Here is a 250,583-nt window from a genome sequence, read left to right as displayed (position 1 = left end):
GCTACAGATTCATCTAGACCAATCGCGACGCGAGAGCCTTAGCAACTGTTGTAAAACTCAAACATAAGAATAAAGAATGTTCTTTATAATAAAAGAAATAATAATTTGATCTAAGAGTGTTTTTCTTCCCGATTTGTGAAACATCCTTTGGCGATATAACAAATTGAATATTATTTTCAAAATCTTCGCAGCTGAATTACGGAAAATCCGTTATTAAATCCAAATAACTTTTATGATGTTTAAATTCGCAAGTTTGTGTAATCCATCGTAACTTTGTTCTTACAAACAAAGCAAACAAGAAAGCTGCTGAAATGTACAATTTCGAAACTACGTCAATAATCATATCATGTAACTTTTACGTGACAAACAAGATAAGAAACTAACATATTTAAAAATTATTTGATCAAGTGCAAACTTTCCAAAGTTAAATAAAAAAGTCTTAAATTATAAAACAAGCAAGTGGTAATCAAAACACATTATTTGTTATATAAATATCTTTAAACGTGGTCAAGAATTACTAAAAGAAAATACTTGTGATATATTCAGGTTCATCATTTTCCCTCTAAGTGATCGGCTAGATTTCGTAAGACAACATGAAGTCTAGGAGGAACATTTATTTCCCAATTTTATTAGTGTTAGCTAAGTTCTAATAAAGAAAAGGACTTGAAGTAATATGAAACTCAACGAAGATAGCCTTTATCCAAGACTCAAGTTCTATCAATATCGACAAAGACACGTGACTAAAGATAACTCCTTTGATGGATTGTTAGTGCTCTAAACTCTACTGAAAACTTGTTAATATGCAGCATAAGAAGAGCAAGTTAAGTTTATTTGTTAAAGGTAGGTGAAGAACAGAACTTTATTTATCACATTTGGAACTTGAACTTAAAATTTGACGGCTTACTGAGAGAGCATAACATTAATACAAAGGTTATATAATGTCGTCACTCTCACAACGTGTACACTATCCATGTCACTATCGATCATACCATTTCAAACAATAAAGGGGGTTTGTAAACTGAAGGTAATCTGAGGGTCGCGGGTTCGCATCCCAGTCGCGCCAAACATCAACGAACATGCCCCTTTCAGCCGGATAATGTTACGGTCAATCCCATTATTCGTTGGTAAAAGAGTAGCCCAAGAGTTGGCGGTGGGTGGTGATGACTAGTTGCCTTTCCTCTAGTTTTACACTGCTAAATTAGAGACGGCTAGCACAGATAGCCCTCGAGTAGCTTTGTGCGAAATACAAAAACAAACTATCTTACTGTATTATTTTCCAAGAGAATGAGCACATGATATCACAGAAGAATGACCCAGACCAATATGTAATACAGTGAACGGAACTCGGTTGCTGTGTTGACCAGTGTTCTACACATATTCACGAAAGTTTTGAAATACTTTGAGAGTTCACTTTAGTAAATAAAGGGGAAAAGATGTAGAAAATAACTGGTATTCTTGCATGTTACCAACTATATATGAAGGTAGAAAAGCATCCAATTGTTTTCAACCAATTTCTACTTTATGAAGTGTGAATTTTTTCATGTCTTCTTGTTACTAAGCTCAATGTTACAATGAAATATATTTTTTGAGATACATTTCTCACTCGTGTTCCTTGCCAACAAGACTGACACATAAAGTTTCTTTTTTGTAGTTAGTACAATATATTTTAATCCAGGAAAAATAATACTATCTACAATAACGATTATTACAAATATTGATATATGCACAAAAGTTTTGCAAACTTACAAACAATATTGAGTCTTCTATCTGTCCCGGAACTTTCTTAATATCTTATCGAGCGTTCATGATGAGCGAATTAATTTCGAGTTGATGTAGTTAAAATTCCCTTAACAGCTAGCTCTGTTGTCTTCTTTTTTCGCCAGTCACACATCGATGAAGTTATGTAATGTTTTCGTAAAAATATTAACGTCCAATGAAAATCCGCTGATGTTAAATGGTTTGTAATGTTCAAAATTTATAAACATTCTTGGTCAAAAAGCTGAAGTTTCCGATTAATAATAGTTAATAATAAATATAGCTTCCGAGATTTATGGTATTCCAACAACAGTAAACCAATAAATAATATATACTGTCACTTGATGCTTCGCGTTGGGTATATATATAGACGTGAGGGGAGTTTCTTGAAACTTTAGTTTATGTAACAATATAAACAATGACCAGTGTTTACGTACACGAAAATATTGTTGATTCTTACACTCAAGAATCTCCTACACTTTTGGTGAATAGGCGGGAATTTCGCAATACAGATTTAACAGCATAAGTTGTGTAAATTTCTCAGTATAAATTTAGCTTAAACTTCTATTAAACTGGACAGACGATAGTAAATTCGTCACACCCAAAAACTCGTAGAAGTAACTTGGACTCCGACCATAAAACCTTAAAAACTCGACTGCAGGGTTCTGTGCCCTCGTGTCTAGAAATAAAACCACAACATGCAGAGACGCACACACACACGTATGATAAGCGTACAGTATTTAGAAAATGGCAGACAAACAGAAATCCATTTCCGTATCACTCAGTTCAAGCTGTTGATACCAGAACTAAAGGAGGGAAAAGTTCAAAAAGCGTATTACATAGTAAACATTGCAGACTCTTAAAAAATACAACAGTAAACATCTATACAATATAATACGTTGTGGTTTTATTTTTATTATCTATTATTTCATCAGGCAGGTAGCAGCACTTTCCATGTAAGGATGACTCAAATTGTGTATCGAAACATTATTTTAAATATCTCCTCAATAGGTCATCAGAACCTAACAATAATATATATTGTTTCCATTTGTAACAATACCTACATGATGTCTGAATTACAAGTTATGTGAATGTCTGTAAATATTATAACAAAAAGTTTAAATTTATTGTCCTTTTCCTTTGGCCCAGGTAGGTGGTTAAGGCGCTCGACTCGTAATACTAGGGTCGTGGGTTCAAATCTCTGTCGCACCAAACATGTTCGCCCTTTCATCTGTGAGAACGTTATAATGTGACGGCCAATTCCACTAGTCGTTGCTGAAAGAGTAGTCCAAGAGTTGGATGTGGGTGGTGATGACTAGCTGCGATCCCTCTATTCTTACACTGCTAAATTAGGGACTGCTAGCGCAGATAGCCCTTCTGTAGCTTTGCGCGAAAATCAAACCAAACCTTTTGTTTCATTACATGACAACTCGAAAACTAAACAATGGCGTCAACTGATTTCACTGAGATGACATAGTTTCAAACGCAGTATCCGTTTTAATAAGTATTATTAATATATAGTAGTTTGTTGTTTTTTTAATAATAATTCCAATATAAACAATGTTATAATTACCCATTAATGTTAGATTTCTTACAAAAATTTAGTGCTCCTTTGAACAACCTAGGTACAGGGTGAAACAAGAACTCTCAAACAATAAATATACCAGTTAGAACCACACTGTATTTTGAACTTAGGTATAAATACAGCCTTCTTATATTTACTGAAACATCACATTAAAAACATTAAACTAACATTATTCTACACCATGTGCTTTTGCTGTTATGTAGGGATGATGCAAATACCATCCTTACTATCTTGTTTACATTGTTTTTAATTGATTGAGATTAAACATTCCTATGTTTACTTCTTATTTTAAATATTTTTGTTTACTTTTTTGGATGTAGCAACCTGTACTTCCGTTTCTATTTCGCGTCTCCGTTACGAACATGCTCGCCCTTTCAGCTGTGGGGACTTATTATATGATGACCAATCTCACTGTTCGTTCATAAAAGAGTAGTATAAGAGGTGGCGGTGGATGTTGTTGACTAATAACCTTCTCTCTAGTCTATCAAGGTGGATGTTGTTGACTAATAACCTTCTCTCTAGTCTATCAAGGTGGATGTTGTTGACTAACTAACCTTCTCTCTAGTCTATCAAGGTGGATGTTGTTGACTAACTACCTTCTCTCTAGTCTATCAAGGTGGATGTTGTTGACTAATAACCTTCTCTCTAGTCTATCAAGGTGGATGTTGTTGACTAACTACCTTCTCTCTAGTCTATCAAGGTGGATGTTGTTGACTAATAACCTTCTCTCTAGTCTATCAAGGTGGATGTTGTTGACTAGTTACCTTCTCTCTAGTCTATCAAGGTGGATGTTGTTGACTAACTACCTTCTCTCTAGTCTATCAAGGTGGATGTTGTTGACTAGCTTACCTTCTCTCTAGTCTATCAAGGTGGATGTTGTTGACTAACTACCTTCTCTCTAGTCTATCAATGCGAACTTACGGACGGTTAGCGCAGACAGCCCTCATGTGGATTTGCGCGAAATCCAAAACAAGCAGGTCAAGCCGTATCTGTTGCGATTGTTATCTGTACTATGATATTTATTGGAACTTTATCTGTACTTCTGTTTCTCATTCGTACGTCCTTATTTATTTTTTCTAACTTTACTTCCTTATTTATTGAGTGCTTTATCTGTGCTACTTAATATAAAATGGATTTTATATGTACCGCCACAGTTACTATAGAGATGTCTATCCAGTGATAAAACCTCACTCAAGACTGAGAAACGATCCGGTTCAGGTCAACCAGAAAATTGAAGTACATTTTTATCATGCACAAATAAAGAAACTAATATGTAAAACGTTAAAGAAAAGTGGCGTATTATTTGAACACATTAATCTGTTTAGTAAAAAAATAAGATTGTTTGAAGTCTGCTTTAACGTTTTGGTGCAAAGCCACAGAATGGGGTATTTGCGTTCAATCAATCACAGGAATCTAACCTTGAATTGCAATGTGGTAAGACTTTAAATTACTGGTAAAATGTCGGAAGTAAACGTTAAATGGAATTTATTCTCTATCTTCTGTAAAACATTATTCTGTCTTCGTGTTGTTGATATAATAAAAAAAATGTGTAAAGCTTTCGAGTCTCCGCGTCGTGTTTTGATTTTCATAATCACTTTGTATTGATTTACAATAAGACTAAACGCGGGTTAATGGCTCGTTTTCCATTACTACCGTTGTTGTTTTATAAGAGTGACGCTCAGAAACAAGTGTCATGACCAATGCAAACTCCCATATAGTTGTCAGGATACTTCAGACACGGAACTCTGATTGGCTGACTCAGGAGGAGAGGAAGGGGTAGGGTTATCTTTGGATTTTTGAAAATTAAAAGTAAGTTAAGCCATTATAACTTTCATAACCTCAAATTACAGTTCTAAACTAAGTTCCAGTTCTTAAACTGTTTCTTTTAAAAGTATGGCGATATTGCATTTGGTTAAAATATATATTTTAGATATTGGTCGTTTTTTAACTTTATATTGTATCTGTCTTTAAGCGACACTGATTAAAGTTTCAGCTACCATTCAAACTGCTTAATGTAATTATCATTGTCATTATTATTTACTTTTAAGTTACGAGGCCACTCATGACTGTTGGGGGCACCTGAGATGGTGATACATTATTGGTGATTCTTGGACAGGTTTTTACTGGTAGCACTCAACTCCATTCGTTAATGTAAATAAGATTAATTATCTCTATCTCAAGTTATATTGGTGACACACTTTCATTCACTGCCGAAGCGCAGTTTATTGGAACAAAAATAAAATAATAAGTAATTTAAGCTTACCAATAAGTGTTGCAGAGAGAATTAATACATTAATTACTTTTGCTTGTTTTTGAACTTCACGCAAAGCTACACGAGGGCTATCTGCGCTAGCCGTCCGTAATTTAGCAGTATAAGACTAGAGGGAAGGCAGATACTCATCACCACTCACCGCCAACTCTTGGGCTACCCTTTTACCAACTAATAGTGGGATTGACCATCACATTATAACGCCCCCACGGCTGAAAGGGCGAGCATATTTGGTGTGACGAGGATTCGAACTCGCAACCCTCAAATTAGAAGTCGAATGCCTTAACCCACCTAGCCTAGTACATTAATAGATTATGCTATATTTGATATTGAAAATATTAATGTGGAAGTTGTCTTGTCTTTTGTAATTTATTATTATCTTACATTTTACTTACCTAATTCTTATAATATATCAGAAATTAAAGAAATAAATCATAGAATAACTAAAAAATTAGAGATTGAATTAATTGTTGTTAATTGGGATATGTTATACAGAATCCAGGATTTAAAGTGAACTTATGAATACGTCGTAACACAAATTTGGAGGTATTGCAGCAACTGCTTATCTGAAATTACAAACTAATATAGTATATAAAGCATGAATGAGAACTAATACGTATAAACATAAGTGGACGAATAATTATATAAATGAAAGATCAGAAAGAAATATAAATGAGCTATAAAAATACACTCTATATAGATTAACAATAATTAGAAACATAAAGAAAAATCCTATCTCAGTGTAAAAATAAAAGTCTATTAATAAAATATTGAACAAATCATTTACAATATCCTTTTGTTAGCATTGTTATTGCTAATGTTATTATAACTGATATTTTAACTAAAGCAAATGAATGTAGATCTTACTTCATCAATGAGATTAAACAATTAGTGAAAGAAATCAATCACACGGGTATGAATTTCAAAGTTCTTTTAGTAATGTAATAACTATAATTGTGTAACTAATATGTACAAACTATTTATATTGGTCTTGATAATACTTCAGTTAACTCAAAACTAAGTCATTATATTGTTGTTCCTTTACAATATATATTTAAGTATTGAAAGTAAAATATTTCCTGATTCTTTACTAAAAAAGGTCAAAATTATATCGATACATAAAAATGGTGATAAATTTAAATTAGAAGTTGCAGGTCAAAAGATATATATTCAAAAATAATAGGGAACTAATTAATAATAAAATATGTGATTTTGTTAAGGAATGAAGCCTTTTTACTCTAGCATCAGTTTGGTGTTCAGAGAGCTAGATAGATTTTAAGAGAATTAGAAGGTTTTGTTTGTTTGGGAATTTCGCACAAAGCTACTCGAGGGCTATCTGTGCTAGCCGTCCCTAATTTAGCAGTGTAAGACTAGAGGGAAGGCAGCTAGTCATCACCACCCACCGCCAACTCTTGGGCTACTCTTTTACCAACGAATAGTGGGATTGACCGTCACATTATACACCCCCACGGCTGGGAGGGCGAGCATGTTTAGCGCGACGCGGGCGCGAACCCGCAACCCTCGGATTACGAGTCGCACGCCTTACGCGCTTGGCCATGCCAGGCCCAGAATTAGAAGGAAAATGTATAATCAGTTGAAAGGTATTTAGAAAACAGGGCTTCAGTTGTGAACATAGATTACACAGGTCAACAAAGTTTTTGTTGCATTTATATCAAACACTTGGTATTACATAATTTCTTGCCCTGATTTCAGATCTGAAGTTAGTTTTTTCCTCAGTGCTCTACTTTTTTTTGCAATCAAGGTATTTGAAAATCTCAAAATTTCGTCATCATCACATTGACGTCGTAGTCTATCATGAAAAAGTTTGACACTCATGTTACATCCAAGATCGCGAAAGGCTGACAACATATTCGCTACAAGGGTTTCATAGTTGTCAGCTTTTTTTATTACCGAGAAAGTTTGCCATCACCACCACAAATGAAAGCCATGCAGTTCTTTCCTTGTCGTTCATCTTTCTGGCAAATTCTTGATCACGCACAAGTGCACGAATCTGTGGTCCATCAAAACACCTGCCTTGATCTTCTCGAAGGACAAACCAGGGAGCACAGAAAAAATGTGTTGGAAGCATTCACCGTCAGTATTCAACGCCTTCATGAACTGTTTCATCAAGCCCAGCTTGATATGGAGAGGAGGAAATATGATCTTTTCTCGACTGACAATTGGATCGTTGACAATATTTGGCATACCTGCCTTCAGAGTCTCACGTATGAGCCACTCCTTCTGGTTCCAGTGCTTTTCTCGAGCTCAGCTGTCCCACATGCAAAGATAGCAGGGGTACTTTGTAAATCCTCTTTGTTGACCTAGGAGGAAATTAACCAGTTTGAGGTCCACACAAATTGTCCAGTTTTGCTTGTGGTATTTTAGTAGGTCAATCACAGTCTTAATGTCATTATATTCCTCTCGTAAATACACAGAGTGTCCAATTGGAACAGCTGCATAGACATTGTCATTATGAAGTAGAACGCACTTCAAACTTTGCTTAGAACAATCTAGAAATAATCGCCAGTCATTTGGATGGTATACTGGCATCCCTAATTCCTGGAGAAGACCTGAGATATTATGACAATAAAAAAAAACATATTCTCCTCTGTAAAAAATGGCACAAAAGCCTGCTCCCGATTTCGGAAGTACGACACTTTAGTTGTATGGCTCAGCTGATTCTTTTCTTGCATCCTGGAAGCTAACACTTCAGCTGCATTTTTGGAGAGACCCAAATCACGCACAAGGTCATTCAACTCCGGCTGGCTAAACTGTTGAGGAGTTAATGACTGTGGGGTCTCATAAGAAGGATCGCCAGATTCTGAAAATATTTCTTGAGTTTCATCAGCAGTCTCTTGCTCTTGGTCACTACCCACATCTTCAGATGGAAGAAATCCTTTGAAAACTGGGATTGGGAGCTCATCAGAGTGCAGAGTAGGTCGGATTGCTGAGGGGATACTAGGATATGAGATTTTGTCTGCTTTTCTTGCCAATGCCCTTTGTATTGACCAGACAAAAATAGCAGTCAGTTGTGTGGTCCATCGGTTCTTGCCAGGTCATGGGAATTCCAAAAGGTAAACCCTTACGTTTCCCTTTTGTCCAGTCACGCAGCATTTCCTCGCAGTTATGACACACAATATGTGGGGCCCATTTCTTGTCTTGGTCACCAAGAGCAAGTCCAAAGTACGCTTTATAAGCACGCCTCACAAACGACGTTATATTACGCCTTTGACGAATAAGCGTGAAGCATCCACAAATATAACAGAAAGCGTCCGGCTTGTTATCAACAGAGATATTAAAATTGTTTAGATTTTGTTTCAGATGCTTATAAATATTCTGAGGAATTATTAATAACAAGTGGTGGTCCTTGTGGCTTCGTTTTTGGACCTCTTTTGTTGTTGTTTGTGCTTCTTGAATTTAGATTTGAACATTTAGTATATAATTTTAAAATATAAACTTAAATTTACTAATTTATGTTTTATTTCTTACAACATAAGGTATCTCATTCCATATTATTACTCCTGCATAACTGGTTGATTGTTGACTTATTTATTTTTTAAGTAATGGAATTTGTAGCTTCTATTAATTCAGTTTTAATAAATATGAATGTCTTTATTGATGAATAGGTTTAGAAATCTAGACATATTAATTTTATGTTATACATAAAAATGCTCAGCGAGTATATCTTTATTTCATAAATGTTTAATACCTTAATTTTGTGGAATAGCTGTTGAACATAATATTGATAATTGATAATATTGATAATTGATAATATTGATAATTGATAATATTGATAATTGATAATATTAATAATTGATAATATTGATAATTGATAATATTAATAATTGATAATTGATAATATTGATAATTGATAATATTAATAATTGATGAAGGTATTAAATATTAAATGAAGGTATTTGAAACTGTAATATAGCACAAATAAACATTCCCTGTTAACCTTTTTTTTTACTTTATCCGTTACTACTATATATGTGGCCACAGTTTCTCAACAAGTATAATATACTCATACTAGTTTCATTATAATCAATTAATGTATTCAAACACTCCACTGCAGAACATCTCTCATGTTTTACTCCATTCATATATCTATTTAGTTTATTATTATTTGTTATTGTATTTGATTATACAATAATAATAATATAGCTTTAAATAATAATTTTAAATTTATTAATGCAAACAGTTTATTTATCTCTTGACAAGTAAATTTTTCAGCTTACTGATGATAATCTATATATGAATTTTAACAAGTCTAAATTTATATAAAAGTAAATAAAGAAATTTAAGTTATACTTTAAACATCATTTAGTAGATGTTTAAATCTTAATGTAAAAAGCATTATTTTTCCCAAAACTGAATGGCAGTAATGATAAAACAAGCCCATTAAATAACTTATATACTTCTTTAACATTGATTTTTAGGGTATACACTTCGTATAAGCAACTATTTTCTTTTATGTGTCTCCTTTCCATTACATGATTGCTTATTGATGCTGATTTTTCTTTCATTTGTATTTTGTTGCAAGTGCAAATTACAAAATTTTTAATTTCATTAATTCACTATAGGGTTTTTACCAAATGACTTTAGAGGCAATCAGAGAGGATGCAGTTTTAGATTATTATAAACTACTAATGATAACTGGTTGCAAGAGTTTTAGTGCAAGAAAGTTCAGGATGAAATGCTCATGCCACAATTAGATTTAATGCTTTGCTCTTTGTTGACATGACAATAATTGAAATTGTAGTTCCTAATTAAAAAAACAACAAAAACAAACAATTCTGAGACCATTAGACATGGTTTATCATTAATTGTTACATATTATAATTTATCCCGAACGAACCTTCAATTTGTATCTCAGAACGTCTGGCATTGGTAATAACACTTTTATTGATGAGCAGAGAACAACGTTTCGACCCTTCTAGGTCATCTTCAGGTAAACAAAAAGAATTTATTATGCCACGCATACTATAATGTATCTCAGACGAGTCTCCAATTTATGTTACGTATTACGATTTCAAATATCCGGATATTTTAATTTTAATGTACAAGTTAATTGAATGTCAATATGTATCAAATTTATGATATATGTCAACAAGATTAATACACACAATTTTCTTTCTTAAGAGAGATATATTTTAATATACAAACGACGATGCAATTTATAATAACGGTTATTACAAATAAAGGTTTATATATAAGAGTTCTACAAATTTGCAAACAGTACTGAGTCTTCTACCTGGTCTGGAACTAAATATTTTATCGATGGTTCACAACGAACTAATAATTCAAAGTTGATATCGGTACAGTTCACTTAAGAGGTAAGTTATCTCTCGCTTCTTACAAGTGAGTTTTTCCTCTCATGTAATGTCTTCGTAGAAATATTACTATTCGAAGTTAATTTCCTGAAGTTGAACGGTTTGTTCCGTAGTTTTTCGATTAATAAGCATTTATCATAATTATAGCTTCCGAGGTTCATAGTATACTGACTGTAGCAGACCAACAATATTATACTATATCTTGGCGCGTAAATTTATAAACTTTAAGGCGAGTTTCTAGAAAGCTCAATTGGCAACAATACTGACAATAATTAGTACATCGTACATTGTTGATTCTTATGCTCGAGAAAATTCTACAAATTTAAAGAGGTGGAACTTTTGCAATACAATCTAACAATATAAGTTACATACATTTATAAATACGTGTTTAACTGAAATAAACATCAATATCAAAATAAATATACATCGGTAAATTCATTACATAATGAATTGAGATAAAAGGGTGAAAAACATAAGTGTAAGAGGTTTTAAGCTGTCTGAGACAGTAAAAGGTTTATAAAACTATAGGAGACTAGGAATTTGTTTATAAAAGAAATTAGAAACTTCAAAAGGACTTGTGAGGTGTAGTTAGTTGATAATATTAAAATTACATAAAATTATAAAATTGAGCCCTTAAAGGATGTTGATGAAAAGGATTTTGTTGAAGATTCTTTTGTCTGAGGTTTTATTTGTTCTTTTGTGTGAGGTTTAATTTGTTCTTTTGTCTGAGGTTTTATTTGTTTTTTTGTCTGAGGTTTTATTTGTTCTTTTGTCTGAGGTTTTATTTGTTCTTTTGTCTGAGGTTTTATTTGTTTTTTTGTCTGAGGTTTTATTTGTTCTTTTGTCTGAGGTTTTATTTGTTTTTTTGTCTGAGGTTTTATTTGTTCTTTTGTCTGAGGTTTTATTTGTTTTTTTGTCTGAGGTTTTATTTGTTCTTTTGTGTGAGGTTTTATTTGTTCTTTTGTGTGAGGTTTTATTTGTTCTTTTGTCTGAGGTTTTATTTGTTCTTTTGTCTGAGGTTTTATTTGTTCTTATGTCTGAGGTTTTATTTGTTCTTTTCTGTTTGTTTGAAATAGAATGTCAGTAATGCTACTGATCTAGAGAATTTTATGAGAAATATCAGGATTGACTTGAAGCATGGAAATATTAATCCATTGCTGGTAGAAAGAAAGACTGAAAGATAAAAATAGAAAGTGACGAGGATCTTGGTGACAGAAAGTGTATGCGTTATGTGTATTTATACTTTCTAAAAAAACTCTTTATAAGGTGCCACACAAAAGATAAGATAAGAAAACCATGTCAGTTTGGTTAAGAGAAGGACTAGTAACTTGGATTATAGGATGGTTAGAGGAGAGAAATCAAAAGCTTGTTTTGTAATTATTAGTGGTTCAATGCTGGGGGTCTTTGCTTTTTGCTTTTTCTGTTTACATTAATGATACTTTTATAAGAGAATAATAAGTAAATTAATGAAGCATGCTGAAGACATTCAACTGTCGTATAGTTCTACCTGAGCAACAGCGTGAACTGGATCACATTGTCAAAGACCAACTCAAAACTTAAGTAAGCCATTTTCCAGAATAGGATTACATGTCATCATATAAGTAAACACAGGATTCAAGATAACGTTAATAATCTATATCAGAAGAAAGATACTATGAAAGACACATAAATTCTAAATAAGGTTCCACACTCACTATTCCAAGTTCATACCACCATCATGATGCTCACTGTCACCAAAATATCCATAAAGAAACTGAATATATCAATCAGCTCAGAAAAACAAAACACCTAAGAATACAAAAAAAACAACACCTTAATGTACTGAAGCTGAAGTTAACGTCCGTTATAAATAAAAAGAGGAATATAAAATGAAGATTCAGTTACAAGTTGAAGATGGCCACTAACATAGAAAGATATTAACCAGCTATTTCAGATGTACCAGAAGAAGAAGAAACTTTGAATAAAAACAGTCAAATAACATTATACCACAAATATACCGAGATCAGTTCCTTCCCATATATGCACGGTATAGCCAGGTGGTTAAGGCATTCGACTCGTAATCTGAGTGTCGCGAGTTCCAATCCCCATCACACCAAACATGCTTGGCCTTTTAGCCGTGGGGGCGTTATAATATACGGTCAATCCAGCTACTCGTTAGTTAAAGAGTAGCTCAAGAGTTGGCGGTAGGTGGTGATGACTAGCTGCCTTTCCTCTAGTCTTACACTGCTAAATTAGGGACGGCTAGCGCAGGTAGCCCTCGCGTAGCTTTGCGCGAAATTCAAAAAACAAACAATCATGTCCTTTTATGCTTACACAACTTACTTACAGTATGGAGACAAATGGATATAAATAATACCGAACAATAAGATTATTTAGCCGAGGACACATCTTTATCACCAGTTCTCATTAACTTTCATCACAAGGAACTATTAACTAATAGTAACTTACAAGATTCAATAATTCATGAACAACATAAACAGACATCATCCGTAGATACAATTCTCCATTAAAAACTCCTAAATATAATAAATCCCTATTCTTAGATATGTTGGGTATCAAGACGTAAAAAAGGGGTTTACATGAAACTCACAGATTAGAGTAAATACCTCTGTAGTATTAAATCATCACAGTTTAAAGAAGGGCATCATAGACTGCTTAGTTTTAAGAATGTAGAACATTTATTAACTAAAGATGTCATGAAAAAAAAACGTCACATCACTACAACAGTTACTAACAGTGGATACTCGAAATATTTGATAAAGAAGAATACAAAGAAGATAAAATTCTATAATAAGCAAGAGGAAAATTACGGATACACAGCTATATTCTATTATGCATAAGGCCACTCTCATAACATCGTAAAGGATTTACTGCTATACATTTGGTTTAATACCTGTTTTTGTTTCAGTATATTTTCTTTTATTATGTAAGGTACATTGTTGAGTGTGTGTTGTACAAGTCCTGCCGGTTCTATAATTTTGTAGATGATTCTTAAAACTAAGAATCAACAATATTTTTTTCACGAAAAACGCTAGTGTGATTTCGAACATTGTTAAGAGTTTGAGAATTTCGCGTGATTGGTATATAAAACCGACGCACTGAAAGACAGTTATTATTTGTAAGCTACAGTCAATATGCATCGGAAACTGTAATTGTGATTAACACTTATTAATCGGACATTTACAGAATTTCACCAAGAATGTTTATGGATTTCGAACATTACGAACCATGCAGCTTCAGTGAATTACTTCGAATGTTATTATTTCTACGAGGACGTTAGATATTGTTGTCGGTAAAAACTTGCCGTCGCTCTAAGCTAGCTAGCCGTCAAGAGAAGTGTATAGGTGTGTAAACAAAGAATTAATTTGTTATCTATGAACGTTGATGAAAGATATATGACTTAGTATTGTTTGTAACTAAACCATCATTTGTGATTACTATTAGTTAATACCATTATTATAAATTGTATTGTTGTTTGTATATTAAAATATATTTGTGTCAAGAAAGAAAGCTGTATGTGTCAATCTTGTTGGCAAATGTCATAAAGTTGATACATATCGAAAGTCAAATAACATCTAAGTTAAAATTTCCTGCTGTTTGAAATTGTAGCACATAACTTATGTAATATAATAAATCGGGGACTCAAATGAGGTGAATTATAATACCTAACAACATACTGATGGTATATAAACAGCATAAAGTCCGGACAATATTCGTAATTTCAACACAAACACTCCAAAAACAAAACGTTCAACAAACGCTATAATTCAGAAAAATATAGTAGACATACTATATGTATGAATATGTTTTCTCATGCTAGAGAAAACTACACAATAAATTGGAATAATTTTAAAATAACAGAAAATGACATAACTTAACGTTAACAAACAGCCAACATAGAAAAGTAAGCAAACGTAAACCTACACACCTCTCTTGAAAACGTTTCAAACATTCAAATACGTTCTAATAGGTCACAATATAGATGAAACCTCAGAAGAGTGGGTAAGCTACAAACCTCTCTACTAGTACAAATTAGGCTAATGGTCGAATCCTAGTTACCATGACCACCGCCACAAAATATTCCTTCTCAGCAACCCCCCGAAGATGGCTGGTAATCTTCTGCCATCTTGTAGCCTATACGATCACCTAAGACTAATTACTAATTAGTTGCCGTATTAGAAACGTATTTCATCCGTATTACAAAAAACATGATAAAGCATGATTTCTGATCGCCTCAACTTTGTTGTAACGTAAGTACTGAGGTTGTTTAATGCTCAGTAACATGAAATGTTTATCTTGACATAATGGCTATTAAGCAATACGTATTTAACTCGCTTGAATATATTGTTTTTGATTGATATTCAGAATTATTCTGGTATTAAATTCACCCTTAAACCCGATACCTATTGTGGAAACATTGTGCCTAACGAACATTGAGATCACGGTAAAGGTAAATATTTTAGTGAACGTAGCGCCACCTAGCATTAACTATTGAATGGAATAAAATTTTAATAAACATTTATTACCTTGTTAGGGTTTTTTGAAATCGTAATGTAGACTATATAATGCTTTATTGTGGTAATACCATTTATGCATCGTACTGATTTTTTGAATTAATAGCCAAGAATAAACGATAAAATATCTTCATCTCCGTGATAACTATTTAACTGAATAATGAATAAATGTCTTTACTCTATTGAAGCTTTAAAAAATTACAACACACCTACAGAAAAAACAAATACTGACTCCATGCTATGCGATTTTCAAAATTTCAACATAAGATATTATGTTAATTATTTTATTCACAAAGAATGTTTTATGTTTACATGTACAAGGAAGTGTAAATTTATTTGAATATTATGTTCAAAACGAAATTTTAAGAAAGGATTAATTTGATATAAATTTATTATATGATAAAAATATAAATAAACCTAAACAGAGAAAATGGTATATCCATTATTATTAAATACACTGAGTAATCAAAGGAATATATAAATAGAGTTGTATAGACAAAGTGATTTTCTCAATTAGAAAAACCTTACGAAAATTTTTGGGTTATCGGAAGTATTATATAATACATTTAAATGTAGTTTCAAATTAATGTGGCTCGGCATGACCAAGTGTGTTAAGGCGTTCGACTCGTAATCCGAGGGTTGCGAGTTCGAATCCCTGTTACACCAAATATTCTCGCCCTTTCAGCCGTGGGGGCGTTCTAATGTGACGGTCAGTCCCACTATTCTTTGGTAAAATAGTAGCTCAACAGTTGGTGGTGGGTGGTGATGACTAGCTGCTTTTTTCTAGTCTTACACTGCTAAGTTAGGGACGGCTAGCGCAGATAGCCCTCGAGGAGCTTTGCGTGAAATTCAAAACAAACAAACAAACAAAACAAATTAATGTACTGTGTGAGCCAAAACCTCACAAAAGTTATTTTTTTTGTTTCTGTATGATCATAACAATTTTGTGCAATATGTTATAGTAACTGTAAAACAGATAGAAAATTCTATGTATTTAGAGAAAATTCCAGAAACAAAATAAAAACGCCCCCGGGTGGGCTCGAACCACCAACCTTTCGGTTAACAGCCGAACGCGCTAGCCGATTGCGCCACGAAGGCTCTGTAGAATGGTGTTTTAATTTTATTAATAAAAGTTATTGTATAATTAACATGATTTTATTTACAAAAACTCCGTCAGCCAAGTATAATTCACTCATGATTCAATCGCCATAGGTTTTTCTAGCACAGTCTACCAAATCCAACTTCTAATAATCCATTTGTAATTGTCAAATATCCAACCGAGAGTCCAAGACTTGAATCACCAAAACGTGCATACAGTTTCAAACAGAAGAGCAACCCACTAATGACTTCCGCAGTTTTGTTCTAAGAAGCTCCAGTCGCCGTACGCCCGTCTACCTGTATCTAAAAAGTTCGACTCATGATCTTGTATGGGTGGATTAGTGGATTCGAATTCCAATGATTATTATAGTCTAGCTTCCCCAACACTTTCACCCTTTTTGGGCTTTTTAAAATGATTTTAATACACACATAATACTAATAATCATGTTTTTCTTCTAAAAAGCGTTCTCTTTCAGCACCATGACCAGGAAAGTATTTTTTTTCAGGGTACTTCCCTTTCTCCCCACAACAAAACTTTAATTTGAATATCGGGTCCCTCGATCCTACCCCTGAAAAGATTCGTTCCACATTATTTCTTAAACATCACATCATGAATCAAAAAAGGAAAAATAGTCTTCAGATCGGATTACTTACCTAGTAGACGAATAATTTTAAAATTTAAAATATAAATGTAACTTCCAAGAATCCCAACGTTTCAGTTGTACGTTTACAGTTCTTCAGGTTTAATCCTCTCTTAGCTAAAATCTGATTCGTGTATTTATAGACCAGTCCCACCAAACAGTTTCGCCCTTTAAGTCGTGGGGGTGTTAAAATGTGTCGGACAATCCTAATATTCGCTGGTAAAAGAGCAACTTAAGAGCTGGCAGTGGATGGGGGTGACTAGCAGCCTTCCCTCTAAACTTTCAAATCTAAATTATGGGCGGCTAGCGTAGGTAGCACTGTGTAGCTGTGTGCGAAACAAACAAACAAACACCCAAGAAAAACATCGTTGTACCTGTGTAACAGTTCGATAACCAGCCTGGAACTGGCTATTTTCGTCAGAACCTCGGTCTACTTCACCATCCTCCTCAGTAATCTCCATCCCACAACTAACATACAACTTATCCTTCCTCCATCTTAGCATTTCATCTTCTCGTTTCCCTTCGTTCACGCTAATCACTTATTACTATTATGATAGGTCGGAGGATTTGAGATCACCCACGTGCGTTGAAATCCCCCCCCGGTAACCAAACAGAGAGTTGACTTATCACACAAAAGGAGGATTTTAATACCACGGTAAACATGTCTCATATATCTCATTATGCGGATTTGCGCTTATCAACAAACAAATTAAATATTTTTTTTTTCACAAACAAGAAAGAAAAGTCTAACAAAAATAAATAAAAGAGTAAGTAGAAACTGTCTCATTAATTTTAACACACTTCTCAAACTTTTACTTAACTGATATTAGATACTAAGTATCTTATAGAGTTAGAACATCGTGTAGAACTGTAAAGGTAACGAGTATTGTTAACTAATAATATGCAATATAAAGCCTAAAAAATTAATCCATTCAAGTGTAATACGCGTTGGTACAGTTGGGGGGAGTAAGTGAATGATTAGACGAGATAGGAACTTTATTCTTGACTAAAACATTATTCAAATATTTATTTTTTGTTATGGATAAGAAATTGATAATGATCATTTGTTGTTGTTGAAGTATAAGTGAATAGAAGTTAAAATTAATTTTAAAGAATCTAGAAAAGTGTATGCGGGTAATTTTCGATCACAGTCTCACGGAAACAGTGAGTCAGTGTCGATTTGGAGTTTTTTCGTAAAGTGTGCAACTGAAGACACTTTTAACCTGGATCAATATTTGTTTCATAACACAACTCAAATAGAACATTTCAATCGGAATCATTTTTTTGTTTTTTGAATTTTTGCGCTGAGCTACGCGAGGGCTGCCTGCGCTAACCATTCCTTATTTGGCAGGGTAAGACTAGAATTTGTTTGTTTGTTTGTTTTGGAATTTCGCACAAAGCTACTCGAGGGCTATCTGTGCTAGCCGTCTCTTATTTAGCAGTATAAGACTAGAGGGAAGGCAGCTAGTCACCACCACCCACTTTCAACTTTTGGGCTTCTCTCTTACCAACGAATAATGGGATTGACCGTCATATTATAGCGCCCCACGGCTGGGAGGGTGAGTATGTTTGCGATACCCCCCGCTAGTACAGCGGTATGTCTCCGGACTTACAACGCTAAAATCAGTGGTTCGATTCCCCTCGGTGGGCTCAGCAGATAGACCGATGTGGCTTTGCTATAAGAAAAGACACGCTCACACATGTTTGGTGTGATCCTTAAATTGCGAGTTGAGTGCCCTAACTACCTGTTCATGCAGGGGAAATATATATATATATATATATAGGATCATTGGAGTCCATCTTTCTCAATGATTTCTTCGTTGAAGCTTCATATAGACACTTCCCAACTTTCACTGCTTGTTTGGAATTGAGCGCAACGCTACACAATGGACTCTCTGTGCTTTACCTACCATAGGTATCGAAACCCGGTTTTTAGCATTGTGAGTTCGTGTACATACCGCTGTATCATTGGGGGGGGGGCAAATCACTTTTTATACACTTACAGAAAAAAATATAGAATGTGGAAATATTCTGATGTAGTGAAGACTAAAACGTTTTCGAAATAATTCTTTTGCCTTCTTTGGACTATTAAACCTGGAGTTTTAATGGGGTTTAGCATAACTTATCTGCCATTAGTTGTGCCAAGTGATTTGTGTACACGATCCGCTGCTGTCAATGAATTTGTAGACAAACACTCATCAGAAATGTCAACGTATTGGGAGAAATATGTAGATGTGAAGCCAGCTTAAAGATATGTTATTTACAAATATATTGTATAGAAGTGACCAAAGGATTGACCATAACGGAACTCCTGTCGTAACATTTGTGGTTTTTGACAGCCTATTATTTATTCTAACAATCGCAGCGTGACTATTTAAAAAGTTTGATATCTATTTAATTATTATATTAATTCATATTAAATGATCTATGGTCTGTCTGCTTTGATGAAAAGAGTTTGAAAGACGGTTGTCCACTTCTCAAAAATCAAAAATCATTTTTAATACAACTCTCAAATGTAGTTTATCCAGACAGATAAGCAAACTAACTGTTCTGAAGTTGTCAGAATAAGAGCTTTTGGCTTCTGAATTCTTAAGAATAAATGTGGTATCGCTTTTTAAAAAGATATCTTGAATGTAGCATAATAGTAGTGGTGTATTTGAGACCACTTAAATGAGTAAACAGGTTTATGATGTTTTCGTAAGAATGATATTTTTGATATACTTATGTTTAGAAGCTGAGTGTTCTAATGTTAGAGACTGCTGTTTAGAATGTCGTCACTGCCGAAAAGTGCACTAATGTTTACGTTGTTGACTGAAAACTTGGGATTATATAAGTCTCTGTGTGAATCTAGATGGTTATTTACAGTTGAGCGTTTATTTTAGATAGTGCATGGGTAGTTTAATTCGTGTAAGGATTCCTGAAAACATTCCGATAAATGGTTTGGATTTTTTAAATATCTGTTTTGGTTGTATTGTTGTTCTATTCAACATGGCGGAACACGTTGCTGTTGTTTTTGTTGAAAGTTGGTGATTTGAATTTTCCCCAAAAACTTTTACGATTATTGTGTACGTTACGAAGGCTACTGCAAAAGCTTAATCAGTTAATTTCTTTAAGTATTTGTATGTCTCTTTCTATTTTTGTTTGTATTTTAATAATTTTACGTTTTCCTCAAACATTACACATGTTTACCAATAATAGCCTAATGCGTCCACGCTGAAACATAATAGTATTTCCAGTGGTTGTTGTGATGGCCCCTAGAGGCTTGAAAGCAAGGATACATCGTGAATCACGAAACATTACGTACACCATAATTGAATGATATATATATATATATATACACACACACACACACACACATATATTCACAATCTTAAAACATAAACATACAAAAGTAGAAGTCAACTTATAAAACAACACTTTATTTATAGGTAAACATAATAACCGCACTAAACTTCCATGCCTTCGTGGCGCAATTGGTTAGCGCGTTCGGCTGTTAACCGAAAGGTTGGTGGTTCGAGCCCACCCGGGGGCGGTTATATTTTGCCTTTTATGGCCCTCCAAAAATGTTATGTATTACACGAAAAAGGGGATATTAATACTCATAGTAAACTTGACCCACATTCCACATAGCTTGTTTGTGTTTTTCAAATTCAAATTTTTTCATCAACAAGAGAAAAATGCCAACCAAAAATAAATATAACAGTAGATAGAAACTTTCTCAATAATTTTTAACACATTTTACTAAACTTAACTGGTGTTATTTATTGCGTATCTTATAAATTTAAAACATCAAGTAGAACTATAACAGCCTTAATATGAATACTGTAGGCTTTATGTATTTCATTTTTAGAACAAAGGGGCAATTGAAACAATTTGTACCAATAATATGCAATATAAAGCCTAAAAAGTTAATCCATTCTAGTGTGATACACGTTGGTACAGTTGGGAGAAGTAAGTGAATGATTAGTGAATAATTCCTAGATAGGAACTTTATTCTTGACTGTAAAATTTTATCCAAATATATATATATTTTTTTTACAGATAAGAAATTGATAATGATCATTTATTGTTGTTGAAGTATAAGTGAACAGAAGTTAAAAATTAATTTTAAAGAATCTAGGAAAGTTTATCCGGGTAATTTTCGATCACAATCTTCATGAAAACCATACAGTCAGTGTCCATATTTGGGTCAATATTTTTTTATAAGATAACGCAAATAGAACATTACAATCGGAATCACATTTGATACACTTACAGAAAAAAATATATATATATAATGTAGAAATATTTAGATGCAGCGAAGACTAATACGTTTCGTTTTCGTAATTTGTATCGACAATGAAATATTTCTGTTGTCGAAGTCTTTTTATTTACTATAACAAAACTTAATTATCTTATTCTACAAATGTTTTATGGATGCCTGTTAAAAAGTCTTACAAAATATGTATTATCAAGATAAGCATTCGAAAGAAATTTGTGCTGAAAATGTTTATTATTATTATATAAATTTTATAGACGAAGCAAGATAAATGAAATAAAATATATATTTTCTGTCAGTGAATACGTGAGTATTGTTAACAGAAGTACAAATGAAGAACTACTTTCGTAACAAGTAACTAATGTTAAAATATTATTTGTAGCTTTCCTTTAAAAATTTCAATAGGAATAGTTGACTGACAGTAGATTTTTATAAATAAGACACATTTTGAAATATGTTTCATATTAAGTTTGTATAATGATTAAAGTGTATTGTATCGTCACATATGATATGCAAAAAATTATTAAAAATTATATATATATATATACACACACACACATATGTATGATTTTTTGTCTTTCTAAATTAAATTCTATTAGGTAAAGGTAAACTTATAATTTAAACCATAAAGAAGAACCACTGACTTTTAAAAAAGTAATAAACGCCATTCTATTATTTGCTTCTGTGTAGCTTTGTGCTTAATTTAAACTATCAACAATATATTTTCTTCAGTGAAGATGGTTAGGTACTTAGTAATCTGTGAGTCACACGATGATTAATCAACATTTTTTTAAAAAATAGGCTTGTATTTTAGGGAAAAGTTCTATTTAAGAAAGTAATTATCTAAAAAAGGATGTGTTTTGTTTTGTTTTTTATATGTTTGTCTTAATTAGTCTTAAATGTTAATTTTGTCTGGATATTAACCAAAACCTTTAAAGGTGAAAAAAAACAAAACGAACACTCCATGAATTAAACATGGCTGTTCACGTTCTAACTATGATCGTAATAAATATAAAAACCAGTTTTAGTACACAGTATTCCCCAATACATATAAAAAAATACTATGTAGCTTACAATTTAATATATCATTTAAGAGTTACTTTTGCTCTCAAGAGATGTCACTAGCATCGTCAAAGGCTTTAAAATAATTGTCAGTTTCCCTCCTACAAACCTAAATATAGATATGTTGCTTTCCTGACGTGTATTAGCATTATATGTGACATCCTCATTTCGTTGACTAAAAATGGCAATTGAAAAAATTATGAAGACATCGAGACAAAAACGAGGATATAGCAACAAACATTTCACATTTATTCAATTAACTTACCAACATTTCTTTATTAAGACATATTTGGATACAATATTTAAACATTTCATATATATTATTGCATTTATCTAAGATTCTTATGAACAGGATATTGTTTGATTATCTGCATTTGTATGTTATGGAGTGACCAGAGTGCATACTAAAGGTAAAGATTGACTGGACAGGTTATTAGGTAAAGATTGACTGAACAGGTTATTGTACAAATACAATTGACATGTAAGTTGTGCTCACTGTAGAGGTCTGCACTGGTCGATACAAATAGTAAGATTATTTGGAACATAAAATGAATATGACATTGACGTGGGTCACTCAGAAATGTGTGAGGTCGACACAAGTGATACTTTACGTAAATAAAGTCAAGTTTATGCCTAGTTCAAGTGTTCTCTCCTGTTTCAGCAACAAGGAATCTGTTATCTTAGAATGAAGCTATGTTTCCTTTATCTATAAAGTGCTTCTTTCTCAACCTTCCCGTTATGTGTGGAATTTGTAACTTGTATATTGGTCAAAGAAACGACTTCTTTTGATATGGGCATATAAATGCAGGGTGTTCGGAAAAATATAGCTACATTTCAACTGCTCATATGACTAGAGTAAATGAACCTACAATCCAATAAAACATATATGTTAATGTTTCATGTGGCAAGTTAACTATTCTTACATTGCGACATTATTTAAGATGTTCAAAGTAGATTCCACCAGCATTCGAACAATCATGGCATCTACAAGGAGTGTCTGACATGCTGCTACACACTTCGTAACTCGGATTGATGGAAAGTATTTGTAATCTACTGCTTTAATCCGTCAATGGGTTTGGGTTAAGATATACTTCAGTTTTGTGTGAAATAAAACTAAATATTTTAGTATCGATATAGAGAAGTTGAATAACTTAAAGGGTGAGTACATTTGTTTTTGGCTGTCCTGTGGATAAGGTTATATGAGTGATAATATGTAGAACAGAAGACTGGTATTCTATGTCCAAACAATACATTTGTAATGCTTTCCATACGAATTGTGACATGAATTGTTTTATTTTTATAATATCATAGAGTAGTTTAATTTTCAAAATTACGGACTTAAATATTTTTGTAGAATTTTAGGATTTTCACACTATATCTACCAATGGATTAAAAACCCAAATCTTTAAAACTTTTGTCATAATATTTCTCATATCGAATCATCTGATGTTTTTTTTTAAAAACTCCGTAGCTAAAAAAATAAAAACATTGATTTAAAAAAGTCGCGAAAGGAATGTTTTACGAGTAAGAAAAAGCAAAATAGACATTAGAGAAAATCATGAACTTTAAGGCATCTGAAAGTAAACCATTACAAATTCTAACTAAAACGTAAACACAGAACACCTTGTGCTAAATAACCAATATTTGTGTCTTTATTTAATCATGTTAAAACAATAATAATAATAATGCGTTTTTTTTTTTCTTTTAGTAAGTTTAGCAACGTACTGAATGACCCGGAAACACTAAGATAAGACGTTGTGTTGTATAAACAAGGAAACACTAAGTGATGTCGAGAAAACCCACTTGTAGAGAAATATTTATGTAAAAACGGCTCGTTTGGGTTGAGAAAATATTTTACAGGCGTTGTGTTGTATAAACAAGTAAACACTAAGATAAGGCATTGTGTTGTATAAACAAGGAAACACTAAGATAAGGCGTTGTGCTGTATAAACAAGGAAACACTAAGATAAGGCGTTGTGCTGTATAAACAAGGAAACACTAAGATGAGGCGTTGTGTTGTATAAACAAGGAAACACTAAGTGATGTCGAGAAAACCCACTTATAGAGAAATATATATGTAAAAACGGCTCGTTTGGGTTGAGAAAATATTTTACAGGCGTTGTGTTGTATAAACAAGTAAACACTAAGATAAGGCGTTATGTTGTATAAACAAGGATTACATGAAAACTGACAAAAAAAGAATAATTAATTTAATTTTTCAGACAACTGCCTTCTTCAGATTTATATAAGTAAGTTAAATCTGTTGGAGCCAGGTGTGACCAACTGGTTAGTGTATTCAACGTTCGCGTCCCATTTTTGCAAGAAAAAAACCAAAACATGTTTTACATTTTGACGCTGTGATCATAGAAGAGTCCCTAAAGGCTAATGTTCGGTGTTATCGACTAGTTTCCTTTACTATAGGTTATGTATTAGGGACAACTAATATCCCTTTTTGTAGCTTTGTGTGAATATTCTAAATAATTCAATTGTATGAGATTTGTATACACTTACACACCTACATGCATTCACGCTTTGACAAAACAAACAAGTACAAATAAAAAATCTGACCAATTACAAAAAATAAAAGACATTTAGGCAAATTGATTTTACGGAATAGTCGTTAAAATGTTTCATTAATGTCAGAAGCAGCTCTTGTACTATTGTTCGTAAAACTTGCGTCATAGAAAAATACGTGGAACAGTTATGTACATGTTAAATATTTGTCTTCTACTGAATATTTTTCGGAGAATAAATCTAAATATTCAGCACTAGATGGCGCACCAGAGTCTGTCCAGCAGTAAATGCCTTTTTTTTTTTTATACACCCAAAGATTTTTTTTTCCATGTGACGTCACACAAAGTACCCCGCTAGGACAGTGGTAAGTCAGTCGGATTTACAACGCTGAAATCAGAGGTTTTATTATCCTCGTGGTCTCAGAATATAGCCTGTTGTGGTTTTGCTATAAGAGAAACACACACACACATGCACGCGTCATATAAATAAAATCCTCCATTGAAAGCTATTATTAAAGACAAATCTCTTTCTTCATTATAACTTTGAATTGATTCTACAATACCGATTTGAATAGCACTTTTATTAATCGTTACATTATGTTTCGATTAATTTAGAGAAAAATAAAATTTTTGTGGTAGTTTGAAAAAAACTATTAATAAAAACACTAAACGTATCTTCGCTGGTACAGCGGTCAGTCTACAGATTTACAATACTAAAATCAGACGTTCGATTCCATTCAGTAGATAGCCTCGTGTGGCTTTGCTATAAGAAAAAGACATTTTAAATACACACATTTGTGAAAATACATTTACATATAAGTTTACTGTTATTAATATAACTCAAATATAATAATGTTATTTAAGCATATGTTGAGTTGAATATGCAGTTAAAGTTTTAGTGTTAAAAATTACTAAAATATTCTGAAGTTTCCATCAGTGCACTATGCTGTTTTATGCGTGTAACATGATTACGAAAAACAAAGCTGAAAAAACAATACATATTTAACTGTCTCATATTTGTGTTTTGTTTCTAATCTTATTGTATCGTGTATGTAATGTAATGAAATAACATTCTTAATGCGTAAGGCTATTTTACGTATGTAATGCAGTGTAAACCCCCCCCCATCCATCCCAGTGAGTGGCACGACGGTTTGTCTCGATACTCGATAGCAAAGATAGCTCGTTGTGTAGCATTATGCTTAATTGCAAACAAACAAACAAATTCACACAAAAAAGGAAAAAAAATATTTACAGTACTTATAATTACTTTTTCTGTTTTGTTTTTAAATATTAATACACTGTGGATGTTATTAGTACTAGTAACAATATCGACGCATTTCAAAGCAGTTTTATTCAGTGGATGTGACGCGTTCATGTCAAACAGTTTTCTTTTCTCTTTTGGTTTTCAGACAGCGTTTCGGTTTCCTGTTCTTTATGTAACCTCAAAAGCGGGAGAAATACGTATAAAAACGGTGCGGTGCTACTAAGTTTTAATTTTGTTTGGTATCAACAAAATGGATTTAATTTCTGTTCCAGATCGATGTTTGTCAGATGTAAAGCGGTCGTATTACTTAAACGGTTCGTTAGAAATGCTGGTGCCAAGACACCTTATAAATATACAAGACTGCATGGTGGTAACACGAAATTCTTAATATCATGTCATCTCATAAGTAATGTCCGAAACTTTAATACAGAAAATGCATCGTCATTTGTCTTTGTAGAAGGTTTTAACGACTGAAACGTGTAGTAGGACGTGTATAAAAATGTTCAGACAAATAAAAGAAATTAACAAACCTCCACTTTTTCAAATCATTAATCAAATAAACCCTTATGAAGATGAATGTGTCTGAGGAGCACATTAGACATATAATGCTTTATGAGTTTAAAAAAGGCAATAGTGCAGCAGAAACTACACGTAACATTCAAGGTGTTTATGGTGTGGAATCTCTCAATGGAAGAAAATGTCGAAAGTAATTTCAGAAGTTCAGATCAGGTGACTACAGATTAAGTGATGTGCCACGTTCAGGTCGTCCTATTGAGTTTAATGATGACTTGCTGCTGTTTGCACTTGATGAAGATTATGCTGTAACAGTTGAAGAACTGGCACAGAAGCTTAATTTAACTCATTCAACAGTTCACTATCATTTGCAACAGTTTGGAAATGTTTAAAAATTAAAAAATGAGTGCTCCATAATTTGGCAAAAGCCAACCTTAGGGCAAGAATAGACATTTGCACTTCTCTACACTCTCGTGAACGTAACTCACCTTTTTTGGACAGGTTAGTGACTGGAAACGAAAAATGGATATTTTACAAAAATGTTAAGCGCCGCAGACAATGGTTCAGTGCAGGTAAACTGGCTAAAGCACAGCCCAAAATGGACCTCCACCCTAGGAAAGTCTTGTTAAGGGTTTGGTTGGATATTGTTGGTGTGATCCACTTTGAGTTGCTGCCAGTCAATGTAACAATTACATCAGACTTCTATTCTCAACAGTTGGAGCACTTGAATGTTGCACTGAAAGAAAATAAACCTGCTTTGATCAATCATAAAGGTGTTATGTTACACCAGGATAATACATGGCCCAATGCAACAAGGATCACATCTGCAAAGACTGAAGAGCTAGACTCGGAAAAAATTCCACATCCTCCTTATTCTCCAGATCTTGCCCCATCTGATTATCATCTATTCCGAAGCTTTCAGAACTGTCTTGATGGAAAAAGAGCTTGGAACACATGAAGATGTCAAAACTACCCTCTCTACATTCTCCTCCTCCAAACTCCAATAATTTTATAGAAGTGGCATTCAGAAGTTTGTGAATCGTTGGCAGGAAGTAATTAATAATAATGGAACATAAATTATTAATTAAATAACATTAAAATCATTTGAAATCCTTTCCCTTTTTCAGAACATAAAATTGGACATCATTTGAGGGATGACCTGATAGAATCATTTCGTGGACTTTCTATTATAATAATATCCAGTCATTTTGGTATTTTAATTTGACTAATGACGTCGTTTCCTGCATATATAATAATGTAATATTAAATAGTAAAACACTTTAAGTCCTGGATATCATTATTAACAATGTTTGTTACTATGATCAGCCATTTTACCATAAAACTTATCATACATGTAGCCATAAACATAACTTTAAAAAATCAAGTACTCCTCACGTATCACTTTATGGCTCGGCATGGCCAAGTGGTTAAGTCACTGACTCGCAATCTGAGGATTGCGGATACGAATCCCTATCACACCAAACATGCTGCTAGCCCTTTCAGCCGTAGGGGCATTATAATGTTACAGTCAATCCCATTATTCGTTGATAAAAGAGTAGCCCAAGAGTTGGCGTTGGATGGTGATGACTAGTTCCCTTCCCTCTGGTCTTACACTGCTAAATTAGGGACGGCTAGCGCAGATAACCCTCGTGTAGCTTTGCGCGAAATTTAAAACAAAACGAAAGAAAATGCTTCTTTCAATTACATTTACAAATTTTGATTTACAAAATACACATTTAGATTAATGTTGAAAAACAAAACCATAAAAAAAAATCTATCTTATAACCAGATAAAACCCTTTTCTACAAGCACTTCTTCCGATGCTGGTGAAGACGAGTCTATCTACCAAAACTATTTATTAGGCCAAGAGTTTTTCAACTATATCGCAAATGTGTTTTCATTCGGTGTAACCATAGCAACAGCTCTGCGCCCTTTCATATAATTCAGTTTTCAGAAGGAATCATACGAAGCACATTTCGAAAAATGTATCGAAATAATTGTTTCCTGATTATACATGGTAGGTCAGTATAATCTCTAAAGTGACGAAACTACTTGTGTAAAATTCAAAGATAATTACAAAGTTTATGACCACTTGTTATCAATCCACTGAGATTTTAGGTAAAAAAGAAAAACAATTAAACTATTAATGAACATATAATAAATTTCGGTAAATTGCGACTGTTTACTCAAGTCCGGACATAATCAGCAATTTAGACAAACATATATACACGTAACATAATTGTTCAGTATGCTTACTATATTATCATGTTATGTCATTTTCGACAACATTAATTTGCTTACGGTAAATGTTCAATACTTTAATATCATGTTACCTGTTACAAATAAATAACTGTAATACTAAACGACGGTTGTTTTGTATTTGCAAAACAATTAAAAACATTCTCCACGTGCGATAGTTAACGCGTATCACAAAGAATGCCAACGCCGATAAATTTAAAAACGTACTTATGTGCATGCATTCAAGGAAGATAGAAATAAAGATATACGCCTCCAATTTTTCCCCTGTTCCTATCACACAAATTGTCTCCATGTTTCGATAAACCGAACAACCAGTTTGTCGGCAATGATTAAATAACACATGCAAGAGGATTTCAGGACCGTCGGTTTGAAAATACCACCACAAAGTCGGCACCCGGCATAAGGCACTTTCATGTTTCTAAAGCGGCGGAACCTTTGAAGTACACAACTCATCGGGTCCTTGTGATGTGGGGCCTAAAAGTAATGTCAACTTCTAACCGCCAAACACTTTCTGTACTCTTTTTTTGATTAAAGTATTCAGTTGTTTCTGTCAATCCACATTTCTAAAAATTGAAAACTTAATTTAAATATTTGTCCAATCTTTCCAACGGAAGTTTTAGAACTTGAAACTGACCTTTTTAATAAGAAAACGTCTAAAATGATACATATTACCTTCTTTGGAAGTCATCGTAAAAACAACAACAAACATGTTATATCGTCGTAAGAAGGAATTGCTGAGTCAACAAAATTTACAGTCATTAAAAAGTTATATTTTATCCTAAAAATCATTTTCGCTATTTAAGAAACGACATAATCAAAGTGTTCTTTATATTATAGCTAGTTTCTTTAAACTTTATTTCTTATAACATTTTAATAATAATTACTTGAGGTTTTATTTATTATAGCTACATTTATGATGAGTTCTTTGCCTTGTTAGCTTAGCATGTGAACTTATGACTAATCAAAATATCCTATGCTAACCGACCTTGTGCGATATCATTGGAATTATGGACGAAAACATCGTTGAAAACGAAAATACCAAACTAGTGAATATATACAATGTAATTATTGTAGGATCCAGCTTTTGGTGTATTAATTTATGAAGTGAGGTTTCACACTCTATGGCTATTATACCACATAATTTAATTAATGTACATATACTCCTAATAAGTTTAGTTCGGATGTAAGGAGCTGACTTATTCGTTATTCGAAGGTTTTATTAATTAGTTAAGACTAGTAAATTTTACTAAACGCAAGAGACTGGCTCATGAAGCATTTAAATAATAGATCGTGAATAATAAACGGCAGTTACAAAAAGACTTGTGTATGACCTACCATAACAAATAAAGATCAGTGAACTAAAGCATAGCGCTTGAATACACAGATAGTTTAATACAGCAACAAATTATAACTAATCAACTACTTGTGAACTACTTGTGTGAAATTCGGTTAAACAAAGTGTTTTTAGAGTTCAAAATGATAGATATGATTATTCATACATATTTTCATTGTTAATTATTAATAAAAACAAAACAAGTTTTGTTTGTTTATTTTGTTTTTGAATTTCACACAAAGCTACTCGAGGGCTATCCGTGCTAGCCGTCCCTAATTTTGCAGTGTAAGACTAGAGGAAGGCAGCTAGTCATCACCACCCACCGCCAACTTTTGGGCTACTCTTTTACCAATGAATAGTGGGATTGACCGTCACATTATACGCCCCCACGGCTGGGAGGGCGAGAAAAACAAAACAAAGTGAAATAATTATCTTGCATTGTTCTGCCTCTAGAGTTACTGCTAGGTGGTTGTACAAACCAGCTGGGCTTGGTGAATGGCCTATTCTTAACGCGTAATAGGAAGACAGTGACAAACATTCTGATAAACAAACAATTTTTTATTACACAGGAAGCAAAATTTATCAACTATACATTGCTATATGAAGATGTCATTTCTATGGCTCGATCTTTAGCTCGCTTCTAAGGGCTTATGATTGGGAACAAAGAAGAACGTGTGTAAGATTCCAAGTGAAAACAACACTTACAACCTATATATTGTTCTTAAGACAGTGAAATGCGTTGTGATATGACATATATTTCTGAGATTATACTTAAACTAACCGTTAACTTTCTACAAAAAAAGGTCAGTGGCGCAACAGTAAGTCTGAGAGCTTATAACCTTAAAAAGTGGACTTAACTTACCAATGGTGGGCACAGCAAACATGTTTTATTGTGTAGCTTTTTGCTTAACAACAAACAAATCTACAAAAAACTTTATCCGTTAGCCTCGACCCCCAGTGGCTCAGCGGTATGTCTGCAGACTTACTACGCTAAAAACGGGGTTTCGACACCAGTGGTGGGCAGAGCACAGATAGCCCATTGTGTAGCTTTGTGCTTAATTCAAAACAACAACCGTTAGCTTAACCAATGAAGTACTTACTATTATTGGCAAATACAAGTAAGTGAAGATTTTTATTCATGAACATTGTAAGTGTCTTGACAATAAAACTGTTACTGAGAAGTCGAAATCCACAGCGAGGAAGTCACATATAACGTACCTACTCTCTGAGCATGTTTACTAGTTTACAATAGTTTATAAGGTGCATTTCGAGCCAGTTAGTAGAAAGGAAAGTGGCCGTCAATATGTCTTCTTTGGAGGACTGTTGAAACTTCGAATGTTTATCTTTTATCGGTTAGATCTAAAAGGAATGACAAACAGTTAATTTCCAGTTGTCACTTTAAAAGTGGTTATTGGGCCACAAGAACGTGCAAAAGAAACTGTTGATTAAAACTGTTAGCCAGAGTCACCAATTACAGCAAAAAATAAAGAGACAATACTGAAAAAAGTCACCATCATTTGTACTGCTTTTACTTAAATTTTTTGTGATACAATAACAGAAAGCGTCATTAAATTCTAGAAGTTTACTGAAAATGGGTTAATAATTATTAGGTAACAAGGTTTGATGCGTGGAAAACGTTGCAATAAGAAACGTTTTTACTAGTTAATAAAAACGTTAAAACATTTCCATTCTTATTGTTAAATAGTACAGAATGTTAAGTTTTAATTAATAAGTCAACTTTAATACATTTTCAGTTTGTTACAGCCATTATTGTTGTTGGTAATACAACTCTTTTTAGCCAACAATGAACGTAAAATATGCGAATGTCATCTACATCGTTTTTAATATATAAAACTACATGTTATTATATGTCTGCTTGATGTCATCAGGAGAAAATTTGTTAGTTTTATCGATTTGAATTTTTATTTTGCAATTTCGTATGGATGGCTATAGCTGAAACACATAGTAAGTTGATATGTATCATTTCACATGTCTGGCAAATTTAACGTTTTATAAATATTACTATGTCCTTATCACTGCTGTAACTTTCGTATCCCAGACGTGACCTATGGTATTTGACTAAAGGCTTTGGCGGTACTCAGTATCAGGCAGATGTTCTGACTGCCTGTGTAGTGATGGCTCTGACTGTTCATCAAAATGGTATTTCAAATATATCCTCAGTAGGCCATCAGAACTTTACAATAGTATCTACTGAGTTTTCTTTTATAACAATACCTATCTAATGACTGAGTAACAAGTTCTGTGAATGTCTATAAATATCATAGCAAAAACTTTGAATTTCTTGTTCTTCCTTTTCATTACAACTGAAAAACCAAAACAATTGTGACAACACATTTCACTGAGGTGACACAGTTTTGAACAGAGTATCTGTTTTTATAAGTATTATCAATAACTTGTAGTAATTTTAAAAACAACATAATTATAATGCAAAATATGTTATCATTGTCACTTGAAGTTAGCTTTCTTACAGAAATCTGGTGTTTATTTAAAAACGTTAAGTACAGGGTGAAACAGGAGTTACCAGCTAATAACAGATAAACAATACATATTACAGTTTGTACCTCATTACATTTAGAACTTAGTTATAAATACAACCGTCATATTTTTATTGAAACACTGAATTAAAAGCAACATCAAAAGAACAAGTAAATGAATAATTTTTTTTTCTAAAAAGAAGCAAATATAGGGATGGCTAATATCAATCCTTAAAAACAATAAAATAGGGATGGCTAATATCAATTCTTAAAAACAAGAAAATAGGGATGGCTAATATCAATCCTTAAAAACAAGAAAATAGGGATGGCTAATATCAATCCTTAAAATTAAAAACAAGAAAATAGGATGGCACATGTCTACTGTCTTGTTCCCATTGTTCTGAAGTATTGATATTAGCCATCCCTACATTTACTTGATTTTTTCGAAAAGTTTTTCTATATCTGTAATACATATAGTGTAGTTCACTTGTTATTGCATTATTTGTACTTTCGATTTATTATAATAAATATGAACTTATAACTGGTTTAAGCGTCACGTGGATGATCGACTAAATATTTCCAAGTGTTTAATACTACATTATTATGAAGAGTGAAGATAACCCTTTTTAACTTCATAAGTGTAAAGGTTTATGTATTTACCCTAGTTTTAATGAGTTTTGTCGATTGCCTAAAACTACAGATAGTAAAACGAGTTGGAGACACTAAGTGAGTAAGAAATTGTTAATTATGTGACTGAAGATCAACGAGATGATAAGTTATAATATTTAATCTCAACATTTATTTTAACAAGTAATCACTTTACCGGAAACTTCATGTGAAGAGAAAAACAATAACAAACTCTAAAGTACAAAATACCCAGTAAGGTTGTGGAAACAGATAAAAAACACAGGTAAAAGTGCAAAGAAATCCATATGTGCATTTAGAAATCTTGACACATAACTGAAATCCTAGCACAACATCCACATTAATCAGTTGGTTCAATTATATCGGATTTCACTCAGCAGCTTCCGGATCAGTACTATTATATGTAATTTGTATGAGAGAGCCATGTCTATATGAAACATATTCTGAGGCGTTATCTAGGTAGAACTGACTCATTGACTGTTCGTGGGAGTTAAGGTAAGTAAGGAATAATAGTTATTATTACTGCATCAAATAACTAATAAATAATTTATGGATATACTGTAGTGCACCCCCCTCCACCGTGTAATTCGTGTTAGGACGTATTTGGAAGTTCACACAAAGTTACACGAGGTTTATATGCGCTGGCCGTCCCTAATTTAGCAGTGAACGACTAGAGAGAAGGTAGCTTGACATCACCACCCACCGATAACTCTTGGGTTACTCTTTTGCCGACGATTGACCGTCACATTATAACGTCCCCACTGCTGAAAAGGGGAGCATGTTTGATGTGACCGAGATTCGAACCCGCGCCCAGTAGATTGAAAGTCGAGTGCCCTACCCATCTGGATATCCCAGGCCTGTTATGATGTAAGTTATGTACCAATATTTATATATATGCATGTGTGCACTGCTTTACAACTGTTTCATTCTTTTTTCTTGAAACAGCTTTAATGTGCCTTTTTTCACAGTTAAGATTTCTATATGGATGTTTGTGTGTGTGTCTGTACAGTAACGCTTCAGTTTATAAAACTGGCTGACCTAAAACACTGAAGAATATTTACATAATAAGCCAAAATTTATGAAGTACCAATATAATCAAAGGAATAGATTCGCATTTTGAAAATAATGAAACTGTGGAATATTTTAACAACATAAGATTGTATAAACATCTACAAGCTCTATATTACAGTAACTGATGAAAGTTTAGTTCGAAGGAAACATGCTAGATAAACACAAAAGTTAACACTGTTATATAAAGAGGAAAATTCGTCAAACGATTGTTCTGAATTTAGTTAGTTTCTAAAAGATGGACTTTCAAAACAAATGACCGAAAATTAAAACCACCCCTTTATTTCTTGTGAGTGTTTTAATCACGTAAGTAACCAGCAGCTGGTATTAAAAAAATCTGCCTAGCTCTCCAGGTGGCGTGTTGCAGTTACGATAATTATTCGTTCACCACCAATTCAAAGCCAATAAGCATCAGATGTATTGTAGCTGTTAAAAGAAATTAGTTCTGACTTCTAAATGATCATTCTTTAACATTTCATCTTTTCTTCCCGTCGGGACTTGTTGAAAACTATAACACACGTAAAACCAGCTATATGAAAGTGCTTTACAAGATAGACTTGAGTAAAAAGAAAGCTAATGCTCTATGCTAAAGATAACTTCTGACTTATGGTTGGCTTATTAAACACCTTTTGGCGTTATACATTATTTTAAGTGGATTTTTGTGTGTCGAAATGCCTGCTAGTTCTGACACTAATTTTGTTGGTTATATTATGAAACTTAGTTGAAATTATCATACGTTTGTACAGCTATCTGAATACCAGTTAAGTTCTCAGATACTATAGTTTTACCATTTGATTAAGAAATAGTAGGTTCTACATTGCTGTAAAACGTTCTTCAAGAATTACCATGGCTGTGAATACATTTATTTTTAGTTCAACTTACGTCTATGCCTACAGAAGAAAGAATATCACTTCGGTTTGGTTTGTTTTGAATTTCGCGCAAAGCTTCACGAGGACTATCTGCGCTACAGGGAAAGGAGCTAGTCATCACCACCCACTGCTAACTCTTGAGCTACTCTTTTACCAACGAATAATGGAATTGACCGTCACAATATAACGCTCCCACGGCTGAAAGAGCGAGCATGTTTGGTGTGACAGGGATTCGAACCCGCGACTCTTGGATTACTAGTCGAGTGCCTTAACCACCTGGCCATCACTTTGGCAGAATGTGTGTTTACAATAGGGTAGACGTGACTTTGTTAAAAAAACTGATCTTCGCTGAAAACATACTAATTTTTTATCCAAGAAATGGTAACTGTTTCGAAGGTAATTCTTATGGGTTTTTTCGATCACAATCACGTTTGTTAGAAGCACGCGCTTTTCTGCATGGTTAGCCACAATCAGACAAAAGTATCTGAAATTCGATATATATTTTTCGCGAACTTTTTTAAACAATTGTGTATATATTTCAGGTAAGGTTACTTAATTCACTGTGAAAATTGTCATTGTTGTCTTCGAGTCACCCAACCTTTACGCTTGTTCTCTTAAAATTTCTTTCGTGACTGTTATTGTGGTTTCTTTGTCCACTACCACCCACATCAAAGTGGCGTGGTGTTGAGGCTGACATGTTCCTTTTCATGAGTACGGGTCGATTTCACAGGACCAATCATGGTATTATCTACACCCTCTCACGCAGAGACGGGGCCTTTTTCCTCTTCTATTTCCATATGTTCGTGATTCTAAAAGTTGTCGCACTATCTATGTAACAGCTTCGTGACCCGCGTACACTACTATGTAGTTTTAACTGTCTTTTTAATCGTTATTTAGTCCGTGGATTATTCACGAATATGGAAAAAGTTATGAAATAATTTTATATTGTCACATTTTTTACATCAGAGTAGAATGATAGGATTAAACAATATTTATAGAATTTTCACACTTGTTTGTGACACGAAGCGAAGTTCTTATATCATGTTTATTTTGACCCGTACAATAGTTTTATTGTATTCTCTGTTAGAAATTTTAGGAAAACCGCCGAATAAAATTGAAATTTCAGCATTTCTGATTTAGATCTATCAAACACTTTAATCATTTGATAAAAATGCGCTACTGGGAAATAAATTTTAATAGAAATTTACTGCTTTTCACATACACTTTCTAATATCGGATTCATCAAAGTCAACGCAGTGTATGTTATATAGTTTACATTTTCATTTCCAAGTCGAACATATCGAGTTCCAAGTGAGAAATATCAATTCACACCTACATGACCATCTCTAGAACACATTATTAGCTCACATCTGTATAACCTGAAACACGCACTTTAAGAACAGACAATAAAAATAAATATTTTACAGTTGGGTTCTCTTAGTTGTTCACCTAATAGTGAAAAATATTTACTCAGTAAATTTAAGTAAGAAAAATAAAAAAAGGAGAGCAAAATGTTCTGGCGTCCTATGACTAATAATAATGGGTTACTTCGCAATTGTGTTTTCCAAGGAGTATCGGGAAATAGAAATACTATATTCAAACGCATAAATAAAACATATTAGGACAGTAAGTATTGGTAAGCCACATGCTAACACTTAAATACAGTCGCACTAAATAGCTAATAACATACAGCGTAATTTAAGATGTATCCAAGGTGTTATTAACATTTCACATGAAGCTTAAAAATATTCTTACGAAAGTTACCAGTTGCAGGAAGAGCTTTCAGTTGTCTCACAACAAAGACCATCTATTACACCCTTGTATATGAACAATGTTACTCTGTTGAACTTCATTTTAAAGTTAAATACTTCAAAGAGTTGTGACATAAACAAAATAATTTTAGAGATGAAGTCAGTACAATGTGTTTATATTGTAAATAGAGAATTGTGAATAAAACTTTGGGGTATCAGAATTAAAGGTGTTTTCTAGAGAAAGGAACCATTAAGAGCATTTTAATTAACATACTTCCAATTAAAAAAAAATAGTCCAGTAGAAATATAACATTATTCCATAACGTTATTCATGATTTATTTAAAACACAAATGAACAAGTTCAAGTGTCAACTTTTAATATCCTTCGTAAACATTCGTTTGATAAACACTGAGATACTGAGTGATAATGTTTTCAACTTTAGAAGTATACCTTATTATAACGTGTAGTAATGTTAGAACTATACCTTATTATAACGTGTAGTAATGTTTTCAACTTTAGAACTATACCTTATTATAACGTGTAGTAATGTTTTCAACTTTAGAACTATATCTTATTATAACGTGTAGTATATAAATAAAAACGTGTTTATTATGCTTTTAGCTGTATTTTTAGAAGTCCTATGAAAGAGTAAACTGCTCATCTTTTAATATATTGGCGTTAATTGTTATAGATACGACAGTACTACAAGTTTTGAATAATACAATAGAAATTTATTATTGTTATTTGTGGGAAGAATATACACACGTGTGATTACGTGAAGGTGAAAAGTATTTCAGGGAAAAGAAAAACAAAATGTTTATTTCTGGGGTAAATATCAGCATCGCAATTTCCGAGGAAAAATAAAACATTAGGAAATATTACATTACTTATAAGGTAAGACAAATTTTCCCTGTTCAATAAATATCCTACATTAAGTAGAATTTTCTTTGAACGAAATTAATTAAATTTATCAAAATTCCAGTCAAACGAGAGTTGTGGAAAGAGGTGGAAACAGAACATTTTTTAACCTCTAATACGATTATATATTTGTACACTAAAGTCAAATGAAAACAGAATGTTCATTAAAAGAAATAAAATAAGCAAACTATTTGTAAAAGTTTTTAGGAAAACGTATGTTGTGCAAAATAGACTCAAATAAAAATAATGAACGAAAGAGAGACCTTTGATAAGAAAAACCTAATTATACCCCACGGAGCGTTACTCAGAAAACGTCGTTAAGGAAAACTGTGAAACGTTAGGATATGAAAATAATAAACTGAAACATTATGTTAAAATGATTTATACCGTGATATTTTGTACTAGTGTAAAATTATTTTATTTTCTTAAAAATACTTAGTTTTTTGCCAGGTAACTTAGAAGTCGTCAAAGGATAAAAAAACAACACAAAATTGCTGTTTGTCTCTCATTGACAAAAATTATGGACTGAAAAATTTTATTTGGAGTCGCAGCTATAAAAAACATACAGCAAAAGTCTTACATAGAGAGTTTTATGTACATAATAATATGATACAAAAACAAAAAAATGGACATTTACAATAACATACATATGTTGTATATATTATTATGTATTTTTAATGATTATATATAACAAGAGCTGAAATAAAATAAAATATATATATAAAACCAAACTTGAACTGGTGTAGTTCTAAAACGTAATGACAAGTTTTTGTTTGTTTTTTAAGTACGTGTGCCAGCACTCTATTAATATACAATCCAGATAGATGGAATAGAGTATCCGCCAAATATTACAATAAACAGAAGTCTGCCACAGAACACGAGCAAAAAGTAATACCAACAATCAGTTTCACACACACGTACAAACAAAATAGATGTATTTAAAAATTATGAGACAAACAAAGCTTGATCAAGGTTTCAGTCAAACAGCTTTCAATTGACCAATACGTAAAAATGTTTTCTTTCTCTGACAACTCTTCTCAACAATACAATTTGTTTTTTTAAGGCTGTCTTCCTTGGGAAAAATAACCTTAGAAGCCATATAGCTAAAACCTACTTAGCTTAATAAGTAGATTAACTTAAATTATCATGAAATTTTGATTTGTCTCTCTTACGTTGAGATAAAAAAACGACAGCCAATAGGTTTGGTTTAGTAAACAGAAAAACAACAATAACAATAAAAAAACAGCCAATGGTTATGTTTAGTGAACAAAAACTAACTGAATGTAAATTCACTCTCGTTTCGGCTTCTTCATGTCGTCAATTTTTGTTCTAATATTTGTATATCACCAAAAATGTTGAGTTTCATACACGGTGAGTGCAGTTAATATTCAAGGTCAGCAACTTGTATGGTGGAAAAAGGATCTCAGCTTCAATGAATCCCAGGATTGTTCATGAACAGCGGAGGTCAATCGTCCACTTGTAGGAACTGAACGAAATACAATTATTAACATGAAAGTTGTATTACATCAATATATATATATATATATATAAAGGAAAATGGGTGTACGACGAATGATGATAATAAAAAAACACGTACATACATAAACATGTGTTACGTGTTATTACTGTGGTTAAATAAAACCACACTTAGTTGTGAAGTATATGAAAAGGTAAGAAGAGAACAAATACGCAAGAAAACATGGAAAATAATACAGACGTACAGGAAAAAAGATTCAAGACTGGTAAATAGTGTTAGTTAGAAATACGGGAAGAATGACTGCATGGCAAGAGGAATACAGGGAACAATTTATACATATAGATGATAGTGTGTAACAGAATAGAGCAACTACACAGGTAGCAATTAGAAAATAAAACAAAATATTCCAAACATAGTGAAGTCTATAAAGAAAGAAAAGAGAAAAACTATTAGATCTGCAACATTTAAAAACAAATAAGAATGGAAATATCAAGACGTGGAAATGAATGGAAATAAATACTGTTGAAAGAATACGATGAAATACGTGAAGTATATCGATATACTTTGCAAACGATAAAACACATTTACAACAGATTGTTTGTTTGTTTTTGAATTTCGCGCAAAGCTACACGAGGACTATCTGCTCTAGCTGTTTCTAACTTAGCAGTGTAAGACTAGAGGGTAGGTAGCTAGTCATCATCATCCACCGCCAACTGTTTGGCTTTTCTTTTACCAACGAATAGTGGGATTGACCGACAAATTATAATGCCCCCATGGCTGAAAGGGCGAGCATGTTTGGTGTGACGGGGATTCAAACCCGCGACCCTCAGATTACGAGTCGAGTGCCCTAACCATCTAGCCATGTAAAGGATGAAATAGAGCAAAGCGTGAGATATGAGGAAAAGATGTTCTAAGTAAAGATAACTTTGGAATAATGTATAAGTTTATACAATACATCAGAAGACAAAATTAATGAGGACACTTAATTTATTTAACATATTAATTTTATTACGTTTATAACTTATGAAACTGAATTTATGTAACTATTTTAAAATAAATATAAAAACTTGGTTAAAATAAACAACAGTGATAATAAAAAGTGACAGTTACAAGAAATTAATAATGTTTTATTGTTGATATATACTAAGGATCCCTCTTTCTTCGATTTGTAAGAGTAAAAAATAAATAAACTGGTATTATCTTTATAAATAATATCCAAAACGTGTCTCTGTTATATTTTCATTCTCCTGAACAGTTAATCGAGCAAAGAATAATTCTATATCGAAATGTTTATTTGCAAGGGTACATCACAGGAAAATTATTATTTTTTTACAATTTGTAAAACTTCATACGGATATCAACCTCCATCCATCAGCTTCTGTATGTACTGAACAGTTAATCTGGGAAAAAAAATATTCAGAGCGAAAAAATTACATTTCTGATTTAAAGAAATATTTCGAAGATAGGAGCATGAACGAAAAAAAAAACATGAAAAGTGGAACGTGTATATATTTGTTGTTGTTTCATTTATATGTCTATATTTATCTTGACATTGCATACATGCGTGATTGTTATTATACCCTGTCGAATAAATTGAATATCTTTCCTTTTACACATTTTATAGAAATGGAACTGTCAAAACAGCGCTCACTTCTATAGCGGTCTTTTCTTGCACTCAGTAAAACGAAAAATAACAGTAGCATCCAGAGGGAAAAAATTCCCCAGCTACTTATCGAACCTCTATGCTCTATTGTGCACCACAATGCCGACATTTCTGCCAACACTGCACTGTGTTGAATAGTTTCAACGTGCACCTAATGACGTTGTACATATGAAAGTTTATATGCTTCTAAGATAACGTGGTATATAATCCATTAAAATTAGATTTGTCTTACATTGTAATTCTATGTAACATAACAATGTTTTCAGAATATAATGTACCTGTTGGTTCATCGCGGTTGTCCCATTCTCCAAGCCAAACGAAAAAATTATTGCCAGTCATTATCATTCATATATCTATTAAGCTTTCTTTTTACACTCACTCAAATTTACTACCTCCACAACATCTGAAGCAACTCATTCCATAAGTCAACGGCCCTATTTGAAAAATAAAAATTTTCTTAGTTGAAGACGGCTTCAACCTTGCCTGAATAAATATTTGTGTTCCCTAGTTTTATATTTATCGATATAAAGTATAAAACAGTTGATGCATCAACATTATTAATTCCTTTTACAATTTTAAACACTTCAATAAGATTCCCTCTAACTCTTCTTTTTCCAAGAGAAAATAATTTTAAGGATCTAAATCTCTCACCATATAAAACCCCTCATCCCAGGTATCATTTCGTAAACCCTCTTCTGAACCCTTTCCAACGATTTAATGTCTTTCCTGAGGTAAGAAGCCCAGGACTGAACACAATACTCCAAATGCGGCCTAACCAGTGACCTATACAATGTCATTATAACTCTTTATTTCTGTAGATAGAACCTGAAATCCTGTTTGCCCTACAACTAATAACAGCACACTACATGGATGGCTTAAGAGATTAATCAACCACTACATCAATAATTTTTCTTTCATGAAAATGTTAAGGTTATTCCCATCCAAATTATACTTATAATTCAAATTATGATAATCCACTTGCAATATCTTGAATTTATCACACTTACAAACTATCTGCCATTCATTTACCCAACTCACTAAATGATCCAAATCCTTTTGTAAAGCAGCAGCATCCTCTTCACAGCCTGCAATATCCAATATCATCAGCAAATTTAAGTCAGTTATTGACCATTCATTCATATACGTCATTAATGTAAATCAAAAAGAGCAACAGTCCTAAGACTGAACCCTGAGGTACAACACTTGTAACATTAGTTCAGTTTGACTGAAATCCATTTATAACAATCCTCCGTTTTCTTCCATCAAGCCACACTTCTATCCAGTTAGTTAACTTATCCTCCACACCTATAGAGATAAGTTTCTTTACAATCTTTTTATGTAGCACTTTGTCAATTGCTTTCTGAAAATCCAGATATAATAAATTTTATCCCCTTAACCTAATCTATATATGCAGTAACATTTTCAAATCATGTCAAAATATTTGCAAGACAAGATTTTGCCTCAGTGAAACAATGTTGACTATCTAATAAAATTGTAAACTTCGTTAACTACATTTTACAAAGTACCATTTATTAGACTTTCTAAAACTTTTCCCACAACTGATGTAACACTAATAGGCCTATAATTAATGGGACAACCTCTATTACCTCTCTCTTATAGGAGTGACATTAGTTAATATCCAAACTGTTGGTACTTCTCCAATATTCAAAGATTTACAACAAACTGTGGAATGTGGCTCACATATCCAATCCTTGACCTCCTTTAAAACCTCGTGGAAATATTATCTGCCCCCAAGAGTATTATCATTCTTTAAACTTTCCAATTTTATTTTAACAAGCTTAGAATTTGTCAAACTTTGTTTTCATCTATCAATTGCTCAAGATGATGAATACTGCTTAAGTCTTTATTAGTAAAAAATAAAGAAAAAGTAGAATTTCATAACTTAGATCTTTCATAATCATCAGATTCAAACTTTCCTTTATCATCCCTCAAGAATCCTATCATCATCCTAACATTTTGTTTACCCCTAATGTGCTTTAAAATTCCTTACTGTTAAATTTCATGTTTTTAGTCAAATGTCTTTCATATGTCCTTGAAAACTTAACCATGATGCTGTTTATTAACTTGCATTGTTGTAATTTTTTGATAAACACATATTACTTATACATTTACTGTGGTATTTATTTGCAGGTAAATTTTCAGGTGAAGAATTCTAATACTCTCACCCAATAATCTTATTCCAATGTACAAGAAAGCATTAAATATTAAACTTTATCAGTTTTTGATCTTAAGTTACTTAATGAGATTGAAGTTTTAGATTGCAGTGGTCTGATATCTCATGTACTAAGTGATATAACAAGATATTTTTATATAATAATAATTGCTTCATTTAAAGTATACTATCATTTTATTGCATGTACAAAAGTACAATTACATGATTTTGGTTTGGTTGGCCACTTTTGCATTATTATTGTTAGGAAAGTGTCTTCCATAATTATGTATAACTTGAAGGAGGAATTGTTTCTCTTCTCTTTTATTTATTATGATGGCATTAAACAAGAGCTATATCCTTTTCAACATTTTTATTTACCACAATTAATTGTTGAACTATCTGTAGTGTCTCCCTGTAATCCTCTAAGTTCCCATGACTCTGGCTCATAAATCCAGAAATTTAAATGTGTGTTTGATGCACGTGAAGAAATATGTTGTGCTCTTTCCCATAATATCTTCAACTGTCATGTCCTCAGACTTCCTTATTTTCAGCTTTAAATACTTTGAAGGTTCATCTATGCCTTCCTTCTCTTTTAGTGTCCATACAATTGATTATGTTATCTCTTTGGATGTGGCTGAAGCAAAATAATGCTAAAAAGTAAGTTATTCACTGAGATACAGGGATGTACAACAAATATTAATGTCAGATTTTAAAAGAGTAGCGATCAGTAGCTTTTAGTTAACAAAACATTAGAGAAAGTTAAAATCATTGAGAGGAGCAATCAACCGTGAATTAATATGATATGCTTGAAAAAACAATGACGTATATGTCACGGAGTCTTCTTTCCTCACAGTCAATGAGTTTAAACCTCCCATAGACATCCAGATCTTGAGAGCAGATAATGGTTTGACCACCAATCGTGCATGATGCAGTGCTATAAAAAGCTCTCTTTGAGGAGGGATGACATCAAGGTAAGTTATGGCTACTTTAAGAAGCTCTTCATAATCGTTTATATACTGGTTGACCTGAAGCTTTTTTGTAGCAAACTCAATGACACTGTAATTAAATTCCTCTGTTTCATATTGTTCAGCTGCAGTTTCATAACTGAAGTAGGATACCTATTCCCAAGCTACGGTTTCATAACTGAACTAGGACACTTATTCCCAAGATACAGCTTCATAACCGAACTAGGACACCTATTCCCAAGATACAGTTTCATAACTGATCTAGGACATCTCTTCCCAAGATTACTGGAATCGACTGAAAATTGCGATATCTGGATCAGATGAAAACTCCATGTAGTCTTGGAAAACACGTGCCAGGGTAAGTTGTAAGATGTTATGATATAGAACATTCCAGAAGTAAAAGAGACAACATAGAGTATTTCACTGAAAGGAGGCTGAAGGCCGCCTGAAGATTTCACCTGTTTTTAACCACTCGCACCAGTATACAATAGTGAGTTATCCGTCAGTCAGACAGTAGACACGAAAATGACGTCATATAAGGGATGTTGAACTTTGCAACTTGTACTGTAGTGACGTCAGTAAAACGTGCAAATGCTATGAATCTCGAGAAGAATTATGCGCTCTGTAGGTAACAATACTGTTTACACGGCATGACATATGAACTTCAAAATCAAGAAATAAAAATAATTGTTACCCTTAATTTTGGTTTCATTTATTCTTGAAACAGAACATCATGTGGAAGTATATTTTGTTTGTATCTAGAATGGTTTTTTTTAGCTATCGGAATAATATAGAATACTCTGAAATATTCCAGAATGTGAGAGAATATTCCATAATAATATGCCAGAATGTTGAAGAATTGTTTAGAATATTCTGGAAAATTCTGAACATTAAGAATAAGTACATATAATGAGAGCTGTAAGGTTAATTTTCAGATACCTTAAGCAACCTCTAAATGTTACTTAATATGAATAAAACTTGATGTGAATTACTTATTTGTATATTGGAACAAAATGAGTAGGTGAGAGTGTTGCAAATGAAAAATTTAAAAGCAAGGACCACACTATTTTACATATACGTGTTTACATTTTTATTAGCAGCTTATTTGACAAGCTTATTTTTACACAATCGCACTTACTGGGTTTTACAAGTCATCAGCCTGATAAACTAACTTAATGTTGATCGTGTTAACTTTTGAATATCCGAGAAACAAAACTCCCAATCACAAAATTGATCAATCTGAGAAACAACCCTAATGCAAGCTTTATCCACTGTGAATATCCGAGATATAAATCTCACAACCACCAAATTGAGCAATCTGAGAAACAACCCTAATGTAAGCTTTATCCACTGTGAATATCTGAGATATAAATCTCACAACCACCAAATTGAGCAATCTGAGAAACAACCCTAATGTAAGCTTTATCCACTGTGAATATCCGAGATATAAATCTCACAACCACCAAATTGAGCAATCTGAGAAACAACCCTAATGTAAGCTTTATCCACTGTGAATATCCGAGATATAAATCTCACAACCATCAAATTGAAGAACCTGAGAAGTAATCTTGATATCAACCCTATCCTCCCAATGAATATCCAAGACATAAATTTCACAATGACCTAATTGATCTGGTAAGATTTGAGTAACTAATCAATTGTCAAGGAAATTATACAATAAAAATATATTAATGTCATGAAATCAGATGGGTAAGAAAAAAAGAAAACAAGTAAAACAAGATGAGTAAACTGTCACAAGTTGAACTGAGAAAACACGCGAAATTATATTGTTAAGGAACGAGGAATTATCTCTAACAGATTTAACTGAACCAATAAAGCACCAGATGGAACACTAATATTGATTTTATGATAACTGATGTCCAAGCCAATCTCCAGTGTTTCTGTGCTCCCTAAGTAAAATACAATGTGTTTTGCATTTGTTATTACTTTCATTAACAGTATTGGATGTACTGTTTAGTATATCGAAAACTATTACCTTTTATTTTATTATGAAGGTTGTTTTGCGTTGTTAGCTCGTATTTAGGACTAACCTAAATCTTCTAAGTTGGTGGAACCTTGTGAGATATCATTCGAATTGGGCCTGGCATGGCTAGGTAGTTAGGATTCTTGACTCGTAACAAGAGGGTTACGGGTTCGAATTCTCATCACACCAAGCATGCTCGCCCTTTTAGTTTTAAGAGCGTTATATTGTTTGATCAATCCCACTATACGTTGGCAAAGGAGTAACCTAAGTGTTGGCGATGGGTGGTGATGACTAGCTGTCTTCCTTCTATTCTTACATTAGCGCAGATAGACCTCGTGTAGCTTTGCACGAAATTCAAAAACTAAACAAACATTCGAATTGCAGCTGAAAATGTCCTAACAACGAGGTTATCCAAATGGTGAACCCACACATTCCAATCTTTATAAGTAGAAAGAGCATATTTAATCAGTTATACTGGTTGCCAGTTTGATTTTGATTGTTACTCCAAGTACATAGCTTCCTGCACTGTAAGACCTGAAGTTGATTTTTAGACACTAGTATTTTTAACCTGAATAACACTTTATGCGACCCATTGCATAAACGACAAGGCCTTAGACCTTAACTTACTGTCATAAAAGTCTGTACTTTAGAGCTTTTAAAAAGAGAGACGGTAACTGTTAATCAACAAATGGCACTAATTCGCTTTTATAACGTATAGTTGAGAGTGTGGAGATGTTTAACGGCATATGACGGAGTCGAACGTTATATCTTCGTCAGCAGCCTCATACAGTAACCAACAGGCAAATAGAGAGATTAAAAATGTTCCTGGAATGTTCGAGGCATGGGTTTGCTGTTTAATGAGGAACGTTTTCCTTACATATAGTTAAATGTACAGCAAATCAAAATCGATTTTAAGCGATCCAAACATTCGTTTCATTGCTTTTCTGATCACAGCAAAAACGGTTTCAAAGCATTGAAAATGTAATTCTACTTAAAATAACTTTAAGTTTTATTTTTAATTTTAGGGTAAAGTACATTGGAAGACATACGCGCGTGCAGCAGTTCAGGAGCATTATCATGGTCGAAACAGACCGAAAAGCACGAAGTTGTATTGGGTTTCCCAGCCCCTTAGTTGACATGATAAATGCACACACTCTTTGGCACCGGCATTAAAAGTCACTAAATAACCAAAGATTTCATGACCACATCTGCGACAAGGTCTTGGTCGATAATGGTTTGAAGAAGATCGTGTATCGTGTGATTTTTTTTTTCCCGATGGAAAATTTAAAATTCTCTTAGAGTTGGGGAAGTTAGTTACCACTCGAGCATTAATCACGATAAAGATCAGAAACTGTTGAGTGGACGTTATTTATTGATTTTATATGCGTTAGACTTAATTATAAACAAATCTCCAATTTTTATCCACAGATGATTGAAAGATATCGCTAGAAGTCAGTAATTATCGTTCCTGAAGTCACTGGTTTTGTGAACTTACTATATAAAGAAACATAAAATACCGGTAACGCATCGTGACAAAAACTTCTAATCTTTTCAGTAAACATAAAAGATTATGTCTTAGGAAATAGCTATGATAAATAATAAATAATAACATATGCTATGGCAATTTTTTTTCTAACCACTTCTTTTCAGGTAAACATTACTAAATCTCTTGCAAATGCCTGTTCATTATAAATCATATTTGACTAGCATCGTCAAAATCCCTTGTTAGAAGACTTAGCTCATGGTGTGCAAACACACTGGCGGAGACTGAATGGAACCGAGCCTGGTATCAACCGCCGACAGGAGAAGACAAAGCCGGTAGACTTGTCTTCTTTTCCGACAGGAGAAGACAAAGCCGGTAGACTTGTCTTCTTTTCCGACAGGAGAAGACAAAGCCGGTAGACTTGTCTTCTTTTCCGACAGGAGAAGACAAAGCCGGTAGACCTGTCTTCTTTTCCGACAGGAGAAGACAAAGCCGGTAGACTTGTCTTCTTTTCCGACAGGAGAAGACAAAGCCGGTAGACTTGTCTTCTTTTCCGACAGGAGAAGACAAAGCCGGTAGACTTGTCTTCTTTTCCGACAGGAGAAGACAAAGCCGGTAGACTTGTCTTCTTTTCCGACAGGAGAAGACAAAGCCGGTAGACTTGTCTTCTTTTCCGACTGGAGAAGACAAAGCCGGTAGACTTGTCTTCTTTTCAAAAACAAATATTCAAAAGTTTACCAGAATTTTATTTCAACAGGCTGTATAGTTTTCTTTTTTTAATTTGCATTATATAAATTATTTTTTGAAATACCTGTACGTTGATACTAACAATTATAGGAATATATTAACTCAGGCCTAGTATCGGTACACTAAACTTTACAAATCAAACGAGCTAACTTTGATGAACATGGCATTTAGAACCTTTACTTTGCATTTACAAAAACATGACTTCTGAAAAGCTTACTATCTGAATGCCCAATAATAGCTACTGGATGGATCTTTGCAGGTTTTAGGTGACTCTGTCGAACACGCAGAAACGGCTTTGATTTCTAGAGTTACGGAATGACCCATGTATATATATATATATGCGTGTGTGTGTGTGTGTATAGAAGATAAACACTCAACATTCAAGTGAAATAAAACAAAATTAAAAAGAAGGACTGCGTTAAAAACGAAGGTTAAGACCGATAGATGGTGTATCCCCAAAGCAATGTGGGTACTATTTCATCAGTCACCTCTAAAACCTAGGATACCTTTTACATCCTATATTATAACCTGTACCCTGGGGATCTTTTTGATTTGTGCAGTGTTTTTGAATTTTGTTTCGTGTTGTTTTTGTTTATTCATATATATATATGTATCTATGTATGTGTGTATATATAAACATACTTTGGGTGCACCTAAACGTGTAATTAATACTCTTCCATTGTTTCAAAACTAACTGGAAAGTTTAACGTATTACAACACTAAAAAATACAAAACTGAGTTTCACACGTAATTTCTTCTATTTTATAACATGATAACAAAACAGATGATCTAGCCTGAAATGCAAGTACAAATGGATATTGGTAATCTTTTTACCCAACTAGTGTAGGCCTAGCACCAGCTGGCATAGATTTTCAACAAATTTTAAAAGGGTAATGGGAATAACGCTAAACAAATCAAACAGCCACAAAGACACGGCGCTAGTATCATGTTAAATATCTAACATACGTTTGTAGCAACACCTTTGCAATATTTCAAATTAAAGTATTGTATACTAGTCGGAGTACCCCTCCTCAGGACTAAACTTAGGTAAATTCATGATTAATGAAATTCATTTTGTAATTAAACAAAAAGTGTAGAATGTTCTGCAGTAATAACTAGCTCAGTATAAAATGTGAGAAGAGTGCTTCATGTTCTGTTTGTCAATTAGTTTCAACTAATTAACAATGTTCCAATTATTGTTTTCTAAGTTAACAAGTAATGATCATTACAGTAATTAGATAATTAAAAATAATTCGAAAACGAAGTAATTTAGAAGTCACAATCTTCCTGTTAAAATAATTTTTATTTCAAATCTTGTAAACCCTCAACTTGCATTGTACTAGTGTGACATGACTTTGAAAGCTCGTGAAATCGAAACAGAAAGGTGTAGTTATCGGAGATTGTCTCTTTTCTTTTTTAACTGAAAATAGTTATTTTGTAATTTGCTTCTAAATATCTTTTAAGTTGTTTCAAGATTTATTATAATTAGTGATGAGAAAAATAAGGTATAGTTTGAAATTTGAGGTTCCGTTGAATAAACTACACTTGTTTGTGTGTTGTGTTATCACACTTGTCTCAGTTCCGAAATGCAAAACTATTAGACTCATGCCTATTCATATTCTTACAGTCATTATTGTCATAATTTTGCACTAAATTTAATTAAAATAAATGTGGAATATTTATTAGCTCAAATAAGTATTCACAGGTTGTTAGCTCGTGGTCAGTTACAAATGTTTAACAGTAATCCGCGAATTCGCTTGCAGTTAGAAATAGTTTACGAGAAGATTATTTACTGACAAAACAACATACAGACACACACATATATATATATATCAACGCCTTCAGTTCTCGATCATAATGAGTGAACAACAAAAGAAAAAAACCAATAAAAAAACGTGTTGGTAAAGGCAACACCAGGTGTCTTTGTTGATAAGAATCTTCTGGAACCCTAGCTAACTATTCCATTTTTTATACAGATTCAATAGATGGAAAAGAGCCTGTCCAATGAAGAATACAAGTCTTCTAATTTTAGAAACTTCACGAATAAACTTTGCAGCAACTTTTTTTTTTTCATTTCGTTCGACTTGATTGCTAAGAAGGAAGAGTAAAAAAAAAAAAAAGAGATTGCGAAAAATCCTTGCTTTCATTTCTACCGTCATTGTTATCAACGCAGGACCTTGTACGAGGACTCCTGTCGAGTTATCATTCTCAGATCTTGTCAATTCACGCAGTTTAACGTCTGGTTCCGAGATTTACTGTCATAGCAGCTGACCACAGTGATGACATACAATAAGAAAAGACTAATTCGAAGTTTCTTATAAACAGCTTATTACGAAGACATTCATGAAAAAACGCAAACAAAACGAATGATTTTACTTACCATACAACTTTTGAGCTGAAATCCACTTCGAACAGTCCTTTTTTATTTCACACTAGGAATGTAAAGCTGTCACGATAGGTAAGTCCAAAAATTAACTGAGAATGTGCAAATACACCAAGTAAGATTCGATGGCAGCCATATTTAGTATGTGAAACATGCTACATCAACAACAAAATAAAATCTAAATTATATTGTAAGCGAAGTAATGATTGATGTAATGAAATGTGTCTCCACTTAGTATGTTTCTTAAATAAACTCACGCATTTGTCATGGTATCTTGATATTTCCGAACGATTTGCTATAATAAACAATGTTGTACTAAATATTACTATTTTCTCAGCGATATAATGATACCTGTTACAAATGCTAACGTGTTTAATACTTCTTACCACTTTCAATTTGTAAGTATCTCTGGCTGCCAATGGAAGAGAGCTGGGTGATGTACATTTTATTTACTTTACTTTGTTCAACTGTATATAACTTTCTGCGCATGTGCAGCAGTTTATTTTCGTCAATTATTTGTGTTTTCAGCAGTAAACTTACCAAAACAAATGACGCGAGACAATGCTTTCGTTAAACACACTAATGCTTCTTGCTGCCATCACGGGGTTCAACTACTACTGCTGCCATCATGAAGTTCCTCAACACTTACTTCTGTTATTATGAAGTACAGTAACACTTACTATTGTCATCATGAACTACAACAACACTTGTAGCTACCATCATGAAATACACTCACTCTACTGTCTTCATCAGCTACTGAAATCACATTGTCGTCATAATGTTCCAAATCCTATTGTTGGTACCATAGCGTACCCCAATTCCAAATGTCCTCATTAAATGCATTCCAAATCCCATTATCGTCAAAAAATGTTCTAAGTATGGTTAAAGTCATTATAAAGTACTCCAAACATCATTATTACTAATTTTTTAACAACAGAGATGTAAAAGACAAATAAAGGAAATGGTTTGTTTGTTTGAAATTAAGCAAAAATCTACACAATGGACTATCTGTGCTCTGCCCCACACGGGTATCAAAACCTGGTTTATTGCAGTGTGAGTCTGCAGACATACCACTGTACTTCTAAGAGGAGGGGACAAGCGAAATGGACTCATTCCCTAAATCCATTTTCTAGACACCTTCCAGGAGATGAATAGTTTATTTAAATGTTTGTCTAAGATGAAGAGTTTGGTCACTTTAAAGTAGGAAAAGCAGTCTATAATATTGAGACGGAAACTACACAATTTCTACTTATTTCTAAGTATGTATCATTATTATGGTTTCTGTTGTGTTGAAAAAAAAGTGTGTTTATTATACACATAAATAAAAGTTTATAACTCTCTTATAGATTTTTTGAAATGTTATACGGAACATTATTTTTAGCCACTAGAGCACAGCATATATACAGATATATATAAAGCATTAAACCTCTAGAAGCTCAAATTAGACTAGTACTTAGGAAATCATGAAGATAGGTGAGTTTTGTAAACATTTGTGGTTTTTGTTTTTTCCTCTTGTAATACGAATGTTGGACTTTAGCCCCATGAAAAAACCGGGAAGAAATCATGTTTCATAATTTGAAAGATATAAAATATGTGGTATACGAAGTAAGCGGACAGACTTTAAACATTATATATGCAAAAACGTTTCGTTTGGGTTGAGAAAATATTTTACGTAGAAGAGCGAACAACGTTTCGACCTTCTTCGGTCATTGTCAGGTTCACAAAGAAAGAAAGAGGTAACTGACCGGAAGCTGACCACATGTTTGGAAGGGGTTGCGCAACTGAGTGTTGGAATGTAGAGGGCGGTGTTAGATGTTTGAATATATAATTTTATTTTATTATATTTAATATAGGTATAAAGGTGTTCCTTTATATTGGCTTATTTTGGGTTTAAGTTGTTGTATAAGTAAGGCTTCTTTAATTTTGCGTTTGTTTATGTTTGTTTCTCTATTTAGTATTTGAGTGTTTTCTATGGTTATGTTGTGTTTATTTGACTTGCAGTGTTCGAAAACGTGTGAAGGTGACTTTTTATGTTCTTTGAATCTGGTTTCCATTTTTCTACTTGTTTCTCCAATATAGAAGTCGTGGCAGTTATCACATTGTATTTCATAAATAATGTTGGTGTTGTGTTTGTCACTGTAATTTTTATATAGTATAGACCTCAGTTTTATGCCTGGTTTTTGAATAAATTTGGTATTAACTGGAATGTCATATTTTGTTACTAGTTTTGCCAAATGTTGGTTATTTGTTTGCTGATGTCAGGAATATATGGTATGCAACAGTATATGGTTACGTAATTTTTTCATTCGTGAGATATATTTACTTTTGTTGGTTGATTTTGCTTTCTGTCTAGGTGTGTGCGTATAATGTTTTCTACGGTTTGTGGAGGAAACTTATTGATGTTGATGAAGTATTGTTTTATTTTGCCTAATGCATCGTTAATTTTATCTGGTGACCATAGTTTTATGGCTGTGTTTATTTGCTTTCTTAGTATGTGCTGAGTCCCAAGGAATGTATAGTCCAGTATGGGTGATTTTTCGGTGGATTTCTGTTTTGAATTGTGTGTCGGTTCTTGTAATTTTGAGGTCAAGAAATGATATTTGATTGCTTTCTTCTTGTTCACATGTGAAGTTAATGTTGGAATGTATAGAGTTGATGTGATTGAAAAAATTAAGTATGTGTTCTGTAGATCTGAATCCCGCAACCGTGTCATCTACATATCTGTACCAGTATAGTGGTGGATGTAATGCTGTGTTAATTGCTTGTGTTTCAACTTGTGTCATAAAAATATTGGCTAGAAGTGGTGATACTGGGTTGCCCATGCTTAGGCCATTTGTTTGTATATAGTTGTGGTTGTTGAACATGAAGTTTGTCTTTATCGTGGTGAATTCTATGAGGGTTGCTAATTGGTTGCTGGGAATGTCTGTAGTTGGGTAAGGATCTCGAATATAGATTTCTAAGGCTATCTTGCAGGCTTCAGTGGTTGGAACTTCTGTAAAGAGGATATAACATCGAAACTGGCCATTAAGGCTTTATGATTAAGTTGATTTAGATTAGACTTGAAATTAAAAAAGTCTTTGATGAATGAGCTGGCTGATGTTACACATTTGGAGAATGCCCATGCTATGTATTTACCAAGATTGTAATTAAACGATTCATATGTGGACATTATTGGTCGTAATGGACAATTTGGTTCATGAGGTTTGGGGATGTCGTATATTTGTGGTGTGCGTGAGTCGGTTTTACGTAGGTAGGAATAAAGTGTTTGTGAAATTGTGTTGGTTTTTTTCATTTGTAGTAGTAATTTGTTCAGTTGCGTCTCGTGTGTCTTTGTTGGATTTTTGTGTATTGGTTTAAATTTGTTCGTGTCTGATAGGATGTTCTTCATTTTCTGGATGTATTCATTCGTGTTCATTATGACTATAGCGTTACCTTTATCTGCTTTTAGAATTTTTATGTTTTTGCCTTGTTTTAGGTTTTTAATGGAATTAATGTCTCTTTTTGTAAGACTGTTTTTTAGCTTTCTGTTTTGTGAAATTATGTTGATGGTTTTGTGAGAAAATTCTTTGAAAAAATCGTTATGATGTTGTTTTTAGGTGTTTCTGGAAAATATAAATTTTTAATTTTACTTGGGAAGTTTGGCTGTTGGATGTCAATAAAATTATCTAAGTTGTCTTCTTCCTGTTGGTTGTTTTCTTGTTTTTGTTTTCTGTAGAAAGTATCACAAGTCTCCTGGCTAAATCTTCTAAACATGTTTTGATTTCTAAGGTTGGAATGTACCTAGGTGCTATTGCGAAGTTGAGTCCTTTGTTAAGTAGATGTATCTCGTCTGTGTTTAATTGTCGGTCGGATCTGTGAATTATGAGGTTAGTCAACGGTTTGTCGTGTTGGTGTCTTTTCTCTTGTTTGCATCTTAGTTTTTCTAGTTTGTTGTTGTGGCAGATCTTTTTGTCGTTCTTAGTATTGATTTGGTTTATGTTTCGTTGTATAAGTCCGTAAATCTCTGGTTTAATGCAGCATGCCAGTTGATGGTCCAGGTTCAATTTTTGTTTTTGTAGTTGTTGTTTGGAATTTTGCACAAAGCTACTCGAGGACTATCTGTGCTAGCCGTCCCTAATTTAGCAGTTTAAGACTAGAGGGAAGGCAGCTAGTCATCACCACCCACCGCCAACTCTTGGGCTACTCTTTTACCAACGAATAGTGGGATTGACCGTCACATTATAACGCCCCCACGGCTGGGAGGGCGAGCATGTTTGGCGCGACTCGGGCGCGAACCCGCGACCCTCAGATTACGAAGCGCACGCCTTAACGCGCTAGGCCATGCCAGGCGTTGTTTTTGTAAATCATGTAGTTTTCTCGACATCACAGACTTTAAACATTTCTCAATTTATCCTTTAGAATTAATCTCTCAGGGGCAGTGTTATAAAAATCACATTCCCTTCGTCCGACATTAAGGGATATCTTACCCTTTTAAACAATCAGCATCCCTTATTTCCTTCTCTTACTTTTCTGTCCCAGGTGTGATTTCTTATCTATACAGGAAATTTCCATTTACTAAATCAGTACCTTTTCTGCGCATAATAGAGAGTCGCTAATTTCTATAGATGTTAAAAGTAATAACTTCGAATAAAGTTCACAACAACTAGTTTAAGAGTATCAAAAGAATAAAGCCATCATAAAAATACAACATACATACACGAAACACGGTCATTTCCCACAGCTATCCGTTAAGTGTGCATTATAACAACCGATAATCTTAGCAAGGTTTGTAGAGTTTCGCGAATTTACGCTCTAATGAATCTTACAAACAAGATAAAGTGCAGATAATATACTTTGCTACAAAACGCAGGATGGATATTCAGATAGTTCTAGTGTATCAACTGCAATAGTCAGTCTGTTTAGTTACCTAACAGCTGTATGAAATTTGTATAAAGAAAAACGTAAGGAAAAGATTATTATCCGTAGGTTTAGGATACATAGAAACCAGATTAATGACAAGAGGAAATAATTAATCATGTACCGATATCATACAAAGTGAAGGAAAAATTAATCATAATAAAATTAAAATATTAATTAAAGATTACAGATAACAGAATAATAAAATAGCAAGATTAATGATAGAAATATATTTTAAAATAATATCAAAATTGAAATTCGAAGATAGGCAATGGTAGAAAAATTTAAATAATAAATTAAGACTATCTGGAAAATAAAAAGTAGCAGGGAAGCTGTAGACGTTTAAACTTTTCTCTCTTTCTTTATATAAATGTATATGTGTTCGTTAACATTTCAATATACTATTTATACCGCAACATTCAAATTTATGAGGACAGAAAATACTTTAATTACTAATTTCTATACTAATTTGTTTCTCAGAAGAAATAGCTTTTCCTACTTTAAGAGAAAATTTGAAGTAATTATTCGTTTGTTTATTTACAAAATGGACATCTAATTTTATTTGTTTGTTCTTGAGCACGTATCTACACATAACTGCCCATCGCGGGTATAGAAATTCAATTATTTAGCGTTATAAGTTCCCACCGGGAAGCACATTCCTAATGATAGTTGTTTCATTCATTTAAATAGTGGCCCAGTATGGTCAGGTGGGTTACGGCGTTCGACTCGTAATCTGAGGGTGGCGGGTTCGAATCCCGATCGCACAAAACATGCTCGCCCTTTCAGCCGTGGGGGCATTATAATGTTACAGTCAATCCCACTATTCGTTGGTAAAAGAGTAGCCCAAGAATTGGCGGTGGGTGGTGATGACTAGCTGCCTTCCCTCTAGTCTTACACTGCTAAATTAGGGACGGCTAGCGCAGATAGCCCTCGAATAGCTTTATGCGAAATTCCAAAACAAACAATCATTTAAGTAGTGTATGCAGAAAACTAATCATTATTACTAGGAGTTCAAATAACACTTCTCTTCAAACTTTTCTGCAGTTGTGCCAGTCTCAGGTTCTGAACTTTGAGAAGGGAATCACTGATAAAAAAAAAAAGCGCACCAAGCCAAATTCCATAAGAATGGGATTCAAACAGCTCTTTTAAAAGGCATTACAAACTAAATGATGTAATTGATAATACTATATTTATTTTAATAACATTTCAGAAGATCTGGTCAAACCAGTGACTGCAAATTCTGATCGAAATTTGGGATGAGACATTCATTCTTACAACCAACCCACAGCTTCAAGATGTAGAGAGCGTTTTTTGCGGTAATGTTTCAATAACTTTGACCTTAGATTTCCAGTCCGAGAACACTAACCACACGGCCACACCCAACTTACTTTCTGGCTTGAAAGACACTACTAACTGCTGGAAAATGAATTCGTAATATTACGAAATACTATTTCATTTAATGAAATAATGACATAACAGAGAACGTAGTGTGTTTGTGTCACCAAAATTGTCCGTTTTAACCAGAGAGAGAAAAAAAATGAAGAAAAAAATTTTGTTTTGGTAAAGGATCCTAAAAACTCGAATAATTATGCATTTAATTTTATATTCTTATAAATAATTGTTCCCCATATCCGGTTAACGAACATTCTTTGAATTTTCAATAAAGTTTAATAAGTTGTAAGAACATGCCTGTGGCTCAGGTTCATCAACTCATATTACTGTTTCCTAAACATTAAGTAGTTGTAACCTTCGTGGTGCTGTATCTATCATCACATTAAACAAGAACCACATATTCTGCAATAGACGTTAATCAAAAACAGACATGACATTCACAAGTAACTCCAACCACACGTGGTTTGAGTACTTCTTTTTTCAACACTCTCAACCCCAACTACGTCTTAGAGATACGTAAATAATTACTACTTAATGAACAAACTCTAAGCTAGTTTAAACTGACACGGACGCTTATTTATGATTAAGAAACTAAAAACAAAATATAATTGACGTGACAACTGACTCTTAGTTTTTTCCATTTATGTTAATTTCATTTGTTGCTTTTATTTTAAATAATTGCGCACACAGTTAACAACGCTGTCAATTTTCATCTTCATTCAAACAAGGAACTGTTACACCTATTCTCTACTGGCCAGTACTGATGAAAAGCACTCTCCCAAACATAAATTTCCCACGCCCAGAAAGGAGTGTACTAACTTGGTCAATCACATATGAGTTGTTTTTTTTAATTGCGTGGTATAACAAGGTGGCATAAAGATGAACAACATACTTACAATGGTTTAAGTTTTGTACCATTATCAACTTGTTTCTCAAGTTTTAAAGGTCGTGATTAAGTCCCGTTTTGTGTATAACATAAGTAGTCACTAGTAGACAGACAGACAGACATGGGGCGTAACAAATTATCCATGCCCCACCAACACTTTCTTATGCACGTTACAAAACCACGATTAAAAATAAATACGAATAATAATAATTTCTGCCCATTTCATACAAGTGGAGACAAATAACTTTTGTTAACGGCTACAAAGCCTTTAACATTCACAACAAATTTGTAGAACTGAACCACAACGTTCTCTATACGCAAATACTGAGTAAAGACATGCTACTATTATCACTTACCGTTCAATAAAAGTAAGTTTTTAAACCAATATTTTTTGCATGCTACAGGTTTGAGCATCATAAACAAATAACCAAAGTTGTGTAAACCGTACACTAAACATTCTTGTGTGAAGCCTTTAAAATATATCGCAAAACAATAAAATCAAAAATATTTTGTAAAGAGAGAATTACGTAAACCATGGAAACATGATAATTTATTCAAAAATAATGGATTTGCATATTAGAGGTGGAGAGAATAAAAATACAAAAACAGCTGTTTATTATATTCTAATGAATGGTATTAACAGTATCGGGTGTTCTTTATATTGGAACTGCAAACCAGTAACATAACAATAATGACTGTGAATTTCTTTTCCTCGCCAAAACGTAAATTTCAGTGAAGAAGAGATTACCTCAAAACTAAACAAACAACAGGTGGTTATTTTTATATTATAACTGCAAACTATGAAACAACATTATTAGTTACAACTATCACTAATAATAAAAAGCTTATTCCATTTGTCACACTGTCAAGAACGCTTTCACCCTCATTTTTGGTAATGTTCAACAATATACAACGTCGCTTAGCAACTAAACTATCATCTGATTGTTTTTAGGCCAACTATGATGTTTGTAGAGTTGAAATCCCTGTCGCACCAAACATGCTCTCCCTTAAGGCCCCGGAATGGCCAAGCATGTTAAGGCGTTCGACTCGTATCTGAGGGTTGCGGGTTTGCATCCCCGTCGCACCAAACATGCTCTCCCTTAAGGCCCCGGAATGGCCAAGCATGTTAAGGCGTTCGACTCGTATCTGAGGGTTGCGGGTTTGCATCCCCGTTGCACCAAACATGCTCGCCCTTCCAGTCGTGGGGGCGTAATAATGTGACGGTCAATCCCACAATTCGTTGGTAAAGAGTAGCCCAAGAGTTGGAGATTGGTTGGTGATGACTAGCTTCCTTCCCTCTAGTCTTACACTGCTAAATTAGGGACGGCTAGCGCAGATAGCCCTCGAGTAGCTTTGCGCGAAATTAAAAAACAACAAAAAACATGGTGTTTGTATTGAATGAGCAATATTCATGTTGAGTTTTAGAAATACTTGTGTTTTATTTTTATGTAACTTTGGTAATACAATAGCAAAATAATTTAATTCATCAGTTTTATGACATTGAGTTGTAGCCAAAACACAATAAACTTTATCAAGTATTGTTTCACCTATGCCTTATGTTACAATTATGTACTAAATTAGATTACAAATAGAGCTATTAGAACTAACGTCATGTCCCCTGGTGGAACAGCAATAAGAGTTCAGATTTTCAACGCTAAACATGCACACTTTACTTTTACATGTAAGGTCAACTTGTATTAAAGCCCTTAGCTACTACAAAAGACGTTGCATGGTAATTTAATTTTATAATAATACATATTGTTTTATGTGAGGGAAATGCGTTGAACCACGGAAAAAACCCAACAAAAACGTTAAATGTTTTACTTACATACAGAAGACTTTATAAACAGCAAAATAACTATTGTTATTACAGAAATGAAAGTAAAGGTGGAAGTATTCCGTTTAATTAATAACTATGTTGGAGATTGTATATTTGAAGACGTTTACTCATTTTGTATATTTTAAACTATTTAAAAATATATCATATTATATTTATTATTTTGTACTTTGGAACTTTAATTTACAAATATTAAAGTTTTAGTAGAATTACACATTATTAAAAAAAATATCACGTAAGTATTGGAGGAAGAAAATGTCAACACAAAACTGTCATAGGATTTCTCCAGGAAAGGAAGCCTTACCATCTCCACAGATAAACAAGCCATGGTAAAAGATAATAATTAGACTTGCTTAATCAGGTTCACGCAATAACGACTGTTGTTCACCAAACTGACTACTAAGTACATGTCTGTCCTGTCCCACCCGACCTGATGAGCGTTGGTACTGATTGACCGAAAGGCCTTGTCGGCACTGAACGTGGCAGATGTAGTGTGGATGATATATTATAACGTTTTCTCGTTTGCTTTCACTCGTAGGTTCTTAGAATGAGTAATCAAAAGGCGGTCGTTATTGTGGAAACGACAACATTAAAGTCAAAACACAGGTTTGAAAATAAGTTTCAGGTCGACTTAGGGATGTTATTAATTAGTTACTATTTTTGTTGTTGACTAATTAGTCTTGTTTATTTATACACGTGTAGACAGTATAAAGCCTCCTATACTGGCCACCTTATAGCATCACACTAATGTGTAAACGTATGGGAATATTGTTCAAACATCAGTATTCCTCATAACAATATAAGATATTCAATCAGTATTAACAAACGTTCTGTCCTTAGGTTTGTATTTGGTTCTGCGGTAAAGCAGTCCGATGCCATTTGTAGGAGTTTCTTTATTAGACATAACCTACGTTTCTGTCAACTGTGGCGGTTGTTTTTTGTTTTATATCAGTTCATTCTTCTACTGCTCGTTTGTCTACTGCTGGTTGAAGATAAAGCATGATATCTACAATTTACACGCTTGAATTTACCGCCTCCAATCATTTCTATCTCGAATTTAAACTTCCATCATTTCAGTGTTGTCTTTGTACATATATATATGTGTGTGTGTGTGTTACGCCTCTCCTTCCAAGGTCTCCAATCGCTTTAATTGTTACGTAGATATACATCATATAATGACTGCCACAACGTTGGATAGCAATGAAAATAATCATAGAAAGTTTATTTCGTCCTCTGTATAAACTACCGACAGTCAGGAAAATCACACCAAACATGCACCCTTTTTAAACATGGTCAGTCAAAAGCGGGGGGCAGACAGTTGGTAAAAGCAATTCATAGAACAAAGAAGCTTTTGTTTTCCGATCCAGCCCAAACATAATAACGCTGGCATCTTGCACCAATTCTTTCTTGCCTGTCTGTCGTAACCATAGTAACAAAACCGTCCGTATCAGATAAGTACTCCAGAAAGTACAGTCATGTGGGTCCCAGGCCCTGAGAACAATAATGATGTTGGATTTATCTTGGTTCTAATCAAGACAAAATGTAGAGAAGTATCGACAAAGGCTTTTTTCCACTACTCGTTCTGAAGGACCTGCCCCTTTACTCATCGTTGAATCTGAGAGTGGATGATGGCACGCATCCGGCGCCATTTCTCTTTCTTTTTTTTCGTTATAGTGAGGTTATTTAAATCGATTTAAGCTCAATGAGTGGTGAGTGGGTGGGTACATTTCCAGTCACGTTCCTCACGACCTCCAGAACTTACGTAAATAAGAACTTGGTAAATCATGGGTTTGTCAAAGATATGCTTCCAGAGTAATGTTACAATAGCTTCTGTCTTTTCACTTATGTATAAAAAAATATCAACATTTGATACAACTACTTCAAAAGAAAGCATGTAAGTAGCTGGTAACAGTTATTTAACGAAATGTAGTATATATTTCTGTTACTTTATCTCGGTAAAGAAATAAATATGTAGTTATTATTGGCATCCGAGCAAAAATATTGCAATCTTCTTATATCAGAAGTTGAAACCAGCAGACGTATAATCAAGATGTTGATCTATTTAAATATCTAATGTACATATGAAATGTGAAGTGACATTTCTATGGTCTACGTCTGGAAGGAAAAAAAAAAACGTATTTTCCTATTCATTAAAAACATTTGCAATTCTAAAGAAAGGCCCCCAGTGGCACAGCTGGATGTCTGCGGACTTACAACGCTACAAGCCAGGTTTCGATACCCTTGTGTAGCTTTATGCTCAATTTAAAAAAAAATCTAAATTGAGTGGTGTGTACATAATTATACACAAATATCTAATAAATATTTTGATATAACCCCTAAGTTTATTTGTGTTTGTGTTCAGAGATATTCTGACATTAGTACAGAATTACTTCAGTATTCATGTTACTTACAGCTGTTATTTTTAATAACAGTTCATACTAAAAAACAGTAAGATATTCTGTACACTAGGAGACTTCTCTCCAAATATTTGGAAGAGTGCGGGTGATCATGCAGTCCCACACCAAGAATCATATACAACATGAAAATTTATGTCTTTGCCAATTTTTTCTTGATTGCTGTAAGCGTGACCACACAGGAGCTCAAAATATACCTTTTAAGGTTATTTGACTATTGACCCCATAAAATATTTAAAAAGGCATAAAAAATAACGAAAAATACGTTGGGAGTATTGAAAAATGTATAATCCAACCAAGTTTAAAAGCCATAGGTCAAGAAGTGAAGAAATGGTAGTCGATTGAAATAAATGTTTCGAAAAAGAATAAAGATGTGAAGGGGACATTTCTATCTGCGAAGACGTAAAAAAAATATTATAATTGAAATTTGGCATATTCCCAAAATCGACATCAGTTTGATGAGTATTGGTGAATAACGTGTCCTATATAAAAACACTGATACGTAATAAACCTACAAAAATTCTATTCCTAACTGATTCTTCATAAGTAGTTTGGTTTCAAAATTAGTTTGTTTTGAATTTTGCGCAAAGCTACACGAGGGCTATCTGCGCAAGCCGTCCCTAATTTAGCAGTGTAAGACCAGCTAGTCAGCGCCACCTACTGCTATCTTCATAAATAAATCCTTGACAAATTATTGACACGTTGCCATTTTATTCGATAAGCAATGTCCAAAGTATATTAACTAAATACATTATTCACGTGTTCAGAATATATAATAACAAATTTAATGTACAATACTAAATCAGAAAATCAATGTATTTTCGAGTCGCCTCTTCATAACAAGTTGTTTAAGAATATTACCAGTCATCAAATATTCGAGCTAGTCTTACAAATTAGTCATAAAAGTTATGAAATGCTTGGGGTAGTCTTGTACTTCAGTAATAAGAACTTCTCAGTGAAAGTAGAGAACAGAATATAACATTACGTCAACTGGACTATACATATATATGTTGTATCTGTTGTCGATAAAGACTGAAGAGCCCTGGTACTGGGTCAAAGTGCTTTCCGAGTTTGTTTCGAAGGTTAAGTACCATGTTGTAGAAATTCGTTGAAGAAAATGTTAAAAAAGTCAAACTTTTTTGACACTCCAACGATAACATATTCAAGAACACCTGAAACTCTGAAACTGAAATCATCGCCAGAAAACAACAAAACAAGGACAATTAAACTGGAACAAATGTAGCCCTGTGGACAGTTGAAACTAGAACAAATGTAGCTCTGTGGACAGTTGAAACTAGAACAAATGTAGCTCTGTGGACAGTTGAAACTAGAACAAATGTAGCCCTGTGGACAGTTGAAACTAGAACAAATGTAGCCCTGTGGACAGTTGAAACTAGAACAAATGTAGCCCTGTGGACAGTTGAAACTAGAACAAATGTAGCTCTGTGGACAGTTGAAACTAGAACAGCCCTGTGGACAGTTGAAACTAGAACAAATGTAGCTCTGTGGACAGTTGAAACTAGAACAAATGTAGCCCTGTGGACAGTTGAAACTAGAACAAATGTAGCCCTGTGGACAGTTGAAACTAGAACAAATGTAGCTCTGTGGACAGTTAACCAAACTTTCTATAGGAATACTTCGTCCGTTAAAAACGTGTTTAATAGAATAACCCATAAACTTATTTCTATCCCATATTTATCAGTTATAAAGATGACTAAGTTTACTCGTAAAACAAGAATATTTTTTTATAATTTTATATTCTAGAGAAGTATAACATAAGTGCTAGAAAGCGACTGTGACTCACAGTTCTACAGATATCAAAGGTGTTTTTTTTCTCAATCTTATATAACCTCTCATACGTTTTTCATAAATTATTTACGTAATCGCTAATATAAACTTTTTCTTACTTTTTTAACGGTAACGTTCAACAGCGAACCGGTTTATTAAATAAAACTGTCAAAAGTTTGTTTTGTAAATTTTGTACTATTGCTTCTCATTTCACAATAAGAAACGATATTCTGTATCATATATCTTAAAACTATATGCTGAACCAATTATAGCTCGAATTAGCCTAACAAAGGTCGTTGAATGTAGCTTATTTTACCTTATTACCACGTTTGAAACATTGCGTTTCCACAAACCTTTTTTTAAAGTAGAAACTACGAACAAAGAAATAGAAACGCTCAGGCAAAAGTGGGGGAGGGGTGAGGGTAGTTTGGCCATATGTCACATTTCACGCCGACTCTTGCCTTGTCTGTTCGTACTAGTGTGGGTCTATAGACTCGTCACGTTCTTTCAAATTCAGGAGTGTAAGGTCAGTCTGCACGCATACATTATTCTACCCTAATCTTGTCAATGTCAAGCTTTCATGGGAAATTATGATGCACCATAATAACACGTGTTCAATTAGAGCCAACGTCAGAGAATCGAATCAATGAAGAATGACATTAAGCCAATATCCACGGATTAGAAACGGCTGTAGGGTTAAATTCAACATCAATCCTTCTGACAGAACCAGGTGTTCATCGACAGACAAGTCTTCGTTATGTTCTGCTGACTAATAACAAGTAGTCCAAGTTCACGATGTTGATGGATGTTTCAAAGGAGTAACCGAAGATAACCAGGACAAATAACAATATTTTCAAGGATTAGAATGGAAAACAAGTGTTAATTCACTTTGCGTGTTTCTCTTTATTACCATTTCTTGTTCAGAACACACATACGTAACAAACAACAAGGCTCTGCATACCTATAACAGTTAAATGTTTGTCTGTCTATCATGCTCTGTGTTTCTTGAATAAATGTATACATACATGTATATCAAAATGTTTATTTTTTTTAGATTAAAATTACAGGAAAATTATTATTTCATTACAGTTCCTAAAATTTCACATCACTTCCGATCCGTCAGTATTCATATATATTAAACGGTCAATCTGAGGGAAAAAAGCAAACTTATTAAACAAACAATCCGACCCAGAATGGCATTTGCAATAAAGTGATGCCAGTTTCCAATTCCACCGGCTTTTGCTATGACCATAAATAAGGCACAAGAACAAACCTTTAAAAAACAATGGATTGTACTTGTAACAAACTGTATCACTCAGTGCCAACTACAGGTTACATTTTCAAGGGTTAGAAGACTGACCAAAAAAAAGTGAAGATAGAAAACACCAAAGAACAAGGGTCATAAAGGAGCCTTTAGACAAATATTGCTTATCCTAAAGTACTGTAGACCAATTAGACGTAGACGTTGCCAGAACTTTAAAATTATCCGCTCAGTGACGTCAATGTGAGCGACCACTTTTCTGGTCGATGATGCTTAAGAAAAGTTGTAATGAATCTCATATCCGCCATTTGTTTACTTTGAGATTCTATACTACATGAGATGCGGTAGAAAAATGCACCCATCCATAGAAACAAAAAACACTCCTATATTTGTAAATATGATACACAATGTAATATGAATTGAATTGAATATTTCCCTTTTGACATTTCTTAGAGAAATGAAAACTGTGAAAAAGCGCTCACATCCTTAGCATTCTTTTCTTGTACTTAGTAAAATGACAAGGAACGGCGGCTTCCAATATCAAAATTGAGCAGTATAATGAGTTTTTGCGCCCAATGTCTCGTAACCAAAGGTTTTTGCCAACCATCGTAATACAGATTTCCTTCGTTAAAAAATAACTGCAATACAATTTCCATTGTTGAAATAACACATGGAATAGCAAAATACGGTTGTATACGGCCCAATAGACAATCATATTGCATATACGCTCTGATCGAAGGTTGGTTGAACATTTTATATTTGTTCATCATACTTTAGAGAAAGTAACCTTTAAGTTGTTTCAAAGGGCATCCTGTAGTATATATATATATAGGACTGACTGATAGCATGATTGCTATACTTTGTTTTATATCTCTTTTAACTTTGCTCCCCAAGAGACTCAACGGTATATATGCGAAGTTACAACGCTAGAAACCGGTTTTCGATACTCGTGGTGGGCAGAGCAGAGATAGCCCATTGTGTAGTTTTGTGCTTAACTACAAACAAACATTTAATTTGAAATCGCATACAAGTAATAACGCTAGCGGCAAACCAGGAGCCTGACGAAAGCGTTGAACAAGTAGGACAGCGAAAGTCCTACATTTATTACATTTCTCATAGTATGCACTTAAAAATCTTAACCAGACATTGTATATGAAATACACAGACACTATGTTAAAGAAGTAAGAAGAGAGGACAAAGAAACACCTATTGGTTTCATACCAGATGAATCTTTAAACAAAAAGTTATAATGGTAAATAAAAAGATACCGATTTAATAACTTACTGTTTAGCAGGGTTATTATAACTGAAATTGTATTAGTTCAACACTAGTCCTGGAAGTGTGTCTATATATATACGGGAAATGTAGGCAAACTATTAATCACCGACTTATAACTCATTAGATAACAGGGTTATTATATATATATATATATATATACAATAAATGCAGACATGCTCCTAATTACTGATTTACTAATTCGTTAAATAGCAAGATTATTATATATAATCCTACGTGAAATGAAGACAGCCTTTAAATTAACGATTTAATAGCCCATTAGAGTCATACAAGATAAGTTAAGGAAAATGCAAATAATCATTTACTAATTCAATGAATCACAGAAGATTAGAAGTTAAGACAGAAATTATAATACCCTTAAGAATGATTACCTCAACAGATTAGGATTTAAAACAAAAAATACAACACAGGGAAAGGTACATACCACTCTAAATGAGTTGGGTATAAGATCTAGATGAACATGTTCTCTATATAAAAAATACAACACAGGGAAAGGTACTTACCACTCTAAATGAGTTGGGTATAAGTACAACACAGGGAAAGGTACTTACCACTCTAAATGAGTTGGGTATAAGTACAACACAGGGAAAGGTACTTACCACTCTAAATGAGTTGGGTACCACTCTAAATGAGTTGGGTATAAGATCTAGATGAACAACACAGGGAAAGGTACATACCACTCTAAATGAGTTGGGTATAAGATCTAGATGAACATGTTCTCTCCGTCCGTCTTGTGAGAACTGGCTTAACAACACAGGGAAAGGTACTTACCACTCTAAATGAGTTGGGTATAAGATCTAGATGAACATGTTCTCTCCGTCCGTCTTGTGAGAACTGGCTTAAAGCGTTTCTCCGTCTGTCTGTTGGAGGTGGATTTTAATTTTCTCTTTGTCTGTCTAGTGGAAGCGGTCTTGAAGCCTTTTTCTGTCTGTCTGGTGGAAGTGGTTTTCAAGCCTTTCTCCTTCTGTCTGGTGGAGGTGGTTTTCAAGTCTTTCTCCTTCTGTTTGGTGAAGGTGGTTTTCAAGTCTTTCTCCTTCTGTTTGGTGAAGGTGGTTTTCAAGCCTCTTTCTGTCTGTCTGGTGGAAGTGGTCTTCAAACCTTTTCCCGTCTGTCTAGCGGAGGAGATTTTCAAGCTCTTCTTTGTCTGTCTGGTGGAAGAGGACCTCGAATTTTTCTCTATCTCTCTAGTGGAAGAGAAACACGAGCTTTTCTTTGCTTGTCTCGCAGAAGTTGTTTTCAGTTTTCTTCCTGATTTCCTCACACATAGAATTTCTGAAATCGTAACGTAAGATTAATAACAGCAACAAAAAACAACGACAAATTTATAATAAAATGAGTGTAGATTTTAATATAACTAAACAAGTACATGAACTACATTACTTGAATTGACTTACATACAATTCTTTCGTATGCCTCTCTATATTTTATTTATTGACACATATAGGTAAATTAGGAACCAGTTATTTTATACTCAAGGATATAAAGCTTAGTTTTGTGAAAGTTTAATATACCATCCAAAGCCTGAAAAAGTATATTTATAGTCTTACAGAGGTTGATTATGCTATATTAAAACGACTCATTATCACGTCGTTGTGGTCCATGTCGCGACAGCCAGTCACGAACTTTCTGATGACTCTGCAACACTGCCTATATTCCAAAAAATGTTGACGTAAGATTTTCATGTCCAAAGCGAACAATCCCTCTCTGATATGGTTTCTATAATCTATCTAATGTGCGAGAAGTTTAATCAGAACCTGTTTCAGCATAAAAGTGCATAGGCGACTTTAATAGTATGTTGTCTTCGTATCAAACAGCACGAATAACCATTTCATTTTCCAGCTGTTCGAGATATGTGACGTTCGAATGGAATGTATCACTTACCTCGCTGATCCCATGCCCTGTTGGCCTCGTCGGTCCTTCTTGATTATGTTGTGTACAACTACCTGGATCACGTGGACGGTTTTGATCCCATGCCCTGTTGGTCTCGTCGGTCCTTTTTGATTATGTTGTGTACAACTACCTGGATCACGTGGACGGTTTTGATCCCATGCCCTGTTGGTCTCGTCGGTCCTTTTTGATTATGTTGTGTACAACTACCTGTATCACGTGGACGGTTTTGATCCCATGCCCTGTTGGTCTCGTCGGTCCTTCTTGATTATGTTGTGTACAACTACCTGGATCACGTGGACGGTTTTGATCCCATGTCCTATTGGTCTCGTCGGTCCTTCTTGATTATGTTGTGTACAACTACCTGGATCACGTGGACGGTTTTGATCCCATGTCCTGTTGGTCTCGTCGGTCCTTCTTGATTATGTTGTGTACACCTACCTGGATCACGTGGACGGTTTTGATCCCATGTCCTATTGGTCTCGTCGGTCCTTCTTGATTATGTTGTGTACACCTACCTGGATCACATGGACGGTTTTTCTGGATAGTTGATCTTCTTCAAGATGATCATATATCTTTGTGTTCCTGTGTCATTAAATACTATGGATATCCTCATCTTGGAAATTACAAGTCCCTATTAAATACTTGTAATCAGTGTGTTCACAGCTCTTTCCAAAAGCGATCAAATTTCGGTAGCATCACACTACCAACGTCACGCCAACAATGACAACATGTAGTTCTGATACATTCTGGCCCACCACAACTTTACATTAGCTGTGATTATCACTCGTTTTGCTGATCTGCATATTTAGATTTTTTTTTTTTAACGTGATGCATTTTCCAATGAAAAAATATTAAAACAAAGCAAAAATAGAGTTTCAAATAGTTTGAATTTCGCACAAAGCTACACGAGAGCTATCTACGCTAGCCGTCCCCAGTTTAACAATGTAAGGCTAGACGGAAGGCAGCTAATCATCACCACTCACTGCCAACTCTTGGGCTACTCTTTACCAAAGAATAGCGGAACTGACCGTCAAATTACAACGCCCCCATGGCTGAAAGGGCAAGCATATTTGGTGTGACGGGGATTGGAAACTGCGATCTTGGATTACGAGTCGAGTGCCTTAACCACCTGGCCATGCCGGGCTGATCTTCCAACGACATTATAGTATGACATCATTTTCAACTGTATCGTGTAATAATACATAACAGAAACTTTCTGATTGTTTGTAACTTCACATTCTTAACAAAGTCAATACGAGTGTTCAGTGTCTTGATAATATATATATTTAAATCAATAAAGACATTTTAGTCACATGTATAATTTATTTTAAAATTTAAACATGACGTTTCGATCACGACTCAAGAAATAAGCACCGAAGATCACACGACCAAGAAATAAGCACCGAAGATCAATATTCTTCATTTAACTTTGTATTGGCAGGATTTTAACCAAGTTGGTTACTGTGTCACAATATTTATGAAATATAACCTTTAAATATAGCGTAAAAACTATAATTGATATGGTTTGTTTGTTTTTCTTATAGCAAAGCCACATCGGATTATCTGCTGAGTTCACCGATGGAAATCGAACCCCTGATTTTAGCCTTGTATATCCGTAGACTTACCACTGCGCTAGCGGAAAACAGTTTATATGATAAAACCGCTAATTTTCGAAAGTTGTAGATGCAACTTATAAATGTAAAACAGGACTTTTTTTTTTAATTTCGCGCAAAATTACACGAGGGCTATCTGCGCTAGCCGTCCCTAATTTAGCACTGTAAGACTAAAGGGAAAGCAGCTAGTCACCATCACCCACCGCCAAACTCTTGAGCCACTTTTTTACCAACGAATAGTTGGATTGACCGTCTATTATAACATCCCCACGGCGGAAAGGGCAAGCATGTTTAGTGCAACGGGTATTCAAACCCTCAACCATCAGATTACGTGAAGAGCGCCATAACCACCTAGCCATGACGGACCTAAAACAGGACAGGTGAGCTCATTTCTGTAAACCGGAGAACAGCTTCAACCTGTCAGTAAAGCAGATAATGTTCAGAATGATTTGATATTTTAAGGAACTCGTCTCATTATATATCTTTAGGTGTGGTCATTTTGGGAGATATTGTGACAACATTATTGCTAATTTTTGAGTTACATTTGCTCAATCGCATCGTGAGATTTCAGTGTTATTTTCATAACACGCTCACAGTACCAAAATAAGTACGTAACGAGTTTTAATCGAAAAAAAAGAAGGGTATGAACTTACGAATTCCCTGATTCAAATTTCGGACACACGTTGACCAGTATATCTCACTCAATCCAACAAGCAAATAGGGAAGGATTACATTGTTCTTACTTTTACTTGGCTTCATCCTTCACCCAGATCTGCGAGCCAATTGTATGATTACGAAAATTAAGTGTTAGATATAATATATGGAATATAATTAATTTGGTTAAATACATTAACGTATAACCAAGTAATCCGAATAGCCTGTAACACATACTGCATGTTTTTCAACAGCCTATTATGCTCTTGGCCCACTCAATAATAATCTAGCAGATTTAGTGAAGACAAATAACAGTTCCAAAAACAAATTTCACGATGAACTCACACACAATAAACTCATTACATTAGGTCTGAAGAAGAGACTTTTAATTACGCAGCCTATCTTTGCGTGACGTTTGCACATAGACTACATACAGAACGATCTACATTACTCATCATAGCCCCTAATTTTCAATGAACTCTCACACCACTTCTATAGACGTAAACAATAGGAAGGTAAAGAAATCCAACGCCATCTGCTGCGCTTCCCTTGGGGCCTGGTTCTAGGCCAGTCACTAGGGAGGAAGTTCCTGACAAGACTGATAGCCTTGACGTATCTGGACTATATTACATAAACAACCATCTGGTGGTTTGGTAAGTCCTCCCATATGATACAATATTGTGCTGTGGAGTACCGAAAGATTAAATACCCCTAAAACAGACGCAGGTGATGGACAATGTAACTACAACCAGTTGGGAAAGTCTGTTTCAATTAAGCACGTGAGGGAATCGCTGGGAAAGTGTTAGATCTTCAATAGGCAATTAACAACAGGGGTCCTTAAATGAAACTGTTGGTAAAAGAATGCTAATTTTTCATTCAAAGAAACGCTTATCTGGCATTCATCTGTATAAACATTAACACTGTACAATGAAAGTAATGCCTTAAGAACTGACAGATAACATGAAACAAGTCAAAGGATTAATTCCCACAGGAAACAAAGCCAACTGCTCACGTGCAACACTTGGGAAATAATATGTGTGGAATGACAATAAGCATATCTAGTCGTCTTTTGTGAATAATGAGTGACAGAAGTGTGTGAACACTTCTTTGTCACTAACCTCTTGAATTCAAGACGTAAAAAAACCTCCAAAAAACACAACTAAACACGAATTTATACAGAGAGTAAACTTATGGTATGTATGGTGATATATTTTAATAAACTTAAGGTAACCCTGTACTAAACTTGCTGGAAAATTAAATACACATGTTAAAATAGAAATACAAATTAAAAATTAATACAAATAGTAAACGTATGGTATGTATGGTGATGTATTTTAATAAATTTAAAGTAACTCTGTACTAAACTTGCTGGAAAATTAAATACACTCGTCAAAATGTCATAAACTCCAACCGTATGGTACAAAAAGTGTTCGAGATTCTTAAGTAATGCATAAGTGTGAAACTGTTATACATTTCATTCACGTCATCTATAACACGGAAACTGCTACAGTTTCAGTTACACCCTAAACTTCCAAAATCTTGGTCATAATATTTATACACTAAAGAGCAAATCTACATCCCAATAGTCTGTATATGTTTAGAACTGGTAAAATACACTAAACTTAACGGCTTCTGGACCAGACAAAAGTTCAGTTTGAAAAGGTTTCATATTTGAAAAGGGGTTTCGCTATAATGAAATACTAATTGATGAGAACTTCTTTACTGTACCTATTTGGACGTTAACTGTCTACTCTTCTTCATTTGTAAAGAAAGAAGATAATACCTTCTCCATTTTTATAAAATGTTTAAGAACCTATTTAAATATACTCCTTATAAACTACTTAATTTAGAATAAAACGTAAAATTCGACAAACGTTATTCCCAAGACCAAGAAAAATATTCACTACATGAACGTATCATACCATATACACTGTATTCATTATACATATAAAGTACCGCTAATTAATCTTTCCTTGAAAATGACATTTTCCCTCCACAAAATTAGTGATATCGTAAAAGATATATCATGAAAAAGTAGAAATGTAACTACTCTGTCTCGTACACACTACATACTTTAAAATCAGATAATTCACTTCATGATAATAAAAGAATTAACAATTGTTTACTTCTGCTTGTAGCGCTCTCTAGCAATTGTCATGAACTTTTTTAATTTTATTCAAAATTTAATGAAATTATTTTATTATCAATATATGTCGATAAACTCGGTATCAAAACATATCATTTATTAATATTACGTAAGATTTAGGGCCTTAATTTTGAAAAAAAATATAATTGTATGACTTCGTTGAAGTAAAAATGCATCTCATGACGGTTGGTATGGGTATTAACACTTTTATTACAATAAAGTAGAGAACAACGTTTAGACCTTCTTCAGGTTATTTTAATAAAATTTTTAATACCCATACCAGCCGTCTTGAAATAATATTGTATGACTTATCAAATCGCAGAACATTAAGCCATATGGCTACATTATTAACATTTATCCTGTGTGTTTCGGCTTCAAAGGGCAAACTTTTGTTGACATGCAACAAAACGTCTGAAAAACCTGTCCGGTTTCTCGAAAAGAGGGGTATCGAATTTCAGGGGTTTCTATTTACTGAAAATGAAGGGGGGAAATTGAAACTTAGAAAATCGTTCGGTTTTCTGAATGTTCGCATTCGAAAGGTTCGACTGCATCAGTCATGTAATTTTTGCAAAGTAGAAAGCAACAGATTCAATGTGTCTCTTTTAAGTGATGCTTCCATCCTTAAAATGTATCCTTACTCTGTCTCGTCATATATACGTTAATATCAAACTATGCAGAGCGAAACAGCAATATAATAGTAACTGTATAATTCAATTTTATTACCGTGGAAAAGAATATGGACAACGGTAATGTCTCCAACCAAGCTGGAAGGTAGAGTAATTCTACTGTGACTTTATACAGGATTGAACTTTCCGCCAAATTTGAAGTAATGCTATAGCTATTCCGAACATTGGAATACCACTATAATTATATTTCGGAACATACTGAGACCCTCTTGCTTCGCCCCCAAAAAACATAAACTTCATATGCTTTAGATTAAGAGACATAAGCACTCAAAAAATGGTAACATTCTCTTCTTATTTGCCTTGTTGAGAAAAGATCAGCCTGGATCGAAATCCCAGTGGTATGATATTTTGTTTTGATAGGTTTCCCTAATGACCACGGTTCGAATCCCATTATGGATAAAGCCGTATTTTAAAATAATATACCATATGAAAACGTTTTATCTGTTATGGAATAAAAAATATGCATTCAAATAACTGTAAAAATATTGCTGTTTTATATTTATTTTCTGGTATCAAAACTTGGTTTTAAATAAAATAAAATAAATGTATTTTAGTAAATACTTTTACTAAATAAATAGCACATATAATAAAAATATGGACATTTTGTCTGAAAAGCAGCTAACATCTTTCTATAAGTACAACGAAACATTGACGTTTGTCGAATAGGGCCTATAAATGGATAAACTTTATTAATTCCCAAAACAAAACTATCTAGGTATAAAAACAACTTTCTCATAAAGTTTAAACTTTATATTTCCGTAACATCTATCAAGAAGTATAAGTGATATCACTGATACAAGCAAAGAGCAGTGACATCTGATCGAAACAAAGGGAAGTGATACCTGATCCAACCAAAGAGTAATGATATCTTATACAAACAAAGAGAAAATATACCTGATCAAAGAAAAGATTACGTAATAATATCTGATCAAAACAAAGAGTAATAATATCTGTTCAAAACAAAGAGTAATAATATCTGTTCAAAACAAAGAGTAATAATATCTGATCAAAACAAAGAGTAATGATATCTGTTCAAAACAAAGAGTAATAATATCTGACCAAAACAAAGAGTAATAATATCTGTTCAAAACAAAGAGTAATAATATCTGTTCAAAACAAAGAGTAATAATATCTGATCAAAACAAAGAGTAATGATATCTGTTCAAAACAAAGAGTAGTGACATATGATCAAAACATTGCAATAAAAAGATGACCATTCTTATTTATCTTACCTATTTTTACATCACATTTTTACACATGACTATTTACAAAATTTGTCTATTTACTATTTACATAATCTTGATAAGGCTGATGACCTCTTTATCCTAAAGTACCTATTTTTGTATATATGAAATATTTTGATTACATAAAAACATACATCAATGACAATGCACTGTTAGGTAAATAATCAAAGTTAATACATGATTAACTGGACAAATAAGTAGAGATTTAGGCTCGGCCCAAAGAGCCAGAACGTTAAAATAAAATGCCACAAATTTTAGAAAATTCCTTTTTAAAAATAAATCACTAACACTATTGTTTGTGAAAGACATATTCGCAGTACGTCCGTTAGGAAGTAATACCGTTGCTTATGGTTAAAAAATGTTATTTCTGCTCGTGGACTAAAGTTTCAGTATGTCCAGCTTCAATAGTGGGCTCTTAAACTAATCACAGACTCTCGAAGCTACGATCCATGAAATGCTTTAGCTATTTGCGTCAAATAATAACGGGTCTTTGATGGTTTGATAACAACGTTGCAGCTACATATAGTGCTTGAACAAAATCTTGGGTTGCAGTGAGGTGGAAAGTTTCCTTTCCCATTTGTTATTATTTGTCTGTCTCCACAAGACGTATATCCGACAAACACTGATTTATTAACAAAAAACACACAACTGTGTTCTTTTAACACTAAATTTATCCACAACAATTAACCACATATTATTTTTTGATAAATAACAATGATATATGTACAGTATAGTGTATTTTTAATATAGGGATGCATGTTTTGACATGATAGCTGTTTTAATCAATAATTTAGTTTCCGAAATAATTACGTTCCATAATTTTAAATGTTACAAGAATAGTTTGGTGTTCTGATTAATGATAGTGAAATTAACTAAAATAATAATAATCATAAATAAATGTTAAAGTTTTAAAAAATAAATAATGTATAATTGTATTATAAACTCTCACCATAAATATTTAGTATATAAATGATTTTAATAAAATCCATAACAGTCACAATTCACTTGTTTTAATCTCCTCACATTATAATGATTGGCTTTAATAAAAATTGATATATATAGCGTTTAGACCACTACCACGTTTTGTTTTTAGGCTGACGTGATGAATATCCTGGTATTGACGATAGATGTTGTTGATACTGGACATGATAGATGAATTGTGGTTGGTATATTATGACTTATTTATCGTTTGCTTTCACTCATGGATTCTTAAAGTTACCAGGTGCCACTGTTGTCAATTTAAAGAGTGTTACAAAACAATGAGAGGAGTTGACGAATGTTGTTTCTTTACTTAAATACTTGTTATTCTTTTTAAAAATAGTATTATTACCAATTCAAATAAATTCAAGAACTTGACACTAAAGAAATCTCGTTAATCTTAATGTCATACATCCAACTGGTACAGTAAAAACATGAAAATAGCGTAACTTCAAAAAATTAATTTCATGTATAAAACCAAAAGTGTTAGTAATACAGGGGTAGACATACTCTGTGGCCTTCTTGAAAATGTTCATTTGTTATATCTTTTATCACATAACAAAAAAAAACATATAAAACTATATATTTTTGGAACACAATCGACGAGATCTGTTCAAATCCTAATTTTAACACCTGCTTTCGTAAAAACCTGAACTTTTCATTATTTCAGTTACACATTCTCACAAAAAGTGTTGTGCACCTGTTGTACTGTTACAGATCTTCTTATTTCAATTAACCTATAAAATAATCAAACAAATTTCTTTGCAATTGTGGAATCGTTACAAGATGTCTTGGAAATGATAGAATGTTATGGAATGGCCAGGACAATCAAATGATATCAATACGATTGAAAATTTATGGGTTGAGTTAAACTAATTAACGGAAGATTGCGAGCCAAACACGGAAGATAAACTTTTTGAAGTACTCAAAGAATTTTATTTGTTTCTTTATGAATTTCGCGCAAAGCAACACGAGGGCTATCTGCGCTAGTCGTCCCTAATTTAGCAGTGTAAGACTAGAGGGAAAGCAGATAGTTATCAACGTCAACCGCCAGCTCTTGGACTATTCTTTTACAAACGAATAGTGGGATTCATCGTCACATTATAACACTCCCACAGCTGAAGGTACGAGCATGTTCGGTGCGACGGGGATTCGAAACCGCGACCCTCAGATTACGAGTCGAGCGCCTTAACCACCTAGCCATGACGAACCATACCCAAAGAAGGATGGCAGTGAATCACTCATTGAAAGCATGTTATGTCGATAGGAAGCCGTACTAAAATTGAAGGGAATCCTGACTAAATATTAACTTGTGAAGCTGGTTTCTGTTATTTTGAGTTTCACTTTTACGTTAGGTTATAGCAGAGAAACTTGTTTGATCATTTTTTAGGCTAATTGGAATAAGATTTAATAAACTACACAAGGTGCACAACAATTTTTATGAGAATATGTAACTAAAATCATGAACAGTTCAAGTTTTTATAAAAGCCGGTGTTAAAATTAGGATTTTATATCATATTTGAACATGTCTCGTCGAGTGTGTTCTAAAAATATATAGTTTTACCTATTGTTTACGTTATCCAATAAAAGTTATGGCGAATTTACAACATTTTCAAATGAGAGGCACTTTTTATGCACCCCATAGATAATACATCATTTGTTTTCTTTAGAAGAGTGACTAACGATGATTTTATACTGCATATAAATCACCAGAGGAACGAGTTGTTTCATTATATACCATAAAAGTATCAAGCTTACAGTAATCCATGAAATTATTTCCAGTAAGACATTTTTTTCATTGGACAAGAACTGATTGTTTATGAGTTAGGAGAATCATTAAATACTGCTGGTGAGAAACAACACAAAGGTCCACAAAACAATAATTATTACATTTCTATTCTACTGCTGGTGAGAAACAACATAAAGGCCCACCAAACAATAATTATTACATTTCTATTCTACTGCTGGTGAGAAACAACATAATGGCCCACCAGACAATAATCATTACATTTCTATTCTAATTATGGTGAGAAACAACACAAAGGCCCACAAAACTATTATTACATTTCTATTCTACTGCTGGTGAGAAACAACATAATGGCCCACCAAACAATAATTATTACATTTCTATTCTACTGCTGGTGAGAAACAACACAAAGGCCCACAAAACAATTATTACATTTCTATTCTACTGCTGGTGAGAAACAACATAATGGCCCACCAGACAATAATTATTACATTTCTATTCTACTTATGGTGAGAAACAACACAAAGGCCCACAAAACAATTATTACATTTCTATTCTACTGCTGGTGAGAAACAACATAATGGCCTACCAGACAATAATTATTACATTTCTATTCTACTTATGGTGAGAAACAACACAAAGGCCCACAAAACAATTATTACATTTCTATTCTACTGCTGGTGAGAAACAACATAATGGCCCACCAAACAATACTTGTTACATTTTAATTCTACTTCTGGTGAGAAACAACAAAAAGACCCACTACACAATATTTCTTACACTTCTATTATACTCCTGGTGAGAAACAATATAAAGGTCCACTAAACTATATTTACTACATTTCTATTCATACACACTTATCAAAACAAATTATACTGTACTATAACGGTACACTTAGTTAATCACCAACTTAAAAACATAAAACAAATATACATCAGTTAATGTTTTTTTGCAATTCATATGTTAAATAAAATAATTAAAAATCCTATTACACACGTAGAAAAAAGATTAATGAAATCACTACAAGATTACTTCTTAATTTGCAAGATTTATTCACTTTCAGTAATAGCTTATTTTAATCAGTGTAAATTGTACAAACATAAATAAACCACATTTTACTTCCCTCGAAGTGGTGATAAATCCGTGTAGTAATTTTCATTCGTTACCATATATGTTTACTTGATTTCCTACTATATTTGTATATATATCTACATTTACTTGATTTGTTACTGTATTTGTATATATATCTATGTTTACTTGATTTGTTACTATATTTATATGAACATCTACGTGTACTTCATATGTTACTATATATATATATATCTACATTTACTTGATTTGTTACTGTATTTGTATATATATCTATGTTTACTTGATTTGTTACTATATTTATATGAACATCTACGTGTACTTCATATGTTACTATATTTGTATAGATATCTATATTTACTTGATTTGTTACTGTATTTGTATATATATCTATGTTTACTTGATTTGTTACTATATTTATATGAACATCTACGTGTACTTCATATGTTACTATATTTGTATATATATATATCTACATTTACTTGATTTGTTAATGTATTTGTATATATATACCGATGTTTACTTGATTTGCTACTATATATGCACATATCCATATTTAATTGATTTTTTTGCTACCATTTCCCACGCGTTTCAACAAAACGAGCTAAAATTTTGCTTGAAGGCTATTGATCCATAAAAAATACATATTCGAGAAAACAAAATCGAAACAACCGTGAAAGTACCTTCTACAAAACAAAAGGTGATTGACTTTCTCGGGTTTAGATGAGTCGACTTATTGGAATATTGGTATTAACGTGTAAAGCACTGTTGAAAATAAAAGTCTAAAGTCAGAGTTTGGAAACCTTCAAACTGAAAACCCCATGTGAAGGGTTGAAAGGATGTTTGCAGGCTCCCAGGATTGACTTAACGATTTACTTAAATAGCATGGAAATATACGGATTAGTTCAAATATGTGATTAATTTCAGATTTTTCAAAATGTTTATGTTAAGGCCCTCTAAAGAAGTGCCAAGAGAGTTAGGGGCACTAAGAATTAGCTGCACGGATTTACTTGGAAATTTTCAAAATACGTAAAAAAATGCCTTTCAAATCAAGGTATACAGAATATTGTACGCACTTTTTTGTTTCCCGTGAATTTCAACGAGTGATTTACTACTACTGCATACTTTACTTATCATACAAGGTGCACTATACATAAGCATATTTGTCACTTGAAAGATGACCCGTTACGTATGTCTGCGTGTTAGCATCCATCACCCACCGTTGGCTAACTCGCCCATTCCAATTTTTGGTATATAATTGGAAACTTTCTTATTGTGTGTATGGGTTATTTTGTTTCAGAATTTTTACTCGAGAAGAAGGTAAAACAGTCCATGAAATAGGACACATTTTCACTTCTTTTTTTTTTTTTTTAAGATAGTCTTGGCTTGCATAATCCGTACTTGACTGGCTCGATTATCGTAATATTTGGTTTTGTAACTGGAAACGGTCCGATGGTGGCATGGGCTATTCAGCTGTATGATTGTTGCTCGAAAATATGAATTAAAAAAAGCCCCTGAAATAGGGTACATTTCCACTTTCTATACACTTTTGACTTTGAATTTCCAAACATAAATATTTAATCAGTTAAACGAGTTAATTAGCACCTTCCACAGAGCAGGGTATGCAATTAATATGTAATGAGGCTATTATGGATTTGGTAAAAAATGTTATAAACATCTATAAGGTTATGATGATACAAAACTTAATTTCACTCAGAATTATTTTAAATAGAGCTTTCCGTTTTCTTCAGACGAAATGTCAAAAACACATTTTCACTAAGTAATTTCAGACTGAGAGATAAAAAGTACAGAAGTTATAAGTCCATACCCTACAATTCCGTGCTTAATTAATTTGATTGTAACTAGTTACTTTATTTAAGGTTACCTAAAATTTAATGGAAAATGTAAATTTAAATTAAGGTGTTCACACAACAATTATAGCAAATAACTGGTATTTTTAGCGCCTAGTTAACTGTATTTTTATCAAATATAACCGAAGACATGTTTGTTTATTATATTCTACTCACTTTCAAACTATTTATACCGAAGTTACAGTGAATGTTTAAATAAACTATTATACACATTACATTTTAATTAACTTTTCTCAAGATACTACTAGATGGCGCTCTCCTTAACATTTTCTTTCATTACTCATAATTGTTTATTTATTTCACATGCAGAAAATACTGGAACAGTTTGATGTCATTTCTTCTTACTTGTTCCGTTTATTCCAGATTCTGAGAAACTTAGATAAATAACTACCTATCGTAGCATGTTTCACGATATGAAGCCAGTGTGACAGGGGTTCTTTGAGCCAATGAATCCAGACTTTAATTCTAAGACTTTATAAACGAAAAGTAATAAAGAATAAGTAATATATTAACCACTCTGCATCTATCATATCCAGAGTTGATGAAATCTTCCATGTAATACCAAGCATGGCCAAGTGGTTAGGGCGCTCGATTCAAAATCTGAGGGTCGCGGTTTCGAATCCCTGTCGCACCAAACATACACGCCTTTTCAGCCGTGGAAGCGTTATATTGTGATGGTCAATCCAACTCTTTGTTGGTAAAAGAGTAGCCCAAGAGTTGGCGGTGGGTGGTGATAACTAGCTGCCTTCCCTCCAGTCTTACACTGCTCTAAATTAGGGATGGCTAGCGCAGATAGCCCTCGTGTAGCTTTGCGCGGAATTCAAAACAAACAAATCGAATACCAGGACACATCAGGCCAATACGACAAACCTATTAGTGGTGTAGACTAGACTAAGTATGTTGAGCATAATTATCATGAAATTCATTTAACTCATTTACATATCAGAATGGGGGTGAAAATTAATTACACACGATTATCATTTATTAAATTTTATTTGTAATACCGATTATTTATTATTATTTGAGGACATGTTTGATATCGAAAGAGCACAATATGAATTTGTAAATAAATAAAAGTCCAAGCAACATCTCTTAGTATTAATAAGTACATTTGTCTTTTCACATATGTTTTCGGAAGGCATTGTCTAGTTTCCTGATGAAGTCTTTGTTTTAATGAATGGTCGGTCTCATTCAGAACTGGCAACAGTTCAGAATCCCCTGACTAATAATTCAAAGCAACTAATAAAATTGGTTTTTAAATTGTACAATAACACTTAATGTGATATCGAGCCCAAAGTTCTGGTGACATAGCTGCCTAATTGTTTGATTTATGGATATTTTACAATCGTGAGATTGAACATATTGAAAATAACCAGCTTACATGCCTTCGCTCAAGCATGGAATATTTCACAGAAACTATAAACATCGCGTTCCAATTTAATGCGATTTTATTGCTCAGATTCACGCGCATTTGTGGAGAAATGTGAAAAACCCACCCTTTCTATAAAACTAATCTTAACGTTCAAGATAACTGTTCGGGTTTGTTTTTGATGTTTTTTTCTATGTGAAATTTTGAAACCATTAAAATCCAGATATGTCATACTACTGGACATTTAAGCGTGTTTTGAATACTTTAACCCTGCTTTACGATCCTATGAAGTAAGAGAAAGACAAAACTGACAACAAGCGTTATAACAGTTGAATAAAACCACAGAGGAGGTTCAAATAAAAATACTATTAAGGATAGTTATTTCTTTTTACTTTATAATTTAATCAGTTTACTTAAATAAGTGTTAATTTTAATTAATCTACATTAAAACAATAATGGATTTTGACAGAAGAACGGTCCGGTATTTAAACAAAACGTGTTTCGATATTATACGTTGATTGAAAGTCTTTCTTCTCTTAAGTACCTTTTCATTTTTGTTTATTTTTTTCAGTTTTGCGTAAAGCTACACAAGGGCTATCTACATTAGCCGTTCGTAATTTTGCAGTGTAAGATTAGATAGAGGACAGCTAGTCATCACCACCAACTCTCGGGCTACTCTTCTACCAACGCACAGGGGGATTAATCATTATGAATGAAAGGGCAAGCACGTTTGATGTAACGGGGATTCGAACCCACGATCCTTAGATTACGAGTGGAGCACCTTAACCACATATCCATCCTGGGCCGCCTTTTTATTCCTTATATTCATTAAAATTTAAGTGTAAATAAAATCAGGTCATAACTAATTATAAAAACGTATGATTTTATGTAAAAAATATTAAAAATTCATTGTGTTTAAAGTTTTGTTTTATCCAAATATTTATAACTTTGAAAATTTGTACAAGAACCAATACTTTCACTCCTGCTTCAAGACACAACATTTCTTATGAGAATCAATACTTTTACTTCTGTTTCAACACAGACATTTTCTGCAGTTTCATTATGTTTGATGAGGCAGTTTATTATAATCTTTAATTAAATCTGTAACACACACAAACACACCAAACTCAAGCAAATATAAATTAAACTATTTTTGAAAAGCCTGTACCTACGCCCGACCTTTATAAATTACACTGAAAAACATTTGCATGTCCAGAACATGTTCTCACTTAATGAGAAATACGGCTATTGTAGAACAATACGGGGTTGTTCAAACCGTAGGGTACCGCATTCTAACGGCATTGTAGCGTTGTTTGATTCAGCAATTACGTAAACTGATCACCTCGATTCATGGGATCTAACACGTAGGTAAAGGGCCCATCCCGACCCACGCAGCTAGCTGGAAACTTTACTCATCGGGGTCATAATTCGTATATATATTTCGGGATCATAATTGTTCAAATGGCACTTAAAAATAAAACAAAGCAGGACAACGGTTTGTAAGTGTATTATATTTGACGTAGACTGATATTTTTCATTATAATTTCCTTCTAGTAAAAATGTTAGCCTTTTGAAAGGATAGGATTCACTTCTTAAATTTAGAATGTGTCGTACGTTTCTATACAACATATGAAACCACAGGAACCACGATAAAAATACGAATGTAAAAATACCTTGACCTGATGATAAATTACTATTTCTGTTATTTCATATGATCTCGCTTTACTTCCATAAAGTGCTTTCTGCAAGTTACGGGTCCACATAAAATGAGTTAAATCTAAATAGTTCCAAAACTGTTAGGTTGAAAAAATAAAGTTTGTGAAGCGTTTGTTACAGCTGTGACACTAGTCTGTGACTACTCTAATTAATATACCATCATAGCAGGATTAACACTAAAGATATGCATACTGTGAATGTCTCGTCAGACAGAAAATTTTGATATCTAGTAAACTCCTTTCTAAATCGAAATACTCTTCACATTTTAAAATTTCCGAGTAATTCACGACCATTTATTTTCGAACTCTTTCTTACTTGTTATTGGCTAACCAAGTTAATTAGTGACTAATCAGAATAGCAGAACAAAGTGTTTTAACTTCAAATTAGGCTACATTAAAATGGAAAGTTGAAGCATAAGAGATAACTGATTGAAACACGTCACATCCATACTTCGAACTTTGAATTTCGCGTTAAGACACAAGAGGGCTATCTTCGCTAGCCGTCCCAAATTTAGCAGCGTTAGACTAGAGGGAAGGCAGCTAGCCATTACCACCCACTGCTAACTCTTGGGCTACCCTTTTATCAATGAATAATGGAGTTGCCCATCACATTTAACGCACCCACAGCTGAAAGGGCGAGCATTTTGGTCATACGGGGCTTTCAGTAATCGGCGATTTCAATGTGTGTGAATGTGCAGTGTCTCAGTGTCTTAATTGAAGGATACCTTTGATACTGTGGTTAGGAACGGCAAAAAGTGTTGTAAACACTTGCGACATGTTCTAAAAACATCCAGTACTGTATCCGTAGTTTCCTAAATAACATCAATTCCCCCCCCAATGGCACAGAGGCATGTCTGCGAACTCACACCGCTGAAACCGGCGTTCGATACCCGTCGTGGACAGAGCACAGACAGCCCTTTGTGTTTATTTTAAAGAAACAAACACAACGTGTTTCTGACGAAATTCTACATTCCTAGAACAAGCAGGTTTTAGGATATAATCCTTTAAGTACGAATTTACGTTTACAATCAGCTGGTACAAAACTATATTTTTCTCTGTGAATCATAAGCACACTGGTATACTTATTGTGATTCCTTTTAATGCATGGATTTGCCCATCAATGATATTATTTAAACATTTGATAAAAGTATTATCGCATGGTACTGTTGTTAAGAATGTTGATCTTGAAAAATCTGTCATTATTTATTAATTTCGTTACATGTAAATTAACTTCTTTGTTTCAGGGATATAATTGTGATTTAACTAAACTAAAACAATCGAAACAAACTAACAAATTATTTATAGGTGTGGTTAGAGCTAAAACTACATATGATGCGCTCAAACTAACTATTCGGTTACTGCGCCACAGAATTCATTGATAGCCTAAGGAAAACGAAACAAAGAATTCATCAAAAATTACAAAAAGTAGTCTTGATTTCTAGTTAATATCTATCATCAAACGCCAAGAATCAGTATAGTCTTAAATATGATAGCTAGTGAGCACAGATTACCCAGATCGTTAAGGAGGAGCTGCGCCCCCTCTCTCGAAAGTTTAGTGTAATTGGGTGTAAACGCCTACGCACGAAATTTATCCAATCGAAGAACTGGCTTTAATAGGTTTCATAACGCTAATATGGCAGGTTGACTTTTGACCGTGCAGCTGCAGAGTATGAAACGAGACAAATAACTAATCACCCACGTGAGGTCAGGCCAGTCATATTTCATGTATTGACATGTTGTTTTTTTTTTTTTAACACGAACTATGAAATATGAGGATTATCAGTTGTTGTATTTTTCTTGTTTTTTTTTTTCTTAAAAAGAATTTCTTACAACGTCTTGCTGGACACATACTTCTCTGATCTCTATACCAAAACATCAGTATTCAATGATAATTTAAATAAGTTAACTAACTTTAGACAACACTACAATCGCAGTGACGTTCACCTATCGCACTTTTGACAGACTACAACATTTCGTTGAAGAATTCCTTGGTGTCGATTCCTAAACATCTTCCATGACAATTTGAACTTTGTACAACATTTCTGACTCGAAACGTAATGTGGTGGTTAGTCTACTGGATTCGGAATCTGAAGGTCTAGGGTTCAAGACGTGATGCTACACAAACACGCTTCGAGCTTTCATCTGTATTGCATTATAAGAGTGATAGTCCATAGCCTCTTCAGTTTGAAAACCAGTTGCACAGAGAGATGGCTGCTGAATTATTTCCCTTCCTCAGGTTCGCAATTAAACATTAGGTGCCACTATGCTTGAACCATAATGGTCTCTGATCTGGTCATGCAATCTATTCTGTTCATTTCTATAATAAAAGGACACTGCTGTCCTCTTCCCCTGTTAAAAAGGTAAGGACAGTTGCAGTTATTTTCCATGGCAAAAAATTTAGAAAGAAAAGTTCTTTATTGCATTTTTTTTCACCTCTTACACTACAATACAATTCCACGAATATTCGCATATAACTTGTAATGTAGTTGATTATATTAAAATCTAAATTATGAGTAAATGTATAAGCGCTACAGTGAGACATACACACACAGATATATATAAATATACAAATTTTAACAAATGTAGAATCCAATGAACATCATATAAAATAATGATTATCAATTATTGTGTAACGGGTTATACTCCTAATCAGTACCATTCTTAGATATGCTAAATTAATGCTATCACTTGTCCTCCATATTAGCATTTCCTGATTTGTTGTCAATTGCTATTAACAAGTATTCATTTATTTACACTTCCTTTACAGTATTTGCAGCTTAGACTCTTAGAAAAATTGTGTGGATTTAGCCATCTCCCAGAATTAATATACTATTTAAATATTGCTCTAGTTAACTTTCAGAATAAAAAGCATGTATAAACGTAGTTTTCAAGGTTTGTTAAAATAGCTACACAGCTTAGAAGTTCTATGGTATATTTTTACCAATGTATCGATTGCTGCTTCTTTCGATAATATTTCCTAAACTTGTCAACAGATGGCGAGTTTTTGAAACTATATCAAGGATTTTAAGATCTTAATCGATATTAAATAATATACGTGTACTTAAATATATATGAGAGTAAGTAACATCTGCTTTAATGAATTAAAAGTACTTATATATATATAACTATAATTATAAAGTTCGGTTCAATAATAAGTTGACGTTTAAGTTGGAAAAATATATGGCAAATAACTGTAAGTGCAAGGTACATTTGGGGTGTCACGATCAAGATCACGCGCTAACTATAATGTGTCACGTAAGCAAAATAAATATCCACATAGTGGCTAATAAGTGAACCAAACCCTCAAGAAAAAACTTTTATACTAGAGCTAACAGAACTTTAAAGTGCATTTAAAGACATTAATTTCAAGTCAAAACGATAATTATCTCTCTATATACATACATTATCAATCCCCCAAAGTGGTTCAGAGGAATGTCTGTGACTTACAATGCTAAAAACTTAATTTCCGTACCCGTGGTGGGCACAGCATCGATAGCCCATCTTGTAGCTCGTTTAACTAAAACATAAATCATTAAGTGTACTTCACTTGGAGCTCTGTGTACAATTTTGGTCTTTTTATCTAACGTAATAATTTTAAGTTATTGGAATCGGTTCAGGGTAAGGCTACTAGCATGAGACCTGGAATGAAAGGGTTATCCTATGGGATAGATTAATTGATTTGTTTATTTTGGGAAAAATACACACACACACACACACACACACACACATATATGCATATTTGGTATTTATTAGCGTTGTTTGGACATTATTAAATAACATAAAAAACACTCGTATCAAATGCTTACAAAGTAGTGACTTTTAATTTATTTTTTTACAATTTCACCTATAAAAACCGATACCCACCAGGGCTCTAACTCCATTGGACATCCAATAATAGTTACCCCCAAACCCCACCGATTGATATCTGAAATTGCACTTCAGGATAGGACACAAGTTTAAACTCGGTAAAATGCTAGCTATGATTTCGTCAAGACAGTTTTATTTTCCTAACAGAGTTCTTAAATAGCTGCTGTCAGCAGTAGTGAAGGCTGGCACTTTAAAAGCACTTCAAGAAGTAGATCCATGATTCCATTACAAGTAACGGGTGAGTCTAATTTCTTACTTTTTTCAGTAGTGCATGTACACGGAGAATTCTGAAGGATCATGTTGCTCCTATGTTGAAACTGATTTAGGTTTTATAGACATTCAACGTACACCGGACCAAAAGTAAAACAGAAAAACAACAACAAACAAACTCTCTTTTATCTTGTTCTTACTATGGATTACTATCAAATTTTGTTAAAGCAATGAGTATCTACGTGTTAGAAGTTTCAATTAAGTGTATATAGATTATTCTTTTTAAATCAATATTACAGGAAGAATTTAATGAAGGTTATCAAAATCTCATAAACTTAATTCTGTCAAGTTTACACGTGTAACACATAATGCTTCACACGTAAATAACCCGACACATAAGTTGTTTTGTAATTAATCACAAAGCTACACAATGGGCTATATGTGCTCTGCCTACCACGGTATCGAAACCCGGTCTCTAGGGTTGTAAGTCAACATACCTACTCCTGTGTCACTGGGTAACCACAAGTTGTTAGCAAGTTATTTCGAAGGAACAATTTCTCTTGTGGTTTTCGTTTAAATAATGAAGAATACCTTATCGGTAATTTTCTATTACAAGTCAACAGTTTTTAATATTTTCGCAAGTGATTAAATTTTACGACACAATTATCTGACAAAGTAACACATATAATTCTGGTACTTTATCAAACGATAACTGTGTTATTTAAGCTAAGCAGTAAAATGAGTAGTTATATGAAATAAATCACTGATTCTCGTTTATTTATCAAACGATTACGTGAACAATTCTAATAATACTAAAATAGCTGAAGCGATATGTACTTTGTTGCCCCCTCCAGTGGTTCATCGCTAAGTCTCCCCATTGTTTAGCTTCGTGCTTAACAATAAACAAACACAAATCGGATTTCGATCCCCGTGGTGTACAGGGCAGAGACAGGTCATCGTGTAGCTTTGTGCCACCAAATTTAGCCACTGTAATGCGTTGCACCAGTGAATAACAAAGAAATTTCCATGCTTTATGGCAAGCACGGTGTATGTAAAATATTAAAGTATGCCAAACTAATAAAAACAAAGAAAAAACACATGACAAGTGTCTTTCAAAGCTTAATTTAAGAAAATAAGTTAATAAAGCAAAAAGAAAATCGTCCTTCTAAATTAAACGAATTTATATTCAGTTATTTTAGGATTAAACATATCATCACAAACCCGAGAAAAAACACTGAATCTTCATATTAGTGCAGGTGTTTTCTTACAGCCAAGATACATTAGGCTATCTCCTGAGTCCATTGGATGAAATCGAACCCCTGATTTTAGCGTTGTAAATCCGCAGACTTACCGCTGTACTAGCGAGGGATTTTAATTGCAGTAGAAAGAAAAATGTAAATTTATGTTATAATGAATAATTTTTAATAGATTAATAAGTAGAATGAAGTGATATAAAATACTGTAAATCGACAAAATAATGCAAATGTATATTTATCACGTGTTTTTATTTCTGATTATGATCATCTTTATTATTTTGCTTTACTTCCTAAGTAGGTTCAACATGGCCAGGTGGTTAGGAAGCTCGACTTGTAATCTGATGGTCGCGGGTTTGAATCTCCGTCACACCAAACATGCTCGCTCTTCCAGCCGTGGGGACGTTATAATGTTTTGCTCAATACTACTATTCGTTGATAAAAGAGTACCCCAAGAGTTGGCGGTGAGTGGTGATGAATAGCTGCCTTTCCTCTAGTCTTACACTGCTAAATTAGAGGTGTCTAGCGCAGATAGCCCATGTGTAGCTTTGCGTGAAATTCATAAACAAACACACCATCCTATTTAACGCATATTTTACAAACAAAATATAGCGTTAATTTACGGACTGAAGGGAAATGATATCAAAGTCCGTAGCTATAGGCTCCATAATTCTCGAAATTATGGAGGAAAACAGACCTCTCATTCCAGAGATATCCTGCTGATGTTGCTAGAGGAAAGAAATGGATAGCAATAAAACCAGCAGACTTATCAAATATCAGGCAGATTGTCGGCCAGCTGTCAACACTTACATATGCAACGAACATTTTGTCGGAAGTAAGAATCGTTGATTATATTATTATATACTTGTATCATACTATATAATCAAAATCCAATCATAATGACATTTTATGAATGTTTGACACTGTTAGGCCTACTTATTTTAATAGGTTATTCCAACTGGTTATTGACAGTTAATATATTTATACTTATATCTACAGTAATTGCATGCTTAAAAACGTTGCCAAATTTTAGTCATAGATATATGTCTTCATCCAACGTCCATGTTCGTAATATGGTTTGATTTTAACACAAAATCCTATAAGTGAGTACAAATCAAGTGCTTTTGAAAACGTGACCTTTCTTCATCAGGAGCATATTGCACATAAATTTAATGTGTATCAGAGTTTTAGAATCAAACTTACTGGATCTATATCACAGTGAAGTTTTAGAATGCTTAGTCATGTTCTAATAGAACAATCTAAGTGACTTGTATATATGTAAAAACGGTTAGTATGGATAGAGAAAGCTCTATATAGAGGAGCGAACAACGTTTTGACTTGTGAACCTGATGATGACTGAAGAAGATCGAAACGTTGTTTGCTCCTCTATATAGTGCTTTCTCTATCCATACTAACCGTTTTTACATGTATATTTTTCTCTACAAGTGGGTTTCCTCGTCATCACGAATCTAAGTGACTGATGAGAGTAAAACATTTATACTTCGATCTGTAACAACAATACATGCTGTGAACATAACTCGGGTCCAATCACGTATTTAATATCTGCACGTAATTCTAGCCCCCATGTTTAGACTGTTCTGTATTAGAACAACATTGAAATAATGAAGCATATGCGGTATACTTGAGTAAGGAAGCACATTGTGTTAATACAATAACAGGTAGGCTAACAATGATTAACAAGCATTAAGTAAAGTTTCATTGATAGTGCAACATGTTACATGTTTCGGCAGAACATTGGTCTGCCCTTTTCATACGTGATCATTTTAAGCAATACAAGGGGATATAAATCGTTACAAAGGCAAAATACACAGGTATTACATGTTGAAACATTTAATATGTTCCAAAATCGATAACAACATTTTTCCATGCTTATAAATCACTGTTTGCCTATTCATTATAATATGTAGTATACTAGTCCACTATAATGTCGGAAGTCTATAATGTTTTCGTTTTAATTTATTTTCAGGTATGATTAGCAATGACTTTTTGCCACCAGGCACATACCATCAGTTTCCAAGCGTGTTCTGTCACCTGAGAAGAGAAAGGCAGAGTGACTTGCAAAGTTATAATAGAAGGCAGCAGATAAAACTAAAAAGGACTAACTATCGACGGACGTCATACAAGCAGTTTTCATTGGCCATAATTTCGTTCCAACAACTCTCGTGAAACAACTGACTCATTACCACCAATACTTCACAATGTATATGAAAACCATGCAAATGTAGATAGTATTATGCATACTGACTTAAGTAAGACTAATCCTAAAAACCATAACTACTAATAAAATATCTTCAAGAAGAGAAAATCTGTTGTTGAAAAATAGGCTTAACAGTTTTTCAGTTGCCAAATACATCATATTAGATAATAGTAAAACTGGTAAAGTTAACTATTTCACTGATTTACGGTCTTATCAGAAATTTAAATTTTATATGAATAAATTGTAAAACATGTATCAGACAATTCCACAGCCAGCCCCAAAGTTCATAAACATTTATGTTAACATTAATGAGATTACACACGAACATTTCTATGCTTTATCTAGCATGTTTATTTAGAGTGCATGTTTCATCAACCTCTAATTCATTTAATCATATCAATAACATTGCGTATGTTATATTGGTTTCACTTCTTGTTTTTGGACACAAAGGGAAAAAATTATAAAAACACTCCCAATTTCTTTTTGAGATAATGTTTACAATTGTGCATGTATAAATGTATAATCGATTGTTTTGTAACGTTCATAGAACGACCAAGTATCTAGAAAGGTCGTACTGAAACATATTTTATCACTATCGTAAATGTTTAGAAGCTCTGGAAGTACAAGACTAGAAGTGTTTTCGCTGCTTTTTTGAAAAAAAATTTGCCATAACATATATCGCTAGGCAAACATATGCCACACTTCGCTTCCTGCACATTTGTTTTCGCTCCAACATGGCGGCATAAACACGAGACAGTCACGTGAGTGCAAAATTTCTATAAGAAGATGGGAGTTCCCACATTGATAATGAAATACAAGTATGATGGTGCCATGATGAGTCATCATTCATACTTAAAGAGGACAAGATGGAAGACAAATTTTTCGCTTTCTAAAAAGGGGCCAGAATCAACGTGACTCACAGACAAGCTGTTTAACTATATATCACCTTCACAAACAACCTCGAACTTTGGAGTTGCGCCCTAGACCTTGGCACCTGCTTTATTCAGGAACAAACCTTGGAACGTGCTAAATGCGAGAAAACGTTCACCAGCGAGCGTGGAGCGTGACATTTCGTTTTCTATCACAATCTTAACAACACTAAAATATATCTCAATCCACTTCTTGAAATATTCAAAAGCTATTACGAAAAGGAAATGAATGGCCTCCTTCTTACCACTTCCGCTGGAAGTGTTTGAAATTGAGCGAAAAGTGTTGGCACAAATCAACTCTGATGCCTTAGTTTCTAGTCAGTGAAGGATACCACCATTTTAAGTTTGTGAATAAGTGAAAAACATTAACTCATTATAATTTAATTTGTATCCATCCTACTTTTATGAATTATTTATTATTTAGTTCTTTCAACTTAAAATTATTATACAGTACCTAACAACAATCAGTGATAACAAAGCAAAACCTAACAATGTTGTCGAATAAACATAAGTCTACCATGAAATAAATAACATTAATTGCAATTTTTATAAAATATATGATTTTACAACATTAAAAAAAATGTTCCCCTCAAGAAGAAAGGTCCATCTTGCAAAAGCATCAGTTGTATAGTCTTATAAACGAGAGAACTCTCAATAACCACGGCACTTGAAATTCTTTTAGACAGTATTAGAGTAAATTAATCAATAATTTTTTTCCTTTTTATCAGCTATATTTTGTACTCTAACAAAATCAAGTGTGAGGTGCGCGAATACCCGACCCAATTTTATTACTCATAACAAATCTCTACCAGCCTGTTCTCACATTGATATTCTTAAAATTTAGTCAGAATTAGCGTAAATTAATCTATGAGACTTTGGGGATGGTCATATATATCAATCGAAAGGGTTTGACCTCGTGAGTTCAAAACTGCAAATAGATCTCAAAACGTTCAAGATATAACGGAGTTATGAGCTAAAGATTTGTGCTTGAGAAAACAAAAAAACACCAAAATAAAACAAACAAACAAACTTAGAGCCGTTCCTTGAGCCGCTATGTCGTGGCTAAAAATTATAATATTTTGTTTACTGCTTTGAAATCTGAAATGATCGGTTGCTTTGTTTTCTTAGTGTAAAGTGTAAAAGATTTACTGTTATACATTTATTTTAATATCTACGTTTGTTTCGGTATAGCTTTTTTATGCACGTGACATATACTGTTGGATATGTGTTACAAAGGCCCCGTCTGTTATTTACAATTGTAAAAGATTCTCGAGAACAAGAATCAACAATATGTGGTTTACAAAAATACTAGCCTATCTTCTAACAATGTTGAATTTTCGAGAATCTGGCGTGATTGGATTGGTATATAAAAGCAAGCCATCACAGGACGCCAAGAAACAGTTATATTATTACTGGTCAGCTACAGTCAGCATACTATAAGCTTCGGAAGCTATAATTGTGATTGACGCTTATTAATCGGAAAACTACAGAATTTGACTAGGGGCGTTTATAGATTTGGAACATTACTAACCGTTCAACTTCAGAGAAGTTACTTCGAACGTTAGTATTTTTAGGAAGACATTAGATATCTATCTTTCTCTGTGAAAAGTAAGATTGCAAACCGGGTTAAGTAAAACAAGAATAGAACTAGCTAGCATTCCCGTCAAGTGAAGTATATTTGTGTATCAACATTAAAGTAATTTGCACATCGTGGACCTGGACCGATGATAAAATATTCAGTTCCAGACCAGATATTGTTTGTGAGTTCATAAACGTTTTGTATATAAATAATTTGTATTAACTATTTGGAAGAACCATTATTATAAAATGTATTATTTTTTGTATATTAAAATATATTTGTCTTAAGAAAGAAAATTGTGTGTGTCAATCTTGTTGGTAAATATCATAAATTTGATACATATTGGTATTCAATTAACTTATAAGTTAAATGTTCCTGCTATTTGAGATCGTAATACATTAACATACCTAACATAATAAACTGGAGTCTCGTCCGATATAGATTATAAAACGTAACAAAAGGTACACAGTGAGCTATCTGCACTCTATCCATCGCAGGGTATCGAATCCCAAATTTTAGTACTTGCAGCCTGTAAACTTACCGCTGAACCTTCGCGTGAGTGCAGGAGTAGAGATTTTAGAAATATACAAAAGTGGTAGTTCTATACTGTACATTGTGTGCTATTTCAGTGAAGGAGGAAACAAAGCACTTGTATATTTTATTCAAAATAACTTTACTTCCTTTTAAAGGTAAATAATAATCAAGTAACTTTATTGATACATATATATATATATATATAAGTACACATTTTAACAGTAATAGTGAATAATTTTTAAAAAGTTGAATACGTTAAACCACATGTAAAATAAAACTAAGAAACATTTATATCGTTATATCGTTAAAATATAAGTTTGTATGCCGAGATGAAAGGTGGTGTTGAACAGGCGGGCATGGCTTGGTGGTTAGGACGCTGGACCCGTAACTTGCATGAATCTTCTGCCATGAGGATGTTATTAAGCTACGGGCAGTTGTATTATTTATAATAGTCCAAATCTATCACTTCTAAATGAGAGATAACTAAGGCAAAAAGCTTTTTGCTAGTTTGCGAGAAGGCTCAGCATGACCAGGTTGTTAAAGCACTCGACTCGTAATCCGAGGGAAGCGGGTTCGAACCCCTATCACACCAAACATGCTTGCCCTTTCAGCCGTGAGGGTGTTATAATGTGACGAGTAATTCCACTATTCGTTGGTAAAAGAGTAGCCCAAGAGTTGGCGGTGGGTGGTGATGACTAGCTGCCTTCCCTCTAGTCTTACGCTGCTAAATTATGGACGGCTAGTGCAGATAGCCCTCGTGTAGCTTTGCGAAATTCAACAAACACACCAAATAACTGTTGAATTCATTGTATTGTAGATTTATAAAGTTATAGAGTTCCTACGTAATAACATACAATATAAACTGTACAATAATATTGAAAAGTTACGCACTATAATTATTACTATATCACTCCATAATATAGAAATAAAATTCACCATTCTCTTCCTACATAACACAGTTTCTTCTTCTTTGGATTTATTTTCTGAAATGTTCAAACTTAAGAACTCTCTAGCTAGATAAAAGGAACACACCTGAATCCATACCAGTTGGTATTGTGATAAAAGCTATTATAATCACACAAGCGGAGGAGGCGTGTTTCTGGTACTTCCCTAATGGAACAATGCTGTAAATAACACACAGTATCTACAAGCATAGTAGTAATATTAACGTCAACATGCCACGAGTTAATTGACGAAAATCCCATGTGCAAATGTAGGATATAGTTCCGTTAGGGTTATTTTAAGAAGACAGTAACCATTCCTTGTTTTGACCGCAATATCAGTTATCTTCTCTCAAAATTTGCTGCAAGATTATGCCATCAAAACTAAGTTCTCTAAATTTGATGAAGAACTTATCGATGAAAGATAAGATGGCTTTCTGTACCTCTCCACTGTAGGCATCAGATACTGGCTGACTGCTTAAAAATGTGCTTCGAAAAAACAAGTATTTTTATGTAACTGAAACTCTTTGCCACTAAGTTTATGTGAACGTTCAGCTCCTGCTCTCCACTGGTGGAATAATGACCTGAGGTGTACACAGACTGAAGAAAGAATGTTATAGGTTCAATACATAATTATTATGACCCTGCTATAAATATTGAAACTGTATACAAGTTATTTATAAAAAATCACACCAGAAGGTTGGAGCATGTTAACATATTATTTAAGTAGTGTATACAATAGTCAATTATTAAAATAGCTAATGTACTATTCTAGCAACAGAGTTGTTTAAGTTAGTAATATATAATTTAACAATTAATAGTTATACTATATGTAGATAGTTCAGTACTTCACTGTAATAAAACATATATACATTTATGATAAGTTAAGCCTAGCGTCTCCTGTTATGTTACAACATAATGATGATTTGTCAATTTTTCATTGGATGTTTGTGGATTTTATGTAAACAGCCATGTAATATTTAAGCTACGTTTTACGTAAAATTTCTTTCAGATTTCATCTAATAGCACCCCTTTTTTTTTAACAAACTTTTGGAGGGAAGGCATTCTTCAAAATCCCCTTAGTATGCTGACTGCGCTTCTCTTTGTGTTGGCTTTTGAGGTTAAAAAAACAACTTTCCTCCTCTTCCCGTTTAAAACATTCTGTGTACGGGCTTAATAACCCGAATAAGTTTTTTTTTTTTTTTTTTTGTATTTTATGAACCTGGGGGTATTCAGTGGCAGCCAGTATAAATGTTGCCACGTGAGTTGAGCCTTTTCACGTACTCTAAACCAATCAATCCACCAGGGTGTGTTTATTCTAATACGGTATTTTGGCTGACACCCTGATTAAGTGTCTTGTCTTATTTTGTTCATAAATAATAACAGATCAATCGATAAGGACATATTAATGTTTTATTTTGTTTGTTTGTTGTTGTTTTTGTCAAAAATATATAAACGTATTTGTGAGTTCAAACATCACAAAAGCTTGGTCTGAACGTGGTTTACTCTAGTCGTTAGCGATCGGGCTTGAAATCCAAGAAGTCAAGGTTCACGTCCTATTAGTACAAAAACGAGTATAGCATTTTGGAGTCATGGATACGCCAAAGAGTAAAGGTCAAATCCCACTCTACGATCAGGCGAGGCTTTCCTAAGAGTTAGCGGTGGGTGCTGTTAACTGTCTTCCCTAGCAGTTCAAAATTAGAAACGGCTATGTGTAAATTTGTGCGAAAATTCTAAAAGCTTATGTAAATTCTGAAAGTGAAATTTTCTTGACTCATGTAATGTGAACTACTACGATATCAAATAACATTCACAGTTCCGCGTGTACTTTTGTCATTAAACGTGTCGACATTAAGACAATCATTTTTAATATTCACGTTTATTTACCTATGTTTCTTAAAGACATCTCATTTCCAGGCCGTGTAATGTAGAATTATTGTTTAGTTTTTTTTATAGTTAAGGACAAAGCTGCACAACAAAAGACTATTTGTGCTCTGTCCACCACGGGTATCGAAACCCAGTTTCTAGCATTGTAAGCCCGTAGACATACTGCTGTGTCACCAGGGTCGTAGAATTCTTCTTTAATGTTTGCTTATCGTGCTTTGACAATGAACAGAAAGCAATAATAAACTTATCGATACTCGTAATTGATAAAATTATGTATTATTTTTGGGAACTAAAATTTTCGATAACCAAATTAATTTCTCCTAAAATCCTTACATTATAATCCAATGATATACAAATGTTAGCTGATTGCAGATTACATGAATAACGAAAATGTATTATACAAGAATTGAATATTATATCTGGTTTATCCAGATACCAACTGGTTGATTCCTTCTTAATCAAGGTAACAATAGTAAGCTGTACTCTATAAGAATGACTTTATTGTTATTAGTTTTAATATATTTATACATTACATCACTCCCTAAGCCAAAAAATTAATGTTATTGTCACATTTGGTAATTTGTTTTCAGATAGTAGAAATAATCTTTAATGAGATGATTATATATTTTTGGATATTTAACCTCATCAATGAATTTTATTGTGTATTGTTACCACAACAATAAATTGTGTGGGGGCACTTTCTTGAGAAGTTTTTGCAGAAATTTAACACGGACTAAAATACACACGTATATTTAGACAAAAGGCAGATGGTAAGTATGCTTACATTTCCCTACCGTATAGCTCCCCAGCAGCTCAGCGGTATGTCTGCGGACTTACAACGCTAAAAACCGGGTTTCGATACCTGTGGTGGGCAGAGCTTTGTGTAGCTTTGTGCTTAATTCAAAACAACAACAACAACCATACCGTGTGGATTTCTCTGCAGAATTATATGTGAAAAGTAAAGAGCTTCCCGAAATTTCATAATAATTTCGTGAGTTAGCTGTTACTGTTAGTAACGGTGAACGTTTATTATGTTGTAACTATCACTTAGGTATATGTACGATTGTATCTAAACGAAAACAACTTATATCGAAAAAAGTTACTTGTACAAAAAACCGACATAAAGAATTGATATCAGAATGCGATCAACTGATATTATTGGATACACAGTTTAAGACTGTTTACTGAACAAAAAACACACTCTATAATTGGTTTAAAATTATTTTGTTATCATGTTTATCCTTAATGATAGCACAAATATAACTAAAGAGTATCAAGAAATTTCATAATAAAATTGTAAAACAAAAACTGACTTGATACAGGGTAAGCACCTTGAATTTATCTATAAAACACAAAATCAAGTTATAACATTTAAAATACATATACGAATAATACTGTTACCAACTGTCCTATACAAAGTCGACTAGTTCAAAAAATACTAATGACTATAAGTATTGCACGATGTCCCATTGTTTATTTATTGATTGTGCAGTAATTGCTTACTAGAATGAATTTTACGAGTGACAAATTATTTTGAACAATATCGTTCCAACTTCTAATAATTAATAAAATACGTCACTGACACGTTTTATAACACAGTGGAAAATATACATACATATTATTTTACTTCCGTCTTAGTGTGGCATCTTAACTTTATAATAAATCAAGTTTAAGACTGTTAATAAAGTAGCTTTGAGGAGTCAGTCACAAGACCTTCTTGGCTTAAGGGCGGGTAAAGCCAGCTCTAAACCTTGGTGATAACGGCTGTTCAGAACGATACGCTACTCGTTCAAACACTCCATCACGAGTAATAGTACAGGTATCGCAACACTTAACGTCTTTAACCGTACAACATATTCCTAAGAAAATACATAATTCTTTTAATCCCTCTTTCAAAGTGAAAAATACAACATAAGAATCAATTGAATACTTTACCTAACTATGCACCGCGCCCACTATTCATATAAAACTCCACAAAGCACATTTCGATCAGGCCTGCCATTCCTTAACGAATTTTGGCGGGAAATCTAAGAGCTCGAGAGGGTGTGACGGCGAAAGAGGAAAACCGTTACACATGGTTACTTCAGGCTTAATATATAAAATATAGTGAAGTAATTGATTCCCATAATATTTATAATGAGGTAAAGTTCTCATATTTATAACTTCAAAGTTAAATATTGCTTGCCTTACAATTAAAACTATAGCTGTTGTTTTTTTCCTTTTAAACATTAATGTAAGTATCAAAGATATATATTTACTTGATCAATATTTCGCTATTACAGCTTTGTCAGGATATGCTGGTAACGTAAAAGCTCGCGAATTCAGTTGAAACTAAATTGGAACACCCTCATAAATTATTTTAACATTAATTCAAGTGTTTACAAGGTTCAGCTTATTTCAAAACCAATATCAAACATTCTTAATTTCAAATTGTTAAAACATATTAAACTAACGTCGGATCAGCAAGTAAAAGTTAACTTAATAATTATGTTATAATTATTAAATTCAGGCCTACTTCTATAAAATATGCTGTTATTGTGTTCACATTCATTTCAGTATATTTCTCATTAAACATAAATTCAAGTATGCTAGACATTACTTCTAAAATAGTCTGAACCTGCTAGACACGTGTTCGATTGAACCGATGAAGGTGATCCAGTTTAATTTTAATTGGATTAGTGAATTTGTAGGTTATGGATAGATCCCGACAAAATAGTGATAGCGAAATATTGAGCCAATAAAGACGCATTCTGGTCGTTATTTTGTCTACATTAATATAAATGTATCATAATAAACTCTAGTTAACAATAAGAGTAATAATAATGTATAATTATTATATATGTATAGTTGTTTCTAGTCGAGTTTAATTGGTCTTTATAGTTTCATAACATGATACAATTAAGATATTTGCATAATAAATATATAGAACTACTGAATATAAAACACGATATTCTATATTCATAGAATAAAAAAATCAATTTTCTTTACTTTAAATACATTTAATTTACATTAATGGACTGAATCATATATATATTCTTAATATGATAGTCTATATTCATGTTTCACAACAATGTTTTTTCAGTATATATTGTAGTTTATATTAACAATGCGCAATATTGTTTGTTCGTTTTAGAGCAAAGTCACATAGGGCTATTTGCCGTGTCTACCGTGGTGAATGGAACCTCGGATTTTAGCGTTGTAAGTCTTTCAACTTAGCACCGTCTCACCGAGGTACAATATACAATACAGTTAATGTGTTCACAATCCAAAATGTATCCGTTTGGCAAACAATACATAGTTCAGTAATAAAACTGAATTAAATTATAAAAATAATTCGTAACATGAAAATTAAAGTTTTGGTTAGACACAAAATATTTATTGTGTTTTTAAAAACTGTTTTTTAGTCAAACAAAATTATATTTTGCTAGCCTTACCTAGCATCGTGCTGTGAATCAAGAGGTAGAAACAAAATAAAAACTGATCAAACACAAATATTAAACAAGAAAAATCAAAGTGAATATAACTTCTCACCTGAATACGACTTAATGTAGTAGTATCTATAATACAACATTTCTTCACGTTCGTGGCATTAACAAGTTACGCGGCAATATTTGTTCACGTCCTTGACATTATTATTAACCATTATTCAGGTATTAAATCTATTTATTTTAAGTTCCCCTGTTTAATATTTGGGTTTTATTTTATTTTTCAGACAACGCTTGAGAAGCAAAATAATACTAACGAAACGTGTATTTCCTGAACTAAAAAACTTTAAAAATGTAAGTCGTTTTAATCATAAGCAAAACTTTAATTTAATGGTTGACTAGAGTCTTTGTGCCTCGCAATTTGTTTATATGTTCATATCATACGTTTTCTAAATACCCTTCTATTTTCAGGTGCTCAGTACAGTGTTATTTATGCTCAGAAACACAATGTGTATTTTGATTAAGACAGAAGAAAATATATATTATCAATATATAAGATGTGAAGTACAGTTAGGCTTCACAAGATAGCATAATTAAACTGTCTTATCTCTAGATTTATGTTGTTGTTTTTTTAAATAAAGAAAATAGGTTAATAACCTTTTTACATTTTCAAGCTATATTGTTTAACAGCAAATTTTTCGATAACAGACAAATAAAAACAAAACTATTTCACAATATCGTATATTTTATGAACATAGTAAAGCGTGGTTTATATTATCACTATACTGACATAAATAAAACAAAATCATTATGATACAACAAAAAGTTCTAGAACATAGAACATACATTATTCTCATATTAAAATATGTTTGCTTATTTACTGTTAAATGTAAAGCTACATAATGGGCTATCTGTACTGTGCTTACCACGAATGTCGAAATCCAGTTTTTAGTGTTGTGAGCCTTCAGACTTGAAAGTAAGTCAATGGGAGACGTTTATGTCAAAGAAAATTTTGAAGTTCCAAGCACACAAAGTGCTCATTCAGTGCTTTATTCATAACACTTAAAAATTGCTTTTATAAATATGATTTATTTCACAGCCTTATGAAACACGTTTTATATTTAAAACAGTGTGGAGTTGAAGGTAAATAATAACAATTAATAATTTGAATTGGCCTGGCATGGCCTAGCGCGTAAGGCGTGCGCCTCATAATCGCGGGTTCGCGCCCGCGTCGCGCCAAACATGCTCCCCCTCCCAGCCGTGGGGGCGTTATAATGTTACGATCAATCCCACTATTTGTTGGTAAAATAGTAGCCCAAGAGTTGGCGGTGGGTGGTGATGACTAGCTGCCTTCCCTCTAGTCTTACACTGCTAAATTAGGGACGGCTCGGTGCAGTGGGCTAACAACCTGCTCACTTAAATACTTGTTGAAGAATCTGCCAGCGATTGCGGCCCTATGTTCCTAGACGGAATCTAATGGTGATAACTAACTAATAATTTGAATTGTGTTCAAAACACACTTTAGTTTTTATATATATTTGCACATATTCTTATACAACACCAACAAGAAGGAGAGAAAATATAGTAAAAATTAAATACTGTGTTCATTTTCAGGCACTAGCGATTTTTAAAATAAAATATATTCATGTTCTTAGCATTCGTAATTCATAAGAAACGTTTGTTCACATTTTTGGCATTAATAATCTATAGAGTAATACTGCTCACGTTATTGACCTAGTATATAATATAATATATAATATTCATGTGCTAGGCATTACTAATTTACAAAACTATGCTTGTTCTCGTTTGCAACATTAATCATCTATAAGATAACATTTGTTCACAGTGTTCTCTAAGACAACATTCATTTACGTCATTGGCATTAGTTTTCTATAGGACATTTGTTCAGGTTCTTAAGATTAGTAATCTATAAAACAAATTTTATTCCCATTATTTGTATTTGTGGTGATCTACAAGACAACGTTTGTTAATGTTCTTTTCACATGTGATCTATAAAACAAAATAATTCACGCTCTTGGTTTTGTAATCTATAATACAACATTTATTCATGTTCTTGAGATTAGTAATGTATAATAATATTTTTTAAATTCTAGTGGATATGACAGATTCTCTGTTAAAAACGTTGACACAACCGCTATATATTGTTCGGGGAAATATTCGATAAAACAGGATAGATATTATCATAACCATTAAATGATACATCACATTATTATTATGCATATACATTAATGAAAATTCTAATTATCATCACACATCATATCTATATCGTTACAAATACTTTTTAGTTTTATATACTTAAAACTTTAGTCGATAGCTGGAAATGCTAGATACAATAGGCTTTATATTATTAAAAGTATTAGTTGTCTAGACAGACTACATTGTTGAACAAACAAAACTACCCGATATAATATTTATTAATACAACAGAATTTTGGTGGATAAAATAATAAGTTTTATTGTTGAATATCATTACTAGTTGAAACAACTGACTCTAGTTTGAAAATATAACATTTTTTACAATTGAGGATTTAAAAACAGAGAGAGCAGTTTTCTAAGATGCATACAAACGTCGTCACTACGCCTACTGCTGAGTATATCAGTACAAGTAAGTACGGACAGATTTTTCAAATCCCTTATTACCAACAGGTAATTTAGATTCCCAGCTATGGAAACACAACATGTGTATTCTAGAAATTCCTTGCTTATTTAAAATATCTAGTAAACAAAAATGTTTAACATATAAAAACCAAAATTATATATAAAGAAATTCCTCTTAGAAAAGACAAAATAATTTACTCTAAAAACATTGCTTTTTGTATATTTAAATATATTCGTTATTAAACATGAAAATGTTATCAACAGATATCGCTTTTTTTAAAGAATCGTTTTTGGTATCCCGTAAAATTGTTCTCTGTTCGTTTCTCAAGCTATATCGTCAGGTTGTTCTCGGAAAAGCGTTAAATGTGTGGTGTTCAAATGAAGGATATTATTTACAAATAAACCGTTAGAGTCCAGATTTCAGATAGCAACTTCGTGAGCTTATTGAGTGCATTCGTGGTTTTCAGTGTAGATTTTAGTTTTACAATTTGCTGGAAAAATAAATATATATATATATATATATGTCGCTTTAAGGTCGTTGATTCATTGCTTTAGTAACGCCAAATGTGGTGACAATAGTCATATAAATTTTGTATGATAATACACAAAACCAATTTCCGTAGTTACCATATTGTTATGGCTAACTTGAGCAGTCTTACCGGGGTAGGTCTAAATTCGTGCGGAAGAAATTCATTCGCATTTTACAATACGTAGCCTGTATGTGTATGTGTGAGCCTACTTAATTATGGTGAAGTATATAAACACCATCTAATGTTGTGAAGGCGGGAACCTCTCTTACATCAAGCAATGGGGCAGGATACCCCGAACTTATACAATAAAAATGAAGTTCTTTAATACCATTTATTATGATGTCTTAATAAACAACTTATAGAGTCTTAAACTATTCGAAAGCACATTTCTTCCGGCGTCTTTGTTACAGCTGGATGGATTTGTGTTTCCCAAATTCCCGTTACTCAACTTATACTCTCGGTTTTAAGATCATGCTTAGTAATTTTATAGTAAAGGCGTTTGTTCCAGTTTATTCCAATCTTAAATTTCATATCCTGTAACTGAACACAAACTTCACATGTAAATACTGTCAACTTACTAGAAATCATGAACAATTTGGGAGGTTAAATGAAATAGCAGAACCAACAGGATGGATGATCTAAGTATCATTGTTTAACATCATTTAATAAATCGATTACTTTTTGAGCGTTTTGGCCCACCCCCATTTCATAACAATCAATTAAGTTACAATTATGCTTGTCATGAAATATTATTATTTTAGCTATCACATTTTTAAACACTGTATTCCTTATCTAGTTTCTTAGAAAGTGTAAATAATTAGAATATAAGAGATTTTAAGAAGCGTGCACGTCATATTATTTGTTGCTGAATTCAGTTAAGTTAATTAAAATAAGAAGGCAATTATATATAATACTTTCATATGATATAAGGCAAAAACGTGGGGAGAGAGAGTTGATTTTACCGTCGTGGGACAAGTGATGTTAAGGTTCGAGCTCCAACCCTCATGAGACCAAGACGTCGAGATTCGTCCCATAGAAGACACAATGCCTCACAATGATTTTGAATTGTATAAAATCATACCCATCAAAGTCGTTTGTTGAATATATTTTATCTTATAGGGTACATTTACTTGTACAAGGTGAAATTGTTTCTGTTATCATCTTGTTTATGCTTTAAAATAAATATACCACGCATAGGCTACCTTAAGAAGTCTCTAGATATCAGATATGTTTATTTCATAATTCCCGTACAAAACTAATGGGTCTCACGTAACTATAAAATAATGAAATTTCACAAACTTCTTCAAGTATGTCATTCATAACCGAGTTTTGTAACTATAGTTCTTTCAGGCGCCAAGCGTAACTTTGCAATTTAACTCCCATTTTAAGTTAAATTGTTTGAAATTTAAGCAAAATTATTCGTGTAATGTATATACTGCATACCTAGTTTATAAATATTATCACTATTTGTAAATTCACAAGTTGTATGAGAAACATACCTACCGAATCATTAAACGTGCACCACATAGTATAATTTTCCTTCGTGTTACTTACAGTGAATCGATTCGTATATTTCCACATCATGTTGTGCAGGTGGAAACAAAGCATGTATTTTATAAAACGAATTATAAATTTGTAAGTTGTCGACACATAAATTTAATAAATGGACAACTAATTTAATAAAGCGAAGAGCAGATTATAACTTGCTAGGTACATTTTATAAAACGTCAAGTATATTTCTGAGCCATCTTGTAAATAAAAGTGACACCTATAAATTGATAGTAGATTTATAAAATTCCTGGGTAACAGGAATGAAGATACCATTAAGTATGGTATATACAAACTGCACATTAAATTTAATTTAAACAAAACCTAGGAGAGAGCTGGCACTGTGGTAAGAACTCTTGATTTTGGAGCTGGCTAGCCGGTTTCGAATTTGTGTGATATTACAGAATATTACTCGCACTTAAACTGTGTGTTATAACAGTGACAGTCAATCCCTTAGCGTGGAAGTTGAGTGGTAGAGTGTTGCTGATGGACTGCTTTCCTTCTGATAAGTAGTTAAAAATTAAAGACGGTAACAAATAGTTTTGGTAGATAGGTTTCATAAGTAAAAAGTATAAATATAGAATTAAATTATTTCAATCTACATATACTGGTATACAACTTACCTGACACAGAAGTTTGGCGTAATTTTGAACGTTTTCCGCGCATAACAAAATTGCGAGCAGTTGACGTTACCTTATTTTTCTTTCTGGAAAATATGTGTTTTCTGAGTTCCTTGGTGTTGGTTGATTTTGCCGGATTTTGAAATACATTGAAACCTTTTGTGCTCATTTCACCAGTTTTAAAATTTGATTCGTAATCTGAGCTGTTTCCACAACACCCTATATTAACCATTCGACCGTAGACTTGAGGAATTTCTGGGTCATTAGGTTTTACTTCCATCCACTTCCAAGGTCCTTCCAACGGTTTTTCCTTTTGAAAATCAAAGTTCCATCTCTGACTGTCATTAGTATATAAAATTGCGAGTTCTTGCTGAAGGATGTGTTGTGTTTCATCATGATCGACACGTTCAAATAAACGACGTCGAACGTTTTTTCTTCTCATATTTGAAGATTCAACCAAACACTGACCAACAGAATCACTGCTTTGCCTTAAAACGGTGTTATTTATCGTTCTCATTTTCTGCGTTTTCTCAAGCGCAATATCAGGAGTAAATCGAAGATAGTGGACACACAGCGTTTGATTAAATCATTCGGGGACGGTTAGATGTTCTTGTACTTCTCAAATATAACTATAAACAAATATAGAGCTCTTCCGTGTATTTACTTAACGAAGTCAAATCGTTCAGTTCGTTTTTTTATTTTTTTATTTTCGTGTTGCTATTGCTGTTGTTTTTTTTTCTTTCTCTTTTTTTGTCTGAAAATGCGAAATGGCTTCCATTTCACCAATCAAAATGTTTCATTTCAAAGTATTCCCTGGGCGATTGGACACTTCTTTTGGCGCGAAACTACACGTACATACACGTGGCCTAATTTACTCACGCTAAGCACGTGATTTTACAACTGCAGAAGCTGCATAGCGTCATAAGCGTCTTCGACCTTTATCTGGCCATAAACTGCGCGCGCGCAAAGGAAATTACGCAAGGGTTCGAAAAAATATGTTGCGTATTCTTTGCACAAAATCATGTTTCTGGATGTAAATTATATGGAAAGCAAAACTTCTTCTATACATTCAGTTATGTATTGACTGGCATTGCTTAACTAAGATGAACTATATAAAAGCCAACTTGCGTGTAATATAACACAACAATTCCTCAACTATTCCAGAATTATTAATACAATATAGGATTAAATTAGTCTTCATTCTGTCTCTGACATAACTAATCACTTTTTGTTTTCTTTATTAGACTTTGTTTCTATAACCTAAGATTTCCTAGGTCATGTACAGGTTTATCTTGATGAAATTTGATCAATCACACATAGATTGAAATATATATGTTTCACGATAAGCACTGGAAATGTTTTGTTTGTTTGTTTTTTGCTATATTTCTGTATATTATATTGTACTGATAATTAATGCATTGTACTTACATTATTTCAGAATTAAGACACTTAACAGAATAATCAGATAAAGGGATAAGTCTTCTTACAGGAAAGGATGTTAGATACACTTTTGATGTAATCACGTAAACATTATGATTGTATATTTTATAATTGACTACATTTATTGTATATGTATTAAAATAATTATATTAATATTGCTTTTTCTTAAATTATAATTTGTGGCCATGTAAATGTTTTTGCGCTTCTCTAAATCGAAACCCTAAAACTGTAAGTACAGTGTTTAAAAATACTTACTGTGATTTTCTTCTACAAAAAAAGGAAATTACGTCCCTAAGGACAATGTTTCTTTTTTTTGTAATTTTACAGATAGTAACAACAAATCAGTAAAGTCAGTGTTAATTTATTTTGAATATATTTACCGTATTTAGCTCGAGATGTAAACGTCGTCTGTTAAGCAGTGTTTTTTCGTGTTGAAAGTTAATTTGTGGGGTGTTTTTTTTCTTTTTCTTTTTGTAAGTGTGCCTCTACAGAACGTTTCAAGAATGATATTGCGTTATTGTTGAATTTTAATAGTACTATTTACTGTGAATTTTTGCAGATTGTAAAATCAAGGCCCTGAAATTATTAGTGTCTTTTGATATTAACGTGATTTCATTGTACATCTTCACAAATATATTCTAAAACTGTGAGGTTAGTGTTGTTTATTTGTTTTTGAACTTCGCGCAAAGCTACACGAGGGCTATCTGCGCTAGCCGTCCCTAATATAGCAGTGTGAGATTAAAGGGAAAGCAGCTAATCATCACCACCCACCGCCAACTCTTGGGATACTCTTTTACCCACGAATAGTGGGATTGACCGTAATATTATAACGCCCACATGGCTGAAAGGGCTAGGTTGTTTGGGGCCAACGGAATTCGAACCCGCGACCCTTAGTATACGAGTCGAGCATCTTAACCACCAGGCCATATCGGGCCAGGTTAGTATTGATATGTGTTAACAGAATTATATCTGTATATTTCAAAATATTTTATGATAGCTGATATGTGGTAACAGTTTGTGCTCCAGATGTCCGACAAAGTCTGTCATGTTAGTGTTAATATGTGTTAGCATCTATTTTTTCAAATCGTAACAACGAAGACGACGACAACGGTGTTCGTATTTATTAACACAGTGTTCTATATATCATTCCACGTGACAGCAATAACAATGTTATATCTATGTTGTTTTCTAATAATTTCTGTGTGAATATTTTTCATGCCTCTGACGTTTAATATTTTTGAAACATCGATTGTGTGGTATTTTTGCCCTAACATTCTCTATAAACTGAAAAGCAATATAAATTAATTCTAATAAAGATATAATGGATTTACCGTTGCACGTTTTTGTTTAATACCTATGTTTGTTTCTGTTTAATACGTGTAGCACGTTTTGTTAATGTGCATTGCGCAAGTCCCTCCTGTTCTCTTAAATTTGTAGAATATTCTTTAAAGTAAGAATAAATAATATTTGTTTTACGGAAACGCTGGCGTGTTTGAACATTGTTTGACGTACTTAAAACTGGCCTTAAACTATATAAACCAACGCGCCAAGAGATTGTTATTATTATCGGTTAGTTACAATCAGTGTGCTATAGGCCTAGGAAGCTATAATTGTGATTAACGCTTATTAATCGGGAAACGACAGATTTAACTAGAAACGCTTACAAATGTCGAAAATTACAAACTGTTCAACTTCAGTGAATTACATCAAATGTTATTATTTCTACAAGGACATTATAAATATCTTCCTTGGTAAGAAGTGAGCTTGTAGCCGGCTTGTGGCAAGCCAAAAAAAAAACAAGCGTTATCTTAGGCGATGCGCAAGAACATCAACTCAGAATTAATTTCCTCGTCGTGTATCTGGAGTGTCGATAAATTATTCAGCTCTAGACCGGATATAAAGCTCAGGATTATCTGTAAGTTTGTAAAATTGTTGTACATAAATCATTATTTGTTATAACTGTTATTACAAATTGTATTGTTGTTTATATAGGAAAATGTATTTGTGTTGACATTTTGAAATTTATGTGTATCAATCTTGTTGGCAAATCTATAAATTTAGTAAATATTAACATTCAATTAACTTCCAAATTGAAATTAAAATTTCCTGTAATTTGAAGTAGTAATAAATATGTTACACCTCCCTCCTTACGTAATTAAAAATTGGTGCATTACGTATGCACACACACACACACACACACATATATGTATATGTGTACACTAAAGACAACTTATTAAATATAATACATTGCCAAATAATTATAAAATTAAAAAACAATCATGACAAGATATAACACAATTAATACAGATAACCTTATAATAATAAAATTACACAGCACGTGAAGGTGCTTGAAAACTAATGTTATCTTTTGGCTTAACATAATGAATTACTAGACAACTAAGGTGTTCTTCAGACGTTGAAATACGTTTCAAAGGAGCAATGAGAACTTACTAGTTAGGTTTTTCCGACCACGTGACACGTATGACAAATTTTATAAAACTGGGAAACATCTTGCTTCGTTTTTGGCCAAAAAAAAAAGTCTCGTAATTTTTTCACATGTCTTATTGACATCTGAATGGCCTCCGATTGGGCAATTTTCAATATTTCAGAATGATATGCTTTTGGAACAACGAATTTATAAACCACAGCCCAGTCTTATAATTATGGTTGACACATTTGATGATCTCCATTTTGTCATGAGCACAAATTTTTAAAAAAGTAACCATTTGAAACTTTCTCGAGTTCATCTTTTGGGCGTGCATACTTAAATAGTGAATAAATCTATGGATTCTTTTTTTTCCTCATAGATTAGTTTGTTTCTAGCAAGGTGAACTAGCTCCTTCAAGTCCATCATTGTCACTAACAAATGACTTGTCAGTTGGGCAATTATTCACAAAAACCCTGTCAGATCCATAAGATGTATGAGACAAATTTATAATGTCGTCCTTTCAACATGTGCCTATCATTTCTTTTAGGCTTAATTTCTTCACCTGAGCTCGAGTCACAGCACACGAGGGAACCACTTCTGGATACTTTTTAATAACTTCGTCCTTAAATGAAACAGTGATCGGATCGCTAACTATTACTGGGTTCTGCAAGGTCTTTTCTCCCAGCCAAATCGTTTCTCAACAATGATGATACATCCTTAATTGGCAAAGTGAGTATTACTCCAACAACAAATGGTCCCAAAATTAAGTATGATGTTAAATAAGTATTATGTAGAGGAACATTAACAAAGCCACCCTCAATATCATGAGCAATTTACAGGAAGTTTAAAGAAGATGTTGTATATACATTAAAACCAAACTCTTGAACCCAGTGTCCGTAAAAACAATGATCATTACTTTTTGATTAAATACAGTTTTACATGAGTATACTTTTATCCAATGAAACTGAACAACACTGATTTATTTTCTTTGTATAGTACTTTTGTAATTTATGGTTTGTTAATTTTAAAACATAAATACTTTAATTTGATTCATGGTTATATATGTCTATTGTTACCTGCTAACTCGACCCTTAACTTTTACGTGTGGAACTAAAGAACAATTAGCACTGAGATCGCAACTTCGTATGGTGAATCTCATGCAATATTTGCGTTTTTCGCAGCTAGCCAAATGTGTACAGAAAGCTCAAGAACCTAAGTCATGTGTCAACATAAGAATTTTATTTTATAAAAAGTTAATTGAACGTCTGAACTAACGATCTCTAAGAAAGATTTTACATCCAAGATTGTTTTATCATAGTTAATTGTATTCATTGTTTCATGTAAATAGAAACAAATCAAAACTTCCACAACAGTCCATAAAGTTATTTGGGGATGACGTTCTGCATATCACATCAAGATAACTCATAGTACTATAAACAATAGTTCTTAACGTGCCACGAACTTTTTTGCCTTTCTTGAATTAACATGTTTTAATATTACAACTTATTCATTTGAAATGTAAAATACACCTAGTATCTTAGATATAACTTGGATGCTGGAAAGTATTAAACATTCCTACTTTTTTGTTTCCGGCTGTAAAGTAGACTAATTCCACATAACTTTATCATCTTGACATAAAAAATACAACTTGATGTTGTTCTTTATTTTTATTTTTTGCATTATTAACTTAGCTGGATTTATGAGAAGAAACAGTACTGCAACAAGTTACAGTTATCGCTAATTACATCTACGTCAGGTAATGTTACAGATATGACTTAATATGGTCTCGTAGCAAAACGTACTCCAGGGAATGAAAGATAAAGTAAAGCTTATTGCTATGTCTAACAGGAAAACTTGGCAACCTGAACTACTGTTTAACAGTGAAAGAGTGTTAACTTGTGTGTGTAAACAAGATTCCACTAATACTTATACACTAAGCTTAAGTCCTAAGTGGAGACCGGAAACATCTGGTATCTTATTTTTAAGTCTTGATACAGCACAGCTCACGAAGCTTACGGTTGCTCCCCAATAAAACATTTAACATGAATTTCTTTATGCCTGTAAACGATCCATGCTATAAAAACAATAGTATATATATATATATGTATATCAACGTACTGTTGTTTTTATTGTATGGAACTTTTACAAGCACGTACAAATTCATGTTAAATGTTTTGTTAGAGAGCCACCATAAGTTTGTGAGATATATATATATACAAAAATAAATAACAGGTTGATTCCTCTGTGATCTTTCAAGGAAGATGAAATATTTTATACCCTTGGGAAAGAATGTTTCTCTTTACTCTGTGCATATAAAAAAGTGTAGGAACTCGGAAGAATAAAAATAAATTGCATCATGCTCATTTGAAATCTTTAAACAAACTTATATTTATGAAACGGAAGAATTTTTTGTGCACTTTCAACAATCAGGAGTTAGTTAACACTTGGGATATCAGTGCAAAACTGCACTAGGACGATATGCGATAGCCAACTTTAGAACCGTAGGACTGACTAAATGGAAGGCAGCTATTTAACACAACCTACCATTGACTCTTAGTATAACCAGTCAATAGAATCCAACCATCATCATTATTACTCACTTATGGACCCAAATTTCCGAGCGTAATTTTATGACAAAGGGAAGCGAAAAGTTCAGATGTCAATTACTAAGCCACACCAAGCTCACATATAAGAGGAATGGATGTTTGTTTTGAATATTTAATTTTCACTGATAATTTCAGCTATGCCAAAGTGGTTTCCCTGTTAAATGACTTACACGTAACTGAAAGTTTCCTTCAAGTTAGTGTATATATGTTTTGAAATTAAGTCATTCGTACTTTGAAAATGCATATTTAAAACCCAACGACAAGTTCAAAGAATATTTTATGGATTGCATGTTTGTTAACAATTTATCATTCAAATGATCTTATTTTTGCTTTTCGACTGCTGGACATAAGCTACGAAAAATGAACTACTAAGTTTTAATGTTTGTGTGAACAAGCCAGCTAGATAATAATAAAGAAAAAATATGTCTATTGTAAGTGGTTTAAGTACAAATAAACAAGCAGCACTCTTGACCACTTCTCAGTTAAATTTAAAGCGTTAAAATGTTAAAAAACATTGTAAATTTATCTACTTAACGTCTAAAGGAAAGACCATGTATTTCTTATGTGGTGCATTTCATTTCTGAACAACCATTTAAGATGCGTAATTTCGTAAGGGTGTTTTGGTTTCTTTTTGTTGTTGTAATTCCTACACTTCGGCGTCGACGTGATTGTTATATAGATTAACAGGCTTGGCATGGCCTAGCGCGTTAAGGTGTGCGCTTCGTAATCTGAGGGTCGCGGGTTCGCGCCCGAGTCGCGCCAAACATGCTCGCCCTCCCAGCCGTGGGGGCGTTATAATGTTACGGTCAATCCCACTATTCGTTGGTAAAAGAGTAGCCCAAGAGTTGGCGGTGGGTGGTGATGACTAGCTGCCTTCCCTCTAGTCTTACACTGCTAAATTAGGGACGGCTAGCACAGATAACCCTCGAGTAGCTTTGTGCGAAATTCAAAAACAAACAAACAAACATATAGATTAACGCTCAGTACTCAAACTTTTTGTACGCCAGAAAACAAAAATGAAATAAACAAATAATTACGAATATCAAATTCAATATAAAGAAATAAATACAGTTGATGTTTGTGTTGCTTTCTTTGTAAATAATTACAAAGAAAACCTACATTCGAAATTATTATATACCAAAAACACTTCATCTACGTAGACAAAATTTAATCACAGACAAACTGAGAATCGTAAGTTTTATTGTTGAAAGCTGAGACTAGGAAAATGAAACCCGTATTGTATATGATATAAAAATATATTTCATTGTTTTTATTTTCCTATTTCTCTTTCATTCAGAAATAGGTAACTGGTGATTAAAGAAAATTGTGTGACAATGAGGATCAGGAAGCACTTTGTAGAACAAATAATACTTGCAAGAATTTGATGTAGGGAAATGCTTCTTAGACCGACTAAGAACAATTGAAAACATGCTGAACATTTTCTGTAACATGTAAGAACTAATAGAAAAATCATGGAAAACACGTTGAACACCGTATGTGACATGTAAGAGATTGTTAAAAAATAGTGGAAAACATGCTGAACACCTTCTGTGATAAGTAAGAGATTGTTTAAGAATGATATAAAGCATACTTAACACATTCTGTGGCAAGTAAGATTATTTAAGAATGATGTGAAACATGCTGAACACCTTCTGCGAAAAGTAAGAGATTGTCTAATAATGATTGGATAATACAGAAAAAACTAATGTGACAAGCAAAAGATTATTTAAGAATGATGTAAATCATATTGAACGTCTTACGTAACAAGAAATAGATTGTTTAATAATGAAAGGAAAATGAAAAACACCTTCTGTGATAAGTAAAAGATAATTTAAAAATGATGTAAAATACGCTGAACACTTACTGAGATTATTTAAGAATGATATAACACCTACTGAACATCTTCTATGACAAGTGAGACACCGGAAAAAGAGTAATATAAAACTCTCGAACACATGTGACATGCAAATGATTTTTAAAGAATGGTGCAAAACATGATGAACACCTTTGGTAAGAAGTAAAGATTATTTAATAATGATGGGAAAATGCAGAACACCTTATGTGACAAGTAAAATATTTTAAAATAATTATGGGAAAATGTAGAACACCTTATGTGACAAGTAAGATATTAGTTGAGAATGATGTAAAACATGATGAACTCCGACTGTGAAAAGTAAGAGCTTACTTAAGCATAATGTGAAACATACTGAATACTCAACGTGAAAAGTAAGAGATAATTTAAGAATGATGGAAAACATTCGGAACACCTTCTATGACAAGTAAGAGATTGTTTATAAATGATATAAATCATGTTGAATACCTTCTGTAACAAGTAATAGACTATTTAATAATGATGGGAAAATGCAGAACACCTTATGTGACGAGTAAGAGATTATTTAAGAATGATATAAAACATGCTGAAATCCTACTGTGATAAGTAAGAGATTTATTTGAGCATGATGGAAAACATGGTGAACACATTCTGTGGCAAGTAAGAGATTGTTTAAGAATGATGTAAAACATGTTGGATACCTTCTATAACAAGTTAAAGATTATTTTTTAATGATACGAAAACGGAAAGCCACTGACACGACAAGTAAGGGATTATTTAAGAATGATGGGAAATACGTACTGTGACAAACAAAAAATTATTTAAGCAAGATAAGCTAAACACCATCTGTGATAAGTAACAGTTTGTTTAGCAATAATGTAAAACATGCTGAACACCTACTGTGACAAGTTTGAGATTATTTAAGCATGATGGAAAAGATTCTGAACACCTTCTGTGGCAAGCAAGATATTATTTAATAATGATAGTAAAATACAGAACACCTTATGTGATAAGTAAGAGATTATATAAAAATGATGCAAAACATGCTGAACACCTACTGTGACAAGTTTGAGATTATTTAAGCATGATGGAAAAGATTCTGAACACCTTCTGTGGCAAGTAAGATATATTTGAATAATGATAGTAAAATACAGAACACCTTATGTGATAAGTAAGAGATTATATAAAAATGATGCAAAACATGCTGAACACCTACTGTGACAAGTTAGAGATTATTTAAGCATGATGGAAAAGATTCTGAACACCTTCTGTGGCAAGCAAGATATTATTTAATAATGATAGTAAAATACAGAACACCTTATGTGATAAGTAAGAGATTATATAAAAATGATGCAAAACATGCTGAACACCTACTGTGACAAGTTTGAGATTATTTAAGCATGATGGAAAAGATTCTGAACACCTTCTGTGGCAAGTAAGATATATTTGAATAATAACAGGAAAATATGGAATATCTGATGTGACAAGTAAGAGGTTATTTAAAAAAGATGGAAAATATACTGAAAACCTACTGTGTCAAGTAAGAGATTAATTAAGCATGATTGAAAACATGCTGAATACCTTCTGTAGCAAGTAAGAGATTCTTTAAGAATGATGTAATACACACTGAACTCATTCTGTGGCAAGTAAGAGATTGTCTTATAATTATGGTAAAATAGAGAACAACTTTTGTGACAAGTAAAAGATTGTTTAAGAATAATGTAAAATATGCTGAATACCAACTGTTACAACTAAAATATTATTTAACCATGATGGTAAATATGCTGAATACTCCCTGTGATAAACAAGAGATTATTTAAGCATGATGGTAAATATGCTGAATACTCCCTGTGATAAACAAGAGATTATTTAAGCATGATGGAAAAGATGTTAAACACCTTCTGTGGCAAGTAAGAGATATTTTAATTATGATAGGAAAATAAAGAACACCTTCTGTAACAAGTAAGAGATATTTTAATTATGATAGGAAAATAATGAACACCTTCTGTAACAACAAAAATATTATATAATAATGATGCGAAAATGCATAACACCTTGTGTGACAAATCAGAAATTATTTAAGAATGATGGAAAACATGCTAAGCACATACTATGACAAGTAAGAGATTATTTATGCATGATGGTAAATATGCTGAACATCTTCTCTGATATGAAAGAGATTATTTGAGAATAATATAAAACATGCTGAACACATTTTGTGGCAAGTAAGAGATACTTTGAGAATTATGGAAAACATGTTGAACACTTCCTGTGACAAGTAAGAGATTGTTTAAGAATGATACTATTCATATTGAACACCTTCTGTTACAAGTAATAGATTATTCAAGAATGACGGAAACATGTAGGAGATTGTTTAAGCATTTTGTAAAACAAGGTAAACACTTTTTATTGTAAGTAAGATATTGTTTAAGAATATTGGAGAACACGCTGAAAACATTCTATGACAAGTTTCGTAAGATTGTGTACAATGTCTAAAGTTTTATGAATAAATATTGGGATTGCTTGTGTGTTTGTAGAGAACGAAGCCCATTTTTTTCAGATTTGATGAATTTACATATGAAGTTTTATTTCTAATCGTTGTGTACTGTGTTGAAGCGCTATTTAGATATATGTTAGAAATCTTATAAAGTGTGCAATAATTCTTGCTCTTGACATTTTTAGAGCGAAATAACGTTTTTTATTTGTTTGTTATTTATGAGAAACTTGCTGAAGTTTTGTCTGCTTGTTTGTTTTGAATTTCGAGTAAAGCTACACGAGAGCTATCTTCACTAGCCGTCCCTAATTTAGCAGTGTAAGACTAGATAGAAGGCAGCTAGTCATCACCATCCACTGTCAACTTTTGGACTACTCTTTTACCAACGAATAGTTGGATTGACCGTATCAGTATAACACTCCCACGGTTGAAAGGGCGAGCATGTTTAGTATGACGGAAATTTGAACCCACGACCCTCAGATTACGAGTCAAGTGCCTTAATCACCTGCCCATGTCGGGCCCTGATGTTTTGTTATAAATATTTTAGTTCGACATTTTGAATAACAGTCGCGTCATAAAATATGTCACGATGTAGAAGTTGTATAATTATAAATTTAATATGTCAGATGTAATGTGAATAAGAAGGACGTCATGTTTTCACGAGTTTACCTTGACTGAAACCACGTGTCTTAATACAATGAAGTAGATTTTCGTGGCTTATTGTTTCTGTGTCTTTTCAGTGATACCAGAAACAATGTAAAGGAGAGTAAGTGAAGAAATGTCATTTCTCTTAGTAAAACTATCAATCTTCATTTTAGAAACTTGAAATCGTATATAAATACTTCAATATCTTGTTTGTAGTTAGCTAAATTATAGAAAACTATCATCTATTGCATGAAAAGTTTGAAATGTCACAAAATAGCTAAAAACATAAAAAATATTTACAAATGACAAGAATTTAATATTAAATTCCATATCCTTAAATATTTCTTGAAGAAAACATCGGAATCTTGCCACGGAATTAAACACATAGTTAGTTTTAATGGTGATACAACACAAATACAAAACGTATTCAGCTTATACCTCCCTTGGGTCCGCCATTCCAGCCTTTACAGAGTCACTATATGAACGTAAAAATTGACAACACGCAACTGCAGTAATTCGAAAGTAAAAAATATATGGCATAAAGAAGATCTTTATATGTTGTCTAGACAGAAAAACATCCGATAAGCCAAAACAGGAAAAGGCAAAATAATATTAGAAACAGGGAGTTAACTTTAATATGTAAAATAAGTATAGTTATACTTACAAGGAAATAATATCATGGAGTTTCATTGACATTTGATATCTCAGAGTAAGCATTGATATCCGATATCTCAAGACAAGCATCAGATGAGAAACCTAAGATAAAAGTAAAACTATCATGAAACTCAAAGACTGCAAAAAATGTTCATATAATAGTAAATATAATATGCACCTATATCTTATAAATAATTTATACATAGAATTCACAAAAATCTCTAAGTCTGTCTTTTTGTCCCTTATTTAATTACTCCTGAGGTCGCTGGACCAACTTCAGAGAAACTTTGTTGGATGATAGTTTGGACCAAGTAGCATGTTTATGACGTTTCATAACATCCTTCATTCCCATTACTACTGTTATTGAACTAATATTTAATGCAAATTAACATTAACTAAATTGATAGATGGCGTAACGTACTTCGCCAAAAACAGCAACAAGAAACTATTAAATTTTCTATAACACAACATACTCACAGTGGGGGAAGAATACACAAACGTCTTATATATCTCAAATTGTGTAATAGTTCTCCCTGTGTATGAATGGATTGAAAAACAAATGGCGCAACTGTTGCAATCATACATAAATTCGCTTAACTATGTTTTATTTATAGTTCAATTAAAGGCTTAGAAATAGCCTCTGAACAAACTTCTTGATACAACTATAGTATCGGATTCAGTGAGAGTAACTAGAATGGCCACCCTAGCCACCTCCACTAAGTCCACCACTGTATGTATCTTCCACCTCAACATTGTATTGTCTAACTTACATACAACTAGTTATAATAAAGGTAAAAACAAAGAAATGTGTTAATATACAATCATGCTACTCTTCGCCAACATTTTTCGCCATCTACGCTTTTGTTATATATAAAGTAAGTTACATAGAATGTTAGGTTTAACGATAATTAAAGAAATGAACATGAAATATTTGGATGTTCTTCTCTTTTTTTTTGAGCAATCTAATAATAATTACAACAAACATGGGGAAATTAAGTTAAGCTTTATAGCGATGAGCAAACAACATGTAGTTAACTTGAGGTTATTGGATTATTTTAGTCGAATTATCAACTTCAAAGTTACAAACAAAACTCAAAACGAAATAAATACACAACATACGTAATTATTGTCATTGGGTTTTCTCTTTAATCTTTATTCGTTTTAGAAAAAGTACTTATTTCCTGGTCTCGATTGTCGATATTATAAAAATTTAAATACGATTTAACTAAAAATTGCATTTTATAATAGATGTTTCCAATTATAGGTGTTGCAGAAATTTTTGTACACATTCATTAAGATTTATTGCATTCTGGATATTATACATTATGATAGATGTTGCAGATATTGTTCTATTTCTGGATGTGTACCTTACATTCATTATGATAGGTGTTGCAGATATTGTTCTATTTCTGGATGTATACCTTACATTCATTATGATAGGTGCTTTATTATTCATTATGATAGATTAGATATTGTTCTATTTCGGATGTGCATTACTAGATGCCAAGTTTGATTTTCATAATTACTGTTTATTACTTAATATCGGGGGCATTACTAGGTTCTCATAAGGTTGGGTACATAGGAGCAGTACTTTTGGTGTTTTAGTATAATATCCATCATGGTTTTCTGTTCTGATATTTCAAAACACTAATTGGTGATTTGAGGTACTATCAAATAGAACTGGTTCACGGGCTCCGTGTAATAGTGTCTAACGACACCTCTACTTAAACTATACATGTAGACAAACTATCCATAGACCCTTAATTGTACATGAACGCCATTTCAGTAAACCAACTGAGCAAAATTCCACGAAAGAACGGTCAGGCGACTTCATGTTTGTTTTTGAAAAGTAAAGCAGTAAAAGAGTTTCTTGGCAGAGCCTAGTTGTCCAGTGGGATGTTCAGTGGTAAACATTTATTGTTACACTGTAGCGACTTATTGGGAAATTATACCATTAGGAGTTTGATAATTTCCTAACATTTCAATGAGGTAAAGTTCACTCTTTCTCTGAAACACCTACTGAACTGGTAATAACATAATTGCTTAGCCCCACTATAGTTAGACAATCATTTCTAGTTATTTAATAGATACTTACCACATAGTATAAATTACACGTTTAGTAAAGATATCGATTTAAGTATGAATTATAAATACTCTAATGAAAAAGCATGTCTGAAGAGACATAGCTGATCTCATCAAGCCATCAGTATCCATGTCAGGAGATACAACGGCTCTCACTAGCGATTTTCATATAGCACAAACAATTATCCCTAACTTGCAAATCAAATCATTTTAAAGACTGGTTGATTACCGAGTTGCTTCAAAACATTTTTAAATTAATACTTTTATGGGCATTGTTCGTTAATTTAATTAGCTTTAGCATTTCATTTACCTAATTTTATTACAGTATATCAGATTGAATTATTTGATATTTTTTCATCAGTTGTAAACAAGTGACTAAGTAACGGGTTCTTAATTATTCAGGGAAAAAATATTAGCGCATTATCAGAATATTGGCCCGGCATGGCCAAGCTCGTAAGGCGTGCGACTCGTAATCCGAGGGTCGCGGGTTCGCGCCCGCGTCGCGCCAAACATGCTCGCCCTCCCAGCCGTGGGGGCGTTATAATGTACGATCAATCACACTATTCGGTGGTAAAAGAGTAGCCCAAGAGTTGGCGGTGGGTGGTGATGACTAGCTGCCTACCCTCTAGTCTTACACTACTAAATTAGGGACGGCTCGGTGCAGTGGGCTAACAACCTACTCACTTAAATACCTGTTGAAGAATCCGCAAGCGATTGCGGCCCTATGTTCCTTGATGGAATCGAGAGGTGAATGAATGAATGAATCATAACATTACATTACGTATGTATATTTGTTTTTCACTTCTGATAGAAATGTCAATACTAAATTCTAAGAAAATAGTTTGTATACATTTAATTTTATACAAAAGTGATACACGTAACAACAAAAATTTGTAGCCAATTTTTAAAATTTGACTTCGATTATTCAAATCTGGCATGTTTGCTAAAAGCTATAGTTATTACCTAGCATGTCTTTAATAGAAGGGAAGAATTTAAACGGTCCAGTCCCAAACTTGAATATTCTTAAGTATGCGATTTCTCAGACATTTGGAATTGCTTGAAAATCTACTTCACACGAAATGAAAAAAACGTGATGCACCCATTGTTTTGTTTCGTGATAACGAAAGAATATTAATTTGAAGGTGGAGAAACAGGGATAATTTTAAAGTAACCACCTTAATTTTTGTTATTAGAGTTAATTACCTGCTTCAAGTTTCACCTCTTCCCTGTTGTAACTTGTATTCACTGTCTCGTAAGAATATTGTCACTGGGAAGTGTGATAAGGGCTCGTGTTAACCTACATGTATACTTATTGTTATATAAAGAGCTATGTATAAGCATATTGTCACTGGGAAGTGTGATAAGGGCTCGTGTTAACCTACATGTATACTTATTGTTATATAAAGAGCTATGTATAAGAATATTGTCACTGGTAAGTGTGATAAGGGCTCGTGTTAACCTACATGTATACTTATTGTTATATAAAGAGCTATGTATAAGAATATTGTCACTGGGAAGTGTGATAAGGGCTCGTGTTAACCTACATGTATACTTATTGTTATATAAAGAGCTATGTATAAGAATATTGTCACTGGGAAGTGTGATAAGGGCTCGTGTTAACCTACATGTATACTTATTGTTATATAAAGAGCTATGTATAAGAATATTGTCACTGGGAAGTGTGATAAGGGCTCGTGTTAACCTACATGTATACTTATTGTTATATAAAGAGCTATGTATAAGAATATTGTCACTGGGAAGTGTGATAAGGGCTCGTGTTAACCTACATGTATACTTATTGTTATATAAAGAGCTATGTATATTGAACATTCACTAATGCTTGGAACAAGCATATTCTTACAATATAGTAGCGAACGAATATGCTATGAATACTGTGGGATATGACACATTTATTGAATCCTGTTTTAGAAATTGTGCTGTGTCTTGGCTGCTCGTAATGTTTAACCTTAACTGCTTGCTGAATTTTTGGTCTATGATAGGTTGAATGGATTGGGAGTTTTCAGCTCTGACTTTTACTACAAAAAAGCCACGATTTTTGACCACTGGAAACAATCTATCGCCATTACGAGTTAGGACTTCCTAGCCGAGTACAAAGATTTGCTTCTTATACCTCCAACATAAGAAGACAATCGTGTTGCTTGAATCTGCAAATAAGGCTTACCTGAAACTTACACAGAGGTTGAAGAAGTTATATATTTCTGTCGAAAGGTATAATGTATGTATTATATAAAAATATGAATCTCAGTGTAACTTTTTTCATATTTTGTTGTTTCATTTAAATTTTATGGCATGTATCTTGATCTTTGTTTATTTTTTTAATTTTCTCTAACTTTCATCTTATTTACATTAAATATAATTTTATTCTCTGATTTCTTTAATTGTATTTATTTAGGTTGCCTTATATGTATTTATCGTGAATAATGGATTACACTTATGTTTTTGTCAAAACATTTGGTAAAAAAAAAAAAAAGAGAGAAGCCCAAGAGTTGGCGGCGGGTGGTGATGGCAAGCTGATTTTCTTCTAGTCTTACTCTGTAGGAACAGGTAGCCCTCGTGTCACTTTGCGCGAAATTCGAAACACACCAAAATATTTTATGTAGTATAATCACTTTACCCCATTCCATTCATTTTATGATCTGGTTATTGGTTAAATACTGTATTTTAGTCACTTTTATTATTACTTTAATTATCATCATATTGTAATTTCTTTAGCAGTCCGTTTTGCGTATTTTAGTTCTGTTCGATTTCTGATGTGTGTGACTACTGACCTGCATAAAGATTGTTAGTATGTTTTTTATTTCGCTCAATCTTATTTATTTTCATTTGATGTCTGATTTGTAACTTTGCTTCCTTTTGATGTTTTAATTTTAACGCTTACCTTCACTTGTACTAACTTGAGTATATTTTTGTATCATAAGTTTCAATTTGAATACCAGTTCACATATTTTAGCCTTCCCTCTAACGAACTTACCACACTAGAACCGGGATTTCGATACCACTGGTGGACAGAGAAGAGATAGTTCGTTGTGTTACTTTGTGCTCAACTTCAAACAAACTTTTAAATTTAAATACACTTTTTATTACAAATTTGGTTTTATATTAGAGTTAATTTTTTGAGTTTATTTTGATTGTATTTTTGAGTTGTATCGTTTTTTATTCTTGCTATTGCTGTTTGTTTTTGAATTTCGCGCAAAGCTACAGGAGGGTTATCTGCGCTAGTTGTCCAAAATTTAGCACTGCAAGACTAAAAGAAAGGCAGTTAGTCGTTACCGCCAACTCTTGGACTACCCTTTTACCAATGAACAGTGGGATTTACCGTCACATTATAGCGCCCCCACGGCTGAAGGGGTGAGCATGTTTGGTGAGACAGGAATTCGAACCCGCGACCCTCGGATTACGAGTCAAGAGCCCTAACATCTGGCCATGCTGGACCGCCATGATATTGAAGCCTTTGTGTTACCCTTTATTGTTATATGTAAGTGGCTTGGAGAGAGAAAGAGGGAAAACGTTTTTATTTAGCTTTCTAATTTGATGTAATTCTAAAAATCAGTCATGAAATATCCCGAGAACTAGTACAGAGTGTGGCAATATTACTCTCATATTATTATATCCTTTATAACTAATGTAAAATATATCCTTATTCTTGCGTATTCAAGTAATTTTTCTGTATGTATGATATAAGTATTTAGTGCCCTACTCATAAGCTGGATTTACAAAGTTTGGAGCAATAAACAAATTAACTTCCTTTGGTTAACGATAACTACAATGGTTAATCCCAGTGAAGCATATGCCAGCTCCACTTTGTGTTTTGAATTTACTACCTGTGTGAGACAAGTCCATTCCAGGAATTATTACAGATACCAGTGAAAATAATACGGGTGAGTTTGAGTGTTCTCGCTTTTGCATTTTTAATACTTATATATTTATCGATGACTTGTTGACGTAGATAATCTAAGAGATTACGAGATACCATACAAACAGTTCTATCTGTCATAAAAATGAGGATTTATTATTACTCGCTCTATTACCATAGATCTTTCATTAATTACACTTTTGTCATGTTTATATGATTGAACCTATCGGGACTTCAGCAGTTAATACAAGTTACGTATTGAATTACGAAGCTAACCAATCAAGTGAAAAGGTGAACTTCAGCAGTTAATACAAGTTACGTATTGAATTACGAAGCTAACCAATCAAGTGAAAAGGTGGACTTCAGCAGTTAATACAAGTTACGTATTGAATCACGAAGCTAACCAATCAAGTGAAAAGGTGGACTTCAGCAGTTAATACAAGTTACGTATTGAATCACGAAGCTAACCAATCAGGTGAAAAGGTTCCGTTACTTTATTTGTACAAAAAATATTTTATACATTCTAAAATTGTCTGGGGGAAGTGAGGTAAGACGGTCACTTTCGGGTAAACAAGACAATATCTGTACTTCATTATTTATGATGTAATGTCCTCCCGAATGATATATATATAGTTGTTGTTTTCTTGACTTTGTGCCTAAACATATTTGCAGGCGGGTGCAAATACGTATGGCCTATTTAAAATTACATTTGTTTGTTATTGAACTAATGTAAGTGCTTGTAATTTTTATGGTTATAAAGTCAGCACTGCAGATAATTTCATTACAAAAACATGGTAAATTATAGACAACCAAACATGTTACAGATCAAGTTCACATATATTTCTTAAGTGTGACCACCTTATGATGAGTGACTTAAGTTAACATTTACAACCCCATCGGCATCCTGTTACTGTTTTATTTCAATAACCGTGTTCTTATCTTAGATAATCCGCAAATTCTAATGATGCATGTTATTCCTAACTCCTATGGGAGAAGTTAAATAGTGATAAATGCATCATTTAATTTTTTTCTTTGAACTTTCTCTGAGTTAGTTAGATAAGAACCATTTCACCCCATCTTGGAGGCCGGTTTTACTCAATGCTACAGGTGAAACAGTAAAAATTCAACCGCGATTCTGTATTTTCATTTTCTTTACCCTGCAATAAATAATGCAAAATTATGTCTTTTGTGTCAGATTTGTCCAGTCTCGTTGTATCACTCACATACTCTAGGAAAACTTGTTTAAGTTATCAGATTCTGATTTTTTTCCTCATTAATTTCGGCGAATATACAGTTATTGGCAGGCCTAGTTATCTGATATTTGCTGAGAAAGCAGAATTTACCCGAAAGTCTTACAACTTTATGTAAAATATTAAGTCCCATAAACCTGAATTTTAGAGCATCAGCCTTCTTATGCTGAACTTTTTATTCGCTGGATGCTAATTTGTTCAAAAGCTCCAGTTGGTTAAAGGATACGTTAACCAATTTTGGATTTTCTCTAATTTAATACAAATGTGTTAAAATTTTCTCTGACAACCATCTTGATACTTACTTTGAAGCATAGGCTCTATCATAACTCTGTAATAACATAGTTTGGCATAGGAAATCAGTATAAAACTATCTGTAAAAATAGGCTTAATTTAATAGAAACAGAGTACTAAAGAGAAATGGAGTGGTGGCTTTATATGCAGATTGTGAGTTACACCCTGTTGACATTGAAAATATTAAGAATAATAGCGAGGAGACTGAATCCACTTGAGTTTCTGTTAGCGGATAGAGTCAAACTGTTCAAGATGTTTATTTGTTTTTGAATTTCGCGCAAAGCTACACGAGAGCTATCTGTGCTAGCCGTCCCTAATTTTGCAGTTTAAGACCAGAGGGAAGGCAACTAGTCACCCACCGCCAACTCTTGGGCTACTCTTTTACCAACGAATAATAGGATCTACCCTCACATTATAACGCTCCCCACGGCTGAAAGGACGAGCATGTTTTGTGTGACGGGGATTAGAACCTGCAACCCTCGGATTACAAGTCGAACGCCTTAACCCACCTGGCCATGTCGGGCCTGTTCAAGATGTATTTCTTCACTAATTTGTAAAGAAACCTAATATGAATAATGCTATTTTAGATTTATTGTTAACTTTTAATATAGAAATAGTTGAAAGGTAGAAATAGGGGAACACCAAGCTGTAAGTGGTCATTGTTGTATTAAGTTCAATGTTTTGCTGCATAAAAAATAAGAAATATTGATATTTTGGTTCCAATTTTCATAAAAGCAAATTTTGTTAAGGGATGCGCAAGAATTATGTGTTGTGAATTGGCCATCTGACTCACTTGGAAACACTAAGAAAATGTGGATAATTTTTTAAAAAAATTTCAACATTCTAAACAAATATACTTCTTACAATAAGACAAGGGTAGCTGCAAGTATAGACCAGGTTGGGTCACAAAGGGTATGAGAAATAAAATTAAAGAAATAATAATAAATTGATTGCTATTATAGAAAATTTAGAAGATTATAGAATACCACAAACGTTTGTTAAACAGGACATAAGGATGCCCAAAAGGACGTATGAAAAATTTTTGCTGAAAATATAAAAATTAATAGTTAGGATTTTTTTTAAAGTACATTAGGGATAAAAAAAATTTTGAGATTGAGATAAAACCCTTAAGGGATGACAAAGGAAGGCTTGTATCTGGTGAATTTGAAATGGCTAGGTTATTAAATTCTGCTTTTTCTTTAGATTTACTAATGAAAAAAAAGTCGAACAAGACAACTGCACTAAGTCTTAACTTGTTAAAATAAAATTGGAAAGTCTAAAGAGTGACAAGACTTCTGAGCCAAATAACACTTCCACAAGGGTTTTAAAGGAGGTCAAGGATTGGACATGTGAACCATTTGCCACAATCTGTTGTAAGTTCTTGAATAGTGAACAAGTACAAGCAGACTGAAAATTAGTTAATGCTACTCCTTCCTTCAACAGAGGTAATATAATCTGTCCTACTAATTATAGACCTATTAGTCTTTTATCAGTTGTGGGAAAAGTTTTGGAAAGTCTGATAAATGATAGAATTTTATTTGAAAATTTATATGGTTCTAGTAATGGAAAATGTTGCCTTACAAATCTTTTGACATTCTTTGAAAATGTTACTGAGTGTGTATTTGGTGTATCTGGACTTTTAGAAAGCATTTGACAAAGTTCCACATAAAAGACTCGCAAATAAACTTGTATCTATAGATGTGTAGGATAAGTGAACTAATTGGTTAGATAGTTGCTTTATGGAAGAAAGCAGAGGGTTGTTTTCAATACAGCTCAATCAAACTGAATTAATGCTGCAAGTGGTGTACCTCAAAGTTCAGTCTCAGGACCATTGCTCATTTTGCTTTACATTAATAACACAGATAAATGAGTGGTCAAAAAATTCCTAAATGTGCTAATGATATCAAGGTCTTGGGTGTTGCTGGCTGTGGAGAGGATACTGCTTCTTTACAAATAATGTAGGTCATTTAATAAGCTGGGCAAATAAATGACAGATGAGTTTAAATTATGATAAATGCAAGATATTGCATGTGGTGTATCATAATTTGAATCAAAAGTATAATTTGGATTGAGATAACCTTAAGAGGTTCTTGGTGTAATGGTTCATCAGCCACTTAAAACATCCCAGAAGTGTGCTGTTGCTAGTTGTAGGGCAAATAGAGTTTCAAGTTGTATTTATATAAATATTAAATACAAACCTAAAGAGGTTGTAATTTTATTGTATAGGTCACTGATTAGGTAGACCACATTTCGGATATTGTGTTCAGTCTTGTGCTACATACCTTAGAAAATACATTAAATTGTTAGAAAGAGTTCAGAGGAGGGTTAATAAAATGGTATCTAGGATGAAAGAGTTGTTATATGAGAATATCATCAACATTATCAAATCATAAACACTTCAAACAAATGCCATCTTTTTTTCAAGAGAAAATTATTTTAAAGCATGAACAATTTTCATGCTTAACAGCGAGAATTATAGAACTAGGGGACACAAATATGGGCTAGGTACGGTAGAATTCGCCTTCAGTTAAGACAATTTTACTTTTCAAATAGAGTGATTGGCCTATGAAAATGATTGACTTCAGATGTTGTGAAGGCAGTAAATTTGGGTGAGTTTAAAAGAAAGCTTGATAGATAAATGAATGATAAGAGCTGAATTTATTTTTTTATTATTTAACAGTTTTAGTTTGGCTTAGAGGATAGATGAACAGGTTTCTTGTGGTCCCTAAATCTTATTTAAAGTTATAACCCACCCCTTCTTCCAGACTGTTTATAACTTATCTAGAGTAAGAAAATTATTGTTTTCTAGCGTTCATTGTAGTGTTTTAATAACACACAAATCTATGTGTTCTGAATATGGTTACTTAACTAGTATTTCTTTGTATGTTATTATCCAGCTGCTTGATATATGTGATAGTGAATGAGGAGTTATTACTGAAACCCTTATCTTGTGAACCCATAACCTCATTTCTTCACAAAATCAGGATTTATGTATAGTACGGTTGTTCAGAACACTTTTTAATAACAATCAGAGTGCTCCTGAATACTAACTTGTCTCTGGCATATTATCCAGCAATGACCACTAGTCTTTTCGAAGAAGTTTTGCAGTATGCCATGTATCACTTTTGTAAATTCTTTTCACCCATTGACTGGGAGAAAATGTCGCGAAAGTTGTTATACTTATCAGAATGCACACATACTTTGTCAAATGTTACCATATACTGCCATTTTCCCTTGAATAAGTACCGTTTATATAGTTTCCTACAATTAGTGTTGTTTTCCTGAGTATGTGATGGATGCAGTTTGTGCACATGTCACTTGTGTCGAGATTCAAGAGAGAGATCCTTCTTAATTATGTTGCCTAGCGTTTCCTGCGTTACGTGAACGGCTTTTGTCACATATTTTTATGTTCGTGGATTGTCATTTACTACAATTTACTTACCACGACTGGGGTACGACTTAATGCAGGTCTCTTTCTGGGTGGTTCTGGTTCCCCAAGTTGATTGATGTTATTTTATTATCCAATATCATTGAATATAAGGATATCCCTCTCTTGAAAATTTGAAGTTCACGATTTGAAGACATCTTTATGAATTTAATGTGTACATAGTTTGCTTCGGAAAGAGTTGTTATTTTCTTTCCCAAAACGATCAATTTTTAGTGGTGTATACTACTACCTACGAAAGCCATGCAATGCCGAAATACAGTTCTGATAAATGTCATTTGTGATGTCACATGGATTACAGATATTTGTATTCAAAATAGTTTCAATACAGCTATTCAACCCATTGTATTTCCTCATAATTTTATAAGTTCTCGGGTTTTCTCGTTACTGTATCAGTAGAAAATGATAATTAAATTTAGTGCAGATAAAAAATAATTGATGTGGACTAACGGTAACTTAATACTTTTTCTGGGAATTACCAGCAAAATGGCAATATATAATATTCTTTGTTAGCTCGAGCACCCGTCTGTTAAACGAGTGAAATAGAAACTTGTTTGTTATAACGGATAACAGACTGTGCATCTACTGTTTGTTAACATAATAAACATTAAACGTGCAAGAATAAGATTTGTTTGTTTTGAATTTCGCGCAAAGCTACACGAGGGCTATCTGCGCTAGCCGTCCCTAATTTAGCATTTAAGGCTGGTGAGAAGACAGTTAGTCATCACTACCCACCACCAACTTTTGGGCTACTCTTTTACCAACGAATAGTGGAATTGACCGTCACTTTATAACGCCCCTACGGCTGAAAGGGCGAACATGTTTGATGTGACGTGGATTTGAACCCGCGACCCTCAGATTATGAGTCGTGTCCGTTAACCACCAAAAGTGCAATAAAAATACATGAAGTTACCAATACTGAAAAGAAAAATATAGTGTTTTCAAGAATTCTAACAGTAGTAGTTACACAGTTCATTCCTTATGTTGAGATATACACAATATTGGTCGTTTTACCGAAATACAATATAAAATTAGATGAAGGGCAATCCTCACTTCAATAACATTCCTCGTGTCATCCTGTATCACTATTTCAAGATTGGTATTTATTGATCACGGAATGTGGAAACATAAAAGGATTGGTTGGTTGATTTAGTGTTTTATGGCACAAAGCAGCTAGGCTATCTGCACAAAACATTCGGATAAAAAGTTAAAACTTAATTTAGTAAAATTCATAAAAGGAAATTAAGGTAAAACAAAACAAAGTAAAAAAACACATAAATAGCATAAAACCAATGTTTACATCTAGTCTACAACGTTAAGAATAACACTATAGTAATTCAAACTGTAAAGGACTTTCTGTAGCGTAACTGTAATTATAATGACTCTCCAGGAAGGCTAACAGGTAAGTACAAAAATCACCACCAGTCACCTGAAGTTGGCCTTTTCACTCCTGGTTTCGAGTTATTTAGCGTTACGGCCAGTTTCTAATTTGAAACTGAACTAGATGAACTGTGATTTTTAAAAGAGCGCCACATTATAAAGCTGTAATGTATAAATGGAAAAACTTGAATGGCATTAAAAAGATTAATAGTCTTTAAAAAACTAAAAACATTACCAAGGTGGGCAGTGTCACCATCACCAATAGCACTGTCTAATGTTATGGACAAACCTTGGGCAGAACATGCTTAAAATGGCGCCGTCGTTGAGAGTCGTAACGACGATAAGAAAGTAAAATGTGGCTTTTTGTGATCTGGGTGTTACACAAGCTACACACTGGTGCATAAGTAACGGATACACATACATATATTGACGTGTTTTTTCTGTATAGATAATCGTATATAAATTTTAATCGGAAGAAGTTTTATGCCAATGTTAACTATTAACAAAGTTTTCCTTTTCATTACGATCAAAATTATATATATGGTGGGAAAAAATCCAAACAACTACTGGGTTAGATCGGTTTGGGGGATATTACCATTTTATAGAAAAAAATAGATAGATCTTTTTAATGTTTGTTGTTTAATTAATTCATCACAACTAAAATACATTAATGGACTTCACTTATTACGAACACAAGGTATTACAATTGTTACACATATAAATAATTTATATTGTGGCTATAGTACAGTGTAGGAAAAACAGTTGCTGTTGGTGTTCCTATAGAACAAAATCACATCAGGCTATCTGCTGACTCCACCGAGGGGAATCAAACGCCTGATTTTAGCCTTGTAAATCCGTAGACTTACCGCTGTACCACTGAGGGAACTGTTGTTGGTATAAGTAAGGATGTCAATATGCCTTGTTTGTTACCTATACGATTATTTTATGTTAATGTTTTTGTTACGTTTGATATTCTTTTACCGCCAGTAACAAGTTAATATACCGCCAGAAGAACTGCTAATAAACTTAATTGGCTGAAAGTTGGCTATGTATCTTAATAATAGGACCAATAGTAATATAATTTCCTAAATCAAAGTTAACAGGTGACTTAAGTCAATCTTTTCTTAACACAGTTTTTAGTTTTGTTAATTTGACTTTATAACAAATACGGGAAAAAATCAATTTGAAAGAAAGTATATACGCCTCTCACGTGTACATAACGAAATATACTCAACTTGTAGATACGAAACGTGCATAATTGAAAAAAAATACAATAACCACACTAAACAAATACAAGCCTTTTTACTAACTGCATCGAGTAAACCATACTGGTAAATATGAGTAAGTTTTACTAAGGACACTACATTATTTATCAGTGCACTATGGTAGAGGAGTTTTACTAAGGACACTACATTATTTATCAGTGCACTATGGTAGAGGAGTTTTACTAAGGACACTACATTATTTATCAGTGCACTATGGTAGAGGAGTTTTACTAAGGACACTACATTATTTATCAGTGCACTATGGTAGAGGAGTTTTACTAAGGACACTACATTATTTATCAGTGCAGTATGGTAGAGAAGTTTTACTAAGGACACTACACTATTTATCAGTGCACTATGGTAGATGAGTTTTACTAAGGACACTACATTATTTATCAGTGCACTATGGTAGAGGAGTTTTACTAAGGACACTACATTATTTATCAGTGCACTATGGTAGAGGAGTTTTACTAAGGACACTACATTATTTATAAGTGCACTATGGTAGAGGAGTTTTACTAAGGACACTACATTATTTATCAGTGCACTATGGTAGAGGAGTTTTACTAATCAGCGTTATAAAAGTAAGATTTTGTTGGATATTGATGCTTTTCTACACATAATTTAACATTGTGCAAAATTTAATGAAATGAATAGACTGTACTACTTTCTTCTTCATTTAATTATATAAATCCCCATTTTTTATAAAGCATTTAAAATACGGGTAGGTTCAATTTTACAAGTGTATAGAATTTTATTTTAAATTTTTATGCCTTAATAGTTTGATATATTATATAAATCCCCATTTTTTGAAAGCATTTTTAATATGGATAGGTTCAATTTTACAAGAGTATAGAATTTTATTTTTAACTTTTATGCCTTAATAGTTTGATATATTATATAAATCCCCATTTTTTTGAAAGCATTTTTAATATGGGTAGGTTCAATTTTACAAATGTATGGAATTTTATTTTTAACTTTTATGTCTTAATAGTTAGATATATCGTCTTAGCTGCTTCTTTATATTTTAAATGTCAGCATTCATTTGATTGGTTAGAGATAAAAAATAACATTATAAAGAAACACAGTAAAGTTCAATTGAAAACAAACTTCCATCTTATATTTTTAGAAAATTTAAACTGGTTAGTGTTACACGTATTTTGTTAGATTTTACCTTCTAATAACTTTTCACACAGATCTAAAAATATATAAAATCATAAAAATATTAGGATATTAAGCACAAAAATAGGTAAACGGCTTAATATACCTATCTCCTTGTAGATTAGTTTTTAGTCACAATATACTGGAAAACTTTATAATGTTTATTAATAAGTAGCGAAGCTTTCCCAGAAATCTAACGTTTAATAATAAATAGTGAGAACGTTTCAGGGATCTTTCTAACGTTTAATGAAGTCAGATACGTTTCTGACGTTTGTTTATATGCAGTGAGGATTTGATGGAAACGTTTATAACGCTTTATACTGCGTAGTTAGGACTTGGTGAAAAACATTACAATATTTGATACTATTTAGTTATGACTTGGTGGATAACGTCATAACGTTTAGTGTTATGTTGTGATGACTTCGTGGAGAGTTTCTCACTTTACTCTTTTTAATGCTTGACTCTTTACAGTAGAATGACAGAGGATTGGGGTTGCGTTCATGCGTTAACACGTGTTTATAAGTCGCCCATGAAAGCGTCATTGTGCAACCAGGTAAATGAGTGTGGTAGGGCATAATTCACTGTACTATACTGATTAGGTTTTCAACAGATGTGTAACGTCGTAAACGAATTAGATGAGTCGACATTTAATGATAAGTTATAAACCGTAACCGTGTTATTAAAAACTGTTGAAGTCAGACGCGAAGCTCGTCTGAGCGCAAACTCTGTAATTGTCGTCGAGATGCACGTGTCAGGAAATGTCCCACCCAGGAATAACGCGTGCCTTGTGGCAGTTTGCTTCAATTGAAAAGACCCAGATCAAGTATCAGACATGTGATTATTTTGTAGCAAGGTTGCCAACACCTCTGTTAATTAAAAGTCTTTTTTTTCCCGCTATCAGAGCAGCATGGGAGCTCGTTTGTTTTGTCAGTGCCCCAGACAATAGAACACAACACCAGCTGGCACTAGCTAACATAATACGTTCGCTTTTTCGGAGAAAGAAAGAAACTTCGAAACGAAGATCAATAAGATATTATCTCAAATCTTTAAACAAAACCAATAACAACAAACAGTACATCTACTTGAAATAATGCAGGATTATTCCTCGTGTGAACGTTATTGTGTTAGAAATGTGAGGTATCTTCGCTTCTTTAAAAGCATTATACAGGATTATTTCTCCTCTCAATAATATTCAGCTTTAGCATTAACTTTCTGAACGTTCTTAAGGTCTTGTTAAGTTTTTAAATGTAATAATATATTAAAATATTTCTAAAGGTTTCACACCAGATAATGGTAAACAAGGAAGTAAACATCTTGATATTAAATTGTTTTTGAGCGAGATATTTCATGGCAGATACCAGTAATAAAATAACATAGGCAAAAACTCATTTTCAGTGATATAAAGTTTAAAATGCATTAGTTACACCCATTATATCTTCCGTACTATGGCCTGATCTTATAGATAAATAGGTGTTTCGTGTTCATTATTAGTAATATTAAAATGAACGTATCTAATTATCGTGTAAGCAATCTTACAATTAAATTTATTTAAGCAAGTAGATATTTTCATGAATGTATTCGATGAAAATTCGACAAATGAAAATAGCCTACTTACAATGCTTCTCGATTTAGAGCTGTAAAAAAAAAAGAAAAAAGAAAAGACTTTTATGATTCATTTCATGACTCAAAGCTTCTTTAAATAACAGATAAGTTATTGAAATATAACAAGAAGCTATTTTGAAGTATTTTACACAATTTAAAAAAAACTAACGTTAAGATTATGTAAATTAATAAAAATGATCTCAAAGACATGTTTGTTTACTGCTTGCATGTTTTTACTTCTTTAGTGTAGCTTTAATGTTTACCATTTTTCAGATATGATACGCATATAAATTACTCACAAGATACATTAGATACAAGTAGATATATTCTACTACTCAGCTGAGATGTGATCATATACCAACGTGTACAAGTCATCAACGTTAACAGTCTCATCCAATCTACCTCTGATGCTTAGACTAATTAACTTGGTTTTGAATTTCAAGCAAAGATACACAAGGGTTACCTGCGTCAGCCGAATCTAATTTAATAGTGATAAAGTAGAAGGAAAGTAGCTAGTCAACATCACCCTTTGCCAATTATTTGTATACTCTTTTACAAAGGAAAAGCGGGAATGATTATCATATTATAATGCTCTCACGGCTGAAAGAGTGAATATGTTTAGCGATTGGGATTCGAATCCACGATTTGCTGATTTCGAGCCACGTTAAAGCTTCTGAAGTTATCAGTTTTACAGAGGCTCGTCAGTAACATAAAACTTAAGCTTGTCTACATTTCCTGTGCGTGTATATTTCTTGCAAAACTATTGTAAATCGTAATTTACCTCAGTGAATTGCTGGCAGACAATACATACACAAGTCCAGCTATAAATGATTTATTTCCATACTGCCATACCCAGCAAATAAGCTTGGAGTTTCTTCACACCGCTATTGTTTTTTTCATTAACATTGCCTATTGCAGAATGTAGCAATTCTACACTGTGATGCTTCTGCACTTGGCGGAGAACCGTATATCAGATCCGTTTGGACCTGTATTTTCATACAATTATCAGAAGACTTTGAACGACTTCAAGTTTACTGTCCCTCAGTATGGTAGGCGCTCATATCAATCAGTTTAGTTAGGGTTTATAAATTTAACAATAAAATGCTTGACAGTCTGTCCTGTAGCTTAGCTAATCAATTAGATTGAGAATGATATGGTTAAATATTCCTTTTTACTACTTACAACACTTGAACCAACACTGCAAGCAAGTGTATGTTTAAGTTAACTTCTCAATCTATCTGACCTCATCAGGAGCACCAGAGTGTAACAGCCAATGTTCAACTAACACATATATGGCAGACTTTTCAAAATGTTAGTTGATGGTTATACTTCACCCCACTTGGTGAAATAACTGTTAATGTGCTGTTTCTTCAGATGATCAGCTGTATCTACGTCAGTTCTCTCTTCACGCTCTATCTGAATTTTACCTGACACTGCTATTTTTCCTGAGAAATGCACTGAATATAGTTCATTTAACATTACTTATTTTTACATTAATGCAGAAAAATAAAAATATTTCTACACGTTTACGATAGTCTGTAGAATTCCCTATTGTCATCTAGTTCTTGCATTTGCAGAGCCCGAAGCATTTCATGTTTCTGAGATCTGTAGGCCATTATCTGCATCAAAAGATGGCTATCACGTCTCATTGGCTTATAAAAACAATAGAGCATGTAATCATATACGTGTAATTGACTATAAATATGTCAGATTGTGCATGCATCTGTACTATCCATTCAAACACTGAAATTTTACTTCTCATATGGCTTGACGTCACTGCTACTGGTATATCCTTACCCACTTCATCATGTCCAGAATCTGGCCATTTAGTGATGGAAATGCTCTTAGGGCTTGAAAAAATGTTTCCTTGATGCTGACTTGATTTGTGTTATTGCAGCATGTTTATCTAACACAAAGTAACAATCTCTGAGATTTTATAAATCATTATTTTAACACATGGCCCGCTGACACGATGAAATTCCTACTATGCAAATAACACGAGTAATTGTTTTTACAAGTACTACTATTGCAAGTGGTCACTTCTTTATCATACAGTATTGGCAAACAAGAGTACTGAATGCATGACTGTTATATACAATCATGTACTCCATCATGTCCTGTGACAAAGCCATGCTAACTTCATTATAATTGGCATCTGTATTTATAATGAATGGAGAATGTTAGCGAGACTAAGTCAACACTGGCACTTCCTTCAGTGAAGGCATACCTCCAGAATTGGTATGTATTTTGACATTTCTGTGTCAATAGAAAGTGTTCATTAACCTTAACAAAAGCATGCAGTAGTGTAATTATTATAAAAAAAATGACAACAAAGTATTGATAGTATAATGAAATATACACAGCAAGCATTTTCTTGGTTCAATTGCAAGCTAGTCTTTGATGTACTACAAACCATTTTCAAGCTCATACATGTGACTTTAAATCTGGAATCAAAGAAAAGTTTGTAATCTCTTCCATTGTAGTTCTATAAGGATAAGTACTATTAACTGTTGAACATTGCTTTCACCATCACAGAGTGAGTGTCATGACATAGAATTCAGACAGTCCTTCTTGAGTGCTGGCAGCAGTTTAGCTCTACTTTTATTATCCATTATATTTGCCAATATAAAGACAGGTGAAATGTGCTGAACCAACGAGCACCTTGGAATACATTCCATTCATCTACGTATGGTAGAAAATATGCGACAATATGTATTACCATGTTCACCTATCCATAACTTTGGCATTTCTTCCTTGCTTTCGACTTTCACTACTGCATATGTTCATACACTTTTCAAAAGCTGTATTATTCTGCTGTTTAACATCCATTCAGTTTCAGTAGTAGATATCTCTGGTGCACCAATAAAGCTTGTATGGTAATTGTTTAATTGGATATGCATAACCATTGCTTATGTAAAGATGTGTGACTGTTGTCCAGCCCAATCAGCCATCTGATCCTACAAAAATATTAACAAACGCTGTGAGCAATTCACTGAGTCCATATCTTTGACTGACAACAGGATGTTGATATCTTCTTTTGTCCCAGTATGCAGAATAATATGACCATGTCGAGATATTCCAGTGTTGAAACTTCCTAGATAAAGAAGAGATGACCTTCAATCTCATGAGGTACCACATGGGCTCACTTGGTAACCTCCTTGAAAACTTGTTGATAATAGTAGAAAATGCCTCCTATGTGCATCATGTAAGTCGTCTGCATAAGTGACTACATTCTCTTGTGACTCTTACTTTTTAAACTTTTGAACTCGGCCTTATAAACTGTTTAGTTCTCTACACGAACATTTGGTATAGCTTGTTAACAAGTATACCATAGTTATTGAGCCGTGCTTCATCCAAATTCCATGGGTCATGGAACTAGCCTGTATAATATCAACACCAGAAAATGTACCATTTGTCTCTGAGTCCAGTTATTCCAAGTAATAATTTTTTTGAAATGAATGAAGAAATGGAACAGATCTTTTTTGATATTCTCTTCTTTTTCTTCAAATCACCAACAAGTGATACACACAGAATTCAATTGCTGGCTTTCGACTAAACATTTTGGTATTTCCTGTCCTCAATGGAACCGCATGGCGAGCGGTAATGGGTGATACCACTGTCATCATAATGACACGATATGTGACACTTTTTTACCAAATCCCTTAGTGTCCTTAGACGCTAAATGCAGTTTTGATGTATCAGTTTGTGTTGCCAGCCTTGAATGTTACTAACTAACGCTAATCCCGTTGGATCATAACAAGATGTCATATGCTTGACCTAATGGTGTTGCAATGAAGTTCACCGGACTTTTTTTTCGTCCCGTGAATGTCTCTGTAGTCTGAAAGCTTGAGTTTGTTTTACTGTTGAATCTTAATTTCTTACAATAGTGTTCAGGTACTATTGCAACAGATGCAAAGCTTTATCACTAATTTAATTACGCCTAGAGAATAAGTAACATTAAACTTTGAATCTGGCTGTTTGATATTAAGACCAAGGCCAGATTTATATTTCAAAATTAGCTACACTATTAATACCTAATAACTTGGCATGAATTTATACCAATTATTCACTTTTACAATTGAAATATAATTTAAGTTTCTGATGTGAGCTAAAAATTCTACCATGTATGTCCTGGTTTAGTTAACTTGTTGGTGTTACTAAATGTTTTCTCGTTCAACTATTCAATTTTAGGGTGAATGACTGACACCAAAATCCAATGTTTGATATCTCGAAAGTTATTTAAAGAACTAGGACACTTTCACTACTAGACATAATATTAGTTAAAGGTATGACAAGCACTTCCTGAGTTACCAAGGGGAAATCTTCAGTACTTTACCTCGCCTTTTCTTCTTAACATGCAGTGACATGTTTTTCCCAGTTAAAGCTGTCCCAAAGATATTATTTTCATTAAAATTCCAGTGACATGTCTCTTCAACTTTTCATTCAAGGATAACATACTTTAAATATTGGGATTTTAAAACTGTTACTTTGAGAAAAAAATAGAAGTACATAAATTATACAAACATTTTTTAATAAACATATTTTACTATCTGAGACTTTCATCAACCTTTTTTCTTTCAATGGGTGAAGATGTTGTGGTGGCATTTAAGATAACTGTTTTTGTTATTATTGAAAGGCAGTGGAACCTAAAAGGAAATATTTTATTTTTCTTTGAATTAAAGGACTTAACAACTTGATTTAAAAAGCATGAATAATTCTTAAGCAAATATCTGTACATGGTGTTATTATAGGTTTACACTAATCGACCAATGATTCAAACACATATTAGTATTAGTCGCTTAAACCTCAGCTGCTCTTTATACCACGAGGCTTTTCTGCTGAACAGCTTAAAGCGTTGAGAAAAATAAATTAGGAGTTCTAATACACTTTTTCTATCCTTTCTCCATCTTTTTATAAGTCAACTTCAGTTTATGTTTCTCAACAAGGACTAAAAACGATATAAGTTGACACCGTTATTGGTAGAAGAGAAATATTCGTGGTGAAATATGAGATTTTGTTCATTTTGTTTGGTAGCCACCATCAAAGGCCCCTGATGTGACATCTGGTTAAAACCCTGAAAACAATACAACACAATGCACTTAACTAAAGAAATGTGACGCTTTGAACGAGCAATCACCTGCAAGCTTTGAAACATATTTATTACTCCATTTAGCAAGGTGTGAAACGTTTGTACAGGCCTAGCTAGACGAAAGCTGCATTCTGGAAAAGCACTGTAAACCAGCAGGCCTATTACTTGGGATAAAAATGATTTCAGACTGGTGAGAGTGAATTTTAAATCAGAGGTGTATAAAATATAAATTTGAAATGAGATCTGATTTATTCTCCTTAAAGGACAAATAAAAAAATTAAAATAAATATGTAAATAAAAATCTGTAGCTTAATATGACTTTTGTCAGACGTGTATAATATATAGACTATGCGAAAAATCACAAAATAGACATTTGAAATGCTTCTAGAATATAAACCATGAAAATTAATTTTGTAACTTTGTAATCACGTTTGCTGCTTTTATTTCCAAATCAACATGAGATCTATTTACTCATCTGTGTGCTACAGGCTTCTTAAATTAACTTTTTCATTTCCTTCTTCGTTGTCTCATAGCTTTCAGAAAGATGATATGTCCTGAAATACCAAGGAAGTGAAAACTGAGATTTCCAATATATGAGACTCAAAGTTTCGTTGGTTAAAACCTCTACTGTGTAAGGGGAGATGTGAGTATGAATTCCGTCTATTGTAATGTTTGTTAAAATATTATACTCATCTCAACCACGAGACATGAAGAGGGAATGATGGACCCCATTTCTTTAAAAAATACCTTTACCTCTCACGAGAAAAATAAAAACAACTCGTGCTTTTCATCCTTCAATGACAATAGCTATTTTTAGGTTAGCTCGCGATGGAACTGTCACGAAACGTAAATCTTTAATGGCTATCGCGTTTTGACAGACAGAAGAAAAAACATTTCAGATAAAAATGACAGTTCGTAGAACTGGTCACAAAATGATTAAATGTTGATGTTCTTTTTATTCGCTAGCAGAAGATTCAGTTTCTTGAATTGCTAAAGAAACGTTTCTAAAGACGCAGAAACTGAGAAGTTTCACTCACTGTCAAATTGCAATGATATCTAAAGATTGAATGAAATTAAATACACTTTTAATCTTCAAGGTTTTCGTGTGTTGAGCATTGTTTGAAAAGTTACATTACAATAATGTGTTGTGCTAAAAGTATAAATTGTGATATGTAATTTCTTTTGAATGTTTATAAGTTTATCGAGTCAAGTCACAATAAAAACAATGTTTTGATAATTGTATCAACGTAACAAATTAATATTGTATTCAAAATATTAATAACTTGAGTTGACCATACAAAAATGTTCCATGAAATCAATGTTTACCTTGATTCATTACCCTTTACTGTTTTGTTTGCAGAAAACAAACATCTGTTTCAATGGAGTTCACACAAATTAAAGTTGTGAAGGATTTTAACGGAAGAGGATTTACTTGACAACAATTACCAAATGTATTCCTCCCTGCTTTTCCAACAGGTGTGCACGTGTTATCGAAGGAAAATGGGATAAGCAAGAATGAAGCTGTAAAAAAATAAAAAAAAATAAAGACTATAACAAAACTAGAACAAAAATATAAAGGAAAAATGCTAAGTCAATAAAGTGTCTACTGAAAGAAAAACATCAAACACAAAAACACGGAAACGAGGAATTATTCTGAAAGAACAAATTTGAATGCCACACAACATATTCTAAAATCATCAAAAACAGCGAAGCGTACGTTTCCTGTGTAAAAATGAAGCATTTTGTTGTTTCCAACGAATTTTTAAATGGTTACACGATGTTTTACGAAAAATCAATTGTTGTATTAATTTCTTTAGATAATCAATAAGTGTGATGTTTATATTATTCATGATTTCCAAGGTAGATGGCACTGCAGTCGATAATTTATATCTTGTTTATTCTGATACTGGTTTTCGTTAATACAGAGCTATACAACAGGCTAGTTGTGCTCTGCCCACCAAGTGTATCGAAACCCAGTTTCGAGAGCTGTAAGTCAGCATACAGTGGCGGACATATTCTGAAATAAAAGTTATGTATAAAATAAAGAAAACATAGTCAAATTATGGACCAATCGAACTTGATATGGCTACGATTTGAATTACAGGTTCAATCTTTTACGACTGTAACAATCTAATGGCATTCTTTAATTTCTAAAATAAGTTAAAAACTGAAAATGACCAAAATATCTGGAATTGTGAAGTTGCAGAGATTTCGAACTAAAATTGATACAATCTTAGTAAAATTGCACATGATTAAAACCATTATGTTATTTTTCTAGCGTTATGTTACTGTTTGTACTAAGATAAACTTCGCTTGTTGTTAAAGAGATTTATTTATGTTTGAAGAGAGAGAGAGGGTAATGAATTTGTTTAGTAGCTGGGTAGAGGTAAAGATATAATAAAATGTATTACTCTTTGTGTAGAAATGAAACGGTTTTATTTATTATTACTTCAATAGGCGAGTATGTGGTTTGTAGAGATTAGCTCACAGCTAAATCATATGTTTGTCATGACTATGTTTGTGTAATACATATGCAAGAATTAGCCTAATGTGTTGTTTTTAAAAGAATTTGTTGTTGTTGGCTGGTGTTTGAATTTCGCGCAAAGCTACATGAGAGCTATCTATGCTTGCCGTTTCTAATTTAGAAGTGTAAGACTAGGGGAAGCCAACTTGTCATCACCACTCTCCGCCAACTTTTGGGTTACTCTTTTACCAATGAATAGTGGGAGAAACCATGACATTATAACGTTTCCATGACTAAAAAGTTATCGTGTTTGATGTAGCAGGGATTTGAACACACAATCCTCAGAGTGCGAATCGAATGTCCTAATCACCTGGCCAATTTGGGCCATTTCCAAAGAGTATTTTATTTTTTCTTTGCATTGATAAAGGACGCCGCCTAATGCTGATTGGCTGCCTCAAGGAAGGTTGATGTCACTAAAGATGACGAGGTCACAGTAACAAGTGTTTCGACAAGGACCGCGTTGTTCGGCCGTCATATCAGGTGGCCTTGATGTCAAAATTTAACACTAGAGAACCTGTCTTTAAGAACACGTTGTTAGGCTGCCATGACAGGAGGCTATGATACAATGACTCACCATGAACATAATTAATCAATAAATCGATAGCTAATTCATTCATTTATAAATAATTTGTCCGAGAAATGATGCTTAAAACTAATTAATTAAATCATATTATAGCAAAAAAGGACACTTAGCATCATAAAAAGAGCTCATAACCGTACTATATGAAATCATTTATAAATAATTTCTCATAATGGTGCTTAACACTAAATTAATTACATTTCCTTACTACTTAAATAGTCTGAAAAGAACAATATTTTAATTAAAACTTACTGAATCAAGATTTTTAGTATTATTTTATTAATTAATTACATTTCATGTTCTAAAAGTACTATATCTCACTCAATCAAGTAATTAAAGATTTTCGGTAAGATGAACATATTTAAAAATTATGGAGACAATAATTATTTTTAATAAGCTTTTAATTTTGCAATGTGATCAACATTCACCATTGTGAAGGAAGTATTTACATCAACACATCAATTAACTACCATTATTTTAATATCCATCTGTTTTAACAAGTTAGAATGTATTGCTAGATCATCCATGAAACAGAAGACACATTGTTAGGCCCAACCGGCCATGATACATAGCTATAGGTTTAAATCGTATTAATTTGGCTGTACAACTTGAGTTAAGGCCCGGCATGGCCAAGCGTGTTAAGGCGTGCGACTCGTAAGCTGAGGGTCGCGGGTTCGCATCCCGGTCGCGCCAAACATGCTCGCCCTTTCAACCGTGGGGCGTTATAATGTGACGGTCAATCCCACTATTCGTTGGTAAAAGAGTAGCCCAAGAGTTGGCGGTGGGTGGTGATGACTAGCTGCCTTTCCTCTAGTCTTACACTGCTAAAATAGGAACGGCTAGTGTAGATAGTCCTCGTGTAGTTTTGCGCCAAATTCAAAACAAACAAACTAGAATAAATCAAAGTTCTTTTCTACTTAAACGTGTGATGTTTACGATATATTTACGAAAAACGTTTACTACAATAAAAGCCAACTGTAGCACACTGTCGCTACTTAAGCATTTACAATACGTTTATATTTACGGAAAACTGTGGCTATCTATGTAATTACAGTATATTTAAAATATGTTGTTTGCTTGACTTTGTTTTTTTGTTATTGTTTTTTTTAATTTCGCGCAAAGCTACTCGAGGGCTATCTGCGCTAGCCGTCCCTAATTTAGCAGTGTAAGACTAGACTCATCACCACGCTAGTCATCACCACCCACCGCCAAATCTTGGGCTACTCTTTTAGCAACGAATAGTGGGATTGACCGTAACATTATAACGCCCCCACGGCTGGGAAGGCGAGCATGTTTGGTGCAACCGGAATTCGAACCTGAGACCGTCGGATTACGAGTCAAAAGCCTTAACACGCTTGGCCATGCCGGGTCTGGTTCACTTTACAAAACTGTGAATGTGTAATAATGTATATGGCTTAAATACAATTGTGGTATTAAATTCAATTCTTCTTTCATGCAATAAAATTATCAATGAGGAAACCTTTTCGCTATCTATGTTAGTTCATTACATAGTCATATAAAACACTAACTGTATATTCTCAATATTTGACTGGTTAGCTAGCAATTATAGCATACTGTGCCCAACATACAGCAAACAGTGAGACTGTATTAGTCGGCTTAGAACAAAATAAAAGGTCTATTCTGCTTAAAGATGTGAAAGATCAGTACTCAATGTAACACAGATTTTGTTTCTGGATAGGATGATGTAATTTCTTAATTGCTTATGTTGTAAATGTAGAGAAAATGGTCATCATTCCCTTCAAACTTTGCTTTTTGTGACCTGGATAATGAAATTTAGAAATTAACCTATTTCTATGTGGAAACGGGCACGTTTGCACATTTTCATTTGCATAAGGTCTAAATAAAACAACATATGAATTAAGATTTGCATGTATTTATACTAAAGTTATACAAAAAAATGGACAAAAATGTTTAGAAGCGAGTAGTTTTTCGAGATTTGCGACTATAATGTAAATCACTTTCACGTATCAGCCCCCAGATATAGTCTACCATCATGTTTTCGTTATACGCTCCTTGGTAGCGGAGTTCAAAGTTCAGTATATCTTGGTGGAAGCGCTCGCTTTGCTCCTCTGAGTATGCTTCTATGTTCTCATTGAATTTATCAAGATGAGCGTCAAGGATATAGACTTTCATGAACATTCTGCAGCCCATTTTGCCATAGTTCTTTACAAGAGCCTTAACCAATTTCACATAATTTTCGGCCTTGTGATTGCCCGAGAAGCCCCGAACCATTGCGACAAAGCTGCTCCAAGCTTTTTTTTTCCCTTCCTACTGAGCTTCTTGGGGAATTCTGTGCACTTCAGGATCTTCCTTATTTGTGGTTCAACTTTAACACCAGCTTTGATCTTTGCCTCAGACAGCTTAGGGAAAAAGTCTTGAAGGTACTTGAAGGCTGCAGATTCCTTATCAAGAGCTGTGAAAAATTGTTTCATAAGACCCAATTGTATGTGCAATGGTGGGAACAACACCTTCTGGAGGTCCACTAGTGGCTCACACTAAACATTGTGCCTCCCCACAGAGAACTCGGTCCGTTGTGGCCAGTGCTTCCTGTTGTAGTGCGCTACGGAGTCCCTGCTGTCCAAAGGCAGAATTAACAGGGAAACGTGGTAAGGTCTCCTTGGAGACCAATCAGGAATGCCACCATTTTAAAGTATCCGATAATCTCCCAGTCATACTCATCATACTTCAAGGTTTCTAGCAAGGTCTTAACGCTGTTGTATTCCTCTTTGAGGGCACCCAATGAGCTAAAGGAAGAGACGAATACTTATTCCCGTTATGGAGCAGCACAGCTTTGAGGCTTTTGGATGAGCTATCAATGAAGAGGCGCTACTCGTTCGGGCAGGCAATTCCAATTGCCTCGCACAGACTGGATACATTATGGCAGAAGTAGAGCCCATCTTGACGAGTGAAGAAGCTAGAAAAATCTCGGTGACGCTTCCTCTGACTTGCGACTTGCACACTTTCATCTAACAAATCCCACTCCTTGAGTCTAGATGTTAAAGGCTCGGCATTCGACTTCGTTAGACCAAGATCTCTGATCAAGTCATTGAAGTATTTTTGGTTGGGGTAGTATGGGTTTCTATCACCAGCTGAACCTCTGAAATTGTAATCTGGATCTTTAACGTTTACCTCCTTTTCTGATTTGCTGCTCTCTTGGCAGGATGGCTGCTTTCTCTCTGGCGGAGTGGATACAGACAACTCAGGGCAGTGTGGCACTGGTGCGATGGATGAAGGAAGATCCGGTACATGAAAGTAGATGCATTCTTGCCAGCCCGACGTTTGGAAGGGTCCACCATGCAGAAGTAGCAATTGCTTGAGTGGTCAGTGGGTTCACACCGAATTCTTGGAATAGCGAACTTGATAGCTCTCTTTTCCCCCGTGTAGCATCCTGCAAAAGAGCAAAATAAAATTGTTATTATGAAGAATAAACTTATTTCATCTACAACTAATCTGTAAGAGGTTCATGCAAAATATTTTAGATGTAATATTTTTTCTATACTATTGGAAATTTAAAAAAATTAAAAGTTATTCAAATTTTAAAAGGTATAAAATTTGTATAATATAAAATCTTATTATTCAAGCAAGCAAAAATTGTCCATCTTTTCTTTAAGAGTTTTTTGCAGTGCTCGCAAGTAAAATGAGGTGCCCAGGGTTTGTCTTGATCCACGACAGGCATGCCGAAATATACCTTGTAAGCTTCACACATTTTAGCAGATGCTGTCCCAGAGTACTTTTTCGCTCTTGTCTTGATAAATTGGCCACATACATAGCGGAATGCGTCTGGGGAATGCTTATAGCTTTTTGATGCCATCTGTGATAAAATCAGATAGGTCTATGTGTTCATTTAGGCAGCTAGAACTGAACTGAAGTGGTGAGTGGTGAGCCCCTGTATATATACATTACTTTGAAACGTTCTAGAAAATTCTAAAAGGGTTTTGAAAATTCTCGCAAGTTCTACAACATTCTTGAAAATTCTTGTAAGTTCTGCAACATTCTTGAAAGTTCTTGAAAATTCTTGTAAATTCGAGAAAATTCTCTATCAGCTACTCAGCACTAAATCTATCTGGAATTTTCTGGAAAATAGGTAAATTTGAAAATTTAATTACCCAAATCACAAAAGCAAAGCCTGAAGAGAAAAATAGGTAATTTCCATTTACTTTAGGCATAGGCAATTGGGAAATAACACTTTCTGCCCAGGAACAAGAAAAAGTAAAAATTTTGTTACATAGCGTTATTATTTTGATTATCTCAGGTTTAGTAACATTGTCGCTATGCATCAAATGAAGGTTTCAAATCATTGACAATGGCAAGTTTTAATTTATCTAACAGCAACGATGAGTTTATTTTAAGACACTTTTTAAATCAGAGACATGACAAATGTTTTGTTTGTGTAACCATTTCTATCATAATGTATTACACTGACAAACAACATCATAACAGTTACACCCAGAACCTATTAATAATCTGAAATATCTTCGGGAACACCAATCACCACGTTAATTATATAAGAAACATACTTTTTCACTTTTATGTTATTTGTTTTCTGTGCAAGTGGTTCATCATTTCATAGTATGAAGTACCCTGTTTAGAAATAATTCAGATGTTCACAGTTACATTTTATCACAACAATTATTGTTTGGGTATTCATACCTAATTATGAAAATATAATATATTGTCGTACAATATATTATGCAAATTTGTGAATTTCCTATCATCTAACGACTGCGATAACAAAAAAAAGAATAGATAAACAATTTTCCAAGAACAGAAATATATTTTACTCTAACGTCCTTTTTTGGTGCTATCAATGATTGTCTACATGAATATACTTCCAGACAACTGATCCTCTTCATCCAGCTGTATGTATTTTAACCAACTGGAGATATGAAGCTGAGTGAAAAACGAAAGTAATGTATTGTACTTAGACGAAACTGTCATTAAGTGAGGCCTAATGGCCTACATCCTCACCAGTATTACTAAACACTTGATGTTTATAGCCTGGCAAGGTACATTATACATTACACAAAATCCCTTTTTTATGAACCCAGCTCATGGAAATTACAGACTTACAAACGCTGGAAACCTGGTTTCGATACCCGTGGTGGGTATAGCACAGATAGCTCTTTGTGCTTAAGTACAAAGAAACAAATCATACAAATTAGGATAAACTGATTGGAATAAAAGTTTTCTCCTTGACAGCAAATATGTGTGAACAAACTAATAGCGCGTTTTGCATACTTGGTGTGAAGACTCATAAGGTGTGTAAATTAATGTGTAGAATTGATTATACACTGAGCGATCAATATTTATTTAACTGTGGAACATTGTTTTAAAATACGCAAGAGGACAAAACTCTCGAAAATAAAAGTTTTTATTAAGATAGAAAAGAGTTCGTGTGTAATTATAGATGCTTTGTGTACTTTTGCGCAGATTCTGGATGTATAGATTAATATAGCTTAGCCTCTTGCACACAATTATGACAATACTATAAAATAAAACAATTGAAGTATCTCAGGATGAATAATTAAAAATCAATAACAGGTAAATAATTACAAAATTGAATAAATGATACAGAGAGTATTGAAATCAATGATGTCATTAAGAACTACAGACGAGAAGGAAATAACGAAAATAAAAGAAGAAGCTAAGTCGTTTTTAATTTTTGGGGGGCATTTAAAAAAAAAACAAAAACATCTACTGGTTTAGTTGTAACTATTGATCGAAAGCAAACACACAACGAAACGGTTTAAAAGACAGGTCGGTCCAAGACGTGAAAAATATTTTACTGATAAGCACTGGATATCTTAAAGCCATGATGTTGCCCCAAAAAGGATTTTGTCTTTTTAACAACATTAATTAAGATATTTCGAACGTGAGTGTATTTATATGAAAATAATACAGCTACCAAATATGTGATGATCAAACAAAAAGTAAAACACTGGCAATTTATCAAAGACACGAAGTTTTGTGTCGTGGCTAAAGCACTCGATAAAGTGTTGTTTTGTCTTAGTTTTTACTTCTATAGATGTGTCCATTATTTTAAATTGCAACTGCACTTACATATAAAAATATGCTCCCCTTACAACCACCATATTCATTTTGGAACCCCTCTATCACCAGAGGGAGTTTTTATGTGGCAGGTGAAGAAAGAGAGGGAAGAAAGAACACAGAAACGACTCCCCAGCAGGAGGGAGAGCAGGGGGGAGGAGAAGTGTCATAAGTAAAGCAAGGAAGAGTGATCTTTAACCCTAAACTAATCAATCACGAACTCTGTTGAGGTCTGTGGCCTCCAAACTTATACCCATCACCCAGCTCTCCCTAGGAAGACAAAGTTGCCAGATACTAACACGTCAAGCTTTCAGTGGAATATATTGTAACAGCTAGGACCAATGGCGTCATCCATCTTTCATCGGCGAAAGGTTCTAGGAAGTTAAACTGAATAAAATACGCGATAAAGATTTCTAAACAAGATAATAAATCTATAGCCAAAGCCTTTATTGTTGCAGAATGATAATTTTAAAAAGAACAATGGAATGAATGTTTATATGCCGCAGGTATGAAACTTGTGCCATTTATTGCAGAATAAATATGCCTTCTCTTATGTTATAAGCACGTTCAGTCTAAGGTGTTTTTTTTTAAGTGAACACCTATTTCACAAATATTTCAGTGTTAAGTTTTAAAATGTGCTTATAATGTCGTGATTTAGATTTCAAGAATTACTGCTGATGTTCTAATGTCCAAGTTTCAGAGTCAAAGAGCAAGGACGTTATATTTTAAGAAATTAAGGCAGTCGAGTATTTTGAACTAAGATATTTGAAGAAATTAACCATAATAAATGGATGTTCCTATTAATATATTAGTTAGCATATCTGTTTCTTAAGAGTATCCAGATACTTTAATCTTGTTATCTTTAAATCTTCATTATTATAATAAATAGATGATAAGACGCGAAAGCTGTCAGTTACTGTAGCATATATGTCCACTTGATACAGATTAAAAACAGTTACCCGATGTTTGTAAAAACACACAAAACTTAACTCAAAATTGATTTCAAGGGAATCAGTTGAATATTAAATATGTACCATAAATATAAGAAGAAACAACTGTAGTCTTCACTTTGGTAATGTTCATAAACTTTCTCCTCATGTTGGGTCTTTATCGAGCTGTATTCTTTACAGTAGGTGTTGTCCCCAGTAACACAGCGGTATGTTTGGGGACTCACACTGCTAAAAACCTGATTTTGATACCCTTGGTGGGCAGAAAGAGCACACCATAGCCCATTGTGTAGCTTTGTGCTTAATTCTAAACGAACAAACAGTAGGTGTATGTGACTCGTTCGCGATACATTTCAATAATAAAAGAACTACACACAATCCAATTGTTTTAAAATAATGTATTCAAAAAAAGTCATATATATATATATATATAATAATTCGTTATACTATTCGTTTTGACAGTTGTATCCTGAGCTTTAAATAATTGTCTATTTTGTCGTCAAAGTCCACACAGAACATCCTTGACAAAAGAAATTATTTTCTTATATCTCTGTTATTACAATACAAGCTGTGAAACTCACTTTAGAAATCACCTGTCATGGCTAAACTGACAGTCATGTGCTCTAATTTCACTTTCACTAATTTAACTTCCTACTAGCTTCTTCGCCTATATATATATATATATTATTTAACTGAAGCCTAAAACTACCTACAAGCTACGAGACATTATTATGTAACAATACTCAGTTAAAGAAACGAGAAAAGTTCAGAAGGTTCGAGTAACATGACGGCAGTTCACAATAATTGAGGTATACAACACATAATTCGTTAACAGTTATGTAAGTAAACTGGTTATAGCTATCACTTCAAAAATAATTTACTTTGGCACTCACGCAATATAAACTAAATATTGTTCTCGTATTAAACTTACAACAAACAGTCTTGCATATCTAACAATGTGACTCTCTTCAAGAAAAATACTTGCAATACTTTTACACTAAAGATTGTTTTCAATTTATAGACAGAGTCTATTCATACAGTCTGTACCAGCATTAATGGTTTCAATGGAGAACACACCTCATAATTCTCATATTGTCGATTTTGCACCTCCGGATATATGCAAGGGGCGGATTGTCCGTCCACTTGAATAATAAACTTCTTCCTTTAAAGGTAGTTCTGGAAAGTACGTATGACAAATATAATAGCCAGATACTCTCATTTCACCATACACTAATTCTTCTCACTACTCAACAGCGTTTTACTTACAGTATATACATTATAGGAAACAGTCGATCCTCATTTTTTTTCTAAGAGTACTGCATAAATTCTAATGTGTGAAGCATGATCTCGAATGACGAATGCTTGTTGAAGTCTGGCATTCTAAGGATTGGTGAACTTTTCAACAATTGTTTTAACTTCTACTTTTGTTGAGTAGGCCTTCCTTGATCAGGTCAGTCAGTATTGCAACAATTTTAGTGTAGTTTGGGATGAGCTACCTCTTGTATCCTGCTAACCCTAGGAAGGATCTGATTTACTGCTTGATCGATGTAGTTGGTGCTTTATCCATGTGATTAGCTCCTTTTTTTCACGGCAATCTATTGGTAATTTTTGGTTGTGTCCAACCAAAAATTGCACAGAATAGCGAATGTATTACTTAGATGGTCTGATGGTCAGACCTGTTGTCCTCACTTGCCTGAACTGCACCCAAAGTTTCTTCAGATGGTCTTCCCATCCGGACGTATGGGTCAGGATGTTTTATATAATTCTCAATGTCAGGAGTTTTGTACAATATCTACCTCATCATGGAGTTGAATGCTGTTGTTGAGCTGACTAACAATGGCATTGCTTAAACGAATAACATCCGTCTGGTGCCACAAAACTGTCTGTTTTTGATCCTGTCTCATTAAGATCTGTCAGTAACCTTTACTGAGGTCAGTATATGAAAAGAACTTGGCTCCAACTAGCTTTACTATGATAGCCTCTGAGTTGCCCATATGTTTGGAATTGAACTCTATCACAAGGTCCAACAGCTTTCGGACGTCAATACGAAATTGGTTTGAGTCATCTCTATTCTTCACGGTTACAACTAGAAAACAGTAGGTTGAATTGAAAGGCTCAATGATTACAGCTTCTAACATTGTCCCATCTTCCTGCTTGATCAAGGTTCTCATTACATAGAATGACTGGATAGGATCAATGACCATAGTCTCGATCTTGTGTTGCACAAGGTCTGTATTACCTAGCCTACCTGTGCAGATACTTCCATACTGACACAATAGATCTTGTAGCCCTTTCTTCCACTTGCTAGTCAGTTCTTCACTGATATCGGTTTCTTTATATGTCTCTTCTCCACTCAGTAGTCTTAGGCCTAGAAGGTCCTCATCTCCTATGACTAAGTCACTGTTTTCTGGTTTTGCATCTATCATAGCCACACCTGTAACGTATATTTGTGTCTAACTAGCTGGACTTATTTTGTTTTATTGTCTTTCAAAGCACCTCTTGAACAGATTGATAGTTTTCCTCCAGTCGGTTTCTGAGATCTAACTTGCGTCATACCTCGTACTATTCTATACAGAAACTCAAACCATGAAAATTCTGTACCTGCTTATAGAAATTTTTGCTAGGCCAATAATACTGCCTGTAGATACCTGTCCCAGTCACGTGATCTCTCTTGGAAAACTTTCTTCAACATACTCTTTATGATTTCATTTACTCTCTTACAAAGTCCAATACATCTGGGATTGCATGGGGTGGTAAAGAGTTGCTTAGTATTGATAAGTCTGCACAAAACTTTCATCATTTCTGAGTTAAACTGAGTTACTGTCTCACTCAAGACCTCTTTTTGGAAACTCCTTTTGCATAAAACGTCCAGGAGAGCGTTTGTTACTATCTCTGTCTCTATGTTTGGTAGTGTCATGGTTTCTGGGTAACGTGCCACACTACTGTCAACACATACCCCTAACAGAAACCGGTGGTAGTGGTCCAATCAAGTCTATATATACTCTGCTAAATGGCTATTCTCTGAGAGGCATCTCACTAGTGCCACTTTGACTACATTCCCTTTAGGTATTGTCCTTTGGTAGTTGTCACATGACCTGCAGAATCTGATTATATTTCCAATGAATCCTGATAAACATGAATTAAATAATGCTTTCATATTGAACTTAAAATCAGTAGTTGAGTATAACTAACATCTGAAAAGTTGTTGTTTTCTTAGAAGAAAGCTTCATAATGAGTTATTTGCACTATGTCTTTTCAACAGGAATCTATTTCCATATTACAGTACTGTTAACATGTAAACTGACCAGCAGAGAACTTTACAGATTGATCTCAAACCATATTCTTGATCAGAGATTTCAAGCTCATTCACATAGTTTGCTATTACAATTTATGCTAATAAGGATGTAAGTTGACTTACATTCAAAACAGCTGTAAACTGTTTGTCGGAAATGACAAATCCTTTAAGTTCCGACATATAAAAATTCAATTCCACGACACTGAGTCACTAAATGAACCAGACGTTGGAAAGGAAGCTTACTAACTTCTAAAAATACCCACAGTAACAACATATCAAGAAATAACACTGCACTTTCTTCATGCTAGTGTTCTTGTACTTTTAATCTAGCATGTTAGGCTTGTGCATATCTTGCTGCAAATACGTAATTCATTGTGTCAAATATCACAGAACCACTGGAAGCTTTGGAAAGCATGCTCGGTGTCTCATCGTGATTTAAGGCGTTTCACCTAAAAAAAACAAACGTGGATCGAACACCCATTACAGCTGGTGACAAAATTAAAATAGTAAACGTCCATTTCTGTAGACGTTTCTCTTCTTCCACATTTCTTTGACTCATAAAAGTAACAAACAAATCGCTCTACAATTTTACGCACAGTAACTTTCCTTGAGTTCTGTTGTTGGGTCACGGTTAAAGCTTTGGACCACATGCCCTTCCAGGAATGGCATCTTATGATTGGAAAGTGGCATCAGTAGTGGTATTGGTTGGAAAAATAAAAAAGGTATATAATAGAATATTTTAATAGATGTTTCCTCTTCAGATATAAACAAATATATATTTAGATTTAAAACAATACTTTAGATATTTATTTATGCTTAAGAAAAATACAAATAATAATTGCTTCTTTTGAAAATGAAAAATTTCTGATGTCACTTCAGATCTTCAGAATGATGTTTCTGTCAAAAATAAAATATCACAAATAACATGTTTCGTTATGTACTTGTAAATTTTATTATTTTATTTTTGACATTTTATCTGACCTGCTGCATATATGCATTTCTTTCTTTCTTTTAGATCTTTCGTAGAAAACTATGAAAGATCCAACTGTATATTGTTGTCCATAATTTTGGACTGACAGATTAGAGAGAATGTGGTCAGTCAACAGCACAACCGCCAACTGATATTGAGCTGTTCCTATATGATCATTTAGTGGCATTTGACTTTCTTTCGTTATGTATCCAAGCCAACCACATTGCAGAATTTGTATATTCAACATCGAAACACCAACACGAACCCTCAGATTGAATAAGCACTAAACCACGCCAAGTTTAGATAACATCCAGTCTCAATATTTTATTTTACCTGTAATAGCTTACAGTGTTGATTTGAAAGTTCGAGCGTTTCATCTGAAAGGATTGTTTCCACTGAAAGATAGAAATGTACAGGTGTCTTCGAGTATAGTTCACTCATGAAAGTGCTCACGCGCTTGGTTGACAAACTGTGCTTCATATATTTGTGTATGAGTGTTTTGAATAATTACTGTTACTTCGCCCAGAATGTCTTAAATCCTAAAGCAAGCTGTAGGAACGTACGTGTATTTCTATTTCATGTCTGATTCTTGTTGCTACGTTTTTTTCTTTTTCTCCCCTCTCTCGTAGTAATAATAAAATGTCCGTGTAGGAAGAGAAAAAAGGCGTTCTCGTGACAGGTAATCTTTCACTGCAAGTCCTCATGTCTAACTAAGAACACAGGTAGGTTGAAGGCTTAACTCCTGGTCTCTAGCATGAATGATAAATTAAGAACACCCACTACAGCTGAAAGACAGAAATAAGACATTTTCTAAGCTACTATATCTAAAACGTCTCTTTATAACACGACGAACTGGTGTCATGCCTGAAAAAAAAATAGAGCTTAAGAATTTCACCCAATCTTTATTCACATTCAAAAATTGATGTTTTTAATAGTAGTTATTTTGAACGAAATATTCTTAGATTTGTTGGTTTGCTAACTAAAGCGTTTCTAAAGAAGAAAGAATGTTTAACTAGAAATATAATTTTTGCCATGGAATTTTGTAAAACAAGTAAAAACAAAGAAGCTTTCTTTATTTTATGAATTTCATGTATAACTAAATATACAATGATTATCCGCGCACAGTCGTGGCTAATTTTGAAGTGATAGACTTGTAAACAGTATAATCACTAACTTTTGGGCTATTCTTATTTGACCTGTTAGTGTGATTAGATCGTCAATGTTTTAGTGCATCCACAGCTTAAAAGTGCAATGTGAGTTTTGCGGCAACACTTTGTTTGTTTTTGAATTTTGCGCAAAGCTACACGAGGGCCATCTGCGCTAGCCGTCCCTAATTTATCAACTTAAGAGTAGATACAAGGCAGCTACTCATCACCACCCACCGATAAGTCTTTTACCGACGAATAGTATCATTATAACGCCTCCACGGCTGAAAGGACGAGCATGTTTGGTGTGACGGGGATTCGAACCCGCGACCCTCTGATTACAAGTCGAGTGTTCTAACCACCTGGCCACACCAGTGCCGATTGTGACAACAGAAATAGAACATGAACACTTGAAATGACAGTCGGGGATGTACGCAAATAAGAGAGCCCCGCCCAATCCATACGCCTGAATGATCCGATGTAGAAGATCAGTCCAACAAGAAAACTTATTTTTTTACAAGTCTGTCCTTTTCATGAAGAAAGTATGTTTGTCTGTTTGTTTGAAGTTACGCACAAAGCAACATAATGGGCTATCTGTGCTCTGCCCGCCACAGGTATCGAAACCCGGATTCTAGCGCTGTAAGTCCGCAGACATTCTGCTGTGCCACTGAGAGGAGGGACTGAAAAGAAAGAAATATTTTGTTTGTTTGTTTTATTAAATTTCGCGCAAAGCTACACGAGGGTTATCTGCGCTAGCTGTCTCTAATTTAGCAGTGTAAAACTAGAGGGAAGGCAACTAGTCATCACCATCCACCGCCAACTCTTGGGCTACTCTTTTACCAACAAATAGTGGAATTGATCCTCCCATTATAACGCCTCCACGGTTGAAAGGACGAGCATGTTTGGTGCGATGGAGATTCAAACCCGCGACCCTCAGATTACGAGTCAAATGCCTTAACCCACCTGACCATGCCGAGCTGAAAAGAAATAGTAAGTAACCGAAGACATAATTTATGAGAGATTATTATTAGTGTTTGTTTTCTAATTCTCGTGATGCTTATTTTACTGTTTGTTTGTTTGTTTGTTTGAGTATGCAGTTAGCTTTCTGTTGGCTGTGTTTCAACTATCATGATACATGAAAATAAGAAAACCGAAGTGAACCTAAAAATGTAGCAGGATGTCGGATCCGTTTTGCTTTTATTATTTATGTCATTAAAGAAAGAATAAAACAAGACAAACACCGAATCTACAACTTTCCACATGTTTCTTAATCGTCCGTAGTCTTTATGTTTTAATATTCACCGTTTTTTTGAGATTGCATAGGGCACTTGGAGAAACTCCAATGGGTTCGTTCTAGTGGGTTAGTTAACATAAAGCATAGCATCAGTTAATAACTATTGTTTGTTTGTTTTGTAATAAAAATTTATACTAAAGCGTTTTCTTGTTGAAAACATCTAAAATATTAAAAAGATATATATAACAACAATTTGTGAAGCGGTAGTTGCACTATCTTTTATTGTATTAAGAGACTTTTTATTTAAGTTCTTACTGGTAACAATAACCATTTTTATTCTGTTCGAAAAAATTTTTGCTCGTTATTCGTGGCTTCATGAATTTCGAGAAAACTTTGTTCTTACTGGTTAGTAAAAATACCATGTGAGAAATATAAACTGGCCTATTTTTATGAAATACTACATATTAAATTCTATTGATAAAACTAAAAGAACAAGAAAAGATATTTAAAATCTGGACACATTGATCCAACTTAATACATACAAAATATTTTGAAATTCATCGCTGGGCGGACGAGCTCTTGTGATGTCAGGAGATAGCTAGGGATGGTCCAGAAAGAAGAGGTGGACAGTGGGTGTTAGAGCCTCAGGGCAACAAAGTGTTGCTCCTCCACACGTTTCCACGAGACTTATTTGGCAGGATATCTGTACCAGCTGATAGACTAGACCTTGAGAGAAATTTAAGGCTTAAGCTCTAATAACAGGTAATGGAACCATTCCTCTCATCTAACAACAGGTGGTACTTGTAGAAAATTGTGGGTTTTGTTTTTCTTTTAACTCTTATTCATAATTACGTATATACTTGTAATGCAACTAAAGAAAAAGATAGTTATTTTTATTTCTTTGAGTTGGTTGATTATCAGTGAGGTTGTTTTAATATTTTTGTTTTGTTTTAATTATATCTAATTAACATCCCAAAAATATTCTTGTTTGTAATAACATTCTACAAGTACAAATACACAATAGTCTTAATTATAGTTCAAAGTTTTTGCCATATTTTGCCACATATTTATTAGCTTCGCTTTCGTTGCAAGATATTTATATGTGGGATCAGCTGTTACTATTTCAACCTCAATATGGTTTGAGATTAACAGAAACGTGTACGCAACGTTGACTATTTTCCCTCAAAACGTTGTCAGGCTAGAACTACAATCTGAAATACTTCATGCTTGAACTCTGTGGTACAAACAATTTTAGCAAACGTTTAACAATCCAAAACTTTACTCTTGAAGCCATAACAAAAGCTTCGTAGTGTTTTTATCCATTGTAGGAAAAAAATTACAATAAACGTTTCACGTTTCCTAGAAAATGTTAATCAGCTGAGCTGGTAAACCGAAAAATCGCAACACTTCACTTTCTACAGCGAGGTTTCTGATTTAAAATCTGACGTCATTCATGTTAAGTGTCAGTGTACACGTACTATAAAAAATGTTAAAAAAATCTGGATCTCATGTTGTGTTTTTATTTTTTCTCTGCCTTTTTAAAAAAGAGAATGTCCTTGAACTTAAAGGATTTTCTTTGTCTGTTTACTTTATTATTCACCCTTACAGAATAAAAGAAGAGTTTCAAGAACAAAATCATCATTTAACTTTTTTTTGGGTTGATTACTTATTGTTATATTGTAATATTTTCTGTTAATACATCGTAAACAACAGAAAGTTGTGTACTTTATTGGACCTCCTGGTGGTCGTATCCATAAACAAAACACAAATGCGATGATACTTAAAAGGACAGAACTCCCAGAAAGCACCATTTCCTTCTATAAAATTTGACATTGGCATATAAAGTGAATTTTCAAAGAAAATAAAGAAAACTCCAAAAAGGAAAAAACTTTAGCTTGAATACGTATGTATTTCTTTAATAAAAGTATGTTTTATTATAATACTAACTAAATTCAAAGAGTCTGTATAAGTAACTCTTACAACAGCTTGAAAGTTGTTCAATTTATATTTGGGCAATACGGATCACTGGTAGAACATTTGTAATTAAAATATATTCATTATTTATACACATATAACTTCCGCACACTTATTTTCTGAGATTTAATAAACAAAAATCTTTGAGGAGGAGCAAGTCCCCCTATTAGTTTCCGTATTATACTTGACAACTCTTCCAAAAGAAATACTGCTGTTTAATAACTTACAATATAAACATATAGCTGTTTAGAAAGCTGCTATTCCAGACGTATCTGAATTACACAAAGTAACTAAATTTCTCTCAGAAGATAACGTACTACAAATTAACTATATAAGATATTTGATCTTGAAATTTCAACAAGAAATAACATATTTTTTCAAATAATTTTCTATACAGATTTCACCTCGTTGTTCGTAATCCAGAAAGTTCCATTGGCATAAAAAATCTTTAATAACTTAGTTTGGATTACGAAAGTTGATGAAGTCTCCTCTGATATTTAGAGTATGTATAGATTTGAGAAACGACAGCTGGCTGATTCAGGCAAATATGACATTTCTGATTATTGAATATTGTTAAATAAAACGTCTAATATCGCAATATTGATTCAAAAAATTCCATATTCGTGTTTGTAAACACTTAATCGTTTTTTAACCCAGCTTTTATAACTTAAGAGACAAAAAAGCGTTCAGATTAAAACATGAATCATAAAGACAAATATGTGAGTATTTATTCTTTCTTTCCTACTTTTACCAAAGGGTGAGTAATCTTGCAGGGACAGTTTGGTTTTCCTTCCTTTCGTAAATGAACACAATTCACTCAAACACCAATATTCATAAAGTGGTGTTGTTTATATTTTTCTTCTACGCTGACATAAATAAACCTGTTACTAGCAGCTTTGGATCACATAAATCAAAATAATTATTAGATAATTAATCAATTACGAAAATTTGTACATATTATTTGTAAAAGTACAGAAAATTTTCAACGACCAGATATAGCACTAAGAAGTGATATAGATAAGAAATCCTGGAGAAACGAGAAATTAAACATATGTAACTCAGAATAAAATTATATGTTCCTCTCCTACGACTCAGCGGTAAATCTGTGGCCGTAAAAACAGGGCTTTGCTATTGGTAGTGGACACAGAGCATATAGACTATTCTGTGGCTTCATGATTTACTATAAACAATATATGTATATATATTACATTGAAATAACAAATATGGTGTAAATATTACAATGTATTCCAAATTGACCAATCTCAGTTCAACACGACACTGTAGTTTTTAAAATACCTGACTAATCTCCGGTTCTACACGTCACTATAGTTTCTAAAAAACCTCACCTATCTACAGTTCGACATGCTACTATTGTTTCTAAGATACCAGGCCTATCTACGATTATACATGTCACTATAGTTTTTAAGATACCTGACCTAATTCCAGTTCTGCATGTCATTATAGTTTCTAAGATACCTGACCTAATTCCAGTTCTGCATGTCATTATAGTTTCTAAGATACCTGACCTATCTACAGTTCTACATGTCACTATAGTTTTTAAGATACCTAACCAATCTCCAGATCTGCACGTCTTTATACTTTTAAGATACTTCACCCATCTACACTTCTACATCTCACTATAGTTTTTTTAAGATACCTGAAGAATCTACAATTTTATAAATCACTATAGTTTTTAAGATATCTGGCCTATCTACAGTCGTACATGTCACTAAGATACATGACATAGCTACAGTTTTATATGTCACTATAGTTTCTAAGATACGTGACTATTTACAGTTGTGTGTCACAATAGTTTCCAAGATATCTGGCCTATGCACACTCGTGCATGTAGCTATAGTTTCCAAGATACTTCAACTATCTACACTTTTACATAACACTGTAGTTTCTAAGGTACTTGACCTATCTTCAATTCTGCATGTCACTATAGTTTCTAAGATACCTGAAGAATCAACAAATAAATATATCATTATTGTTTCTAATATACCTGACCTATCCACCGTTCTACATGCCACAATAATTTTTAAGATATCTGGTTTATCTACAGTCGTATATGTCACTATAGATTCAGAGAAACTTCACCTATCTCCAGTTTTCCCTTTCACTATAGTTTCTAAGATACCTGACGTATCTACAATTCTGTCTGTCACTATAGTTTCTAAGATACCTCATCTATCTCCAGTTCCACATCTCACTATAGTTTCTAAGATACCCAAAGTATCAACAGTTGAATATATCACTATTGTTTTTAAGATACCTGACCTATCCCAGTTCTAAATAATTTCTATAATTTCTAAAATACTTGACCTTTCTCCAGTTCTACATTACATTATAATTTCTTAGGTACCTGCCCTATCTACAGTTCTACTTGTCACTAATAGTTTCTAAGATACCTGACCTTTCTACAATTCTATATATTACTATAGTTCCTAAGATACCTGATCTATCTTCAGTTTAGCATATCACTATAGTTTCTAAGATAACTGATCTATCTTCAGTTTAACATATCACTATAGTTTCTAAGATAACTGATCTATCTTCAGTTTAACATATCACTATAGTTTCTAAGATACATCCCTATCTACCTTTCTAAATATCACCAAGGTTTTTCAGATATCTTGCGTATCTACAGTCGTACATGCCCCTATAGTTTCTAAGATACCTGACCTCTCTCCAGTTTTCCAAGTCACTATAGTTTCTAACATACCTAACGTATCTACAATTATGCATGTCACTATAGTTTCTAAGATACTTGAAAAATCTCCAGTTCTACATGTCACTGTAGTTTTTAAGATACTTGATATATTTCCAGTTATATATGTCACTATAGTTTCTAAGATACCTAACGTATCTACAATTGTACAAGTCCTTATTGTTTTTACGAAATATGACCTATCTTCATTTCTAAACAAAATACTACTAAAAATGAAAAATCCAACATAATTTCAACAACACTTTATTCCTACGTACGTAAACCCGACTCACGCACACCACAAATATACGGCATCCCCAAACCTCATAAACCAGATTGTCCATTACGACCAATAATGTCCACATATGAATCGTTTAATTACAATCTTGGTAAATACATAACATGGGCATTCTCCAAATATGTAACATCAGCCAGCTCATTTATCAAAGACTCTTTTAATTTCAAGTCTAATCTAAATCGACTTAATCATAAAACCTTAATGGGCAGTTTCGATGTTATATCCCTCTTTACAGAAGTTCCAACCACTGAAGCCTGCAAGATAGCCTTAGAACTCTATATTCGAGACCCTAACCCAACTATAGACATTCCCAGCAACCAATTAGCAACCCACATAGAATTCACCACGATAAAGACAAACTTCATGTTCAACAACCACAACTATATACAAACAAGTGGCCTAAGCATGGGCAACCCAGTATTCACCAGTTCTAGCCAATATTTTTATGACACAAGTTGAAACACAAGCAATTAACACAGCATTACATTCACCCCTATACTGGTACAGATATGTAGATGACACGGTTGCGGGATTCACATCTGCAGAACACACACTTAAGTTTTTCAATCACATTAACTCTATACATGCCAACATTAACTTCACATGTGAACAGGAAGAAAGCAATCAAATATCATTTCTTAATCTCAAAGTTACAAGAACTGATACACAATTTAAAAGAAAAATCCACCGAAAAATCACCCGTACTGGACTACACATTCCTTTGGACTCAGCACATGAAACAAAACAAAAACTCAACATACTAAGAAACCAAATAAACACAGCCATAAAACTATGGTCAACAGATAAAATTAACGATGAATTAGACAAAATAAAACAATACTTCATCAACATCAATAAGTTTCCTCCACAAACCGTAGAAAACATTATACACACACACCTAGACAGAAAGCAAAATCAACCAAGAAAAGTAAATATATCTCACGAATCAAAAAATCACGAAACCATATACCGCTGCATTCCATATATTCCCAACATCAGCAGACAAATAACCAACATTTGGCAAAAACTAGTAACAAAATATGACATTCCAGTTAATACCAAATTTATTCAAAAACCAGGCACAAAATTGAGGTCTATACTATGTAAAAACTACACTGACAAACACCACACCAACATTATTTATAAAATACAATGTGATAACTGCCACAACTTCTATATTGGAGAAACAAGTAGAAAAATGCAAACCGGATTCAAAGAACATAAAAAGTCACCTTCATACGTTTTTGAACACTGCAAGTCAAATAAACAGAACATAACCATAGAAAACACTCAAATACTAAATAAAGAAACAAACATAAACAAACGCAAAATTAAAGAAGCCTTACTTATACAACAACTCAAGCCCAAAACAAATCAATACAAATGAACACCTTTATACCTATATTAAAAATAATATAATAAATAATAATAATAAAATAAATAATATAAAATTACATATTCAAACATCAAAGCACCCCCTCTACATTCCGACACTCAGTTACACAACCCCTTTCAAACATGTGGTCAGCTTCCGGTCACTTACCTCTTTCTTTCTTTGTGAACCTGACGATGACCGAAGAAGGTCGAAACGTTGTTCTCTCCTCTACGTAAAAAATTTTCTCAACCCAAATAAGCCGTTTTTACATATATATGTAAGGTACTCTACCTATATCTAGTTCTACATGTCATTATAGTTTCTACGATACCTGACGTATTTGCAATTCTAGATCTCAGTATATCTTCTAAGATACCTGATCTAGCTCCAGTTTTTCAAGCCACTATAGTTTCTAAGATACCTGGCGTATGTACAATTCAGCATGTCACTTTAATTTCTAATATACTTGATATATTTCCAGTTTTATATGTCACTATAGTTTCTAAGATACCTAACGTATCTACAATTCTACATGTCCCAATTGTTTCTAAGATACCTGATGTATCTATACTTCTACGTCACTATATTTTATAAGGTATCTGAACTCTCTATAGTGCTACATATCACTGTAGTTTCTTAGACACCTGACCTTTTTCCTGTTCTACATGTGACTGTAATTTTTACGATATCTGACCTATTTCCAGTTGTACATATCACTATTGTTTCTAAAATACTTTACGTATCTCCAGCTCTACATGCCACTATAGTTTTAAGATATTTGACCTATCTACACTTCTAATGTCACTATAGTTTTTAAGATACCTGAAGTATCTACAATTCTACATGTTACTATATTTTCTAAGACACCTGACCTATCCACCATTCTACACGTCACTATAGTTTTTAAGACACCTGACCTATCCACCATTCTACACGTCACTATAGTTTTTAAGATACCTGACCTATCTCTAGTTTACCATGTCACTATAGTTTTTAAATAACCTGAAGAATCTACAATTCTACATGCCACTAAAGTTTCTAATATACCTGATCTATCTCCAGTTCGACATGTCGCTATAGCTCCTAAGATAATTGACGTATCTACAATTCTATATATCACTGTAGTTTCTAAGATACCTGACGTATCGACTATTCTACATGTCACTATACTTTCTGAGGTACCTGACCTATCTCCAGTTCTAAACGTCACTAAAAGTTTAAGGTACCTGACCTATTTCCAGTTCTAAATGTCACTATAATTTCTAAGACACTTGACCTGTGAACACTTCTGCACGCCACTTTAGTTTTTAAAATACTTGAAGTATCTATAATTCTACATGTAACTATATTTTATTCGGTATCTGACCTTTCTACAATGCTACATGTCACTGTAGTTTCTAAGATACCTCACTTATCTCCAGTTCTAAATGTTACTATAGTTTCTAAGATACCTGTTATCAACACTTCTACATGTCACTATAGTCTTTTAAGGTACCTGATGTATCTTGAATTCCACATGACACTATAGTTTGTAAGGTACCCTACCTATATACAGTTCTACATGTCACTGTAGTTTCTAAGATACCTGTCCTATCCCACTTCTAAATGTCTCTATAGTTTCTAAAATATCTGACCTATCTCCAGTTCTACATGTTACTATAGTTTCTAAGATACCTGTCCTATCTTCCATTCTACATGTCAGTATAGTTTTTGAGATATCTGACTTATTTACTGTTCTACACGTCACGATATTTTCTAAGATACCTGACCTATCCCACTTCTAAATGTCGCTACAGTTTCTAAAACATCTGACCTATCTCCAGTTCTACATGTTACTATAGTTTCTAAGATACCTGTCCTATCTTCCATTCTACATGTCAGTATAGTTTTTGAGATATCTGACTTATCTACTGTTCTACATGTCACGATATTTTCTAAGATACCTGACCTTTTTTCAGTTCTGAAATTTCACTATAGTTTCGAAGATACCTGACCTATCTCCAGTTATAAATGTCACTATAGTTTGTAAGATACCCTTGAAGTATCTACAATTCTACATGTCACTCTAGTTTCTAACATATATGACCTGTCTCCTGTTCAACATGTCACTCTAGTTTCTAACATATATGACCTGTCTCCTGTTTTACATGCCGCTATAGTTTCTAAGATACCTTTGCTATCTAGAGTTCTACATGTCACTATAATTTCTGAGATACTTGACCTATATACAATTCTACCTGTCACTATAGTTTCTAACATATATGACCTGTCTCCTGTTCTACATGCCGCTATAGTTTCTAAGATACCTTTGCTATCTAGAATTCTACATGTCACTATAATTTCTGAGATACTTGACCTATATACAATTCTACCTGCCACTATAGTTTCTAACATATCTGACCTATCTCTTGTTTTATATGTTACTATAATTTCTAATCTACCTGACCTATCTATAGTTTTCTACATTTTCACCACTGGCCATAAGCTGAAATAATTAGCAGTAACACAAGTATATTTTTTTGTGGAAGGTAACCTTAAGAGAATACTCGAAAATGAATTTATTATGCCCAAGTAATCCTGTTTTCTAATTTAATTTAAGATCTTTTTTGAACTTGTAACGATGTTGAAAATAAATACACATAGTTTGCAGCAAAGATCTGTTTTATTTTGCATAATTGTTATTTCCATATTTTTCAAGATATCGTTGCAAAAGTACGTTTGAAATTATTTATAGCACTTTGTAAAAAAAAAACTAAAAACAGAAAAGGTTTGTTAGGTTTAGTAAGTTATCCTCAAATAGTTCTAAACTTATTCTTATTGGTTATCACATTCTTTGAGAAATTATTATTTTTTGACATGCCAATGTTACATAATGTTTTTATTCACTATACAGTTTGATATAGCGTCCATGAGGTGTTAAAGATATTTCTTATCTACTGTTATTTTTTGTTTTAACTTTTTGTAACATTTGTGATATTATTTGTTTCATTGTTTTATTTTTCTTTACTTGTACTATCTATTGTTTCGTTTCCCAGAATGAAATAACGTGCCCATCTAACAACCAGAAACATGCCGTTGCTTTCCATCCAAGTAACTGGTGGCCCTTCCCTCTCTGTCTATGCCTAGGGTGACCTCTTTAGAGTTAGTTGCACGTTAAGACTACGTGAACCAATGGTGCACACGTGGTCATAGGCTACACCAACTCGCGCCATTTCCAGTAAAGAGTGTAGAGCAGCGGTAAACAATTGGGATATAGGAGTCCCAGGCACCTCGTGCGCTGCCCCTGTGCAGCTGTTGCCAAGGTCAACAGGGTGTTCGACCGTTACCGTTGTTCGAGATAAGCATCACCGCGAGTGGGGTCGGTTTGCTTCTGGAACTCGTACTGTTACGTACCCATTAACATAATGAGAAACCTGTCCAGTAACAGATCTCATTATCTCCGATAACTGAAATGCCGAATGACAAGCGAATTTTTATATATATTTATTGGTTCTGGTTTGAGTTCATGTTTCTAGTTGTGGTAAGAAGAAAACAAGTTAAATTTATTTAAAATCTGTATATAAATGTCTATGTCGTATTTTACCCTACTTTTCGTGTATTGTAGTATACATAAAATTAATTAAAAATTGCACTTCATCAATTTTGTAATTCAGTTCACATTGTGGCTGTTATTCAAGAAAAGCAATTACTATTGTACGTAGCGTCTTACTCACTACCAGCTTCAAGAGCCCTGGCATTGGGCGAAAAGTTCTGTCTGCACTGAATATGGTAGTTGTGATACAGTTGATTTATTATTATCCATTATTCTTTACTTTCATTTATTACGAAATATAAAAAACAGGATTTTGAAACGCTAGAAGAATTATATAGGTACTGCAATAAACGTTACAACTTACAGATACGCCTACTTTGTAGTTGTTTTTGAAAATATTACCAAAACATAAATATATACATTAAAATTTCTTTGTAGTCAGCTATTTAAATCTAACATGCAGATGTCATCCATTAGGCTTATAAACTGCTGCATTAATTACGAAAGTTAGATGTTAAACCTAGACCTCCTTGTTCATATACATATAGTAAATAAAACAAATATTACCTCTTAATCTATAATCCCTTGATGATCGACGAATTTACGATGCTAAAATCCAAGGTTTGATTCCTGCAGTGGACAGAGCGCAGATAACCTCATGTGTATCATTATGTCAAGACAATGACTTCTTAACCAATATCTATTTTATGGTCAGTCGGTATTTCTTTAAACCAGGAATTGCTTCGTTTGAGTGGTTGGTCCAGTCGACAACCATACAGGTTTGTTTGTTTTTTTTAATTTCGCGCAAAGCTACACGAAGGCTATCTGCTCTAGCCGTCCTTAATTTAACAGTGTAAGACTAGAAGGAAGGCAGCTAGTCATCACCACCCACCGCCAATTCTTGGGCTACTCTTTTACCAACGAATAGTGGGATTGATCGTTACATTATAACGCTCTCTCGGCTTAAAGGGCGAACATGTTTGGTGCAACGGAGATTCGAACCCGCGACCCTCAGATTACGAGTTGAATGCCTTAACCCACCTGGCGATGCCGGACCAACCATATACAACGAGTATGTTCCACAACAGGGATTTAAATTCGCCACCTTCATATTAGGAATCGAGCGTTCTAATCACTAGGCCATGCTAGGTCGCACTAAACAGCAATGACAATTATTAATCAAGAATATTTGAATTAAACTTATATCATGAATTTTGACAAATATTTATTTGTTAATGTATATATATATCGATAACTCTAAAGTTACTTTTAACTGTATATTTTCTAAATTTTAACGAATATTTTATTTTGTTAACATTGCCAAACTGAATGGAAAGACAAAAACTGAAAAGAACTGGATCGAGTTAAATACATGGTGATGTTAGAGCACTTAGAATTCTAGTTTCGTGTGGCAGTTGAAAACTGATACATTAGAATATACTCGACCAGACAGAATAGTTCCTTCTCAGTTGTGTGTGCTACTTTATGATCAACGAGCCGCTCTCCATTGGCACAGCGGTATATCTGCGAACTTACAACGCTAAAAAAAACAAACGGGTTTCGATACCCGTGGTGAACAGAGCACAAATAGCTCATTGTGTAGCTTTGTGCTAAATTCTAAACAAACAATTTCTCATTAAAAATATTGCATGGGCTAAGAGAAATGACCTTGAGAATTCAGCAACCTTCTGTAAGTGATAAAAAACAGAGGTGGTGTTTAATGACTCTTCTGCAGATTAAAATCTATTGTTGTCTAGATATTTTTCAAGCGTAAGGAGGAGCAATAGAATACGAGAACTGAGAGCACCGTATAATAAGTAGAAAAGACAAAGAAGCTCATAATCATGGCGACACTAGACAAACAGAAATGTAGGCTCGATGAATCACCACGTTATCAAACGAACACAGCTATGTAGTTCTCCGATTAAAGTTTAAATTCAACACGGTAGAACTAACTTCACCCTGTGTCACAGATAAAACTAGAACAATGGACGTATTTAAAAAATAACTTAGAAATGGTTTTTGTGCTACTATTTATTTAGCACGTTTATTGTGACTTTTAATAAATAATTAATTAAAGGATGCATGGTGAAATATAAATGTGAATTTTTGTACATTAAACTTCTATTGTCTAACATCTTTTCAAATAGCCATTATTTGATTAAACAACCTAAACATGCTATGGAGTATGTGTTAGTTTCATAAAACAAGTATGTGGAGACGTAAGATCTATAACATAATGGATCAAATTGTTCAGAATTAAAATGTAAGACTTTCTCCTAATAACATTTTAACCATGAAATCGTGCACCACATGAACTTCATAAATTATTATAGTTTTGTTTTTTCGTTGCAACACGTCTCCGCAATTAACTGACAAACATTTCTATCTTAACTATTATTAGAATGTTCCAAACACTGAACAAATCATATTTTAGGCTAATATGTGATTGTCACATTTTAAACACATGGTCAGTCATATTCACGCCTCATAAGTACAATATATTATTTTAAAATCCATAATGAATCAAATGCAAGACTATAATAAGTAATACAAAAACAAATTGAGCAACTAAAGCCTAGTCCATAAAATAATTATATTTGAATTACAAACTACGCATAGGAAACGCAGTTAAAACAATTTTGTCAAAGTAACGGTTGATTTATAATCGAAATTATTACAATAAGTATTTTCAAGCACTAGAATGGTTATAATACAGGCTTAAAAATATGTAAATGAAAAAATGTGTCAGTCGACGTCCACCTAGTTAGCTCATTTGCAAGTAAAGTTCTGAAATCTGATTAGACATAATTTTGGATGATATAAATTTTTTTTTCTAAAATACTATATCAGCTCTTGTTCAGAGTCTTATAGTAAAAGACTTTTGAAAATATTACTCCAGTCGTATTTAAGGTCATTATAATAAAAAAAAAAGTTATTGAGTAGCTGCTGTTTAAGGCCTAATACTGAATGTCATATCAAACATTAAACTTGTCATGTTTTAGTCATTATTAGCGCAATTCTCAAGCACTAGGCCATCTGTTATTTAGAATTATCAAGTACTAAACCTGCCACAACTTATTATAAGGAAAATTTCCAAGCACTAGATTGACTAGACCAGCTGTTCTTGACCTTACAAATATTATTATCAAACACTAGAGCAGTGGTATTTCAGATAATTGTCCAAGAAGAATATATATTATTATTTTATTTTTATTTTATAATAATATACAAATATTATTATCAAACACTAGAGCAGTAGTATTTCAGATAATTGTCCAAGAAGAATTCTTAAAAATTGGTTGAGCTATTGTTTAGACGTCTATAAAAGAACCCTTATCTAAGTCCAGATCAACCAAATTAAAGAAATCTCCTTGCATGCTATTATAAAAACACGCATAAAAGTAACTACCTAAAAGATCAGATTAGTCATAACCTGGGTCATAACAAGAAGGCCCTTTCAGTTACTGGAAATGTTGTTCCAGACTATTACGATGTATTCTTCGACAGTTAATTATAGCTTTTGTTTTGCAACAAGTCGAATGTAGAGGCCATATTCAAATATTCGTTTTCTTGTACTTATGGCTAAGCTAAAGTTCTCTGCTGCAGTTCCTAATATTGAACTATTGATTAGAGGGGAGGACAGCCAATCAGAAGCACCAGAATATTACAACCTACACAAAGGGAGTGACTGTCACTCTTATAATACATCTACATCTTAAAGTGGGAGGAATACACAATGGTATCGCACAGATTCGACAATTTCGAAATCCACGGTTATATCAGATGGTAAACCGCGTAGCAAATTCGAAAGGAAAGGAAATAATGCTTATATTTAAATATAGTGTAGCAAGGAATGAATTGGAGCTGGGATAGTATTAAAAAATATGAAGAGACAAAACAAAGCAAAAACAAACACGTCACCAGATATGTGTTCTCACCAAAACAAAGAATACGAGTTACTCAAGTCATTTTATTTGTTCAGACGAAGTTTTAGTGGGCGTTTCTCTCTCTACCCCCAAGAAAAGCTAGAAAACAAATCTATCTATAGTTTTAGGTCATTCTGAACCTAGACCTCAAAACCTGTAGATGTTCTGTTACATTAAGATCCGAAACCTATGTAGTTATCACTGATTTTGACATTTTATTGTCCGTTTAAATAGCAATAGAATTATCTTTAACCGAAGAACATGAAAATTAAATAACAGTTAAATACCAAGGTGCCATCCTGCCGGTGTGGGTTTAATTACGTAATGCTGGGGAAGCCACTCTTTGTACCAATAACCATAACTGATATTGTTGAAAGCCGTACTTCCAGCATATGACTTGTATGTTCTAGTTATCTATGAGCACTAATTCACCCTTAATCTAATGCATTACATTGATTACATATTGATATTATAAACACATAAGACGCAGAGGTCAATCCTGCTTGGTTTATTTTATATTTCTACAGCGGACTGCTCAATCACTGGTTTATATATATATATGGGCTGATGAATCTATTTACCGTTTTCTAAAATTCTTTCAGTCATTACTGTTTCCTCAGGCGACTTTTTGATTCCGGTTCACTCTTAAGACAAGGTTTTCCTAACTGTCTAGTTGAATTATTTACTAAGTCTTTGAATAAAGATGAAAAATGTCCTAACACTAGTCTACGTGTTAAAAAAATAAAATAAATATTCTGTAGGACTATCCCAAACAAGACTTAAGTTTTGAATTATGAAACAGTTTGTTTGAATTTCGTGCAAAGCTACACGAGGGCTATCTGCGCTAGCCGTCCATAATTTTGTAGTGTAAAACCAAATAGAAGATAACTAGTCATTACCACCAACCGCCAGCTCTTGGGCTATTCTTTTACCAACGAATAGTGGAATTGACCGTCACATTATAACGCCCTCACGGCTGAAAAGAAGAGCATGTTTGGTGTGACTGAGATTCGAACCCGTGAAAGTGAGATTGCAAGTCGAGCATCCTAACCACCTGGCCATATCGTGCTCGAATTATGAAACAGCTACCAAAAGATGTTATTAGAACTTTACTAAGACAAGTAATACAAGATACAAGTCTTCCATCAAGTGAAAAACTGTTAATGTTTAGTGAGGTACTTGCAGAAATGAATAATTACTTCAGAAATACAATAACAGCAACTTTTAAAATATACAGGCTCTGATTTCAATGACTAGACCCTTTAAACCCACAGCATCGGGTTAACATCAGATAAGTTACATTAAAAAACGTAGTTTAATTTCGGATAACGTTAGAGACTCTTGATGGTGAAGACAAGACTATAGGTGACGTTAAATTAGTTTTTGTTTATTTTAGAGAAAAGCCACACTGGGTTACTTCCTGTGTTCGTCGCGGGGAATCGAGCTCCAGAATTTAGCTTTGTCCACTGTCCAATCAGGGAACCTGGCTTTTAGTAGAATGAGGTGGATAAAATAATAATACCAATGAAATGGGGTTCCTAGATATTTTTTTTTTTTTTTTATTTGAGGACTTGTTTGTTTGTTTGTTTTTGGAATTTCGCACAAAGCTACTCGAGGGCTATCTGTGCTAGCCGTCCCTAATTTAGCAGTGTAAGACTAGAGAGAAGGCAGCTAGTCATCACCACCAACCGCCAACTCTTGGGCTACTCTTTTACCAACGAATAGTGGAATTGACCGTCACATTATAACGCCCCCACGGCTGGGAGGGCAAGCATGTTTAGCGCGAGGCGGGCGCGAACTCGCGACCCTCGGATTACGAGTCGCACGCTTTACGCGCTCGGCCATGCCAGGCCAATTTGAGGACTTATGGTTGACGTCTGGTTGTTTTTGGATGATTTTAAAATTTCTTTCTGTGATGATTTTTGCTTCTTTGAGATGTTTAAAAACGTGTGAAGGTCCTTTAAAATTTACATTAAGTCTGAGGCTCATTTCTCTTTTGGTTTATCCGATACCAAAATGTTTACATGAGTTGCTTTTGATTTCGTAAATGTCTTTGTTAATTTTATTATTTTAGTTCTTCATCTATTTGTGTATACTATATACTATACTATCTGTGTATACTATCTTCAATGAGTCCCAACTTCGCTGCTCATCTACAACAAGCTCAGTAACTTTCTCAGTTGAACATGAGGCTGTTTTAACTACTGTATCACCGCGGACTATTGTTCCACCTCTATTCCAGACCAACAAACAACCAGTATGCCAAACGAGCTCTAATTTGGAATGAACCTACCCATGGTGGTCAAAAATGAAAATATCAAGATATCATAGCTTGGGTGTTCTGATCTCAAAATATCACTTTAGAGTCGTTAGCTGCTCTTGTTAGTGTGCTTTTATTTTTTAATCATCTGTAAGATAACCAAGTAACATGAAAAAACAAGTTACGAAATTTGGCTATGAGATGTATCTTTCTTTTAAACAATTGAAATACTTTGTTAGATTTATCAGGATATTGTTTTGCAATTAGTTCGTAATACTTTTTGATCCTAGAATACAAAACACCAGGGTCAAATTCCACTCATGTGATAAACAAAAGCCTCCAAGTAAAGATGACCTTTAACACAAACTTATATTTTTTTCTAGCATCTTTTTATTTATTTGCATTTGCAACTGATATAAGATTGCTGTAAAACCATTTGAACTCTAATACTTACTTGTTATTACTTACAAATTCTCCACCATTTCTCTACTTTAAGAACTTTATTATAGAAACCAGAAAGTTAAAACAAGTATGATTTGGAATTGAGGGAAATTGGAAGTTCACAGAAGTCTTACCTGTACCAGCTATATTACCTAGTATGGATTTGGCTATAATAAATGTAAAACATCCATAAACCATGCACTGTCTTTTCCATCAAAGAAGTACCTGGGAAATATGTAACACTTTATTATCTTCCTTGTCTCCCTCTGCAACAGTGATGTTGATGATTTTAGCCTAATTAACAAACAGTAGGTATTGTTCTTGGCCTCCACACTGTGACTCTGACCAGTAGAGATAAGTGAAGTATCTTATTTCAATGAGTAATGTGTGTTTCAAGAATAACACTGGTATCTTTTTATCCTTGTCTGATGGAACACAACTCCAGCTTGAAGGGTTTGGCAGTGTGTTATCTAGTTCTGATACTTGATACGCTTTTATTTAATGACGAATTTTGTTGAGAATAATCTGTGACCGATGACAGCGTATTAAAAGGTAGTGTACTTAGAAGAGTTCACATATAATATATACATGAACGTTTGTTCTAGTTTGGTTCATAAAATTTTCATTTATCTAGATATACCACACTCAGAAATCTAAACTGATGATCAATAAGCTTTGTAATAACTCAAACTAAAATAGTTGACGTGCTATTTTAATTTCATTGTTTACGCTATAATATTAATTTGTTGTTTCAAATTACAAATAAACTAGTTCTAAAACTCAGATTATATACTTTCTGATTTCTATGGAAAAGTGGTTAAAATATAGAAAAGTCGCCTAATACCATATGAACCACTAGACGTTAGAGAAATGGTCAAATTAGGCTGGGATCTGGCATGGCCAACTGGTTATGACTCTCGACTTGTAATCTGGGGGTCGCGGGTTCGAATCGCCATTCACCAAACTTGCTCACTCTTTCATTACTATTACAGTAAATCCTACTATCTGTTGGTAAATGGGATGCCCCCCAGAAGTTGGCGGAGGTAGAAATACTAGTTGCTTTTCCTCTTGTCTTTCACTGCTAAATTAGGGACGGCAAGCAAAGATAGTTGCGATGCAGTTTTACGAGAAATTCAAAACAAAATAAACAAAATATTTACTTCGAACACCAAGAGGTCTGTTGGAGTGCTTTAAAGTAACAAATCCAAACTGTTGAAAATATATGTACCATTGTGATATATAGGTGGTATTTGAATTACATACGGATTATTGGGTGCTTCTATTTATGATATAAGTGGAATTTACTCTGGTTTTTTTGGCGCTCTATAATACTTTACTGTGGTTTTTGGCGCTCTATAATACTTTACTGTGGTTTTGTCGCTCTATAATACTTTACTGTGGTTTTTGGCACCCTGTAATACTTTACTGTGGTTTTTTGGCACCTTGTAATAATAAAAGAATAAGTGATGCTGACTAATTGCAAAAATATATGCTAGTGCATCTGATACAAATTTTCCAAAGTTGCTACAGCCAATGGGTAAAGTTATATCTGGTAACCGCGTACCATAACAGTGGATTTATATAATAGTTTCCGCTGCAAGGCTATCATGTCACCCCACCCCCTCCATATGCTTTCCATAACTCATCTGGTATACAATGATAATATTGGGTTGAGGAATAATTCGTGAGCGTTTTTTCAAGTTAAAAAATATATTCATAAATGAAACGCTTTCGCAAATTATTTCATGTCATTTGGTAGATAATTTTTTGCTCTAATAGATGGTGTGTTTGATTTTCATATGTCTTTAATTTTTGCTTTCATTTTCAGCTCATTAAATGGAATGTCAAGTGGACAAAATCGAGCATTTTCGACACCATCTGCTTTTCGCATTTAATTTCTTGCAATTTCGTTTAAAACAATGCATACTATATACCTAGGTATTACATGAAATAAAATATCATAATAAATGTTTTGGGTGTAATGTGTTCATGCATTGAAGTATTGTATAGTCTTGCATGTAATGCTTGAATGAAATTATTTAAAAACGCTCACGAATTATTCCTCAATCTAATAGTTTTCTAGTGCATGTTTCAATAGTCCAATCGCACAAACATCCATAAATGTTGCATCTCGCAACTTGAGTGGTGTGTCTTCGTATGGAATAGCATGAATATCCGTTTCGTTTTGCTATTATTTGAGGAATGTGATGGCTAAGTGAGAAGTCTTCCTGGAAGTCTTGTGTTTGTCAGCTCATACCACGTTGGCAGATCATTCTTGATTATTTTGTGTACTGTTGGCAAGAGCATAGGAAGATATTGTGTAACTTATCTTTGTGTTCATGGATTTTAATATATACAAGGTATTTGAACATTGCTTACAATAGATGGAATTCGTCCTGTTGCAAGTGTCTTTCTGGATGGGCCTAATGTCCTACGCTTATTTGTATTCCATGTTTGACCGATCCCAAAATCAATAAGTATAAGTATATCGGAAATTAGAAATGTCCGATCTGAACTTATCTTTATGTTTAGAATGTGTGAATATTTTACATCAGAAAAGGCTATGACACTTCCTTCCCAAAAGCGATACATATTGGATGGTATCATACTGCCTACGAACGATAAGCAATTTTAAAATGTAGTTCTGATGCATACCCTTTACCATGGTTTTACATCAGCTGTTATTGTCACGTGACTTGGTGATTTGTATATTGAGATTTTTTTTAACATAACGTACTTAACCCTCAGTATGCGTAAGGTATAACAGGAAATCAGAGACTTGGTTACGGGTTTATATGTATTTCTCATGAGCAAAATATAAAACTAGCTTATTGGGAAACTGTTTGTTGATGAGTTTCTGGTAAATGGAAACAACTATCTAGTGGCTTTAATATCCATTACGACTACAACTTGCCTCTAACTAACCCACGATAAACTATAACAGGTGTGCAAGGACTTCACTGCTACTCTAGACATTTTATCCTGTCCTAATTGCATTTTCATCACCATGTTTGGGGCCACTATGTGGACCTTAGAAGGAACAGGAGAACTTTTAATTTTCATTTGCTTCAGGTTGTGTTCAGAAGAAAAATCTAGAGCATACTGAGGAATTCAATTTTAAGGTCTCTGTTGAGCTTTGAATTCTTTTTATTATTAAAAATACTTGTTGAACAAGAATTTAACAGTTGTTCCAGTCAATCTGTCCTGTTCGAACATTATATTTTACAATAGCTGAGGTTTTGTGTTTTATTTAATGTGATTTTGGTTTTCTCTGATACGTTATCATTCTGACTTGGAGGTTTTCTAGAGACACATGGAGTTGGCTCTTCATCAAGTATCTGTAGAATATTTTGTTTTATAGGAGATCCAGAGCAAGATCGTAAATAGAGATATATGTTACTGTGTGTAGTTTTCTTCTATATTGCAGCGAGAGCTTTGTTGCCCTGTTCCTTCATCATAACGTCAGAAATGAAAAATTGTTTTATCCTACTTCTATTATGAAAATTATATTACTATAAACAGAACAGAAGTGTAAAGGTAGAGTTTGTAATAACATTTAGCTTTTTTGTGGCCAGATAATAAACGTGTCATCGAACATACAAAGCAGAAACATATGTTTGTCTGACTGTTTGTCCGTTATCTAACTACCCCTAGGTCGCTGGGCCAATCTCAAACAAACCTTTTGGAATGATAGTTTGGAATAAGGGGCATGTTACTAGTAGTTCAAGTCCTCTTAATTACTGTTGTTGTTGTTATTGAACATTTATTAACTATATTCATAGATGGCGCCAAAACCTTACTCCCCAACCCTAAAAAAAATCATTTTCTGCGACTCAACATACAAAGTGTAAGAGAGAGCACTAAACGTCTTATTTATCTCAGAGGCGGCCCGGCATGGCCAGGTGGGTTAAGGCGTTCGACTCGTAATCTGAGGGTCGCGGGTTCGCATCCCCGTCGCAAAAAACATGCTCCCTTTTCAGCCGTGTGGGTGTTATAATGTGACGGTCAATCCCACTATTCGTTGGTAAAAGAGTAGCCCAAGAGTTCGCGGTGGGTAGTGATGACTAGCTACCTTTCCTCTAATCTTATACTGCAAAACTAGGGACAGCTAGCAAAGATAGCCCTTGAGTAGTTTTGCGCGAAATTCCATAAAAACAAAAGACAAAATAAAAATATATCAGAGGGTGCGCTAGTACTACTCCTTATGGAGGAATGCAATGACAAATGGCAACCACAGTTGCGATAATACATAAACTCAGATGAAGTTTCTAATTCAACAGCCATCATAAGGGTGAGATGGAAAGATATTTCTTAAATTATGTCCACTTTCTACTTTGAATCGTGACCTTGAAACTTCTGCCCATAAGACACTTCTATGGCCAATGATCATTAATTAATTAATTACGTGAAACAGTGTGGAAAACTGGTTATCGAAAGCGGGTAAAAGAAAGCACACCTACTTCCACTACTTTGGCTGCTACCCCTTTCTACAAAGTCACCCTGACTGACCATTGCACAGTGTATCCCACTTTTAAGTATATACATATTGAATTATAAAAGCTCATACAAGACTTCTGGTGAAGTCATAATGAGTACTGTAATAATATAAGTAAATTGTGTGGCAGTTTGAAAGTTAGGACTTTTGTATTATTTATCATAGCAGCCACCCCACCCCACACATCTTTTGAAGTATGTAACCTAGACAAGGGACGGGTATCTCAGTTTATCTTTTATGAAAGGATAACGGATAGGTCATGGTTCAAAGTTCTAGTTTGCCTACATATTTCACGTGCATACCGTCCTAAACAAAGGAGATCAGCAGGCCCATTTTTAGTTTAGTTATTGAAACTACCTTGGTATTTAAAGCTGGTGGTGTGTATGCTAAGAGTTGCAAGTTCAATATTGATACATACGTTTAGATTGGTGTGTTCGGTTTGTTCGTGTTTGTTTCAAGTTTATTATTGTTTTCTAGTGCTAATATTAACTGACCATAAACAATTAATATATTTAATAGCTTTAGATTTATACACACATACATCTATGCAGTTGTTGTTTACATATGTTGTACATTTTGCCACGTTCGTGTTCACGTTGTACAGCTTATAACATTAATTGTTTGTCGAAATGTTTTATACGATATTTTCCGTTAATGGTATGTGAATACAATGAAACGTACCACGTTTTTATTGATATTACACTTTTCAACGTTTAGTGTATTTGTCTAACACAGCTTCCCAAGCAAGTTGTTTATGTGATTACTGTACATTTTAGTTTGCTCATAACTTCTGCATATAAGAAGAAAAGAGAAAAGCTCAAAACCACATAAACATGAAAAAGGAGCTTCATGTGGTTTATAACTTTGCAAGAAATTCATGTGAACAAATATTATATTTATCAAAATCTGTTTTAAGCCTATACTTAAAGTAAAATACATGAGTAAGCAATCACAGCTAAATAGATGGATTTATATATCAGATACACCTTATGATAAATAGCATTATTACCAACAGAGATAGTGGTTAACTACAGAGGAACGTCTGAATCATGAAGTGTTAAGTATGGAAAATAGTAATAAGTAAAACTCTGATTTGTAGGAACGCCAACATCTTGTGTAATCTGTAGCATTTCATTTGTTTACATGTTGTTATTAGTTAGATAGCTGTGCTTTAAATAAACAGTGTTTTCAGCTTTTGCTTGAATAAAAGAGGAAAACTTTGTCATGTTATTTGTTTCTATGTGAACCTTATAATGATGAAAAGAAATAACAAGCAAGGTCTATCTATGATGAACTGATTATAATTATAGTAAATAACGGGTGAACAATGAAACTAGTGAAGCTATCTTCAGTTAATGGAAGGGTGGTCAACATGGTGATTATCGATAACAACAAGCACAAACAGGAAATGGAAAACACATTTTCATCTCGGTCTATTTCACGAACGATTGTCGAGCTTTCAAGGAAACACGTGTCATTTTCCATTCGTTATCAAAAAAAAGTATTTTCTTTAATAAGCAGAGAAAAGTATGAAGTGAAAGATAGGATCTCTGAGTAAAGGAGTGGGCACGCATCTCATTAGAAACTGTTGTCAAGATATTAGAGCAAAGAATGTTCTATACAGCCTTTTCTACTACAGAGATTACACAAAATAATCAAATATAGATAAACTAGAAGATGAATATGAGGCTATTCCGACATATCTCAGTATGAGAAGACTTATAACAATCTAGTAAAGGATTACACAGAGATGTTATAGAAAATCTGAAGTTAGTAGCTATTACTGATGTTTATAAACACTATAGAACTGCTTAGGAATAAAATTACAGAAATACTCCTCTACAAACCTAACTAAAGAACTAATTCTTGAAGCATTTTGGCAGAGTTAGTCAGTTTAGCTGCTTCAAATCATTTATTGAGATTCTTTGTAAAAAAATAAACAAATAACGACAGCAAATATTTAAACAGACATGTTAACTTGTCAGGATATCGCACAGAATCTTAACGGCTTTTTAATCTATATATGTGAAAAAAGTGTGTCTATCTGTTTGTCTGTCCGTTATCTAACTACTCTTAGATCACTGTATCAAACTCAACCAAACTTTGTGGGATGATAGTTTGGAATAAGGGAAATGTTATTGAAAGTTTACCCCCCTCTTTCCTATTATTGTTGTTATGGAGCATTTATTATCTTTGACATAAACTAACGTTAATTACATTCATAGACGGCAACACATCCTTATACAAAAAAAAAACTATTAAATTTTCTTTAAAACAACATACATGTGTGACGAGAAGGGACAAAAATGTCTTATATATCTGAGAGAGTGCACTAATACACTCTGTGAAGGAACGCAATGAAAAAATGGACGCCATTATTGCAATAATACGTAAATTCAGGTAAAGTTTCTATTCCAACAGTTACCATAAGGCTGATATGAAGAGACATTTCTTAAGCTATATTCACTTCCTGCTTTAAACCGTGAACTTAAAACTTCAGCCCATAAAAAACTAATGCGGTTAATGACCGTCAATTAATTAATAAAGTGAAACAGTATGGAAGGATATTAAGAGCTAGATGTTGAGAGCAGGTTACAACAAGCATGACTACCGCCACTACTTTGGCAGCTACCTCTTTTCTGCAAAGTCACTATAACCATCGCACAGTATATACCATGTTTTAAGTATATACAAAGTGAGTTCTTAAAGCTGATACAACATCTTTGTTAAGGTACTAAAGAATAAATAAATTGTGTGCAAATTAGGACTTTTATGTTATTTACCATAGCATTCACTCCACATATTTTAGAGTTCGTGACCCACACATAGGACGGATAGTTCAATTTAGTATACATAAATACTTGGATTTGTGATGAATGTTCGAAGCTATCACTATTAGAAATGTCTAGGGCTTGGTGAATAAATACTCTGTGGCTGACTAAATCTTCATTTGTGCAAAGTATGTAAATAAGTTTGCTACATTAAAACACTTTACCAAGTGTTACCAGTCTACATCACCACTTCCAGTCATGTACTGTAGGGCAATAGTGCATCTTGACAATAGCCTAGCAGCATAGTTTGTATTGCAAAAGGACCCCTTGTAAGGCTGTCTTGTCAAAACCTCGATCATTCATCCGTGCGTGCTTTCCATAAGCCATCTGATGTATTAGGACCACAGTTTCCCAGAGCCCGTTTCAGTAGACTGATTGCACAGAGATTCTTAGGCAACTTCATCAGCACGTTTTCGTGTAGAACAGCATGAATACCAGTTTCTTTCTCCAGCTACTTGAAGCATGTCACGATTTAACGGATGTATCGTGAAAGCAATTTGTATAGTTGTGACTTTTATCGCTTTTCTAGAGGAAGGTAATTCTTGGTTATGTTGTCTGGGACAAATGTACGGTTTTACCATTGATCTTTGGTTTCATGAATTCCCACCTGTTACAAATGCCACAGTTTCCTTACCATAGCTGGGGTACGACTTGCTATAGACCTCTTTTAGAATCGTCATGATGACTCTTATTATTATGTTTTCTATTACAAGTAAAAAACAACAGATATCCATTCCTTGAAAATTTTGAATCTCCACTCTCAACTTATTTATATGATGCGAATACATGAATATATTGCCTAGAAAAGGACTGTTACGCACTTTACCAAAAGCGATCAATTTTCGATGTCGTCGTATTGCCATGTAACACGAAATAATGTCATAATGTAGTTCTGATACATTTAGTGCCACCGAGACTTTGTATTGACTGTTATTGTCACGTGAGTTAATATATAACATAATACAATGTTTATGGGCAACGATGAACCTGTTGGTTTATCTCGGCTGTCCTATCCTCTTTAGCAATCTAAAATTATAAAAAAAAATTAAAGCCAACCTTTATAGTTTATTAATCTATCAAGCTCTATTTTAAACTCATTCAGGTTTAAGGCCTCTTCAGCATCCAAAGCCAATCTATTTCATAGACCAGTCACATTATATGAGAAATAAAACTGTCTAAGCTGAAGACGACTTTTACCTTGCCTAAATCTATGTTTTTGTTCCCTAGTTCTATAATTTTTGCTGTTAAGTATGAAAAATCTCGATGCGTTTACAGCACTATTTTTTTTTTACAATCTTAAACACTTCAATCCGATCTCCTTTAACTCTTCTTTCTTTAAGAAAAATCGTTTTTAAGGATCTTCATATCTCCTGTTATGACGACTCCTCCCAGGTACCATTTAACCCTCCTTTAAATCCTTTCCAACGATTTAATGGCTTTCCTAAGATAAGAGGACCAAGACTGAATACAATACTCCAAATGTAACCTAACCATTGACCTATACAATGACATTATAATCTATTTAGACTTGTATTCAATAGATAGAACCTAAAATCCTATTTGCCATACAGCTAACAACAGCATCCTGCTTGAATGGCTTAAATACTGATCAACCATTACACCAGGATCATGATACTCTTAAGGTTTTCACCATCAAATTATGATACCTCACATGCAATATCTTGCATTTATTATAATTAAAACCCATCTGTCATTTATTTGCCCAGCTCACTAAGTGATATAAATTAGTTTTAAAGCAACAATATCCTATTCACAGTCAGCAACAAACAATATCTCGATATCATTAGCAAATGTAAGTAATTTATTGACCGTTTATTCATCTATGTAATTAATGTAAATCAAAATGAGCAATGATCCTAAGACTTAGCCCTGAGGTACAACACTTGTAACAACAATAATCCAGTTTGAATGAAATCCATTTCTAACAGTCCTTTGCTTTCTTCCATCAAGCAACTCTTCTATTCAGTTAGTCAACTGCAGTAACATTTACAAAGCATGTCAAAAGATTGGTAAGGCACCATTTTCCTTTAGTAGAACCATCTTGAGTATCCATTAAGATTATAAGCTTTGTTAAATGACTTTGCAAACTATATTTTATCAGACTTCTCAGAACTTTTTCAACAACTGATGTAAAACTAATAGGCCTGTAATTACTGGGATAACAGCTATTATCTCCCTTGAAAATAGGGGTGATATTAACTAGTTTCCAATCTGTTGGTACTTGTCTACTATTGAAGGACTTATAACATAGTTTTGCAAGTGGTTCACATATTCAATACTTGACCTCCTTTAAAATCCTTATGAAAATATTATCTGTCCCAGGGATCATATAATTCTTTAGACTTCCCAGTTTTATTTTAACATGCTCAGATTGTATACAATTGTGTTGTTCAACTTTATTTTCATCTGTCGATTGCTCAAGATGAGGAAGATAACAGCAATAATCAGTTGTACCTAGGTTTTCCCAATTTTCCACCCTTTCAACCATTTTTATATGAGAAGTTAACAGTAAATCTAAAAATAGCATTATTTTAAGTAGGTTCCTTGACCAGTTGGTGAAGAAATCCATCTTAAACAGTATCCAAGAACCTTCTTCCCTCGTGAATTGACTCTAGCATTTTCCAATCAGTATTTCTGAAATTAAAATCATCCATAATTAAGACATCATTAACAGCTGAAATTTTAATCTCACTGAGTAATTTCATCAGGTTCATCTGGTGGTCTGTAACAAATTCCTACTAAAAGTTTTTCCCTTGACATCCACTAACAGGAACCCAAATAGATTCAGTCTCCTTGCTGTTACTCCTAATATTCTCAACCTCACCAGGATGTAACACATAGAGACACACTTCTCCATCTATATTTACTGCTCTGTCTTTATTAAATAACCTTTTACCATGTATTTTAAGACATTTCTGTCGTCTTCATCTACATTTAACCATGTTTCAGTTATGTCTATTATATCAAAACCTGCTGTTCCTACCAGTGATCTGTCACCTGTTTTAGTTCTTATACTTCTACCATGTGTAAACCAACCAGCTGGTCTGCTCATCCTTACAACCAACCAGCTAGTCTGCTCATCCTTACAACCAACCAGCTAGTCTGCTCATCCTTACTGATTTGTATATTTAAAATTGCTTTAGTATCGCATTCCACCTTCTTTGCCAGTTCAAGTTCTCAATTTTCAGCACATTATGTTGGCTTCTCAGCACTATTTCATACGAATGAGCAAAAAATTGAAATGTGGTGTTCTGCCTTTGGAAATCACAAATTTAAAAGGAAACACACAGGACTTTCTTCTCAGAGGTCCAGCTAGATCCACAAAATAAATGATTTTTGCTACCTAGTGTAGTAAAGTCATTCTACACGAAATATTGTGAGACAAAAGTAAGGTCTACTGTGATTATGATTTTGTAATTCAAAGAAAAACACTTATATATTGCTTTAAATAAAAACTAGCAGACGCCAGTTCATCAGACAAATCACAAGTGCTTCAGACCAGAAGTAAATGAAAACAATCCATACGGTTTACGAAAGAAATAAGGATAATTCCTCCAAACGTATATACAACTGAACATGCGGCGCCATTTGTAAAACACATTGAAGTAATGAACTAATACTGTGGTTATTAATTAGATGAATACAGATTTTTATTTTTAACATAAAAGAAGCCTTCTACATTCATATATTTGAAAAAAACACTTACTCAACGCATATAACACATTGAAGTCTGCAAAAATACGTACACCACACTTGAAATCACTCGAATGGTTAATTGATTTAACTACCTGGACGAATACATAGAATACCAGTCTTTATATGAGGAAGACCAAAGATGAGATGACTATCACAAACTCTTCTTACGACTCCACTGAAGACAGCAGCTGACAAGCAGTCAAATGTATGATACAAATTGGTTAGTAACTAGCAGTTATTATAAAAAAGTAATTAATTAATAATAAAACTTAGTTCATCGTATAGGCTAATATCTTATAGACAATGACCGAACACGTAACTACGAGACTGACATATTCTCTTTTCCTTGTTTCTAATGAGTAAATGCTCTTACGAGCTGAAAATATGTGAGACCATTTTCTAGTTTTGATCAAACACATTCTCTTCTAATCAGTCAACTTCTGTAGTGTATAATTCGAAGTATACTTCTAGAAACACTATTTGTATAAATAGAAATATTTGTGAGAAGCATATATATATATGATGTTCTTGTCATATACGTCGAGGTACACCAGCACTCATCAGCATTTGTTATGGAAATACATGTAAAGGACTTATTACCAGACAGCAGTATGGATCAGCCAATTAAAACAACATATCTTCTGACAGATAACTACTGGGAGCAGAGTGTACTTACCTTCTGATCCAGTTTTTCATGTAGTTGATCATACCCTATTTGTTTTGGCGTGGTTTGTTTCAAATTACGCGCAAAGCTACACGAGGGCTATCTGAGCTAGCCGTCCCTAATTTAGCAGTGTAAGACAAGAAGGAAGGCAGCTAGTCATCACCACCCACCCCCAACTCTTGGGCTACTCTTTTACCAACGAATAGTGGGATTGACTGTAACATTATAACGTCCTCGCGGCTAAGAAGTCGAACATGTTTGGTGTGACGGGGATACTTGTTTGTACAACAACTCTAGACAAAACAGAACACATGTTAAAAGTTATGTGTGTGTTTCCAAATTGTTACTATTTTTCCGAATACCGTTTTATACAATACCAAAAGTGTCGGTTTGAATGCTTAATTATTACCTATAAGACGTTTCTATTTCTGTTATATACACACATTTACTTCGAAGTAATAAAGAGTTTAAAATGTGTATAGCAATTTAATAAAGAAGAATTACGCAAAAATGTTTTGCGAATAAGTTAACACTTTTATTTCTTTATACTAAAACAAATCTATAGGTGCTATTTAATGTATTTCAAGCTTTCCTTTTCTTGGTACTGTTTAGCCTTTATCAGGTTTAAGGTGTTTACTATTTTTCTTTAGTACCAACTTACAGTTATTAAACGAGAACTTTTATACAACAAGCAAAATGAAACGATTTTCTTGGCAAGCTGTGAACTCTCCAGTTTCTTTATGAGTTAATTTATACACAACTGATAGTAATTATTTAAAAAGCCACGCGCGTCGCTCAAAATTAAACTAAATAACCAATTTGTTAAGAGTTGCGCGGACCGTTTCTCTTATAACGCTGTACAAAATGTTAAAAATAACCTGTGTACTCAGGATTATACAGATCGTTTCTCTTGTAACACCAGGGTAATCATGTGACTCACGTCCACGTGCATTGTTCATATTATAACATCAGTGTTACATTCACGAATATGTATGTATATTATTTCGTTTGATATTCTGCGATTCTTATATCTTTTGCTAGGCCTATTTATTTTCTGTTTGTTTTATTTATTTTCACCCATTTTTCTACTCGTTCTTTGCCAACAGCATAGATAAAATAGGGCAAGCAAAACACGTCTTGTCTCGTTTCAACAATGACCAATTTTCCCTTGTTGGAAGTCAACCTGCGCTCTTCAAATGACAAGTATTGTTGCGTATCCACCTGTACGTCAGTTCAGTGATCTAATGATCTGCGGTTTTATATGTTGTGTCAGCAGGGCGACTTGCGCGCGGAGCGTGGCAGGTGGAGCTTGGCAAGCAGCCATAAGTAAATACCTTGAGTGCGTGGACACCGATTAGCACGCGTTTCGCAAACGTATATGCGTATATAATCGTTCTATCTGAAAAATAATAATAATAAAAAAAAGGCTTGGCTTGGGGCAAAATGGATAAATAAGGGACTTGGGTGAGGCTCTGCCTGGATATTTATGATTGCGCTGGTGTCCAGCGTGGAAACGGCAGATGTGGGCTTTTTAACTTTAACAGCGAGTCAGTCACGCACTTACAATATAAAGACAGACGTTCATGCTAGATGTTATTATATGATTCACCTACATCTTTCACATGACACTGGTATTAGAAATCTGATAACGACGCATTAGAAAACCAACCAACCAACCAAAGGTTACAACAGTAAAAGACGAAATGGGCTTTCTCTCATTACGAAATGTTACTGTAACAAATATTTGTAAAATCGTGAAATTACGACCAATTACATTGAATTTCGACTGAGAGTGATGAGACACATATACAGAAGTAGTCACTTTGTAAGAGCAAAAAACGAAAAATATGTTAGATATAATAGTTTCAGGTAATAGCTTGTTCTATTGATTGTATGTTGGAACAGTTCAAATATTATTAGAATTTCTTGAAATAGTAAAAAAAAATTTTGAATAAGGTACACTAAGCAGTTTCATTGTCAGATCACGCTGATGTATTAAAACTCCTTATAATTCCACGTGTACTTCAAAAGAGTCTTTTCAACTTAAGTTTTTTACGCTGTTTTGGTCTGCAGTTCAAGTCTTTCGTTTTCAAAAAATGAATAATTTATACGTTGACAATGATTTATCCAGTCACGCTAATGAATTATATACATATTAACGCGATCTTCGACTGAACGTGGAGTTTTCTCTATATAAAGAGCTATATATTTGTTTAAATGTAGCTGTTTTATGGAACAAAGTAAACTATATCATAATATTTGTACATCAGTTTAATTTATGTTATTTCACCGTCCGTCTGTTCTTGGAGTTCGATGTTTCCTGTCTGACCTGAGCGCGTTTGGAATTGGCAGAAAACAGTGATTTGCTTGGACCATATGGCGCGTGCCAGTCATAGTAGGGTGGCGCGACTGGCCACGTGACCAGTCTGGTCTACTCCGCCCCCACGCTGCTAGTACCAACAGACTGGTTCGGAAGAATACTGTGTCGTCTTTCACATTCTAACCATAACAACAGAACAAAAAAGTCCTTATATTTGCGTTCTTATTAGTAAATATAAAATTATTCTAAAGGAGGACCTCTCTGCCGTTCTATTATTGATGTGTTTCTGTTTGCTTGATATCATTCACTGGTCCTTGATTAAAACTACACGCATAGGTACAGTTTACATGGAAAATGAAAAAAAAAAAAGTCTTTCCTTCACGTTCCTATAACTATTTCATACCTGTCATTATAGGCTGAAACATATGCTCTTGTATAACATATAGTAACCATCCTTCCGCCCTTCTTAATAGCTAGGAAAAAGTTATGTCTTTTCTACGTGTTATTTAAGATAAATCATATAAATATCGGAGGAATTATCCAATCGTTATATGATATTATGTGAGCCGAATTTTAATCAAAACCAAGTAGTTATCCTGTAATGCTATTCGAATTAAGAGTGCAAAAGGCGGCTTGCAAGGTTTATATTGTATATTATGTATTCTCCGACACTTAATCATAACAGCGGCTCTTGCACTGTAAATCAATACATTATCTTATTGAAAGTTTAGTGTGGGGTAACAGCTGTTTCGTATATAGAGATGTACGAGGTGTCGGATTCTCTGTTCAGGTGTAGCTTTTTTACTCTTTCCACACTGGCATTTGTAAGTTTCTAATCAAGATGCTTATTAAATCATATAAAAACTAAAAACATACTATGCTATGATTAATAATCATTTGCCAATTATTTAGCCCTTCATTTATTTTGACTTGGAAATGATTCATATAAAATTGATAAAAAAATACTCCAAGAACTTGGTCACTTCATAACTGTTGTATGTGTATAGAGTGACTACAGCGTGACTGGCATATTGTTATGCATTCTTGTTATACCTTCAGTTTCAAGATCTGAGAGTATGTATCGGAGTGCAGCATAAATCAGCATATATATATATATACATATAACGTTCTACAATACGTTAATTGCTCATGGGAGGTTAAAATCAGCACTATAAAATAATAATTAATTAATATAAACCATAAAGTGTGTTTGTGTTTTTTCCCATAGCAAAGCCACATTGGGCTATTTGCTGAGCACATCGAGGGGAATCGAATCCCTGCTTTTAGCATAGTAAAACCGTAGACATACCGCTGTACCAGCAGGGGGCTGATTACCCATAAAGAATATAACATAACTTAAACTTATGCCCCCGTTATCAAATGTTTTGTTCTCTTTAAGTTACAATCTTAAAAACAATTCTAAAGTTATCTTGGTTGTTAATAGTTTCATTAAAAATTTGAGTTACATGTTATTAACATCAGTTGTTAATTTGAATAATGAATGATTAAAATAACATTTACAGCATATCAATTTAGACTACTTCAAATTACTTGCCTTAGCAACTACCCCTCTCAGCAACCACCACCTTCATGTAATGTTTAAGTAATAATAAGCATTTTAATTTAAATTCAATGAAATTATCAATAAGCTTGAAGATTATAGCGTATTAGACTATAAAAGTTTTACAAATTTTGAAAAATTATTTATTTCAAGGTCAAAATACTATTAAAACTTTCGAAAATGTTTTCAAGAAATCCTATTTACACTTAGTGCCATCTCGTGACAAACTTAAATAATAAATATATTATTAAATTGTTAAAATTAAGAATCAGTGAAGTTACGATGAAAATTTTAATTTAATACTTTAAATAAATCTAATTAAATAAAACCAGATCATTTTAGGTGGGACACCAAAGGTCTTTTACTGTATTTATCCGACTATTTTAATTTTCTGTAGTTCAGAGTAAGATTTTATCTTACAATTAACAAAAATTTAAGTGTCATAGAAACTGATCTCACACAGCCATTCCGAAAAGACAATTTATATTTTTCTATTACACTGTTTCTATGGCTTGTCGCTGCTCGGTATAAAGCTTTACATGATAAATGTTTTCGAAAAAGGAAAAAACGTGAAGTTACAAAACAAAACATAAGATGAAAACATTTAACCAGTGTTTGTATTTGTTAACCATTTATAGTATCTTGTTATTATTCCCTACCCTAATTTTTGTTCGTAAATGTGTTAAAAATAAAATGTTCAAAACACTTTACTAGTTTATCCAAGTTTTTTAAAATTTGATGATTTTTGTTTATTTTGAATTTCGTGCAAAGCTACATAAGCCCTACTTGCACTAGTCATCCCTAATTTAGCAGTGTAAGACTAGAGGGAAGGCAACTAGTCATCACCACCCACCGCCAACTCTTAAGCTACTCTTTTACCAACGAATAGTGGGATTGACCGTCACATTTTAACAGCACCCCTTGCTGAAAGGGCGAGCATGTTTGATGCGACGGGGATTCGAACTCGCCACCCTTAGAATACGAGTAGAGTGCCTTAACCACCTGGCCGTGCCTGAAATATATGATATAAATAACATCTCACCTACTACTGTGTTCGTCGTATCTAACTTGTTCTGATGATACTTGTCATTTGGTCTCGTCTGCACTGGATAAAGGGGGTACAGTTTCCAATTTTTTTTATACACTTCTACTCTCACTCATAGATTTAAAAAAAATCCATAATGAAAGCAATTTGATATATTCATATAATATTTAATTTTGTAAAATTTTCATATTCGTACACAGATTTATGCAATACTTATTTATAATAATTAATTGTCTATTGTTCAATTATCGTAGATATTTCATGCTACATATATATAAATATATTGCGCGAAATTCAAAGCTTCTACTTATATATCGAGCATTTTTATTTCTCTTTCCCGTTTGATTTCTGGTGTTATTAGATTTGCGTCTATTTTTATAGTTGTGGTAAATACCCAGTCATTGTTAATATATCCACATAGAGAAATCGTAAGAATCTACTGGGAAAATGTTGACAAACTAAACACATTAAGTAGTAAAACTAGGAAATTAATGAATGAGCACCTTTTTTTAGGCTTATGAAATTTAAGAGTTGTATATACTTCTGTTTAAGATCTGAAGGGTGGATTTAATCATGGTGTACTTTCTCAACGGACAACCTGGATTTTTAGCCAATTACAGGCTTCACTATTATCAGCTGACACCAAGTTTTCCCGCCTCTCTAACCCACGCTATACTCGGAAAGCAATGATTGGGTGATAAAAATAACGACTGCAAGGGCTGTGGGGTAGCGTCGCGCTAAGGGCGCTTTTTGCTGGAAAAGGTTGTGTTTTAAAGTTTGGCTGTTTCTATCACCTTCTTTTTCCCTCATTTTGCGTTTATTTACATTGTAAGTGTAGACTGCTGATTTTGTGATTAAAAGCGTCAAGACACTTTAATTTGTGGAGATGATCATGGGACAAGTAGATCTAGTGATACCAATAAATATGTCCGGAATCATTGGACGTTCGACAAGCTTTTGCAATCCGCAACGTTCAGGAGTTCGACGTTCTCTGTTCGGTCCCGTTGATCATGAGCAGAACTTGTGGTTTGTACGCGAAGAGCTGAGTAGGATACAGCAAGAAGACGAACAAAGGTGGAATTTTAAGTTTAAAACCGAAACACCAACAGATGGTCGGTATGAGTGGACACCGGTGGAAAACGTGGAAGAAGTACACCCATCTTATGGACTGCAGAGATTAGGCCTACTACGTTGTAGGAAACACGAGGAGAGAGGAGATAATCTTACAAACGATCAAGATGCGAAGTTCAGTTTTAATCCTGACGCAAAGTCTCGAACATCGTCGAAATCATTTACAAGTGAAAGTGGAAATAGAAAATTGCGACAAACGAAAATGTCAGGTATATTATTTTGCAGCCGATTATTATTTAGAGAGGTACTTCGGTTACAGCAGTATTATTTAATTTAAACTTATGCCTTAACTGATGTGGGAAAAAATAATATTCTAATTCTAGTACTATTAATTTGCATGTTTCACTTTCAGTTGTTTGTTTTTTTCGTACTCTTTTAACTTCATAAGAATTTTAAGTAGTTTTGGTCTGTGTTACTCTACCAGTCCGTGTTCTTTTTTCTTATATCAGTATTATCACCAATCTAATGAAAGGGAGAGTTCATAAAGGGTAAAAGTTGGACTAAGTATGGGCCTAAGTTTTGACTCATCATTATATGTAATATTATTAATAAATGCACGTTCAAAACATGAGTCGGGTTTAAAACATCAGCATATGGATATTGATTTAATTAATTGATTTATTTAAATTTCTGTTTTCCGTATCCAACGCTAAATACCAATATTTCACATGATTGGTCAGAGAACAGAACAGAATGGCTTTCTCTTATTATAAGACAAAATGCTTTGGGGAAAAAAGTAAGACTTCATACGTCTCACAAAATCTACACTAATGCTATTAGTAATATCAATAAAATAATACTTTTGGTTTGAATTTAGCTAGATCAAATGTAGAAAAATAAATAAATTGAATAGAGTACGATTGAGGATGTATAGTTAAGCCTTGATTTATTTCAACTTGCCGTTAGAAGAACGTAAAAATAATACATTGTGTGATTTAAAAGAAACTTGTTGACTACAAAACGCTTAACTTTATGCTATTTCATATTATTAAAATAACAAAAAATTATTTTGAATGTGTAAAACTGTAGTAAATATCTGTTTAGCTTGGAATAACTACCTATCACCAAAGATTTAAGAAGTGTGGGTGCATTATTAAAAATACAACCCATGTTTAAAACAATGTTTGTTAGAAATAGCAATTAAGGTGTAGATGTTTTTTTTAGTATGAGAAAAAAGGACAAGACTAAATCACATGGCCAGGTAGTTAAGGCACTCGACTCGTAATCAGAGGGTCGCGGGTTCGAATCCCCATCATACCAAAGATGCTCACCCTTTCAGCTGTGGGGGGCGTTATAATGTACGGTAAATTCCACTATTCATTGATAAAAAGAGCAGCCCAAGAGTTGGTGGTGGGTGGTGATGATTAACTGCCTTCCCTCTAGTCTTACACTGCTAAATTAGCGTCAGTCCCACTATTCATTGGCAAAAGAATAGCTCAAGAGTTGGCGGTAGGTGGTGATGACTAGCTGCCTTCCCTGTAGTCTTACACTTCTAAATTAGGGACGGCTAGCCCGGATAGCCCTCGTGTAGCTTTGCGCGAAATTCAAAACAAACCCAAACTAAATCACACATAAAATTTTGCTTTGATAAGAGTTAGGTCTAGTGAGAGACCAAAGCTTTCATTCTAGCCTACTTACTAGTACCCCATTTGAAATAAATTGTTTACTAGATTTGTACGCTTTCTCTCAGTCTTATTCAATAGGTATGTATCATATCTTTGTATTTTTTTCTTACATTGTGAAACCTTTTTTACAGAAAATCTGTTTTGATTATTAACACTACTGAATTAGCGATTCTGTCTTTTCTATTGTATCTCTTATAAGTCGTTGTTAGGGTTTCTTGCGAATTTTATAATTTATTTAAGTTTCTTAAACGATATTTATTTTTATATTTTTCTTTAATTTTTAACCAAGTGTATTATGATATCTTTCCCTGCAGGTTTATTATAAATTAACGAATCTTGTGGTTATACATAACTTATGAAATGCCTTTAAAGTGTAAAGTTAACAGCGCTAATAATTTTACAAGCTCAAACATCGAATTGGATAATTTAAGAATGAGAAACAGTAACACAACAAAAACATTGCGGTTTATACGGTTTCCATTACGAATGTTAATAACTGTTATTTTGTATTGACTAAGCAGAGAGCGAATTTTTTTAAACACTCGTGCAAGTATCGTATGTGCGAATTGTGCTACATGACTAATTCCTAAGCAGGTAGCTGTCGAACTCACATATAACCTTTTACTACTAGGTTACTAACATAAACACCTGTTTCAAAGTTTGACGATTTATGATAATTGAAACGAAAATTACAAAATCTAAGTATAATTATATTTTCTTTTCTCCTTGCGAATTTTAAGTGTCATAAGTTAGTTTCTTAATCATTTTTGAATATGCTATTATATTCTCCAGAAATTTAAGCACTTAAAGCATTGCACTTTTAAGATGTATAATTATATAAGCTAAACCTTATCAGTTAATAAAACATACATGATTTTTGATGTCGTTTTCTAGCCCACGTTGCCTGTTGCTTACTTGAAAAACTATGCGTTATCTGATATTGAATCCACACGTCTTGACAAGTTACAGCTTGAACTGAAATTATCACAAGGCATTCTCTTAGTGTCACGTGGCAAGAGCTACGCCTAAAGGGCATTACAACCAGTTTTATTAGAGATACGTGAAGTGTATACTGTCTCACATAACGCTACTTTTCTTAACTGTAGCGACTAACCTTCAAGACTGGTGCCAGTGAGTTTGTGTGACCCCGAACAGCATAAACTTTTACCAATTTTGAAATCATCAACAGTCTTTTCTTTGTATTTGTTACAATTAACTAAGCATCAGCTTCTACGTGGAACATAAACAACGATTAATCTCTGAGCAATTAGCACTTTAACAAGTGGGGTCAGTTTCCTAGAACAAATACTGATTTTTGTAATCTCTTGAAAAAAATTGCTTAATATTGTTGACCTTTCTGTTACGCGCTCAGTGAATGTTAATTTTACCTGAAGTTTTTTTTCATAATAATTTTTTTTAGTGTTGTTCACCAGATAATTCTTAAAATTCAGGAGGGAGTGTGTTTTCTTACAGCAAAGCCACATGGGGCTATCTGCTGAGCCCACCGAGGAGAATCGAACCCCTGATTTTAGCGTTGTAAATCCGTAGACATATCGCTGTACTCGCGGGGGACTTCATGAGCAAACCCAAAGGAGAGTTGTAATATGTAAACCATACTGCATTTAGTACATCCAGTACCGACGAGGCTTTTCCCCCATAATACCAGGGCGTGAGCCTGCTGGGATACGATGGACTTTGTATCGTCACATTTGTGACAGGTGTTTAGGTTGAAAATCTTCCTAGTCTCAAAAAAGCTTCATGGGCCTGAAAGACAACCCGGGGTGTTGAGAGATTTTTCCGTGTATTCACCATTACATACATTGTAATGGTTTAGGTGTGATATAAACGTATATATATATATATATATATATTACCGGTTTCCATGAACAACAACTGCTATAGCGTGAATCAGATAAAGCAAATTAATTATTGTTATCAGTTTTATTAAAGCCGTTTAAAAATTATATTTTTACGCGAAGATTTTTCGTTTCATTAACTTATCATTTTCAGTTCCAAGGAGCTGCGTGAATGATAGTCGTGACTCTATTTACACAATTAACGTTAAAGAAACTCGATTGTGTTGTGAGAGGTAGGTCTATAATTCACTGTATTTAAGCCTCATCACGTCTCGATAAGAGCGCATGTGTTCAGCTCTCCTCACGGTGTAGGGAGCGAAAACAGAACTATTTTATTGATGTCGCATTGTGATACTAATACAGAAATTGAGATTTCGATCCCAAATGTAACCTTCTTCCTTGTTTTAGTAAAAATATCAAAATTTTCCACGTGTTACTTAATTCATGAGATTAGAGCTAATTATGGCGTAGTAATACGTTGTAGTTGTTCACTGTTTTCGTTTTGCGTAATTCTTGTTACGAGTATTCAGATGAAGTATTTGTTTGTCAAGTTTGAGTTTTTCTTTATTGTTGGCCAAACTTTTGGCAACTTTATCCACTACTATTTTTTTAAAAGCTAGAGCTGTTTGTTTGTTTAAAAGTTAATATATAAAGTGTGCTTTCATCGTAAATCTGATCAGAAATAGAAGAGCACTAGGTTAATGTCGTTATAATTGTTTTTCGCCACACGATTTCACCGTAGTGTGTCGAGGCGTTGCGAACAAATAACCTTCGCTAGCGTTAGTCGTTATCTTGATGTTTCTCGCCCATTGCTTGGCGCCATGCTGTCAGCGATCACATCAAATTCACAAATTTCCCTAAGGCTCTCGTTTTTTTTCGTAATCTTACTAAATTGGTGGAAGTTTTTTTGTTTCTTTGTAAATTATTTTAAGTTACTGACTCTGTAACCAGCTTGGTAGACTGCAGTAAAGCAGCCCCTAAGACTTCACATCGTTAGATTAAGGATCTGATTGCTAGCTCCCTTTTCTCTTTTTTATTGGACTAAAAACTTTGATCAAGTGTAATATAGAAAGTATATCTTGGTAGCCTGGGGTCTCGACTTTTGAGCTTGTGCTGTTTTATGTGGATTGAATTTAAAACAGCATAAGTTCAAGGTCTGGATAAATGAACATGACAAATGAAGAGACTATTAGACGTGGATAAAAGTTAGTAACAGTGTATGCGGGTAACAACAATTAAACCTGTTTTTATTCGCCTAAAGGCTAAAAACAAACGATGTATACATGTGTGTATAAATATATATATAATTCACATATGAAGAAAACTGTAATTTTATCTTGCATTTCTATACTAAGCTCTGGTGTTACCTATAACTATTTATATAATTTAGATACAAGTCCCTTTTTTGATACAAGGGCATTAAAACTGTGATTCTTTGGTTTTGGGCCCGGCATGGCCAAGCGTGTTAAGGCGTGCGACTCGTATTCTGAGGGTCGTGGGTTCGCATCCCGGTCGCGCCAAACATGCTCGCCCTTTCAGCCTCTAGTCTTACACTGTTAAATTAGGGACGGCTAGTACAGATAGCCCTCGAGTAGCTTTCTGCGAAATTCCAAAACAAACAAACAATCTTTGATTTTGTTGCAAAGTATGCCCAGATTCAAACAGATCGTGAAGTTAGAATGTAGGCTATTATCGAATATTATTCGTAATTAGGTTTACACCTTTATCAAAATCACGTTGTTTGACTATTTTAGGATTTTCATTACGACCCTTCAGAAGGAATATCTCCAGACAACAGATTGTGTAGACAGAAATGGAATAAATATCTCAATCCTTGGAATACCGAATAAGGCTTAAGTAGTCTCTGCTTTGTGGTATCTTTATTGAAACAGAAATTCTTGCTTTTCCAATGGATTTTAAATATTATCCTTGATTTTACAAGTCATACAGATATAAGGGCAAATACGGAATCTATTAAATCGCTTTAAAACTGAAACCAGCAACAGAAACATATTTATAATAGTCTCGAATTCCAAAAGAAAGTATTGTTTTTAAATCTGAATACAATTAAGGGGACATGTGCTTTACCCATTGTGTCAAATTTAACAACTCTGGTAATAGCTAGTGCTGTCTCGGTTCGGATCTTTTAGATCGAAAAGACATGGGTGCCTCATCAACTCCACATGCTCTCAGAGGTACTGCCTTCTTATCGTTTAGAGTGAGTAAGATTCAGACCTCGTTGTGTCTGTAGTTGTTTAGCACTAAAGTTATTTTAAGGCAACACGATTTTATTACTTTAAGACTTTTTTCTTTTCGTCTTTTAATCGTGATACTTCTAAGTAATTCTTGTTTGAATAAGGATACCTAACTTATTTTAAAATAGATTACTTGAAGAAGAGAAAACATTTAACTAAAGGTTCCACAAGCTATATTACTAAGGGTACATCACGCGCAACAAAGACTCATAGAAAGACAATTTCAAAATCCGTGAAAGATCAAGTTTCTCAATAGTCATGGTAAGTTACTTTTACTGGTGATATTTAGTGAGTTAATTTTGTCTTTGTTTATATTTATTTATTTCATTTTTTATCAGTTTAAGTCGCATTTCTTTAGCGTGTGTAAAAATCTGAGTTTCACTGACTTTAGACATATACGACATCGTCTGGCTATTTTTTTATTATTTATTTATTATAATTATTAAAGTTTTTGTAAAGTGTATCGGATGGAGGAGTATACAGTAAAGTGGGTCATATGTTTGTGTGTAATGCAACTATATGTTTTTGTGTAATGTAACCATATGTTTGTGTGTAATGTAGCCATATTTTTTCGTGTAATGTAACAATATATTTGTGAGGAACATAACCGCATTTAACAAAAATGAGACGCTTTGAAGTTTCCGGATTAACCTTGACCCCAAGAATTGTCATTGTTGTGGACGTCTATTGTTGGGGGAGGTTAACAAGTCTTGGTAGGTATTGACAGGCAATTCTTTTGCACAAGTAACAAGTAAATAGCATTTTGCCGCTGGAATAACTGCCGACAGGTGGTGTTTAAGACATAGGTGAGAATATTACTGGTCTACTTTGTAGACATAATTTGTCTTTCAATGTCTCACAAAGAAACTCGTAAAGCCAGTAGTTACCATCTGCTAGGATATTTCCAAATGAGGTGAAACCTCTTCTAAGAAAAATTTAGAAAAAAAAAACATAAACACGTGAAGCATTTATAAGTGTGCAACAGTAAGAAATAGCCAATTAAAGGAAACAGCTCAAAATACCACTGTGATTGGTGAATATGTGTTAGCTGTGTACAAGTACAAAAGAACATGCCAGATGTAATGTACACGATCTGCAGGCTAAAGGATTCACTTGATGAGTAAACTTCTGTATAATATGTGTTCTGGTGTGCCGTGTTTGTGCTTATGAAACGATGCATAGTTATATTCTTTACAATGCTTAGAAGAAAAACTATTTGCTGATTTGTTAATATTTTAAACAGGGGTGAAATGTAGATATGTATAGAGGGAAATGTGAAATCAAGAGCTTTTACACACACACACACACAATCAGCATATTCTGAATGGAGGATCCAGCTGGTCATGAAAGCTGTACATTCCCATAAGGCAGCAGGTAGACGATCTTCAGTAGATTCTGAACCTAGTCTCACTCCAGTGCACTTTGTATGAGGAACGTCGGTCCTTTCACATTAGCTTTGAGTCACTGTTAGTAGGAGGGAAAAACGCCTGCAGCCTCCCAGCATCACGTGACAGAAACTATCTGTATAGTACATTGTATGAAGGCTTGGTTTGTACTTGTTTATTAACCGAAGCACAAGATGCGTCATTGGAAGAAGTATCGAAGTTACCCGAAAGTTAACTGAAATCTTCTCATGACAACAGAATTAGTTGTGTGTGTGGCAGTACTTTCTAACACTAACTGAAACTTAAAAGACCTCGGTTACAAGAATCACATTCTTTGCTAAGAAACTTAAGTTTCATTTACTGCAGTTCCTTTATTGTATAAGGATCATCACAGAGATATTCACATTGTTGGTTCAGAATACGGTATTCACCTGCCAGAGTGTAACATACTGTCAGATATATTGTTCATCTTGACGAAGAGTAATCCTTGGAAAAATGTTTACTATAAGTGTTTTCTTATTACTGTTCACTGCCGTGTTTTAGAGCTGATTTCCTTAAAAAACAAGCAGTAACGTGTGTTTGTTTCAAAATTTTTATTCAAAGCTACACAAAGGGCTATCTGCGAACACCAGTCGTTTCAAATTCTGAAATGAGACTAGAGAGAGTGCAAATAGTTATTTATAGCACCACTATTGAGTTGAGACTGAGTTTGACTACTTTTCTTTGATTGAAATGTAGGATTTTATCGTCAGTCATAATACGCTTCCAGTTCTCAAAATTATGGGTTGTAAAATCATAATATTTAATCGTAAGTTAATTTCACAATAAGTGAAAAATGGCACTAGAAACTTTATCATATCCTCAATTTTACAATGGTACTAAAAAACATATTCTTTGTTTCACAGCGGTACTAAAAGCATCATTACATCCCGAATTTTACAATATACTATAAAACATTTTGATATCCTTAGTTTTATAATAGCTAGACAATGATGTTAGAAACATTCCAATATAGAAGTCGTGCCAGTAATCACATTGTATTTTATAAATAATGTTGGTGTGGTGTTTGTCAGTGTAGTTTTAACATAGTATAGACCTTAGTTTTGTGCCACGACTTCTATATTGGAGAAACAAGTAGAAAACTAGAAATCAGATTCAAGGAACATAAAAAAGTCACTTTCACACGTTTTCGAACACTGCAAGTCAAATAAACACAACATAACCATAAAAAACACTCAAATACTAAATAAAGAAACAAACATAAACAAACGCAAAATTAAAGAAGCCTTACTTATACAACAACTCAAGCCCAGAATGAACCAATACAAAGGAACACCTTTATACCTATATTAAAAATAATATAATAAATATATAATAATAAAATAAATAATACAAAATATATTCAAACATCTAAGCACGCCCTCTACATTTCGACACTCAGTTACACAACCCCTTTCAAACATGTGGTCAGCTTCCGGTCAGTTGCCTCTTTCTTTCTTTGTGAACCTGACGATGACCGAAGAAGGTCGAAACGTTGTTCGCTCTTCTATGTAAAATATTTTCTCAACCCAAACGACCCGTTTTTACATATATATTTTTTTCTACAAGTGGGTTTTCTCGACATCACTGTTAAAAATTTATTAAAAAAATAAAACGTTCTAAAACCAAAACGAGTAAAGTTAATAAAGGCCATGTAGTCTGTTTCTTCACTTCTAGAATGTCGTGTGGAAATAGGATACCCTGTGTTTGTATTTGGCGGGAAACTACAATGGCACCATATTTCGTGCTGCTGTGTTCTGATTTGAGCACTTGGTTGTTAAGCGCGGTACCTGTTACCCTCTCCCGCAACTTAGTCGGTGCAAGCGGAGGTAAGTCCACGGTTTGACCGGTAGCTGTTCCGGAGTGGTAGCCATGCAGGGTATGGTCTCACGGTCAGTTAGTAAACAGATTTCCTGTGAGCCTTTCCTGCTGGAATTCATGGCAGTACTTGGTTATAGTTTCTGCTGGCCTGTCAAGCTTGAATACTTATGTAACACAGATCTCCATGGCTGTTAAGCTGTATCTTTAATAACACAGAATGTTTGTGTTGTTTCTCCTGTATTCGCTTCTTTTAATATTGATCAGAAATTTAAGTGAGAAGAGTTTTATATGTTTCTGAAAGCTGTTTGTTTCTCATCGGTTTGTAATTCACTTCCACTTGTTTCAGAACAAAGTCCAGTATGTAGGATACAAGAAAGTTGCTGTTTACTTTTGTATTGAAAGAGTTTACACGAATTCATGTTATATTTGTGCCCCAGTTTCTGGGCTTATTACGCTAAAAATAGGCTATCGATACCCGTAGTGAGAACATCACAAATAGCCCATTACGTAGTTTTGCGGTTAACTTCAAACAAAGAAATATGCTACATTATTGTAAATAAATATTCGAAAATTTTACGTTAGTCCATGTTATATTGATGTAATTTGCCCAGGCGAGTGTCTTATTCAAATTCACAAATCGAAAAAAATCTTTGAGATTTTTGATAAATGATTATCACGCTAATATGTTAGTGTAGATACTTACAAGTAGCATATCAAAATAACTGGTAACAGTTGTCTGTGTTTCTCTTCACGTTAATAGTGGATGTAGATACAATATTTCTGAAGATTAACAGCGCCTGTTTAAACTGTGTCTTGTCATGTAAATCTTGTGCTATCTGCTAAGGCCAAGGTATTATGTCGCATTATTCTCTGTCGAAAGTACAGGGGACGAAGGGAAAAAAGATCGGAACAGACACAGGAGGAGGGGAAGAGGAGTCCTAGAGGGTGTTTCAGAACGTGCTTTCCACTTGTCATTTAAAGCAACTGCGCAGTCACCGAAAGTGATTAAATTAAATTCATATATTATTTATATACCACAGTTTGAATTTTTGTAACTGCTAAAATAGGTTAAAATAACTTTTGAACAGTTTGTGACAAAAGAGTTACGAAACACAAATGCAATATAGGAAATATATCATCATTGTGACGTCGATTTTTATTATCGTTGTATAATCTTCTATAGTTAACTTCGAATTACGATAACATCAAAGTTACTGACAGATTTATGTAACCTTCCTAACTGCTTATCTCTTAGATTTCCTTGAGGTAACGTAGGTTTAGTATGCAGCGTCATGCATTGCCCTGGGTCACTCGTAGGTAGAGGTTGAAGCATTTATTTTTTATGGATCAGTATGAGACGCTATGGATACATCTGTGTTTAAATTGCTTAACTGAGTCGAATCAGTCATTTTAGTTTGATTTTTTGAAGACAACTTCGTCTACCTAAACGTAGGTGTTTTAGTTTTGTGTCTGAGGTTTGTTACTTCAAGTCTAATAGTCCAGATATTCCTAAACCTTTGTTCATTTCAATTTTTCAGTTGAAAGTAATCATATTCTGAAGTATCGACATAGCACAGGTTTTTGTACTTAAAAATTGTTCAGTATATGATTTACGTTTATTACGTACTTTTTAGTATTCGTAATTTAGTATTTCGTTAAAATTACTTTGTCAGTTTGTTTAATACGTTCATACTAATTGTATTTCGTCAGCTGTGACTTTTCATTCCATCTTTATTTTCTTAACTGAATTCTTTATTTTACTTCATGTAAATGAATATAACAAAAAAACGATGACTTTGTTGGTGCATTCAACTCGGAGAATGTGCGCGTGCATGCGGCACTGCTTTACCGTGGTTCCGCTTTTGAAGAATATGAGTTTCTGTTAATGACGCATCACATGGTTGACGCTTGGAGCGAGTTGGTATCGAGTTTCCCAGTGTTCGTGGGCTATCCGTATATTATTATGATGGAACAGCTCGTTGTTGGAAGCAGTGTGATCGATCTTTGTTGTTCTACTGTGACCGCATAACAGGTTCAGTTTTAACCTAAGTACATAAATAAATAGTTTTCTTAAAAACCCTAACATTAACTTTTTTTTTTACTTGGTTACTATTATTAGTTTGATCGAAGAATCCTCAAAGTATCTCGCTTTAAAGAAATCTCACATTAAACATTCCATTTTTTTTTTCACGCATACGAAAACCTTTCACTTATAAAATGGTTGGTTGGTGATGACGTTAGATTAGGACCGTTTAATCGTCAGATGTCAAACAGATCTAAAGTCAATGTTATTGAGATATACAATTGTATCATAAAAAACATAAAATGAATTTGTTAGGACATACAATGCTACATGTTAAACTGTGATACACCACAACTGAAAACCAGGTTTTAAATAAACTTTAAATGAACGTGAGTTCAAATGGATTCAATATATTATCAGCTGAATGTTTATTTTACAGTTCCACAAATAATAAAATCGTTTTTTTAAAAAACATTTCTCACCTACAGGTCGATAACTGTATTTTTGACTCTCCTTGTATTAGGTTGAGGAATAATTCGTGAGCGTTTTTAAATAATTTCATTCAAGCATTACATGCAAGACTATACAATACTTCAATGCATGAACACATTACACCCAAAACATTTATTATGATACTTTATTTCATGTAATACCTAGGTATATAGTATACATATACTATATGTTTTAAACGAAATTGCAAGAAATTAAATGCGAAAAGCAGATGGTGTCGAAAATGCTCGATTTTGTCCACTTGACATTCCATTTAATGAGCTGAAAATGAAAGCAAAAATTAAAGACATATGAAAATCAAACACACCATCTATTAGAGCAAAAAATTATCTACCAAATGACATGAAAGCGTTTCATTTATGAATATATTTTTTTAACTTGAAAAAACGCTCACGAATTATTCCTCAACCCAATATTTGATGTTTATATGAAAGGATATTTGACCAACAGATATGCGTGTTATGATACTCAGTTGACTCCTGTTATTTCGATAACAATGAGTTGTTAAGGGAGGCAAGACAGTAGATATAATATTGACGGATTTCCTTTGTTAATAATGTAAGCGTTGTAGTTTGAACCTATTGACATTTCTTTGACAGGTTGTTAAGTAAAAGGAAATGAAACCATTCCCTGTATAATTTAATACATATATATATTATACATATATACTATAGTTGTTATATATACTATAGAGAACTTAGTACGCCAGGATTTCAGTGTGTGTCATAACTCTAGAAGTAAGCTACGCTACGAAGTGATTTACTGTTTCTTAATTCAGTAGCTTGTCTAGCTATGAATGTATCAGTTGTTCAGTGCTACGTTTTTTTAATATTTCATGTAATGGGTTGTTCAGTACTTTCAATTGCATTATATAAAATATTAATCACGAGAGTTTAAATTACAAATCTTCCAATAACGTTAACAGGTTACTTTGTGAAATAGTTTGACTTCTTAATCTCATTTTGTTTTCGTTTTAGTAATTTCTCTGATACCTCAACTACCAAAGAAACCTGAGTGGTGTGGCCAGTAGAACGAGGCCAATGATCTCATCTTCTCACGTGGTTCTTCGATATTTGCTTCAAGAGGGAAGATGACAATCTGTCAATATAATCGCTGTTCAAGTGCGGAAATGTTTTACTTCACGAGCTTTAAAATTGAAGAATCATACTGTATGGAATAAGGAACACGAACATTATTTTCTTTTTAAATTTATGCTAATGTTATAACCATGTGTTCATGTGGGCTATATTTGGTAAACATGAGAAAAGTACTTTATTCTTGTAGAGTGCATATGCAATCGCATTAACAGTAAGAACGTATTGTCGTGAAACGTATTGGAGCTGTTTTAGGTTTAGTTGTATATGTATATGCTACGAAAGGCTCCAAACCATTAGTTTTCAGTTGTCCTATTTATTTTATTCTTTTACAATTTGTTTCTTTTTTAGCTTAACGAACTCAGCAGGGCTAATCATAATTGGAGACGAAGTGAAGAACATATTAACGTTTTGAGTTTGTATTCAGATGTGACGTAATATTTACCACTTTCACGCAAGAAGAACGGCGTTCTGATAAACCGACTAGTTTATTGGATACGTTTGCTGTCGTGGTAACCAACTGGGTAAAGACAGCTGTTTACGTAATAACATTAATTCGGCTGTTGTGGAAAGCTTTAAACAGAGATAGAATTTTTATGGTATAACTTAACTTGCCAAACTTAAATGTAGCCACGTAACACTAAAGACGTAAAATATGATAAACATTAAATTTTTCCCCAGATTAAACAAAAAATATTATTGTTGGTTTCTATTTTCTCTTCTAACGGTTATTTTTGCACTACATACATTCTAGAGTCATTTCAAATGATTGATTTAGACTAGTTTCTTTATGTACATGTATATAGATAAATGTGGTAATGGATAACTTTAATTTAATGTAGATCATGTTATTCATACTTCTTTTGTTATTACAGTAATATCAGCTGAGCATAATGATCTCAAGTAATTGTCACAATTGTGGTCCTGCTTATAGTCTTGCAAAATTTAGAGTAGAAGGACCTTCTGGAGTGTTTTTTTTTTATGTATACTAATGTATATAGATAAAAGATTGTATTTACTACGGTAACCAGAACTTTAATTTTACACGTGAGCTTGTTTCAGTGTTCTTTGGGGGAATGGTTTAAAGACTTTGTAAGATTCACATGGAGAAGTAATGTGAAAAATCTAAAAATCGTCCGCTAAATGCTTTCAGGCCAAACAAATTACTCACAAGTTTAGGGGGAAGTTAGCTCTTAACACTTAGATTAACAAATTTATTAACTTCAACATTTTGTAATAAATCAACCCAAAACTTTGGCATTCAGGGGCCATTCTAAATTATCTTCTTCTTAGCATTAAAAGCAAAACTTGAGATGTATCATTATATGACTCTCAAATCCGAAGGAATTTGTACACAGTGTTCTATAAACTTTATTAATATAATAAAATATAGGAAATATACTCATTAATGCTCTATGATTTCATAAAATGAGCCTATCTATATATATCTTGGACAAACACTGGATATATATGTATATTTATTCAATATCATTAGGTAAGGGAGACTGTGTTTCTGGTTAGGAAGAATATTGGCTCAGCTCAAACTTCCAAATGATCTCACTTAAATAAATAATTTATATTTTATATTTTTGTGTACTACAAATAGTCAATGAAGAGGCTTCCTTATTCATAGAGCCTGACCAGAAGAGCTTCAGGTAAAAAACAAAAATACTTCATTCCATTTTTTGCTTTTTTGCAAACCAAATTATTTTGAAGACAACTGTAGGGGTGGGATATGTCAGTTGTATTCAGTTCAGTTTTGTTTTTGGTTAAGTATTTATGGTAAGCATGATTACGTTTGGTTTATCTTACAACCAGTGTAGTCATTGACAACACACTGGGACCATTAACATTCGCTTGTGTCTTTCTTGTTTCTGCTGTAAATAAAGACAGTTTTTCATTTTTTTGGTGTCATTGTGTCTTTTCCTCATTGAAATTATTTGTTTATATGGTTTCCAGTTAGCTGATACAATACAATGAGTATACAAGAAACCTGCAGTTTTAAATTCTTTACAAACATGTGGTTTTTTAACTATGCTTCTTTTCAAATATAACTGCTTTCAAATAGTATAATTATATTTTCTATATGTTTGTCTCCAAAACACAGAAAAGCTAAGGAAAGAATTATTATAATGGTGTTTAAGCATCATTACTGATTATTTACTTTACTAGATTTTTTTTCTCTGTGATAAATAATGTTTACTTCACTTATGTTTTTTCTGCCACAACATTTTTATCACTGGATGCTTTTTCTGCCACAAAATGTACTTCACAGGATGTTTGGACCACTTTAAACATGGTACAGTTTGTCTCAAATATACTTTTTTTCAGAAATTTATTTATTTTTACATTTTAAAATCACTGACATCACAAAATATATATAACACTGAAACCTTTACTATACTGATATAAATTTTGCACACCATTTTCTACCCTAAGCAATCATACTAGAAATGAACAAGAACAAATCTGTAAAATAATGACACCAATACGTTACCTAACTTACTATGATTTCAAACTCAACGGCCTGGCATGGCCAAGCGCGTAAGGCGTGCGACTCGTAATCCGAGGGTCCCGCGTCGCGCTAAACATGCTCGCCCTCCCAGCCGTGAGGGTGTATAATGTTACGGTCAATCCCACTATTTGTTGGTAAAAGAGTAGCCCAAGCGTTGGCGGTGGGTGAAGATGACTAGCTGCCTTCCCTCTAGTCTTACACTGCTAAATTAGGGACGGCTAGCACAGATAGCCCTTGAGTAACTTTGTGCGAAATTCCCAAACAAAACTCAACACATTTATTCCTTTAACAATAAAATATATATCAACACTTTAGTTTCACAATTCTCAGCTTTGTATATACACGATTGCTTAACTATACATACTTTTAAGAGGTTAATTTAACTTTTTTGATTCTTCAACATTTTTTATTGGTTCACGTACAGTTTGCTGTACAAACTCATCACCAGGAGGTTACGCTAACTTGTTTGTTTGTCATTAAGCACAAAGCTGTGCAATGGGCTATCTTTGTTCTGTCCATTGTAGGTGTTTGAGTTCGATTTTTTTACCATTATAAGTTCTATCACTTATTTGCAGGTCACTACTAATTACTTATTAATGAAATTACAAAGCTACGAGTAAATACCTACCATATTTGGTTTTACTACTTGTCTCATAGAACTAATCAGCAACGCTAACATAAGATCAGTGAAGAACTCATAAGCCTAGCTGGTCCGAGAAGTCAGTCTGGATTAGAAGCTTAAGTCGTGATATGCAGCTGAACCCACTCCGCACTCAAGCTGTAAGGATATTACAAAACTGACATGCAATCCAAATATTGTGTAAAAAGTACTCATGTACTACTGATTGCTTTCTCTCTTTGGTCAACTGTTTTAAACTGAGTTTTCTGACACAGCCGTTTAGCCATGTGTTGTATAAGATGCCGTTTAGTTTAAAAGCATCAAAAATCACTTCATAACATAAGATAAATGTGTATCTAAATATGTTCTCAGTTTATCGAAACAAGATTAACTCTTGTTAAACAGACCTTCCTTGAACATGTCATGAATACAAAAGATTTTATTCTAAAAGAAATTTACTACGTCTTTTTTTAATGGCTTATTGTGATTTTAGAATTTTTTACTGGATAGAAATAACATTCGGATGCATCAACCCCTTTTCGAATTTTTTTCATATAATAAAAACCTTTTGATAATATTATACCTGTCTAAATATTTATTACCTATAACAGTTACCACAGAAAGCTATATCTTTTTTTACGTTACGATTGGTTAATATATGTTAATTTCACATGCACCATTCAGATTTATAAAAATTCGTAGTTTTTTGATTCCTTGCCAGTAATTCTGAGGACTTATAACGTTAAAAATCGGGCTTCGATACTTTGGTGAGTACAACATAGATAAGCCATTTTATACATTTACGATTAACAAACAATTCTCAATTGAAAACAATATATGAACAAAATAATACTTCGTAAGTTTTTTTCAAAGTCCATTTTGATGTATAACAAAGAAGCACGAATTTGAGGTTCAATTTTATTTCAGTAAGAAACAGGAGAATTTTTGTAACATTACAGTTGCTCATCAGATGGCCTAGCGCGTTAAGGCGTGCGCTTCGTAATCTGAGGGTCGCGGGTTCGCGCCAAATACGCTCGCCCTCCCAGCCGTGGGGGCGTTATAATGTGACGGTCAATCCCACTATTTGTTGGTAAAAGAGTTGGCGGTGGGCGGTGATGATTAGCTGCCTTCCCTCTAGTCTTACACTGCTAAATTAGGGACGGCTAGCACAGATAGCCCTCGAGTAGCTTTGTGCGAAATTCCAAAAACCAAAAAAAAAAAAAAAAACTGCTCATCAGACAACAACAATCAGAACTTTTATTTCTGGATTAATATAGCTTTGTTATTTCAATAAAACCTACAATTGCATATATGTTGTAATAACGTTTCTCTTTGAAATATTCACATATTTTTCTGTTATCACAGTAAAACAAAATCACTTCATAATTATATCACAGCGTAATTTTATTTTAGTGACTAGGAAGTATTAACTATTTATGAAGTAAGCTGCTTCCTTAAAGGTTTCGTTATGACGCATTTATTTTGAACGCCAGTTTTATTCACCAACACTCGAGTTTTAATTTAATAAATAGCAAGGGACGCTGACGTCAAGTAGGAAACAGCAAAGCAAGTAATGAAACAATTTACGTAATCAAAATAAAACTAATATATATATATATATGCCACTTTAAAACATTGTTATGGGGAAGTATCCAATAAAATTATTACAGCTGTGATTTTAAAGTGTACTGCGATGTTAAATTTTTTTCCTCATGGGATACTTTTAAGTCCATACTTCTGTTAATGTCATGTTTTCTGTTTTTAATGTATGAAACCTCATTTACCAATAAGTATTACAGATGGTTTGTAGTATCTAGTTAAAGTCAATAGATTATTGGAATATTTGAGCATAAATATTGTTTTATTAAGAGTATTAATAATTTTGAATATAAACACTTTTCTTTATAAACATGTTACTAAGATCCATTACCACACCTTAATGGAAGTGTCAGAATTATTTATTGTGGCCCCCCAATGGCACAGCGGACTCACACTGCTATAAATCGGGCTTCAATACCCATGGTAAGCAAAGCACAAATAGCCCATTGAATAGCTTCGTAATTAATTCTAACAATATCAACAAAATACTTACTCTAATAATCAGAGTCAAGAAAAATGTATGTGGTTTGAAATAAAACATTTTTAATTGAAATATTTTAACAATATCTTTAAACACATGTTTGCATATTATTTTCCACCTTTATAATTGAAGATACTTCGATTTTTCTTATAAGTTACTCTTTCGTTTATTTATTTAGTTCTGTGTCTTGTTTAAGCCAAGTTACATCAGGCTATATGCTGTGCCAACCGAGGGGAATCGAACCCATTATTTTTAGCATTGTAGATCCGAAGACTTACTCCTGTCCCAACAGAAGGGGAGTTTCTTTTGTGTGATTGTAAGAAGCACATAACGAGATTTGTTTCAATATGGTGTTTTCAAATCACTAGCGATTGGTGAACGCATGTAATACTAACATATAAGATGTGTTGTTTAGAAATGTTTGTCAGTGGGTTGTAGATCCAACAAATCATAGAGAGACCAAGTATGTGATCATAAACTTGTGTATACTTCAGTAATAAAGTTTGTTTGTTGAAATTTGAAGAAAAATCATTTGAGGATTATCTGCTTTAGAAAGAAGGCAGCTGATCAGTACCTCCCACCGCCAACTATTGGGCTACTTTTTATCAACAAATAGTGGAATTGAGCGAACCATTATAACACGTCTACGACTTAAAGAGTGAGCAATTTTTGGTTTCGATCCTTCGACCCGTATATCGTTGACTACTCGTGTTAAATCATGCGACTATACTATGGCAGCTAATAATACTTACTCGTCAGAGTTTGGATCTGACAGTTTATAACCTTACAATACACTTTCATTTCAGAAAATTTGTCTACTTTGAGCTCCTATTATTTCACAACATAATGTGAGCACTTTTTCTTCTGTTTCTAATAGCCACGTGATCCTACATTGGCTTGTTCGGTAGGCCCTTGACAAACGTATTTTGGAGAATTTCATCACAATTTATAGTAGAAATTCCAGGTTGTGCATCCTCACAGAGACAGTTTATCAATGTATTCATTCAAATCACATATTTATAGGAGCCCTATTTATAAACATGAGCTTAATCCAATAAATTATTTTATTTTCCCCTGGGTTAGAATGGCAGTAAATGTCTGCTACAGCTGTGCCACAGTCATAAAGCAGGTCTTCATTAAAGTATTCAATGGTATTAAACAACCAAACTCATAGCACATTTGGGTAGTTTGTACGTGTATCCTTATATTCCATACGATAATTTGACTGAATTGTTTCAAGGATTGATAACGATGTTCATGCTTTGCAACTTAAAGGTTAGTGGGTTGAAACATTTTAATTTGGCAATACTGGTTACTTTAGCAAAAAATCCTGAGGCAGCAATGTTAACAATAGCAATCGCTTTTCTAAGTACCTAGAAAATTCAGCATTTGGATAAAAATGCGAATCTCTACCAAACATCTTAGCCGGTAGCTGTGCTTTATTCCTGTATTTTAGCCAAACTCGGTTTTGAAGTAACTTTTTATTGAAAATAATAAGTATGCCAGTTGTCTTCTATATCTTTGTGAGATGTACACCACCGGACCAGCACGTATGGTGACTCAAACTGTGAAAATCTTCTTTTGGTTTCATGTCAGATCTCTTATCCATTGATGACTTTACTCGATGGTGTTCAGTGTTCGTGTTTGATGGCAATAAGGAGGTTCTATATATAACTCACAGGCTGGTTTCAAACAGCTGATTCCAATGATATAAATGACATTCGATCTTGAACCAGGTTCTCTTGTTTGGTAAAGATAAAGCCATTTGGTGAACCAAAGTAGTTAATGAAATGTTTTAGGTCTGCAGTTTGGCTCATTGGCCTAATAGGGTACAAGAGAACATTCAACACCAAGGAAGAAGACCCTTTTAGAACACATGTCTTAAGACCTTGATCTCACTTCACTGAACATCTTATTCCCTCTATCGTACGTGTTTAAACTCAGAAATTACCTTTTTATGTCACTTAAGTGAAACATCGCATCAAACATAAACCCTCCGATACACACAGATAGTTTACAATGAAAAAAAAAAAAAAACCAACAGAAAAAAAAAACATTTTATTGCGAAAAGCAAAAATACTAGCATAAAATAAAACGTTGAATAATGGCAGAATTACTCTTCACTTACCAACTGACTTGACTGCTGTGGCTACCAGAACTGAAGATAAGGAACACAAAGACAGTTCTTTTTTTACAACTGAATAACACAAATAACATAGTAAATCTGTAAATTTTTTCTTGCTTAGAATTATATTATAAACTATAAATTCTGCTGAATTATCCACGTTAATGGACAACTCTTGACAGAAAAAATGAAAACCAGAATTTCTTACCTTTCAATCTCAACATGTATCAACGCCCTATTATGACCTACTTTTAAAAAAATCACAAAGAAACCAACTATAAAAATGACAGACATGTTTTGCATCATGTACGACTGTTTCTAAGGGCAGGGTTACAGCAGTTAAAACCTGAGTATATGCTGTAAACTGAAACACATTAAGATATGTTGCAGGATAACAAAGACGATATGCTGCCATCCACTGAATAGCTGAATTTGGAGTTAAACGGGCTACAATGTACTAAAATATTTACAGTAATGAAAGTTCATTTCTCATACATACAATAATATTCAATAAAATAGGCTGCAACAGAAATCCAACGAATAATTATTTAACTGTACAACAAAATTCTAAACGAAACTAATTATTCTAGTTTGATACCGTGGGATGAAAAGTTTTCAAGGATGTTTTTGCTGAGCAGAACATCATACAATAGGCTATCTGTGCTCTGTCCACCGCGAGTACCGAGACTCGAGTTTTAGCACAAGAAGCTATAAGACTTACCACTGGGCCACTGGGGGTGGGTAGGCTTTAAGATAAGTTAATAAAATGTTTTAAGTCTACAGCTATTCATGTTGTACATCTGTAAAATGTAAGTGACAAACAACACTTTTTAAAGGACACGAAGAACTAGATGTTTATAATACATTGTTTACAACTCTAAAACTCGAGGCTCGATTCCTCAAGATGAAAAGAGCGCAGATGGTCTATTGTGTAGGTGTGCTCTAAAACAAACAAATATTATACATGATATAGGTTTAAAATTATTTAATAATGCCTATCTGTTGAGATTGCAAAAGTGCTCATATTTATTAAATAAATAGAAATAAACATTATGATAAACCAAAGATGATAAGAGAAATAAACCATTAAAGAGTGAGGTGGAAGTATTGTAACTAGCATGGACTTAGTGAACTGATATTAATAGTTTTTAGATGAAATTTCATTGCTTACACTGAGGAAATTCTGCAGGAAGTGGTCAAACCTTATTTGCCATGATTATCGCATGCAATTTGTGGCATCACAAATATACTTTGACCAGCCTATAGTGTGACACTAGTCCAAGTTATGGACTCTGGGACATATTAGAAGACAATCTAAGGTACGGAAAAGACAGAGCCAAAAACGTCACTACAGTTGGAACTGCCTTGCGAGTGAACTGTTGGTCTTTTTTTGTCATATTTGTGCTAACGACTGATGGCAAGTTTTAGTGGGTAAGTTAATGTTGTAAATAACTCCGAATAGGAACCTATTCATTACTAGAATGGGAAGAGGCAGAATATTCGAAATCTCCTCTTCAAGGCAAGATGTCCTTATGCACTTTATAATACAGAATATATTTATTAAATGTTGATATTTTGAAAACACGTACTCCTCTAAATCACTTGTTTAATCAAATGTCTCTCAAGACAATTATCTTATTGGAAATATAGAGTTTATAATGCATTTCGAGTCCATTGCATTTCTATACATTAATCTTTCACAATATTTGCCTTATTGAATATCTAATTATTGTGTAATTGTCTTTACTGTATATCTATTCGTTCAGTTTTTGCCTGTAAGAACTGAGAGAAAAATATATTCTTTTGAACATCAGTTATTTAATATATAATTACATTTCGTAACGTTTATTTACTATAACTGCATACTTGCAAGTGAACCAGTCTTCTAAACATCCGGGTTATTACCCTTTTCTTAGCTTCATTTTCCTAATACGTGTTTACTCTTTAAATATACCTATTCAGTAGAAGTCAGCATTTTCAAAACTTTCTTTGTTAAGTCGTTAATTTCTTGGATATAATTTTCTGAAGACAAATACTTTGTTAGGTTATATTGTTAATAAATATTATACCTACACTATTAATAATAATTGCTTTATTAAAGTTTCCGACTTCCTTAACTTACTAATAATTTGATCCTACACAATCCATACTCTTTTAGTCTATATAATATGGAATAGTTATCTCTATTTGGTTAATTGAATATCTCAGTGGGTGGATCCAGATTTACGGTGGTTTGTATGTTTTTGAATTTCGCGCAAAGTTACACGAGGGCTATCTGCGCTAGCCGTCCCTAATTTAACAGTGTAAGACTTGAGGGAAGGCAGCTAGTCATCACCACCCACCGCCAACTCGTGGGCTACTCTTTTACCAATGAATAGCAACATTGACCGTCACATTACAACGCCCCCACGGCTGAGAGGGCGAGCATGTTTGGTGCGACGGGAATTCGAATCCGCGACCCTCAAATTACGAGCCGGGTGCCTTAACCAGCTGGCCACGCCGGGCCGAAGCAAAAGTAAGTAATGTACGCGTTTAACGGAAATGACAACAAATCATTTCAGTAGCTGAAAATCGTTAAAATTTGTGCGTGTTTGTTTTTATTATAGCAAAGCCGCATAGAGCTATCTGCTGAGTATACAGAGGGAAATCGAACCTCTCATTATATCGTTGTAACTCTGTGGACTTACCGCTGTACCGGCGGGGTACTGGAATTTGTAATCTCCAAATAATAATATAACTTTAAAATTAGTCAGTAAATATACATAGAAATACAATAGAATAGGAACACAATCTAGAAGCAGCCAAAGCGATATTGTGAACAACCGACATTGTTTCTTTCGTTATTTATTTTCAAAAGCATCGCCATTAATTATATGTTGGTTGATTGTTTTATCCAGATTTACAGCATATAAATAATTGTGGTTGAATAATAATCTATTGTAATTTCATAGAGTACAAACAAAAATATTTTCACTAAGCTGTAATGAGGATTAGGTAAGGATTTGATGATATCAGTAATGTTTTTTGTCCAAATATTTTGATTTTGTTCATTTTATTTGAATAGAATAAACACTTCACGGACTTACTTAAACTTCTGATTATTATTAAGGTCAGCATCTTTAGGCTTAGAAGTAATGAACAAAAAGGACACGTTATATCTGAGTGTAATTAGTGACGTCAGTTTCTACCCACGTGGATATCTTCCATTATGAGCACACATTTAATATGTGTTGTAATTGAATATAAAACCATAATTAGGTATATGATATACACACACATAAAGTTGTATCAGTTAGTAATTTTTCTTTTTGTGTATAATAATGTAAAGGCGAGCTGAAAGTTAATGTAAACAGTGCACGTACACGTTTATTAACATATCTGATTCGGGACACAAGAGAAATTAAAATCAACGTCAAGGAGCAGCTATAAACAGACTAATTCCATTGTTCCTTAAGCTGAGAAAATGACATAAGTGATGGGTTAGATTGGTTCGTTTTTTTAAACGCGAATTAATCTAAATCAATTACAATTTTAAAGAAGAAAAGCAGATTCGTTAGATTAAATAAGAAACCCACATATGTCCTCTCAGTTCAAAATATTATTTATTTATATTGTAACTTTTAATGTATGCAAAACAACAAACAAGCGTCTCACTCTCAGTCGTACGCTCTTATACTGTGGGTTGCGGGTTCGCATCCCCGTCGCGCCAAACATGCTCGCCCTTTCAGCCGTGGGGACGTTATAATATGACGGTCAATCCCACTATTCGTTGGTAAAAGAGTAGCCCAAGAGTTGGCGGTGGGTGATGATGACTAGCTGCCTTCCCTCTAATCTTACACTGCTAACTTAGGGACGGCTAGCGCAGATAGCCCTGATGTAGCTTTGTGCGAAATTAAAAAACAAAACAAACAAACAAAAAAATCTTATACTGCGACTAAATACTTACGTCTTAGGTTTCTGGAAACTTAAATGAAGAAGGTGTGTACTGTAAACCAGCAGAAGGAAATGAGCATTTTTTTGCACGCAAATTATATGATTTCAAAAGTCTTTGTTAAAAACACATTATTTCAAACAATGACGGGTAGGATTTTAATTATTTTTTCTTTTAGGGCTCAGATTTGTTAAGAAACACAATAAACAGTTTTAAATTTTATCCTGAATCACTATCATATATAAATTCTCATTTTCCGTTACATTCAGCAGCGTATGTTATGTGTGTTACATCTATTGTGAATTATTTGTAAGGGACTACTGCTTAATTTTAAAATAAAATTTATCTCTTCGAAATAATGATCCTCTTTCTTAATATTCGTAAAAATTAAAATGAAACTTTCTAAATCAAGAGAAATTATATTGAAAATACAAACACGTGTCTTTTATGTTTTGTAATCTCATCTGTTGGCGCAGATAGCCTAGTTGCTTTGCGCCATGAAACACCAAACCAAGCAACCCTCATCTGAAGAGATGTGCAATAAGATACAAAAATTCTGCTATAGTTTTGTCATAACTTTAAACAGTTACGCGTACTTATTCTTATAAACTGTAACCAACGTGTAGTACGGACATTTCAGTTACAGTAAGACTGCTAGGCTAGGATAAAACATACGTATAATATAACAGATATTGAGTTCAAATAAAAAATTGTGCGCCATATTCGTTTTTAAATACAAATTTATGGTGGATAAGAGGATAGAGTTCTCTTTCAGGGTATTATATTCTAAAATTAAGATGAACGTGACTATTTTGTTATCTTTGGTGCTCGTGCGTATCTGTAGACAGATATGATACATCTCATGTAATCATATGTTTAATATCCCTGTGGTTAAGAACATTATTTACGTAAACAAACTATCGCAGTAATTTACTATATAAGCACTGTGCATTTTGTTCTCGGGTTGGGTAACTTGGAAATATCGCTTACCTAAGTTTGTCTTCCTAGTTTCGCCACAAATGTAATTGTCTTTTTGATGTACAACGAATATAAATATTGATACATTGTGGCTCAGAGTTTTGCGCACAGAATTTTTTTTTGACAGGAATCAGAGTAGAACGTACTACCAGCAACAAGTGTCATGTGCTGATTGGATGGTTTGTGATACCTCTTTATTAAAAGCAGCCATGCAGTCCACATTATTATAAGCAAGTGCTTTTGCGGGCAGGGTTTGCCAATAAAAGTGTGAGTCACCGCCACAGCTGAGTCAAGTAAGAACAGGTGATAACATAGTCTAACTACCTTGTGACTTCACGTGCTGGTTTGTACTGTTATTTCACTTAACACAAGAGCAACAGGTTTTTATATCAACGTAAAATTATTTTACGACGTGACAGTTTCAACGAAAAATAAGTAACGAATCTAATCTAAAATTATGTTTTTTAAATAAAGAAACATGACGTTGACATTAATATGCAGAGTCTGAAATAATAAAGTTTGCTTGTTTTTGAATTTCGCGCAAAACTGCACTAGGGCTATCTGCTCTAGTCGCCTCTAATTTAGTGGTGTAAGTCTAAAGATAAGGAAGATAGTAATCACCACCCGCCGTCAACTATTGGGCTGCTCTTTTACTAATGAATAGTGGGATTGAAAGGGCGAACAAAAAATAAAGTGATTATATAAGAGTTTCTTTAGTAACGTAGCAGTAAAAACCTCTAAATATTTGAAGATAAAAGTTTTGACTGTCTCTAATGATGAGCTATTAAAAGATTTGAACATCTGCACTTGTCACTGCCGTGTTAGCATTTTACTATATTCGCTCTACGTTCATTAGAAATAATTCTGATGTAATTTGTTTGTATCAACTAGCTGGGTTAAGGCGTTCGAGTCGTAATCCGAAGGTCGCGAGTTCGAATCCCCGTCGCACCAAATGTGCTCCCCTTTCAGCCGTGAGGATGTTATAATATATTACGGTCAATCCTACTATTCATTGGTAAAAGAATAGCCCAAGAGTTGGCGGTGGGTGGTGATGGCTAGCTATCATCTTTCTAGTCTTAGACTGCTAAATTAGGAACGGATAGCGCAGATAGCCCTCGTGTAATTTTGCGCGAAATTCAAAAACAAAACATTTGCATCAGTGACGAATAAAATGTTTGCTTCGTGTTTGCCAGAAGTTTGCTTCGTCTTGAGAGATGGCTGAACGACACAAGTTTTCAGTTACGTTTTTTGTTTGATTTCATCAAGATACATCCCATTCTAGATGTAAGAAAATAATTATATTATTAATAAGCATTTGGACAAAAGACATAAATTTTTATAATAATTTCTGATTATTTTAAAATATAGGTTATATCCTATGTTTACCAGAAACATCTCTAATCAATTGTTAAATATCTTAGCATTTCGGTGTAGACGTATTAAACACTACCTGACCATGTACAGTTCCTGAAATAAAGAACGCTTTCTGAACACCTGAACATACCTTTGTGAAATATGCATAACAATTGTAGGGAGGAACTAGAGGATTTGGAACCCCTGAGGATTATCATTTTCATAAGATCAATTGTTTAGGACAAACACGAAGTTAAAATGAAACATAAAACTTGGTGGGACAAGTATATAGGCACTTTTAGGTTATGCAATTATTATTTCTAAAGAAATTTAAGCTTTCTTTTGAAATATGGTTTCTTACCGGTTCTACAGTGAATGGTGCTTCACGTGAAGTTTTTTTGTAAAGTTTGAAAGCCAAAAAAAAATCCTGAACTATAGGACACGAAAATAACGGTTTCAATAAGATTAAAATTGATGCATTGATTTATGACCTAAATCTCCTTTCTTCCTGGATCCCTGGCGAATCTCCACCTCACATACCTGCCCTGTCAGACCTCCTGTCATTCCAGAAGCAAGGAGACGATAACGTAAGTTGGGGAAATACAGTTTTTCTTAATAAATCACCGCGTTTTCTCAATTTCAGAAAGGAGGTTAAATTTCCCTCACGATGATATCATCTTAAGAAACTGTGACCTGTTCGAGCACCTGATGACGTCATAAGACGTGTTGCACCTGCGGCCTGTGATATCATCAGTTACGACTCCGAATCGTTAATGTGATGGGGTATTTAATTGTTCTGAACACTTATTAGAGTTGACGGAGCTTGCCAGCAAAAATATTATATGTAAAGTAAGGATAGAGTCTATCAACTTAAAGTTGATGTTATTATTTTAAAAGTTATTTCCATTATAACTGATCAGACTGGATCAAACTGCTGAAAGTCAAACTCTTTAAAGAATTTTATCTCACAATATCCTTTACTGTAAAAAGAAATATTCAATTCAGCAATTAGATTTTATGGAAAAGCAGCTGCTCTATTGATTTCTAAGATTGCCAATGGGCGGAGGGGTGGAATTCTATTAACATTCAACCACACCTCCCGGATTCCCTACCAGAGAATTTTCAATTTATTTAATAACTGATGAGTTTTCTCATCTCTATACACATCTTGTTCATATAAGCAAAGAACTAAACATTATGGTTGAAGATCCTTGAGTAAAGTTCAGTTATGGTTATAGTCAGTTTAAAAACTTACAATAACAACTGTTTACAGGTAATAAAAAGCAAGGTATTTGAAAACGCCTGCAAGCGATAAGTACAATAAAATAGCCAGTTATTAACGAGTATATACAACTATCTGTTGTGAAAAAAAACCAAAAACATAGGGGGCGAAATTTCGAAAGCCTTCCGTCTAAAGACGAAAGATATCTTTAAAAACTCCGTCCTCTACACTTGTGTTTTTGTTTGTTTGTTTGTTTTTGAATTTCGCGCAAAGCTGAACGAGGGCTATCTGCGTTAGTGGTCCTTAATTTAGCAGTGTAAGATTAGAGGGAAGATAGCTAATCATCGGCACCCATTAAGGTTTTAATATCCTACCAGCCGTCTTAAAAATACATTACTTCAAGTGGGTTTCTCGTCGCCACGTATTGCACTTTCAGTATTCGCGCACTTGAATCACTTAAACTGAAAGAAACAGAAAATATAAGGATTTCGTGACAGATGTGTGCTATGGAGACATGAACATCGTGACAGTGACCCACAAAAACTAAACAGCCAGACACTAAAAATGGCCAGAGAGGTGATGGAAGGATGATTGTTGTCGCTGAGAACAAAAAGGTCCGAGAGTATTTCCTTATAGAAAGTTTAATGCAGAATGTACGACAATCAGAGGGTATTTCCTTGTAGAAAGTTTAATGCAGAATGTACGACAATCAGAGGGTATTTCCTTATAGAAAGTTTAATGCAGAATGTGCGACAATCAGAGGGTATTTCCTTATAGAAAGTTTAATGCAGAATGTACGACAATCAGAGGGTATTTCCTTATAGAAAGTTTAATGCAGAATGTACTACAATCATTTTCTTAGTTATACTAACATGGCAAAAGTCCGAATCTACCGGTGTAAAGTTCAAAAGGTCCAAAATTTGGAAAGCAAGGGTAGGGGTACAAGAACTGATACTGTATTTAATACTTCACAGTCAAAATAACTTTCAAAACACTAAAAGTTTGACATCACAATCAAAATGTCATTTAATAGTAGGAAATGTTACAAAATTTTGTCTAAATTTTGATAACTTCTATAATTTTCAACATTGAAACTAATAATCTAAAACTGTTTTTGTTTATGATAACATTACTGTGTGCGTACTATGATTTTTCTATTTACGAGCTTCATTCTTCATGTGGAAAAATGCACGGGTGTGACCTCTTGTTAGAGTGACGGACTTTGAATTCGGAAGAGCATGATTTGCTTTATTATGTCTTCGTATTTTAAGACCGTGAGTGCGTTATTAAAATGAAAATAAAAAAGAAAGGGAAAATTCGTGAATAAATTTTATAAGGCAAGAAACTTTCCTCTATTGGGCGTTCAAGGACTTGGTTGTTCCTTTTCGCCCCGTTCGATAGTGTTTGGTTCGAGTGGAGAAATGGAGATTTTGTACTACATAATGGAGAACATAATAATAACTTAACTTCAACTTAATCAAAATTGCAGAAATGTTTGTAGAATGGTGATAATATTCCAATATTTTATTTAAGTTGCCCAAGAAATACAGGTAGGTGATGTTGACTACTCCTTAGTCTGCAAACTTATACACAGCTAGCGTAGGTGGCTCTTGTGTAGCTTTGCAAGAATATACGAAAACAACAACCAATAAGAAATAAATGCCGTAGTTTTATAGAAAGTGTTTTTCAAGTGTTTTGTTTTTCTTTAACGTGGTCCTATTCACTTTTAATTAACTGATACATTTAGTCTAAGACAATGTGTTTGGGAATATTGGGCAAAGCCATCCTTATCCCGAATACTTTTAAAATTATTTCTAGATGTATTTACATTATGTTAGAAAAGGTTTTAGTGGTAGCATATTTTTTAGATATTTGTTATGTTTAATATTTTGCTGATGTTTGGCCATTTTTGCATTCAGGGAATAAAACTGATTCACGATTTCTCATTTATGAGATGTCATATTGGAATTTATTAAAACATTGCGTCAAATTTATTATGAAGATTTCCCTAGTTCTTTCTCGAATCAATATTCTGTTGTTTTTTTTTCAAATGATTTCATAATGATAAAGTTGTTGTTTTTTTATTTCACGGAAAGCTACTCGAGGGCTATCTGCGCTAGCCGTCCCTAATATAGCAGTGTAAGACTAGAGGGAAGACAGCTAGTCATCACCACCCATGGCCAACTCTTGGCCTACTCTTTTACCAACTAATAGTAAAATTGACTGTCACATTATAACGCCCCCCCTCCCCCCCATGGCTGAAGGGGCGAGCATGTTTAGTGCGACGGTAATTCGAACTCGCTACCCTCAGATTACGAGCCAAGCGCCTGAACTACCTGGCCATACCAGGCCTTGTTGATAAATTTTACCCGCTATATTACAGACTGCGTTAGATTGAAACATAATTTCTCTCACGTGATAAATGAAGCCGGTGAGTGATAATAAAAAAAAAGTATGCAGATGATTCCTTTATTAAACAATAAGAAAAAGCTGGATTTATATATTTGAATACTTAAGTAAAAACAAATAACCAAGTTAATCTCAAATTTCGTAATCTTTTCTGCTTTTGGTTAATATTATGACCCTATAGTAAAAAAAAATCCTTAATGTCAGTTGTCATAGGTTTCTTGCCTTAAAATGTTGTTCTGGATAAGTAAAATTTCATAATCGGTCTTGTATCATAAACATTTGTGGAAAACCAGTTGTGCTAATATCCTTTACCTTTCTAGATTTTGAACTTTTGAATTTCAACTCGGTACATTTCTGATGTAACTAAGACTATAATTTTCGTATTTTGCATGAAATTTCTTATCATAAAACGCCTTCAGACCCTTTGGTCTCTACCACAACAACAAATCTCCCACCACCTATTGGACCATAAATAACGAGCCAAAAGAAAGGAGAGAGAATCGCAAGTACTTATAGGTCGTTTTTGGGAAAATTCAAGTCATAAAGCCTTGTAAATATTGTGGACTATCCAACGTAAACCAAAAACCTTATGTTTATAAAAATGAAATAAATATATATGAAGGGGTAAATGTTTACTTAGAATTACACATATGGATGTACTTTGAACAAAATATTGTTGGGTTTCAGCTTACTTGATTCAAAGACGTAGAGTTAATCAGATGAGGTTAAAAGGATAAACTGTAATACGTCAAGAACAGTAATACAACACTGCCTGTCGTTTAGATTATGTAAAATGTTAGTTTATTACTAATATTTTGTCATCGTACGTCAAGATTGATAAAATAAGTCCAGTTAATATTAATATTGTTTTATTATAAAATTTCCCACATTCCCATTTAGCTAATGCTCCACTCTTGTAGAAAGTCGCATCTGTTGTGTAAACGACATTTCTTCTTGTATTTCATTTATCAGTATGACACTCTCTATACGTGCGGCATATAAGTCTTAAAGTAACACCCATTGTATCCAATGTATCATAGTAGTCTCGTGCCATTTTTGTTCGCAAGCCGAGTTTGTTTAATGCTACATCGACGAGATAAGTGTGTGTCTCTGGCACGCAAGCCACATTTTTCTAGTTATTTTAATACATTGTACATATTCGGCCACATTGTTTGGTTACTATTTAACATTCTCAGTTTTTGTATAAGATTTTGAAGCCATAATGATATTTACATCTTGACTTTGTACATGGTGTAACACTGATAATATTTTTTTTCCTATATAAAAAAAATATATCCCATCTGCTACACGTTGGGATTACAATCTGTCTGGATTACAATCTGAATTGTCTTGCTCATAAGGGATTTGTACGTTGGATAAGAACCTGTACTTGGCAGCAGCCAGGGTGCCATAAATGTTTTGTATGTCTCTAACATCATTGCCTGAGTTACAGTCTACACGTGAAATTGTTTCTCCTGCATGATTTACTGCAGATGTCGTAGGTTGGCTACGATACTAGCCTGATTTCTGCCATCCAGCAAACTATTACAGGTATTATGCGGGGTTACACTCTCCGATTATTTGTATTACAGCCATTCTTACTGCATAGTATTTTCTGACTGGTCTCTGATACAGTTCGTTTTAATACAATAGAAAGGGGTTAATCCCATAATATTTGTATTTCATATTAATTTTATTCACTGTTTCTATAATCGTATTCTGACTTTTAGGTCAGTTACACATGCTTAACGAAATAACAGGAACACTTTATTGGATGTCCATCTACTACTTAGGCCATATTAGTTTGACTTCTTTCAAATTTTATCCTTTCTTCATGAAAGGCATGGCCAGGTGGGTTAAGGCGTTTGACTCGTAATCTGAGGGTCGCGGGTTCGAATCCCTGTCGCACCAAACATGCTCGCCCTTTCAGCCGTGGGGCGTTATAATGTGACGGTCAATCCCACTATTCGTTGGTAGAAAGTTGGCGGTGGGTGGTGATGACTAGCTGCCTTTTATTGTATTATACTGCAAAATTAGGGACGGCTAGCGCAGATAGTCCTTGAATAGCTCTGCGTGAAATTAAAAAAACAAACAATCATTAAATGACCACTGTTAACCCCTTTCCAACAAACGGTTGTAGCTCAAGTTTTAGTAATGACAGTAATAAGGCATATTGATAAAAAAAATTGTAAATTTAAATGAATAAATTAATATTAAATATAATGGTAAGACTATTTAATTCCCGTGAACCGATAACTTAGTCCTGCTCGAACCTTTGTTTTCCAGAATAAAGATATCGCAAAGTTGTTTTTTTTATTATTGTCGTAACCCTGCCAAACCAAACATACTCACCCTTTTAGCCGTTGGGGCGTTATAAAGAGACAGTCAATCCCATGTCGTTGGTAAAAGAGTAGCCCAAGAGTTGGCGGTGGGTGGTGGTGACTAGCTGCCATCTTTTTAATCTTACAATGCTAAATTAAGGACGGCTAGCGTAGATAGCCTTCGCGTAGCTTTGCGCGAAATTCAAACCAATCCAAACCAAACCAATCTCATTATTCGTTGGTAAATGATTAGCCCAAACGTTAGCGGTGGGTGGTAATGATTAGCCGTCTTCCTCTAGTGTTACACTACTAAATTAGAGACGGCTAGCTGAAATAGCCATCGTGTAGCTTTGTTAGAAATTAAAAACAAACAAATTATAAGTATTGATTCTCACTGAACGAATGTGACAAAGCTATAATACATTAAAAGTATCTATATATTTTTGTAATATCAGTTTACGTTTATTATCATTTTAACTAACTATCGTACATGAAAAGGTTTAGAGGGAAATGTTGCATACGAAGTTTACCTCTTACAAATTTACAACAATTGCAGAAAAAATTGCAGATTTCTACTCAATACTTTAATGTAAAGAAAACACCCTTTTTAGTGTTCATTTTTTATCATACAGAAACATAAGCTTCAGGGAATCCAGTGGCAGATGTGCTTGAACATTTCATTTATATTTAAAATAAAACGCATGAGTTGCCTTAGCTAAACATTCAGCTCAGAACTCGGTGGAATTTTCAGAGTCGTCTGTCTGTCTGTTTCTTTCTCCATCAACACGTTAACTCGACAAAGGTTGAAACTCAAGCCACAAGATCTTTATTGTGAAATTAACCGTGGGTTATAATACCGTTATATTTAAAAACATTGTCCAAAGAATTATCACGTGTGATACAGTAAATCAGAAACAAACGGAATACAACAAATAAATAAAGAATAAAAAAGTTAATTTTTTTCCTCGGTTACGTGTTTCAGACATGTTAAACAAGCTCATGAATGACTAATTAGAAAACTGTCCAGGCATCTTCTCGATAATCTGTTCTGTTTCCTGACAACAATACTTTCAATGTCACACATTAAGTTTAATCCCACGTGACATCTCTATGACATTATATCACATCTCAATGGTTGCAGGTGTTGTTTTTTTTTTTTTTTAGAGTTGTTTGATCCTGTCAGTAAATGCGTCTTTGTATTTGTCAGTAAAATTCGAAAGTGAGTTGATTTAGAGCCAATTTGGAAATAAGGTTTACGAGAAAAAACACATGTTCACATATTTATGATATTCTGGGGTGTAAATTGCGGAGAATAAAACGTGTGAAATTGTGTGGATTTTCTTTCGTCTAATTATTTACACATTAGATGATTTAATTTTCTACTCAGCTTATCCTTCATCTAATTGAAGCGTTCTGTCGATGAATTTTTGTCAGTGCACAATCCAAGGAGCATTGTGCAATTTTTAATTATAAACAGCTGACTATAAGGAGGCAATGGAAGCAATAGTCATTTTAACTTTACACATTATTATTACTACTAATTATTAAACAACACTTTATTGTTATGTTCATTTTAACCACCTTATACTCCAGGCTAATAAGATTATTTTAATATTTATTCTATTACTGTTTTATGCTTGGGGAGCTCAGAACTGACTATGGCACAGCCTGTGTTTCCTCTAATAATCTACTCAACATTTTACTAGATATAACTTTCAATTCATTTGGATTTATCTAGCTACTTGTCCTTTCTCACGTTTTCATCCTCACTTCCTTTCCCTCTAGTTTTTCCAGTTGAAGAATGTCATATATTTGCCATCGTTTACTCTATCTTTAGCTTACATATTACTTCAGGTCACTCATGTGTTGCATCTTATCAGCTGGTTGGTACATTTTCTCATCGAATGATATGCTGCTGTGTAGAGTGAAACACGAATCATTAAGAGATAAATATTCCAGTTTCTCAAAGGTTTTACCAATGATCTTTGGACAAATCATGCTATTGGTTTACAGGGAGTAAGATCCTTTCACGTTCTTCACTGTTAGTGGTCATCTACATTAGTGTATTATCTTTGGTTTGACCTTCTGCTCTGAACGTGCTGTTCTGTTTTTGTTACTGATCATTCAATTACTGGATGCCCTTATCTCAATACGATTCCAGCCTATCCAGTCACATCTTTCCTGGCTGAGCTATCTGTTGCTCTGACTAGTGCTGGTATTTTCTCGTATATTTATTACATGAGCTGTTTGAGCAAGTTCTAACCTTCACTTCCACATCCTGCCAGTCTTCATTGTGTTTACCTTAATACCACCTGCATGGTAAATACTCATGTTGTTTGCCAGTGAACGTATCTTTCGTTGTTAATTTCTATTCTATACTTTATGCAGCTTGAATTTTACTGACTTTTATGATTATCCATTTTATGCATTTATGGTTATTCATCTTGTTAAAACGATGATACACTTGCTACGTTATCTGGGTTGTAGTACAGTTAAGAAAGATAAAACTCTTCACTGATTTCTCTCGCAGATGATTGATATGTACAGTCTCTATCCGGTGTATCACAACATCAAGAAACAGGTCAGAATTTTTATCTAGAATTCTTGTGTCTGCATTATTCCACATCATGAACAGTTGATAAATGGAAACGAAATTAAGTAAATATTAAATTAGATATATGAGTAACTTAACTATTGGACATTATCTAATATAACTCAAGAAAGGTGATAAAATTATTCCATTAATTACAAATTCATTAGTCTTACATCAGTCGTGGGAAAAGTTTTGTAAAGTCTGTTAAAAGATGTTCTGCTATGTCATTTAATAAAGTTTAGAATTGTATTTGATAGTGAATATAATAGTTCTACAAAGGGAAAATCTTGCCTTACAAATCTCTTGACATTTTTTGGAAGGATTAATGCTTATGTAGATAAGGGTAATGGTGTATATTTTGTATATGTTGATTTTCATGAAGCATTTCACAATTGTTTGTTTGTTTTTGAATTTCGCACAAAGCTACTCGAGGGCTATCTGTGCTAGCCGACCCTAAGTTAGCAGTGTAAGACTAGAGGGAAGGCAGCTAGTCATCACCACCCACCGCCAACTCTTGGGCTACTCTTTTACCAACAAATAGTGCGATTGACCGTCACATTATAACGCCCCACGGCTGAAAGGGCGAACATGTTTGGCGCGACGGGAATGCGAACCTGCGACCCTCGGATTACGAGTCGCACACCTTAACACGCTTGGCCATGCCGGGCCACAGCATTTGACAAAGTGTCACATAAAAAACTTGTAACAAAGATATCCTTATAAGTGTGGGGGATAAGTTAGCAAATTGGATAGAAGAATGGCTGGATGGAAGAAAGTAGAATTTAGTCAAACTGGATTAATATCACAAGTAGGGTACCTGAGGGCTTAGATTTAGGACCTTTGCTCTTTTTGACTTACATCAATGTAAGAATAGTCAATAGATTATTTAAATTTTCAGATGATATTGATATCTTGGATGTTGCTAATTGTAAAGAGAATGCTGTTGGTTTACACAATGATTTTTTATTTTTAAACTTATATTAATTTGGTCGTTAATTGAACAGCCGAGACAGATCAGTGAGTCCTATGTTATTCTAAAACGTTATGTCATGTTGTATGCCAGCGGTGTGAAGATTGGAATGTCTGTGTGAGATCTGGTCGTCAACACTCAACAGACTTTCTCCGCTTGTATGGACATATTATAATCTATGATTTGCTGCGTGAGTTGTTTGCAACAATTACGTCATCAACATATGTCGCTTCATAGCTTTACAGTGCTCAGACGAGAACAGTTTTGTTTAGATTGTGAAAAACCAGAGCTTATATAAAAAATATCCAGACCCCTTTTTGACAAATTACGGTTGACGTTGTCTGGTTTTAAGCAGAGACATTAGCTTATTTGCCAAAATTCCTAACAGCATAGTAATAATGTCTATCTACAGTGCTGTGTATGGATATCTTGACACTTGAAGTATGGATATCTTGGTATCTCTTCCCATCTTGGAAAGACCTTCAGGTCTCGCACGAGTCTTTTTGCTGTTATTGTTATTCATATATTTTACGTTACTATTACCATATATACCTTCACTGTGTATCGACCTTTGAAAGGTGTAGAAGACATCAACATTGAGTTATTTCTCAGCTCCATCTGTAGTTTTTCTTCATCATTAACTGACTGGTTATTTCAGCTTTCTCTATTTTCTCTTCCATTGACAAAAGTTTTATTTTGGAGTATTTCACATCACCTGTTCCTGGTAAAGAATCAATCTTTGTAGCTCAGGGTTTTCTTTCGTGTCATCCATCAGAATTATCGGTTTATAACATGTTTATATTTTATGCCTTCAACTCCATTTCAGATTTTGCATGGTTTTCAATTTCTTAGACTTCTAAGATGAACCTAAGCTAAGTAAAACCAAGGTTTGGAATGTACTTGATGTACTTTTGAATGCAGGTGCTGGGAAGAATATTTATAAATGAAACGTACTGTAGATGTTATCACAGGACCTGGAATAACGTTTGAAAAAGTTTATAACTTTAATATCCTTGACAATAAAATTGCTTAAAGACAAAGCCCATGCTCTCATAATCATTCACTGTATTGGATTTTTAGGCCTGATTTTGTTAGACCTAGGAGGGTCAGGTACACCTTCGATCTCTTCCTTCCATCTAAGAGTAGATTTTTGTTCATTTATTTTTATTGCTCTATAAGATTTCATGGTTAATTTCTTTTCCTTCTCAGATAATTTTGGTCATTTTTATTGTTTAAAACTCTTGCTTCTTGGTGTTGTTGTTTGATCGCGTTTACACCGCAAGATGTTTCCATGGGCTCCACGCTAATGATGTATATAGATTGGTTAAGTTTAATTAATCAACATAGAATTTTTACGTAATTACACATAATTCACTGATAGAGTCTGACGAAATGTCCTGCATTCACACTACAGTATACTGCAATAATTATGTAATATTAAATTTGTTTCAGTACATATAGAACAAACCCTTTCTTAAAGTAAATTTTAAAATTGAAATATTTCATTAATGCCCAACTAGCACTAAGTAACCATTTTAATAATTATTTATTTATTTGAAGCCAAAGGTACTTCTGATTTCGTCCATCACGTATTGTGTATCTCTCCAAGCTGCTTATTAGGTCGTTTTATTTTATTTTTATCTTTATAATATTTGGGCAAATTTTCAAGAAGCCTGTCAGATAACCAAGAGACCTTTATGTATGTTTGTAAAAGGTTATATTTGTTGTACGTGGTCTTTTATAACATTTTTCCGAATATAATGTTATGTATTTTCTGTAAGTGTTCTATCTGTGTATCATAAACGTTTAACCATTGCCGCGACGGGCCTAATGTATGGTTTATATATTTTAAGTGTAGTGTCTGATGAATCCCTTGATTATTACCTGTCAGACATTCAAGACACCTCGCGCTAAACAAGATCCGAGTTTTTATACTCTTAATATGATGAATCCGCATTAGTTTTGAATCTTAAATTAATCTTCAGTATTATGCAGACATGGCGACTTTGAGGAGTGTCCACCTACATAAAGCCCCCCAGTGGCTCAGGGTTTCGATACTCGTGGTGGGCAGTGCACAGTTAGCCCACTGTGTAGCTTTGTGCTTAATTGAAAACAACAACAACCACCTACATACACTTAAGATTTCCTTCTGCTTTATATATTTGATTTTGTGAATAATGTTACCCGTGATTTAGGGAGAAATACTATCCTAATTCTTCATTTTTCACTTAATTATTTTATTTCTTTCAATAATTGTTGTATATCTTAATGCTTTTTAAGGATTTGAGACACTCAAATGGCCCCATTGTCTGCAAAACGTGCTCGTGAATCAATCAATCAGTGTCGGTATTTAGATTGTGACCTTTTCGGCGGGGGATGGGTTCAAGTTCACTTTTGACCTACTCACCCCTCTGTAGAGTGGTTTGTTTTAGTCACTGTAAATGTTAATGGTGTATTAACACGAGGGCTGGAATTAGCTTTTAAGTGAACACTTCGTCCGACCCTTTTTATAGGACATGTCCATGTATAACACACTGTTAACATTTATGCGTAGTGAAAACTTCTCGGTAATCACTCGCGCAGTTTTCACTAGTTAATATGTATTTACATACATATTCTAAGAATAAACTCATAATATATTAATCTAATGATATATTGTAATATCTAACTATAGGTCGATTATTTATTATAATTAGTGTATTTTTTTAATAAGGTGAGGATACTATTCCATCATGTGTAAGATATTTCTGTTAAAAGGTAATTTTTATACAGATTTTTAAGGAAGTAGTACTTCATTGTCATATGTTGGAGTCTGAAAGATATATATATGTATATAAGACATATTTGAATACTTACTTACTTGATACTTTGTTACTAGTGTTTTGTTTTGAGTAGTTTCTGTATTTTGTTCATAATGTTCTGTGATATATTGTACCAGGTTGGACGTGTACATTCCAATACTGGACTGACATATGTTTTGCAGATTTTGAGAATGTTTATAGGTGTTGTACCTTTGTTTCTACCTAAAACTTCGTATAATTAAAGCGTTTCCCTGCCCTGTTTGTCACTTCATTATGTGTGCTTTTTTTTTTCCTATTTAGTTTTGAATCATATGTAATCCACAGGAATTTTGCTGATATGGCGTTCTGGAGGCAAATTCTTGATAGAAATAGTACTGGGGAACTTTTTGTCATTTTTAATTGTTTTGTATAGTAAAGTAATTGTGTTTTGACATGGTTATTTTAATTCTACAAAAATAATCAGTGTTACTGAATTCTGTTTAGTTATGGTTATGCTGTTTAGTTATGGTTGTGCTGTTTAGTTATGGTTATGCTGTTTAGTTATGCTACTTTTTACTATTGCCGATGCTTGTGAATTTTTCCATGTTGGCACGACGTTCAATGGTTTGGTTCGTTTTGTATTTCGCACAAAGCTACACGCGGGTTATCTGCGCTAGCCGTCTCTAACTTAATAGTGAAAGGGAAGACAGCTAGTTATCATCACCCACCGTTGCAAACTCTTGGACTGCAACGAACAGCGAGACTGGTCCTTATATTACAACGCTCCCACCGTTGAAGGAGCGAGCGTATTTGGTGAGGGGAATTCATGACTCGAAGATTGCGAGTAAAACTCCCTAACCACCAGACCATGCCCCAGACACTGATGTTCTATGTAATGATTGGTCAAACATTTAAAAGAAATATAGTTAAATTAATTACTAAAACCAATGAACCATTGTGCCTCCCTGTGCGACAAAGATAAAGCTATGGACATGGAAAGATAAAATCCAGGGTTCGATTTCCGATGGTGGACACAACAGATAGCCCAATAAAACATTTATGAACGTAAACCATTGTACGTGCCAAAGTACATAAATGATTGTTTTACATATTCATTCCGAAGCGTATAATTTAAAAATAAAAGATAAAAGCAAACTCTGGTTCAAGGACTATATCGTAAAAGTATAAAGCAAAGCACACTACTTATATCGTATATTCACATTTATAAAGTAAAACTACTAAGTTAGTTTCGTCTAAAAGGCATTTTTCAAAGTTAAACGTAAATACAATTGTTCAAACACAGAACAAATAATAACTGGTATAAGAGAAATAATTCGAACGAATAATAAGAAAATACGCAGTTTCACTTACGATCAAGTGTCAGTATAAATTAGTTCTATAAAAACAAAAACTACATGGGTGAAATCAGTTTTGGTGGTACAGTGTTAAATTTAGCGATCAGTGTTTTATTTTTTGTAGTTTACTTTTTCTGATTAAATTTATTTCTTGTTTCTACTTCCTTTTGAAACAAATTAGATAATCAATGTTTAACCATTGCACGCATTTCTCTGTTGAACAAATAGATCTTTGATTTGTTCTAGAACCAAGTTTTTAGCTCAAGTCTACTTCTTTTACTTGTGGAACTTGTAATTTTATAAACACTATCCCTATATTATATTGGTTTTTTGCCTATGCAACATAGTTCAATATTGTTTTTGTTATTTTCAGTACAGTGGAGCTTTCAGAAGGTTTTAACTTACTGTTAAACTAAAATATTGGAATATTTTCTTTTCTCTTTGAATTTCGCGCAAAGCTACACGAGAACTATTTGCGCTGCCGTCCCTAATTTAGCAGTGTAAGACTAGAGGGAAAGCAACTAGTCATCACCACCCACCGACACCTCTTGGGTTACTCTTTTACCAACAAATAGCGGGATTGACCACCACATTATAATGCCCTCACGGCTGAAATGGCGAGTATGTTTGGTGAGACGGAGATTCGGACCCGCGACCCACAGGTTACGAGTCGAGCGCTTTAACCACCTGGCCATTCCGGGAGATTGGAATAGCATAGAAAGGCACCAATGGTAGGCAATATAGAATGTTTACTTAGTTTCTTCTGTTTAATAATCATTTGTCACTTTGTAACAAACGTGTTCTGTTTTTAGGGTATTTTGCAAAGCTGCAAACAGGTTACGTTCATTGACCGTCCCTTATTTTGAACTGATAGGCTCAGAGAAAAGGAAACGAGTAGTTGGCATCCGCCGTCAACTCTTTGACAACTCCAATTGAGTAGTGGGATTTGATCTTCACTTTTCAGACAACTCCCTACTCCAACATGTGGAGCGTAATTTTACGGCAACGGCACGTATAGCAACACTTGGATCAACAGTCCAACATGTTAACCACAAGACCACGCCCGACAAAGTATTTTTTGAGAACAGAGCGATGACGTGCTCGTTGTGTGTAAAATTAGATGTATTACATCTAATTACAGGTTTTCCAAGAGCATTCTGTTTCAATAATTAAATAAAACCAGTATTAAGAGTAAAAATATTTTTATTTCTTGCTTTTGAAGTTCATATGTCATGCTGTGTTGTTGCTTACAGAGGTCATAATTCTTCTGGTAATTTATGGCATACGCACGCATTACTGACGTCAGGACAGTACATAATGGCAGTGTCAAGCGTCTTTTGAAGTCATTTTAGCGTATGATGACTGACTGACAGACAACACACTCTGTATAGTGGTTAAGACATATGATTCCTCGGCCCCCTTTCGGGGAAATAAGTGTACAGATGTGCATGATTCTTTGTCGTTTTGTTTCTTTTTTGAATTTGTAAACTTGTTTTTAAAGTTCGTTCTTTATACGGAACGTTTTAATTAAAATTGTAACTCAACGAGAAAGTTCACTTGTAGGTTACTTATAGAGGTTAGTATGTCCTTTATGGAATCAGTTATTACAAAATGAACGCTTTTTAATGATTGTTGGTATATTAGATCTCATTGTTTATGATTCAGTAACATTGTAAGCGAATTTTATTCACGTTAGCATATAAAACACTTATGATATCCATTGTATTTACCACAAACGCATCCTCACTCTAGCTGTAGAGTTGGTAATTAAATATATAATAAGCATTTCTCAGTATGTACGCTAGGGCCGTTTGTAATACATCAGTAGATAAGCCAGCAAGATGTGTCTCAAGTGATTGTTTGAATTTAGGCCTAACATTGCTGTTTCAATATCATAGCTAGGAGCAACATATTACCCCACTACAAATTGCGCTAAGTATTTTGCAATTTATTTTAGAAATTATGAGTATTAATGATGCAATGCGAAATTAAATATAATTTTACCAGAATATTAGAGAAGATAGTTCATGGTTTCCTTTTGAAATTACATTTATTCACTGGACTGGTTTTATAGTACTCCTGAAGTGTGTGTTACTTTGAAGTGCTCGATCGCAGTGCTTTAAATTGTTAAAGAGCTTCTATTTTAATCTCACTATCGAAGTTAATATAACTGGAATCAACTTGTTGAAAGTTTTGGCATGACGATAATCTATGATAACACATTCACTTCTTTAATTTCATGAGAGTACATTCACTTTATGAAAAGTAATTATTGAGAATATCGATAGGTTCAAATGAACAGATGTTCGTTGATTACTGAATGCTGAAACTTAATCATATAATACAGATAAATGGCTTAAAAATTTATCAAGCATACGAGTGACGTGTTTTAAAGAATTAAAAGGAAATTTGAAAGTTCCATTACTAACTACTAGTAAGCCACTATTTTAAAAGCTTTATCATATCTATCCATCTAAATCTATATCTATCTTTGGTTTGTTTTGAATGTCGCGCAAAGCTACACGAAGGCTATTTGCGCTAGCCGTCCCTAATTTTGCAGTGTAGGACTAGAGGGAAGGCAGCTAGTCATCACAAACCACCGCCAACTTTTGGGCTACTCTTTTACCAACGAGTAGTGGGATTGACCGTCACATAATAACGCCCTCACGGCTGAAAGGGCGAGCATGTTTGGTGTGATGGAGATTCGAACCCGCGACCCTCAGATGACGGTCAATCACACTATTCGTTGGTAAAAGAGTAGCCCAAGAGTTGGCGGTGGGTGGTGATGACTAGCTGCCTTCCCTCTAGTCTTACACTGCTACATTAGGGACGGCTAGCACAGATAGCCCTCAAGTGGCTTTGTGCGAAGTTCAAAAACAAACAATCATAAAGTTTTTCTTGTATCTTAAAAAAGCACGTTTTATATCAGCAAGACAAAAATGAGTAACCTTTGTTTAAAAATGGAAGAATACAGAATACGTTATTCTCTAAGCTCTAAATTTGAAACAGTTTTCAATTAAATTGAATCCCAAAACAAAATTAGTATCATTCAAGTTTGAAATGTTTACAAACCCATAAATGTTTCTCTGCAGTATTAACTTTTTTCCTCAGTACTTGCACCATGATCACCATTGTTTGACTTTTATATAATATGCTTTACCAACGAATAGTGGGATTGACTGTCACTTTGTAATGCCTCTACGGCTGAAAGGGCGAGCATGTTTGTGTGAAGGTCATTATGGCCATACAATGATAAGATTTTAAGTTTACAGTGAATTTAACAAAACAATATGGTGCTAAGTTCATTCTCCAGTTTCCAGAAGAAAATGTAGAATTAAAATTATATTTTATATTTCTAGAAATCGAAAGGTCGAAAATATATTTCTTCAACTTGAATTGTTAAATTCCTCTAAGCCTTCTAAGGCGTTTGTCTTAGTATTCTAATTACCATGCTGTGTTTATTGCATTATTAAAACTATAAAATAGTGTGATTAACTGATCAAATCTGTTAGAAAATGTTATAGGAAAAGAAAAAAAAACAACCCGAACAATATTATATCTATCATTCAAAATTGTTTAAGTTATATTAATAGTGACATCCGATCAGAACAAGCTACCTTCTTAGAATAAAACTAAAACAACTGATAATGGTTATATCTAATTATATATTCTGTTCTTACACATAAACATCAGAATAATTTGTTTTATCAACTGCATATCCTAGCTGCTAATAATATTCGAGTTCCCTAACTTTTAACATTTTCAGCCGTATTGTTCAAGATTATTACTTTTAATTTAGCAATAAATAAACAGCAACAACGTAAATCTCAAAGTAAAAATTTGATTTTTAGATAATTTCCCCTCCCCATCCGTACTTCGCCGCTTTACAATAAACCAGGATGTATTCCTTATCAAAACTAGTTCCTTAAAAAAAATTAAACAAGACATCTTTGTTATCTGTTTCCTTTAAAGTAAAAGTTATGAATCTGAGCTGACTCTGTGTGCTGACAGGAATCCTCTACAGAAGTCCTCAGTGTGAAGTATGTGAGAGGTGGTAACTCTCACATTACTGTGCAAATTCAAGACCAAAGAAAGAAAGTATTGTGGTTCAGAAATATAAGATTCATTATGTCAGTAAGGTTTATATTTGTTTGTTATCCTCAGCACCCCATGGCTCATTTATAATATTCCCACGTGCAGAGTGTGAATAGTTCTTAGCAAATAAGTTAAACACAGCTTTCATTAATTTAAATGAAATAATATGACAGAATAAAAGTAACATTTTGGGTTCGATTCTTCTAAACACATTTTAATCATATTTAAGCAGTTTCTTTCCTCTATAAAATCCTTTTTCTCATGGACGATGGAACGTTATTAAATGCCAAGAGTTACGACATTGCTGTTGAACTCTCAGATAATTTCATAAAAGACTGGAGACCCAGTAGCCTTCCTCAGAAACTAGCAGTTATACCTGCCCAGAGGTTTGGTTTGGCTGAAAGGGCGAGCGTGTTTGGTATAACGGGGATTTGAACTCGCGACCCTCAGATTACGAAGCGAGTGCCTTAACCACTTGGCCATGCGGGGCCCCTGCCCAGAAGGTGGGTATTTCTGCTGGTGTTGTATAATAAATGATGTGTTAACAACTTAATCTTACAACGTTTTCCAATCACAACGCTGTGTTAACTCTCATATTTTATAATTTTTTGTTCTAAAAATATTATATTAACATTGATTGTCCAAAGTTTTATTATCAAAACACGATTAAAATTTTGATCTCACAACTTTTTGTCTTGAAACAAAAATGATATTAATGATGTTAACTTACCCTCGTTCCTTCTGACAGAAATCGTGATTAAACCTCATAACTTTGATTTCTAAATATTTTGTTAGCTACTCACTTTTAACTCTATTGTTATTGCCAAAACGTTATACCAATAATATAAATCGAGACCTTTTTTCAGTAATAACTAGTGCATTAGAAATCCTAATTCACAACTTTTGTTGTCATTACTGTTTTGGTGATTTTTTATTATCAAAATATTTTCAGATGTTTGAGCTGGCACTGTTTTTATAGCATTGTATCAATTAATTTGTAGGACATTTTATATTACAAAAAATATTTAATGCTGAGTCCTAAAATAAAAGGTTCCAGTACTTTTCTGCGAGAGAATTTTATTCCTAAGTGTGTGAGATGAGTTTTTGGTTTAAAATGATATTTTCTCATAGAAACAACAGTAACATTTTATATGTAAAATGGAAATAACTCCAGGGAAAAACTTTTATGGTGATTTAAAAGTTTATTCTTAGATAGACTCGGCTTGTTACATGGTCAAATCATGATTCAAAAATTAAGTAGTGAAGTCAACTCATGAATTCGACAATAGAGTAGTGAGATCAAATCATGGATTCAACAATAGAGTAGCGAGATCAAATCATGGATTCAACAATAGAGTAATGAGATCAACTCATGAATTCGACAATAGAGTAGTGAGATCAAATCATGGATTCAACAATAGAGTAGCGAGATCAAATCATGGATTCAACAATAGAGTAATGAGATCAAATCATGGATTCAACAATAGAGTAGTGAGATCAAATCATGGATTCAACAATAGAGTAGTGAGATCAAATCATGGATTCAACAATAGAGTAGTGAGATTAAATCATGGATTCAACAATAGAGTAGTGAGATCAAATCATGGATTCAACAATAGAGTAGTGAGATCAAATCATGGATTCAACAATAGAGTAGTGAGATCACATCATGGATTCAACAATAGAGTAGCGAGATCAAATCATGGATTCAACAATAGAGTAGTGAGATCAAATCATGGATTCAACAATAAAATAGGGAAGTCAAATCATGAATTCAACAATAAAATAGGGAAGTCAAATCATGAATTCAACAATAAAATAGGGAAGTCAAATCATGGATTCAACAATAGAGTAGTGGGGTCAATTCAAGAATTCAACGTTTGTTTGAGGGTGATGTTATGAGTTTTAACAAAGTGTTTAGTTGAAATGACATCCATGTCACTTCATAGTTTTCAATCCAGGAAACAGTATCTGTTACATTAAAGAGTGTTTGAAAACAATCTGTTATCTTTCAACAAAGTTTATCCTATAAAAGTAACTAAAATTCAAATCGTTAGCAGGAGCTTGAACAGTGTTGAGACATCTGTGTCAGACAAATCTATTTCTTACATATACGATTTTTCTTCTACAACTGACGCACTCGGACTAATAACAACGATTTTAACAATTAATTTAGTGTTCAGGAGGTTATGCTATCGCGTGATATAAGGTTTGTTTTTCGGTTTCTAGTTTCTACAACATTTGTAACAGTGTGAAATACTTCATTGTTAATACAAATCAAGTTTGACCTACTTTTGTACGAATAAAAATTATTTTTATAGAAAAGGAAGCGTAGTAAGAAACATAACTAATTACAGTTTGACAATTGCTACGAATGCGTAAAGTTGTCTTTGCCAGTTTATTTCATGTATTCATATCAGAACATTACATTTTCTTTCCAGAAGAACTATAGAAACGTTATTGTGCTTAGTATTCCCTAACTAGTCAACAACAGCCACTACCAGTTCTTGAATTACTTTTGTATGACCGAAAAATGGGATCTGATCCTCACCCTTATAACGCACCCACAGATCCAAAATGTGGGCTGAGTTTATTTTTTCTTAACTACGAGATTCTCAGTCAACTATAAAGCACGACCGGCTCACGATTGCATTATTTTGCTTATTTTAAAGGAATAATTTAGACAGAGTTACAACATATTGGTTGTGAATTCTAGTTTAAGAGTTTTAGACAAATTTACAGAAAACGCTCGTCTTATTGAGGTTAACTTACTCAGCATGAATAAGCAACCACTACTTACAGTTTCCTTCTACCTACGTCTGTTATCAATTTTAAATTACTTTTATGTTCATAATTTAACAAATTTTTATGAAAAAAGATATCAATGCGTCAAGGATATCAAAATGAATGTTAGGCCTCTCTCTACACGTTAAAGATTAGAATTCGGCAGTCTGATAAAGATTTTTTTATGAAACCCAAGATGTAGTTGAAGGAAACAAAGCCTGGCTTTTACTTTTTCGGTACGAAACGAGCAGAGCTGCCGAGGGACATCACTTTCCTTGTAAGTAACAAAGTTAATGGAAAGAAAATTCTGGGAATTTCGAGAAGACTGTTTAAATAACATTGATTTAATGATAGAAAATTCCCATAGTTTCCGTAATTTGTTGACCAGATAAAGACACGATTAGGATAAAAAACAATATAAATCTTTATACTTTTCTGAAGATAATTAGACATCTATGTACATTTCCTGGTGGTTTGAAAGCATAAAATGAAATTAAAGATGGGTGGACTTATTCAGTTGATGTCTGTTGGGTTTTAAAATGTCAGAGGCATAATTTGTTGTTTTAAAGCCCCAAGAGAGCTTTGAGAGGTCGCGTTTCGTGAGTATTATATTCTGCTGAGTATGACATTGATCATTATAAATTGAACTTAAGAAGCCCTGCCCAACACAACACTTCTTATTGTTGCCAATAGAAGGCGGAACTTCGGAGAAAACCCTTCAGTAATCACCATTGAATATATTACAGAAATGCCTCTCAATTTTGAAAGGTCTCAACTAAGAATTTATGTCTAAAGCAAAGGCCCAAGGAAAATGTGCTTAAGATGATTATTGAAGGGCCTCAAAGTAAAAGTGCAACAGCTAATATTGTACTATGTGAATTTTACGTGACCAGCATAAGGTAATTTGTTAATTATTTTTATTCTACAATTAAGTTTAGGTTAAATTTGAAATCTATTCTTAATTTTTTTATATTTTCACTATGGATAACTTAGAACAAAATATATACCCTAAGAGTCTAAGAATTAAAATTGAAAACATAAGATTATTGTTTCTTTAAAGTAACCCCCAGTGATACAGTGGTATGTCTGCGGACTTCCATACTAAAACCCGGGTTTTGATACCTGTGGTGGGCAGAGCACAGATAACCCATTGTGTAGCTTTGCGCTTAATTATAAACAAACAAAACTAAATCTTCAAAGTAATGATACATACATTTTTTTTAATTTCTAAATTAACTATTACAAACTCTTACGAGAGAAATTAGAAAAACTTTGTTAATAAAACAAGAGATTAATAGTCGATATTTGTCTCAATATATTTCACAATGCAAATAGACTAACGTATTTTACCGCTTTGGACAAAGTCTGCAGGAAAGAGACTGATAAACTGATAAGCAGAGAACAACGTTTTGACCTTCCTAGGTCATTTTCAGGTTAACAAAAAGAGGAATGTCAAAACGTTGTTCTCTGCTTTTCAATAAAAGTGTTAATACCCATACCAGCTGTTCTAAGATACACTTTTATTTCAAGTGGGGTTTCTCGAAATCAAGACTAAAAATGTGCTGCAGCAAGAGTTGTGAGTAAAGACGAAGGTGGAAAAAACAACAGCTTATTGACAAGAAAGTTTTGTTGAGTAAGTAAGTGTATATAAACTCTGTAGGATATATCCTACACATAAAATCAGAGTTGTGTCATGTAATTACTACCAGTTTTGTTTGTTTGTTTTGGAATTTCGCGCAAAGCTACACGAAGGTTATCTAGCTAGCCGTCCCTAATTTAGCAGTGTAAGACTAGAGGGAAAGCAGCTGGTCATCACTACCCACCGCCAACTCTTGGGCTACTCTTTTACCAACGAATAGTGGGATTGACCGTCACATTATAACGCCCCACGGCTGAAAGGGCGAGCATGTTTGGTGCGGTGGGGATTCGAACTCGCGACCCTCAGATTACGAGTCGAACGCCTTAACACACCTGGCTATGCCGGGCCTGTACTATCAGTTCTTTTTCCCGTTTAACTGTTGTCAAACGTTAGGCCTAAAGATATTTTTCTTAAAACACGCTTCGCAGTGGCATAGCATTAAGCTGAAGGGCTTATAACCCTAAAACTATGATCTCGACTCTTGTGACGTGTACAGCAGAAAAAGTTCGTATGCAACACATTTGTCATGAAACGAACATATATATATATATATATATATATTGGGATAACTAATAATTGTATCGTTAATGGTAAAAGTATCGAATTGATGAAGAATTGCAGCAAAAACTTTATAAATAAAAACGTAAGAAAAGTACATTCAATTGTTATACTCATTACCACATTGAATTTTAATTTTTCTAATAGGTAGCTTGCGTTGGTTGGAAATTCATACATGTTTTACGGTTCGTATTACGATATTTACGTGTCAGTAGATTTTATACTTAAATTACACTATTTATCCACAGGTTTTGCTAAATTTTTATTCATAGGAACATACAAAAATCCGTGAGTTGGATAAACCATGATTAATTTATCTTCCAAGGGAATTTAAACAAACGCGGAAACTGAGACATCAGTTCCGAAAAATTCTAAGACATAAGATCATATAATACAACGTCTACAAGAGTCGCATATTCAACAAATAGAACACTCTTAGAAAAACAAAGAATGTTGCTTACGGTGGAACAACGGTAAATTTATGGACTTACAATGGTAAACAGAACCCTGGATTCCATTCTCAGTATTGAACATAGCAGGTAGCGCAGTGTGGCTCTGCTCAAAAACAAACAAACGTGCTTCAAAGAGTTGATATAACTTTTGAAGATTTTGCGATAAAACGTTGCTAAAAACCCATCAACGGTAATAAGAACAGAATTATTGTGGGACAATAATGTTCAATAAGTTGAAATAATAATTAGGCTTATAACATCAAACATTTCTGTCATTACAGAATGTTAATTACGAATTCAGTTGTCCCCCCAGTAGCTCAGCGATATATCTATGGAGTTACAACGCTAAAAACCGGGTTTCGATACCCAGGTTGGCAGAACACAGATAGCCCATTGTGTAGCTTTGTGCTTAATTCAAAACAACAACAAAACAACAACTTAATCAGTTAACTGCAGAAATTATTAATAAACCAACGTATTTTTCTAATCAGAGTTATATACAAAACATTATTTTATAATAAAAAAAATGTTTAAACAAATAATACTAAAAAAAGAATCAAGGCTATGTAGATTAGGGCAAGAGGTATGACTCGATCATAGATCGCTATAAATGAGTGTTGGTGTAAATGTGAACATTTTGTTATGTGTTTATATATATATACATGTATATATGTATGTAAATATTCAACGTTTTTGTAACCACTGATCAAGGTTACATGGATTGGGGAGTTAGAAATGTTCTTGACTCAAGGTCCCTATGATAATAGGGATCTACTCCCTCTACCTTTGGACTTTCATATATAAGGTACTTTAGGTTATTGTTGCCTAATAGGATTTCTTTACAAACATTCCCTTTATATTTTGCAACGTAAATCCTGTTAGTGAGGACGCTTTTCAGATGTCACAATCATTTGTAAAGGACTATTTCTGTACGTTTTGCTGTCTCCTGAAACTACAACACAGCCTGCAGATATCGCCGGCCCTGATTTAGAATCTACCGAGTTCTTATAATATAACTGAGATTAGTAGTACTAGATGTTAAAAGATTTTCTTCAGCACTTGAGAAATGTCTATTATATAATTATTTTCTTGACTCTTCAAATAAAACCTCCCCTGAATCTAACTGGAAAATAAATGTGGTGTTTCAAAAATACAAGTATTAAACTATATAATATGTTAAAGTGTACATATTTTTATAGTATCGAATACGTTAAAAATGCAGTGTTTTAATTATAATAATGCTGTCGGTTAATAATATTGCATTCAGAACGGATAAATGAATACCATGAAAAGATAAAATTTATAAATAAAGTTTCGTAATATTTAGCTCAGAATCATCTGACACTGAATAATAAACATGCCATTTTAAAACGTGACATAAAATACAAGGAAGCACGACTTTTTTGTATTTATTCAGCGTCACCAGACAACACCCAATAACTAGCACACTGTTGAACTATAAGTAACTTTTTGTTGAGTTTACTGTAGTCTCATCAGTCAAACACTCAGTAAAAACATAAATATCTTAAATATATAATGCATGCACCGTTTCGTTGTGTTTACACAGGATTATCAGGTGATACAGAAATACATGTATAAATATTTAGCCAATTACAAAAATTACATTTTTTGTGTGTTAGGTAATGAATAATGTTTTAATTTTTTCTTTTTTAGTTCTATTCACTTTTCCTTCCTGATGAAATCTTGTATAAAGTGTTTGTATGTTGTCTAACTATTATAAATAATATATCTTTAACTTGAAGTTTAAATATTTTTATCTAATAGCTCTGTTACGTTCATTAACGGTATTTTATGTTATTCATATGATAACAACATTAACTTCAGTATATTAGACGGCCAGATGTGAGACTCCCCGTGTAGCGTTAAAGATAGCCGCCACTAAAATCAGTGGCACTCGTCACCTGAAGCGAAATCTACTTACGGTGTAGCGGAATTGACAGTTAAGCCTTACATAAGGCACACATGAATGTTTGGTAACACCACGTTTTGAACAGATATCCTCGGATATCCAATCCATCAAACTAAACACTTAGTCACACTGTTACTTTCTTATTGTGTTATTTCTCTCAAGATTAAAAATTTGTTTTTAACGTTATTCATGGAGACACGAGGTATTAAATACTAAAGACAAAATGGCATTTAATATTGTGAGAAACAGTACACAGTAGTAGACCTGACAAGTACATGAAAATAATTCTATAAAAAATAATAAAACACCTTTCAGGAATAAAATAGACTCCAAATAAACATTTCTATACTTTAGAAATAATTGAAGTATTATATCGTTTTAATAAGATGCATCTTGCATTGCTATATCTGACGCAACACTTCGCACAGTGTAGGTAGACATTCTAGCTATATAAATGTGATTCGAATGCAATGTAGGAAACTAGTTGGACCCATACTACATTGCCATCTAGTGGCTACAAATAAAGATGTCGTTACCTGTCTTTATCCCAAAAATTACACATCTAAATAATATATTGTGGGAAAAACATTAATAATATGATATTCCTTTATAAATACAGAAAAAACCAGCAAATCCAACGCAATAAAAAACTATTAAAATGTGACAATGAGTGCTTTCAATCTGAAGAGGTAAACTCAGTGTTAAAAGTTGCTTGAACTGGTTTTATTTAGCTTTTACTATAAAGTTTAATGATGTCATTTCAAAATGATCTATTTATATATTCATATAATTAAATATATATATATGTTAGAACGTAGTAAGGCCTCAACTCAAACTTCCTTAAATGTTTTGTGTTACTTTTCTCGCATAACCTAGTACGTCATTGTCTGTTTGTGTTTGATTTTCGCGCAAAGTTACACGAAGACTAGCTGAGTTGGGCGTTCCTAATTTAACACTGTAAGACTAAATAGATTGTTTGCTTGTTTTTGAATTTCGCACAAAGCTACTCGAGGGCTATCTGTGCTAGCCGTCCCTAATTTAGCAGTGTAAGACTAGAGGGAAGGCAGCTAGTCATCACCACCCACCGCCAACTCTTGGGCTACTCTTTTACCAGCGAATAGTGGGATTGACCGTAACATTATAACTCCCCCATGGCTGAAAGGGCGAGCATGTTTGGCGCGACGGGGATGTGAACCCGCGACCCTCAGATTACGAGTCGCACGCCTTCACACGCTTGGCCATGCCGGGACCAACTATATGGAAAGCTGCTAGTTATCACCACCCACCGCCAACTCTTGGGATACTCTTTTATCAACGAATAGTGGAATTGACCCTCAAATTATAACGCTCCCACGGCTGAAAGGGCGAGCATGTTGGGTGAGGCGGGGATTCGAAGCCGCGACCCTCGGATTACGAGTCGAACGCCTTAACACACCTGGCTATACCGTGCTCTCTGAAAGGAAGTTATGAAAATTCACGATTAATGAAATATCATCTTAGGATATGGAAAACTGCTTCTCTTATATGCAGTTGTAAAAACCGTAAAAAACTCCCATAAAAATTACAAAACACAAAACTGAAAATCTGTACGTATCCTCGTACAGACCTAAAGAGGTTCGTACCAAATTTGGAAAAGATCCATCTACACTCTGTGAAGTAGTTACATGGCCATACAACTGACAGTAATATTATATTTGTATAGATGCATTGATTTGTTCTTAAATAATACGTTACATTATCCAGCTCGTTGATGAATATTTCGGATGTAAATTAAGGTGTATTTAAGGTACTGTCTTAGACCAATTTTATTTTTACACATATAAATGGCTTAGGCAAATTGTTTCTTAAAATCTGATTGTTTGTTTGAAGCTACGCACAAAGCCACACAATGCTCTACCTACAACGTGTATCGAAATCCGATTTCTAGCGTTCTAGGTCCACAGAAATATCGCGGTGTCACTGGAGGGGTGAAGAATTGAAATCTGATATATAAAATGTAAGTAGATTACTCTATAATCAGTGATGTCGAGAAAACCCAATTGTAGAGAAATATATATGTAAAAACGGCTCGTTTTTGCATATAGATTACTCTATAATTCTGCAAGAGACGGTGACTTTAAATTATTTTGTAGTGTACAGATTATACTTTTACGCAGAAGAACCTTCTGGATATTCGTAAAACACATTCTCCTGTTGTTCATCTAATTACTTATAGAATCTTATTTATTGACGATGAAAGGTTTGATGCACATTTGTCATGTTGTGTATTATAGAATGTTATTATATATATATATATATATATAAAATCTGTTTCATCCAGTAAGAATTCTAATATTTTCTATTTTGACGTGTGATTTGTACTACTTGTTCAATCGGATTACAAGATAAAGCGGAATGTCTGTGGACTTACAATGCCATAAAGTAGGTTTCAATATACTTGAGAGGCAGAGCACACAAAACCCATTGTGTAGGTTGGTGCTTAATTTTAAACAAACAAACAAATACACTAGGTAGTTTCTTTTAAAAAGAGGGGTTAAGTTGTAGATAATAAATGGTTGTGATGATTGATACAATCAGTATTCGGGATCTTAAGGAGATACTCTTGTGTGTTATGGGCCTGGCATGGCCTAGCGCGTTAAGGCGTGCGCTTCGTAATCTGAGGGTCGCGGGTTCGCGCCCGAGTCGTGTCAAACATGCTCGCCCTCCCAGCCGTGGGGGCGTTATAATGTGACGGTCAATCCCACTATTCGTTGGTAAAAGAGTAGTCCAAGAGTTGGCGGTGGGTGGTGATGACTAGTTGCCTTCCCTCTAGTCTTACACTGCTAAATTAGGGACGGCTAGCACAGATAGCCCTCGAGTAGCTTTGTGCAAAATTCCAACAACAACAACTTGTGTGTTAAACACATCAGATTCATATTTTGTAATTTGTTACCACTGTATGATATCATCATGAAAAAAACACTCTTTAGACGAAATCTTTTTAATAAGACATATATCATCCAATTATGCAGTTGTCTTTAGGCAACCGCCTCCATAAACGAGTTTTTAGACCAAGCAGTAAAATGTTTCGTTCCAGATAGTCGAAACTTTTATAGTTGAATTAAGTGTATCAGTTTCGTTATATATTGTCTTGAATGCATGGAAAATCCTGTCCAATTTGATCAGTCGATTGTTTGGTTGTTTGTTTTGAGTTTCGTGCCAAGCTACTTTACAAGAGCTATCTTCTCTAGTCTTCCCTAATTTAACAGTGTAAGACTAGAGGGAGGGCAGTTAGTATTCACCACCCACTGCCAACTCTTGGGCTACTTTTTACCAACGAATAGTGGGATTGATTGTACATTATAACGCCCCTACAGCTCAAAGGGTGAGCATGTTTGATGTGACGGGGATTGAAACTCGCGACCCTCTGATTGCGAGTCGAGCGTTCTAATCAGCAGGCCATGTCGGTCCACTTGATAATTTTAAAACTATTCTACTCTACCTATAGTGGATTCCTTCTACAGACGTGGTCTGTCAGTGTTAATAAATGCTGTTATCTGGACCATATTGTTTGTTCTACTCTACCTATAGTGAATACCTTCTACAGACGTGGTCTGTCAGTGTTAATAAATGCTGTTATCTGGACCATATTGTTTGTTCTACTCTACCTATAGTGAATACCTTCTACAGACGTGGTCTGTCAGTGTTAATAAATGCTGTTATCTGGACCATATCGTTTGTTCTACTCTACCTATAGTGGATTCCTTCTACAGACGTGGTCTGTCAGTGTTAATAAATGCTGTTATCTGGACCATATCGTTTGTTCTACTCTACCTATAGTGAATCCCTTCTACAGACGTGGTCTGTCAGTGTTAATAAATGCTGTTATCTGGACCATATCGTTTCTTCTCTGGAGTTTGGCTCTGCCCCTCCTCATTTTCTTTTTCTTTTTTTAAATGTGAAACGTCTCCGTTTTCCGCACTATTCTCATACAAATATATTCATAAAATTACGTCTATGAATAGTTTCATAACCATGTATGTCAGCTGTTAAAATAATCAACAAAATAACTATTTACGACACATCCGTGACTTCATACACAACTTGTGTCTACTGAAAACATACCGAAAAGATCTCGCGGATATCCTGTTTGTCTAATACAGCTATTATTTCAACATCCTTTTTCCGAAATTATCATTTTTAAACCTACGCCTTTTTGAGCAATCATCACCCAAACGAGTTTCTCACCAGTCTTGCTTAGTCACCCCTTCACTATATTTTAATTCTAGTCGTCTAGTGAACGGAAAATCAATTACTCTGAAGTGGAAGTTAAGAGCACCATGTGGTACTCTAAGCCGGACGCTGCTTATTGCTTTACAATAAAATAAAGTGTTCCTCAACGTGTAACCACTAATCGATTTGATGACCTCCACTAAAACTGTGACCACTTTAGAAAGCTTGGTGTTAATTTTCGATACTTAAGTTTTTCTGTGGTCTGGTGTTTAGGATGTTCGAATCCTGTCATCACACCGAACACGCTCGTCCTTAAGTTTCAGGGACATTAAAATTTGACGATCAATTGAACTTTTCATTTTAGAAGAGTATTACTGTAGTTGGCGGTGGGTTTTTGAGTATCTGCCTTTCCTTTAGTCTATCACTTGTAAATTAAGGATGGCTATCGCAGATAGTTCTCGTGTAGCTTTGAGCAAATTCAAGAAACGAATGAACTAGAATTTTCCAGAAGAATAACGAATTTTAATGTAAACCAATATTTAATTAGAACAATTTTTCTTATGTTTCGGAGTAGCAAAATATATAGCAACATATATATAAATATATTTATATATATATTATATATATATAAATATAAATACATACAGTAGGAAAGACCAGAAGAAGTTAAGAATAATAAAATAATAAAAAAGGATGTTTCCAAATACACACATGGTTGTGACTGTATTTTAGATTTCTCTGTTTTAGTTAGTGTATAACTTCAAATAATGATTTATAACAAATTATTCTTGTAACACACCGTTACTTTGCAACTGAACCGACTTTCTGAGTGGCTGATAGACTGATCCGTCAAGTTAACATATTGCTCTCTACCTTAAATTTCAGTACCCAGTTAGTAATGTTTAATGTTTAAAATGACTCTAGTTTCTAAATACTGCATTTTGTTACATATATTTAATTAGTTGGAAGAGTCTTCTCAGCTTACGCTACTCTTCAGCAAGCCTAATTAAAAACAGTACGTAATAGTTTTTGACAAAATCAAATGGTTTTTCAATAAATACATCCCAGTAAGAATATTTTAACAGAAATATAAGCTAATTTTATGTCAGTTTAAATCCATAAACAGTGTTATCTTATAAATAAGTATTATCTAATATCAATAAAAATAAATTTATGTTAATTTAAATCCATAAACAGTGTAATCTTATAAATAAGTATTATCTAATATCAATAAAAATAAATTTATGTTAATTTAAATCCATAAACAGTGTAATCTTATAAATAAGTATTATCTAATATCAATAAAAATAAATTTATGTTAATTTAGATCCATAAACAGTGTAATCTTATAAATAAGTATTATCTAATATCAATAAAAATAAATTTATGTTAATTTAAATCCATAAACAGTGTAATCTTATAAATACGTATTATCTAATATCAATAAAAATAAATTTATGTTAATTTAAATCCATAAACAGTGTAATCTTGTAAATAAGTATTATCTAATATCAATAAAAATAAATTTATATTAATTTAAATCCATAAACAGTGTAATCTTATAAACACGTATTATCTAATATCAATAAAAATAAATTTATGTTAATTTAAATCCATAAACAGTGTAATCTTATAAATAAGTATTATCTAATATGAATAAAAATAAATTTATGTTAATTTAAATCCATAAACAGTGTAATCTTATAAGTAAGTATTATCTAATATCAATAAAAATAACATGTAAAAAAAATAAGCGTACTTAAAAATAACAAGTTATTTACATAAGATTCAAATTACTTCAATTTATTTTTTATGAAATAACTTTCGTATAATAACCTTTCTTGTTAATTATTACACGAACCTTTCTTTTTGTGTTTTTCGTTATGATCTGATGATAATCAACACAAAAACAATTTCATGAAAGTTATTTCAGAAACAAAAAGTGGAACTAAGTTGAATTAAGATACGATTGTAGAAATGTTCAGATCGTCGTAACAGACATGAAACTTGTTGAATCAATATGTCGTTACAGCCCCACGTAGCCGTGTCCGGCTATGCTGCGTCTGATGACTGTGTATCATTTTCATTGCGAAAGGTTCTGTAGTTAAACTATAATGTACAAAGTAAATATTTTTTTCCTAGAATCTTATTATAATTATATCCAGTATAATGGGACAATGATTTCTCACAGCCCTATTCAAAAGTACAATCGCACAGCGACTTGAACGGTATGTCGTTTTATTGATTAGTATAAATTCACATTTCATTCTCTAGGTGCATGAGTTATCCAATTGTTAAAAAGTTATGTGGTAGAAATAACCTGTTTACACACGGCTTGTGTTGATTTTCAAGTTAGAGACCCTTGATTATGTTGCTTACTGTTGATTTAGCCTCATTTACAACTTTTACTACTGATCTTTATATTAGTGCTTTTCACATGTTACAAAATCTCGCATTTGCTTGACACTGCTGGTGTTCTATTTTTTGCAAGTCTCTTTGTAGATATTCCTGGTTCCCCAGTTTGATCAATATTTTAGTTTTTCAATGTCATTAATCATAACGGACAGCCTCGCATTGCAAATTCTAAATCTTCCATCTTGACGCATCTTTATAATCTGAATGTATGAATATTTTGTGTCGGAAAATGTTGAATATCTTTCTTTAAAAGAGCCAATTTGAGATGGACCATACTACTTACAAACACTTAACCATGCCAACGTATAGTTCTGATAGATAACGTTCCACCGTGACTTTATATTTCTTGTGGTTGTTACATAGATTAGTCACTTGTATACTGCTTCAATATAGCGTACATAGTTCTATTCATTTGTACAACAACATACTCGTTTTCATTGCATTATTTACAGTAACAGTTTCCTTAGAATAATATTCCATGTTTAAATACGTCGGTGCTTCGGAACACACGACTTACCGAAACTTACTAAATACAGCAGAAAGGCTTATTACAGAAATATTAAATCAACACCTTGTTTAGTGACAAACAACAGGCTCAGAGAAGTTACGAGTCCACCGCTGGTACATCGGTAAGTGTACAGATTTGCAACGCTAAAATTGTCTATTCTTCTCGGTGGACTCAGTAGATAGCCCGATGTACACTGTAACTTTGTTTTAAGAGAACACACAGAGAAGCAACGAATAATGACACTTTTTTTTTTTTTACGAAAAGTAAACGCAAAATAATATTTTCAAGTAACAACATAAATGCTGAGTAAACATTTTTGTAGAATAACAAAGATTTATTAAGGAAATGCCGGGGGTTTAAAAAGGAGAAACAATTGTGAAAATAGTAAATGGAAGGAACTAAAACAAGCCTAACATAAAGTGAGTTGTTATCTAACCTAGGGAGATGTCGATTAATAAAAATATCCCTATTTAAATAAATTACACAAATTTATAACTTCTGAAACTTCTGAAGTTTGTTCATGATATTGGTGTATGACCTCTAGTTTAACTGCATATTTGAATGACAGATTTACAGAGATAGGATAACAAGGGGGAAATCCTCATTTATGGATTCGTTCAGTTCCACAGCGTTTGATTTTGCCTTAATCCTGGGTCCGGCATGGTCAGGTGAGTAAGGCGTTCGACTCGTAATCTGAGGGTAGCGGATTCGAATCCCCGTCGCACCAAACATGCTCGCCCTTTCAGCCGTGGGAGCGTTATATTGTTACGGTCAATCCCACTATTAGTTGGTAAAAGAGTAATCCAAGAGTTGTTGGTAGGTGGTGACGACTAGCTGCCTTCCCTCTGGTCTTACACTGCTAAATTAGGGACGGCTAGAGCAGATAGCTCTCTTTAATCCTGAACGATGAGAGAGAGACTTCAGCGTATCATTAGGTTTTTAAAACAAGTCAAACACTATTACAAAAATTACTTTTTCCCATTTTATTTCTGTGGCTTCAGGCTCGGTATCTCATATAATCTATCTAATACGCTTACACTATTCTTCATCCACGCATGTTATTTCATTTTTTTATGAACGTCCCATTTGTGAAACTATCAACATCTATTTTTCTAACATGAAAAAATAAACAACACAAAAACATGCTTCTAAATGGTTTTTAATAAGCAATAATTCAAACAACACCTTGAACACGTTTGTCAACAGTCATTAAATATTAAGCCACAGCTTTTCTGATGAAACCACGGCCCAATCTTAGTTAACACTCTGTCATATTGAAGAACCATATCTTTATAAATTGATCTTCTAAAGAACGTATGACGATCTCAAATTTTGGGAAATTTGATTCTTAAGATCATGCACCTACATTTCTAAAACATTAATTTCAATTAAACTTGAAACAGGACAACCTTTGTCTGCCATTCTTTAGACTCCTTATGTATCATGAACTTAATGGTTTTTATCCATATACGGCAAAGAAAGCTTTATTAGACTCTACACACACTTCAACAGGTTCTGTCTTCTAACCACTACCGTATTCTCATTACTTAGAGTTTATAGAATTTGCTTTTCACATTTGTTTCTATAATGCGAAATA

At 33.6% G+C, this 250,583-nt stretch overlaps 2 protein-coding genes, 5 long non-coding RNA genes and 2 other non-coding genes across 18 annotated transcripts; 4 read left to right on the top strand and 5 right to left on the bottom strand.

Annotated features, from left to right (window-relative positions):
• Nucleotides 1–16,480: 16,480 nt before the first annotated feature.
• TRNAN-GUU (transfer RNA asparagine (anticodon GUU)) lies at nucleotides 16,481–16,554 on the bottom strand. Its single transcript has one exon. It is a non-coding gene; the product is annotated as a tRNA-Asn (tRNA).
• A 4,099-nt stretch (nucleotides 16,555–20,653) lies between these two features.
• On the top strand, nucleotides 20,654–20,727 carry TRNAN-GUU (transfer RNA asparagine (anticodon GUU)). The gene has a single exon. It is a non-coding gene; the product is annotated as a tRNA-Asn (tRNA).
• A 17,208-nt stretch (nucleotides 20,728–37,935) lies between these two features.
• LOC143245035 (uncharacterized) lies at nucleotides 37,936–106,830 on the bottom strand. The gene is made up of 3 exons (XM_076490816.1): nucleotides 105,954–106,830; nucleotides 67,561–68,061; nucleotides 37,936–39,630 (listed from the first exon to the last, which is right to left on the bottom strand). Exons 1-2 carry the CDS (start codon nucleotides 106,465–106,467, stop codon nucleotides 67,565–67,567), a joined length of 1,011 nt encoding a protein of 336 aa, XP_076346931.1. The 5' UTR covers nucleotides 106,468–106,830; the 3' UTR covers nucleotides 37,936–39,630; nucleotides 67,561–67,564.
• On the top strand, nucleotides 85,546–91,544 carry LOC143245054 (uncharacterized). Its single transcript, XR_013025452.1, has 3 exons — nucleotides 85,546–86,151; nucleotides 89,420–89,585; nucleotides 91,109–91,544. It is a non-coding gene; the product is annotated as an uncharacterized LOC143245054 (long non-coding RNA).
• LOC143245039 (uncharacterized) lies at nucleotides 94,502–99,631 on the bottom strand. Of its 2 annotated transcripts, none has more exons than XR_013025446.1 (2): nucleotides 99,145–99,631; nucleotides 94,502–95,922 (listed from the first exon to the last, which is right to left on the bottom strand). It is a non-coding gene; the product is annotated as an uncharacterized LOC143245039 (long non-coding RNA). The 2 variants fall into 2 exon arrangements; XR_013025447.1 differs by lacking the exon at nucleotides 99,145–99,631 and adding an exon at nucleotides 98,825–99,138.
• Nucleotides 106,831–109,162: 2,332 nt separating the features above from the next.
• On the top strand, nucleotides 109,163–141,553 carry LOC143245044 (uncharacterized). 2 transcript variants are annotated; one of them, XR_013025449.1, is made up of 4 exons: nucleotides 109,163–109,305; nucleotides 110,366–110,547; nucleotides 140,021–140,130; nucleotides 140,848–141,553. It is a non-coding gene; the product is annotated as an uncharacterized LOC143245044 (long non-coding RNA). The 2 variants fall into 2 exon arrangements; XR_013025448.1 differs by lacking the exons at nucleotides 140,021–140,130; nucleotides 140,848–141,553 and adding an exon at nucleotides 122,131–122,418.
• Nucleotides 141,554–153,080: 11,527 nt separating this feature from the next.
• Nucleotides 153,081–193,145, bottom strand: LOC143245029 (uncharacterized). The gene is made up of 3 exons (XR_013025437.1): nucleotides 193,030–193,145; nucleotides 156,794–156,977; nucleotides 153,081–154,736 (listed from the first exon to the last, which is right to left on the bottom strand). It is a non-coding gene; the product is annotated as an uncharacterized LOC143245029 (long non-coding RNA).
• On the top strand, nucleotides 190,112–231,491 carry LOC143245012 (cyclin-dependent kinase inhibitor 1C-like). 8 transcript variants are annotated; one of them, XR_013025432.1, is made up of 4 exons: nucleotides 193,455–194,794; nucleotides 195,770–196,233; nucleotides 196,399–196,531; nucleotides 203,026–205,046. XR_013025432.1 is itself a non-coding variant. In XM_076490748.1 (3 exons), exons 1-2 carry the CDS (start codon nucleotides 190,290–190,292, stop codon nucleotides 196,524–196,526), a joined length of 582 nt encoding a protein of 193 aa, XP_076346863.1. In that variant the 5' UTR covers nucleotides 190,113–190,289; the 3' UTR covers nucleotides 196,527–196,531; nucleotides 203,026–205,046. The 8 variants fall into 8 exon arrangements, 3 of the variants coding, with proteins under 3 accessions (XP_076346882.1, XP_076346873.1, XP_076346863.1); XR_013025431.1 differs by having other exon boundaries at nucleotides 193,455–195,220; XM_076490748.1 differs by lacking the exons at nucleotides 193,455–194,794; nucleotides 195,770–196,233 and adding an exon at nucleotides 190,113–190,743.
• LOC143245027 (uncharacterized) lies at nucleotides 201,247–215,496 on the bottom strand. The gene is made up of 3 exons (XR_013025435.1): nucleotides 215,403–215,496; nucleotides 206,286–206,435; nucleotides 201,247–201,560 (listed from the first exon to the last, which is right to left on the bottom strand). It is a non-coding gene; the product is annotated as an uncharacterized LOC143245027 (long non-coding RNA).
• Nucleotides 231,492–250,583: the final 19,092 nt, after the last annotated feature.

The sequence above is a fragment of the Tachypleus tridentatus genome, chromosome 1 (genome assembly GCF_004210375.1).
Source record: "Tachypleus tridentatus isolate NWPU-2018 chromosome 1, ASM421037v1, whole genome shotgun sequence".
Classification (NCBI taxonomy): Eukaryota; Metazoa; Arthropoda; class Merostomata; order Xiphosura; family Limulidae; genus Tachypleus; species Tachypleus tridentatus.
This window is presented reverse-complemented; position numbering and strand designations above follow the sequence as displayed.

Excerpts from the sequence above, each read along its gene's own strand:
- LOC143245035 (XM_076490816.1), bottom strand. The coding sequence starts at position 106,467 with ATGAGAACGATAAATAACACCGTTTTAAGGCAAAGCAGTGATTCTGTT. Across the intron at positions 68,062-105,953 it reads ACGCCAAACTTCTGTGTCAG|AAATTCTATGTGTGAGGAAA; the intron begins GTAAGTTGTATA and ends TTACGATTTCAG.
- LOC143245012 (XM_076490748.1), top strand. The coding sequence starts at position 190,290 with ATGATCATGGGACAAGTAGATCTAGTGATACCAATAAATATGTCCGGA. Across the intron at positions 190,744-196,398 it reads GCGACAAACGAAAATGTCAG|ATTACTTGAAGAAGAGAAAA; the intron begins GTATATTATTTT and ends ATTTTAAAATAG.